This window comes from Colletes gigas, unplaced genomic scaffold (assembly GCF_013123115.1).
Source record: "Colletes gigas isolate AHSC1104 unplaced genomic scaffold, ASM1312311v1 Colletes_gigas_Sc00060, whole genome shotgun sequence".
In the NCBI taxonomy this organism is placed as follows: domain Eukaryota; kingdom Metazoa; phylum Arthropoda; class Insecta; order Hymenoptera; family Colletidae; genus Colletes; species Colletes gigas.
Genome location: NW_025106689.1, coordinates 406,373 through 656,656, shown reverse-complemented (window position 1 = coordinate 656,656; position 250,284 = coordinate 406,373). Strand labels below are relative to the sequence as shown.

At 42.6% G+C, this 250,284-nt stretch overlaps 1 protein-coding gene across 1 annotated transcript; it reads right to left on the bottom strand.

Annotated features, from left to right (window-relative positions):
• Positions 1–8,396: 8,396 nt before the first annotated feature.
• Positions 8,397–223,741, bottom strand: LOC122403564. Its single transcript, XM_043407156.1, has 13 exons — positions 223,350–223,741; positions 97,240–97,611; positions 95,459–95,771; positions 92,923–93,165; positions 92,123–92,277; positions 91,180–92,046; positions 89,381–91,102; positions 22,465–23,059; positions 21,257–22,226; positions 19,713–19,860; positions 14,028–14,238; positions 12,866–13,132; positions 8,397–11,457 (listed from the first exon to the last, which is right to left on the bottom strand). Exons 2-13 carry the CDS (start codon positions 97,575–97,577, stop codon positions 11,206–11,208), a joined length of 6,081 nt encoding a protein of 2,026 aa, XP_043263091.1. The 5' UTR covers positions 97,578–97,611; positions 223,350–223,741; the 3' UTR covers positions 8,397–11,205.
• Positions 223,742–250,284: the final 26,543 nt, after the last annotated feature.

Below are 250,284 nucleotides of genomic sequence, written 5' to 3'. Positions count from 1 at the left end.
TACATTTATTTTAATGTGTTTTATCGAAAATTGTGTTCTACTTTTGTTACAGCCCGTGATTGCAATTGAAGAACGAGGAACGCTACCGGCACGCAATCGTCTCAATGTTACTTCGAAATATTTGATAATTGACTGACGTGAGTATATGTAGATGTATATAAATTTTTTATGTCTTTTTATCGAGTTTTGTTTATCATACTCGTTGTAAATCTGCAGTCAGTGTACTTTCCTAATAGCTTTTTCTTTTTTCAGACATTTGAATGACCACGCGCAATGTGGTCGATAGAATCTGTGTTTGTTTCGTCTAATAGTTTCCTACTTTACGAAGCACAGTGGTTTCATTTAGAATATCGTTTAGAGTTTAGGGAAACGCGAAAGTCGATTCTGTGTTGTGCGCTTGTAAATTTTTTCCAACGCATCGGAGCACTTTGCTTTACGAATCGCGACAATAGAGTCACTTCTTCGCCGATTTTAATTTTCGGTCGCGTTAGTATACTATTCGCTTTATTTTTTTTCGATTATTGAAAATTAGAATTGCTAGAAACCGATATTAAAGTCAGTGCATCATTGAACTGGAACAAGAATTTCGGAGATGACCTATGAGCAGAAAATGTAAATATTATTATATTTTATTCTATGCACAATACTTTTAACAAAAATTGTATACTTTGAAATTTTAACTAACTGCTCAATTTAAAAATGTTACATTATATTAATAAGAACTAATTAACTAAGCACTAGAGTGCTTTCCTACTTTCTTTTTTTCTTTTTAATTTATTGTTTTTCATGGGTCATACAGTGTTTTAATAAAAGTAATTGTACAATTTGAAAATATTATACTATATTAATAAGAAACAATCATGTAAGCACTAGTGTGCCTTCCTACAATTTTTTGTTCTTATTACTTTACTGTTTCTCAAAGGAAATACTGTGTCCTAATAATAATAACTGTCCTATTTGAAAATATTATATTTTATTAAAAAGAAACAATTAAGTTAGCACTAGTGTGCTTTTCTACTTTCTTGTTTTCTTCTTACTTTTCTGTTTCTCATAGGAAATCCAGTGTTTTAATAGAAATAATTGTTGAATTTGAATATTTTATATTATATTGGAAAGAAACAATTCAGTAAGCACTAATGTGTTTTTCTACTTTCTTTGTTTGTTCTCACATAACTGTTTTTCATAGAGAATATTCTGTTTTAGTAAAAATAATTCTTGAATTTGAAAGTATTATATTTAATTAATAAGAAACAATTAAATAAGCACAAATGTGTTTTCCTACTTTCTTTCTTTCTTTCTTTCTTTCTTTCTTCTTCTTACTTTTCTGTTTCTCCTTGGAAATTCTGTGTTGTAATAAAACTAACTGTTGAATTTGAATATATTATACTATATTATTAATAAACAATTGAATAATCACTGGTGGGCTTTCCTACTTTCTTTTCTTGATCTCACTTTACTGTTTCTCAAGGGAGATACTGTGTTTTAATAAAAGTAACTGTTGAATTTGAATATTTTATATTATATTTTAAAGAAACAATTAAGTAAGCACTAGTGTGCTTTTCTACTTTCTTGTTTTCTTCTTACTTTTCTGTTTCTCATAGGAAATTCTGTGTTGTAATAAAACTAACTGTTGAATTTGAATACATTATACTGTATTATTAATAAACAATTGAATAATCACTGGTGGGCTTTCCTACTTTCTTTTCTTGATCTCACTTTACTGTTTCTCAAGGGAGATATTCAGTTTTAAGAAAAGTACCTGCTGAATTTGAATATTTTATATTATATTGGAAAGAAACAATTAAGTAAGCACTAGTGTGCTTTTCTACTTCCTTGTTTTCTTCTTACTTTCCTGTTTCTCAAAGGAAAGACTGTGTTTTAAGAAAATCTTATATTATTAAATTATAATAAATTGAACAGTCGCTTTCATGAAAACACAGTATTTCCAATTGGAAACAGAAAAGTAAGAAGGATAAAATAAAGTAGGGAAACACACTAGTGCTTCCTTAATTGTTTCTTATTTCCGATCCCAATTTTTCTTTCAGAAATGTTTATGGCTGTTTCCAATTTGTTCTACTTTTCCACAGTTTCCCTAGATTTCATCATTCCATCCACAAATCCAGCAGGACAATGCAGGCGACTTCGCCGATGGCATACATTGGACCAGAGTTCAGTGGACAACATCATCAACGACGGTATTATTTGATCGCACTCAACGATTGGTGAGTCGCATGAATTTTGTTCCTTCGGTCCCCGATCATGTCGAAGGACGAAAGGTCCGAATCGACACCGGTGACTGATTGTATACGTGGTTGGCGAATATAGTGACCGCGGGTATTTTCCATACCCGCGAGTAGTAACTTTTACTGTTTTGTTATTTAGTTCAGGGTTTTCTTGTACTCCGCGTTTTTTAAGGTGGTAAATGCTCCATGTAAAATTAAGCATGTAATTCTGTAATATCAAAATGAAATTACACAAAAATGTATATAATATGAATCCAATATGGAAATGTTTTTACTTTTGAATACATTGATTATGCAATAATGATTCTATTGATAATATTGTTCACATATTGAATAGTGATCGTTATTTATATTTCTTTCACTTCACTTTAAAATATACCTTCATGATTATCTATGAAGGATACTATAGTCTTTCGTTGTTCGTTGAAAAATATTATGAATTTCATCTTAACTGCACGAACTGCGGCGTTGGAGACCAATATCTCCCCTGTGTTTATGCGAGGTCCTATCGCATCTTTGTATAAACAGGAAACCGACTCTTACGAGGGAATATCTCTCTCCTTCAGAATAGGAGACCAGTATATCCGATTAATTTTGTACTTGGTTTTTAGTAGAAAACCTAACATTTCATGTACAAGAAAACATTTCGCGATGAATAGATTTCTGATGGGCAGATCTGAATCAAAGTAATGTACATTCTATGCTGTTTTCATATTTTAACAAATTTACTTTGATGACGGAATGGTACCAAGGCTAGTTACATATTTTCATTAATAAATTAATAAATTTAAAATTACTTGAATGAATTATTTTAAACTTTTGAATTAAATTATTTTCTTGTTAAATCTTAATTAAATGTTTTTCTTTTAAATAATCAAACTTTGAAGGCAACAATTTTCTTTCATAATAAAATTCTCAATATTAATATATATCAAATTTTTAGTTCAGGATTTTCAGGTTATTTTTCCGTGTTCGTCGGCTGTACTCATCCAAGTGCTCAGGTGCTACTTGCATGAGTAAAGGCAATGAGCACGATGACTATTATAATAGTATATTTTATTAGCGGCTGACATTGCGTTAGTGTATTGTGCACGACGTACATCCCACATGTGTGTGTGTGTGGTTAGGATGTGGATGTGCGTCGTTTAAAAACTTATTATACCTTAAAAATGAAATTGCATTTCGTAATAATATATTTTAATTAAATCAAATAAAATTATTAAACCTCTATTTTTTATTTTTCAAATGATTCTTCAATAATTAATAATATTAGTTTGGGATACATATAAAATATCTTTTGTCAGACAATGTAAAATTAAAACGCGTACTGTGCACGACGTACTTTCCCCATGTGTGTGTGTGTGTGGTGAGGATGTGGAAATTGCGTCGTTTAAAAATTTGTAATACTTCAAAAATGAAATTGTATTTCGTAATAATATATTTTTATCAAATCAAATAAAATTATTAAACTTTTATTTGTTATTCTCCAAATAATTTTTGAGTAATTAATAATATTGGCTTGAGCTTTTTACGACTTGACGACATTTTCTCGAGATGGGTACAAGAAATTGTAGACCCCTCGAATTATGTGCCGACGACGACCTGTAAGGATTGTCTATCGAAGAGCACACGGACGACATATTATTTCTTATTTTTCGAATAATTATAAAATGGCTAATATTATTAGCTTGGGGATTTTTTCAACGACTTGACATTTTCTCGAGATGGGTACAAGAAATTGTAGACCCCTCGAATTATGTGCCGATGACGATCTCCAAGGTATGTCTGTCGAAGAGCACACGGACACGTACGACATAAAGACAGCATATGGGTACACGGGTAAAATATCTTTTATCAATGTATGATTAAAACGCGTACTGAGAACGACGTACTTTCCCCATGTGTGTGTGTGTGTGTGTGTGGTTAGGACGTGGAAATTGCGTCGTTTAAAAATTTATTATACTTCAAAAATGAAATTGTATTTCGTAATAATATATTTTTATCAAATCAAATCAAATTATTAAACTTTTATTTCTTATTTTCCGAATAATTTTTGAGTAATTAATAATATTTTCTTGAGCTTTTTACGACTTGACGACATTTTCTCGAGATGGGTACAAGAAATTGTAGACCCCTCGAATTATGTGCCGACGACGACCTGTAAGGATTGTCTATCGAAGAGCACACGGACGACATATTATTTCTTATTTTTCGAATAATTATAAAATGGCTAATATTATTAGCTTGGGGATTTTTTCAACGACTTGACATTTTCTCGAGATGGGTACAAGAAATTGTAGACCCCTCGAATTATGTGCCGATGACGATCTCCAAGGTATGTCTGTCGAAGAGCACACGGACACGTACGACGTAAAGACAGCATATGGGTACACGGGTAAAATATCTTTTATCAGACAATGTAAAATTAAAACGCGTACTGTGCACGACGTACTTTCCCCATGTGTGTGTGTGTGTGTGATTAGGACGTGGAAATTGCGTCGTTTAAAAATTTACTATATTTCAAAAATGAAATTGTATTTTGTAATAATATATTTTTACGAAATTAAATAAAATTATTAAATTTTTATTTCTTACTTTCAAATAATTTTTGAATAATTAATAATATTTGCTTGAGAATTTTACGACATTTTCTCGAGATGGGTACAAGAAATTGTAGACCCCTCGAATTATGTGCCAACGACGATCTGTAAGAAATGTCTGTCGAAGAGTTCACGGACATGTACGACGTAACGAATAGTTTTATCAGACTATGTAAAATTAAAACGCAATAGGCACTAGCCTTTGTCAGCCGATTTCAGGAAATTGGTACGTACCTTAGAGTGTGAATGTTTGCAATGTCCGAGTGTCGGAGGAACCCCGGGGCTTCCTCCCCAATTTAGGCCGCGCCCGGACATTATGTGTGAGAACCGTGGAGTGCTTGTTTGCGAGAATGCGTTTTGCTATTTTTTAAATATGGGATTAGGTAGGTAGGTAGCTTACTTTCTGGTGTGTGTGTTTAGACCTAAGTAGGTAGGGTCAGGATTATAGGGCTATCACAGATATTATTTCCGTGGCAGACCTGTTCCTGTAGTTCGATTTGGAGAGTTGAAACGTTAACCGATCCAAACTGATGCTATCGTTTGTTTTGGTTTTACTTTCGATTCTTCGAATCGCGTGACTAAAGTCGCTCTTCGCGGTCGCGTTCTCTGTCGCGGAAGGTTTCTCGAAACGCTCGTCCCGCTCGAGTTTCTCCACACCCGGCTGTGTATTGCACGGAATCTCGAGTCTAGGCTTAAGTTTCAGGCTTCGGCAGGACTGCCGAAGAACGAAAAGACTCGATGAGTCGAAGAGGCCCTGACAAACTGTCTCAAGAGTGGGCTGCAACAAATGGTTTTTCATTTTCATCTTCGGATGAGGATGGAAAATCATTCTATGTTACTACTTTGTCACTGTATTCGTTTGTAGTCGTAGTAATTGTAGATTTTCAGATGGTACTTGGTACCAGAACGGCCACTGTTTTTGGACAAGTCGCGGTTTGCATTAGTGTTGCGAAATACGAGCGATCCTGTTTGATTTCATGGTAGCGTTGCGAATAATTCAAACTTATCGCGATTACTTTTAGTGTTGCGAACAATGAATATTTTCGCGTTTTCTTTCAGAGTAGCGTTACCTGTAAACATTAATCTCGGTTTGCAGTAACATTACGAGTTGGAATTGACATGAATTAGATCGCTATTGTTTTTAGTGTTGCGATTATTTTTTCGCGTTTGCTTTTCAGAGTAGGGCCCAGGAAGCACGACCCAGAGATTCTCGACTGCCCAGGCATTTTTGACTTTCCGACCTATGTAGGCGTATACAATGTATATGCAAAATACCATAATGAAACAAAAATTTCAAAAATTTTTTTTACGGAAATACATGTTTTAGGACCCCTTGATCATATTTTAACTATTAAAAAAAAGACATTTCTTTACTATGCTTATGGATGTGCGTTCATATATTTATACTATTAATACTATTGAGTCTAAACAACTGAATAAATTTTTATATTTTAAAATTTTCCTATGTTATTAGAAAGTAGATATACGACGAATGTTATACAACTTTATAGTTCCTAGCATGTATAAGATGTATATGTATAACGCATGGTCGCTTCGTATGGAAAGTCAATGAGTCTTCAAATAGCGCCCAGGTCCGATTTCGAGAAATGTAAGGTCTGTCAGTCACGATGGCTTTTGTCGTTTACTGACGATTCGAACGGGTGGTGATGCCAGCAAGCTTGCTTTCGAGAAATGTAAGGGACGTCAGCGATGCAAGAGCGAGAAGGAAAGCGAGTATCAGCCTGTTCTTCTCGGCTCTTCCGAAACTCAACGAGCTCACGTACACGCATTTGGGCATAGCGTGTGAAAGTGAGGAATGAGGAGTTTCCGGGGCCCCGATGCACAGTCTGATTAAACTGATTTCGAGTCGCAAATACGTTTCTGCCGAGTTATTTTTTTAATAAATGATGTATTACAATTTAAAATAAAAAATAGAGAATTTGCGGTGTACGTATCAATGAAATACATCCTTAGGAATTTTAATAATCTTGAAATTTTTAAATAATCTTAATCGATTGATTACTCCAATGAAATTAATCGATTAATGTCCAATGATAGACCCTACAGCTTTAATTTCGTTAAAAAATAATAAAATTTATGTAATTTTATTTTCTGTCTCACTTCCTCCTGTGTTAATTTCTGAATCTGTTGATAACGTTGCGAGTGACACGAAAATGGTAATGGTGTCCCGGGACCCCAGAAACTCCGGCCGAAAAATTACATTAGGTGAAAGGTCTATTCCTATACCTCGTCTGTGGTGAAAGGTTTACTCGTATACCTCGTCTGTGGTTATACCCAATGCATTTTTTTAGAGCCCCATTACTATTTCGGTGTCGTTCGCAACATTACCAACAGGCTAAAGGAAACGATTATAGCGCTTATTACGGTAGGAAATGAAATTACGGGCATGCCTTTGTTTTTTAAAGGACTCGAGCTACGCGGATCAGAGTCGGGTATCAATCACGATCGCGGCTGTAATTTCATTTCCTACCATAATAGGCGCTATGATCGTTTTCTATAGCCTATTGTTGGTAATGTTGCGAATGACATTGGAATAGTAATGGGGCTCTAAAAAAGTACATTGGATATAACGTCTATCTGTATAATAATAAGGTAGTAAAAATCGCAATTTTCAAACGACCATAACTTCTACAACAGTGAATGTATTCCATTGAACTTTATTTCTGAAGTAGAGATCATGGATACCTACAAAAAAGTACCAGACAACATTTCCGTAGGCTAAAAAAATTATTTTTTGTTCCGGGGGTCAATTAGAATCATTTTTGGTGAATACACATATCTCCGAGATTTTACGCACTTTCGAGAAAAAAATTCACATATTCTGTGTTGATTTTTTTTTTAAATTGTTTTTCATTTTTAATAAATTTGTTTGACGTTCTACGGAAATGTTGTTTAATACTTTTTTATATTAATAGATTCGGAAGTAAAATAGATTTTTAATTTGTCAGGTTTGCGATCCCATTTTAACAAAATTGTACGGAAGCTACGATGGAGGTTGTGGTCCCCAGACCGGAAGTGTATCTGACGGTCCAACCGTAGAAGAAGTAGATTGACTGGAACGCCCTTGATCAATAACGTCGCGTGCTGCCGTTGCTTGGATATAAAATTGACGCAATAATCAAAATTTTCAATTCATGTTCACAACAACTCAGCGAAATCCATTTTTTAAATAAAAAACTTTAAAGCAATTTATAGCATCGTTACTGCAATACACGATTATACCAAAATAATGGTTGCTAATTTTAGAGTGCACAAGAACTATCGTATAAATCTTGAAATTTTTAGTAATATCTGTTAATTATCTTGATATTTTATCAAAAAAGTACGCGCTTTAATCGTGAAAATAATAAAACTTATTTTCTGAAGTAGATAAAGTCTGAAGTAGAAGCTCGGTGTGTCAGCATAAGACTTTCTTACCACCTGCTCATTAATTTAAGATTATTGTGCTGCGTTACTTACCGTAAATGTAGTAATTTCGGGGATCTTCTTGTTCCACTACAAAAGAAAAGTGCACGTTTAATTTCCAACGTGTTATTTATTGCAAGCGAGTTTGGGAAAGGTAGTTATCGTAATGATTTCGTAATACATTCGAAATATGCGATAATATTGTCAGACTATCAACGACCTAGCGTCGTCGCTTACGTGTGTATATGTGTGACGTACGTGTATGTATGTGTGTGTGTATACGTGTGTCATACGTATGAACGCGTGTACAGCGTGTGGACTGTTTAAACGGGTTCTCCTCGCATCACGTTAAAAACTAAATTGTATGCTGTAGAGAGTATGTACACAGTGGAGCACTATTAAATATTAATGACCTTAGAGTATATGTAAATAGCCTACGCATTAATGGAACGTTTCTTCTCGTAAAAAATAGATTATGCAGAGCACCATGGTTTTTTTTCTTCCTCTATCAGCGAATGAGAACTCGTTTTATATACAATTTCTTTTTCCGCGCGTGTCTGTCGCGATGAGTCGCGACGCGTAACGCTGCTTACAAGCAGATTACGAAAATGTGGCAGATTTCTGACAGGACGGACGGCGAGATTACAGTACCGCCGCCGTTATATCATGCGAACATCGAGAAACAAACGAGGAACAGAAACTGACTATAATGTGCCGCAAAATTTTATGCCCTCTGCTCAGTCTTTCACGCGCGCTACAAATTTTGCTCTCCGTCCCTCGCGACACGGCTCGCCTGGCAGATCGTGCTCTCGCGCCATTTACGAATTGTCTCGTAGTTAAATTTCATCGATCTTAAATACCGTGATAGCAAAAGAATCACGAACCTAGGTATTTCATCAGAAACACAATTCTATTCCTGTCTGCAGCTGATTAATTTGGAACATTCCAAAATAGATAAATTCGATTACTTCAAAATGGATACATTATTTATAAACCCTTTCAATCGGATTTCTATCCATGACATTAATTCCAACTATAGTAACAATAATTGCGAACGAGAGCTAGGATGTGTTTTAACTTCCACTCCATCGTCGCTCGAAGTTTCGAATACTTCAATTACTATTACGATTATTACAAATTTTGCCAAAATTGGCAACCAGTCGCGCGACCACGCCGCGAACCGTTCGCTGGAACGGTTAAGAAGACGGATTCCATCTCGGAATCTTTGAGTCTACTGGTAAATATTTCATTACCGAGCTCAAAAAACCGGAGGATTCATCCCTTCGAATTTCGTCCGTAGCGTCTTCTCCGTCCCTTGGATCTGGTCTTCGATATCAGAGATGAGAAAAACTTTAGTCAAACGGTAGACAACGAATAATCCCACTTTATAAATTTTTGTTCGTTTCACGTGGATTCAGATTATAACTTTTATCAGAACAAAACAACGCGTGAACGACTGAAATTTGTATATCGATATCCTGCTCATCTCTGGTCGAGATCGATCGCGATCGTTACGGAGAAGACAGGATGCATTCGCGAAACAAAGGTGAAAATTGTGGAGGAAATAGGAGCAACGAAATGATAGTTTCGAAAACGACCGAGGCATAAAATTTTTCGTAAGACCACCATAGAGTCTCGAAATCCTTTCGATCTACTTTTCGTATCCGTTTTCGAGAGTCCTTGGTACGGTCGTACAGAAGTAAGTAAGATCACAAGCGTCATAGGGGCTCACGAGAGCCCCTGGGGTTAGAACAAAACGTAAAAAATAGTAATCGTTGTATACGTGAGCATGTATAATGGTTTACGATGCGTGTCTCGTGCGCGTCCGCGCACCTCTTGTCACTGTGTCCGTGTGTATGTGAATGTATGCGTGGTGTGTATGCGTGGTTCCTACAATGTATCACCTCTTAAAGCTACCTTTCTCTTCTTCTTTCGTTATATACATGTTACCGCGTCGCTCGGTTTGCCTGTATCGTTCAGATATATCTCACGACCACGTGACTCCTTACCCTTATATCACATATCGTATATAAGAAGGCACCAGAAGTAATTCTAGGTCAAGAAACCCCGCGACACGCGCTGCCACGAACGAATATTGCGCCGCACAGGTAAAACGAAACCTATCCGTAAGCTGTGCACGACCGCGGTCAACTGTGTCTCTGTTTTACAGCAGCGAACAGGAACGACAGCGGTTTCATCGTCGAGAAAACCTACGTACGAATTTCGGATAGACGGCTGGCTCGCTTGGGACGCGTAAAAATTTTTATTCGACCCGATAACACCGAACACACGTGTCGCGAAACATTTCCACGCCGATCAGAGATTTCAACGCTCGCACGCGTCGCGTAAAGGATCGAACGGGTACATCGAATTTCGCGAATTACGAACGGTCTCGTTCGTGGTCACCCGTGCACGCAAGAATCTTCTTTTTATGACTTTTATCCTCTTTTCGTTCGCGGACCATAGACGCGAGCTCGTCAACGACTAGGCTGTCTCTGGACGGCGCTAGGAGAGATCATCTAGATCGTGAATCTCGCGCGAACGGTGACGTTTTTACGCATATGAAAAATTCCGGAAACAATTACAATTTTGTTCGCAAGGAAAGAACGATCGACGACGCTTCGTCCGTCTAGGACTCGAAGGATACATATATTATATATACAATGAAACATGCGTTCAAAAATAATTTCAAACTACCGATTAGGTTTTATCACTTTCCATTCACCGATTCGAAGATACGCGTAAAATACGTTTACGAAATTCGACGAGTCGCCATTGAACAAATGGAGTTACGCCCGCCTCCATCCTATCGTTGATTCATGGTTGAGACGTTTAAAAATACGTGCATTCCAAGCGATGGTTGCTTCAACGCGCGCCGCTCGAGCGCGTTACGAACGCGGCCACGCGTTTCTCGTGCGATCGGTTCATTATTACGACTAGTCGATCGCTTCTCTCAGCGCGGCTAGCTGCTCCTCCCCGAGTTTCACCTTGTCCTGGATCTCACGCCCGTCCACGATCAGCTTCGCCTTCATGTTGATGAAGTGCTGATAGTCGGCGAATTCCTCCGCGTTCAGGTACTTCGACAGGATCGTAGAGACATTCACGCTCCGCTTGTCGATGTTCCCCTTCAGGATCTTCGCCTCCTCCAACTGGTCCATCAGCTTGTCCCTCTTGCTTTCCAGGATTTTCTGCGAACAACGAGGAAAGTGTATCTCGCGAGGGGTTCGAGGGGCTCTTGTATCGAATGATCAAATTATAGAGAGATGTGTTATGATTAAACCAGAGCTTTAACGTAATACCTATATGAAATATTATATTTCATAATGAAAGTGATAAGCATAACGTGTATAGTGGGTCAACGTAACGTCAAAAAGTAAAAAAGTGGTTATGTATTATGTTCAATGTAGGAAATGGTAGGCCAGATACGAGTAGAAGAGTTGGCAACCAGACGCGAACAATCGCTTGAATTTAATTTTTCTTATCGCGAATTGTTTCGTATTGCGAGCGTACGATGACCCGTCTCATTCAAGGTTTCCACAATGATTATACTCCTTATCCGCGAAACAGTATTGCGCAAGAATTCTTTCATAAATCAACGCGATTTTCCGTTGGACGGATAAATAATTATATCTGTACTTCTCGACCTTCCTGTTCGACAACCGTAAATCATTTTACGCCGGTATGGATTACGGGGACGTTGAGGATACAAGGACGCCGGGTAAATTTTCAATTAATCGTGCAACCACTCGATTATCGTTTAAAATTCCGCGGTTTAATGAAAAATCGTTGACTCGCGTGCGTTGTTCGTGTCGAATGATCGGAGAGGTCGTTTTGTATCATGATTGCTAATAACAGATTCTTATGAAAGACCGTTACAAGAGATATGAGGGGATTAACTAATTGTTTGATAATGATCGACGAGACAAATCTAGAGCAGAGATCTCGCAATACTTACAATATTATTTAAATTTTATTCTTTGTAAGGAAAGACAGAAAATATGTTTGATCTGTTTATGTAAAATTAAATGCTCTTTAAAATAAAATAGTATATTGTAAAACCTTTTTAGAATTTTTACAAAAATTACAAGAAGTAACTATCGTTTCTATGAAACAATTTTACTCAAAATTAAATCAGATCTTCTACTACTAGGGTAGTCAGTAAGTTTCTTCGTTTCTCGTCTCATTTTTCCAAGACATTTTTAAACGATTAAATTTAGTTTATTCGTAGGGATAGTGTATCAGTTTCACAGTCTTTTGATTAATCACTAGAATGTTGCATTGATAGAAGTTTAGAAAGGAGAATAGTCAGAAATTACTATTGGAAACAGGACTCCAAGGCAACAGAAGCTGCGAGGAATTTATGCGAAGTGAAAGGTGAAGGGACTGTCTCAATTCGTGTAATGTCAAAAAAATAAAAATAGCAAGTACGAAAGAAAAAACTTCCATAACGTGTTCTAATGTGCGTACATGTTCTAACGATCTAGAATTTAAATGGCCTTCGTAAAAAAATCGAACGAACCATTTCACTAACAATAATGGCTGAATTGCTGGAATGAAAATGTTGAAAACGAGGAGGAAATTGATACCGATACTCACTCTTTCCGCATGATCGGCTGGCATTCCGTAGAGGGCGTTCTCCGCTCGAGCCAGTCTGCCGCTGAGACCTAGAAGAAGACTCGTGATCTTGCCGACTTCCTCCACGTGAAGCCGATACTTGGACGCTTCGGCCGTTCGGGCGACCGCGGAAATCCGCGTGGCGACTCGTGCACCCAGGGCTTCGTTCACCTCTCCCTCTTCTCGCACGGCCTCTTGCTCGGCCCTGAGGACTACCAGTTTCTTGTCGAGCCTCGTCATCAGCTCCTCCTGCGAAGAGAATCGGTTGCAGTTCCGATTGCGCTCGCACGAAGTCGATAAGGTACGATTTCACGGCCCCGCGTCAAGGAAGACTCGATTGCTTCGACCGTGATTGCGAAAGAATTAAAAAAGCATTACTCTCCGGTTGATGTAACGATCGTCATACCAATTTCTGCGTTAGAGACGTTTTGATTAATTGAAGGGTACATTATGGTGCCGTTAATGAAGACTCTGAAAGCTTAACTGATTAGATTCACGATGACTCTGCGCGAAAGGGAAAGATATACGAGACTGTGGAAAACGAGGATCGTGGTAGGCTGTGAAAAGTAGAGCTACGACGGGGGGTTAATAGAAAATATGAAGAAGTAAAGCAGATGAAAAGCAGATTCCGACTCGTTACGGGTACAAGGCCTCGCGGCGGACGAGCGTAATGACCGTCCTGAACTCTGAACTGACGGAGAGAAATTACGTATATAGGATCAAACAGAATTTCTTGAGTCACCATTAGAGTAGAAACATTTCATTTGATTGCTGTAATTGGGATAGTAGCTCTAGTTAGGTTCCAACTTGAGATATCCAGGTCACTAACAGTAACGTTTCTATCCTTCTCCAAAGTTTCTCCATTCATCTTAACAACTTGATAGAATAAACCAAATATAGGAGATATCTTTCACAATTTTCATCGAATGTCAATGTCTATACTCTAAGCTCTCAGAATCTTACTGATTCTATGCTCAACGTAACATTACAGTTTATCGACAAATGTTAACTCTATTACTCAAACAGTTATAAAGTCAACAATTTAAAATATTTTATAATGTATACCAATTTTAGCAAAGTCCAATTTAACATGAAATAATGTCCAAGATTCTTCGATCCTTCGATCATTTCGGTATGTATGTACCTTTTTCTGCCTGAGATCGAGGCTGTCCGTAGGAACGACCGATGGAGCATCCTCCTGGCGCGCCAAACCCTCGACGGTCACGTCTCGCGAGTATCTGGTCAGGAACCTGGCTTTTCCCTCGGACGTGGTGAAATACGCCGACGTCGGGGACAGAGGGCTGCTCGAGTCGCTCGACAGCGGAGTGACCGGCGCGGAAGGTATCGTTTCGTGCCTGCAACAAGCCATTATCGTCGGTAAATCTTCCCTCCAGCCTCTCGACGTGATCCTCGCGATGTTCGTACAAAAAAATATTCCCGCCAATTCGTGATCGCGGACGACACGGATTGCATCACTCGCACGACTCACGATCTTGAATCGATCGACACGTTTCGCGGAAGAGGGATCGTCTTCGAAATGATTTACGGATCGTGAGTGTCGCGGACGCGTCCTATGTCTCCGTGATACGTGAAAAACTCACTTCTTCGGTCCTCGAAAGAATAACGGAAGTATGAATTGTAGGTTCTTTTCGTCGTCACTTATCGAGCAAAGACAAAAAATATTATTCAACGATTAAAGCAATAGTTAAAAGAAACATTAAAATTCATTGAAAATAGGACTATAACTCCAGAATGTTTAAATTTTAATAATAACGAGTTTCAGGATTCGAAACAAATCCAGAATTCGGTATTATTAAAATCTGTCGAAGACTATACTTTCAAAGTGAAATTTCTAGAGGCGTAGTTATGTTCCCAATGAATGCTCTCAATTTTTTATTTATTCATTAAACGAGCAATTATCACCGATGTTTGAACTATTATTTATGAACAGTGCAGCATCAGATTGATGAAACTTTCTAAAGAAACCTTGTTGCTTAAAAATCTTAACTTTCACACGTTAATTGTTCGTTGACGCGCGTATGGACCAGGACCGTTTTGAATTAAGATTACGCGAAATACAGAATATAAATTTCTTCTATTTAACACACGAAACTTCAAGATTTATACCTCATTTAAACAAGCTAGTCTTTCATTTTCAATCACTGTAAAATATCCGTTTGAATTTAATGTGCTGAGTAAGGTCGAAGAACCACCCTTGCAGAACGACTAACAACCGGCAACTAAATACTTCACGAAGTGTAAGAAAGCTCAATACTCATGCATAAGAAGAAACAATATGGTCAGAACTCTCTACTCCGAGGTTTTTCGTGGCGGGGGTGCAGTGATGCCAATTTTACTTTAACGTTTAAGGTGGTGGGTACCATGTTTGGCAACCCCGGGGATTTTCCATCGCGTGCTTTGGCCCCTGGGTCTTTGCATCAATAACGTTACAAATACTAAGGGGTGGCTTACGGTACGCGAAACCGAGTACCTGCTAGGGTACAACCTGTTAGGGTTGCGACTAATCGGTACTACCCTCGTCGACTAGGTTTATGGCACGTTATACCTATTCAGCTAATTATTCGATTATTTTCCTTAGTAAGAATTAGATCAATTCATCGAAATCTTAACCACCACCATCCCTAAGTCATAAACTTTACGTTTATATTCTAATTGTACAATTCCTTTTGCATGTTCTATGTATGATATTATTAATGCTACCGCATATTTTATTTTCTCACATCTTTAAAGAGTCACATCTAGACGTTTGAACGTGTCACGGAAGCCATAACATAACTATAATAATTTTTCTGTCATTGGAGGGTTTTCTATTTTTTAATAATTCGTAATACCAAGTCATTTGACACTTAAAAGAAGAGTTAAATATCGATTCTTACGCCATAAAAGGTACTTGGAGCGGTGTCTGTTAGCAACGATGTGATACTGCAATCGTCAAACTACTGAAGCTGGTAAGTTTCTTATCATTTCCTTGTCGATTTTATCACATAACGGAATGATTCGACGATAGCAATAATACATCAATATAGTGATTACCTCAAGTGCTTTTTATGACGGAAGCCTCGTTGTCTCACTTCCTTTATTTCACGCCAAACGACTTCGTACTATAACTCGTTATAATTTTTTAAGTTATTCAGCTAGAGACACAAAAATATAGTAGTATTTAAAATAATACAAATGAAACCATAATAACGTAAAGGTAAAATAGATCAAAATATTCTATATCGAACTGAACTCGACATACGATGTTAGAGGTGGCAATTTCAAGCTCTTTCTACAAGAGTAAGCAGCTAAACTCGAGAACCAAAATGACTCCAACTCGGGTTCAAGGTTAGGAACGGCACAATTTACACGAACTTCTTTCATTACTTTTACGTTTCTCGTAAATCGTCAATTACTTAGACGCCACGCGTTATGAAACACCCCGTATATTTATCGCGCGTGCACGTGAGCGCGTCGACCGAGAGTGACTCTATAAAAGAGGAGAAAGTGATAAAGAAAGGAAAGCGGAGTAAAGTGACCGCACCGGAGGCGGTTCAAAAAGCAACCAAGCCAATCGGTCGACTATTACGTCCGCGGCTACTCAAGAAGCTTAGACAGCGTAATTAATGGAAACCGGAAGCTAAAACCGCGCCGTAAATATCATCGCCGCGCGTTTTATCGCCGTTTACGCGCGCCGAAGTCCGAGGAGCGCCGCCCGCGATCGTTTTCGAAAGTTCGCGGGGTTTCTTCTTCCCCGGGTGTGGTTGCAAGCACTTCGGAGTTCCTCCAAGCAGAATCGTGCCTAGGTACTTTTGACGTCCAAGGCAACACGCTGGAGCACGAAAAAATATACAAACGTTTGTGTTTTTACAAAACAAAACGTTTGTATATTTTAGCAAGAATTTTATAGTTTTAAAAAGTAATTTCTGAGGCGTCTGTCTAATGTCTGTTAGTGGCGCCATAATGATTAAATGGTAAACTAGTAAAATAAAATTAGAAAACTTGAGACTTAAATTTTGAATTATAAGAGGGCACAAATACAAGAAGAAATATTACTTTCAAAATAATAGCTATAGAATAATTATATTTAACTTGTCTGTCTGCGCCCTCATAACATGGCGCCCGGGGTCGCGTGCCCCTTTTGCCCTTGTGCCTTGGCACGGCCCTGCCTCGGAGCGAACGAAAGAACTTTATTAACTTCTGCCGCTGTTTCCAGCGGAGCGTTTCTTACGCGGAACGAATCCTGATCGAGTGGATTTACGACGACTAATTTTGTACGACCTATCGCGAATCGTAGGCTGCTTCGTGGCCGATCGGAATCGCGAGAAAGAGAAATGTCTCGATGTACTTCACCGAATGCACCGCCTCCATCTTTGATACCCTCGCCGCGTACTCGACGCGAGCCAGGATCGATCGAAACGATGTCAACGGTCGTCCGTCGCAGACTGGCGAGCAAAATGATGCGTAGACCACCGAGTAGCCGGCCTAACAATATCGTTTATGGTTAGTTACGTAACAATCTTGCGCCTCTGGTACTTTCTCCTGACGCGTGCCGGCGGAAATATTGTCCCCGATCGACGGGAGATTCCAGATCGCTGGAAGATAGGAAAATTAGTTTTCGATTCGGTTGGATTACACTCGGTGAAGTTGACCTGGAGATCCCACCATTTTGGTATCATCGTTAAATAACTTTTTAGCGTGGAATAATTTACGCTGGCACAAAGTGAAGAAACAAACCGCTAGTCCACGAAGTCAGAATTAAATCTGTTTGGACTTGTGGCATTCGACTGTGGGAAACAGTTAATAACTCGAACATCGAAATCCTTTAGAGATATTAATTCAGAAAGGCACGTACCTAGCAACATCATCAATCATGGCCTAAGAATGTCTACCCGTAAAAGGAGAAATAATAAAATTCAGCGAACAGTACCACACGCATCTATCAAACCACCTAAACCCGCTTGCAATGAACCCATTAGACTCCGGAGACCACACCTACCGACTGTGAACCCATAATCCACCGAGCCTATCTACCTGATTCACGAACACCACTCATTCGTATGTTTTAGAAACTACAAATGGGCAGGAGTTTAATTCACTACTTCCGAATATACAATATATGAATTACTTAAAACCATCACTGGAGAATTCGTGAATTTCTTATTGAGTCAATGAAAGAAGAATAGAATTTAATCAGTTTAGTCTTTAATAAGCAGAATATAGTTCCTGGCTAGTTTATTGCAGACCACGATAAAAAGAGTTAAATAAAAACGATCAACCTGCTGTCAAGAAAACGAATATCCTAGTGGAATAATCTTTCCCCCGGCCATAGAAACTGCCGTATTTACGTAACATAGCAAATCTTTCCACGTGACCTCGAAAAACGCAGGTAAACGGAAATATTACCGTTAAACGGAACGTTACGAGTTGTAAAATGTATCGTAGTTTATTCAGCTGTCATGCCGTGTCATCGATTCACAAGAAGCGCACAGTGTCGTTGAAAAACGACAATTAAATCCCGACTGTAATGGAGGTTCATTAATGATGCCCGGTTAGGAGTCCCGGGATCTACGCCCACGCAGACGTCACTCATTGGACAATAAAGGATCTCCATAAGCAACAGTCCGCACGCGACCTCTTTAGCCACGTGTCGAGAATGTCTCTCTCTTCGCGATGCACCGTGAAAGAGCGAAAACTCCTTGGCACCATTTTCAAACGAAAGATGCCCGTTGCCGTATTATTAATTGGACTCTCGTAATTTCGCTTAAACGGGCGCAATAATAAACCGCTTGACGTAAATATTAAAAACACGAGGAAACCGCAAATGATAGCCAAGCATTCCGTGTTTCGAGCTGTTCGGTGAAAGTGCCAGTCAAACCATCGCGTGGAGCAACCCGTATGAAATATCGACACGTCCCGTATCGTTCGGGACGATCAGTTAACATTTATGTAACGATAATAACAAAAAATAGCTAGGATAGATGCACGAACGAAATGCAGATCCTATAAAATAGTCGTTGGAACACCGTGGCAAGAACAACGTTAGGGGGAGCATTTCAAATCCGACTTCCTGAATCTGTGAATCTCGTATTATTTAGGTATAAATGCTTTTCTCTAAGATTCATGTGTGAAATTTTGCAATGTCGTAACCTTTAGACCGGTAACTCTGTATTACTATGCTACGTAAATTTCCATTGTGCTAGTAAAATCTCATCGCGTGCCATTAATTTGCCATCACTGTCTTAAATTCTAGCATGAACTTAGAAAGGTTAAGAACTACTGTTTTAGAATGCTTGCGAATAGGATACTCGAGTTCCAGTTTCCTATTGTAATTATCTGTTGGTGTCGAATATTAATGGAACAGCTGTCCAATTCATCGTACAAGCTACTCCATTTTAATCTTTACATCAATGTATTATACGTACGAAGCGAAGGGGGTCGTTAGAATTTCACGCGAAGTAGGCGGAGACGTTAAAGACGTATCAAGGTCAACGTCATTTTTATTTCACCGGGTATAATACTATATCTTTTATTCTCCGTGAGAGAATGCGGGAGAGTTGCTGCTTTTAAGTGAATTTAATGACTGAGCACTCAAGGTCGTTCAAGTACATAAACACGTAATGGTACAGTCTTGCGAGTAGATCTCGTATCACCATCCTTCACGGTAGACGGCCACAGTTTTGGCTAAGTATTTTCTTTTTTATCCACCTCGTATATTTCACTTCCATGAAAATAGATTTCGAGTTCGTGCCAGTTCACGTAATAGTACATTTTCGAAAGAGCATCGATTATTTTAATTATAATACAATCATATCGCGTAGAATCTTACTTTTTCTCGTCGTCGGTTCCATTTTCAGAACACGGGGTCGTGGGTTCCTCAAGGGAGAGTCGGCGTCTCGGTCTCGGTTGCAAGGTCGCCTCTACCCTGAACAGACCGGAAACGTAGTCGGTGGGCTTCTTGTGCTCCGGCGCTGGAACTGATAAGAACAAATGGTTACACACGCTGGTCAATTCCCCTCCTACTTTCCACGAGCTTCTACGCTCCAGGAATCCCCGTGCCGTCTTGGAAGCCATAACGCATGCGTTCAATATCGCGAGAGTGCACCGACGTGTAATTGAATAACGCGGTCGTCCAATGGGTTAGTGCTTATTAAAATAAAGGGTCGTCGCCCTGGCCACTGTACTATCCTTACGGATGACGCACGAGCGTTTCTACGCACGTACACTATCGGTCATACGCGTGGAAACGACTCTCTGTTTCGAATCTATTGGATGCTTTCATTAGGCAAATACAGCTTATCAAGTGGTTTTATTTTTATCTGTTACGATGCACGCTACTGTGGGCATGAGAGATATTTGTACGCAGTGGATCGTTTGGGTGACAGGGAACGTCGTTCGAGTTCAACGCGCCGATTTTTATGAAATACACGTATGAGATATTTGACGCGTTCTTTTTACGTGCAATGATCCCTATCTGGGGGGTGAAAAAGTGTTTCCGCAGTTACAATATTTTTTTTCTTACGCGTGGGAAAGTAAAAACGAAGATATTCAATGTACGCGCAAACACGCCGTATATGACCGATAGCGTCAGTGTGCGGAGCAAAAACGACGCCGTGCTTACATACGTGCCCGCAGGCGTCGTTACGCTCGACGGGTAGTTCGCGTGTGTGCAAATCGAGGGTTGTAACAACGGGAGCAATAAAAGCCACGTACAGGTAGATCGAAGCCGGCTGAGAATCCGATGACGACATTAGCAGCATTAAATCTGTAGGATTACGGTAAGCCGTCGAGAAACGACGACGGTGAATTCCGCTAACAGTCGGTGTTTGCGTTGCTTTTATTAGACGTAATCGACACGGGCTCTAGTAATCCAGGATTAGACTAAGCCGGGAATTAAAGTCGGCGCAAAGCGTGCAAGATACATAGCGACAACGCCTAACTGTTCCATCGTGCAACGAAACGAATTCTTTCATCCCCGGATCGTAAATTGCAATTTGTTTCCGTTCTCCTCTTTTCTTTCTTTCGTTCGTTGGTAAAAGTTCGGATCGCGTGTCTCAATGGATTGAACACTGTGCCTAAGATTAAGATTGATCGAGAATCATCCTCCAAGAACTCGAGGAATGTTATCGATGTTTCCAGGCAGAGTAGAATAGAACGTATAATAGAGTAAGCTCAAAATATTCACCATCGATAGAACAAAAGTGTTTCTCCCGCGGATATGGAGATCCTACCACTATGTAGTGTGACTGCTAAGAAAATAGGACTTTCCAGGTGTCCTACCTTAGCGTTGTTCATTTTGTAGGTTCCTATCCATCAAGTTATCTCTCTATACTACTTTCACACATCGAAGAGGACGTTTAGGGAGAAACTCACCTAGCAGGGGCACCAGTTTGTCGTTCGGGTTGAGCTGGCTGGCTAGGTCCCGGCCTAGTTCTTCGCATTCGATCTCCTCGGGCAGTTTCTTCCGACACAGAGGAAGTTCGTGGCTCTTGGTGGACACCTCGGACTCCTGGGTTTCCAGGATGTCGGTCTGCGAGGCAGCGTCGCTGGTGGCTGCGTTCACTCGAAGAACTACTTCGGTGCGTTGCACCAGTGTCAGCCCCTCTATTCCCAGTTGAGGCGACACGCACGGCGACGTAGGCGCAGAGGATTTGTCACCCTCGATCGGGGAGTTCCTGGGTGACGAGGAGGAGGACGCCTTAGAGACGCTGGAAATCGAGGACGTCGAGGACCTGCCTCCCGACCTAGACTTCGCGGACGAGGACGATCTGTCCACTCTCAGCTCAATCTCGTTCGTTTGGTTCGAACGAACTTGAGCAGGCGAGCTAGATCTGTTCGAGGATCCGGTGTTGTCCGTTTGCGTGGGACTGGAAACCTTCCTGTTGGTGGGGGAGCCTTCGATCTTGGAGAAGCTGCTGGACAAGCTTCGAGGCGACACGCGCGGATCCGACGATCTGTTTGAGGACGAGGAACTGGAACAACTTCCGGACCGTCTGGGAACGGCTCCTCTTGGACTGTCTCTCTCGACGTGGTTGGGTGATCTTGGTGGCGAACTCATTGGCGGTGGCGGTCTGTCGGCAGTAGGCGAGCTTTCGATGGAATTTTGCGACTCCTGCCCACGCGACCAGCAACTGTCCGTCGCGATCGTCATCGTTGTCGACGTAGAAGACGTCGTGACGCAGGTGGCGACCGTGTTGGTCGACGTGGACGTAGCGTTCGCTCTCTTTTCGTTACGACGGTTTAGGAGCTCTATGTTCTGCGAGGTCATCTCGATCGTGGCGCTTCTCTCGCGGAAGAAGTCCTCTTCCACCGACGAGGGAACCTCCACGCTGCGGGACTGCTTCTGGAATCGAGAAGATTTTAATGTTTTTTTGTGCTCAGTTCCGTATCGATGTACTCTAAGATACCTAGGACTATCTTTTACACATCCCCATAACAAAATAAAATTGGAAACCTGAACAATATAGATATTAAAACTAAAGAAGCAAGGCTCAGGATGACAAAGTGCATCTCAAGAGTATTTGCAGTACGAAAGGAAGTTTACAGTTTCCTAGAGAAATATACCCTGAAAGAAATATTACCTCTCTGAGGTTCTGAGGTAGGGGTTCGCAGCTAGCCGCCAGCTTCCTGCGTTCACGTTCCAGCTGTCGGTTCCTGTCGTTAAGGACCTCGACGCTCTGGGGCGACAATCGTTCCCTACGTTGCTCGTAATCGTGCCTCTTTTCCTGCTGTCTCTTCTCCAGATGATGGTGATGATGATGGTGATGCTGATGTCGATCCTCGAGATTATCGTTATTATTATTCTCCGTGTTTCGCGACCTCGCCTCGCTTGCTTGAAGTTTCTTGTTCAAATCGTGCGACAGCTTTCCGATCACCTCGGCGGAGTGTTGTTGCTGTTGCGCCGTCCGTTCCTCCAGCCGGTGATGAAGAGCGTCCACGCTGTGCGACTTCAAAAGCTCCGGCTGCTGAGGATGGTGATTGTTGTGATGGTGATGGTGATGGTGCTGCAACGGATGATGAGGCGTGACGCGCAGCAGAACCGGATCGTCGTGATCCCGGGGTGGTGGCCAATCCTCTAAGCGAGACGTCGGTGACATGGTTCTCTTGTAGCTGCCCTCGCTATCGGGCGCTCCACGTTCCCTCCGGTAAGCCAGGTAGGAGGCCTTCGATTGGCTCCTGAAACGAACAAATTCGATTTATTGATTGGAATCGTTAAGCATAGAGAGAAAAAGTCTGTCGACAGTTTAGATCAGTGATGAACAAACTTTTTTAAGAGCAGATAAAAATGTGATGCTTCCATAATTTTTAACGAATAGACGGTGTGCTTAAATTTATCGTTCATCGTCAGCTATCGAGAATACGTGCACGAAAATAGACTAAAAAGCAGCTGAAAATACGCAGACCATGGTTTATCGTCCGAAAATAAATAGTTACATCTGGTAACTCGACGCTCAGTTAGTACAAGGCTATACTTGAATATCCAGTCCGCGCCCGGCGGGAATCAGGATCGTACGAATTTTGATGAGGTTCATTTGTATGGACAACGTCCGGGCGGACGGCTTCTCTCTGATTCGATCGTTATCCGAAACGTATCGTCGCTGTTGGGGGATCGGGATGCCGGTGATATTCGTTTCAAGCTCGATTTTGATGCCCGGCCACGTAAAACACCTGTCGTCCACGCAACGAACGCGTGTAAACACGTGAACTTTCCACGATGTCGTACACATGTTTGGGAAAAAGTGAACGGGCCTGGGAATACCCAATTTCTTCCAAACTGGCTCTGTGTTTTGGTCGAGTAACCCGCGTTCACTCTTTAAAGTTCAGCATGGCCCCAATCCGGTATGCTACGAAACTTGCGCTCGATCAACAGAGAAATTAAAAGTCTTGCCTGTCTGCAACTTTTACTTCCTTCGTTCAATTAATTTTTGAGACGAATTGTTAAAAAAAATTAATCTGGATAGGTCTCGTACGCGTGCAACGGAGTACGAATTGGACTTCAGCGCAAGTAGAATTAGCGAGTAGTGGACAGACGTACCAGAGCTACTGGTATTCAATCGCGCGCGTGTCTGACAAATTTTCAAATTCAATTATCTCGAAAATGAAGCCTCGAGTGAAGAAATTTTATTTATTATTTTCGATTTGTATCTTCACGTAGAATCACCTCCCTGTGAGTACGTCGGTAGAATATTTTTACGAAATTATTCCCATGAAAATTGATGCATTTTTGCATACAATGAAATTCTATTCCGTCTGTTTTCTAAAAGTTCATCACCGCTAGAATACTATCGTCCTTTTAGCTGATTCACGACTGTAGAAAACGAATCGAAGTCACACGATGCAAGATTAAAAGGAGGGACAATCATTGTAGAAAGGATGAGTAAGAAGTATTAAATCTGAATATTTCAAAAAATCCCTTGTTTGACGTGATTTATGTATCGATGCATTGTCACGGTGAAGATACCACGCGCTGAGTCTTGACAGTGAAAGAAGTTGTCTGAGCTTCACGATGACACGAAGCAAACATGTTTCTGTGTACCAAGTCGTATTTACTGCACGCTAACTTTCCATAACAACTCGTTCCAGCGTACTACTTCTTGTACAAAGTACAGCTATCATTTTTTATGGAATAGCCTCGGAGGATTTATAAAGTTTTCGACTTCGATGGGGGCAATTTTTAGAAACTTTGTTTCTACAATTATAATTTATCGTCGACTATACTAGCAGGGGGCAATTTTAAAACTGTCCATCAAAGTACTAAATTCAAACTTACAATTAGAAAGAGTTATCGATTTCATGGAATATAATCAATGAAAAGAAAAAGAGAATCATTGTGTATTCGTAGATAATTTATGTTTCGGTCCATGGTAATTAACTCCTTCGCATTATCAACGTTTCTCAGTGTCACAGCGCCAGCAGGGCGTCCTGAATGTGGCATGTCCTTCGTATTAAAATTTCTCCGCTCAAATTCTTTGTACCACTAGTAAACTGTAGCCCCATGCGAACAACCTTATTATAATATTTCCTCCATCTCGCCTACGCATTCTGTCGACAGAACTCCTCCAAAATTATAGTGAACGATACCACGAATCGAGGAGCTTTCTGGAAGAAGAGCCTACAAGACAAAACAATGAATTATGTAAACAGTGTTCGAAGTTTCAGTTTTTTTTTTTTCAATATACAGCTATTCTCGAATTGATGATAGCTTATAAAGAACATTGTCGATTCCATGAAATATAAAATACGAAGTTCACGATGCAATCTCTTTCTACAACTACTGAACTTTAGCCATCGACGATATGCACTTTTCTCCTGATACGCATTTTCTAATTATGCAAACCTTACCAGCCAAGGTTTCCACAAACTATTGTTACATATTGCAAAACTCTCCTAGTGACCTAAGTGCAATACAAATCATCCTGCGAACGGAACGCAATGCCCGTGCATGAATGCATGCGCGAAGTAATAGAATGGAAATTGTGCGCTGATCCCATTCCCCCAATTAATTTATTGTAATTTATCGCGAACATTTCCATTTTCACATATAATCGACACGCAATTATAACCCTGGAATACCGACAAAGGTGGAACGTTCACGCGTTGCGGAAACCCGTTTTCTCGTTATCTTTACCCCGTTCGTCGCAATTTATTTCCATATTTCCAATCGTGCATGGGATTGGCGTTTTGTCGAATATATATTACAATGGATAGACCGCGATTCCGTGGAATCGAACAAAGTGCTCTTTGGCATCGAGAGTAAAAGCGAGCCATTGTTCGGGCCGCGTTACGAAATATTACCGACGCATCCCCGATGATTAATCGCTAGCCACGATTGATTAATCGTCGGTCGTCGGTGCGAGCAGGCGTTTCAGCCCTTCTGGTACTCGCATCGTAATGCGAACGACGCTTAATCGAGACCGGATGCGCCGAGCGACGCGCGCGTTGCGTGAATTTCAACGACCGTTCCGCTTCTGGGAACCCGCGAGACCGCTTCCCGTACGATTTTCCGTGAGGATTCATAAAAAAAATCACTCCATCTTCGAAGAAATCGATGCGAGCCACGCGATATTAGATTTATGCGCGCGTCCAGGACTTAATTATGCAACGCGTATCGCGTTCCGTGCGAAAGCGATCCGCGAGGAAAGTGTAACGTCTCTTACGAGCATGTGAAACATTTTGTTAGAAATATTTTTTCTCGTAACGAAAAGAAGAAATCTTTCGTTCGTTGGGCAACCGCTCTCTAACTCTGCCGTAACAACGATCGTTACGTGTAGTTTGTTTTCGCGAGGATACAATTTTTTCCATTCGCGTAACGCGCGCGAAATATTTGACTTTCCGGCCGTGTAATTTGGGACACGCTGAAACAGACTTTGAAAGTATTATGGAAACCAGTTTAGTCTGGAGCGAGCTCCATTAGATTTAAAAACCACCTTGACCTTTTTATTATTATCTCTTCTATTATGTCGAGGTTTGTCGTTCCAGTATTATATATGGAAACAACATGTACGTTGAAACATCGTACGAGAAATATGTACAGACCTATTTGAGCCTGACAAGTAGCTATTCATTGCCTATATCGAAGAGCATGCTCTGTTATAAAATAATTAGTCGTACGATTGTACATCTGCTGCCCACGATCGACGCAATAGAGAACAAATTGACTCCCGAGGTCAACTGGTTTAGAGATTCGTTTAGCATGGAGCAGCTATACCCCCGGGTAATGCAAAAAGTATATTTACTCAGTTTTGTGGCAATTCGAAACGATCAAATAAAAAAATTAACGTCTCACAAATTTTTAACTTCGATGTACACTGTAGATCGATTCCTCAAACACGGTCGACCCAAGAATATTACAAAGTTTACATTCCACGCGACTAGCGCATATTTTAATACTGAGGTCAGCCGCCACAGTTCCTTGGCTACCGTTCAATTGATAAATTCTTTGCGGTGTTTGATCCCGAATCGATCAAAGAGCAATTGTTCTCAACTGGTTCGAATTATTCGACCGAAACCGACGATTTATTATTAATTGCTGGAGGCTCCGGTGGATCGCGTATTGTTTTAATCCAAGTCGCGTGATCGACCTTCCCGGCGATCGGTATCTGTGTCAAATTTGTTTTAATCGTATCTGGGCTGACATTGCGATGCCGTGTCTGTCGGAATATCGTCATTGCATGCCGGATTTACGGTAGCGGCGCGCGTGCACACTTCGAAACCCGCGTAACAAGAGCAACGCGAAATCCGGTCAAACGAACTACGCCTTCGAGCACTTTCCTCGATTAATCGATCAAGATCGATTGGTCGAATCGGGCACAGTTTCGATTCGCATTTGCATATATGATTTCAATTCATAATACGTCGTCGTTCGTTATTGTATCCTGATCGTATTCTACATAATTCACGTTAATAAAGGTGATATTTTCTCGCAAACGAAGCAAGTTTTTTATGTTGTTTGTAATAGAAGAAATTATTTTATTTTATAATATTTATGTAGTTAAATTTCTAACGTGTAATAATATGGAATATTTGTTTTATTTGTCAGAAGAGACGATTTAAAATTACGAAGTGCATAAGGAATATCGGAAATATTATCATAGAAAATAGAAGGAAAATTAATTTTACGCGATGCTCTTCGAGGATTCGCGTTTAGAGAGCGCTTCTCGTTCGTGGAAACGTCTCGTTCGAGGTTCACACGGGCTGTTTCGCACCGGAATGCTCTACTCGCGACGCGATTTCTGTCCTGTTTCGACTAGGATCGCGTCTGCCTACCAGCGGAAAAGAAAGTTTTTTACCGTAACGAGATGGCCCATGCGAAGGACGAAAGTAAAATTCGCGTTTTGATTCGAATCACGCGGACGGGTCGACACGATTCCGCGACCTCTTCCTAAATTCATCGTTACTTTGTTTACGCAAACTTGGCGAGAGAACGAATCGAGATTGCTCCTCAAAAAATAGTTGAAAAACAACGATCCAGAGTTACCAAAGGTATTCGAAATCGGCTAGATTTTCTTCATCCGAGAAATTAATGATTCACGAATCGCTCGAAAGCAGAACGATTATTTCGACTAATTTAGACCGTGGAGATAGGTAATTAGGCGCTCTCGATGAAAGGTAGTTTTAATTCGACGATATTCGATAGTTCTTGCGACAAAGTGTGTCAAGTGAAACGCGATTCGTCAAATTCGATGGCACAGTACGGATTTCTCGGCAATCGCTATTATAAGGCTCGAGTTCTTGCAGTTAAAACCGTTAGAGGCTCTTAGATGTCAGTCGTGTCCGTTTCGAAGACGACACCGACGTTTGGATTCTTAAACGTGCTTCTAATTTTTCAATTGACCGTACAACTAATTGAAAACCATAGCTCTTGACAAATGACCCGACTCGAGCATGCTAACTTACGTGTAGACAGATTGTTTGGATACCTGGTAATATTGAATGGAATTCCTGCGACGTGAATTATTTATTTACTTATTAAACGAGTGAAAGTACGAAATCCAGTATGTTGCATAAGTGTTACCACTCGATAGTGATATAAAATAACTTTGATGCATGATGTTTCAAAATCCTAGAAAGATATTTAAAAGGAAAACTTGGAGAATCTTCTATCTTTTAAAAATAACTACAAACGTCTATCTCTTTCAACCAGAAGGACGTTACACAGTTTGTCGTAGCTAAAAAACCATAGATCACGATCGTCAACATCCGCCTCCGCGTAACGGAAAATCACTCGACCAGTCGTCGAACCTGTCGGGCTTAAAAATTTCGCAACGGCTAGATCGAAAGCCGACCGAAGAAAAATGGCGATCTCACGCGAACTTAAAGGAACTCGCTGCGTTCTCGGTACCCCATCGTTTCCGAAGCGACGATAGTTCAGCGTGAGAAACAGCCAAAGGATAAAAATCGCCCGTCCCGGATAAACAGGTACGCGAATCACTTCCGCGAATATTGCGCATGCTCCCGTATCGTCGCCATGGATCTGCGTCGCTCGAATTCTTTCGGTCTTCCTTTGTTACTCAATCTTCCACCAAACCATGACTATTGTCAGAATTAGACGAATTTCATTCATCCGTAAATTATTGTAGAATCCATCAACAGATTCTTTTTAATCGACATGTAATTAATCTTTCGAACTTCGTTTTTGAAGAGTGTACGTTGACAACATATCAAAGATGAAAATATATAATAATATTTATTGCATATGACACGAGTCCGTTACCCGATGGTTAAAGTGTGAATCCACAATTTGTATTCGTTAGCCATGAATAAAATTTACTCGACTCTGCTTACTGTAAACGATTCCATTGTGCAACAATCCGTTAGATCAAGTCTAGACACGTGCTACGTGCACCAAGCGCGTAAAAATTCTGGAGTAATTTAAAAAGGAAAAAGACAGAGTCAACGTCAGCACTCCTGCTAAGAAATTCAGATTAAAATACAATTTACAATATGATGTAAAGTGTGAGGTTCGTAACGACAGAATAAAGTTTGGAGAAAGGAACAAGCGCGGGTTTGGTAATTAATTCGAAATGAAACGTGATTGATGCGAACGAAAATACATTAACTGTTGCGCACTAATCAAGAACGGGTACAAAATGAATCAGTGATTCGTTATAGCAAGGCAGCTTCTTGGTGTTGGATAACAAGCATGTAAAAAATTGTGTGCTAGTAAAAACGACTGCCAGCGAAACTTTAAATGCGTTTTCCTTAAAATCACGAGACCGCGCGTTGCGTAAGTCTGAACGTAACGCATAACCGATAGGACAAAGTATAGGTAATGATTTATTCGCGACGTGTTACAATAAACGTAAGAATATAAAATTGTATACAGGGTGTTCGACCATTCCTGGGAAAAATTTTAATGAGAGATTCTAGAGGCCAAAATAAGACGAAAATCGAGAATACCAATTTGTTGATTGAGGCTTCGTTAAAAAGTTATTGACAGTGATTCTCATTCAAAAACTGTAAGGCTGCCGATACGTCACTAAGTAGAGTTCCTCATGCTGAGTTGAGAACCACTATCGCGCGCACGCAGCTGTACGCAGGTTGCCTATCTACAGACGCAACTATAAACGTTAATAACTTTTTAACGAAGCCTGAATCAACAAATTGGTATTCTTGATTTTTGTCTTATTTTGGCTTCTAGAATCCCCCATTAAAATTTTTCTCTCAACACATTCTGTAATCGAAATTAACCCTTTTCGCTTCACTGGCGACAAACGTAATACGCACCATAGCTCGATTCGAGTTTCATTTACGACAACACAAATTGAATTCAGCAAATATATGAACAAAATTTGAATTATTATTTATACAGGTTTCCGGAGAAAAAGAGTATTTTTTAAAAATTGCAATCGGTATTGCCAAGTTAGTCGTACTAATAAAGGCTCGCGCGGTACAAAGAGCAACGGAACAGTTCGCTTCGTTTAGATAAGAATTTCGGTTATCTCCGGTGGACATCGTACGCGAATACGCGGTGTCCATAATTTCCCGAAGTTACACGATATCGCAGCGACGGGAGTCACGGCCGTAGGAGACCGCGATTTCCTGTTCGCGATGCGAATTCCTCGAGCGCGGAAAAATCCTTCCGCAATTAGCCGGCGTACCGATTTCGAACCGCAGTCCGTCCAGAACCGCAACGGCTCCCTCTCGTTGGCGTTTTTCAGCCGGTCGACCGACCACGGGAAAACTTCGAACCCGGAAAACGGACCCCTCGGGGAAAGTGCTTTGCAAATTGCTTCGCGCTCGCGATATATGCGCGCGGCGCGCTTTTAAACGAGTCCCGGTAATAAGGTCCGTTCGTGAAATAAGTAACGACCCTGGTTCTCGCGTGGACGAAGCTGGTAGCCAGTCCGCGGACACGGAGACTGAAAAGTTACATCGAGCAACGACCGTACGTAACAACCGTACACGCACGAAAGCCCCCTTTCGCGACACGTGTTTCTCCTTCTTTCCTCTTTCGCGTGTTTTTTTCTTTTTTTTTTTCTTCCCTCCCCGAGCGAGGATAATTATCGGCGTGGATAATGCACATGCACGGACGGGAAAGACGAAGTACGATGCTTCGATGTACGTTCGGTTTTTTTCCAGGCCCCCGAGGAGGGGGGAGAAACGTATCGCCGCGTTTCTCGTACATTAGCCGGGCCCGATCGAGCGCTTAATTAAGCGCGCGCGGAAGAGACTACCGAAGCTTCGGGATACCGATGCACGACCTTTTTCCATTCTGGGCCGAACGAAATAAAAGAAGATTTTCTGGAGGTCGGAGTTCAAGTCGGGACGCACGGTGAAATAATACCACCGCGGTCCGAATAAAGCGCTGCGGAGCCGTATTCTCGGAAACCAATCAAGGCACCGACTTCGTTTCTTTTTAATTAAACGGTCCCGGAGGGGTTAATCATCGGGTAATAAATTCCTGCGGAACGATCATTAAGAGGAAAATGAGATACTCTCTCAATGTTTTTAAACGCGAGATGATACGAATTTGATGGCTCTTGTCAAATTAAATAATATTTACTTCGATCTGTTTGATTTAACGTGCTCGATATTTGCGCCCTCGTTTCTTCGATAAATTTCCGTTATATTTTATATGGGAATTTGGGGAATCACGAACCGTTGCTCCGTTTTCTTGGAGTTTCTGTAAAAAGACGAAGAATGTTCCAATTAATTGCGCGAAAGGTAGAAAAAGAAAATACAACTGTTCGAGCATGACTGTTGCTCAACTAAGAAATGCAAAGAAAAATATAAATGAACGTGCAGTGAAATAAAATAATTTCCTAATAGAAAATAGAAAATACCTCGTGTTTCGACAGCGTATCAATGGTACAACGCGATTAATACTTTTATATTGTACTTGCACTCCTGCGCCGAACGGAATTAAAATATATTGTTCCAGTTGTTAAAATCGATCTTACATTAAAAGGTGTATTCGGTGCTCTGCCTTTTACCATTTTATGAAGTTAATGAAGCATGAGAAGGCTGGCATTGAATTTTAAATACAAGCACCTTAACATCTCGCTTTAATGAAGTTGTTAGCAAGTTGCATAATATTATTCAGATGTTTATCTCTTCTCAACTTCATAATTGCAAAACCATGTTCGCGAACGTAAGTGCTGCCATATTTAGGCGCGAGAAATGTGCATTATCTGAAATATTCGACCAAGCATTTAGATTAATATTTTTGTGCAATATCCTGATTCAATATCTGTAGAAAGATACAATTAGAAAACGAACCCAAACCGTGTTTTAATGTTACACAATTTTTAATTAATGCAAATCATTCGTGTTTCCAGAATCATTAGAATTTATACATTATGCGTTCACATTTTTCGCAGAAGTTTTTCAATTTCATACTTTCCGAGTTACAAGGAAGGAAAGTATTCTAATCGAGAACTTTTTCCCCCTCGAGAGATTAATGGCGCAATTAATCGCAACGTTACTTGGCAAATACGAGCAATTTCGAAAGTTGGGATAGTTTCCTCGGTACCGAAGTATCGCAGTTTTACAGAGACCGATTATCCTACCCCCCTCAAGAATGATTAAGATCGAATTCCTCTACTTCTTCTCCAATCGCGTTCGGTATTGTTCAATCGGCACGCTACTTTTTCGCTACGGTGCCCGAAGAAAATACCGTGACCGATAAAACCTCTAAAAAGACCAGTTGCGTAAAGCGTGCAACTTGCTCGAGCGTTCAGCCGTAGAACGCGACGATAAACCTCGGGCTCGAGAATCGTGTTTCGGCGGAAAAATTTACAGGACAAACGGGAACAGCACGATGGTGTAACTGAAGGTGTTACCAGGGAGCGATACTTTTGGTTCAGAATAACGAAAAGAAAGTTTTCTTGTATGCTTTCTTCATCGAACAGTATGGTCCAAGAAATAACTTTCGAAATTTCGACAGCAGAGCAAGAAAAATAACTTTGTAGAACGTTGTTAATTTTTTTTATTTCGGAAGTAAACACGGTGCCCTGATTTTTTAAAGGCGAAAGGGGTGAAAAACTTAAGGATCAGAAATTCTAGATCGCGTGGCGATTTGTAAGGATCGAAAGATGAAAGTCGACGAATCGACTGAATTATCGGCAGGATCGACTTCTGTTTAACCGGTAGCCGGGGCTGTGAACCAGCGTATCATAGTAATTGATGGCCACCGATGTATTTCACGGCCGATCGCCTTCACTTTGTACGGCGGATAAATCGTAGGTGTTTATCTGTACGGGCGCTATCAATTCCGAGGAGGCTGATAAGGCTCGCGCACACGTATCGACCTTCTTTTTAGAGCGTGCTGCATATCTTTGACTCATGCTGCAGACACTGTCTGTGATGGATCGATAAGATATTGTACAGAGCAGTTCGCGTAGAATCGAAGCTACTCGTATGTCTCAATAGATTTTCAATATCACGAAAATTATTACGCCTTTGCATCTACGATGAAAGGAAATTTAGCTCGATCTTATCCAATTCGAATTAGAAAAGTAGTGTGATCCAGAAGTTTTTGTAAATTTACACGTTTCTTCTAAATGTAAACTATTGTGTTAGCTCAGAATTTATAAACCTAAATTTCTATATACGATTAACACTTTAATGGCCGCACCGTTGTCCGTCACCACTGATATTGTAGACCAAAGTGAGATACATGAAGATGCTAGGAATATTATTATAAGGAATTGTAAATGTAACCTCAACAAACGTAATAAGTCGAATGTATGATGAAATGGTGACTGATACAGTAGATCACGCACACGTGACAGTAGCCAACGTCTGCTAGCTTGCAAAGTCACGTATATGTGATAACGGCCGCCAAAGTGTCAAGACGAATACTTCGAAGCCATGTTTTGAAACAAAAAGAGAAAAGTAGACGATCCCACGACGACGCTGGAATTCTTAAATGCAAAAATCGGTACAAGGTCCCTCGAAGGCCCAAGTAATTTATAGTGCTCGAGTAATCTAAAAATCGCTGTTCAGGCCCCGGGATTAGAAATACTAGAGATAACCTAGGAATTCCTGAAGCAGCAAGTATTCTTGTATTATCGTCGCAAAATTAATTTATGACATAATTCAGGGAGTTTCAGTTACGTGCACGAACGACGTTTACGCCCCGACATAAATCGCGCTTGTTACGAAAGTAATGCGTTTCGAGCATTTCTCGTCGGTCGAGCAACGGATATTAAAGAATAATTTACGAACGCAACGAAGATAGGCGTGGTGGTCGGTTTTTTTCCATCCACGGAGATATCGATAATCCGATAGCGGCTACGTGTACCTCGATTTTTGTGGGAGGAACGCTCTCGACCCAACACCGACGAACATCGATTATCCGTGTACGTGTTTTCGCGGATTTCCGGTTACGGGGCGCGTGTAACGAGACTCCATCAGCCGCTATCGTCTCGATCTGGCGCAATTAGGCGCATGGATAACGTTCTTTTATTGTGGCCCGAGTGCATTGACCGTGGTTTCTGCAATCGGGATCCAAATTCGTTTTAGTCGATGTTCGATCGTCGAAAATACCGAATTTTTGGAAATTCAAGTTTTACGAAGGCAAGAACTCCAAGGGAGGCTAACAAGAAATTGAGAATTTAAAAGCTCCATCTCCAGAACTTGTAAATAGAAATGACAAAGTTTCGTAGATGTTACATAAATGCAATTGTGTGCTCGAATAATGAAGTACATGAACATTATTTTTGTAGTTAAACTTTTTTAATAGACAATGATTAGCACCGAATATTAAATATATAGTGGTTCATTGGGAAGTCTCCTATTAGTCTTGAAGACATTATTACCGGTCTAGAATTTCAACACTCTCAAAGTCAAACTTATGTTTCTCTTCCTGACAATGTAATCCAATCGTAGTCGAGTTATCAAACAGCAAATTAGAAGAAACTGGAGTAGAATGTTTAGGAAACACGATCCTGTAGTATTTATAGACACGATTCTTCGTTCCACTTCATGAGGAACGCTTTGTTTGCTCAGCATAAATACATAAACAATTTTGAACAACTTATTTCATATATATTTTGTGTTTCTTTTATCAGTAATTAGTAAAATGCCTTTCCCAAGTTCTTTCTTATTCGATTCACAAGTTTGAAGATATTACGTAGATCATAATCGGTTGCATAATGAATTACAGACGTGTTTAACGTATGAATTTTTCCATATTCATATAGATAATTGTACGCTATTATTTTTCTAGACCAATAGAATGGAACAGAAACCGCGATCGAAAACGTAACAGATACATATGTAAAACTCATCTAACGGTAAAATAAATTTTCATAATTTCGTGCACGCAACCAATTATAATTGTAAATATCGAATCCTATGGAAACGACGGGAGCATATCGGAGCGCATAAACGAATCGTCGTTCCGCAAGATAAACGTTGTCGAATATAAACGTTGCGGCAGACCTGGAATTCGCGTTCGATCGAAAGTAATCGAGCCACTCGAACGTAAATTAATAAGCGTCGGCCCAATTAAACGCGCACGGAATGGGAAACGGGGAGGTTCCCCGAACTGTTTGGAAATTTCGAGTCGCGATGATATTCCAGGAATGTTTAAACTTCATTTCTTTGTTTATTGCATCGAGCGCGGGCGTGGCGTCGAGTATATAAATTGTAAATGATTACACGATCGTTTCGTGGAATTCGACCAGAATCGGAATACAGAGTGCAGCGATTACTGCACAAGCGAGTACGAAGTACGGGAAATTACTGGAGAAGTGTCTTTCCGTTTTAATCGTGAAGTGCCTTAAATGATAAAACTTGAAAATCTCAGAGCCACGGTGTTATCTTCGTGCTTGAAAGTAGTACACCAACGAATTAACGTAACGCCCGGAATTGATATCGACCGGTGGTTCGTGTACTGTAACAATGACTCCCAATAATGTTGAGGTGAACTCGGTTCGGTTATCTCCTACGTTAAGTGGAATTATATATTCTGATCGAAGTATAGTTCGTTCGTAATACGACGACAGATCCGTAAAATGCTCGAGCAAATTACTCGAACGCTAAAAATGGTAGCGGAATTACGTTAGTTGCTCCTATTGACACGATTTATAGTTAATGGACACCGGCGGGTCATCAATTGCCGATCGGCTATTACAACACCTCGCTAATTAACTCGAACCGAGTTTAATCACGCGTAACTCTATCCCATGCACGGTGACTGGTGACGCAAGTGAAAGAGAGATGGATGACAGAAGGAAGTGCAACAATTTAATATTTATGACAGCGTCGAGCCAACAGTTTGTTCGTTCGGATGGATCGTTGTGGCGATCGTCGTATCCGGTGACAGTAAAGGACGCCGATTCGAACGAATCATCTGGAACGTGCCACAAAGTTTATACGCGGCAAAGCTCGACGCAATGCACAGGTGCGTGTCTGACTGCGACGGGCTAATGTCACTTAACGTTTCCAAAGACGCATCCGAGCAAGCAGAAACGCAAGTCTATCGACAGACTTCTTTATCGTTGCTGAATCGAATATTTTATTCGTATAATAATTATAGATTTATTTTTTTCTGCCTGTTTCGTACATATCAAGAAATGGAATAGGCTATTCATTAATGCACTTTTGCTCCACTGTTGTACTTCAGTAACTTTGTTACTTCATCTCTCTTTTGTCTTTTGCTATTTTTTGCTACTTCTATTGTTATTTTCATATTGTTACGTTTACGTCTCGAATTCGTAATCGTGAAACGACAATTACGGTACGACCCAATAAACTACTGTTGCATAGTGAAAACGAAGTAAATTATGAAAGAGCTTGGCACAGCTCTGTCAATACGATGAATAACCCATAGAATATAATTTTATAAACCACTCTAAGCTCCAATATCGTTAAAATAAGCCTCGCGATAGTGAATTTTCAAAGGTTCCGAAAAGTAGCCATATCTATAGGTTCGATACATTAATCCTGAAATGTCATTTGTCATAACGTGGGATAAAATCGTAAGTCGTGAAAAGATTAGATGGATAATACGACTATTCAGTCATCGTCTAATAGGATCGTGAACGTAATATTAATGCAAACACCGTTCCGGCGACTTCAATGCGTGGCAAAGTGCTAACACCTTGCGTAATATTATTCTATTAAGGTATCTTAAACTCTCCTGCTGGCTTACCGCAACCGTGATGAAGGCATAGAACTATTTTTCATCCGGACACAGTCAACGCTTAGGGGCTTCGATGGAAACCGCTCGTTGGAAGCCTTAAAACGCTCCAAAGTATTCGATCCAAAAGCAAGAACGAGAAACGTTCTGGAATCTTCAGTCTTGCACAAGCAAATTTATATTTACGGTTAGGTTGAAAAGAAGCCCCTGAACGTACATCGCCTTATTTCTGTATTTCTTCAGTACTTCAAACAGAAATACTTTTAAACACTGAGTATGGGCAACGAAAATTAATTGGATACAAAAGAATATCTTTTAAAAGATTAAATTTGTTTGTGCAACTCGACAAAATCGCCGTTAGAAAATATCGATTGGAATGGTTTCCCGGTGAATCGCTTTCTACGATGGCAAATTTTATTCAAGATGGGTCATCGGCTCGGTGTAAAGCAATCGAGCCTGTCTCGCGCGGGCTATTGTTTTCACGAGAGCGTCGCAGGTGTTAACTAGAGAAACATCGATGCTTGGCGACCGGAGTTTCAAAACCAGAACAGAATGCCTACGCAAACACGCGTATGTAAATGCTCGTATTGTCAACAGTGCTCGCGTTATACGTTGCTTTTATCGAATTTCGTGGAGACTGGTCAGAAAGATGTTCGTTTTAGGCAACACGAAAAGCTAATTAGACGCTTTCGAAATACTTTGTTCATGCACGGGGATCTAAGTGGAAATCGTGGAGGGCAGAAAGCGAAAACAAAAGCTACTTTTCGTCCTCCGGATGTCCTGTACATCTTCGAGACTTGTCGATTGTCACCTTCGACGCATCCGGGAAGAGAAACGCTCGAAAACATCCTCGACTGTTTCGACAAACTCGGTCATTCGATTATCATATTTACTTTAATTAGATACGAGTGTTCTAAAATTTCTATCAAAGAAGGAATTTGAAATTAAAAATCCCCCCGGTAAGTCGTATCTGTACGTCAAATTGCATTTTTCAAAACGAACGAGCAAAATTTAATTTAAAGTTTGACCAAAATTGCTACTTCTGGCTTCGATTTCGCAACTGTGATTGCGAACAGCCCACGAAAACACACCGACAGCCCGAGTGAAACCTCGTGTTGTTCGCTTTGCTCGGAAAGTAGGTAACCTTCGCTCGCCATCTCGAAAAATGCGTTTCGACTTGAGGATACCGGATGAAAGTGCGCGCTGGTCGAAGAGTAACAGCGGTTACAATACACATGGGCCCTCCAAACACGTTCTTGTTAGTATAACTTCTTTTTTTTTACGAAACGTTTATATACGAACGGTCGGAATTTACTGCGCGAACGCGCGGTGGATCGGCGAATCGATTATCGAAACAAGCCCTAACGAGGTGCAATTTATCGCTGTTTGTCTCTGGTAGCCGCGAAACGAATGACACGCCGTTTTGTCAATTAGTAATTTCCGTACGCTCGGTTCGGTTTTCATCGATCCGACCTTGGGTAACGCGTCGCGAGCCACGGTTTTCGACCTCGTGCTTCGTGGAAACCATTTCTGCGGCCAACGTACTTGTCTTCTCTCCCCGTGCTCGGCTCGAAACACCGACGAGTACTGTTATGAACGGCGGTGGCTGAACAACGGACCGTCATAAGCACCGTCGAACAGGTATTTCACTATTTTCTCATGGCGCTTGCCATGCAGCAGCTATCGTCGATGAATCATGGGTACCATACGAATTCTCAGAGACTACGAACTCCTCGTGTCTCACGAAAAAAAAAAGTTATGTCATCGCCGCGAAGATGGCGATCGGGCGAAACACCGATCGTCCGTTGTTCTTTGTTTCCAGCGTTTTGTCGCGATTCGAATCGGGCGCAAAAAACAAGAAGGAAAGGAAGCTTTGCAACACTTTCCACTGTCACGCTTTCATGCTACTTCGGCGTCTCTATCGGTATCCGTGATCTCGTTGCATCTGCATTCGGATTTAAAAATAGGAAACGGGAGAATTTTATGTAAACCTTTTCCTTTCTTCCGCGAAATCGAAACTCGGGGAAATCTTCCTATTCGCGAGTGTTCGGTTCGCCACCGTGCTCGAGGAGAACGGAACAGCGTTTGGGAACAATGAAGACTATAATTTGCGCCCGATCGGTTCTTGCAATTCAAATTAACGTAAGTGGACTCTCTGTACACGATGGTCGACGTGTCTAACACACCGTTTGCGACACCTGATTGTTACGAAACACGTCTTGGGAGGAACTAGAACATTCAGTTTACTGATCTTTTATAGAAGAAGCAACTTATTTATTTGAGGGCAGAGAACCTATTGATTTACAAAAATTATTTATTGTGCGTAAATTACAAAATTATAGAAAAGTTGTTTACTTGATGTTGAAACTTCTCAAATGATACATATTAAAAAAATCAACAGACACAGAGTATTTATTAGCAGTAGTGTTAATGCGAATAATAGTATCTGAATTAAGAAAACAAGTTGTAAGGATGTTAAAGAAGAATGTAAGGATGTTCAATATTTATTTAACGATTCATTCACCAAATAAAAACAAAAAGGCAAAATGTGGACTCGTCGAACTTAATGCAAAGCTTGACTCGTAACATTAAATCAAAAGTGCAGGAAACGTAGTTCATCACCGGGTCATTGCCGATTACTGTCGCGTTTGCCCTAATGGTTGTTTTCACGGAAAACGAAAACAGGGAGCACGAATGTTTTCACTCGTGGACTGTAGACGCGAGTGAACGAGAAATCGAGCTCTCGACCCAAATTTCCGCTCGTTACGAAAACTCGCAGCTGCGCCCTCGTCAAGGTATTCGTACACGTATCGTAATCGCGCAATGATGTCACCGAGTGCATTATTACGAATGCACCAGACTGGCGGCGACTGTCGCGCTATGCGTTCGCGTGGTTCGTATTATATTTCATAAACTCGCATGAATCACAGCAGCCTTGAGTGGTAATGGGTGATAATCCATCCGCGAAAACGCGGTTCGAGCTCCATTTATCGGAACATTTGCATTTAAAAATTTGTTCGCCGTGTTGATCGGACGCGAAGATTGTCGAACTAAAAATAGAAAATGATGGAAGCGCGTAAACGGTGAGCAACGATTAGAAGCAGTGACACAAGCGATCGACCAGCGATAAGGATTTATCGCAAACTCTACCGGTGCACGAATTCCAGCTATACCATATTCTTTCCAAAATTACTACAAGAAGGTGGTACGAATTTGTTTTTCAATAAAAAGATCCAATTTTACTACCTGTGGCGTTGCCTCCCATGCTCGCCACCAGAGGGGTCGCGCTCTCACAAGCGCTCGACCGGCCCCTCCTACGATTCTCACGAGATTCTACCCGCAGCGAAGCAGCGCCACATACCTTACTCTTGAACAAGAGATAAAAAGAAAGAAATATACAACCCTGTACTATAAATCTATGCGCAACTCCAAAAATTTACAAACAAGGAAGTACAAGATAAATCGAGATACAAGGTCTCGGTTATTTTATGTGTAAAATGTACGAAAGTTTGAGTAGACGAGTAACGATCAAGAAGCAATGACGTAAGCGATCGACGCTAATGGATTGAACGCAGGATCTACCGACGATCGTGCGAAACCTAGCCATCGCGTAATGATACTTGGATTAACCTCGAACAGCGGAATCGGATAATCCGTGGTTCTCCAAGAGATGGATGAGCAAAATTCCTCTCCGTGTACTGATTTATGAAAGTTATGCATCTCGTCAACGCGGGAACCGTCGGAGCACATTCTCCGCGTTACCTGGAATACTCGATCGTTAATCGTCGGATGGGATACACGTTGTTGAACCAACAGGAACGAGAATGATAGTCTTGGACGCACTGAGCAATCGAAAACAAGGACGCAGCTCCGTCGTTCCAGACGTTCTTTTCGCAATAGTGATTCTATTTTGTGAAATAGTCTTCAGATTCTTCAACAGTTCTCCAGAGTCTTCAATAGAATTCTTCTCGAATGCTATAATGCTGACTATCCTTCGTATTTTTATTAAGCTATATATAGCTTTAATTCCGATGTAGATATTTATTATTTTAATAACCTTTGAACTGTTCAGAATATACTTCTAGTATTTGTGATTGATAGAATAATGGTTCTTAAAATGAGCCTCATACGTGATTCGCAAATTGAACACTTCTATCACTCCCAACTTGGAGGATCTCATCATCTGACATTTAAAGACCACAACTTATTAGGTCTTGAAAGATATTCTTAAAAATACATTAGAATAATAATCACAGAATGATTTATAAACTTTTACTAATGGATATTTATGGATTTTCCAAAAAGAAATATTGTTTTAATATGAAAGATGGAGCAATGTTCATTTTACGAATCATTTCTGTAATCTGAGTATCCATCATAAAAAAAGGAGTAATGGTGATCATTCACTGTTATTGCCAACAGTTATGAATCGAAGAAGAACAATTCAAATAAGCAATTTCGTGGCAATGGCATTGCAAGGATAACCCTAACGAAGAAAACTAAAGCTATTTGTTCACGAGCGTAACCAGGGAAGAGAGCCCATCGGCAAGGCGGACGTATCGATAGATAACAGCAACAATATTTAAAGCGCGATTCGCCTTTGTTTCCGCGAAAGCCGGCACGACGATAAAGAACACCGAAGCATGGGAAGCGAGAACCCGTTATCGGGCTTATCATACCCGCATGGCAGGCATTAACGCGCCGTTATCGCAGGTACTTACACCTCGCCGCTGGTAATGTATCAGCCGCGTAGTTCCCGAACACGTTTCTTACGGTTCGCCCGTTTCTCCTCGCGTGACAGTCCCTAGCAAAAATCCCCGCAAAGGTCGTAAACGCGATTCGTCCTTTCATCGTCAGGCCTGACCTCGATTAATTAAGTCGTAGCCTTGTTGCACCGGTACGGGAGCATGGGAAATCCTTACCAGGAAATTCAGGGGAAAAAATTTGAGAGATTTAGTGCTCCATTCGAGTTCGATCTCAGGGTCTCTTTTAATTAAGTACGGCGCGAGCTCGCTTGGCTCTCGAACGACAACGCCGCGGGAATTAAAAGCGCGAAATAAAGGAGACGGCCGATAGTGTGTTTCAAGATACACGATTATCGGTTACCACGAGCATTACGAACGCGAGTTTAATAACACGTTTGTCCCGCTATCGAACACGCGGCGCGCTTATTGATAAAATGCTCCAAGAATTTCTATGCTACGCAGTATTCGCGATTCGGTATTTCGTACTGTTTCGCGATGGATACTGTAGTCGAAACAACCGTCAACCGATCGCTAGAGGTCACTTTCCCCACTGCAAATCATGCCATGCGCGAGTTCTACTTTTACTCTGCGTCAGCTTGTTCCTGTATTCAGGGAATAGAGAACACTTTGCCTGTAAATTCGAGCAAAGAGGTGACAAATAGTGGGAGGGAGTATAATTGGACGATCTAGTGGGGGTAACGCGTTGAGGACCTTCAACAACCAATAAAGTTTGATTTAACTAAAGTAACACTGTGGGGAGAAGAAGCTGTGGTAGTCTAAATTTTGAGTATGTATTTAGTAATCACAAAAATAAGCAAAAAATGATTGCAAATATGAATTTAGAAATCAACAGGTGTCCAGTTATAAGAAAAAATTTTAAGCAGCAGGTGTTAGAAGTGTCTTCCGCCCATTTCAATGCATGGCTCGACACGTTTCCTCGGTGCAGTTCTCACACGCTAAAGAATGTCGGCTTTTTCCCTTATTTATCGACAAGAGAAACCGACATAGCAATCGCTACCAAAGAGGACACTTGAAGCAACTGCCTTATAATACATGCCTTGTAATTTGTAAGCTATTGATTTTTAGACCAATGTTTACCAACACATTTTTGCATATTTCGAGTGTATGCGAATGTCAGTGAAAAAACCTGTCGAAGCGTCTATTGATACCTTTGATGAAATCGAATTTTTCTTTTTGTAACTCAAAAATTCGTGACTTATAAATTTTGTTGTTTTTAAAAAACCACCTTTGCTGAAATTGTTACATAAATAGGGAATTGGCTAACACTCGCTTCATTGCAGAGTTCTCGCGTAAAATGAATAAATAAATCCCAGCCAGATCTTATTTTACATTTTAAATGGCAAAACCGTTTGTTTCGCGCTCCTTTCCAGAGATTGATCGGATCTAATCTTTTGCTTAGGTCAACATTATACAGAAACTAGGTAGTTTATAGTAACCCGAGTAACAGAATCTACAATCTAGCAAACAGCCTTAGTGAAAGCGTTGACTTTTCCTCCGGTTCGTCGAGTTTGTTTAAATATTGCACTAACAGGGCACTGATTCAACTGGAGTTGTATACATGACGATTATAGAAACTAGGCCAGGCTGTAGTTTTGTTCTAAGCAAAGATAGAAAACAATCGTGTCAGAGAATTTTGTATGTTTTAATGACGTTTATTATTCTGCGATACGATTTCTTCCCAACTACACTGATGCACTTAGAAAGTACAATGGCGGTTTTTCTTTTAATGCAACTATCCGATTTTGTTATCCTGACAGACTGTGTTTGTGTCTATTTGATCAAAAGGTAAAAATTAAGTAAGACGTATTGTTCAAATTTGGATAAAACCTTACGTTTTTAATGAGCAAAGTAATAAACAAAGTTAAAAGACTAAGACAATTGTACCGTACCGTACAGTTCGTTCTGTTTATAAATGGATTCTATGAATACGAAACGATAGTCTGCGCACTTGACACACATTGCGACGTGAAAACTAGCCTTGGTTTTACGAGCAACAACAATTTTCCTTATTATATCATTAAACGCGGCGTAACGTTACGGCGCCAACGAATAAATTTGTAATGGTTTTTACGTAATTCGACGATCATCGTCGGTACAGCCCCGCGACACGTTTCACCGTAATAAAAAAAAATGTGTTTACGAACCGGTGAGCAAGTACACAATGCGAACACGTGCCTTGTCGACTTTCACGCATCACAACCGGTGCCGTCGCAAATTTCGAAGCGTTCGAACCGGAGCGATTAAAAATGGCGTTCAGCTTCGCGCGATCCGATCGCTTCTGCCATTTGTCGCGACGCTTTCGCCGTACTAATTCCGCGGACGATGTGAAAATATCTGACAACCATTAATTACTCGATAATTAAATACAAACGCCAGGCAAAAATGATTGAACTTCTTTCTTTCTTTTTAAATAAAATTGGAAGTAAATGTTGGTCGTTTTGAATATCTAAATGTTATTTTCGAACATAAAGTTCGTGACTACATATGTTTATTCGACGTTACCTCACATCCGTTTACTGTTCACTATCGTGATGTACAGTTGTGTCGTTCTTTTGTATTTTCTGTAATAAAATGTGATTGTTGGAGAGCAATTTCATTGTATAAGGAAATTATTAATCAACTGTTACTGTGCACAGAGAATTATTTAATCGTTTAGAATTGAAGACAGAATATATTTTATCAGTTAGATTCTCCATAGTAGGTCGTGTTACCATTGTGTTTTCAGGAACTACACACATTTTTTGAAGTATAGCGAATAAAACAAACTTCTAACAAACTAAATAACTCAATATATGTTGATAAAAGTTAAGGAACTCTGAACTCCATAATACATTACTTACTTTTATTTTTCTTCTCATTAGTATTTATTACTTTTTTATTCAATACTTTGCATTACTTTCTTGTTACTATTACCAAGGTTACACTATTAACGGCACATAACTGTACCTCGTTTTTGTATCTAGCATATAATTATTTTTAATTCTATAGACTCATTTTAATAACGTTGCAGTACATATTCTATGCGAGTTGTTTTTTTGCTATCGGTTAACGGAAGCAGTACAAATTGAGAATAGAACCTCCATTTGTTGAATTTCTTAGTATTAATACCATATTCAAATCGATATCGAAGAATTCACGGACTTTTTGCTCGAGCCACTTGTTCGCCGACTTCGGACAACCTAGTCATTTACTATCGTTCAAATTCACCAGATAGTCTATGCCACGGCACTTAACTATGAAACGTGCAATCATCAGCATAAATTTCCTTGAACATTTACAGAATTTATGTTCCTGTTTTTCCAACTTTAACCCTGCAGTACTACAGCTATAAAATTCGATATCTCCACCATGAAAATGAGTAAAACCAGAGTTCAGATGCTAGACAAAAAATTATTCTATTAACACGAAATTAAAAAATGGATTGAAATTTTAACAGCTGATAACTTAAACGTAAGACAGATAATGTCCCATAAATAGAACTGCTGGTATCGACGAGAAGAAATTAGTTCAATTATTTGTTGAGACAGGCTGTGCAAATGTCAAAATTTACATTTTACGTATGTATATAACAACGCGTGATCTAACTTTCAGATGACTCTGCAGGATCAGAGTCGCAGACAGCGTGGTGGTGGTTAGGAATTCTTATCCGTAAGTTCACCACCTCCTCGCAGACGTATCGACGACATTCGAATGACAGTTGAAACGCTCCGGGCGGCGCATTCGTCGCAGAATATCGCGATAACGACTAACGATCGGTAAAGACCGATGGTAAAAGTGGTACGACCAGAAACCGCTATGTTTGCGAAACGATCGCCGCGACTCGGCGTTCCGCTGCTATCGCGAGTAATTTCATTTGCACGCTAAATCGCCGTGTTTGCGCGATCCGTGTAAACAGAGTCGATGATCGGTTTCGTGTCCTTGGCAAAGGTGCGAACGGCCGTGAAGAGCTGCCTCGAAGGCAGCTACCAGAGCTCGCGTTACGTATTCTGTTAAACGGCACGGCGTGATTCACGCCTGACCCCGCGGGCCATCGGCCGTCCGCTATAACGGTTTCGACGTCGATTAATACGCAATGGGCTCCTTAATTGGTGGAAGACACGTAACGCGTGTCTGCGTGGTCTAACATCGCGGAAGTCTCGGTTGGAAAGAGTTGTACGATTTCCCACGCTGTGAATTAATCGCCACGTTAATGGACACTAGCCAAGCTTTTTCCTTTCTCTCGTTATAGTACAGTCGGAGCTAGAGTTTTTACCGGTGAAAAACACGCAACTCGAACTTGTTACGTAACATTCTCGAAAAGGCCATCAAAATTTATATAAGAATTCCCTTAAACGCGATTTTGCAGTAGCAGCTACGAGAAATAAATAATGGCAAAAATGGCACTTTTTCGAGGGAAACCTTTGTATCTTGGAGACGATCGATCTTAGGTGAAATATAAAAATTGAAATTATCTATAAACTGAGATACGCCATGTTATAATTTACGATTCGAGTACAGTGTCGTTTCAATCAAGATGACCATTTTACAACGGCAGAATCTTATTTTCACTTCGATGCAACTTACAGAGGACCAAGTAAACATGTAAATCGAGAAAGTCGTTCGAAGGTATCGACTTTTGCGAACGATTTTTGATACCCGAACTGCTTTGAATATTGAAATGCCCGACGCGGATTTGAATATTCAAATTTGTCCACCTGCGCATCGACAGCCCTAGTTGCAAATGCAACCGACCGCCATCGGGAACGTAAATCACGGTCAGCGTCGGTCTCGAAGGCCCGACACCGGCGAGTTAACGCGGATAAATCGAATATCGAGAAGTTCGACGCGGGTATTGAAACGCAGGGTTGTTAATTAAAGGGATGGCGCGCGAACCTATCGCGTGCTTAATTGGCCCAGTCGCGGCACGCAAAGACGTTTCTTTCGCGATCTGCGGCGCAAGGTAATTATAAGTTGGAACAGAAACACGGGAAAGGAAAAGAAACGACCGGTTGGATGCTTATGCTAACGAGGAACGTGGAACATGGTCCAATAAAAGTCGTAACACGTCATAAAATCCTGACAAAAAACGCTCGGAACAATTCTAGCGTTCTGAACGGAATAATAAATCCGCTGACGAGTATCCGCCACGGAGACTGCTCGACGAATCACCCACGCTCCCGGAGGTGAAACAGCAGGAAGCCAAGTGCAACGGAATGGCTGTCAAAACGGAACACGTTCGTGTTCAGCGTCGACACTCACACACTAAGAACCATCATCAAACAGCGAACTTTTATGCAAATTCATATTTTTGTTAATAGAATTAACGAAATGGGAGCTTTGTAGAGGGTAGTCTCAACCCTTTAAGTGTTTCTTATATTTTTGCAAATTAGGTGCATTCTATAGTTTTTTGAAAATTTAAATTTAAGAAATATTCTACAAGGAATTAAGTTGTCTTATGAAAGGAGTGATTCATGTATCGTTAGTTTTAATCTTATGCAAGTTCAACACCGTTTTCTAAGCACTGTTTACATGCAGGTTGTTCTAAAAGAATTATTATAAGTTAGTGTCAGTTTCTAAACTGTAACAAGAGTTTTTCGACATTCCATAAATTTGATCCGTCAGGCCAACACGAGGACTGACCTTTCAAACATTCCAAGCGTTAGTTCTCTTTATCATCAATATTTATAACACTTTTTGCGCTCGCAGTTTACATACTGTACCTATGTTAGCTATTTCTCATTCGTGACAACGTAGTTTTGTTTTGCTATAATTTTCACGACTGCATATTTGGCAATGGTTTCGTTGTATATCATTGCACGATAGGTGTGGCTGTTCTACGTCTATATTCAAAACCTGATTTATTATCGATTTGAATACCGGCGGGAGAGTTTATATCGTGTCCCGCTCAGATAAATGGAGCTCGATCATGTTCAAACAAATTTCTCTATAAATATTTTACGAACGGCTTCGGTATTCGCGCGAAAAATTATTCGTACATCGATGGTTACTATATCCAAAGTCGCATAAAATATCGATACCGGTCGTCTTTTCTTGCTTTTTGTAACATAGCAAATGACTCGTAACTCATCGATACTGCATATACGTTTATCTTCATCATACTGTAAAAGGAAATTATTTCCATTCGTTTTCTTAAAAAAATAATCTATTAGTACTCTCATAAGTACTCTACAAATATAATTTTGTCAAAAAATTTCACACTTTCTCAAAATTTTGTCTCGAAAGTGGGTAGGATTTCGTGGGTATGTCTATTCACCAAAAATTATTGTAATTCACCCCCGCAACAGAAAATAATTTTTTTAGAACGATTTGAAATTTTTTATTTTGGCCTCTAGAATATCTCACTTTTATTACTTCAAAGTAATAGTATCTAAACCTAGGCATGCTTCTATGTCAGAGCATATCATCAAGAGTCAAATGAGAGTGGTTAAAAAGGATTCAAAGGTGGATCAAGCAGCCTAACACCCTTCACCCTTGCTAGCCATCTTTCCAGCTTTGAACACTACATATATCTACACCATTCGGCCCAAAAGGATTAAGAATTAACCCAGGCAGACTTTTACATATGTCAGAGCATATCATCAAAATCCAAATAGCAGTGGTTGAAGAGAATTCAAAGATGGATCAAGCAGCCTAACACCCTTCACCCTCGCTAGCCATTTTTTCAGCTTTGCAGACTACACGTATCTATGCCATCAGGTCCGAAAGGATCAAAACTGTGTAAGAGAAAGAATCAGGTCGGTCCAGGTGGGATTCATCGAGCGCGGCGATTCAGGAACATTGTTCCGCGGCGCGAGATCAGTGTCAGCAGATTGGCCTCTTTTCAGAACCGAAGAAACGGGTAGCCCAGAAGAGCGGAGCGTAAAGAACACGTAGAAAGTATTTGTCATGATGCCGGAGATCTCTCGGTGGCATGTTAAAAACTCGGGAAACAAACTGCCGCGAGCTATCCGCAAGAAGTACTCTCATTTTCCATGGTCCGTTGAGCGGAGACAAGGTCCCTCGCGAGGATTCGAACTGGCACGAAGATGCATGGCAACGATACACGCGGAGGGAGAAAACGTTTCGCGTCCGGCAAAAGGAATGCGATAACTCGTAAATAGCTAATTGCTACGAGCATCGTACAGAAAGCCAACCCGACCGTGACCGGCCGAGGTTTGGCCGCGTGGAAAGATTCACATAGTTGACGGAAGAGAATATTCGTTGAACGTTTTGTCCCGTCCATGCCTGCAGTTAACTTTTCCCGGTTGATGGCTTCCAGGAAGACAGTTTTATTGCGCCGCCTTCTGTTCCGTTCCGTGATTTTCTTTCGACCCGCGAAGATGTCGCGATACAAATAAGGAAGATTATCAGTTTCGACGGAGAGACGCGGAAAAATGAGGATCGCTTCTTGGCCGCCGGAGGATATTGTTTCGTTCCATCCGCGTCGCGTCATTCCGTTGTTGGATTTGCACGTAGTTACGCGGTCCCGTCGTTCCGGGTTTCTCTGCCCCGAGATGCTACACCGTGATTTAACTGCTCCAGATTATCGCGGCATTATTGTTGCGTACTCCATCCTTTAACGATGGGAATCGTCTGATCAGTCTTTACTCGTAACACGCGGTGCATCGGGAGGAGAGTCTTGCTTTCAAAAGTTACAGATGAACAGAATTCCATTCGAATAATAAAATATTTCACAACGAACGTTACAAATAAATTGCTGTGCATTGGTGGAATTATTATTACCTATCATTCAAGAGTAAAACTATTCGGCGGAGTCAGCATCGAAGGCATGCATAAAAGTATTTTCATGTACGTGTTACCAATAAAAGAAAAACAATATTACTTCGAAATTCACAGTTTGTGCGCTCACTAAAAGGATGCCACCAGTATGGCGGCCTTGTAGACTCCTGCACTCCTTCGAGTAAAAATCCTCGCCGTATCGTGTACGTCAAAATTCACGATGTGCCGTGCAAATATACCTCGGATCATGGACTATGCTAAAAACCGGTAAATACCATTACCACCGTGGCGAGAGTGATGGTATCTTTATGTCCGAGGTGCACACGTTCGCATCGACGAGAGAAGTTCGCGCGGGTCGAGGTTGTCGCGTATTTTACAATTTGAAAAATCGTCGTATCCAGTCAGGATGGCCGACAATCGCGAGACCTCGCGTGCCTAGCGTTCCAATTTTACTTTTCCCGCGATTCGCGTTTTGCGCTCGCGCTTGCCGTCGACGACACGTTCGAGAGGCGAGCGAACGATAGCTCTCAGGTGAGAGTGCGGATTGTCGACGGATCTGGCCACGTAATCTCCCGCTGCAAGTGGCTCAGAGTGTTTGCCAGGCGATGGTACACAGCTGCGATGGCAGATTTCGAGATCGATCTCTATACAAGATGTGTACAGTATACTTTGAATGATCTCTACAATCCTATGACGCGAACTTTTGCCCGAGTGAATCGATGAACTGTTTGCATTTGGGCAGTGAACAAGTAAAGAGTATAATTTATTAATTTATTTATTTATTCATGGACGGAAGTACCCTATCGAGTGCAATAATTATACCGAAAGCAGGTTGGTGTCTGAACAATGATGTCTCACAATTTACAATTTACATAGTTTTACATATACGATGCTAAATGGACGCAAGGACTGCATTTGTAATGGAAAGTATTGAGAAACGTGAGAAAATACTCAGAATGCAACGAAGAAACGTTTGTATCTCGTGGTTTTTATAATCAGATAGTTCAATTTGAAAAAGAGTGCAATCGCACTTTGCAAATGTATCGATGCATTTGGGAAACAAGTCACGAGGTAATAGAGGTTATTAAACCATACAAAAATCTTCATTTTACCTACTGGAAATCACTTTGATCCAGCATTAAAAATGTAACGTTGAAAAAATTGTGAGAAAAATTTCTATTAGACAAAGGAAGAAAACTAGAAAAGGAAATTGAAGAAACTGATTTTACTACGATGAAGAGGATAATAGCGACGAAGACGTCACGCACAGGAACTTCACATGAAAAGGCTGTACTTTACTTCCTTATAGATCGGCAAGGAAAAAGTATCCAAGTTCAAAATCCCGGTAGAACAAATTCACAGAACAATTTTCCCTGGAACCGGTAAGAATAAGTTTGAATCTTAGACTCTGTACACGCCTACAGATATTGTTTGGAGACATGTGACCGTAGACAGTACGGCCTGCCTTTTGTCCTTCGTTAAAATAGATAACAAGAGGCCGTGTCTGCGAACAAAGTATCATTTCAGTTGTATAAAACGTGCAAGACAGTTGTCGGATCAACGTGAACGGAATTTTTACTATTCCCATTGTCAATTATCTCACAATGTGATCGAACGAAAGGTTCTAGTATTTATTTAAGATTTACGCTCGAATGAGGGTAGAATGCAAATTTACATAAAAAACATAAAATTAGATGATTAGAGATGGGCAAACTTTAACTATTTATTTGCAACGTTAACTCCATTATTTAAACAAGTCGTTTAATGTGAAATATAATTTCATTTTATAGTTCAAGAGTATATTTTTTATTTTATAGATAAGAATTTTCCCACCTCTGGATGTAGCTTGAGGCATTAAAGTATTTGTCTAGATACGGTCACACGATATTACTATCGCTATCTTATTTATTTTGTCCGTATGTTTCTTATATTTTTTAGTATTTGTTTGAATTTAGTTTTGAAGTGGCTCTGGAAGGTTACGTTTCATAATACCTTTCAGCTGCACGTCGTTTTTTACAATTAGTTGCAGCAAAGGCGATAGATATAATACAAAATGTATGTCGACTGGCTACATCTGCGAGTTTAGACTATATTGTATTCGACATCTGGTAGCACCTTTTTGTAATTATTTAGAAAAATCTCTGTGGTGTATCTTTTCCTTGACACCCTAAGCACATGCTTATCAGTAGATCCAGTTCTGTTGTAAGTAGCAGTTTTGCAGGTTAAACTGTGTACTTTAAATCGTTAATGGCGCACTGGCGTAGACCGTGCGAACCCACGGGTGTTTCGAAGTAATAAGAGGGAACGACGGTAGCTCGATAACGCAGAAATAATTCTCGAGATAAAAGGGGCATGTTCCCCTGTCGCGGCGAGAAATTGTAGCGTCTCCGGGTCGCGGTGACAGGCATGAAATTCACAACGGAGCCTCAGCGCGACGGAGGATCGTGAGGCGCGCACTCGTTCCAGAAATTAATGCCGAACCGGATGACGAAGACTAATTGTAAATGGTTCTGCCAATCGTGGGAATCCGCGCTGATTAAATCGCAGCTGTCCAGCTGCCGCGGCGACGTAAATGATGAACTGGTGCTCGTAGAACGGTTCCCCGTATTAACGATTTTCTCGGAACAAGAAACGTCGATTTGATGGAACGTCGCGCATTTCACGCTGCTCACGGTCGATAGAAAATATGGAAGACTGATAATACAACTAATGCTTGGCCTGTTCGCTGACCCACATGGTCGTTTTGACTCTGGGGCAGGCTGAATACGGTATAAATATTGCTTGTAACGCTGGTTTCAAAGATTCTAAAGTAGAATATTGATTGTTATGAAAATTATTCATAATCAACGTGTTATTGGTAACAAAGAACTGATGGGTGACCTTTTGATTGTTATTACGCGTACAAGTGATCCACGTGCAAAAATTTGAAACAAAATTCGTTTTCAATTTACGGTGTTGTTTGTTTATTTTGAAATTTGCTTTGACGTTGTGTGGCCAAGGAAGTTTCAGGAATTGTTATTAGCGCACCTCGAACGCTTGAACCGTGCCAGTGGACGATTTCGTGCTCGAGGACAATCGCCGGTACCGTCATTAACATGTAAAAAGAGCGGTCGTGGAAAATGACGAGCGTAACGAGAAACGCAGAAGCGGTGACGACGATCTAGCCAACGCGACAATTACAATCGCAATAAGGGAGAGGAGTAGAAAGGCGTGACAGGGGAGGGAGATTGCGAGGTAACCATCGCAGATGGAAAAGTAACGAAGCAAAATGAAAAAAAAAAAAGGTTGAACGGTGGGAACTAAATAGTCATTTCGAGGCGTCGGAAGACAAAGGATAACGGAAAAAGCGATTTTTAAGGCAGTTAATGGAGGGGGTGGAGCGGCTACGAGGAAGCCGTAGCCCGAGCAGCGACGGGCGAGAAAAAGGATCCGATGCAGTTAACGGTCACAATACGAAAGGGCATACTGTTAAACGCCTTAAAAGTCTCGACTCGCGGCACTAAAGATCTGTTCGGTCTCGTAAATACGAACGATGTTGCAGAGACACCTGAAAAGCGACCGAGGAAAATCCTGCTACGACAATGGGTTCCGCGTAAGTGGAACAGAACTAGAATCGGAGGCGAAACGACGTCCGAGAATACCTTGTTATCCAAACGGATATTTTGCACCTTATTTTTTCGCTATATAACTATACAGGCCTCTACCGCAATTGCTTCTCTTGATTTTCGCCTCATTTTGGTCCGTAAAATCACCCCCTCGGCGGCGCTTCACCGTTCTATGTTTTTCCTTGCAATTGAAAACAACCATAAACCGACTACAAACTTAAATAAATTCAATGGTACATAAAACATTTAGAAAATAATATATTAAGAATAAAAATGCGTAAGATCAATTTTCATCGTGCTTTAAAAGGTCTGGGTTAGGTTCACTGGTTAAGTTATCCTACTTTGTTCGGAATGAAGTTACAAAATCATTCCAAATTGTCTCGAATCTATCGCTCGTCGCGAGACATACCTCGAGGCAAGTCTCATCGTGTAGGGCCTGCTTTTTACGGGCAAGAAACGATCAGGCTCGCGTCGTTGCGTCCATTAAAACGAACAGGATGCCCGCGACGTTAAATCACCAGCGAACGATTCAGGAGAATCGCAAAAGCAACCAGTGAACCGAGCTGGTGAGCTAATTTCACATTCGACCGCTAGGAATAATAAATAAAACTCGTTTGCTAGCCGTTATCGCGTGAGATCGGCCGTTAAAGGTTATCGTACAATTATAATGCAATAAACTTATCGGAAATCAAGCATCGACGGGGAACACGTCACGGGAATGGCGGAACAAATACAGATCCGAATCGAAATTTTCGATTTCCTATTTCCCTTCAGAATCTATGCACTTTGCATTATTTGATAAATTTAGTTCTACCCTTGAATCAACTTCCTTATTGACTCTAGAACAGCCACGTCGAACTTATTTTGAACTCGCGAGCCAACAATTACTCCAAAATAGTTTCAATGCTTTAAACACCATTTTTCAGCCATTTCATCGTCATATTGCAGGCAGACATGCTTATAATTGAAAAGAAATTCTCATATGTTTGTCTCAACAAGTCGAGACCTATCCACACTGTGCTCTCTATCAAAGTTAGTCTTGCTATGCAATCTTTTCGTGTAGTATCCCTCTGATTTCCCATAATATATATAGTCAGAGATTAAAACGTGTCATCTAGCAGATTCCACAGATCGTGGAGATTGAATCTAGGAATCGAGGCATGCAAACTTATTTAAAATGTTTGAATTCAGCTTGAGACTGAGTTGACTTAGGAAGCGGTAGCTCGAGAGTTTCGACTCGGGGAAGAACCGTCTCACCATCGTGCCGGCGACTCGTCTTCGATTAATCCCGTCTCGTCCGAGAACTCAATTTTGCCGGAGCAATTGCCACGACGTAAATGATTCCCGCCTGACATTCCGCGGCAATGACAAAAGAGGAGACCGCGATGATGGCTGGCAAGCACCGAGCGGACCGATTTCTCGGAAGCCGTCTTAGAGGCGCCCAAACAAAGGGGCTTGTTGTTTTCTGCCTACTAGCAGGCGACTACCGCACGCACGCGGTACTTGTTCAAGGTAAAATACCTTTAAATTCCAATAGGTTCAGCGGCAACGGTATAAATCGTGACGAGAATACTGATAATCATCTGGTCGTGTGTATACTTCGTACGGTATCCTTGATGATAACTGACTGGTCTCTCTGTGTTGGCGAAACCCTTCAGACATTGACGAAGGATACTATTAGATAGTCCATAATTTATGTGCATTGCTTCATTGTTTCTGTTTGAAGTAACAAGGTGGCAAAGTGTTTATTAGAGTGGCGAGCAACGGCGATACCTTTAACGCCACTGTAATACTAAAAACGTAAAGGCAGCTGTTGTATTCGAACATTCAAACAATGAAGTCAAGAAGACACATTTTATCGAACACAGAAAGATTGCAGATGAGCATTACTACAAAATTTTAGTTTTGCAGAATATTGTATGGTATTGATCCGGGCAGTTAACATGTTAAATTATTTGTTCTTCGTTAAACAGAACCGTTAATCAACCTCATTATACAGTTTAGAAAAATAAATAAAATTATCCCTATATTCGAATAACAAAGAAACCATACGTTCGCACTGTTTAAACGATGTTGATACTGGTGATGCATTTGAATGCTACTCTTCGTAATTAGCTGATTTGGATCACGTAGACGGATGAACCGTTATGGTAAGCAAAGTCGTTAACTCTTAAGAGATGATTAATAACCCGCGTGTATACAAACATATCCAAATACAGTAGCTCGTTTGCGTCTCATAATACAGTAGGGAACAATGTCGCGAGGAACAATGCAAATTCGTTAGTTTCTATTCACGCAACTACAGTCAGAGACTGGGTCACAGCACGAAATATTCGTCTAATTAAATATTTATAGCAGTTCCACCCATACAATCCTTCACACGATATTATAACCGACTCCCAGCGTCATATATTTTAAAAGTACCGTTCAATTAATATGCAATTATTCACCCCTAAAACCCGCGGCATCGTTCATCTTCCAGCGTGCTCGGCGGGGTTAACGTCGCCGCCATGTTAGTTTAGTCCTGGTGTTCTTACCATATTCATAGGGAACGTCGCGTGAAAGGTGGCTAAAGCCAGCGTACAAAAATCCCACGAAATTCTCTAATTACGGGGCCGGTAATTAATCATCGTCTCCGCAGGACGCGCGTTCACCGACGGCGATTCCGCTTTCGCTTCGAAGGGCTTCGACGAGCCGGGTTTTCCGGCACAATCTATCCCGGCGCTGAATCGATTACCTCTCTCGGGATCGTGGATCGCCGGCCCCTGGAGCTCCCATAAATTAAGAGGAAAGTCATAGGACGCTCCGGTGGGGCTCCGGGCCGTAAATCGCGAGACGTCTCTATCGCGCGTTCCGCGTCCGACTGCAAGATGCGCGGCATCACCTTCTTCTGTGCCTTCAGCCATCGGGGAAGGCCCGATAGCCGCGGTCGGCGCTGTCCGCGAGGTTTTATTTCGCGCATGGACATCGCGAACGCCGTCCAGGGACGATTTTTAGCTCAGCCTTGATTTAGCTCCGTCGAGATGCACGCCCACGCGCTCGCCGCCAGCACGGTAGACAGATGTTCGTGTATCGAAACGAACCGCGTCCACGGTACGTTCCCGGGAATAGCGGTTGCAATCTCCCTGTGATGTATGCGGTGTCCAAAAGATATGCGGCCATACTTGCCAAGGGTATTCACCCCCACCCCCCCTATCAGCAAACGTTACCGAGGAACGTGCAGGGCTGAGCAGTACAGTGTGATTAGTGCAACTACTGAGTCTTAATAAACAGCTTTTGAAGGCTGAAATCGTTTGAAAATAAAATATAGAGAGAATCGGTTCGTGTTTGCAAGGGAAAGATATATCGAATAAACCAGTTTTAGCAAACCACAATGCTAGGAAAATAGTGTACAGTGACTGGCTGTTCGAGCAAAAGTGCAACGTCTGAAATCCTAATAAACAGAATATAAATAGAATATAGTCTGTTCGATAGTTTATTTTACAAAACATGCACTGCTGTCTACTTTCTTAGCGCTTTCCTTAGGTGTCTTTTACTGAAACAAAAAGTCTAAACTTTCATCGTATTGGTGTGTTCGCGGAGCAATGTGATTTTTAAGCTCAAGAAGAAATTAGATACTACTTTTTTACGAAATAAATTTTGATACGATCTTAACCGCATACGGAGATAAAGAAGTTATTGCCTAGTCTGGTGATTTGATATGCCATTCCAATAAGAAGCAAATAAAACGGAGCAATTCTTCTGCGAAAGAAAGTTTCGAAAGGAGTCCATTACTGGTGCTTTTACCTTAATATTTCCTTAAAGACAGAAATTTGTCTATCATGCCGATAAACTAGTTCTATTATTAAACCGGATAACGCGTCAAATGTGAACAAATTCGCTAATGATGCTATGTCGAAAGTTTTCAAAAACACTATAACTGTGAAACCTGATCTAATGCTCTCTAACTTAATATATGATCGGTAATATATTTTTATTTTAAGTAAATTTTCAGTTCTTGACCTAAATGTAGTAGGTAAGCATGCGATACGATGAGAAATTCCATTTCGTTATCTAAATTATTTGCTATAGAATGTAAAGGTAACCTCACTATCTTAATTTCTCTGAGTATTCTACATCATTCTCATCTGGAACCACTTTTATTCAATACTTTTCCAAATCGTTCAACTAAATGTTATTCGGTTTAATAAGAGCTACCTAAATAACAAAATTAATACCACGTTTCAAAAAAAGTTGTTGTACATAGCAAAATTAGCTTCTTAGATCACTTAAAAAGAAAAAAGAAAAAAAAATGAAGGCAATATGTAATATACGAACGATCTTAATAAATATACATATACAAGGATGTTAAATCTCAGCGAATTTCGTAAACTGCAATCTAAACTTTCTAAGATTTAATCAGTGATGCATTGCAAATAAAATAAAAATAAATCTTTCTAAGTAGTTATTTCGTTACACATATATGCATACAAATGTTCGTCAATAAAATTCAGAAACATCATTGACTTTGAAATTTCTACCATCATACTCGCATTAGATTTATCTAAATATTGCTGTAATACAATATAATTTTAAAAACTCTGAAAGCTTTATAAAACGTTCTTCGTTTTTGAGAAAATTATACTATTCGGTTATTAATATACGAAACGAAGAGTAGACATAATTTCTCCATCAGATTCTCCATGTCTCGAGTATGAAGCAACGTTCGAGAGAGTATACAGCATAAATATCAAGTTTACGTCTCATAAAACAGATTATGTCTATATTCCAACATTAGCAGAGTGCAGACCAGTAATAGATTTAACCTTTCTTTCGAAGATCATTAATGGATCCATTAGACGTTCATCCATATTAAACCTCGTTAACTTTCGTTTGCCACCTAGACACTTCGGAAGAAATACGATTTCCCACTGTCTAGTTTATAAAAGTATTGTTTCGATTGCAAATAATTCGAATTTCTTCTTCGAGTATGTGCAATCATTCAAAAGCATGTATATTGCATACACAATATAATTGCACGTTGTTATTGAGTTGCGTACACAATTGGGTTTCTACCCGTTAATTAACCAAATAAATAATTGCAACAGAGATCTAAAACATTCTCCACGTTCGTTGTAAAAATCCGAAGGACATTCCTTTCGAATATTTCTATCAAAAGTTTCTCACGCAATCTCTCGTAACTCGTTGATCGCAAACATTTTCAAACACGAGATCGTACAAATTTTGTTCCCAACCCCTTCGAGGGCCAGATCAAACGCATGTTTTTTTTTGGACGCTCGCTGCAGTTGGGCATCAATTTAGCCCGTTTGGTGAACGGTTCCGCTTCGTTTTATGACCGTAGCTCTCATTCCGCGACGATAAGTCCCTCAATTAAGTATTAATTACTGTTAGCCTCGTTCTTTTGATCCCCGTCGTATCTGTTTTTCTATCGCACAACTCCATTTGGTATCGCAATCGTTCGTCTAGCCGCTGTTCGCGGATTCGAGGAAACCCGGACGGCTTAATTAATTAGCCACAGCCCGAACGCGATGTTTTTCGATCGCTTAATTCCGCTTTGGCAATCGTTTCTCCAATTATGCTCGGCGATAACCGAGAAAATTGAACGGATGATCGATCCGTAGACCCGCGATCTTATCGATCACCGATATCCTGTCGGACCGCGTCGCGGTTGTCCCGAGGCATCGATCGCGCGTCTCGAACACTGAGCTAATATTGACAGCCGAGTGACACGGGTTCACCGACACGGACACGCAGGGGAACGATCAACGGCGACGGGGAATGTAAATGACGCCAACTATTTTATCGATCGTCTCGCGCACTTGCCACTTACTCGATAGAATGCTTTCCGTGGACTGCGAGGAATTCAGAGCACGAGCGTTCCCCGTCTGTCGGCGATAAACGCGCCGATCAACTCGCCACTTTTCCTCGATCGTCCAGCGTAATATTTATCTGTTCGATAACATATACCGTTCGAAATTCACAGGCACGCTTGGCATTCGTATTTTAATTCGTTAGGTGTCCGACCTTGTCGTATCTAACCGCTTGATTATCGCCACTACGTATCTTTCCGCGCCGAGCGTCCGTCGCTATTAGTAACGCGTCACTTGTTGCCGACTCGGGCAAAATTTGAACTCCGAGCCGCCTCAGAGTTTCCTTTTTCACCGTGATGGATGTAATCTAGTTTTATCGAATCTTACAGATATTTAGAATCGAACAAAATGAAGCAAGTAAACACAATTCTCAAATCGCTCGCTACGGTCAGTTGCATACGCTTTAAAGGTGCGCGCACCTGTTGCAAGAAACGATAGGCACGCTCGCCATTTATAGACAGGAAGAGAACGAAACGAGGAGAGGTGGCTGATATTAGCGGTAGTAATATATTTCTGTTAATATATTCGAAACCACAATTAGTATCAACATATGGAAAATATATAACATCCGCTTTTTCCATGATCAATCACCGAGAATAGACCCTTTGATATCCGATATCTCTAGAACGATGGTTAGTTCGCAAAAATCCTTTTAGGGATACTCGTCTATACTTAAATAGAAGCTTTGCCCAAAGTTACATCCCAATCAGGGGAGGTGTTTTTCGAAAATACACTCCAAATTTACCAGTAGCACGACTTATTTTAAAACGATATAGGAAGACCTCTCCATTCAGTTGGCTAATTATACATATTGTATTGAAAGTGCATCTAATCTCAAAATTACGAGAAGAAGGTTGTACGCTGGCCTAGATCTAACTGGCTGGAGCGACAAATGCGACGTCGAGTGCAGGTCGACATAGGACCGCAAAGGGTTAAAGCACACCCGACGCGCTCAGCCACGTTCGGATTGGCTCCGGCGTGAAAGGTAATGAGGCGGCTCAGCGATCTCGCCAGAAAACGAGCGACGGCTCATTACGCCAAGCTCCAAGCCTCGCGTCTGGAACGGATGCGTGTGGCCGCGTCGTCGCACGCATTGTTTGCGATGCTAACGACACGTCGTATCTGATTTGATTCACTTCGAAGGGAAATCTCCGTTCTTGTCTTCGTCGCCGATCCCGCTGAAAAGATAGCGGGGACCACCGTTGCGTCGCACGCGGTCGCGCTCATGACGCTAACGACGCGTCCTATCTGATTCCAATCGCTCCGCGAACGCAGACGATTTTCCACGAGTGAATCATCCGCGTCGAGTATACAGGATGCATCCCAACGCGGAGGACCAGCTTCGATGGCGGAGTGGGGGCAGGAAAAGAACGAAAAAGATCGCGTAACACGTTCTCTTCGATACGAGACATACTGTCCAGGGATCGAGAGTTGTCGAGTATCCAGAAATTACCATCTTTGTAATTTTAGCGATTACACCGACGAGATGTTTCTTCTTCTTGGATGGCAATCAGTGTGACTGAATTGGTGCGCTTAATTTTTTATCTTTGCATAGTACTGTGTGTTGTTGGTGAATAGGCTGATGAGAGGACACAGGAGCAAGAGCGATAACTACAGTCTTCGATTAGTAATTGTTACTGTCTAAAAAGGAAATGTGTGTGACCTGTCTGTATGTATTTTGTTACAACCAATCAGATTGGCAACTTATGATGGCAAAAGAGGAGGATACGAATGAGATCAACATCCTTAAAACAAAACCAGACAAATTAAAAAGTGTACGCATTCACTGTAATTCCAAAAATAAAAATCCTATTGATCTAGATCTGGAGAAGGAAGAATGCTGACAATTGGTCCTGTATAGCCTAAGAACAGACCGATTGCTTGATAGAAAAGTGACGGTGCACGATCATGCATAAACCATATGCAGATTAAGTCTTTCGAGACGGGCAGCGACTACAATTGCCACACAAAAATCATTCGTAGCGGTTATATGCCGTAACAAACGTAATGACTAATGGGCGATCGACACCTTAGCCACTGGGATTGTTGCGCGATCCAACCGTCTCGAACCGAAAGGCGTTGCCTTCGACAAGTCTTACACAATAGTATCTTTTGCGTCTTCGTTATGCTATCTCAAAAATAACCATTGCTTTTCCATTGAATTGTAAAACGAATCGATCGATAATAAAAAAATTGAAACTGAATAATATTTTTCATCGCGCATGTTAGGATATACCCTACATTTCCCGATGAACTCTTCGAAAAACAGTTTAACAATAAGTATATATTATCGAACAATCCTGCAAGTCTTTCGCTTCCGCAAAAGCGGTCTGGAGCTCGTTTCACCGTAGTGGATTTATTGTCTAGGAAGAATGTTCATTTTAATTGGCTGCACTATTAAATTGTCAGAACGTTTCACCTAGTAAGAAGGCTGAAGTGTTTTGACTGAAAGCTAAGGAATGATGGGTGTTGTTCTAAGGAGAACCAGTCGAGAGGCAGAGTTTATCCTTTAATCCTTTTGGAAGCCACTTTCGACGACTGTATTCGCTAAAAGCTCATAGGCATTCGTCGCAAGAATCGTGATGATCACTTTCGTCTAAAATTCTACTGAAATTTATCGAGTACATAACTTCTAACTTCCGTCCTTGTGTAATTCCCGAGGTGGGCATCCATAAGTCTGTGTCTATATTTGTTTTTCACCATTTACATAGTTAGAAATGACAGAAGAACGCCTTCGCAGATAGTGCAACACAAACTAAGATAAAATATACGTTTCCAGAGACCAAAGATCAAATGTTGTTTTGTTTCTGCAACAACACCTTTTCAAGATCACTTTTAAGGTCTCTCTTTTAGTAAACGAAGGGAATCATCAACACGAAAGGAAATGAAATATAATATCTACAATAAATTCATAGTGTCGACCTAACTCAGACAAAAAATCGCTGCCCACTTCTTCCATTGAGTACACACCGCGCAACATTAATTCTTTGTGCCCATAAACGCGTGACGATCGTTTCCTGTCGGATAAGTCGCGATCAAAGAGGTTAACAAATTACTAAAGTAATAATATCGACGAATAAATCTGCGGCGTTTCAGCGGCAGCCGCCTGCCCGACGATTTGTACCGCGGAGGGAACGAACAATGTCGATTTATCTGCGCTCGGAGCCGGTGCTCGTCGCAATGTCGTAAAGCTGAATCGTTCGTGAGAGAACAACGGTCCATTATGTCCGACACAACGGTCCGTGTCGCAAGAAGAGGACCGGAAAAGCCGGCTGCCGCGTCCGAGACGCTCCCAAGAGAGATACCGTGGCTCCATCCGGCCGATTCTAATTGTTATTAATTGGGCCGATCGGCTGAGTCGGTGATCTTCGATTGAGCGAAACCAGATCGGTGGATTGGATACGTATTAAAGCCGGGGCAAGGTGGGCGCAATTAGAGGCTCGGGACACGGTAATTGAGCGCCGATAATGTTTCGCCGGCTCGAGCCACGGGGAAACCGATCGTTGATAGAGACCGTCTCGTTCGGACGACGAGAATTCAACTCTCGTAGACACGATTGAGCGCTGATTGAGAGATACACGAGTGGAAATACTTTAATTCGAAAGGGCACGGGGCTGTTCTCCGCGAATTTTTTTTGCGTGCACCGATCGTGGAAGTGGAACGTGAGAAAAGAAGACTTTCTGGAAAGATAGCCGCGGCTCTTATTCGGGATCTGGATGATCGAGGAAACCAGAGCGTCGCTCCCAAGTTCGATAATACCTCGCTTTGACGTCGTTAAAGAGTCTTGCGGCGTATAAATCCCTACTATACTGCTCACTTTCCTTCGAGAGGAACGTTTGATAAAACTTTCACTACCTATTGTATACGTATTCTATATCGTATTTACGCGGTGTTCTTTCGAACCTGAATTCTTCGTGTACTCCGTTGCACGATCCTACTTTATTTATTTTACGTCTTTAATGCACGAACTATGCAAGCGTCGAGCCACGGCTAACAATAAGTTACAAACCTACCCTCGGAACATACATTCTGCCGCCTTGAGCCATTTTAGGTGTATCTTAAGTGCTTGTTTCCTTAGTTTCTGCGGCGAAGAAGCTCCGGGAATATTTTAAAGGCGTTCTCTCATTAGACTTCCAACATTTTAAGGATTCCACGTCGTTATAGTTGTGATAGGCAAATAATAATATTAAACTACTCAAATATTCGAGGTTTGTTATTACTATTCAATTGATCAATTGTATAAATTAACTCTGTTCCAATTTAAATATACTGTTTGCTCACTTATAGACAGCTACTCTATGCTTTATCCTGCATATTTACGTTAACGAACAAAATCTAAATTTTAAAGTGACTATAACTTAAAAACGACTTATTTTTCTATGTTGAATTTACCACGTATGTCTCTGCAGAACACTCTATAGAATCTCAATTTGCTATTCTTCTACGAATTCCATCGCGTAGACTTGGTTCATAAATAAATTATCGAAAATGCCTCCAGTTTCGCGGGTAATTGTTCATTAGCAGCAGGTTTGTTCGCAATTTGCGTGCCACAGGTGCGCTTCGCTGCCAGAAAGGGGAGACCCGCAGGTAACGCGCGCCACGATGTGAAGGAGAGAGAAAAAGAGGTTTTGAAACGATGTTGCAATTTGAAGCAATACAACATTGGCATTTCACCTTTCCTGTCGTATTTCAGCCTCTCACGCGTACCCCACGCGAGATTCGACGAAATGGAAACGTCCAATAAACTCCTTTTAATTGCTCCGCGAGCAATCCAAACGGGAGATTAAAAAAAAGAAGAAACAGAGGCAACGATAACCGCGTTTGAATTACCCGTTCAAGGTACTGCAACACGTAAATACGCGAGCACCGTTGCCGGTGGCGAGAAGCGGAAATAAATATGGCTGTCGCATCGTAACGTGTAAACGTTAAATTAACCGGTTAAATATATGTTTGATCCGTCGATTAAATAACAGCCCATCGTGTAAGGAGACACTGTAACTCGGTGGTTCTTAACCTTTCAAATTTAATAAAAGAAAATTCTGAGGGTTCTTTTTGGGCTCGTGACCCAATTTACAGAGAGAAGAATCCGAGATAATAACAAACTGTCTAGTAAAGCTAAGATGTAGTACGAAACACTGAGAAAATTGTTGCAATAAATATGGCAAAGCATGTTCGATTATTAAAGCCAAAAGCTTATAGATCAAATGTTATCACTTAACTGGTCGTGGAATATAAATTGTTGCCAGGAAGGTACCAGTTAGAATGTGAAAGGTAACATGTTACCTAACCCTTCTTTAACATACGTGGCGCATGTAGGAAGTCATATTTATGAAATATTAACTATATTCGGAGATTATGCAGTAAAAATTTGTGTTACACGGATTGGTCTTCATGCGCCAGACTAGTTACGTGCAAGTAGACGTTATCTCAGTGTCTTGCATCTTCGAATACAATAATGTTCTCGTATCGATAATGCATAACGGAGACGATATTGACATAGAAACTGGTAAGCCGGAGATTATTCTCAAGTGTAATCACACAAAGAAAAGAGGAGGCTAATAGTATCGTCCAAGAATGTGGTACATACATTGTAACCAGAATAACTCGAAGATAACCATTCACAATCTCCATATCGTTATTCAATCGTCAATGGAACCTACTAAGAATAGTGAAATTAATTGTAATCTTAGATTTTAATAAATTTGTTTGAACAAATAAAAGTACTTTTATCGTTTAAAGAATGTCTCCTAACATTTTTAACATTGAATTTCAAGTATTCTGAAACAGATTCAAAGCATCGCCTTTTACTGCGTGCTGTGATTCAAACGCTGAGAGAAGGATCTCGCGAACCAGAGAAAAAGAGAAACAGAGATGCAACGCGACGAAAGAATCGACGCCACGGTTATTGAATACGAACGAGGATGTATTGACGATTCGACCGCGAACCGTCGATAACTCGACGATGAATCTCCATCATCGTTTCGATAAATAAAGCGTCCTTGCGACGCCGCGAGGATCACGAAGCAAGACAAATAGAGCACGATGGAGACGGAGAGTCGGCGAACGATAGACACGCTCGGTTCGCCGTTCTTTCTGCTTCTTGCGGCCGTATCGAACGGATAAGTTCCCAGGCTTCACTCGCTCGGTTACTTCTTAGGCTACGTAAGCCGATTCCCCTGAAACTAGCCGACCTATACCTACCTACGGAACCGTATCGAGTGTACACGTCCGTCCGATGGATGGGTTAATTAAAACGAGCACACGCGGAAAGCACGGACTGAAACGTCAGTCTCGCTCGCGTGTTTTTCGACGTGGATTGTCGTCGACGGGCAACATAGAATTCGAGCGACTCGGAGCGCACGCCGCGCGAGCAATTTCGCTTGTCCAACACGGTGATGGACACTGTCGGGAAGAAAAAGCTGTTTTCGACGTCGTTGGATAAGAAAAGACGATCAACATCTTACTTTTCACCGGTTACGCTCGAGAAATAGGCAACTCTTTGTCCGTTCCATCGCTAGCCGTTTCCACGAACGAGCGACAGCCGTCGACTACTTTTCGATAAAACGGAATACATACAACCGTTTCGCGTAACGCCTAGCCGCCCGTGTCCGTTCCTTTTCGACGTACCATCTGGTGCACGAGAAGCAAAACATCGAATAACTTTTCGACGACTCTACTTTCGTTGGAGACCACTTGGAGCAAAGAAATCGTCGATCCCACCTCGCCAGTTTCTCCCTCGATCCACCTTCGCATAGACCAGGGTAATTACCAAATCTGACCCGGAAATCGAACACCCGCGAATTTCGTCACTCGATGTTCGTATCGCTATTAAACCTCGAGCCGCAGATTGTTTGCGGCGCGTTCAATGCGTATCGTCCACGACAAGAAAACTAACCACGCGTTCATCCATCACTGTCAGCCAGAAAGCTCGTCGGCCGATAAACTTTCTACTTATCTTACAGTGTGTACGCAAATATCCCGATAAAACGTTCAACGAGAGGAGCGTGTAGTTTTTATCTAACAGGTGAAAATGGACGTTGAGATAATGCGCGACGCACACGGTACGCGTATGTCGCCTATCTTTCAGGATCATTTCTCCGCGGAATGGCCGCGCCGCTGCCTGTTTCGATAGCCTCCGACCGCGATATGCTTTCCTAGATAATGAAAGAGGAAGCAACGGGCCACTCGATACCCGTCAATTGCGCTTCAATGAACCGGAACCCGCTTCCTACGTGCACCTTACGCTGCACTCTTTTCCGCTACCGACTAACCGTATCGTTCGAATTTAGTTTCTTCGCCACCCTCTGGGGCTTGCGTAAACCGGTGACCGCGGTTTTTCAAATCTCCGTACCACAGAAATTGAGTGTAAAATTTTAGATTGCCACCGCGCAGAGATCAGCCGTTGGAACAACTCGGTATTATCGATTAGGCCTGGCGATAGGTCAATAACCCGATAGGGAAAACCGCCTCGGGCGAGGTACAACCTATTTCAGATACGTACTTAATATAATTGCTACGGAATAATGTGTTGTTTTATAACTCGTAATACATGTTTCAAATAAGATTATTCGCTGCAACACTTTGGAATTAAAATAATTAATTGACAAGCTGAAGTGTTAAAGGAAATAAATTTGAATAGAGACTAAGACAAATTATAATTTATGTAGCTTACAATTTAAAATCGAAGTTTTGGTCCGGCAGTCAACGTGTTAAAATGAGTGGAGAAAATAACAATTCGAGTTATTGCTTGCTGTATAAGAATGACATTTCAAGGATTGTGTTATCGAACGTTTCAACCGATTTATTTTGCCATAGGAATCTCGAATATTGACAAATGTTTCGTTAAATAACTCGACTATAGAAGCATTATTTAATTTCCCAGATTTGGATCATCCTGAGTATCCTGTGTAATTTTGGAGTAAGTAAAATTCAATAAGATAAATGGAGTATCAGGAACGTACCACAGAAAAATGACATTGGTTGAAACATTTAATAACAGAATGCTTGAAAGGACATTCCTATTTAGCAATGTGGAATAAAGTTTGTTCGTACGAGGTTTCGTTTTCGCACAAAATGGATTTTAGTGATTCATCAGACACGCGTACACCTGACTTGAATTTCGATTAAACGAATTCTTACTTCTCGTAGTGCGATGTATGCTTCGTAAAAGTACGAATTGGGAAGCTGAAGATAATTAGTACGAGCAACGTGTAAGCTTAAATTTACTTTCCGACACTTGTTTTCAGATTGCCATTAGTACAGTTTTTGTTTGCCACTAAAAGAAAAGGACATATAGATCTTGGAACAACAAACACATCGGAACACAGTGTCCGTTTAAGTGGCTACAATAAACCAACGAGATCTTTCTACGTTCCAGCAGCAAACAAAGTCGTAATAGATTTTAAATTAGAGTATATACGCATGAAATATTCCAAATAAATATGCCGCTGAGACTAACAACAAATACAATGTCTAGGTGTACGTGTGTTCAAATTCAATTTTTGTAAGATACGATGATTCGTATCTGCTTTCTTTATAGACGAAGAATTACCGCTTCCTTTTTCGATAATATCGCGAACCACGGAATACTCAATATAATCGAGGAATATTCGTCCGGTTGCTCGCTGCCAGCATACGTACGCTAAGGTCAAATTCAGTGTCCCGTATCGGGAACACCGAGAAGAATATATGAGTTTTTTTCTCCCCCCTCGCCGTCGAAGTAACTTTACGAGCGCCAAATCCCGAGTGGGACAAATTGTCAATGCTCAGCTCTCCCGCCAACCGCGCGGTTTCTACATAACGGTGCCCGCGGAAATTAGAATGAAAAAGGCCCCGACACGTCCGCGCCTCCAAAACATTATTCAAATCTGCGTACCTCCGTATCCGAAATTTATTGCTCCCGAAGACCATCGTGCTGATGCTGCCCACGACGTTGTAAATGCTCAAATTCAACATCTGTCCATCAACCGTTCCGCTGTTCCGTCGCGGAGAAACACCTCAGGTCATCGTATCCCTTCGACGATACCACTCGTGTTTTCCAACCGCACGTGTGCAACCAATAACACATTTGTCAACGTCCCCGAACCTCACTCGTTGCTATTTCGTTCACAGTAGAAGAAACGAAAAATCAAATCATCCCCGATGATTAGGCACTTATCGCGCGAATAGCCGAAACGACGAACGTCCAGCGAACGACGGCTATTGACAGCTGTCATCGACATTCACGGAGAGATCGACGCGATACGAACTCCGCGAACGCTGTCAACGGAATGACTTGGGAGCTCGGGTCGCGGATCGTCGACGCTACGGCTGGAGTCGGCGCTGCTGGGCCGCGCACACTCGGAATTTCCCCTTCCACTTACGTGCCTCGAGAAAGATGGCGAGCGTCAGCCTGTCTTTCTCCACCCTCCGAAGTTGTCCGAAGCGAGCACGGCGTGGAGAAAGAAGGCAAACGTGAGCCTTTCTTTTTTCTTCTTACACTGCCACCCGTTCGAATTGTCGGCAAACGACAACGGCTGTGGCTAACAATTACTTTTCATAAAACCTGGTCGAAGATTCATTGACTTTTTATAGTAAGATATTGTGCACTATGCATACATAGGTATGCTAGGGCCCAGAAAATTGTATAGCCTTTGCTATACAGGTATTTTTAATAGGGGGGAATTTGAAAATCTGAACAAAATTGAGAACATTACATTTATGCGAATGAAAATTATTACGTTGGACATGCCACTGAATATACTCTGATTATTTTGAAATAACGTTGCTAGAAATAAAAGACGATTGTCGTAAGGAGATGGAGGGGACCGTCTGTGCTATTCAAAAGAGACAACCGAAACGATATTATGTGTGCGGACGAATCGGACACGCCGCAAAAACTTGTTGGCATCGCTGAAACGAGAAGGAAGCGAATCGATACGAACACAACCAAACCAAGGGTAAACCGAGGACCTGGAATACCGCGAAGGAGAAGGAACACAACAAAAAGATATCGACCAGTAATATTGCAAAAAATAAGGTACGCGCGTTTAACATAGATAGCTTTGCAAACGAAGGTAACATACAATGTAATGTAAGTAATGCATTACTAATCTACTTCGGCAACAATTAGTTATTCCGTTTGAATCATATTAACATTAGAGAATCGAGAAAGAGGGTGAGTGTCAGTTGGTCTTTCTCGACCCTCCGAAATTCTGCGAGCTCACGTACACGCGATTGGGCATCAGTGTACGAAAGTGGAAGGGGAAATTCCAAGTGCCCCGGTGCACGAACTGGTTACACTGGCTGTAGTGGGAGTAATCGAGCGAGCAAGATGGAGCTAGATACGAGGGGGGCGATGGAACGAGGACGGACTACTCCGAGCGCGACCGAAGATACCCGAACAACGACGAGGGGCCCGATCGAGGGACTTATGCGGCGACAGGTCAACGTGTCTCATTATCTTCCCCTGTGATCTGAACCGGCAAACTGTACGCATGTAAATAGTGCGAGGAACGCTCAGGCTCGCACCCTTGAGTCACATTAATGCTGTTGACAGGTCTACCTGGCACTACCGTGCTACGGTGGAAACGGCACGAGATGTATCTGCCTGAGGAACCGGTTTAATTTGATGTCTAGAGAGCGGCTAATAAACCCCGAGATTTGTGATTCGGTCCTTTCTGGATCGCCTTTCGCTTCGTGTCTGCTGTTTCGAGTACACGGGCGTCTATCATGTCGGGCGTTACCACGGAGTAGAGCGGAAGGAAACTTCAACGAGGCCATTTAACGCATTGGACGATATGCGTATATTTGATACACTGGGTCGGAGCTAGTTAGCACTCCTCGTATCGTAAATAACATTGTCTAGCGTACAGGTGTTGTTTTATAAGATTTGGAAATTCGAGATACAGGAACATGTTGATACGATTTTTATTACGACTTGGACGTCGAAGTTATCTGGATTCGAATGTACGAACGTTTCGAATACACTGATCGGCGAAGATAGTTGAAATTAGGACGAATATTTCACTATTCGAAAGCAACAATTTGTAAATAATTTATGCACCTCTCAAGACTACGCTTTACTTCTATAGGAAAAGTTCCTGTTCCTGTATTCGAATGTACGAACGTTTCGAATGTACTGATCTAATAAAATTATAATATTGACCATTTTTTATTATTTAATCGATGAACGTAATGCGATACATAAAGTTCAACAAAACAATGTTTATTTTGTATAAATTGTCTTCGATATTTTTTAATTTAAATTACACTACTGTAAAAGCTGTTAAGGCAGTTGTAAACGTGGATCTAATGCGCGATCACTTTCGCGCTATTAAAGGAAGAAGATTGCGTGGAAAAATTGCAAATAGCGTTTGTCGAACAATGTCCTTCGCAAGCTACTGCTTATCGCTGGTATAGTGAATTTAATCGAGGTCGGACTGCGTTAACAGACAAAGAAAGAAGCGAAGGTTCCAGAGCCGCAGTTACGCCAGACACGTGTTGGTTGTTGAAAATCAAATCGGAAAGCATCGTCACCCGAAGGGTGATGGCATTGAAGTATTGTGGGAATAGGATCAAAAGAACTAGAAAAGATTTCTCGTATTACGTTTGCACTACATTTACAAGAAAGTACAATAGACGATTCAGAATGAAACCTGCAAATCTATTTTCTACTTCTCGAAAACTGTTGCACCTGCAGGAAGTACCTTAGCATTTTGTCAAAGGAGAAAGATAATTTTACGATCATTATTTATCTATCTATTTCGTTTGTTTTCAAAACCTAGCAATAACTCTAACAAAAAGAAGTCCTTATTATTACCATTCTGTCTTTCTCACTTTTTAACAAGCTTCTGCGCTATAATGTTTTCGTTTTTAAGGGAATACGGTTTCAGTTTTCAAGACACTTAACATTAAAGTTTAGACGCACGTTTGTCTCCGGAAGCATGACTGTACTTTACGAGGGCAGAGCGTGGACGGCAAGGTGCTTGACAGCTGGGCCAATATTCGTTTTGGAGCAGGTTTCAGCCCCTTGCGGGACACTATCCACGCGCAATTATTTCCGTTGCCTGCATTTTGTTCACTTTATCGTTATTCTTCTTACACCCAAGTTGTAAAATTAATTCTCGAGTAAACAGATATTTAGTATTTCAAAACCACGTATCAATGGGCTTCAATGTTTCAAGCACTGCCATCGTTCGAAGAAGAGAGAAATATCGAATGTGATGGACGATGAAAATGTCACAGAGATACTAATTCTTCACCTACTCGACGAACGACCGCGATGGCTACTTTGTGTCACGCTTATCGATGCGGCGAATTAATTCCTAAATGGTTGGTTTCAAGATTATTACACGCTACGTGGCTGCGTGATTCGCGGGTTACAACATCCGCAGTCGCGACTCGTTTCCTAGGAGGACAACGCTCGTAAGTTACGACCGCGGTGGGCAAGACGTAGCCGCGAATGTTGTAATTTATATGTTACAACTGCCGAAGTTACGAAGCGAGAGTTTATAGCTTAAAGGACGCTGGCTGAGGCCCGCGAGAACGCTGTAAACGTCGTTCGAGGACGATCCGCGCCGGCTACGTGATTATCCTTTTCGCGTAATAAACATGGCCGAAGTATTCATTCGGTTCACGATTAAATCTCCGCGGACAGGGTCCAAACGCACCGGCGTCGTATTGATGCGCTTGGAACGCGATTTATACGCGTGTTCCGTAATCTCTGATCGCCAACAATGCGTTTGCGCGATCCAAGATTATGACCGCTGACAGGGGGTGTTGAGTTAGGGGAGGATCGAAGCGGCGAGGTTTCAGCAACGTGTGGCCAATGCGTTGACTTATGCTCGATGCCCACTCGTGAATTTCGCTCGTGCGAGTCGGTATCGAGTATAAAGCCTCTTCCACACGAGCGAACGGAAGAAAAGCTTTCAATAAACACCGCTTGCTTTGTATACAAAGTATATTTAATTATTCGAACGGCAGAAACGAGCGAAATTTTTTTTTCTATCGTCAAAAAAGTGGGCAAGTTACTCGAATGGACTGTTTCAAGTACCCCACCTTGTATACTTAGAAAGCACCATCGCACATACGTATTTCTGGAACTTGATCCTGCTCGAAGACAAGAAAGGAATACAAAGGTGGGAAGCAACCTTTATTTAGGATTGTATACTTTATTCTGGAAACTATCTCATCGCTGTAAACGAACCTTTCCTCTCGATTCACTGTCCATTAGGTTTTTTTCGATAGCGAGTCTTGAGAGCGAATCTATGAAGCTATCGAGTATCCGGCGACCTAACTGTTGATAGAGCTCTCGGCAGAAGCGACGGAAATTACCGTGTCCTATATTCAATCTCCTTTCGGTAAAAGGGCAGTGATCAACAAAATTCTCGTACGACGGAATTTAAACTACTACGTGCCGAATAAGGTTAGGTCCGAGTTAGGTTCCGTAAAGATGCGAGGATCGAGGAGATTTCTTCCCTATCTTTACACGCACGCGGGTCTTTATTAAAATGAGAGCTGCGATAGCGTTCCTGTTTTGATCAGCTTTCACCAAATCGATCTGGCATTCCTGCATAGATGTTTCCTGTTCGATTTCGTTCCGTGGTGATCGTTTTGCTCGATCTGTTACGTGTTAAACGATGTAACGTTCGTTCGTATAAATCATGGAACATCAGACGCAATACCGTTAAAAATAGTCGCCTAATATTAATCTTACGGTCGATAGCCTGAGCGAACACGTATGCGTCTCGAGGGTTAATCTTTAGTCTTACGACGCTATTAGTCCGCAGCGTCCAAGGTCCACGGTACTTGTAGATATTTAGATCTATTTTTAACGCGTTGATCGACGCGCCAGTTTTACGTGCCTAGGTACTCGACATTCCAATTATAAAGTTAAAATTATTAAAGTTTTGAGGGAGCATTAGTTACCATCATAGCAGCCAACGAGTTAACTGTGTAACCTCGATAACTGCACGAGAGCCTCGATCTATATGCAATAATTGAGGTTCTATCATACACGTTTCGAACGCAGTTTTTTGGTGAGTTTTGTTCGTTATAAAGTTTTCATCGACGACGTCCGCGTCCCAACGCGAAGTATGTATCTTTTCTGTACACGCGGCACGTCTACTCTTCCTCGGTACGTTAGCCACGTTTAGTAAAGGCGAAGGGCGGTCAGGCGTGTTCAGCTATAGCCGTACATTTTTAACAGTTTCCTCGATCTGCGAAGGTCCGGTCCTCCTTTTTCGCATTCCCGTGTAATAACAGGTCTGCTCGGCAGGATCGACCGAACCCGCTCGCTCGTCCCAAGACAGAAAACCGGCACAGCCCGCGGCGATTGTCGTAGGTAAGTGAGTTTGACGCACAATGTGCCTGAATACTTGGCCAAGACCCTCTTTCGTCCCTCTCGCCTTCCTTACAGTTTCACCTCCGTCCTTCTCCTTTAAGATCGATTGAAAATCGACCGTCGTTTCTCGTCGCGATAGTCGTATACCCGCGCGAACAATTTCTTCCCGCGGAATGCCTTCTGGGCGAGGTAAACGTCCCCGATGCAAATATTTATCAATATTTTTACCCCTATTTAATAGTGATTCCGAAAAATGTAGAAAATTTTATTTTTTATTAGTACAGGAAAATTTTTAATATTGAAAATCTTTTCTTCGATCTTCCAACTACTGAAACATTTACCTCGTAGTCGATGGAACAAATATGACGGTCTACGTCAGTTTCGAGTGGTATATCGCGTATTTACGTTTATCGAAAACACCATTTAATAATTATCGATTAAACATATTTCATTAGAAATGTAAAAAGACACATCGCTATTAGTGTGTCACTTGTTTCGTCGTGAAAACACAGTGGGGCGAAGAGTGAACGCACCTGCTCATCGTACCCAACACGTACGTAATTTTCTGACCAAAAAAAAACATAACTGTGCTTAACGATCCGTCTTATTCGCCTCATTTGTCTCCCAAGCAATTACTATTTGTTCTCGAAACTGAAAATCGTTCTGAAAATGTTTCTAACAAAACTAATAGTGGATGTTGAAAGTTACTCTTATTTTCGATTTTAGAGAGTTGAACCTTCGAGTGGATATCAGGGATGAAGGTTATGGCACAGAGTCGTTCGCGTTTTGCTACTGGGCGTTTCGGCGACGTCTCGAAAGGACGAGGGTCCCTAATTGTGGGTTTTCAATGGAGTTTCTGGGTGGCACATTTTTCAATTGTCCTTTAACAAATCATCGAGATCCTCCGTCTGAAATCCATGAAAACATTGGTCCGCCATTGCCCTGAGGCTAGTGTTTGCATCAGTACTTTTATATTTAAAACGATAAAATATATTAACACATGTTTGTTGAAAGTTAATATTGAACAGCGATAAATAAGCGTTTTATGAAGCTGTACCAATCGAAAATGGCGGGTAGAGGTGTTAGCGTGAAAAAAGTTTCCTTCGAGCCGGGTTTGTTGGCACCCTGCAGTCAGGGGCGCTACCGTGTTGGCACCCCGTAGTTTTTACGAGATCGCTATATTTGTTCCACCAGTTATACTCGAACGGAGACCAGACTCACGAGATTCGCGAACGCGCGTAAACAGGAAGGGAGATAGAAATGGCGATCCCGGTTGGGTCTGGAGACGGGGAACGTTCATATCTAGATACGAACTTCGCAACGAACAAATGAACATTGAAATATTCGATCGAATAAACGTCAGGAATAAATTGCTGCGCGGTTTGAAACTTATCGCGAGCGGATGCGTCGCGGGTACGCGACAGGATCGCGTCCACGATCTGTTGATGACGAATGGAAATTGCACGATAACATCGCGAGACCCGACCAGACGACGATGGACGAAACGGGACGAAAAAAGAAAAACGAGGCACAGAAACGAAACAAGCGGGCCGGTTTCACCTGATTTTTATGGTGGCTCTTGGGCAAAAGGTGCATACACGCCGTGATGAGTAATACAGGCGAGGCGCATGTACCCAGCACCGTTACTTTTTATCGTGCGCTCTCTCGAACGATACGGGACCGAAAACGATGAGATACGATTCCCGACCGGCGGACAAACGAATACCCCGGTCTGCCCTCGGTGTATTTCGAGGATAAGTCCGGCAGCGTCTGGATGGACTTCTATTCTGGCGCCACGAGCCGTGATTCGACGAATCCGAGACGGAAGAGAGCACGCAACGCCAGCCGTTTCGAATCGGCCGAGCGGGCAACTTTCCAAAACCGAGACTCTCGCACTTTTCACCTTCGTCACGGGGACCGACGAATAGCGATGGGATTCAAACAGGTTCAGGACGTCCTGAGTCAAGAAACGAAACTCGAACCCGGGACGTCTTGCGAGACTGTTACGATTGGGAAACCTGAAAGTCTTGGTTGACTAGAACGATGTTGTTGATCCATGCTTTGACCCAAAAGTATCCAAACTTCTTCCGTACAAACAGTACCACTGACATTGTTCCTTCAAACAGGGTGGTACTGTGATCCCTGGTTAACAAGCTCATGTGGTTTGCAAGCTCAAGTCTAAAAACAAAGTGTCGTTTTCTTGGACAATTTCAGTGGTATGACAGTCGATGCATCAACTTGAAAGCTTGCAAACAAGAAGCTGGAGGCCCATCGCTACCGACGAATATACGAGACTGGGGAGTTATGATTCGCCCAGCGTTCCATCTAGCCAACGAGTCGTCGTGGCAAGGGACGCGTGCTATTACGCTGACATTCAATGCTTAAATGTCGCACAAAGCGCCGGTATAAATAGTCGCTACTGTATTTAATGTCGCGGTACGACGCGAAACGCGAACGAGCTTTTCGTGGTTCTTGGAAAACGCTGAAATTTTCAATTTCTGCTCCATGCAATCACGAGATTGCGCCTCCAAATGTGGATTAAATTGTGCATTTAACGAGGCAGAATTTTGAAAAAATAATTAAAAATTACATCTAGAAGCATTCTTTCTAACTCCCCAGAATAGGTTGGGTCAACACAATTTTCAAAAAATGATCTATTTTTAAAATAAATCAGGATAGAATCGAACATCCTATAACTCAATAGCATATCAAGCCCATAGAATTCTGCGTGTTAAATTCGAAATCCATTAAACAAAGGTCGGATAAATCAAGAATTTACTACGTTTTCAACGTTAAATATATCCCTGGCGATACATCCAGATTTTACAGAACATCTTATATAATCTGTGGAGCTTTCAAATATTTCGTCAGGCGGTCCCCATAACTACCACGTCTATTTCTAATTCCGCGAGAATTTCAAACTAGAAATTACCGAGACAATGTTTTATACGTCCGGGGATCATAATGGCCAAGAATAATTTAAAAATAGAAACCTCTTTCTACAATGAACCGTTCTCCATAGGTTGCCAGGAAAACTCCAAGACGGCACCAGCGGGGCGATAACTTTTAATTGTACCGGTCATCACGAAATAATTACAATAATAATGAAACGGTGCGAGTACAAAGGACACGGTTGTTCTTTGACCGCACGATTTACTGCGAAGTCGAGCTCGGGCGTCCCGGACTTATCAACGAGGCGTTTATCAATGCACTTCCGCGGGCAGCTGGAAAACGCCGGGTAGAAAGTGCGTTTACACTTCGCTCTCGTTCGCTGCGAGCGGAATGACAGATTGCGAAAACGAGGGCAATGGTACCTCTTCGTAGATATTTTTCTTATCGTAATAGTCGAAGGCGTCGTCGCCGCGGGGGAAAGTTCGTGTCTGGAATCAACCGCTAATAGGCACCCACGCCGCGGGGACGAAACGAATCCACGACGTCTAACGGCTACCCGGTTTAAAGATACGTCCCTATTCAACGTCGAAAAACAAATCGTGAAAGACTTTCACCGCGCGAATAACGCGCCATAGGTTGCGATCGAAAAGCGACGACCTTCGATGCATTATCTCATCGTTCGGGAGGTTCGACGCGATGAAAACACTTTCTCTGCACGAATTTATCGCAACCGAGTGCAGCGTTCCAGCCTTTTTTGCGGGAATCGGAGATACAGTGATCCCTCGTTAATGTTCACCGCGAGAACTTTATCGAGGGGGGGTGTACTATTCCAGGAATTATCGACTCTTGTCTACGTTAGGTTGCAGGCGAAAGTGAGAAACTCTATAGGTTCTAAAATCATTTGAAAGTCAAAGAAGGTAGTTTGTTCATTTAAAATTACAGACTTACTGTATCAGAAGTAAAAATGTATAAATTATTGGAACGAAGGTTTATTCACTGCTCAATCGTTTGAACTTCCGTGAAAATGAATCCACTTATCCGAACGCGAACTTTGGTTATTTGCGTGAAAAATTAATAGGTAGAGAGGAGAATTAGCGAACTCCTGTTGCATCAGCGATCTAATTATACGAACTGTTTGTCACCCGACGTGTACAAGATAAATGAAGTTCTATTATTGTCAAAAGTGAATAAGATTAATCATTCTGACTAGCGCAACGGAAAGGCTCCGTGGGCAGTGTGTTCAAAGGAATGGATGATAGGGTACCGTGTTCTTTAGGCTAGTTCAAAGAAAAGCATAGAGTTAAATGAATCATGTTGGGGGGCCTTGAGCACATATTAAGTTTTATTGAAGAATAAAAGAATAATTTGTTTGTGTTCGAACGAACTCCAGTTCCGAGAAAAAAATCTAGTCCAAACCTCTTCAAACGAAATCTAGCACAATTTGATGGCAATACAAAGTGCCGTAATTAAAATTGTACTTAGTATCCGATCTTTGCACAGTCCAACATGATTCAAAGCTGCTTATCTGACAGCTTATCGTGCAAAGTATCGTCTTCATCGAGGCGGCTGAAGTTTGCGAAATATATCATGACAAGAACGTTAATGGAATCCTCGTATGAACGACTAACGACGTTGCGCCTCGTTTCTTTGATCGTATAGGTAAACCATCATTTTGTGCCCGCTGATGTCATCCGCTATTCTAGACATCTGTAATGCTTCCGATATAACTGTCGTACATAACGCAGACGCTATTCCGGTCGACTCGCGACCCTGGATCGTCTTGCCAGTTTGATTTTAACGCGGATTGGAGCTCGTATCGGACGCTGCCACGGGCAAGCTGCTCCGTGGAAGAAAAACAAACTGCGAATCGCATGCTTGTCTTTATCCATTAATCTTGCGCGCGTCCTTTCATTTGTCGACGCGATTTGAGTAATAAATTCATCGCGTAATTCTGCGGCAGAGGCGAGTATAGTTGTTCCATGCCGTCGATCAGATCAAGATCTACGTCGATCTTTACATATGACCGACGCGTGAGCTCACCTGGCGACGATGACTTAACCAAAGATGGGCAAAATGTTTCTTTAAACAGTTTCAGACTGAATCTAAAGTCGTTATTAATCTAAACTGCTTTCAGTTCGTTAATTACAGTCTGAATTATTAAACGATATTATATTTCATGAAAAGATTATTAAAAGCTTATCTAAATGTAGCAAATAAATTGACGTATCATGTTTTTATTTGTTATCTGTTATTCCGATAAAATTATGCTTGTCTCTGAACTTTGATTTTTGCTAGCTCATTCATTACGTAGGTTCAGCAACATATTTCAAACTGTACTCAACACATCATTGATGTTCTATGCCAACAAATGTAGCTTAATGGTAACTACATTGTGAGGATGAATAATTTCTATTCTGAGATGATCTGCGTATATACTGCTTCTTTGATGGTGCACTCAAGCTTCTATTTTGAGAGAGTCCTTTTCAAATAGCAACATGGAAGATTGAATATTCTTGGATATACTTGGACTGTTTATTTTTATATTTGAAACTAAGTTGAACGCATTTATACATTATACATGATATAGCGTGTTATTTAAAGGAACAGACGACTAAAAGAAGAACCTCGAAGTTCTAATTAGGAAAATAATTCATATTATATTTAAACATTGAATAATTAGTTAAATTTATAATTTTCAATTTCTGTTCGTTGCTCGATGCGAATCAAACCGAATGGGAGTGATGAAGTTTGATTTCTAATCATGGATCGAATAGCATTTCCATTTGTTTATTTAAAAAGGGAAAGATACATTAATTTGTAGAATATATCTACTATCTAGATGGTTTAACGATGTAGCCTGGAATAAGTGGCGATCGAAAAGAATGGTTTGGGTCAGTAAAGACCAGATGTGGACAATGATTGTTTGCCAGATGGCTCTGTTTGTAGCCATCTGTTTGCAAGGTGTTCAACGCTGGAAGATGTTTAAATTCCGATGTTACTCTTTGCATAAATTTTAAGACCTATTAGCGAATGGTGGCAGTGTAGGAACACAAACTATTCGAGGCTAAATCAATACTTGAAAATTTTAACATTTGTTTTAATAATCAACCTTTACCACGAATAAATTTTATTTTTAAATCATTCGGTATAACAACGTTTTTAATTTAGTTTTCAATACATTATTTACGAAATGAAACGGAACTAGTTTAAATTTGTTATATATAGATTTGATCGATAAGAAATTTGTATGTTTGTACAAACTACAAAGTGTGTCGGTTAAAAGTCATTCGGATTGTATTTTAAAGTTCAGTGTGAATTTGTTATTAACGTAAGTATGCGTGATGCAGGAACGGTGGTGTTTATTATGTAACACAATTCAGAGTTAAAATTACTGGCGTATTCCGGGAACGGAGGATTTGTAGGAGCGCGAAGGTTGCTATTTCTCCCATGTGTGAGTTGTCTCGGAATTTTGGAATCTGTTTGCGAAGGTGAACCGTAAGAATGACCCCCGCTGATCGTGTGAGGAGCATCTGGCGCGTAGCTGTCTAAAATCCCAGTTACGACTTGAAGCAATAAAGCCATTTCCTGGGTACGAGGTTCCGAGTGGCCATGAATCTTTAGGTAGGGACGTAGTACCGCGTGTTATCATAAAATTTTTTCCCAAACTCGTATACCTAAATGGAACAACTACAACATATTCATACAAAAAATTCGTAATCTGTACGATAGTGCAAGGTATTAAAGAACAATAGCCAATTTTTCAATTATTCGCGTTACGTGTATAAATTTCCACGAATAACTGAATTTGGACGAAGAGAAATAGAACTTTACTTCAGAAGGTGCTAAATATTTTAAATATATTTCTTTAGACACGTTTGAGAAATTTGACTGTTTTTGACAGTTTGCACAAATATCTAGCCATTGGACGGCCACAGACGAGTTAATAACTATATTCCGCGGAATCTAGGGGCGCGTTTTCCGCTATTTTCGGATTAAGCTTTATTCCCAGGAATGCGGGAGTCCGCGAGACGCTCGTCCACATCGTCCTGGCTCCTATTTATACCTCCGTCGCGGTCGCCGAGCCCATGTGCGCTCCAGCTCGCGCGAGCTGGACGAACGTCCGAGCAGAAGAGGATCCCCCAGTTTCGTTCTCTATCTGCGGTTTGTCGTGGAGCCTACCTGCAGGTGCAAGGAGTCGCGGTTACCGCGTCGAGTGTCACTGACCCCCCCAGCAATTTTCCGGCGAGCGGCGGTCAACGATTTCCGCGACGGTGTCGCGCGGGGTCGTGAAACAGCTCGTGGAAACAATTCCTTCGCGCTCAAAGCCGCTGGCTTTATGCCCGTCGTTCGTCACCGAATCGCTCGTCCCCGTTTGACCGTTCCGTCAGTCCGGGAGAATAACTGCGAACACGCCCAGATGCCCGGAAACTTTACGACCCCCGGGGGCCATTATCGCATGGCCGTTTCGCGCATATCGGCACCACGTGGCCAGGAAACAATCCTCTCGCGCGTGGAACGCGTCTGATGTCCACCCGAGACTCTTCTTTCCGACGATCTCTACCGACAGTAAACCTACAGCGTTTATTGCTACTAGTTTTATTTACGGGTTCGCACCTATCGCGTATGGTATGCAGCTTGAATTAACTCCGGGGGGGATGTAATTTGGATCGCAAATTTGAATAACTGTAGGATGTATATTTGCACGCTGATGAGATTTCGTGGATGATTAAGCTGGAAAATACGTAAAATGTTATTACTAAAGGTAGTCGGAGATCTTGGAGTTAGTTAAACTTGGTACGTGACCCTGAGTATGATTAGGGTTGAAAATGTGAATACACGGAACTTCATTTAGATAATGTTATCCGCTAGTAGTATCTATTTATCACTATAATTTGTTACATGAATATAAGGAAATATCTGTAGGGAACATCCTGCACCATAACAACCGCGTAGACTGGCTTAGTTATATGGAAACAATTCGAGAATTTTGTATATTTATCATTGTACTGGACTACAAAAACAAACATTCGAGAAACGATTCGACCCCTATAGTTAGGAACCACCCTGACAGGGCCACACAGAGGACGTTTCAAACATTCTGGTAAGCCATGCAGGAGATTCTTCAGTTATTTCAGTGTACAGACTCAGTTCCTTAACGCTTGGGCTAAATAATACGTAGCATCAAAGTCACTCTGAGTTACGGAAGGCTAATAATCTTTTACGCCGCGTGTCCCGATCGGGACGTCCGGGCGTGTATTTCGTTTGAAAAACCCTGGGACCACCCGTAGCAATAATAAAATCGTCCGGGACACGTGCCCGACGAGAATACCTCTCTGTTCCCCAAACACGTGGAAAAGAGAATTGATCGCGAGCCAAGTCGGAACCCCGTCCGAAGACGTGTCCATGAAAAGCCCGCGAATCTCAGCGATCGTAAAACGGTTCTTCGGGCCGGGGGAAGAGTAAAATCAGCCGAGTGAAAGCGGCCAGAAAGGAAAACACCGATGCAAAGAGCACACGTCAATCGTCGACGCTGGCGAATCGATGTTAACAGGAGCCAATTAAACGGAACGCGAAACTGGGCTGCCCGTCTGAATGAAACCGTCAACGGGTGACTGGGTATGGCGTAGGTGGCACACGTGTTTATCCAGGTGGGAACGAACGCGATCCGGTAATTTTTCACGCCGTTGCCGATGCAGCCGCGATCGAAGCCGGTGGACGGGAGGAAAAACGATCTATGGGCTGGCGGCGACCGCGAGACGCCGAACGTTTTGTCGAACAGTCCCTTGCCACGCGTTGTAACGGTAAATTACTTGGTTAATAATGTCGGGCAATTTAACCATTTACTCGTAAGATAGAGTGTCGCAGTGTAGATATCGTTCCTCGAGACGCTCCCGTGAGCCCGTGTCCGGTGTCGGACGGTCTCGACTCGCTGGCCATTGTCTTCTTTCTCGTTGTCATTGTAGTTCTCCTGTCGCTTCGTTCTTGCGACCGCTCGCGCTATCACGACATGCTCGTTTCCGCGCGAACCGAAGAAGCCACCGATCGCTGTACTTCGCGTGGAACGAAGAAGTTTGTAGGTCGAGCAGACAAGCCACGTCCAGGGGTTATTCACTCTCGGGAATCGCGAAACTTCTTCGTGGAATCGATACAAAGTTGAAGCGAGATCACGCCAAATCTCATTTTTGTGCACTCGGTGAACTGTCATTCAACGACTCGTTTACCAACATAAATATTAAATAAAGTTCTCTCCTTTAAATACCAAAAATATTTCTTGTACGAGTATCTTTTTATAATATTCAAAGTAACGCGAGATCTTATTTTTAAAAAATAACACGTGGCTTTTTTTTTGTACGGAGACGCATAACTGGAACCAGTTCGTTAACTCCGTAAATATTGATTTTGGCAAAAATTGGTTCCGCGAAATGTCACCTGGTTTACAGAGAGGCCATGTAATTTCAGCACCGACGTGCTTTCTTATCGTTTGTAACTGCCATTCGGTTCTTTTAATAGATACCAAGTATTTACTTATAGCCGGATATTGCAGATAATATTGAAACTAATCGAGCAACATTAAGCAATACTCAAACGATTAGCTTGTCAATTAATGAGATATAAAATTACTCGTGGCTCGAGTTGGAAGTCGTTTTTCTGGCTACCATGGTTGTTTGTAATATTTATTTCGATTCCACATCCGTTTAATTTTGTTGCAGAAACGAAGATATTAGAATTATCGCGAAATTAATCAACGTGATAATAAATAAGAATTCGAAGACCTGTATCGGTACAAGTGTATCTCAACAAATTCTGATAAAGGTGAATGCAACGTTAGGTGTACGCGTAGTAGTTTTCCAAGAAGACACGACATACTCTTGTAAGATTGAGGCAATATTTATACATCTGGGCCGTGAAAGTTTCAAAAATATAACTCAAAAATTATATAGTACATCATCCCACGTTTTTATTCGACGGTCCTGTTCACTTTCGATTCGCTCGTTGAGTCAACACCGTCCGTATGTAAAGATATGCCAGTTATGTCAGTCCTGTCAACACGCGTCATGCTTGTCACGTAAAACGTTGGGTTCCGTAGACTCTAGTAACCTCTAATAAAAAATGTTATTTGGAGTCCTTGGACATTTCACTATGAAATGTGTGCTTCGACGAGATAGAACAAGTTCGTAAATGTTCGAAAATAAAAAATAAATATTTCTAAGTTTAGTACAAGTATCGCGAGCCTTGAGTGTTCAAATTTGTTTTGACTCCACTTCTCAAACATCGTTATTAGCTTTTCTCCACTTTAAAAAAAGTAAGCATTCTGTAGTGGAAAGAAGGTGTTATTGGTATAAATACAAGGCTTCGAATAAATTGAATTTAAATTTAATCTACCTGTATTTTAAGCTTTTCAATTTTTTTTTTTTGATTATAGGACATGTACATATTTAATTGTTCTCGTTTAAAATATGTAGCAACATTGCAAAATCTTGTAGAACGTAGAGAAAAGGAGCTAATTGCGTAATATCTTACTGAGTACAACATTAATACGCATAATTTATAAAGTGGTTTACGAGAAAAAGTTATAAGCGCTGTAGTATTACAACGAGCTATTAATTACCCAGTTCAGTGATTGGTCATCGAGATATTTAGAGCGGATTCTTTATTACAATATAATGTTGAATTTAAAAACGCGACTGAAAAATAAAAATAAAACTAAAAGAAACTATCAAATTATGCATCGATCTGTCACTGCGGTTTATGTAAAACAAACAAAGTAGATACAAACACGAACGATGTAATGTTCCCCGAATGTATAGAGAATTATCATACAATGAAATAATAATATGTCCCGAATGTATAGAAAATTACCATACAATGAAATAATGTCTCACAGTGTTATGATAAAATGGTTGGCATCGTTAAAAAATAATAATAAAATTAATTCATAAATACACGTAAGCCTCGTATTAAGCATTTCGATTTCAACCGGACTGGATAAGCGATCGGTTAAAAATCTTTTCAATTTATTATCCGTGGATCTATTTTCACCGTTTAGAGAGGGGAAGAATTTAGTTTTATATTAACAAAGGAAAGTGACATAACGTCGTTACGCCAGTACACGACTAGTTACGAAGTTCGGATACGGCGCTGACTACTTTCTTTTCGTCGCATGTTAATCGGTCGGTTAATGAAGGCGTGTGCCACCAGTATTGCCACTATCGTTCCTAAACTCGCTTAGAATTAGTCGGGATTGCATGCAATTAACCCCGTTCCTTAACAAGTCGTCAAACGGGTCTGGCCACGCACGAAGGGAGGACGTTACACGTCGTGGAAGGCTGTTTCGAAGGAGCTGTTCGTCGCTCGAGTTTCCATCCGACGAAGGGTACTTATGCTGAAACGAATAGCTCCGCGTCGTTCCCCTTTTAATTGCCGTTGATAATTAGCAGATGCGGTACGTCGTTGCTTCACGCTGTTGCGACACGGTTATCTGCGCGTACACGTCGCGAATAATCGCACGTAGAGCTCCAACAATTGGGAAATAATCGTAAAACTTGCGCGGGACGCGTACGACGAGAACCGCCAGGAGCATATCATCATTTTTACGACTCGAAAGTTTAAACTAATTAAATGCGCGTTACGTGGTTCGATCGTGCCGATAAAAATCTTTCGCGCGTCAATTGTTTACACTCGTATCGCTTTTAGCGAGATCGATCGTCGATAAATCTAACCGGGCTCGATAAGCGTTGTGTATTTTCCAGTTAATCTATCATTTCCGCGATCGAACAGACACGGCTGTTTTCCCCGATAGTCTTGAAATCGCTTATCGGGTCTGGTACGATCGACAAAACAAACAGAAAGTTCGAACGAGCAATAAATTTTTACCCAACGCGGATGATCGATAGCGACGGGTTCTTCTTTGGTCGTTTCGGTGTGATTTGAAATCGATGTCTGCGAATAATTGGCGTTACTGTGCTCATTGAACGTACAGGATTGACAAACGACTGGAACATGTTAACAAAAGTGGTTCGTCGCGCGATTAAAATTACTCGTGTCGCTCAGTATCTGACTTTCGAACATCGACGTCTTCAAACTGATAATCGTTCCGAGTCTTCGCGTATCTATGTTCCGTAATGAAATCGGCAGAATCGCAGTCATTCGTTTCGCGATAATACGATATGCCGTGTACACACGTCTTTTTCTTCTCCAGATATACCCTTACGCGTTGTCATCCGACTTGGTCGGGAGACAAGGAACAACCGGTGTTAAGCGATACCCAACGCAGTCGTTGGCTACCCTGTCGAGGTCGCGGTCTTGCCTCCATACACAGGTGCTGGCACCCAGTGAAACGAGTTTTACTCGGCGATGCAACAGGGAAAAGGAAGAAATGCGTCGAAAATGGGAAACGAAGATTGCCTGGGTCAGGTCTGGATGACACCAGTTCGATCTTCTCTTATTTGGGCATTATAAGTTAAATCAGAAATAAATTATCTATAAATGTAATATAACCGAGTATCGGAAACCTCTGCATATTGGTCTCGCTCTGGGAGCAAACTAACGCGACATTAGCTTGTCACGAATAACGCCCAAGCAGGAATTCACCGGCCAATTAACGCGTCGAACTCGTCGTGATGAAAAGCGAAAATAGCCGTGTAATGAGAATCGGCGATAACGCCACGGGTGGTCGCGTAATTCCTCGCGAGAAGTATCGCCTGCGTAAATTCATAGCGTATTTTTCCCCCGGACAGGGTCGATTTATGCGCGGACTGCGCCGGCCGTTCAGCGAAACCACGGCTACTTGAATTTCCGTCGGGACTTTTAATTGCGCCCGGTACTCCGAAAGACACCTCCAGTGAAAATACATTCCTGTGCACTCGACTAGATATAACAGCGAAGAGTAATCGCGGCAGCAATTGCCACGATTAGATTACCGGATCGAATAGGATCTCCGATCCGAATCAGCGAATTTTTCGTCGGGCCGTGCCAACGTAGATTTTATCGGTGAAAAGTAAATCACGCGATTTCTCGGGTATCGCTGATTCCGCTCTCTACGTTCAAGAAATTTTAACACGTTCACTGTGCTGTGGGACATATAGTATGTTTACTTACAGGCGGAAGGCTCGCAGACTTCGAATCTATGTATACGAGTGATCGATTGCCAAATCTATGCAACCGAATTACGATTTTATCAACGCGTTCAGTTATGCCCGATATTGAGCCTGAGTTAACGTTCGCTGGCTCAAGCGTGTGACGCGAACGTTATCGAGGGAGGCACTAGGAAATTGTCCATTGTTACCTCTGTTAGGCTTCATCGTATTAAAACTTGTATAGTTCTCGTACGATAGTTCAACTTTAAAATAGTGAAGGCTGATTTGTTAATAACGTCACCAGGCATCATTAGTCTTTTGTGCCGCATTTGACATTAGGTCCTTGTGTATTTCTTCTTCCTTATTTTTAAACTTCGTTTAATGATCAGAAATTGCAACGTTCGAGGGATGACTTCGTGAACAATATCGAGGGAAAAACTAGCAAACGTTAACTAGGGACCACCGTATATACGACTAAACAAAATTTTTCTTACAATTTAAAATATAAATAAATACTGTGTAGAAGAAAAGGTTTGAAAAATTGGTAGCGATATGGCCTGGTTTCCTTTACTGCGAGCTCGGTCGTGCATTTAGCAGCGCCATAAATGGGAAGTGTCTCGTCGAGGGGTCCGTGAAACGGTCGACAAAATTCTCACGCGTTCTACTCTTCTCATCGTGTGGCAACGAAGCAGACAGCGCCACGGCGAGCATAATCGAGCGTCGAAGAACAGGCTAACACGCCCCTGGTGCCACGCGGTAACCTTTTTTCTGACATTTCTACCTCGCGGCTCGGTTCGCCCGAAAGGTTAAGCCTCCGCGCGCGGGCTCGAATACCCCGAACGGGCACCGAGGCGCGGAGCAACAAGAACGGAGGTAAACCAAGCAACGGTTCTCCAGCTGCTCCGGAGATCCCTTGTCTTCTCTTCCTGTCGAAGGTCGAACCACGAGCCGAACGTTTACTCCACGAACCGTGTCGCGAGGTCGAAACCTCTCGGACCGCGAACTCTGCGTCCCAGCAATCGGACGACCGCTCGACCGTCACAGAAGCCAGCTGGTCACCCAATCAGAGCGAGAACGAAACAAAAGAAAGGTGAAAAGACTTATCGCCCCGTGAGATCGAGCCTACATCCTGTACCCACGCCAACGGACCAACCCGACGAATCCTCCGCGACCATGCAATTATTATTAATCCGCTGTTAATTTCCTTTTGCGCCGTCGTTATCTCGCTGCCCCTTTCGACGACTCATCTCGTTCTTGCGAACTGGAGAACGTCTCGTGACCTAAAAACCCACGGACCGATGGACAAAGAGGCGTTGGGTCACAGGTCTCTGCCTCGCGTACAGCTCCCTGGACTCTGTTTCAAAATGCAACGCATCCCCTGTGATCGTCCTTGATCCGTATTTTAAAACAATTGTACTAACACAACAGGATTTTTCATTTGCACTATGCTGCATAATCTCCAATATTCTCCAATGAATAATATCTTCTAGTTTTTGAAGCAATTAAATCAATCATTAACTGTACGTAGTCTCGTAAAAAAGACCTTGCAGGAAGTATACTAAAAAAAATAATTGAAAAATGACGAGAAATTAGAATTTTTTAAGCGGTATTCATCGAAGGATATCTGCAATAAATTTCATATAGTTGCAAAATGTATAAATGTCTATCTCATTAACGCGTGTACCCAGAGTCTTGAAGGTAAATGTAGTCTCTCCTCTATAAATCTCGATTACATGTACCACGATTTCGATGTTATAATTCAGAAGTTTCTCGATCTTGATAAAGAGCTCCACCGTGGGCACAGTAATGCGAATATTACGGGAAACCAAACGTTCGAGAGTTTAATGTGGAATTTACCGATGTACGAGGATTTAATTTAAACACAGATCATAAACGTTTCCGAAGGATCGTACGCGTATCGCAGCGACGATGTCATTTAAGACTCTCGCCGGACGCGATTCAGGGAAAGTCACACGCTCGTAAATCAGCGGCGGTAATGGGCACCGTTAGATTTGCAATGATAATCCGATGGTAATGCATGCGATTCGGTCGAGCGACTGAACGAGAAAATAATTAACGACCCGCCGAGTGCATCGAGTTCGCCGAACTATCGGCATCGGTATTCTGATCCCTCGGGATTTACGAGTTTACGGATTTAATCGAGTGCAGAAAAAAAAAAATAACGAAAAACATCACGACTCGAATAATCTGTAATTCTTATTTAACGTTCGTTCTGACAGCTAACGATCCCGTGGCTTCGAATCAGAGAAATTTAGAATGATAGATTCCCCGTGTAAATTGTACACGGTAAATCATTTTTTCATGTATCGTGAGAGATAATAGCGACGATCGACGTCGTAAATAGTTTCCACGCTATGGATGCTGTTCGAAAGCATCGTCGATCGCGTTGCACGACCAATTTCGACTTTCCAACGTGCGTGATACGCACTTAATTTTTGGTGTTCTCCCAAAGCGACGCTCGAGGGTTTGGGCGACGACGCATCGTCTTCTCGAGTGATCTATCGATCTTCCCGGGTCGTTAATAATCCCCATCGACAGCGCGGAGGAAGGTGTACCCGCGGTTACCTTTAATTCAACCGATCGATCGCAGGATAAGAACGTACGACGGGACATCGCGCAGCGGGTATAACGGACGATCCTGGAACCGCGTCGCGGAGGCAGCAGCCATTTACCATTCAATTACATCGCAATTACAGGATCGTGTGCGTTCCGTGGATCAAACTGCTACAACGACCACTGTTTCTACCCTGGAGACCGCTAATCGACAACCGTTAAACGAACGACCAAGATCCTCGCGATCGCAAACATATCTCGACAACATCGTCTACGTAAAGTTTCCCAAAACTCGCGCGGTACCACCTTTGAAACGACGCTAAAACTCTTTGCAATGTTACGGTCGTCTTGCAATAAACGTCGCAAAGAATAATGTGACGAGCGTGTACTGTGTATCAGCGAGAAGTTGGCTAGCGAGAGGAATGCGGGTCTGATTGGTGCCTAGGTCCCCACCCACTCTGTCGCTATTGGTCGAAACGACGAAAGTGGGGATGGGCGGAGCGATTGCGTGGTCCCGCTAGTCAGCTTCTCATGATAGAAATCAACGAAAGACAAGTAAATTGAAAACTAATCGAACTTACCCTTGAAGCGCATGCGGAGGAGCAGGCCGCGGCGGGGGCGGTAGCGATTTCCTGCCCGGAGTGTTTTGTCGTGGCGCCAGAGGCGGTGGCGGGGAACTAGGCGACCCGGGACCACCGTATCTGTCCGTGGGGCACTGTGGCTGAGGCTTCTGCTTAGGTGCGTCCATGTACTTGGGCGGCAAAGCGTAATAGTTCCTCTGAGTGGCGTCACCATGGCGTTGATGATGATTCGGCACGTATTTTGGAGGCTCGTGATACTTTTGCGGACTGGATTCCGAGGGGAACATTTTCGAGTTGGCTTCGTAGCCCGTCTTCACGGGGCTACCGATCGAGAAGCCGTGATTTCCGCCCTCCAGGTACTTGGAGGCGCTCTTCGAGTTCTCTGGGACAGGCAAGTAGTTCGGTCTAGGCGACTGGCTCGACTGACCGTTCGAGGCACTTTTGTCGACACTTTTGGGCACTTGGGGCTGAGGTCTCTGGCCGGAGGACGACTCCAACCTCTGAGTGGAATCGTTTCTGAGCAAGCCAGAGACGTCGAGTCTCGTTCTGTCCACTCTCATGGACTCTTGTCGAACGATTCGTGGCTCCACTGGAACCTGAGGAGCGGGCCTTTGATTTCCGGAATCGCTGTATCGCTGCGATATGAGATCAGGTAGTTGCGCCGGAGGTCTGCTTGGGAAAGGCCGCTCCTCGGATATTCTTCTCGCTGGCGTCACTCTGCCGTTCACCATTAACTTTTGAGTAGACGGGTATCTCAAGCTGGATCGTCCAGTGGCCACCATTCTGTGTGTAGCGAATCCGGCAGACACACCGTTCTCCAGCACCATTTCGGAGTCTACGTGTTTCAACGCTATGGCAGCTCTGACGAACTGATGCTGATCCTGGTCCTGGGCCACTGGTTTCGCGGGCGAATTGGGTGAGGACTTCCCAGAGGATTTGTCGTGTTCTCTCTTAGAGCCGTGCTTCGATCTTCTCGTCGAGTGTCTCTCGAGCTTGTGACGGTCGCAGGATCTGTCGCGGATCTTGGACTCTTCCGGTTGATGGTGCGCGTTGTTGGACTTGCGTTGCTGTGTGTCTGTGAAGCAGTCGTCGCTGAGTTCGGGCGGTGGAGGTGGCAGTGGATCGTCGCAATCGTGGACCTCGTTCTCGGTCACCGTTGGAGGCGAAGGTGGAGGCAAGTCTGGGCTGGGCACGCGATCGTTGTAAACGTTTCTTAGATGTGGCTTCTTGGGTGGTCTCTCGGGTACCCAATCGTCGATCGATATAGCCGGACCGACTATAACGGGCCCCAATAAGTCCGTGGAAAGGCTGCCACAGCTGTTGCTGTGCTGATGCTTGGGACTCGGTAGATCACCGTTACCCTGATTCTGACTTCTGTTACCGTTTTCTCTCCAAGCACCGCTAGCATAATCGGATGCAGAGCTGGCTCGTCTGGACGAGGATGGTCTGGGACGCGGGGGCGGTTGAGGCGGTGGACTTTGGGGCGCAGGGGCGGACCCTTGGGCTAGCTGTGGCTCGGATCGCCAAGAGGCTTGATGGTGTCTCTCGTAAAAGGAGAGCAACGCTTTCTTCTGTATGGCTTTCAACGTTGGGTCAGAGACCCGATGGCGTTTTTCCGGATCCAAGTACGTGTAACGCATTTGCTGCTGTTGCTGTTTCTCCAATTCGTTTATACGTTCCGCTACTGTCATCTGCGGCTGTTGCGGCAACGTTGAGTTCATTCTGAAAAGAAATATAAATTCAGTAAAGGTACTTGACGGGAATAAAATTTAAATCGATCAAGATCATGTATGTTGTACCTCGAGGACTGCGTGGATTCTTGAGGTTGCGTGGTGCTGACGGGATACAGTTTGCGTTGGGTCCTTTCTCGATCTAAATACAGCACGCTTTCGGAGTGGTGTCTCTGCGGTGTCTGTACTCTGGCACTATGAGCGATCAACTGTTTGCTGCACGGAAGTCCGTTCGTCTGGCTGACGTCCGACATCGATCCGTGAATAGGATTCCAAGTCTCCGGGCTCTGCGGACTCGATGGGCCGATCTGCTGACGTATCGGACTCTGAGACATCGGCTGAGCGAGGGATCCGTATTTGTCAGCTTCGATTCGCACCGAATTGTCCCACTGGCTACTCGTCTGCGACTTGTCCGCCAACGATTCCTCGTCGATGTTCGACTCTTGCCACTTGCTCTCCCGAACCGTCGACACATCGGCCACGTTGGTCGACGCGTTGCAATGATTGATCACTGCAGGCAGGCTGGATCTACCCTGATTCTGTTTGTTGCGATCGTTCATCGACACTTGCCACTTGTCCGGCCACTTCTCGCTGTGTCTGCCCTTCGTTGTCGGCGACAAGCTGGTGCTGCTCACGTCGCTCATGGAACTTTGCCACTTGTCGTGGCACCCGTTGCTGGATTTTTGAGCCAAAATTCCGCCGTTCACGCTGCTAACGTCCGACATCGATCCGTGGTGCCATCGATCCGACGCACCCTGTCGAGCTGGTAGCCCGCTGGAAACGCTGACGTCCGACATCGAACCGTGCCATTTCAAGGTCTCGCTACTGGAGGCGCTTCCGCTCGACGTAGTCACTACGCTGTCTCTGCCCTCCCTGGAAGTGTCCTCCCAGGTCGAAGCTGGTCTCTGCGCCACCGCCTCGCTGTCTCTTCGCAATCTGAAATAGTAATGATGCTAACACGTGCATGGCATGGTAGAAAATAAATTGTGTTTTCAACTATTGGTCACGCTACCTGTCGAGGAACGGGGTGTTCGTCGTCGAATCCACGCTGGAAACGTAACTGTGATAGCCTTCGGATTGTGCGTAGCTGGCCTGCTGTGAATGTTGCACCCTCGTGTATTCCTCGAGACCTGCTTGTGTTAGAGTTGCCTCCCGGTATATGTCCACCTAGATCGATGGAAATATTTTAGTGTAAATGACTCTTCGGTTAGAGAGACGGATAAGTGGTTCATAGTTAATGTTGTAAGACTAGATGTGTGACAGTGGATTTGTAATAAAAAATTCTCCACTTATATTTTGTCGTGGTAAATTAATGATAATGTGCTTTTTACTTGAAGGTTATAGAATGTAATGAACAATCATGAAACAACAATGAATGTAAGGTATATATTCCTGCACGATATGATTCTGATCGCTATCACATATTCAAATGGACCAGGAGGTAGAGAGTTATTAGACGCGCCGCTTGGGAGACTTCAATGCATGGTGTAGCATTATTCCCGAGCGCATTAGGACAAAATCTCGCATGGGAATTGGTGTGTAAGGTTTTTTGAAGCTGCTGGAGATGTCATGTAAAAATTGAGAGTATTAATAATAAAATTTCAAAATCCAAAATGGCGAATCCTATATGGCCGACTTGTATGCTCAGAATTGGTATGTAAGTATTTTTGAAGGTGCTGGAAACGTGCAAAAATTGAGAGTAGTAATAATAAAACTCATTAACAGTGCATAACGAGTTGGACTGATATCTTCACACTATTTTCAACATCGAATTTTGAAGTCGAAGAAAATACTTTAAGCCAGACATTATACCTGGGACACTTGAGGATCTTGGTAGCTCCTGACGTAGGCTTCCAGATCGGCATGGCTGAGGGTCTGACTGGTCTGTTGCTCGCGTTCAGGAGGCGATGGCACGACGTACTCCGCATCCCCCAGAGCTTTACCCTCGCGATCCACGCGAGGCCACAATCTCGGTTCCTCTTCCACATTGTTCCTGTTACGCGACTCGAAAGTCTCGGCCGGTATCTTCTCGCAGCGTTCCATCACGGTCTTTAACTGCAACGCGAAAATCGTTGTTCTTTCTAAGAGCCATTCGTAGTAACTGTTCGTGTCCAACCCCGTGCAACGATCGAGTGCGTAATTCGTTGCGTAATCGTGCGCGTGGTGTGCGCGTTTACGTTAACTGTTCAACGTAATTCAGTTTAAATCATGCCCTGTTTTTGCCATACGAACCCTCTTTTCCCATCGGGTATCAAGACGGTTCGTTTAAAATAAACCATCGGGCAACGAGCTAATTACGGTGGCTGGCAAAAAGCACCGCGGGCTAATAAGGAAGTTCTGAATTGAGCAAAAGGAAAGCCGAATGAATTACGGGCGCGCTAACGTGGCCTGGCCAGTGTTCTTCTAGCGGCTCAGGAAAGAATGGAATTCCCGTTCGCAGTACACGATGGAATTAAAAGCTGGGGACACGGGTCGGCACACGGCGTGTCTCGAAATTGCCGGCCTACTTCGGAGGAAGTCGCCGTAGTCGACGACGATTATGTCACCGAGAGAAAGGAGGGTGCGGGTGTGGGAGATTAATTATGTGTGTCGTTTTAGGGCGCAGCACGATTTACCAAGGTTCTGACCTACGCCGTTCCCGACGCTCGACGCGACACGTTCGACCAATTAAACTTCCTCCGGAGCCACTCGGTTGCCCGTTCCCCGTACGGACGTCGTCGCCATCGTGAAACTTCGCAACGATTACCAGGGGGCCGGAGCTGAAAACGCCGAGATAAGCTCCCCCGTTCGTTCGTGACTGGTTAACACCGTCGAAAGTGCTTCGCCTCCTTGCAAATGAGTTTTCAATTTCGTAATCGCCGCGACACGAGGGAATACTCGCCGACCGTACACGCTCGGACGAGCCGCGTTACGGAAAGTTAATTGGTACGGTGACGCGTCGCTTTTAGTTTAAAAGCAGAGGCTGCGCAACTTCTGCCGGCACTTTATTAAGAAAATCTATCACGATTGCTGATCATGAAACACTTAGGACTCGGCAACGATCACGTTTTTCTATCCTTAAACGTAAAATCTCGTTACAATTTCGTGGTTGATAATATTACAATCATTTAACGTAGAAACTTTTCTCGATAAATGGAGTTCGAATTTTGCTGAAATTAAAATATGCAGTGTAGGTAACATTGGGTGGAGTTTTAGTCATCGTTTTTTTGGTTTCTACCATGAGAACTAAATCGAAACTACATCAGGAACAAACGTGTGAATTCTGTATAATTCATTTGTTAATGAAAAAATATTATTTATCGATATATTGCTGTCACGGTTTGTGGGATCTAATGCAATCCAGTGCAATTAATGACCCGTAACGTTAAGAGTAACCGATAAAAATAGATCGACCGAGTTTTCTAACCAGTGCTACAGGTGATGACGGACGCTTGTAAATCTGATTATTATGGAAAAAGTGCTGCCAGGAAAGAATAGAACAGTAAAACCGTTGTAAAGGTATAAATAGCACCGTTGAAACGGCTATGACACCTGCCGATTTCGTTTGCAGACTGCATTCAAATAATATGGTGTGAGAACGGTGTGGTCAGCCGACCATAACAACCGAGCGCGTGGATCGGTTACCTGAAAACGGGTCGCACCGGCGCTTTTAACAGCTCATTATGACGTCGATTACAAAATGCCTATTCTCGGAATAACTATACTTTATAGAGGAAGCTTCAAGAAATAGTTTAAGTTTGTATTTTATTGAACTTCTTACTGGCAAACGATGGTTTAATACTTGCAAACTACGTACTCCCTTTCTTTTATGGTATTTAAAATGTCAAAATAATATTTCAACCTTGCGGAAAATTTAGTCCAAATTACTAATCTTCCGCCATTGAAAACAACGAAAGTAGAAACTTAATGTGGTTAATAGCTTCGGGGAGACAAATTCATTTGTACAGCACTTTTTATCTCGATACTATTCGCGTCGTAAATCGTAAATTCATCTATTTCTTACAGATTTAAGTGTAGCACTTAAGTTTTAACGAGTTTTTGCACACTGATAGTGGATCTATCCATCATGAGTTCGTCGTCTGACAGTATTTCAAACACCATGACTATAAAAAAGGTTTAATAAAAATAGGCGCCGTCTCTAAGTTAGAAAAATTCAGAAACCAGTGAAAGTCGAGTCCCATCCAAGTACACGTATTTAAATTTCGCGAGGAGCAATCGATCTGCCTTGGAACGACACTGAAACATGGGTTCGAGGGAATCGGACAACAATTCTCATCAAATTTCTACCTTTAGAAGGCTAAACGAGCACCGAGCTGACAAAACCCGTGGGGATCCAAGGATACATCACCTGCTGCGTGAACGTGGGATTGGGCCTCTTCGTGTGCGGTCTGGTGTACTGGGCAGGCTTCTCCTTCGGGTAATTGGTGTGATCGGTCCAGGACTTGGAACGATGGGATCCGCTATGAGCCGAGCTGTGAACGTCCTCGTCGGGGTGCCTCTCCGGCGCGCTCGGCCACGAAGGATACTTCTCGTGTCCTGGCCCATAGCAGACGCCTTTGAGGCTGGACGCGTCTCTGACCGGCGGCGTTGGCGGCGGAGACGCTTCGTCTCTCTCATTGAGAGGGAGCGTGTAGCTGTCGAATCCGAGGCTCTCGCTGTACCTGTCCGGACAAACAAGGAAATGCATCCTTTAACGGCGCACGCTCCGCCCGTCATCCGCTCTCGAACGAACGTTTATGGAAACGTTCGATCGTCTCGCCGCGTGGGAGCAATTATACCGCGAGAACGCGAACGAACCGCAGTGGTTATTAGCGCTCGGTACTCGATGAATCACTACGCGAGACGTTAGCAATACCTGGCAACCGGTAGGCGACGGGTTCCTCTCCGGCGCGATGTCATTGAACCACTTTATTACCAGGATGCGTGGCTGCCGCATAATTTATGGAATAGTCAACAAGTTCAACGTAACTGGAAATGCGTATAATCAGTCTATAATTGCAACCGTCGTTCCTGGACCCCGTCTTCGTAACGACGGGCAGACGCCGCGGAACGTTACGTACAACCTATCGCGAAATCTAAGTGGGCCAAGACTAATACAGAAACGTCTAATTGGCTGCCAAACGGTATCTTTTATCGTTACCGCAAAAAGCTGCCCCTATAGACGAGCGCGAGCAAACACGACCATGGAAACTTGTTCTTCATTAATGGAACAATTAATTTTCACGCAATGGGGATCGATGCTTACTCTGACCCCCCGGTTAATAGGATGAAGCACGCAATCCAGACTGATCGGCGCTCGTAAAAATAACGAGCAGAATTTACGTTGCGTTTGATAGATACGTAGACACGTACGATCTTGCTCGATGTGCACACAGGTTCGTCTAATCGAATGGGAAGTTTTCGTGCAAAAGCAAAATGCTGTGCTTCTTTTATTCTGTAATAAGCTTTCATCTCGATAATTGAGGCGGCTGGAAACCGTTTAAGTCTTAATAGTGTTGATGTACTACGATAAAAAAAGCTCTTTGATCGATCTACTAATTCTGTATGAACGATGCGTGATATTGTTTTATTCCTTTTACGGTTAATTTTGCACTCTATTTGCAAATGCGCTGTTCGCTGGATTCCTTTACATTGTGCCACGATCAATTTCAAGTACTTGAAATTCTAATCAAAACAAATTGCATTTTTTCAAACCAAGTTAAGTATTTGATTATCCAAGTAGCTTGAATACTCGATCAAACTTGAGAAAATTCAATCTGTTTAAATGTTTGAACACCTTGATTGTCGCAACAAGTTAAAAACTTGTATGTTAATTATAAGAATTATATTTATGTTACTATGACGACTCTTCAAATTTAATTTATAGTAACACAAACTAAATTAAACAAACGAAGGAATAAAAAATAAAATAAAGCATTTTTAAATTTCGCGAGGAAAAAGAGCCCTTCCACAAAACTGCCTTCAAGCTACTAGTCGTTCATATTGAAAACAATTGGAGCGCAAAGGGTTAAGGTTTTTGTCCTTATTCTAAACTCAAAGAAGAAATATCGTGTCGTATCGGTCCTGCCGCTATCGACGAGCGGAACGGGAGGAAGTAACGCGGCTACAGTTCGATTGGAGATTGCGTACCCGCTGTCATTCTTATAGCCTGCAGTATTCTTCTTGTGACTTTCGTTGTAACCGGCAACCGTGGCTTTCTTTGTTGCGTTGGCAGCCTCGTGCTCGTTCTCTGCGGACCTCCTGCCGTCGTTTCTGCGGCGATAGTACTCGTTAGGAGGCACCGTCCGAGACGGACTCTGCTTAAGGCCATAACCTTCCTGAGGATACGACGAGGTACTCTTGAAATTGGTAGGCTCGCTCCCGTGGCCGTGACTCGCGTACTTGTATGGGCCCGGAGGACAGGAAGGTGGGCCCGGGGCCTCATCCTGGACTCGATATCCTGGCGGCGACGGTTGCAGTTCCGTCATCGTGTAACCAACGTCCCCGCCATCCGGGATACACCTGCGAAATCGAGCAAGAACAAGTCGGTTAGTTTCGTTGCTTCTCTCGGTGTCGATGAATCAGCGATTGCTGGGGCCAAAAGAATCGGCGGACATTATTGCCGGTACCCGGATCTTTCGTTTTTCGGATAACTATCGTGCTACCCGTGTCATTAACACACGCTCCTCCCCGAGTATACGTGCTAAAATGGTTCATGATAATCGCTACTTGTATCTAGGAAGCAATTAACATTGGCAATTTCCTCCCTCTCTCTCTCTCGATCCTCTCTAAGACTTGGACCAAAGTTTTTTGTTCATCCTCTACTTCGAGTTGCAACACAGTAACAATTTCTAAAACGAGCTCTGATAAAAGTACAGTGTCATCCACTTCCGTTAACGATACTTTCGGTAAGTTCGACGATCGTTGCGCGATCTCGTGTACGGGAATAATCAAGCGATCGTGCACGTTCGTTTTTCCAGTCGCGGAGATTAATCGAACGGCTGGTTTTAATTGATCGAGCCAAAGGTTAATTAAGATACCGGTCCAACAGGGGGGGTTTTTTGATCGGGCGCGTTGCGAAATGGTTCCGCGTAAATTAAAATCATTAATCGAGAATGTTTTACGGTGCGATGCGAAACGGTTCGCCATTAGTCTCGCTCGCGATTTTATGAATATCGCGGCCGATTGATGACGCGCCGCGCGAATTTACGACCCACTGTTGCTTTCACCCGTAGCACGTGTTACGAATCGAGAGATCCCCGGAGATCTATCGGATCGCCGTGAAACGTTACCGCGATGGGAACGATCGCGTGCGCGCACACGCCTTACGACCGACATTATACTAATCAATTTGTTAGCCGGTAGAAGTACATTGTCCGGGAGTAGGCGCTAGTCTCGTAGAATCGAACGCTAGGCGTGTCTGCAACGCGATTAAATCCGAGGAAACCTCTCACCGGTGCTTGTTTAACCTCTTGGCCGCGTTCCGGGGCGACGAAAGTGTAATGACTCGCGCTAATAGCGACGCTTCTTATCGTCGAGATCGATGATGCCGATAATCTCGTTCCGAAATTACGTGCCACGTAATGACTTGCGACGAAGGAGAGGGTGTGCCTCGTTGACACCTTGCTAACGAGGATCGATGCCTTATGGGTAGGGCTCAAACTGATCAACTGCGCCTCTGTTTAAAGCCACGTTCCCACGTGTACGACACGCTGTGCATTACTTATCAACTGTTTAACCCTTCGGTTCCCATAGCTACCCGCAAATGCCGTCTTTTATTCGACGCGTGACACGAAAAAATTCAATGCTTACGAGACCTAGTACGTTCTAACGAGCAATTTAGTATCTATTTCAACTCTGGCGCGATCCATCTTCCTGTTTGTGTCGGCTGCTACTTCTAGCAAAATTGTATTTCATCTTACTTCGTTAGTTCTTTGCTTTTAAGCAGATAAACTCGTAATACCAATGGATCGTATCATTGCATCGTCCAGGAAACGAGAAAGGAACGTGTATCGAATAAATGGATGCTTAAAAGAAATCAAAGATGAAGAGTCATGTTCTAATGAAGTAAACTTTTTGACACATATTAATCTACTGGATTGTATTTCATAAATTTTAATAGTAACTATGGTCGCTAATGATTTTTTAAGTTGAAGCAACATTAATAAAAATCAACTGTAGGTGTCTTTGAACTTTATGTAAACAGGTTGCACACTAGTACAATATTGATATTAAGATTCTAGCATGTGACTACTTGTATCAGCTTCAAAGCTACTTCTAAATAAGAATATTTGAACCAATTATCTGGTATCAGTTGTAATTTAAAAAATTCATATAACGTGCCATATTTTACCCCATTATTCCCGAGTAATAAGCATTTTTGTATTTCAGTAATGTGTAGTTAATTTCACAGGAAGCATTCGAAATAACCCCTTCATTGCGGTGTACAGCGTCTAATGGGAATAGATTTCTTCCTATAACTCATGCAACTGATTACTTGCGAAATTTACATAAGATTGACCTGTTAATGTAATCTTCCATCAAGGAATGCAAGCTAGATTACATTATCATCAATTATCCCTCCTCGCCCATTTGCACTGAATTGTTGTGGTTGATTTCATTAAAGAATCGCATACCTAATCGAACAATTATAATAAATATGATAGATAAAGCTTACAACTATGAAGCATCGAACATGAACGCTTTAGAATCAGTTGTACTAGTCGAATTTGCAGTTAAGAATGTTTTATAAAAATTACTGTAATTCGGGATCAAAATAGAGAGTATATTTGCATCCATTGTTTTCATTGTTTTTGTGTCCTCAAACAACCGTTGAAATGGGCTCCGCGTGTTAGAATACACTCTGAATATTTAAACCGAGCCCGGGAATAGCGCCATTACCATGCATTGAAATCACCCGAGTGGCGTTTACATTAACCCCATGTTCAGGATTTTATTACACGAAAACGAAATGTCTTTCGTTTCCTACAGAAATGTGAATGTTTTTCTCCAAATTATCTAGGGTCTATATAATAATAAAAACAATTTATACATGACAATATTAAATAACGAAAAAATATTTTTTTAGTTCAAGCGTCTCCTAACCTGAATTTTGTTTATTTCATTTATTTATTTAGTATAAGGAAAATATCTATTTCTTGGAGGTAGCAATGGATCAATTCACCTTAGACCTTAAAGAAAATGAAGTCTTCTTCATAGAGTTAAGACATTACGCTCGAAAATTGAGATGAACAGCGACTCGATCTCGCGACTAGCGCGTCAGAAAAATGACTTACGACCGGAATAACAAATCGCCTTCATTTGTCGCGTAAGAAAAATGGCTGCCCACGCGCAGTCATCGGGACGAAAACATTATTGTCGCAACGGAACGGTAACGCGTCGTATCGGCCGTCGTTGGGTGGTAAGATGTGGGTCATCCGAATGCTCTAAAAGATTCGCGGTTCGTCGAACAATCGACTATATATCATCGGTTATCGCGATGCATCCTGCGATGCCAGAGATACGGATAGGCCGTTCCAGATTCGTTCGCGTTTATTCAGGCCCATCGTGTCCGAGCACAATCGGCGTCGTTACGCCCCGTACGACGATCAAGATCGATGACGCTACAACGCGGCAGAAGGCATATCCCGGCTGTGATTCTTCCGCCCGTGTCTTCGGCTTCACCGGGAGCGTTTCTATGGCCGTGTTCGTCCGTCGATCCCGTACCCCGACAGCGGCTGAATGAAAACGGCGAAAGAGAGATAAGGAATTCACGTGATCGGCCCGAGAGGACGCCTCGACGCCGTCCCGCGGCCGGTAAAACCTTCCTTCGATGTATATTTATGTATATACACGTACACACCACGGAAAGAAGAAAAGAAACGACCAAGTCACCCGGACCCCGAGGCAGCTGTGCAATTTTTCTCCGGTCGCGTTCGTTCCCCGGGGGACGGATCCTCGATCGCGAGGATGCACGCAGGGATACGGTCTAACAGAGATGCTAAAGCGACCGTGGGGGCTTCGTTTGGACGCATTCCGACGTTTCAACGGTTGCAGAATGCAGCCAAACGATTTTGTAATAAGCGAAAGTATGCGCCTAGCGTGAGCCGGGACCGCCGCGGACGTAAAAACTGATAATGAGCAACCGTTTCGAGAGTTACCTCGCCGATCTCGACTATCCCCGGTTAAGTTAAGTTAATAAGTGCGCCGCGCTGGGTTTATAAATATGCCTGGTAGGCATTGAGAAGCCGTAATAAGGTAACGATATTTAATAGCTCCATGGAACGCGGCGATGCCACGGCGAACGGGGACACAACCCTCGAATTTGACAAAGCGCCTGGCTCTCTCCACCGGCGACCATAAACAGCTCGAGACCAGAGTGGTCGCTTTCACGACTAATAAATTGAATATAAAAGCACGCTATCAGGTCTGTATACACTAGGAACTCACGATCTTTAGCGTGCGTTAAATTGGATTCGTTATGGTGGGCGTGTCGGCGCCGTAGTTTTGCATAATAAGAACGAGCCTGAATAGGCCCACCGGACAGACTTACGATCCTTTAAGGATTGAAATACGCGTTGTTTAATAATGCACGAAGAATTCCAGCGTTACCGACGATTCACCGTTTTCTTAACGCGAAACATTTTTTGCCACGACGCGCCCATCTAGCTGATGGAATGATCTGTGAACCGGTGGCTCGGTTTACGTATTAATGGGGTAGTGACCGTGCATTCGTGGACCATGCTTCTCATGTAAATTGTCTCGCGAAACGTCGGGGACGGCGCGAGCCAGTATGAGAAACGAGACCAATTATCCTGGTTTCTTTGTACACGGAGTCAATTACATTACGACTGGCAACAAAATGCTCCTCCTCTGCTGTGCTTCTTAGTAATAGTTTAATAATAGTTTCAGTAATTGCATCCTACCTCATTCTCTCCGCGCACACGCAACCCTCGAGCGGAACGTGTAATTTCCCCTGTCGGAACCATCAAAACTTGCAACGAGAGAACTATTTCAACGGAGGGAATTGGAATAATAGGATCAAGGGATAGATGACTTCTTGAAACGCGTGAAAAAGTATCATTGCTCTTGAGTTTCAACAAACCAAAGACGACTCTCTTTGCGTGTAAATCTCCTATCGATCTTGTGGCTATCGAGGCATACTTATTTATTTTTATTTATTCGACGACTCTATTTAAATAGAATTTTTCAACCCTCTGCTTGTATCGCTAACTTGTGCTCCAACTTCGACTTATAAAAAGCATTCTGACCTTTCTGACGGTTAAAATACCTGTTTTAAGAGTTCAAGAATATACCTGAATTTTTTAGACTTTTTTATAGCCCTAGAAAAACTTGGGAAACCTTGACTGTCCCTAAAATGCCCTGGTCGCCAATGGAGGCAGCGAAATTTTAACCTGGCAATGAAGGGTTAATATTTCAGAAAGCCTGTCACATCTACATAGTAATAAATATCATTGATGTAACATTTTCATGATAATTTTGTCTAAGGACAAGGTACATGGGTAAAATATTTCTTTTTGTACGTGTGAATCTTATTTCTAAAATGGAAGTCGTTTTGGGTGGGAAATAAGGTGGTGATTCTTCGGTGCGTGATTTAAGATAGCATACACTGTACATAATGTAGGTAAATTCCCGGTTAAACGTGTAATTTCGAACGTCGAAACCATCGGAAACGCTCGTACATCTTACAGTTCTTTTTCTCTGCTGGCGGTCATTCTCCATACTACGCCGTGCTAATGCATCGCACGTGATTTATTTTTCTTTTCGCAACCATTGTTATCATTTTGGTAATGATGGACAATTTTTGAACTCGAGCGAGCCACACCTGCAATTTCGAAATCCCTTCTTTCAGGAATAATTTAAAACACGAAAGATCCGAGAACCCATTCTCATGATCTCATTAACATTCTGCGAAGGTAGAGACCTGAAAATGTGCACTTTAAATTCAAATATACAGGGCGAGTCTTACAATGTGTCCAATGTAATTATCTCCTAAATTTGTGCACATTTAATTATAAAGAATTATACAGAAGCAATTTTGTCGTCGGTTCATTTGTTTTTACTACAATTACTAATATTTATATATGCAAACAAGGAGAAGTGAATAATCTACAGTGCACAAAGGGGTTTTAACCTCGCTGTTTTGTCCTTTTATAGTAACAAAAGGCTTCTCGAAAACGTTTTTCGAAGCTTCGTAAATATTCTCCACTTTTTATTTCGTGAAGTTAAGCCTTATGACACGAAGAATTGCCTGGCAAAACGCAAACTACTCCGGGAACGTCCCACGGGCAGGACAGAGCGCAGAGCGAGGGGAACGCTAATAAACTCATCGCGGGCGAACGGAGCAAAACAGAGCGCTGAACAAAACGAACCGCGCGCACGCGAGGCGAGCCTAAATTATCAGATCGTTGCGAGGCCCCGACGAAAACGAGCAACACGGATCGCTGGATGTCTGAATGAAACGAAGCCGCGCGTACGACAGAACGAATCTGAATGGAACGTAACAAGACGTAATGAAGCGCCAGAGAAAACTGAATGCACACGAGCGTGTGAAAATACGAAGACGCGACTGGGAATTAAATTGAACGAATCTAAGCATTCCCAAAGAAAAGAGAGAAAAGTCGAAGTTGAGGACTTTCCTCTTCAGTCGATTTTCAGATGGCTACTTTTGCATCGACACAGTGTTATTAGGCCAATATCGTTGAAATTTAAGCAGATTCTAATTTGCAAACGAATTTTAAATATGTATATCTTGTTTGTGAATAAATATTGCCCAATTCTGGCAAGCGGGGATCAAGTTTCACGCGGTAGCGCGCTGGATCTCGCGCGAACCAAAAGGATACGCGGCCCGTATGCACCTAAATCACGCGCGTTAATTGCCGACGGTGGGAGCAAGCGAGGCCATCGCGTACGCCTCGAGTTTCGTCGTGATAAATTCGCGACGATTCATTCGCGACGAGCACGCGTTCGTACCCGAGGGCTGTTCATCCCCTGTTCGCGCGTCGCTCCGTCTTTCCTCACCTTCTTTTCGAACAGGTTTATTGCGCCGCTCGGATTGCAAGGTCGCGAACCGAGGAATCCTAGCCGGTGAGGAACGGCTGTCAGCGAATTTGTTAGGCGACCTGGTAATAAGTTCGTGGAATCGGTGGCGGCGCGAGGTATCGCGTTTCGAGGCTGAAGAAGGACGCGAGCGTCACGAAGGTCGTGAACGTGCACGTCGAGACATCGTCGGCGAAATTTGTCACCGGTGAAATTGTGGGATTGCATGTCGAGAAAGAATCCGCGGATTGTCCTATTTTAACGAAGCCTTACTTTAGTTGGGTTGTAAAACAGCCTCGTCTCTTGAACTTTAACCTTTCACCCTACCTGATACGGCTCGTCCGTGCACGTTTCATCTATTCTGAACCACTATTTGCAAATCCTGTACCTTCTTCTTTCCCCTTACACTTAGTTCTTCATATCCTTAGTTTAGGATGACAAAATTTTCATGTTTAAGCACAATTTTACTCGGTTGTAATAATAATACTAATAATTCATTGTACGGATAATCTCATTAGAGTATACGTGTAATACAGTACAGAAAAATAAATTAATAAGAATTATAAATAGTATTACATTCGAGTATACATATAATACAGTATAGAAAAATGAATCAATAAGAATTACAAATTCACTGTCCTAGAATAGTCTAATAACACGTATTAAACATAGTCAAACTTTATATGTGTGCAGTTCCGAAACTACTAGTGTTTTCTCCATAATTCAGCCACTGTTGGAAGCGGCAAACCTTCCTCTTTAAAATGGTTTTTGGTTTTCGTCGATCCGACTTTCCGTTTTCGAGATATCGTAATTTATGTAAAGGGATAATTTTTTAAATTCGACTATCATCTCCGTCTAACGCGGCGGACCTCGCCGCACGTGCGGTCATTGACCTCGCGGACGTAATCAATGAAAAGTAAACAAACTTCGAACCCTTATATCTCCGGAACTAGCCACCGCATCGACTTGAAACTAAAATCGCTATATCTCCGGAACTAATAACGCTATCACCTTGTACAAACGCTCATTTTAAAGGGCATTTCATCCCCTATCCGACGGATATAACTACTATTATAATTTAGGCTGTCTTCTATATTTATTTTGATATTTACTTTGATGCTATATACCTAAAAAAAATTTTTCCTATTGATTATACAACTGGTGTGCGATAAAACTAGATTAAAAATTTTTTATTTAATTGAAAATGAATTTAAATTTGTACACAGGTTGAAGTGTCGGTAGGTTTAGTGTTGAATCTAAAATCAAGGAAGTTACATTCCAGGCATAAACTCGCGTTAACAATCCTGAACAGTTCCGAGTTGAGATGCTGTTACTTGCGAGAATATTTTTTTTAAAGTAGATTTTTTCTATCTGTTATCGAACGATCGTAGTACTCTGATTATTAAAATACTCAGGAAGCAAATCCGTTTACGGTTATATCTTGTATTTTTCTCTACTTTGCGTAACTGTTTTCGGAAATCGTTATACGCGTACGTACATCGAAAACAGTAATTCAGATTTAATTAGGATAATCGAAGGGCAATCATCCACGACAAATGGTTCTCTTCGGTTCTTACAGTATATCTGTAGTTAAACGGCACTAAATTAAATATTCTCGGTTCCGCGGGTTGCATTTCGTTCGACGTTCTCCCGTTGTTTCCGGCAGCTGTACGCTTCAAGGTACGCGATTACCGTAAATCTTTTCTTACGTAACAACATCAAGGGGGCGATATCAGCTTCTAGACCGGATTCATGCGTGCTATCGAATCGCATAAATTTACGTCCAACGGCGACCGTAAAGGACGCTTATTGCCACTCGAAGACTATTTTCCGTTTCTGAGTTAACGAGTCCGGTCCGAAAGGAACTCCGACGTTTTCAGGAAGCAGAACAACGCCTTTCGCGCGTTCAACCAAAGGAGCACTATCCGATTAGCGACAGACAAAATCAGAAAGTCCGCGAAATCGAAACGGAAAGAACTGTACGCTTACGGACCGCCTCGCGAACGTGATTCGCGTTACATCACGTAATTAATGCGACTCGTGTTCGCCGACTGGTTACCCGGCACACGTGTAATTCAGAGGAACGATCGAAAGCAAGCGTTAGCAGCGTGACCGGGCTGGATTTAATTCTCCCGGTAATCCGCGCGCTATTTTAATCGCGCGCAGTATGGAATTAATGGCGGCTGTGCAGCATTTATCAAACTGCCCGTAGATAAAGACGTTTCGATGATGCCGACCGTGCGATATAAACTTTGCTATTAAACGGGTGAAAGTTTCGACGGAAGGGAATCGCTATTCATCTGGATTACACCGTTTCTTCCCGAACCGCGGCTCAACGAGTAATCTGAAACAGAGTTATTGCCGAGAGGAGAAACATATCATGATTTATTAAAAGTAAATGTTAATATTCTCTGAATGCCTTACGAATTGAGTCGAATCCAGTTTGATTAGTGACTTTAAAACAGTAAACAATATTTTAATGACCATTTTTTAGAGGTATCCATGCTTATCAAATTTTTGTCTAGCTTTTGCTCTTTAATTTTTGTTGCACCCTTGTTATTATTTAAATAACATTTGATTGACATAGGTATGCATAAAGTCGCGGTAAGAACAGTGTTAAAGGAATCGATGAACAGACATAAGTGCACAAACCAGACTAGACTATAGAACAGCTGCCAGGTCAGGGAAGTCCTCTGGCAGCTAAAACGAGAAGCGCCAAGGAACTTCAAGAACTACACTCGAAGCATCGAGAAGAGAAGAAGAGAATCGATGAATCGACGAGCAGAGAAGTGCAAGGAATACAGAATGCGCGCAGAGAACACATACTTAGACTGTTAATTATATCTACTCTTCTCCTCATCCTACTCTTCATAGTCGCAGCCTTCCGCGTAAAAATTACTTGATACTATTAACCCTCGCAAGACTGATGGTTCAGTAGAGGCGCAACGCGCAAATTCCGATGTCATTTCAAAAAATCTTTACCTATAATATTTGTTCTGTTCGAGTACAGTCGACTGATGCATTATAAAACGAAGCAGCATTATATGACTCGATTTTTGAATTAATTGCATAGAGACAGCAATGATTAAGAGTCGCTGACGGGAATCCAGCAGATCGCGAATAATTGGTCCCGAGGATTCAGCGTTCTGGATGGAAACGATGGCGCAATTCCCGACGCGATTCACGATGCATCGTAAAAGGAAGCAAAGGAACCGATGGAAAAACAATGAAGGTCAGCTCGCGCGGGTCGCGTTCCTAGCGTCGACAGGGGGGCTTCGTAAAAAGAAATTGACGAGGAATGCACGAGGGGGTTAAACGACCGGCCCGTAGAATGCAACAGAGACGTACGAGCTGGCTTATCGTCCCGCGTCTATTTCTCGATCGCTCCGAGCGGTAAATTCAACGCCAGAGTGCTGTCCTCGGGCCCGAGCGTGCAAAACAAGAGGATAGAAGGCGATTACGGCTGGGAGACAGCGAGGAAGGTAGATCGACGTATGATAAGGGGTTTTCATTATGACGAACGATGCAAGATCACGATCGGGGAGTATTTACAATGCAAAAACTTCGATATTAAGTGATTTACAGTGTACTTGGTATTTATAATTGTCGACGAACCTGCATTCCTGTAATACCAATTTACTCTTTGAATATTCCATAATGGTGTTGCGTAAGTTCAAACCAGATGGAAACCGAAGATTCATGAAATTTTATTTTCACTTTTAATTACAAAATATTATCTACATATAAGTGCGTTTAAATACAGTAATTTACAGATATATTATACGCAGCATAAAGTAAAGTATAATGCACTATGCGAACAAAATATTAAATTTATATACAACTAATTTGAAATAAGTGATTCAAGAAGTGCGAAAAAAAGGACATTTTCGTCCACTCAAGAATCTTCCTTTCCGTCCCATTAAAGTGGCAGTAAATAACGACGAAATAATGTGTCTCGTTCGCGGAAGGATACAGCAGCTTAAATTATTGACACTATTAAAATTTTATATATTCACCCAATAAATAACAAGTAACGAAGAAAAACGTTCGAATGCGACTGGCTAAGGGCACGCAAATGGCGAATCGACGTATACGTACATACACTTTAGCGCGTATAAATTTCATCGAAGCATGCTCGTTTCATAGCCGTTAAGTCCCTTTCCATCGAAGATGCACCAAGTAATTCGTTATCGTAAATTGAGATTAAAGCGAGCATTAACACCTCACGAGTACCGCTAGCGATATTAGCAATTATAAAAGAAAGTTTGCGCGCAACTCGTGAATTATGCACGCAGCTAGCGAATTCTCGTGTCGTTTAAGTTAAAAATTAAGAGGATAAAAACTCGTACCATTTTCTACCTGCAATCTTTAGCCGTAAAATGGTGGGTACGAAGTATTCGTTGGGTAAAGTATTAATTCACGGACGTCACGGGTTCTCTGTCGTGGAATCTTATTCAGGCCAATGAAAGAAGGTGATGGCGCGGAGCGTAGACCGAGGGGAAGCGTTTAGCAGGAATCCGTGGGCCGTGGAATGGAAATCTGGCCGCGATTCGATTTTTTCCTTCCCTGCGAGTCAGAATTATGATCCGGGCCCGAGCGTTGGCGGGCAGGGCCGTACCACGGTCTCTGCGTAGGCCCTTGCCAAGTCGCTTCCGACGGTAGCAGCCAGTCTCGAGAAAATGCAGGCCGCGCGTGCATCCTGCTGATATTCCCCAGAAGCATTTAGAAATGGTGCACACGCCCATTGGCGTAGGCCGCCTCGACGACGAATCGTCTCCGCGCTCGATCACCGACCCCTGCTTTCCATTCCGCCCTCCACCAGATCTTTCGATCTTAAATAAATTTTGCTCAAGAAAACTCACATAGGAATGCAGAATGTTAATCGATCGATGGCTCTTTTATAAAAATCAATTGTATTCCACAGAAGCATTTAGAAATGATGCACACGCCCATTGGCGTAGGTTGCTTCGACGACGAATCGAATCACCGACTTCTGTTTTCGATCTTAAATAAATTTTGTTCACATAGAAAAGCAGAATGTCAATCGATCGATGGCCCTTTTATACAAATCAGTTGACCCAATTTCAGAAATTTCTTTTCCAGTAATTCTTTGAGATACGAAACAATAACTTGAAGTAAAGATTGTAAAACAGTCCTACTTGTTAAACCTTTTCACCTTGCTTGATACAGTCCTTGTATGCATATTTACATTTCTTGCTTTTATTTGGCGAATAAAAGAGAAACCTCGACAGTGTCTACATGAATTTCCCAACTGTTAATTTTCAACCAATACAATTTCTCTCCTACAAAATCGATTTGATTCTTAGGAGGCTGAACACGAAGAGTCGACGAATGCTATTTTAACGATTAAGACTATGTTCGCGAATGCTTACATTGCATCGACAGTACGCGTAACGAAATATGCAAAGACTTATGGACTGATCTGATACTACATCGGGGCTAGGCAAATACGCTTGAGCATTGTGATTAGATCGCACCGTAAATACCGCAATTTTTGCAGTAGGCGCAATGAAAGGTTCGGAACATTCAAAAATCTACAGGGTTTTAGTTACGTAAGAAATTCCTCGAGCATACATCGACTTCGTTAGTCTTAATAGGAATAGAGCAACGAAGAAATCAAAACGTGTACCTCGATGTATCTCTTCCTGGATCACTTCTGTCACAGCACATGTAATAAACATTTGCCTTCGAATACTCCTGCGATAATTTACCGTATCGCCGCGATTGAGCATAAATTCCAGCAACGCTGTAAAAAGCCCTAATGGCGTGTCGATAACCATCAAATCGTTTATCACGTATTCCCCGGTTACATATTCGAGCACAGCATTAAAACGATCATGCCATTGCTCGTGCAGACGACATCCCAGTCAGGATGCTTGTAAACCACCGTTGGTACAAGGATGAAATTACGAAGAAAGGACAGAGTAAATTTTCTCAGCCTCGAATGGTACACACGAACCAGTAAAATGTTATTCGATCATTAGATGATGAACTCACAAATCAAACAGTGACTTTTATTAAACGTATATGTATTAAAAACAAAAAATGGCTGATAACTCTCTCTGCCTCTCCCTAAATAACTCACAAGAGAAACGAAGGGCTAATAAATACTAATTTGCGAGCGAAAGTCTGAAATTTTGATTCGTTATCCGTGAATACGATTTGTCCAGGTGTTGTCTCGGGATGCTGGTGAGATTATTGAGCGTAAGCAAGTGGGATCGAGGGAGTGCCACGAAGCTTTTCTGGGAATCGAAATAAATGAACGTGTTCGATACGTGAAAGGATTGCATCTCTGGTTCATTTATCAGGGCACAGCGACCTCGTTAGCAGCATCGATAACGCGCGTATTAATAACAATTAATTAACGAACGCGGAATGTACACTTGGCGCGTCGATAGGAAGAATTCGCGGCTGCCGCGTGAGAGTAGGATAACCGCGCGGTCTCCCACATCGGCTCCCGCGGCGAGAAGATAAAACCAATTTTTCACCGAACAAGCACGCATATTTGCACGTGAGAACGACGGTCTAATGCGGCCTTGCAAAAACACACGGATACTTTTACCTGGCTGCGAAATGGGCCGACGTTTGATCGACAAGCTATGTCGATTTTTATCGCGCCACATATATCCGTGTACGTCACTCGGCAAACATTCGTTCATTGCCGACCGATGATGTAACAACGAGAGCTTTCATCCACAGACCTTACATCCAATGTATTTTTTCTGCCGATTTTATGGAATTTTTCTCACTTTACGGGGTCAAGGAATAACTCCACGAACATTGTTAGAATTTCTACATATTCTTCACTAAAATACGCGTTATTTGCATTTTGAAAAATTAAAATCGTCCAAACCGTTCAGAAGTTATGACGGTTTAAAGATACGCATGAAATTTCTGACCTGAAATTATATTTTCGGTAATGAATTTTTTTCTCAAAAATGGTTAGGATTTCAAGGGTATATCTATTCACCAAAAATGATTGTAATTGATCTCTGCAACCAAAAGTAATTTTTTTAGAACGATTTGAAATTTTTTAATTTTGTCGAAAAATTTCACACATACTCGAATTTTTTTCTCGAAAGTGAGTAGGAATTCGGGGGTATGTCTATTGACCAAAAATGATTGTAATTGTCCCCTGCAACTAAAAAAATAATTTTTTTAAAATGATTTCAAATTTTTTAATTTTGTCGAAAATGTCACACATATTCGAATTTTTTTCTCGAAAGAGAGTAGGATTTCGGGGGTATGACTATTCACCAAAAATGATTGTAATTGACCCCTGCAACTAACAATAATTTTTTTAGAACGATTTGAAATTTTTTAATTTTGCCGAAAAATTTGTCCATTGAATTTTGGCAATCAGATTGGACCACGAAAGTCCATAAGGTGTGAGGTCTGCTCGTGTAGCTCGTCTGTGTTTCAGCGATCTTGTTTTTGTTTTTTACCCTTCCCGATGTAGCTTTCGTGTCCATTCACGATCAAATATTAGATCTGTGGGAACTTTTGTCGCCGTTTGACGTGCTCTTAATAAACGAGAAAACCCGCGGCTCGCGCATGGAAAATGATCCTCGCTCTGGGCGGTCGTCTAAAGTTCCCGACGATAATTCACGATAATTTACCAGATAGCGGCCGAACATTATATCATAAATTATTGAAGAAAAACGAGCCAGCTCGCGGCGGAAAAGACGGAGGGAAAAAGTTGCTCAGGATGCCGCGAGAGCCTCGAGTACAGCTTAATTGTCCCTGTAATGTGAACGATAGCGTCGTAGCGTAAAATATCGCGCGACCCGAGAAATTTCTCCCCGTCACGAAAGAATATTTCACGCGATAACGTTAAGCGAACTATTTTGTATCAACGTATAATAGCACTTAGTATTCGGAAAGATTCTGACGACGATGATATTCCATCAATCTATGTCAAACACCACCGTGTTCGTGATATCTCGTACACTCCAGATTATATTTAACGCGTTACCACGCTCTTGATTATTTCAAACGTGTATCGAAATCCAGTTTGATTATAACTATATTTAAATCCGACGACAAATCTTCAATTAATAACTGACAGATGTGTAACAGAGTTTTAATAGCATCGCTAGATTTCTTTACGCTATCGATATGTATATCAATCATAGTTATTCAGAGTGTGACACATCATCAAGTTTCAGGCGCCTGTAAATCGTAATGACGATGGTACAGAAATAAAGATTCCTTTCGTTTGGAAAGTTTTTACCTCGATCGTCGCTAAAAAAAATCGTGGCGAACTCGCGCTCTTGATAAATTTCTAAAGTTTATTAGACACCCGAGAAGTGTTACGCGCGTTTAAAAATTATCATTCGCGCGAAGCGTAAATACTGGGTTATTCGTCGAAACTTATTGCCCTTATTAACGCGATCGTTCGCGAAGGGAAGCGAACGATCGCGGAAGAGGGACGAGCGAGAGAGGGAAACGACCCGATGAAATACGACGGAACGCGTGGCGGTCAAACGCGGAGAAACGGATCGTAATTTCGTTCGGTTTGGCCCCGAGATGCTGGCGATCGAGGGCTCGTGTTCCCTTTCGAAAGTCGTGGCCATAACTCCGCCAATGGACCGTTCTCACCGGTTATGCATGAAACATTAAGCCCGTATTACATCCTCTGATTAACGTGCACTTTCACGCGGGGGACGAGCTCGAATCAACAATAACACGAACGTTCCGAATTCATTTACACACGCGACCAAATTGAGCCTCGTCCAACGAATTAAGAATCTGGGTTCGTTTCGACCCGATCAAACGATCCCTTTCACGGTCAAGTTTTGGTTTTTGATGAATAACGTTACGGTGAGGTTTTCAAATTAATGACGTCAACGAATAAAGAATTTACAAATACGATGACGCAAAAATTGGATCAGAAACCTTGTATTGAAAATAAAATTTCAGTGTCCATTACTCGACGATTAATGGAATCTCGAAATCACAGATTTTCGATGAAATACTGTGTCGTTTAGATTGTTAGATTAGTTATTAGTGAATATAAACCAGGTTTAATAAGTTTTGACGATTGCTGAAATAAGGCATTGGAAAAATGACCATCATAGTAAAATATTATTTAATTTCTTTAGCCGTTGTTTGAAATACTACTCACTCACTGAAGTAACTATGACTGTACCTAGCGTAGACTACTGTTGGATTGCCTGTAATGCTTAAACAACAACGCTTGACATTAAGCTTCAAGGGATACGTAATACATACGTGTAGTTGCATAAGATTTATTTTCTCAATTTGAAAAGATATACATATTACGCAATATATATTAGACCCGAAGTGGTTGGTTGCTAAGAATAGAAGGCTTGCATTACTCATCTGCCTAGTACATATTTAAAAACTTAAATACCTCTCAAGCACGCTACCACTTTGAAAATTTCTCTTCATCTGGTCGAAGTTACGGACCATTTGCTAGATCCACCGTGAGATTGTGTACCCTACACTGACACACATCGACACTTCGAAAATCTTTTACTACACATCCAGCCTATCTTTGGAACGCATTGCCAACGGACGTAGCTTCGTCCACAACATATATCACATTTAAACGTAAACTGCTGGCTATTATTGCACAACAAGAAAGCCAGGAATCGAGAATATCACTAATAGGCTGAGATTGCTACACGTCAAGTCGAAATTTCTCGGTAATATTGTATTCTTTTTACTCTTACGACTATTTCTTATCTCTTACTCCTGTTCCAGTCTTATTTTTATCCTCATTTTAGCATGGTTAGCATTGACGGTAATGTAATTTAATAGTAATCATTAACAGTAATTTTGTGTTTGATATATCATTTGATTTTGATATTAAGGTATATATGTAATACATTTTTATGTGCATTTACTTCGCTGTTACCGACCATAAAAATTAAGTATTGTAATTTATTCTATGTCTACCTCAGTCAATATATGTTCCGTAAATTTATACTTCTTCTTTCAACGGGCAGCTTGTTTTATTCATTTTCATCTCCCATTATTCTACATTTGTCTCTTCTTCTTTCATATAACAGCATCCGTTTATTAATTTTATGTTTACGTTAGACTATAAGTTAAGAGTTAAATTGAATTAGGTTGTAAAACAGTCTCATACGTGTCAGAGTTTCTTGCCAATAAAACTTTTTTTATGTATCCTCCTACTATTTTAACTCCATTTCTTACGATACGCGTTTCTTAAAATATTTAAACGTGCTGCTTATCGTATAATTCCCTTTCATTTCCCATAACTCATCTATTTTCTCTTTCTTTTTACGATTAACAGCGTCAGGACGCTCGTCTTATTTTCCAATTAAGCGTGGAAGTTTAAGATTAGATTGTAAGACATTTATCGAGGCATTGGAAAATTACCAATGTCACAGTTCTTTGAACCAAACTCTGCATAAACTCTGCGTGGCGAAATTAATGCGATCGTGCAAGAAAACTCACACTTTTTCAATAAACAGTGCATTGTTTCGTAAATATACATCTTAACGATGTAATTAATAGCTTGTATCACTCCCCTTAGCCTTAATTAAACATTACATCAGTCAGGCATATTCCTTGTTAGTATTGGTCATGTATTATTAATATTTCCATCCCCATTCCAATATTTTAATTAACTTTTCTATAAGTTCCGCTTTTGTTCTCATCATAATTTTTACAAATTTAACCACTACAATAGCACGCAGCTTTACAGCGTGGTTCGACTATGCAATGTTTCCAGGCCGTGGGAGTATATTTACATCCTTATTCGATCGTTTCGTTACTTCGTAACTTCTATTTATTACTTCAAATGCAAGGAATGTGAAAACCATTGTATTGAAATTACTTTTTGCCGCAATATATTACAGTGGTCTAAGTAAACAAGATTTAGTAAAGAATATATCAATTAAATGTAGCTTTGAGTAACAATTTCAAGTTTGCTCGAACAATACAATTTTTTTTTAATGAGTCTTAAAATATTGAAAAAGACTATTTAATTCTTTTGTAAAATAGACTATCTATATTTCTTGTTTTGTTATTAGTAAGAATTTAAAAGTAGTTTATTACAATCTTTAAGTAGTAGAAGAACTTGAAATATTCAAGAAGTTTTTCTTTCTGAAAATATCAACATTTTTCACATCAAGAAAGCTTCTAATCGTTTCTCGACCCTCGAAAACTTCGATCCCCAAAAGCGAGTCGAAAAATGTGTTGAATTTGATCGGGTGACCGTATTAATTCGGCCACGTTCGTCGCGTCGATTTATATCGCGTCGCCGCGAGTTTACGCCGCGCGTTTTCGCCGTAAATACGGAACCCAACACCGGCGATCGCGAAACTCGTCGAAATACTCGGGTTTCAGAAGCGATCTCTGCCACCGCGATCTCGCGGGGATCACGGCGCGTGGATCTTATCGGGCTGGCGAGCGTCGCGACTCTCGCGCGTTCAGACCGCGTGAAATGCGATCGACGTCGATCGTGATTCAATTCCGCGGCCGATTCACGCCCGGGTTCGTTCGTCGTTCGCGCTATCGCGGATAAGGATACGGCAGATCCGCGGAAAAGATCGACGGGAATGAGAAAAATCGGTCCGCTTCGCGCAATTTGTTATTTACCATTCGAGCCGTTCGGTAGCAATTATTCCGCGGCGATGCGAATCGATAGCATGCGGTCGGGTGCACTTTCATCCGGCGGCGCGCAGTTTTACGACACATCGAATTGCACGTCCATTTGTTGCCGCGCAGATTATCTATCTACATATTTCTCCGGGCCGAGAGATCCCGCTGATACTTCAAACGATCGTTCGGATCATATATCTCCCCGACGGAAGGGAAAAAACCGGACACGCTCGCTCGTTCGATCGATCGATCGCGTGATAGGCCATTGTGTTTCTCTAATTCGCTCCTCGAAGCCCGCCGCGGTTAATCGCGATCTACCGTGAATTGTGCGCGCCGGATAGCGTTGACCTTGCCTGATCGGTTCTCCAACGCACGATACCTCACCAAAATCTGACATTTTCCCTTATTTTCAATCGGTGAAGAATTTCTTTTGGACAGGGAGATTAATTTTTTAGAATAAATAATACATAACAAACAAACGTTTCTTTTTGCCCACAGTGAATCACCATTACAGTTACCATAATTGCCTATATATTGCCTATATACTCGTAAAATTCTCCCCTCGAAACGTTCACCTAATCTCCGCTATATTTACTATTTACCGATTCGTCCAAGCGGTTTCATGACTCGCTTAGTATGACAGTCCCTCCCTCGAATCGCCACGTCACACGTATACGTAATGCGTACTAGCGAACGTGACGATGTTACCAACGAGAGTCATATAAATGCCCAACAGCTACGCGTTCATTCTTTCGCGATTTTCGCATGTAACCATCGAAAAATTTCAGGAACAAAGCTTCTGCATAGCTAACGGAACACCGTAATCCCCTGAAAGACGTTTCTCGAGTTTGCATCTGGGACTCCCTTTCGTTCCGTCATCAGTGTTGTCCACGCACTGGACGGTTCCGCGCAATTCCCTCGGAGCAACGCACGTATCCAGAAGAAGCAACGGCGGCGCGCAGCATCGGGATCGAATAAATTCGTCCCGTGGAATAGGTCGCGGCTGGAAACGAGGAAAGGCTCTCAGGCCGATGGAATCCCAGCGGTTCGTTCCTCCCACGGTCGCATCGCAGGCCTTATCTGCACGCGTACGCGCAATTGCGTCGCGAAAGAATCGGTTGCCCGCGTACCCAGGTACGCAGCAACAACTTGCTCGCGCGTTGCGTACACGCGTCGTGTAGGATTTCCTGGAGTAACGGCCCCTAGGCGTTCTCTCCTAGTAACGGGCGGTGCTGCACGACTTCCTCCCGCTCGAGCACCGATAAACGCGAAAAGAAGCAACCGATTATCGAGTCGTGGCCCACCGAGAGGCGACCGTTCGCGTAAACTTTCCGCCACGGTCGCGGAATCGCGCGTTCGCGATTTTATTGATCGGCACCGTCGATCCCAAAGCGCTAATTAACGCCCCGGACAAATCGATCTGGCCGTCGAAGGGCGTAATGGACGGAAACCGGTGCAGCTGCACCGCTCGAACTCGCGTCGATGTCCATCGCGACGCGGCTCGAATTACGACATCCGAATACAACCGAGAGGAACTGATTAATTTATTTATTTATTATGAATCTCCTAGTATACGAAAATAGAGAGACATAGGTATAAAATATTGTAGCATTTAACAAAGAGAATTGTATTTGGAACAGATGTACAAACGATATAATGTGAATGTCGTTTATAGGAAGGTTAAAAAGGAAAGGCCTAAGGTGTGAAACCTGAGGAACACCTAATTTGATAAATAATTACTATTTGCGTTCTGTCAGATAAATAACTTTGTAACCACAGTAAACTATTTAGAGTGAAACCAAGTGCGTACAGTTTCGACAGGAGGATCGAGTGACATAATGTGAAGGCTTTCCTAAAAATTGGTATATACAGGGTGTTGCTCTACCTATAGTCAATATTTTGGGGGGTGATTCTACAGGCGAATATAAGTCGAAAATCAAGAGTGATGAAATTGCGGTAAATGCTTTGTTTATTAATTATCGATGGTTAAAGATTGGCGTCTGGAGCGCCTGAATGACGGCAACTTAAAATAGGGCCGGTCAGTATACCAATATCGATCGGCGGCAACGTCGAAGACCCCAACGAAAATCAGCTGATGGAACAGCCCGGCCGCCGATCGATATTGGTGTACTGACCGGCCCTATTGTCACCGCAGTTCGAATTTTAATTATTTCTCTATTAACCCTTTGCATTCGAGGAATGTTTCGGTACGCACAAATCCAGTCTGCTTTTCCTGTACAGTTTTTAATACCAAACGGTTACAAATGTTTCTTACCGTATTTACCGCTGTCCGTCAAGTTGCCGTCATTCAGGCGCTCCAGACGCCAATCTTTAACCATCGATAATTAATAAACAAAGCATTTACCGCAATTTCATCACTCTTGATTTTCGACTTATATTCGCCTGTAGAATCACCCCCCAAAATATTGACTATAGGTAGAGTAACACCCTGTATATCAAATCAATCTGATAGCCATAATGCTGGTATAATATAATTGACCAGCAAATAAACCATGTTGATTGATAATAATAATATTTTTGCAAATAAAACATAATCTTTTCACTATCATATTATCAAGAATTATCTCTTCTGTCTGTAATTTTGAATGTTAGGAGGATCGCCGTTTGTGAAACTCAGACAAACTAGACAAGTTTTCCCATCTGGGAGGAAAAATAGCATAAGTCAGAGAGTTATTATTAATTAACGCGGAAAGAGTCGGGGTCTTCGGCGAGAAGGGACCGGGTGTGGCGAGGGAGTAAACGACTCGACCTTGTCGGATGTACCTAAAGTATCGCAGGTATTCAGACGGTGACGCAAGAACGCGCGCATAGAATAATACGGTGTATTTTTTGTATCCTTGGGTATCGTTTTGTATCCTTGGAGGGGAGCCCCAGAGAGTGCCGCATTAACATTCCGCGCGGCGTTATTAATCGTTTCGGCAAACACGGCACTCGGCCGAGAAACGAACTTAATCGAGTTTATCAGCGTGAGACTTCCGTACACGGGGCACCGCGAGACGAAGCGCACGAAGAAGAGGAGTGAGCAAGAAAAAGAAGGAGTCGCGAAGTCACGCAGTGACGCGTGTCTACAGTAATATTGCTATTACCGCGTGTCCGGGGTTGCGGTGCAACTTAAATTACGCCGCGCGCCAACGAGAAATAAATTGAAGCGGGAACGCAGACGCGGGGTGAATTTATTAATTGCTGGAACGCCGCGAGATCGCCTACGGGTGCCTAGGCCTAGGCCGTTTCCTTATCGAGAGAAGGAGTTATCGGGGATGACGTATCGAGCGATCGGTATCGTCCCGCTGCGTAACTATGGAGCAAGCGAGTTATCGAACCACTTGCGTGCTTCATCGCGTCAAGTCGAAGGGAGTAAAAGGCCACGGGATCGTACCTCCTACGGTGGCCGTGCTCCTCCACGTGGTCGTAATCAAAGAACGCCGATACGTTTCTACGCTCCAGGTGCACCGGAGCGCGCGGTCGCCGTAGGCTTCGATTCGCTAGAACGCCTGGTTACGTTTGCCCATTCGCGAGGAATCACTTAGGCGTGGGCTCGTCGGCGCGAGAATTCGAGAGTCACAATTCGTGTCGGGATGCGCGAGCAATTTCGCCCCGGTGGACTTTGATGACTCGGAGGGCCTCCGTGAGCGAGGCAATCTATCAGTTAAGCGTTGGAATTTTAATGCAGAAACGTGACGAGAGATATCTGAAAGCGAAAACCTGTATATCCTTACGGGCGTGGAAAAATTCAACTATGATCTTGTCGAGGACACGGTTCCATGGCTGCGAGCAATACGTTTACTTATATATCTATTTGCGCGGCGGTTATACCCGGAAGCCTTAACTCAAGTTAATCCTCCTATAAAACATACTGGGGATACTGGGGACCTGATAATTGAGACATCGATAAAACCATAAGGGTCTTCTGGGATTGTTCTGGACCGATCATTTTATCGCGTACATTTCGGTTCGTTTCTTTGTTAATCTCCGTCATGATCGTGGGTTTTTCTTTTCGAAGTCCTGGTGATTGCTTAAATCCTCCTAGGCCGTACTATTGACGACCACAACAGTGACTACTTTAAACTTACATTTCTTCAAAATGATTATAGTTTAAAACCCCTGGTATATACTTGTAAAATTGTTAATAATTGTCGGAAGTAACAAGACAAAACATAATCGTAAATCTCACTTTTGTCTATAAAACAGAGATCAGTTTGTAGTGTAACGTAACACGCTATGTACAGTTAATTAGTTTTTGCAATACTTGTTGAAAATAAAATATATATAATTAAAAAATACATTCTGCAGTAAAAGAATGTTGTAAAATAAATATTTCTATTTTGCACAGCCTAGTTTGAAAAAATATCGAGGACACCACCACGCGTGAAAAAGTGGCGTGCCAGTTAATATATTAAAGAATAACAGTAGTTTACTAACAAGAATGAAAAAAAAGATTATGGTCATCGGGACAATAAGGAAAGCGATTTATCGACAGCAAAAAAGAACGAATATCCCTCCATAAGCTGAGAACAGCGTCTTCCATGCATTGAAATCACAAGACAGCTCAGAATCTCCGGGTCAGCCACGCGTTGAAATCACCGAGAAGTCACGCGTTGAAGTCTCCAGCTTCACGAGCACGGCTACTAAGTCAGTAGAATCAACGTCGAAAATAGCCACTTCGAGAAAAAAATTCTAAACAGCACGACGATCGGCGATTCTTATAGAAATCGGGACTAGAAACAAGGCTAACACGTTTGATGCATGAAATTTCATGTGAAAATTGGTACAAACAATCGTCAAAGTTTGCGAAAGCAGATTTTTTGCTTATATTTGACAAACTAAAACTCGAATCAGAAAAATTGTTCAATAAAAGTTTTAGAGCTTGGGATTATGTACAAGGTTAGCTTGTTTCGTTAAAATCGGTTTAGTTATTTTGTTGCAAATTAAGAGTATATATATATTAGTTGAATCAAAAGTATAGTTTTCGCAAAAATCTATTTGTTGTTATCAAATCTGCTTGCTTTTATGGCAAATTGTGCTCCTCTAAGAGGTCGTAGAATAATTATCGGAAGTGTTTTAGAAACTACAAGAGTAGTACTATAGAATATAATTGGTACGAAAAGTTTTTATTTAACGAGTTCGTCAATAAACAACTCCAAAAATTCCATACGATTTTTCTGGTAAAAAAAAATGGAATAACTCGACCGAATTGCATCGCATTGATTTAGCGTTTGAAGCATCGAATAACTTGCATCTTATTTCACATTTTCAAGAAAAAAAAACCTGGGAAACCAGTTTTTACAAACTTTGAAGATTGTTTACATCAATTTTCGCCCAAAATTTTGTACAGGAATCGTGTCAGGCTTATTTCTAGACACGATCTTTGTACGAATCGCTGACTTTCGTTCAGAATTTTATCCTGGAAAAATGTTAATTTAGCCGGCCTACACGAAGTTATTCCAGCCTCGGAGTTCACCGGTCCGCTCACGAGGGACGCGGTAATGAGCGGCTCGCGGCGGTTATTCGCAGGGAAGCTGCTCGAGTCCAAAGTTAGTGCACTGGCTCGAAAGGACCGGGCGAACAAGACGATGCAACTTGGGGTCCATGGGGCCAGCGGAGGTTCCGCGGACCGAGCCTACGGCTAGTAGAAGGGACCTCGCACGACCGGAGAGAGAACCGGTCCTTCCTCGACCCCGACTCCTCGCTCGACTCGACTTCCATTGGCGTAGGACAGCGAGCGTGGGTGCTAACCGAAGCCACATACTTTTTGCCGCAATTGCGAGGCTCTCCTAATGCGAACTACGTTGCTCGTTAGCGCCTCCAGCTAGGTAATCGGTACAGACGGTGAGACGAGAAAAATGCTCTCGAAGGTTCTCGTTTTCATTCGACTATACCGAGCGCACGAATCGCTATTAGTCTTCGGGGAAACGGATCGATCTCGTTCGAAGGTCGTTGGATTTAATTTTCATTTATCCGCGAGCACCATCGTTGCATCGCTGACAAGATACGCGTCGAATCGTACGCGTAATCGAGGTGCTTTTTCGACGCTGACCTCCCTTCGTGCTCCTTCTCTTTCGGTCATTAACCCCGAATCTCTTTCGCGCGATACCAACGCGTACACCCACAAAAAGGCCCGAGTGCGCGCGCGCGTGTCATTACATAAGCGTATGATGAATGCACGGGTAACTGTAATGCGCCGTGGCCCTCCGTCTTGGTACCTTCGATCCTATCGAGGCAATCGCGACGGGCTCGATAAATGGAAACCGAGTAGGTGCACGAACGGAAATAAAAAAGAATCGACCGCAATCAGCATAACGTCACGGTATACGTCGTATTCGATTACATAACCGAAAGCTATCGCCGTCCATAAAAGAAAACGATCGCGCGAATCCTCGTGAAAATGGATTCCTTGTAAATCCTCGGCTAAAGTCCCCCATCGACGTCGCGGTTCCTCTCGCGAATCATCGTAACTCGGTAAATCGCCGCGTGATCGGCGTGCCTTTCCACCGTACGGTCACGGTAATTGAAGCCACCTACGCACGGTTAGCAGAAGAGATCGGTGCTTCCGAAGCGGACGGACGGGACGATCGTCCGTGCACCGAGTGCCGTTAGACCACCACCCTCTTGTCAACGGCTGTCAAGCGAAGGAGGACTGCCCTCGCTCGTATATAGCCGCTTAGTCCTCCGCGACTGACAACCGACTCACGTAAGAGGGCCGCTTACGTACACCCACCTGCAACCGACGACGATAGAGGTGAATCATGCGTTGCTCGCATATAATTCACACGAAGTGGGGGCCAGATACTGTTAACCGCTGTCACCGTTGACAGTCGAGACACTGCTTGGTCCAGGTCTCTCTCTCCTCTCGTGCTTTTTATCGAGATCGCCTAGATTTCTGATCTGCCGACGACGATCACCTAGGTCAACGAAGAATAATCTGTTGATCCATCGGCATTTGCATCTACGCGACCCCTGCGTTCATCCTCCTTCCTCGTGGAAGATTCATTACGCACCCGGCGTTAGATCTCATCGATGACGAAACAGTTATCGAAGATAACGAATACGTCGCCGTGCGCGAAATTCTGACGATCTGCGCCATACCGGCGGGATCGCATCTGTTTGATTGGCAAGAAAGTTCCTGGGTCGAGTGTGATACTTGAGGAAGTATTCTCGATGGAATTGTCGTCTTTCGAACGATGGTTAACATTTAACCCTTTGCACTCGAACTCTTGGCTATTGGCCTTTTCTGGCTTTATCTGGCTATGGAATGTGTGATTTATTTGAAGGCAAAATTTATATATGAAGGGAGGATTTTAAAAAATGCCATTTTGTTGACATCGCCTGAACTTTCCCATCATTTGCAGGATATAAAATTGTGCTTTTACAATATCTTAGAACACGTCCTTTGAATTATAAATTATTTTTAACTACACGATGCCTTTCAAAGCAACCAACAGGATATAGACCTTGATTGACGATCGCATGTTTCACAAAAATAAAACGTTGCTCCCTATCATAGAATGATGATCATAGAAATTCGCATGTCGAAAACTTCCCAGCAACCTATTCCTGTAGCTATTAAAATTTTGAGACTGTTTTTTACCGTAGACACGCGAACAACTCCATCTATTCGCGATTATAGGTCACGTTCAACAACTGTCGTACTTGGTAGCCAGACATAACCCTGTTCCCGTGCCGGCATCGAATCATCGCAACCGGTATGGCGTTCACCGGCACACGCGCGCCGTAGCCATCACGGCTAACCTACTATTTACAGTAAAAGAGATAAACAGCGGCTCCTTTCGCGCCTGTTTACGGTACTCGCGGATAAGATCGAAATCAGCGAAAGAAATACGCGTCCCGATGCCGGCAGCGTCGTTCGTCCCGGGCGACGAGCATGCGAGCGGCGCGCACGAAGATCAAGTTTCCGATGTTACCTCGATCGAGGATGTCGTCGTTGCCGAAAATCGAACACGGGCCACCCGGTCGATCGTCGACCGCCTGACTGACGAGCGTTCGACGACGCCGGGGACACAATAAATATCGGCGACAAATTGGCGTGCCCGTCGTAGGGCGGGAGGCGGACGCTCGCCGGGCAGTCATCGGGTAAAACGTGCAATTACTAATTACAGATAGCCGGGTGATCCGAGTAACGGTACCGGGAAGAGACTCGGTGCTGCCTACCGTGCGGGGTAATTTAATTAACGGCAATTACATCGGCCGGCGCGCTGATTTATGCGTCCCGATGGAATCGCGACACGGATCCTTCCCCGAACACTTTCGCCGTATCCGTAACGCACCATTATCCCGCGTTTTAAAATCGGCCAGGACCACGGGGGCCGTTAATTGGCGTTATCTGCGCGAAACGTGCCACGAAAAACGTGCGCAGAAAGCCGATCCGACCCCCCCTCGTTCCCCAGAAACGAGGCGATAAGCCTGGACACGCTCAAGGAGCCACTTCCAGGGCACGGCTCCGGCAGCGATACGCACCCCGAACTGCCAATCAAAGTGTCAGCGCTATCTGGAGTACGGTTTCGAAGAGGTCCTGCTGCAGCTTCCTCGAGCAACGAACCCGACGACAGCGCCCGTGAAACCGTATCGCGAGGAAAGGCCGCGAGGGCCCCGCGGACGTTAATTGAATAATTTACATCCCACCTGTCCGGGTTCCCCGACGAGCGCGCAGGTGTGACGGGAAGAGGTCACGCGGGGAAGGCTAATAGTCCTGCTACCAATCTTACGACCTACAGCCTGGAACGATTTACAGCCACTCCCTGATCAACGGGTCAGACACGTTGCATCCGCATCGTCGCGTTTAGAAAGACGGTTCCATCGAGGGAAACGACGCGAAACGGTATTCGTAAAAAGGCTAACGTTGTCATTAGTCCCTATTGTCGCGAGTAACGGCGCTTCGAAGCGATCGTGGCTCTGTTAACGTTATTATAAATTGCGGCTCGCTCGCCACGAGCGCCGCGATAAGGCTCGTTTATCTACGCTCGCCATCGCTGCCAGCATTGTTATTTAAAATCATGCTAAGTGTATTATAATATACGTTTGGCGGACCGACGCGCCCCGAACGTGCGCGAGAGAGTTTGCACGAGTTTTGCTGCGCGGATTCGCGCGCTCGTTGTTCAGGAATTTCACCTAGGCAGAAATACACCCTGCGAGTATCGAGGGAGACCGGTTATTGCTCGGCATTCCTGACCGTCGGCCAGATGTCATCGGCCAAGGCAACCTCGCGGAAAAAGGCAACCGGAGGACATCGACTTTAATGCGACGGTATCGGTTTCAGTCTCCGAATACCACGGCGACGAGCCACCTGCCTCTGTCAGCCCTCTCGAACGCTCGCGAGATCTTTCTTCGTGCGATCCATTCAGCGACAGGACGGATGAAAGAACGAGAACCGAGACTGGACGACAAAAGAACCACGCGCTGTATGATTCGCAATTAACGTCGACGGGCCTCGATAACTAGCTACGCCGCTGTCTCGCGCATTTGCAACGTTGAGTGCTCCTACTGACCTTCAATAGCTATTAAGGGGGAAGACTCGAGTAACGGATAAAGAAAATCGATTTTTTTCGCATAAAACAATGCTTTTACATCGCAGGAATGTTGTGTAGAAATTTCAAAGTGAAATCCTTAGTCGTTCTTGAAAAAAAACCAAGCAGGGGCTAGTAGGTGGTGAGAGTGGCGTATTGTTGAAGCTGTGAGAAATGAAAAAAGATCTCGACACCCTCTTCCTGCCGACATAAACGTACAGAAACGTTTATTGCCTATTTATGCAGATCTATCTAGAAGAGATCTGCTCGAAAGATGTTTAGGCTACAGTCCTTGTGGGAGCATAGAAATGTATCAACTGTAACTATTAAATGTCTATTCCAGTGGTTCCTCGATAAATAACTTATTTGCTGCAACAGTGATACAACTCGAAAAGACGCAGCTTATAAATTTAAACTATTTATCAACTTGTTTTTCGTCTACCTTCTCTACTCTTGTCCCGATCTTTTCTGATCCTTGCTTTATCTTCCGTGTATCTAGCTTTTCTACATGTGTATTACGCAGCTTGCCTGTCCCACTCTCTAACTCCTCCTAACCTAGTCTAAACCTTTGTCACCTACGTTTATTGACCTACTTTACAGTTCGTTCCTTTGTCGACTGCTCTGAACGAGTCTGTTTTTTCGACACGGCGACAGGTTAAAGAATAGCGTAGCTCCAACATTAATAAACGGAGACCTGATTTCCACCGCATCATGGCCGCCACGCTCTTCTTATTTTCCACGTGATAATTGATTGCAGTCTAGTATAGTTTGTAGGTACGTTTAATCGACAGAAAACCCCTTCCATCGTTATGCAATTTTTCTCAAAGCTACTTAACCTATTTACATCTTCAAAGTTACAAAAACAAGTAAACAGATTTTAGGTTACGTCCTCAGCAGTTTTTTTAAATTAAAACGTTCGTCTCCCAGAATATTATACGGTTCGAATCCGTCAGGGAACGCGTTAAAAAAATAATCTACGAACGCGTGCAATCAATCAAGACGTCGAAAGTCTTTTGGCCGGCACTAAAAGCGAACGACACGCGGTGGTAAATTGTTCTCCGGGACGGAAACATTCCACTTTTTTGGTTATCATCGCCACGCGTTCCCTGAAGCCATAACTTTCATCCGTCCTCTCCACTCTCGAAATCGCAATCACGACACGCCTCTCAAGAGACAAACACGGATAAATACGGAGAACTCGTGGGCCCCGCAAATTGCAGTCTCTCGTTTGCACGTTCGCGCGAAGACGAATTGGTCGTCCAATTATTTCATTCGCAATTACGCACGGTGGACGGTGGAACCCGGCAACCCGTTAACCCAGAGGTCAAGTGGGTTAGGGGGTTATGAGCAGCGATTTCAAAAAGTTGTGCGTCACGTTACAAGGCCAAGAATGTAATCGGCGGCGTACGTCTCTTTCTCGATTCGTTTCGAGGCCTTTCGGCCCTTGTACGGCCAACGTCTGAACAAGAAGTGGTCTTTCGAGGAGCGACAACGGCCGCTCGAGCCGTATGAGGCAGCGACACCTCTTTCGTCGGCTTCGTGCCTCGACACGTGCTGCTCCAGAAATCAAATGCGCCGGGAAAAACACAACGCACCGCATCTGCCGATTAAAATAAAAACGCAACCGGGCGTCTGCTCGGCGGTCCGTTGAAAATAGCAGTCCGGAGCTTTTTCGTCCTCACGTCAACGTCACCCGATTGCCGGTAGCTTGCAAAAACCGCAAGCGACAGGCTGCACCCGGGAAAAAAGTAATTGCAACGTATCGCGGTTTCGATCAAAATTCCCGTAAAACTCTAGGCTTTATTCAGAGAGCAACTGCTGCCTCAAAGAATCTCCAAGTATACTCTCCAGGACTCTATATGGACGTCGATTCTACAGAGCATGAGTCTATAGTCTGAACATTTTAATGTAGAAATGAATCCGATTTGCTGCACAGTGCATTTATGACTCGTGGAATTCGAACAAGAAGAATAAAGAACAGAATTAAACAATGTTTATAAAAATTGAATAAACAAAAGAATTCCTCTCAGTGTCAATACGTGAGCTCATCTTCGATGCTACGACCACTCGTCTTCCATGAAATCTAGCACGCGCCCTTCCCAATTTCAGTCCCCTGTGCGGTGATCGATGTTCGATCGACGCGATTGCTCGGCTTCGTTAGCCGCTACCTGTCCTGTCGCTTGCGAAAACGAAAAAGAAAGGTCGCCAAGAGGGAAGTCGTCTCGATCGAGCGCCGGTGACAAACAGAACGGGTTCAACGCTGCCATCCACGAGTTTTTTCCTGCTTGTCACGAGCGAAAGATCGACATCGAGAAAAACAGAATATCCTTAAGTTTTAAATATAAGTACAACAGGCTTTCAAAGAAGAAAACTAATCAAAGCGTAACGAACGATATGGTATTACTTAATATCGCGTTTCAACATAAATCGTCGATCTCTTCCGAAATCGATTACTCATTTTTACGGCTCCATAAACAAAGCCACTCGAATCGTTTAAAAACTCGTACAACGCCTCGATTTAATTAATCTCAAAGTGCATCTAATCTCGACACGACCCGCCCGTGGGCGCGGATTCGGATCGCGCGGTAACCGATCTTTCGTAACGGAAGATTCAAAATTTAGATAATTGCCGGGTAGCGAGGCAACGATTAATCCTAACGGTGAAAAATGGATATTATCAAACGGTGGCTAGGAGAACTTTCCATTAAAATCCGCCGCAAAGAGTCCGTTCGCCGTAATTTCACGTCGTTCCTCGCAGCTATCGTCGGATCTGCCGAGCGGTGCGCGCTGCTACTTCAAGGTCCGAGCCGCGTAAACCTGGCTTCTGCGCTCCTTTACGACGCTCTACGCCATACGCTAATAACTCACGCTCCCAACTATCAGATAGGTGTATAACAGAAGCGCTCTCTCGCTCTCTTTCCACCTTTCTACCAGTTGGGAAGTCGCCGGGTTCATTGTTGCGCCGGCCCCCGACGATTCGCTTGCGCGAGAATGAACAGCGATTTATCGCCGCGATGGAGCCGAGCCTGCCGGGCCGCAGGACCTTCTTTTTCGCGGCGGGACGCCGATCCAAAGGGAGACCCAGGGAGTAAAGAAGGGATACCTTGGCCCGTAGATAAATACTTACCCCAGCGGCTTTATCACCGACGCGTATGCTCGGTGCGTGGTTACGTGGGGATGTTTGATTCTTTCAAAAAAAAATAATACGAGTCCTGGGCAACTTGGTGTATTTTGTTGTGCATATAAATATCAAGCAATGCAATAACTGAGCTCCACATGCCAAGTTGTAATTAAAATAAATATATACAAACAATTTTTTGGCTCTGTCCAATAATTCCTAACAGACGTGACCTCTATCGTTAACGAATGAAAAGGTAGTACCGAAAAATTGTTAGATTCCAGGTAAAGACAGAAGGTCGACTAATCAGCGAGATGGAATGGTAAAGAAGATCGTTATCCGTTCGTATCGCGTCTGGTTCTCCTGTATCGCGTACTTGCGCGGTTTTATTTGCTCCAATTTGTTCCGCTTTAATTCCTCCGGGCGCAGCTCGGTCACGTTACTAATGATGTTATGAACGTTCTGTCATTGCGCGAATTCCCGCGATCGGTTCGATACGCGTTCGACGGGTCGTTTTAGGGCTGCCGGTGGCGTCGCCGCATGCCTGAGATCCCCGCGGATGCCGGCGGCGAGTTTTTCATCGGTCCTCACGGTCGCCGGCCGCGAGGCACGGCTCGTCCACGGACGAAAGAAACTCTCTGTCATTTAATTTCGACGAGGGGACGACGAAGACGGAGCCGGGGACGACTCGGTATCGATCGCAATTACCGGCGACGAGCGTGCACCGGCAAAACGAGCCGCAAGCTCCTTCGCGGCGAGAACGCGGAACAGTCGAGAACAGATGTCGTCCCGTGGAATGCCGACCGCTCGGCTGATCCTACGGGCTACCCGGCTTCGTTCTTCCTCGTTTCTTCCCGTTCTGGAACCAAAGACGAGGCGCGACGTTCTCGGAACGGAGTCGCCTGATATCTTGTCGACGGATGCCCATATTTTTCCCCTCGCTCGCAACGGTGGCGAGGCCTTTTTTTTACGATTCTTCGAACCCGTGCCTGTCAAAAGCAACCTGCGCGTCCACCGGAATCACGAGGAGGGCATCCCCGAGCGCGAATCGACCACTTTTGTATGCAACTTTTCCAGCGAATTAAATTTAATTCGGTTTTCTCTGAATTGAGACGATTTTGAGTATTTTTGGGACATTGGAAAAGTTGCAATCCAGTCAACGAATCAAAGAGTTAATTATTTTAATTGATAACAAACAATAACGTAATTTTTGCAACAAACGAACGAAATTCAGAAAACGAATCTTGACTCGAGGATTTATAAAATATAGAAACTTCGTACGGTCCGATAGGTTTATATTTAATTGTTGATAATAGTAACGAACGTTTCCGTCCCTCAGATATGAAAATATAATTAAACTAGCAGTTGGACCCGGCCTCGTCCGGGTAAATGGCGAGGTGCTTTTAAGTCGACTTAGAATAATGATCAACTTCAAGGTCCATTACTCCGCTCCAGGAAGTTGTAACGTCATGAAACATGGACTAAAACCTGCGAGGGAATGTAAAAGGGACATGCAGACGGGCAGACAACATAAACATATTTTAAGCTTCTTTGCCGTCAACTTTTTTGTTATTCCCTCGGAGATAGTAGTCCGTTGGTCTGTTTTCCTTCATTGTGAGTTATCAACCATTTTTTCGTACGTTTTTCTTCCACCTAAACTATGAAATGACGAACGTCGGAAATGTTCTTTGTACAAATAGGCATGCATTCGTATCAAATCGGTTAACGGAGGCTTCGCTGTTCATTTTAACGCGTAGAGCAGTACCGATCTTCCAGATTCCCAAGTCCGATAATCGAGCATCAAAGACTCTCCAAACGGTATTCAAGTATTCCGAGCATCCTAGGTATCGATAATTAACACAATTCTAGAGTCCAAAATTGTCCAGATTCTTCAACAGCGTAGCCTCGTGTTCGAAATGTGGCACGGTGTCGAGTATCCTTCAGCCTGGATACGCTGGAATCTCGAAACCGCTATTTAAAGCGTCGACAGCACTCGGGCGCTCTCAACTCGAGCAATATTTTCGAGTCAATTAATTTCCATAAAAGTGTGCGAGTCGAGAGGAGGCGGGGAGACGGAACGGGGCCCCCGATAAAACCGACCAGTCAATTACAACGAATTTATTCGCCGCGACGTCGATTAGCTACAGCGCTTCGATTATTCCCTGTCCCGTGTCTCCGTGCACGTCGTAATTTCTGACGAATCGCACGGCGATACATCACCGATGGTAATGGAGAGAAAGCGCGTCGCGAGAACTTTTTCGGCGGTCCACGCGTGGGAGTGTTCGATCGATCGATCCTCGAAGCGCGAACGCGATTGTCCGAGGCATCGTCGAGGGGCCTCGATCGTCGATAATCTTCGAGCCTCGAGGAGCGCGAAGCACGTCCGAGGCTGCAAGGGACGAGAAAAAACGCCGTTGTCGCGGCACGAGGCTTAAATGGCAGCGACACGACGGCGTACAAATTGTCGTAAATCGACGCGCGATCGAACGAAATGCCATACTCGACGTCATTTGCCGCGTCCCGTCGGTGAAAACCGTTTCGCGGATAATCGCGCGCTTAGCGTCATTTTTGGTACCGTTCCTGTCTCGGCACGTGCAACGATCCTGTTTCGATCCCTCGTACTTAAACGAAACGACGGGTTTATTGAATAATAACAATAATTATTTCCGCATCGCTCCATGTAATGTAGAAAAATTTATTGAAGAATCAAATTGAAATACAAATTTAAATAACTTGGCTGTTGTTGATACGCTAATTACTTTCGTAGGAATAAATATTCTACTATCCTTTCTAAGTATCATGTTTCATTACTTTTGTAATGCAGCTACATTTCTAAAAATTTTCTAAATTACCAGCGCAGACGATATTCATTTTCTATTTAACATACTTCTGAGACTGATCCTCATCCAACGTATTAAGCCTTCGTGAACAAGTTACGTAACAGAAGATGGATTAAAATAAAGGAGGATGATTCAGGAGCAGTGGCAAATGAGCGGATATGACCAGGTAAGAAATTGTAATAGCGAGGTGCAACGTACGATAAACAACCAGAGAATTCGATGAAGCGGAAGACAGCATTAGTCACAAAGGGAGAGTGATGCTAAAAATGGCCGTATAAGAACTGTTGCAACTATTCGTAATTATAAATCGTAATTCACGACCTGTCATCTCAGAAGGACCAGGTGAGATTGGATCATATGTTCATAGTCATTTGAAACGAAGTCTGTGAAATATGTAGTAATACAAGTCCCAATTTGTTTACATTCAAAGCGAGACTGAGCGTTTTTAAACATCGACCGAACCTTATTCCCAAGAGCCATAACCTTTTCGATGTTCTGCTTTATTCACGGAGCAGATGGCTTATTGCTGCACACACACACACACACACATAGGCTTGACACGAGCAAACACGTCGAAGATTTGTGCGATTGTAACGACGAAATGGAACACCGCTGCACCGTCGCGAGGCGGAAGAACGTTTCTGGCGAAGAGCGTGAAGTTCGCCGAAGGAATGTTCTCCCGTGAAAACGTTTCTGATGACAGACGTCCGGTCGTCCGACGATAAATCTCCGATGGCTCGCGACGACAGTCCCCGCTTAGACGCTCGTTCCTCCTTAATCACCTTTTTCAATACATTCGGTTACGAAAGGACGTCGCAATCGCGGTTGAAACGTGCTTTTTTCGTCGACGCGTCGTTACACGGCCACGCCAGGATACCGTTCTTAGCATTCGCCCCGGGGGAAAAAGACTTTCTCGAATCTGTTCGCAGAAGCTCGCGCGAATAGAACAATGGGCGACTCGGTGACGCTCTATTTAAATCAATGCGCCGTCTTCTGTTCCTGGAGCTACGCGACTGACAAGGATTGAGCGACTCGAACGAGCTTAAAGTCCGTTGACACGACGCAAGTGGAGCAGGTGCTAATAAACGACGATCAGATGCGTAGTCGTTGGCAATTATTATGTTGTTTCGAGTGGAACCAAGTATGACGCGATAGGATCGGCTAGTTAGACATCTGGACCTTGGAGTGGAACTTGAATTTTGTTATTTGTATAGGAAAATAAATGTGGATAGAATCCACGATGTTACAAGAATAAGTCCTACGACAAAGTTTGGATTAAGTAGTTTCCAAACGTCTAAAAATATAATAATGATCGTTGTAAAGCAATTTCTGTTCGAAGGATCCTTCGAAGAGTTCAGATAGAACTTTAAGAGAAGGACGTTTAATAGAAGTAACCGTAAAAGTTCCAGGAGAATACATACATTGTTCGGGTGACTTTGCTCGCAAGCTGTCACGTGGACATTTTTCTGCCGTCCAGAAGCGAAACGAGCGAAGACAAGTGGCCACTGACACGTAATGACAACGCGAATTCGAAGCCCTGGCAATATTTCTCCGCGTGGCCCGTCATCGCGAGACGCGGCGTGAAATCGAGCTTGGCAGATACCTGGGAACGTACCCCGGTACCGAGCACGCAGGTGTGGCTAAACGCTCGCAACGAGCAATCATGCGCTATTAAATGGTGCAGCCCGACAGAATATCAGCCTATGAGTTGTAACGAAGTCCCGCTAACGCAGAGTCCACGATGAAGTTTCTGCGTGCGTATCGAATGATGGCGATTACATTACATTAACCTCTCTTGTAAATCTCAAGGGAAACTGTCGATCTCCGGACTCTTCCGACAGAATTCAATCTTTTATATTTGCACGATTCTCTGTCTTTTTCTATTCGTATGCCTGGCATTTTAATGGATGAATTCGAAGGAGGAATTTTATGGACTCAGATTGTAGAAGTTACTTAATCAATGTTTCAGATAACAGATTCGAAATTTCTATATGTATTTACGAGCCAATAAACCGAAGAGATGGATACCGTGGCTGGTTTTCGTATAGTAAAATCGTGAATGCGTTGGTGCAGGCGCTCGGGAGATTTCAATGCGTGGTTAGAGCACTACGCTCGGGAGACTTCAATGCGTGGTTAGAGCAGTACGCTCGGGAGACTTCAATGCGTGGTTAGAGCACTACGCTCGGGAAACTTCAATGCGTCGTACTGTTTGTCTATATATAGTTGACAACGTGTGAACTTTTAACGAAAAATTTGATTATTCAGAAGATAATTTAATAAATTTAATGAAAATAATAAAATTTATATTAGACAAATCAGTGTCAATATTTAATTACTAGGTATGCACTGACATCAGTTTTAGTTTCCAATGAGAACCTGCAAAAAGATGATCGAATTAAATCGACGTAGATAAGATAACTACGCGATTGAAGAAAACTGTTCGCGAGCATCGAGAACCGAAAGCAACGTTGAATGGAAATAAATTCGTATCGTTCTCCTGAAACGATCGAAAATTCTCCAGTCTCGCATGCGATATCCCCGCTGCGCGGATACCAATTAGTATGCCGCGAATAATTCCGTCGCTGCGTGCTCTTTAATCGCCAGATAAACACAAAAAAGAGAATACAAAGAAAGAAGTTGGGGGAAAAAAGGGAGACAGAAATTCTTCCCACACGAAGTTGGGGGCTTGCCGCATCGACGCGGCATTGACCTTTAACACCGCGCTCGTCGTTAATCCTCCTCCCCCGCCTCCTCGGGGCCCCGACGCAGCGATGAATGAAACGATCCTGGCCGTTAATCGTCGCGCTGTTTCCACGAAGGAACGCTCGGCCTCGCCGCTGAGCTATGCTGATTTCAATTAATTCCACGACATTCCGGGTTTTTCTCACGAGGCGAACGCGATTGTAAGCAACGCGAATTCTCCGAGGTCCTCAGAAGAAAAGTCCCGTGGTGTTCTTCGGCTGTCGGTGGAAGAGAGAAAGAAACGCATTACGGGGTCGTCCTGTTCGAGGCCACCGACTCCATCGAACGAGAAGATTCTTTATTCTGGAGCAAACGTGGACAAAATTCTCAAAAATCACGATCTAAAATACTTTCCAAACTAATAGGAAATTCGTTCGATACGAAGTTTCAAAATTGCTATGTTATATTTAATCAAATACAAATATTTTCTTCGTTTCATGAAACACTATCAACGCAGTCAAAATGACCCATTCGTAATTTATCTATCTATCGTTTCAATTTCTTTGGTACAAATAAATATACTACAGCTGTCGGTAGTTCCAGTGTTAAGAAAATACGACGAAATAAATTGCAAAATGTGTATTAATTTTTGTCGAATCTGAAGTAGTTCTCCAATATTACCGGACTGTAGTTGATTTCTAAGTCGCCACCTAGGACAAATCGTTTCGAGCCTTCCTCGATTCTCGCGCGTCGAGCAATTTATAAATTCAGTAATAATTAATTTCGCCGGGTAAAAATTCTCCGAGCGCATTATAGCCTCGCGTTTTCAGTAACGTATCGATTACGGGAACGTTTATCCTAATTGCGTTTCCCGAGGGGCCCCGCAGAGTACATAACGATAATCACCCGGGTAAGTATAGCATTAAAATATGTGCCAACAGCGTTCTTTCGGCTTTTATACGACGTATTAACGCGACGCGATACCGCCTGTAAACGAAGGGTAATTGCGCGAGGAAAGGGAACGATGGTTTATGCCGTACAAGAAACTGAAGAAGGATCGACCTTGTGGCGTCGTAGTTTTTCGAAAAGCGCGTTTCGTCAAACCGTCGCGTTCGGTGGACGATTAAGAGGGACTTTACGAGTGACGGGGTAAAAAACTACGAACACAGGGGATTGCGAGGCGAATAAATATGCAATTCGTCGCTGGGTAATGAAATCCTTCGTTTACATATTGGTCTTTCATTAATAAACCTTCTGTTCGCCCAATAGCGTGTACCGGTCTCTTTAGTGGCAGTTCGTTCCTTTACTGTTCCGAGGGATATTACGCCCGGAGTGAGAACTCGTTAGAAGAAAAATCCGTTGATAGTACTCGTTAAATGAAAACAGACCATCACGGGTCTACCGATGGTCGACGTCTACCTGTCCGTATCTTTGTCGCGGAATTGCTTCGTTAATGACCGTTTTACACGCGCGTCCGCCCGTAGAGAGGCACTAACGCGTTGGCATACTTCGTGGGAGATTATCCATTAGAAATTACCTCGCGTCTCCGGGCGACAACGAACGCATGAGTCGCCGCGTTCGCGATCATTTCAAGTGCAATTGATACTCTCTCGGACAATTCAACTCACTGACCTATATACCGTACGGCCAGGTGTATTATTAGTAGATCACTGCGAAGGTGTTTCAATTCGAGTATCCAGGTCTTGCACCCGGCCAAATCGATGCCACGCAATTTGAATAATTATTAGGTTCCGCGGAATTTTATTTGAGAATTGAGAAAATCGTCAATTCCCGTTATAATCTTTCTCTACGAGTACACGTTATTTTTAAGATGAAGAAAGATAGCGTTGTGCTTTCAATTATTTTGAAAACATAAATTGATCACGTCAAGCTGTCAAATATTTTAATAGCGTCCGTGGCAACGAATCGTGTAGTTTTATACAAGTAGTCACGTATCAGGTAAGTATACTTCGCAGTCATTACTTTTTTGTCGTATTCAATTATTTAATGTCAATATCGTTTATTATTCCGTCGTTCAAAAACCAATTACATTTAAGAACATGTTGTAATAGCACTTATTAGAATGTTTGAATATATAAACGGAGTATTTGTAAACATTGCCACATATGTAAATTGGAGCTAGTTGTTCCGATGACTTGGGACATGTTGTTACGGGTTAGCAAGATGTTAATGCGAGAATCGATCGATTATATTTCGAGGAAGTATCCCACGGTGCCCAACGGCGTATTGAGCTCCTCAAGAATGCATAACTTGGGCACAATCACGAGTTATGTTGTGCTCCCGAAGCGCAATAAACAGCTTACAAATAAGGTGGAGGCCATCGACACGCTCTTACGGCATGCAAAATAGATTTTCCAATTTGGCGGTCGCGCAGACTCGCGCTGGAAACGTCAGTACCGTAAAAGGCGTAAAAGAGTGTAAGCCTGCTCGCGTCGGCTCATCAATCATGAGGCGTCTCGGTCGAGAACCACCGGCTAACTTTCGCAATTTCGCTTTTGTTCCGGTTTGCCCATTTCGGAGAGACTCGACCGGTCACGGAAACCAGTTCAACGGTGAGCCGTAGGCGGATCACGACGATCCGCGCATAGAGATACGCGTTTACGCGTTTCCATAATAAAAACACAATGCATCGGGGTTTATTCGTTGGCCTACGCTCAGATCCGCCATTCAAGGTTCCCGTGGTACCGTCCGTGCAATCGTAAAGCAACGCGCGGCCACGATGGAAAAGCGACGCTTGAAATGTTTATAACCGAGTTCCTTGTCGTTGGCTAGCCACAAAATCCTGTGGCGCAATAACGATGCAAGGACGACCACTAGCCGCGGCGTCTCGCGATTCCGTGTCGCCGTAGAAAAGAACCACGGGCGGCCTGTGTTTCTCACGTCAACGAAACAAAAAAAATGTCGGTCGTAAACCTCTCGTCGCTTGATACGACACCGATGGCTGCCGTTACCAGCCATCCGCGTGCGTTCTCTGTACTCGCGAATCGTATCGTAATTAAGACGAAAAGGAAACACCGCCCGATAATGGAAAATATGCGAGGACGTAAGAACTGAAACTGCCAGGCGAGGTCAGAATGGGAATACATTACCAAAGGATGATAAAGAAACCCATTCAACGTTTTTACGAACCAATAAGACGTTCTACATATGGCTCTTATGCCCATCAAATTTTAAAAGATATTCAGAAATGTTTCAGATATAAATTTTACTGTTTCTGAAGACCTACAAATTAGTAAATATTTAAAAAGAAAACTGTATATAATTGTATATATTGTAAAATAGCTCTGATACATGCAAGGGGTGGTTTTAAGAGAACTTTGATATAAAGAGTAATTTTTAGCTTTGAGTCAAAAAGTATCAGCAAGGCTACATTCAAATCTGACATTTAATTTTATCTTGTTAGTCTAATAGTCTGAGTTATAAATCCTCGATAGCGATATCCATGTTAAATAAATGAAAGTCGACGGAACGATTCCATCTACCTCCATTTATTCCAGCGGGTCGAAATTTCTAGACCCAGTAGGAGAGATAGAACGTTGAACATTTTCTGTGGTTGTTAGATAAATGAGATTTGAAATATTTTCCGAGATTGACAGGATAAGACATAGATCATCGAGTCGTTTTTTACGCCGGTAAAGTAAATAGGATTTGGACGTCGCGGGTCTACATTTACGGCAGTTAAGGAGGTAATTGAAAGGGACACTAACGTAAGAGGCTGTAGTTGTCAGTCCTGAACGAAATTATGGTTAACTGTCTTTTCAGTGTTCCTCGTAAATCGTTAGGCCGAATCGTAAAATCGAAAGTGAATTTATCAATTCCCGATCGGGAATGGGTTCGCCTCGACTGATCGCTAGAATTGCTTTATGGACGCACGGTAGTGACACGCGCTAACCGGACGCTTGAAATCGATAAGCAGTATTGGTAAGCCACACCTGCAATCGATATCCAATAGTAAAACCTCGCGCGTTACGTTTCCTGACAATGAAGGCCCTTCTACGAGGACGCGAGAAAGGGAGGATAGTGTGGTTTCTGTGCGGTGGAAGAATGTTAATCAAGTTTCGATTGCGTTATCGACGACGGCCATATGAGAATTAATCTTTCTAGTATTAAATTATTTCCTTCACCTGTTTCGAATTATTTGGTGTTGTTTGCATGTCAATTTGTACGAATTTAAATTTTGTCATTTTTATCAATATAAGTTACTCAAATTTGATTCTAAAATTCCTGTTCGTCAAATACTTGCTTCAACAAAAGCTGTTGGGACCCAGCAATGGAGATAAACACGATACAATATAGGCATAGAGACGAAGAAGTTCCGGTTAAAGACGCAGAGTCTGAAATTCTATGGTACACGGGTTCTACTTTCTTTCTCTTTACTTTCTATCTCAACCTAGCGACTCTATACTTAGCGTGAAAGATAATGTGCTTCGTGTGTTTCACCTTCTTTGCGAAAGGAGACTATGCATCAAAATTCACGCGTGACAAACGAGCTTCGCGGTTAATTTCGCGTGAGACAATATACGGCGGTTCAGTATTTTAAATGACAGTGGGGGAGTATCGAAACAAGCTTGCCTCGACCTTTCGGAGGATCCTTATTGATGCCAGTTTATCTTTGTATCCGTTTCAACTGAAGAAAAACGAGAAGAGACCAGGGACACGTATCGTCCTTCTGGATCCAAGTGCAATGGAAGGTTGGGCACCGAGACTCGAAGAATCGGAGAAGATCAAGGCGTGGTATTACTTTTTCAGTCGTTGGTTCAAGGATCACGTGTAAAAAGAAGACACGACGTGAACTTGACACTCGCCACAGGGGACGTACTTTGACTTCCTGTCAAGTAACCATATTCGATCCACACGATAACAACGTCCTTACTATGCGTAATAAAATCGACATCCATCCGCTGTGTTCGCGATTTAACAATTCGTAGCATGCGTTCGTTTAAAAATATTCCTCCACGTTAAATATCATTGGTCACATTGCCACATTGGTTTCTGCCCTTAAACAAGAAATTATAAAACTAACTATAAAACCTTTTGCAATCAAATTTAGAAGATCTATTTATACTTGTTTCAGTGACATTTAAAAATTTTTTTGACCAAAGACAGTTAAAATTTATGGTACTGGATGCTCTCAAACATAGTCAAACACACCTTTTTAAAAAAGGTTATTCCACAGCGTCGATGATCGCCATTTTGTAGATTATAACAAACGTAGTAGAAAATGGCGACATTTTAAAGTTTGATTGCTCCCTATTCCAAATAATTCCCGTATATATTTTTTCAAATTAAAAAAATCGATGTTTCCAAAAGTTCGTAGTAGAAGACCACCTCAAATCATTCGTTTGTCGTGGCGGTTGTCACTCCCCCGTATCTCCAATAAACAACAAAGGCTCGAGCAATGTTTCACGGGGCCCGACGACCCGTATGGCCGTCCTCTTCCGACGCATCCCGTACGTTGGACCGTTTAGCGAATTCCTACGGTCCCGTGGAACGACGCAGCTATCGGTCTCGCGCGCAGGAAGCGAGGAATGTGGAACGTCGCGGTAAATCGACACGTAGCCGTCGAGGACGGAGCCGTGTCTCTCCTCTTTCCGTGAAGTCAGCAAACAAGCCGGAAATGCGGGTCTCCTGGTCCGCGCGTCGGACATGTACTTATGCCCTCGGTGGTCATGGCCGCGGTCTCGAAGGTCAGATCGTCCCCGTAGATCGGGAACGGCGATCGATCGAGCACCATCCAGACGTCCGATCGATTAAGGGGGATAACCTGGCGCGTTTAAACGCTCGCTACGGGTGACATTCATTGCTCTTCGCGACCGTTTCACCGGCGGTTCGCGGAATAGGAGCAACTTATCCCGAGAGGAAGACGCACGGCGCAGATGTCAGCCGCATTCCGACCTTCCGAGCGGCTGTCCTACGTGGGCAGTTAACGACATGCCGCGTCCGAGGCGTTGCTGTTTAGCTTTACGACCGCTCCGTTTCGATTAGATCTCCGTACGTCACGGCTTGCCACCGGCTCGATGATGAATGCGCCGATTTTTGCCAAGCCCCGCTCGTCAGGGAGCCAAGATTGAGCAGGAAGCGAGTTTACGGCGAGAGAATGGCTCCGTACCTCGGTCATTTATTCTATTAGCTTTTATGGAAAGTCCAATATTCTATTTTTTTTTTCTATTTTCAGAAACCAACCCTCTGGGGTTCGTTCAACCACGAATTGGTTTCATTTTACGACCTGCTTATCGATTTTCTCGTTATTATTCTGGATTGCATGTCATGTGAACGATTGATTTTACTGTGAATGTAAGTAGCGTCGAGATCTCTCGAGTACAAGGGAGGTTGACAAAAATAATAACGGTAAAACACGTTAGTAATCCTATCTTTAAATTTATATATAGTTGATCGCTTAAAATCGTACAGCTAGCGATTTAATCGATTTTCATTTATAAATCGTAAAATTAAGAGTAAATGACTAAAATACAGATACAAGTATATAGTTCAATGCTTCTTTGTTTAATATATTACAAAAGTAGAATTAAATTTCCAGTAATTGTTAGTATAAAAAATACAAATTGTCACTACGTATGAAACCAGCCTATCAAAGCCATTAGAACACTAATTTGGACTATTTCTCATTATAAAAATTTGTGAATATTACTGAAAGAGTAACGAATATATTTGCGAAACGCCGATGCAAGAAGTTGTATAGTTTCTTTATAAAAAAATACCAAAGAGAATATAAAAAATCGCGTTTTACAGTAGAAGACTTTCTTAAACAATGATCATTCAGGAATTTGGACCGTGGACCCTCGATCGTTGCTCCAAGTCTGAGAGTTGTACAACACCGATCGGAAAATCCCACGAACGAGAATCGTCTAAAGAGGATGCAATATCAAATCGGAATCGAGCGTATCGAATCGGCATTCTAATGAAGATCGTTGCCCGTGAAACGAGGAATCTGCGGTGACGTCGGCTGGTAGAAGGAATCCGCGGGTACATGACTCGCCGCGTAATTGCCATAAACAACCGGCGTCCTGTCGGACGTTTTCCACGTTTCTGGAATGCAGTCTCCTCTAGCGCGGAGCAGATAAGTGAATAGCGAAGGCGAGTAAATTAGCTCCCCTATAATAGACTCGGCGCGGGGCTCGTAAGGTAAATAATGTCGCCGCTGCGTCTTCCCACTTTGGCGCTCCGCCTTTCGTGGCGACGCGACGCGTCGCGAGGAGCCGCAGGAAGGAAATCTTTCTCGTTAATTAGTCCGGCGTTAATTTCACGGAGATTGCACCGAGCCGATAACCACGCTAACCGGTGAGCCGTGCCAGGCGAACTATTCGTGGAAGAGTACGTGCGGTACTCGATACCACGTCGCCATTCTCGCCGGAAGCTTTCGTTTCTCACGCATGGATCCAAGGAAACACGATTAATCTCATGTTCATTTCTTCCTCATTCTCGGTAATGATCTGTCACTGTAAACCGTGACAGTCATTCGGGATAGGGTCAGTTGCACCAATATGGAAAACTTAAATATTATGAATTTATTAGAAATTTTGTGCTCTTTCGACTGGTAACACACAGTTAGTTCGCAAAAAAGATCAGACTTGTTTCACGAATATTTTACGAACGTAATAATGGGGTAATAAAGAAATTATAACCAGTTGATGAATTTTGCATCGTTGTGAAACGCGATGATTTCTTTTTATTAATTTTTTGCGCGTTTCCCGAGTCGCGACAAACGACGCGGCAAGCGCGAAACAAATTTCTAGGTGCGCGTCGAATCGAATTCGACGCGTGTAACTTGCAGGAAGGTCGACTAGGCGTGGTAGGGGGCAATTGTTGCCGTACAGGGTATTGCTAGTTCCGTACCGTAAGGATGACACAAGGCGCGCTAATTTTACGGCAACGCGTGCACCAATTAAGCAAACGAGAGTAGGCAGAAAAAGGCGTCCGTTCGCCCGGTGAAAAATTGTATCGCCATCCACAATGGCCTGAGAAGTCCATGGAAATCATTACGACACCGTGTCACGCCGGGGTCCCGGCGCAAAACAAAGAAACGTTAGATGCATCTGTGAATAACCGAGCGAACCGCGTGTCTAAATGTTCCCACGTGTTACTGGGTCAGTATACTTTTTAAAAGCGAGTACCGTACAGTCACCTTAACCCGTGGGTAATCTACGGATTTCGAGGCTTCCGAGTCACGAAGGCGACACTCGAAACCTCGAAAACGTCTTCTGTTTCAAAATTATACGAATTTTGCATCGTCATGAAAGTATTATCGAATCTCAGTGCAAACTCAATTTCAACAGGATACACTCGCCAAAATATTCAATAAAAAATGAACTATGTTAACTTTATTACTAGAGCAGTCTAAGCACATTTGCTTGATATCGCAAGAAGAGGAACGAGGAGCAATTATTTTGCTCAAAAATAGGATCTTGATTAAGTTTTGCAATGCATATAAATTCTCAGCGTTTCGACGTACTTTATCATTACGATACGTTTATTTTCCAATGAAAATTTGTAAAAAATGACTCGTTTCACGGCACGTTAACGCGAAACTTTGCATAAAACGAGATACGCCTTTGCCTCGAGGCGAGAAAATGTCCCCCTATTTTCCATCTTCGATTATGCCGCCCTTGGGCCCATTAAATCGAGGGACCACCGTATTACGAAAAGGACAGATAAATCTGGGCCCAAGGAATCGCACGCCGGCGATTAGCGAGTGAGTGATTCCATCGTGGAGCAGACTCGTTCCAGAGAGATGGACATTAACCAGCGATCGGTAATCAACAAATTGCTACCAGTTTCTTGTGACTTTTGTTTCGCCGGTAGTCAGAGTTTATCGACGATTCGTTCAACGTTATCGCGACACCGGCAACACTTACATCCATTACACGTCTGGGATAATTACACGCTTGGAACCGGGCCGGTCGCCGGCATCTAGAGTACGGTAACATTTCACGGCTAATTAACGCTTGTCCCTATCGGTGGATCGTTACCGTCTCGGGGCTAGGTGCTCGCAAAAACCCCCGCGAAATCCGACGATTCGCGCCATTTCTGCGAAAGCCAACGTGACGACGTTGCCGAGGTGAATTGGCGCTCGTAAATCCCGCCGCTTACCATTACCGTTACCGCGGCCGAAGAGGAATAGCGAGATAGCGCGAGAGGAGGACGAATGGCCAAGAAATGGAAGAGGGACGAGACCAACGGAACGAAACAGACGGTCTTCTCTTTCCATTCGCCCTTGAAGCGCGGAAATAATTGCTGCGCACCCGTGCGAACCTGGCGCCCAGAACGGCCTAGAACGTGGCCAATGGTCCTCCTTCAACGACCAACGGCCGGTACCATCGACGACAGCTCCGTTCACCAGCCTCGGAGGCGGGGAAAAATTTGATTTGAGTAACAGATCACACTAAAGGATATTTTATTAAATGTCGTTTAACGAATATTAAGAATTTTTATTTAAATATGGGCAACTGTTCCTTTATACCGTCAGAAAATGGCATTTCGATACGAGCATGTAAATATTCTGGACGGATTCTGAATGAAAGGAATAAAGTTTAACTTGCTACTACTAAAATTATTATAAAGAGAAGTTGCAGAAAATAAAATAGTATTGTGATCTTGCCATATATTAGCGATGAATGCAATCGATTACTTGAAGAAGATTTTTCTTAAGAATTATATATTAAGTGCATCAACTTTGTGTTAGCTTGATTATTATTTCAAATATAAATATATTCCTTATTAGGGCAACTGTCCCCACATCGAAAAATGTTGTATATCAACGAAGTAACTTAATAATATGGTATTAACAATAAATAATTACGATAAATACTTGCCATGAGAAACTTTTTTGGAAATTAGTGATTTGACTATTTTTGTGACTCACCTGAAACAAAAAGGAAAATTTAAATTAGTAACAAAGAAACTTGGCTTCGATAAAATAAAAAGAGAGGAACATTTTAGCATCAGAAGCCCACAATACGGATAATTTTTCCAAAATTATAACTCAATTCTTGAATTAACACTTTTTCAAGAACCTACAAATGTACCAACGGCTTAAAAGTCGAAATTTTTACGTAAATAAGAATTTCGATCTTCATTGTGTTACTCTTTGCTGCCATTGCCACCCAAGTTCCTCCGTATTTCGATCGCGAAACGATCTTCCACAATTTACTTTTAAATTCACGTGCGTCCGAATAATTCGAATAAAAGCCAACCGTGAATATTTCGGTAATTTTATTCGCCAAGACAGTTACGCAAACATTGTCGCTGAATGTAGTACACAGCCAGGTCGGATCCTCTTAAGTCGAGTTCCTCCAGAACACTCGACCGCGAAAACGCCCACGAACGAGCCGAGGATCTGATCTCGTCGTCACCTTTCTGGCGCCGTGCGTTGCACCGAAACGTCGTCGGACAAAGGTTACTTTCGCAATCGTCTGAGTTCTTGTGGAAACTGGAGAACCGGTGTGCCTTTGTGTCGCGGGAAAAGGGACTGGTTTAATCCCCCCCGGGGGTCAAAGGTGTAGGTGACAGCCGTGTGAAATATTAGGGCCCAAGACTTGGAATCTCGTCGACGTCTTGAATAGGTTAATTGCACGAGCGCGTTCGGTGAACCGGGAGATCCGGGTTCGAATCTAGTAAACAGAGTAATCGATTCTTCTTTTTATACGCGATCGTTTAAAATTTGGTCGTTCCACCATTTTGCGATCTTGCAACCAACCAATCAAATAAAGTATATTAAATACACCATAATTGTCGGTAGTTGATTCAAAAAGGAGTTCAGTTGTTCGACTACCAGCACGTCTCCGTTATGCGAGTATATTAATCTCAATTGTCGTTTTGCTTATATTATCAATAAAGATTAACGGTTACCAGTACGTTTGATAACTCTAACAAAGCTTATGCAGAAGAAAATCCATTAACAATAGGTTCAGATACATAATACAGCCAGTGAACGGGGGATCCTGGTTTGAATCGTTCCGGGTAATCCGATAGGACTATTCTTTAGCTCGATAAAAATGCTAGCTGTATCCAGTGCTTTTAATATAGCAACGATAGCAGAGCTTTATCGAAGAAAACTATTGAAGTCGTAGTAATTGCGCTGAGGCAGCGTTACGGTCCAAAGACCAAGAATACAGTTACGACTACGAACCGAACTAATTAAATGTAGTAAAAAGGCTGACACAGAAAACCAAACAAGCACAAATCAAAATGATAATGCACGTTAACGATACTACAATAATGACGCAACTTGCATTACACGGAAGACAATCGGATCGAAATTCGTCTAATTGACTTCGTAAGGAGAGAAACGTTTATTACGGCCGTACAATATAAGGTTCGAAACGGGACGACCAACCGTGAGGATTATCTAATTAGTTCTGGAATTAATCCAAGATATTACGGTGGGCCCCGATAACGATATGGAACGTCTTTATACGGGCGGCGCGTAAAATAACTCGTAACGCCAACCGTGCTACTTCTTTCGCCATCATAGAATTATTGATGCAATTAGCAGCCCGGCAGATAGAACCGTCTTGCTCGGAACTTTACGAACGGTACTGGGGATCCACCGGGCGCGTTCGCCATTGCGATCGAATTCAACGCGATACGCGGTTAATTATCCGCGTTCATCATGGGCGTACTGGATCGAATAAATCTCGAGCGACTGAAACGTTAACGAAACTGGCGCAGAAAATTACATCGACGCCTATATAGCGCCGCGAGAACCTGCGGCTGGAACGAGAAGATAGAATATTAGATCCATCCACAATTTGCGGACCGACCCTGATCTGTGCAAGGTACGAAACCAAGCGCAAGATACGATCGTGCGCAATCGTTTTCGCTGTGATTTGCGAGGTCGTGGACTGGCAGAGTTACGATCGACTTTCCCGGGACGATCTCTTTATCTCCACTGTTACACACGCTCCGTCGCGGAGAGGATCCCCATCGATGACGAAACGTCGCCTTCGAAAGCAGTAGCCGTGTCACGGAGCCGATAAAAGTTGTACCCGTCAATTGAGATGCCAACGAGATAGATCGGTGAACAGTTATGCATTAATTATATAATTCAAGAGTCAACGTGGAGCTGCGTGTTACGCAACAGACGGTTCTCCGCCGTGCCTATTGTCCTCGCGGAGACAGAGCGTTGTGTCAATCGATCGAGATGTCGGTTCCCGAGACGTCGCGACGTCGCTGATGTAATTATATTTGCGTCTATTGCGTGCCGTAATCCATTACGACCGTATAATCCGAGCTGCGTTGCGCAACTGGCAAAGGTTATCGTTCCAGGTGCCGAAACGATCGATACCCGGCGGACTTTTGTTACGGTTTGGTCGATGCTCCGAACGCGAACTTTCGCAACTCGTACGGCGACTTCGAACAGAGTTGGGCTGATTTTATTCACGAGCAACGAACAAAAATGTTAAATCGATTCGTTTGTAAGCCTTCTCCGTGTAGGGGAGACGAAATTCGACAGCAGTAGATGTTTGTACTGAGAAATGATTCAATTTACGAATCACGTCGGGGGGCTCGGTTTAACTGGTCAACTGTGGCGATCTTTTTTCAGAATACGAATTTGTCTGTTTTATTTCGTTTTCATTCGCACCATACAGTAATGATTCTTAACATGAACCAGACATGATTCGTAAGTTGATCATTTATATCTCTCGGACTTCGAAGCTTAACGATATCGCTGTATACAAACAGCTGGTGTTGAAATTCGAATAATGAAGATACCAAAGCAACGTTCATTTTAAGAATCATTACCGTATTCGGTGTATATCTTTCCATAAATTGAACCTCGTCGAACGGCAGTGCAGGAGGAACGATCTACCCAATAATGGCGGCAGATTATCAGATAAATCCACGCGCTGGCTGACTACGGTGGTCCAGTACCGGGTGCCGTGACCCCATCGAGACGATAACGCTCGATCGCGATGATGGCCACTTCTCGCGGATGGTCACTTGAACCCACGGCGAAGGTTCAAGGTGAGCGATGGAAGCTGTTGAACGTACTCACCGACGTACGAGGCGCCCGGACGGACCTTCGATCCTTCGATCGGCGGAAGAAGACGCGTGCGTAGCTGGGATGTACGCGCGTACCGATGCTGGAGGTTAGGTAACGGTGCAGCAGCCAAGTAGCAAACACGAGGCACGACCTAACCCGCGAGGAAGAGGAAGACGGACGAGCGGGAGAAGGAGAGTTATCGCGCACGACTTTGCACGAGGAATCGGTACCTCCGTTCCCGGACGGTGCGTGCAGAGAACGGAGCCACCGAGAAAATTCCGCTCGCCCACCTACGTCATATCCGCCTAGCCCAGATTTCGAATCCTTTTCCGACCGCGGATGCCGTTCGTGACCGGCCTCTCTCTGAACCCAGACTCCCGGGGCTTGTATCTACGAACGATCATCGCCGGGGCCCGCCAGGAGTATCATGAGAGGCGGGAGAGGAAAGGGAGGCGCTGCGACCGGGGCTCCGGGAGAGATAACTCGTCGACGAGAAACGCGGAGAAACCCTTCCGCGGGCCTAGCAGAGAAATTCTCTGAATTCGAAGGTTAGGGGATCCGAGCGGGGAGGAAGGGAGAAAGCGAAAGCTCGTGCAACCACGACAGAAGACGGAAGTTTCTCCTCGGGGGAGAATTCCGGAGCGACGGATCAAATCGTGACGCTGACCTGGACCAATGTCGGATTGGCTGTGAGACGATTCGAAATCGGAATAGACGTGTCCCGTTCGACGTTCCGAGGCGGTAACGGTGGAAGGAATATCGTGAGGTATTCGGGACACGTTCTTGGCGATGTGGAAAGCAGGGCTTTTAACCCTTTTGTTTCCGAATTATTAACTTCAACGCAAATCGAGTTTTAGTAATAGCTAGTTAAGACAGCATCAGTCTTTGGGGACCAACAGTATCAAATTTAAAAAATAATACTAAAAAATATGTCTACACTTTTGCAATTGATTTTGTTGAACTATTCTAAATAAAAGTAAAATTTTCTGCTGGTTTTCTTTCATTTATACGTGGAAACTTTTTCTATGCTTACACACCGCTTACATGGAAAGTGAAACAAGATTAGTTTGGCATACAACATCTTAATGTACAGAGTATTCCATTACTTGCAGCATAACCGGCAAGGGGATGATTTTTTTGCGTGAAAGCAAATGAGAAAACATATGGAATCGCGCGTAATAAATTTCGAGTTGCGCATCAGTGTAAGTAGAAACAGTGAGCAATGAACAGACGCGTCAGCCAAATCGTACGCAATCGTACAAGTACGGATACCATTATTCTTCTTGATACAAGTAAAAATATTGAGAATATAATGACTTAGCGTAGCATTTATATTTATTACGCGACTGCTCTTTCGAAACTCCCGTCAAGAATTCCAGAAGCAGAACCGTGTCTCCAACTAACTGATTAGTCGGTGGTTCAGAACATTAAATAAGCATTTGCAGAAATAAAAATTAGCATTTCCAGATGGACGGTTCTTGGACGTAGTTAACTTTTGACCGACTCTGACTACAGAATTTTTGCGTCAAACAATTAGGAAGGCTAACGGTATTAGCAACGGTCGTTTGATGGCGAATGTAGGAAACAGAAAATTTGCTCAACTTTTCAGCCAGGGGCTATAAAATACCGAAGTACATAAATCTCTGATGGTTAATTATTCGATGAATAATGCAAGAACTCTAACGCCAGTGTCGGTCAAAATCTAGCTGAGGCATGATGTGTTGTGCCAAGTTAAAGAGTATACTAGCAGGACCTGAACGAAATGTCATTTTTTAATTTTGTGTTACTTTATTTGCTGTTTTGAACCATAGAACTGATTAATCAATACATGAAAAGCGAGATTATATTTCCAAAATGTATTCGATTGATTATATTTATCAAGTTCATAATTATTATCTTTTTAAACAGCACAACCCACACTGATAAAATTTTACAATTATTTAAAAACCACGTTCGAGCAGGTTTTGATAGAGTTTTCAAATTCCAATTATCAAGCAACGAATCGAAACGTAAACAAAAAATGTACATGCAAACATATACTATCCAGTTTATATTATCTAAGCGCAGTAAATTTTACAATAGTTCGCAATAAACGAACCGAGGGGAATTCTCATCCAGATTCTTCCGCAACTGGTCAGAAATTACAATCCAACGCGTAGTACGGGTTACTCGACTAGTTTCTTAATATTACTCAATTAAGATACCGAGTAATATTGACTTTCTCGTTACGATGGTATTTAACCTCTTCGATAAACAATTTTACCTAGCAACACGAGAGGGCCCTCGGGACCACCTGTGAAACATTTTTCGAAACACGATACCGCGTTTCCACGTGACTTAACCAGCCACGCCCGTATATTTTTTGTTTTTAAAGTTCCACATTTTTCGATCGAACGTTGCGGAGCTCGCACGTAAGGGGGCAGAGAGCCAGATGTATGGGTGGTAAGCTGAGAAGCGGTAAGGTCGGGGGCCCAACCGGGTCCATCGAACGTACGGGGCCCCGGGACTCATCATTCCTGGGACCACCTGGTAACCAGGAATCGTATACATACATTCGTGGTCCTCGAAATTCCTATGACTCCGAGCGGAACGATTCCGCGCGACGTCGAAAGCAAAACGAATCGAGCCATTCCAATACGTTTTACCTGTCCCATAATGTTGCAACAACCGTCGCGGCGAACCGTTCGAGATTGCGCCCTTATTGCATATGTATATCGATTATGTTGCGCCCGAAAATTTCGCGACCAGTTATGCAGACGAGTTGAAAGGTTATTGCGTACTCGGTGCGGCCGGCATCGAAATCTCCATTCGTCGGGGAGTCCGTATGCAAAAATACAGTTGCAGCAACGGCGAGCGTTGAATAAATTTACTTAACTAATGCGCGGAGGCCCTCGAACATCGCGACTCACGGGGACCCGTAATGGCCGGGACGATTACCGGCGTAACGAGATCCAAAATTATTCCCTTTACTCGCGGAGGAATCGTGTCGATCGACGGTTTCGCGATTGCCAATAAACTGATTGGCAAGATTGATGTCAAACTTTTACGTATTTCGTGTGCACTGGCTAAACGTAAATAACACGAGTTCTATCTTGGCTTTGCATAAATCCATATTTCAGGGATATTATGACAATCTTTTCGCATTTCCAGATACGAGTTATTTTGAGGAGACGTGAAACAAACGGTGGAATGTAAAACAAATTATTTTCAATGCCGTTTGTACGAAACTCAGCGAGTTGAACTCACAGAAAGGCTTAATAAAGATAAAATGTGTCTCCATTTGGACATGAGATCCCTTCTTGTAGAATTTAATATTGTAGAAGGTATTCATGCATATCGTTTGTAAACTCTTATATTCAATATATAGATATATAAATCACGTTTCTTAAAGCTAAATAATAATAATTTATTAAGCAAAGCTGCTCCTTTCAAACCTTCGTAACTTCCATAACATTTAAATTCTTCAACGGTTTGAAACGATAGAATTAAATATAATTTGGTTGATGTTAGTTTGTAATGGGAGTTCGAGGGAACATTTACCGTGCAAGGAACAATAGACTGTGTAAATTTAAAATTACTACAGTCAAGATTGATCGAGAGTCGATGTTTTAAATTCTGAGGCTTGATTACCCCTTTAACGAGATCCAAAATTATCGTCGAATCGAACCGCTGCCGAACGATCTTCCAACTTGGTCTCGCAAAGGGATTGCGTTTTCGCGTTGATCGGCGGCCGTGCGTTGCCACACCGTCGCGGCGACCGGCAATAAATTATCAAGATTGATGTTTCGCAAATCAAAGGCGATCTGCCGGAGCCGCGCAGCTCGGCGCTGAAGAAGGAACGCCGGCGCGCGTCTGTAGAAGAGGACTTTAAACGGCCGCGAAACGGTCGGAAGAGCTCACAAAGAAATCGTCTCGCCACCTACGACGACCTCGCAAAGTCCTCCTCCTCCTCTTCCTCCTCCTCCCTTTCTCTGTATTAGGATTTACGGTCTGCACGGGATTGAAGCGTTCCCATAGCGCTTATTCCACTTAAAAGAGCCTCGATATTAAATAAAATCACAAACGAAAATTCGTGTAATATCTCTATAAGTGTGTTAACTGGCACGAAAAGTTTCTTTTTGGTACGTTGAGTACTTTTTGTGGAAAGAAATTCTGAAAATCGCCCCTTTTTACTCCACTGTACTCCACGCAAATAAATGTTACTCTTTACTTTAAATTGGAGTAGAATGTAGCATTGGTAAAATAATACGTACAGGGAAATGTTAAAATAGTCTTCAAGACCATTTTCTATGAAGTTCCAATGGAGTAACTCGAAAAACTAAGGGAGATTTGAATTTTTTTCGGGGAGACACGCCCGACCGTAGAGCGCGTTTCTTCGTCGTCGGTCATCCATCAAAGTCAAAAATTGTATTACCTGAGAATATTAACTTCGTAGGTAGACTACAGATATGATTTTAATATATTCTAGTAAGTTAATTAAAGATGAATTCTGGTTCCCAGCTCCCCGCCCAAGGGTACTCTCGTAAATAACTTTTTAATAAAGTATCTCTCAATAAGATACAAGCATTGACTTAAAAAGATCAATAATATGGCGCCATCCAGACTAGTATGGGGTAAAAAAAGGAAAGCTGCACGACACTTTTCGATGGAAGTTCGAAGAATTAAACGGTCGGAAGAGCCTGACAAAGAAGCGGTCTCGCCACCTACGACGATCTCGCAAAGTCCTCCTCTATCTCAGTTTCTCCTCCACCCTTTCTCTGTATTAGGATTTACGGTCCGCGCTGGATTGGAGCCGCTCTCGTGGTCGGCACGGCGTTCACGCTGCTTGAACGAGTTTTACGAGTCGTGTCGATTTGCAGATCGGAAAAGGTTGACCCCCCCGTTCGTTCCTTCGTCAGTCGGCCTGGCACGACGTCTTTAAGCTGCTCGAAAAGCAGTTTTACTTTACGTCCGTATCAGAGTTTACGGTTCGCACGACCCCGATGCCGCGGATCTTAGAGGCCATCACGACAATTTGCATGGTTCGAATGCCGTTTTCAAGGCGTGCCGTTCGCTTTTCAAGCCGTATCTGCTCCTCCGCCGCTTGTCCTTTCGGGATCGAACGGGGAACCTAACTGCCGCCGCTGCCGCGTAACAGCCCCGACAGCGGAACGGCGTTAACGACGCCCGGCGATAATGCGATTTCCTTCGCTCGCGTTCCTTGCATCCTCCAGGCCTCGAATCACCGCTGACCAAGGGCGGATCTACCATCGAACTAACGAAGCTTCAACTTCTTCACGGCAAAAGAAGATACAAACATTTTACCGTCAACTGCTTTTCGTTCCTTTACTTTTTTACACCAGAATAGTCACTCTACAAATTCACAATTTATCCTAAAATGTTTTACGTTACTTGACCCAAGGATAATAATTATAATATCTAAAATAAATTTTCAGAAAAGTTACAGACAGTTGTTTTTGAATGTTACAGACACAAGAAAAAGTCAAATGGGTTCCCAATAGCACTGACGTGGCAAGGTATGGAATTTCATGTGCAAATCATTTTCCACGGTAACTTTCGTTATGCATTATTTCATACCTGGGCGTTATGGTGCCCCGTCTTGTTAGAAGGTTCCATAAAAGACCGTGTGTACCTTTTGTTTCGATTTATGGCACGAAAGGTGAGGTTAAAACTAGTTACGCCTGTATAACTGGTACTCGACTTGAAAATTGTAAAGAAGCAAGTAGTACAATTTAATGGTTTTTATAGTTTGAATACCAGTTGGAATGAAGTAATTACAGAAAATATAAAATATCACGTAGAGGATAGCGTGTTCGATGGTTCTACTTAAATACTTTTATGTGCAGAACAATAATAAATTGAATAGTCATTTTGCAAGTAGTCTCGAACGGTTGGTCGAGATCAATTTATTATTATAGTAGCTCAGAGCTACTGTTTCGATTCGTTTCGAAATTGCAGCGACACACGTACATATGTTTTTCTTGTATACATCAGAAAGTGTTTCAATTACGAAAGATAAAATCCACAACTATAAACCACGACATGATTACAATGTTGCTCGTTGCCTGGAAGGCATATTCAAAGCGAAGGCAAAAGGTTAATCGGAACGGATAATGTGAACTTTCATACGAAATTGAATATTATCGGTCTGCACAATTTTTCAACGCAAAGCGACTATTGAAAATGATTGCAGGTTGTAAGCAGCACGAAGTAGCGCTCCAAATATCAAGGAATAGAATGCAACTTCGTTTTCTCATAACATTCTTTCATCGTTTGAAACAATTTTTAAACGTCCATAATGGGGGAATATAAAAGCTTAGAAAAGAGTTTGAACCTTCATTTTTAAAAAAAAGTGACGATCGATGACGTAGAAGAAACAACGAAAAACCATTTCCGGTAAGATTGAGTACGACAGACCAAGTTATCGCGAAACTACGGGTAATTCTTCATATTTGATGTAAATGTAATTCGAACGCTTTATATTGGACGAGAAACACCTCTGCGTACTGTAATTGACTTAATTAAACGCATTTCCGGCAGAAAACGCGCGTAGGAAAACCAACTTGCAACGGTTTCATATTTTTTTGTCTATGTACTTTCAAATCTTTTTTCAAATTAACGGTACAAATTTTACGGTCGCCACTCGGACTATTACTATTTCTTCCGTCGATATTTACAGACGGTTCTCCGCGTCTCCTCTCCACACACACTTCACACATCTTCCCACGAAAGAATTTCGAACTCTTTTAAAAATTCCTGCCTTCGTTCGCACCGTTTCACAGGTATTTTCAAGAAAAGAACATCACGCTTATAAAAAATTACCATAGAAAAAAATCATTATATACCTTAACTCTTTGCACTCTGAGAATTTTCGTTAATAAGAACTAGCAATACCAATTGAAATTTTATGATGTGACTACCGAAAATTAAAAAATATTCTTTTCTCCACAAAAGTACATAAATATCTATAATTTAAATCTAATTTGTGTTATCATAAATGAAACTTGAATCGATCCATGGCAGCGCCAGCGGAGTGCAAAGGGTTGATAAATTGCGAATAAAGCAAACGACAGTAAAATAATTTAATTAATTCTGCTAAAATACAGTTCGAAGATATTAAAGACGAGGGTTAACAGAGTCCACGTTCGAGTCGCGACTCTGTACAATTTACGTCGGAATTGTTCCGTTAACTGGCCGTCTCACGACAGGGATGATTTACACCGTACCGTGAAAGAAGAGAAAAAATAAATTTGGCGAGTCGTGACAAAGGTTACGATTCCCGAAGAAGCGCGCGGGCGCACGCAAAAAGTAACGGTCGGCAAAATCGTTAACGGGAAAGAAAGGCAAAGGATGAAACGGCATAAAGCGGAGTCGATCACGAGCGCGATTATTCCCCCGTAACGGCATTTCTTACGATAATTGAAGGATCGTGCTGCGTTTCGGCTGGCAGAAAGAAACTGCCTAGCCCCGTAACGGGTGCCCACCGCGAGTTACACGCTCGCATCGAGGGGATCCATCGGTCTTAATTGCAAAAGATACACATCTTAATTCGGACCAAGGACAGTCGCGTTACGGAATCCCGCTCTCCGTGGATCCCTCTCGTTACTGGTCGTGTTCCGCGTTCGGCTATAAACTACCTCCGATAGACCGTAACCGCGAAACAATAAGAGGCCAAACAGCAATTTCGCAATCCCAACAGAAATGTCAAGCGACGAGCGCGCGATACAATTGTCCCGTGACAAACTATTCGAATTATACCTGCACAAGAACCACCGGTACAGATCGAACCGCGTGTACGACCAAATAAGGCGGCTAAATCATTGATTTCCCGTCGTTTTGTCGTCGCGATATTCGAGCCAGTGTATCTAAATGTTCGACAACCAGAAACTTCGATTCAATCTGGAGCACGATAAATTCTGTTACTCTGAGATCTAGTTGAAATTAAATAATACTATCGTGAATGTAATTAAATGTCGTTCTGCGTGCATAGATCGATTGATTTAACGTGGGTCTCAGGGGAACGTTGTCAGACTTACAGAGTGAAAATAAATCTTGTTGTGTAACTCAAGATATTGGGCAGATTTAGATCTTAAACTCGTAGTAATGGTCTCAACGTTCGTAAGATGTCGTATACAGGGTGAGGCATTTTAAACAGGTCACCTGAATAACTCGCTTGTTTTTGAAGATAGGAGAAAATGCATTAGACCAAACTTATTTGGTATCGGGGGGCTCATAATCTGGTATTACCAATTTTTTTGTAGGTGGAGGCGTCAAGGAGATATGAAGGTCAACTTTGTTTTTTTAAATGGAACAGTATATTTTATTACTTACATTCTGATAGAGTGTTTCAAGGCGAATACAATGACCTATTATTAAGGTCATTCAAGGTCACCCAAAGTCAACTGCAATAGAAAATAAATTGTGTCAGAGTACATTTCGAATACTTGTGTATCACGTGTGTGTATTGCGTGACACGGGTCACAAAAGATAAACAAACATTCAATCACATTGTACGCTTATCCGTATCCTCAAACATTATTGGTAATTTTACTACCGACTAGAGCACAGCTTCGTAACATTTATTCAGTCTAAGTGTTTAGTTTTCTAAAATGCGTTACACGATAGCAGAGAAAGTAGAAATGGTTCTTATTTATGGTGAATGTCATAGAATTATGAGGGAAGCGGTACGTGTGTATAGTGAAAGATTTCCCGATCGTAATAATAGACCTTCACTTTCTGTCTTTACAAACATTATAAAAAAGTTCCAAGAAACTGGAACTGTGGATAACAAAACACGTAATCTTGCCAAACGAGCAACTGATGATGGAAACTCGATAAATATTGTAGCAGCTGTAATACAAGATCCACATGTTAGTACAAGACAACTGGAACGCGAAAGTGGCATCAGTCAACGAAGTATTTTACGAATATTACACATTAACAAATTTCATCCGTTCCACATATCACTTCATCAACAATTAACTGAAAATGATTATACAAAACGTTTACAATTTTGTGAATGGGGCTTACAAAAACTACAAGACGATGAAATGTTCTTGAGTAAATTGTTATTTACCGATGAGGCCACATTTACAAACCATGGAGCAATTAACCGTCACAACATGCACTACTGGTCGGTAGATAATCCACGATGGTTGAGAGAAGTCGACAAACAGAGACCTTGGTCTGTAAACGTCTGGTGCGGTCTTCTTCATAATAAAATAATTGGTCCATATTTTATTGATGGCACGCTAAATAGTAGTAAGTACCTGAGAATCTTAGAAGACGTTTTGCCAGAATTGTTAGAAGACACTTCACTGGACATACGACAATCCATGTGGTTCCAGCAAGACGGATGCCCTGCTCATTCAGCACGCAATGTTACAGAATTTCTAAATAGAAAATTTGGAGATTCTTGGGTAGGTCGATCAGGAAGTAACAAATGGCCGGCACGATCCCCAGACCTGACACCTCTCGATTTTTATTTGTGGGGAAAATTAAAGGCAGAAGTGTACCGCGAAAAACCAACTACCAAACTTGACATGCAAGAACGTATAAGAAGAGCTTGCTCTGTAATAGATACAAATGAAATTTGCCAGGCAGTGTCATCAGTATTGCAACGATTTAGACTATGTATCCATGTTCAAGGTCGCCATTTTGAACACTTGTAATAGCAGTATCAAAGTATCCAAGTGTTCGAAGAGTGCTTTGACACAATTTATTTTCTATTGCAGTTGACTTTGGGTGACCTTGAATGACCTTAATAATAGGTCATTGTATTCGCCTTGAAACACTCTATCAGAATGTAAGTAATAAAATATACTGTTCCATTTAAAAAAACAAAGTTGACCTTCATATCTCCTTGACGCCTCCACCTACAAAAAAATTGGTAATACCAGATTATGAGCCCCCCGATACCAAATAAGTTTGGTCTAATGCATTTTCTCCTATCTTCAAAAACAAGCGAGTTATTCAGGTGACCTGTTTAAAATGCCTCACCCTGTATATGATAATACATCACAAACAAAATTCTTATTAACGTAAATCCCTCTATTGGTTCATGTAACATGTAACATGCTGATATATTTGGCATTTTACCAAGATGTATACCTCTTGATTATACAATGTTTTTGAGATAACCAATAACAATGTTTATGACAACTGACAGCACCATCAACTTGAAATATCAAAGTAAATGCCTTGCAAGTTTATATTTAAGAAAAAAATTTGGTCCATAGAGTGTTAATTAATAATTATTTAAAGATCCTCATAAAATTCTCCTAGAACAAGTATTGAATCTACAATGTTTGGGGAAATAAATTAAGTATTGCGTAAAAGGAAAGGCTACGCGGAGATTTACCAAACACCGAGTCCTCGATGATGACGTCCAACGTCGAGCCTCTGGTTGTCAACGGCGAAGAATTACTCCGCGATCGATTACGAAAAAAGAACCATTCACAACTTTCTCCGTCGTTTATCCCTTCGAACTCTATTACGGCAGGGAAGTCACGTTCCGAAACTGATCTGAATTTAAAATGTCGCCGGTATTTTTCGCTCGCCGCGCCATAAAACGTCCGGAGCAATAAACGAAAGTGACTGGGAGTAAACGGCCGCGGCGAGCCGTGCACCGTATTTGGAGGTGACGCCGAACGTAACTCACGACTCGTCCCTAAAACGTGATATCCCCGTGGATCGTGCGCTTCGGTTTTCCCACAAAAATCCACCGGTATAACTGTAAAACCCGGCTGGGTAAACGAACACACGTGCGCTCGGCTAGCCCCGCGGCCACGGCTGCAAACACACCCACTCCGGGCGTCCACTAATGGAATTACCTGTTCGAGTTTACAGAAACCCATAACTGGGGTTTGTTCTAGGAACGCGGGGCGTGCGAACGCAGCGTGCGTGCTCGTGCGTTCCTCGCTGAATGTACGCGAACGTGCATGGAAATTATCCCCATAGGCGAAATACGACCTTCCATCTTCGCTGTTTCGCCTCTAATAAACATCGTGCTGAAAATCGCACCCTACTCTGATGCGTAAGAGGCTGGCCACCGAAGAACCCATCAAAAAATAACAGTTAAAACGCATTACTCTGGGTTCGTACTTCATTCATTCCTTTATATAAACAAAGGAATTATTTAAGGGTCATTCTCACGTGAGACTTAGCCTTAGACGGTGAGCCTTAGAGACAAGGTGTATTCATATGTATTTTCAAAATTAAAAAATGTCAAAATGTAGTAAATATATTTCACAATCTTGTATTAAAAGCTCAAAGTAATTGGGTTCGCAGTTTTATCAGAAAAAATTCCTTAGAGCCCGGAGAGACGATGCTACCTATCACGCATTGAAATCACCGGAGCGGCGAGATCGCGTAGACGATATTATTGTACAAAATCTGGCCGTTTCGCTCAACGAATCGTGGTTTATTGTTTAAATATTACTTTAGATTAATGTCCGTGCGTCCTAAATTATCCTGGCAAACCGTGTTAAACGTTAACGTTGCTAGTTAAAGATCATCAAGAATTTATCTAGATTCTTAAATTGACCTCGAAACGTTACGGTGCGTGTACTTCGAACAACTACACCGTGTATTCCCTGGATCGTTAACCTCTGTATTAAATGGTAAACAGTTGTTGCGTCTAGAGAGCAACAGTGGAACGAACTATGAATCTAATCTTTCGAAACGGTTGTGCGGCGATTAGCTAAAAACAAATATTTAATGGCTCCTATGTTAATGCCCGTTTGTCTCGCGCAGATAAGAGATATTGGAAGGATTCTTTGTACTTATTTAATCAATTCTACGTTAATAATTGGACGCTGTGTACATTGGTGCCGTATAATCAGAAGACGAGAGGATATCGACGATGTACGATTGATAAAATAATTAACGATGTCCGCGCGCTCTTTCTCTGTTATCTGGCGCAGATAGAGATCTTTCAAGCTTTATTCATCCGGTGTAGCGGTACTCTGAGAGGAAATAGCTGAGCACAGTAGCGAGGAACGTTGCTATACCACTTCCAGAACCGCCAGGCCTCAAATGTTTCCTTTTCTCATTTAATTCGTCATGCCGTCTTGTAACTGTGTCTTATTAAAGACTTCGTGTCCCACTGTGAGCGGACCGTGATCGATAGAAGGAACATATCTTCCGCGTGATTTCGCCAAAGAAAAGGCGCAAACACTCAACGGCACAAAGTCGTTAACGGGCTGAATGCTGCACGGGTCATCAGCATCACCAAACATCATTACGCTCTGCACAATTGACGATCCATATACTTGAAAGGAAATAGCAAACGGAAAACAATTATTGATAATTACAGTCCGTCTAACAAGAGCGTGACCGACATAACTTAACAGCTACTCGTTCCAACGACGTGAAAATAATTGTACTTCGACGCGTTCGTATTAATAACTGGTTGCCATTCGTGTCCAAAATTGCCTTACAACGCGAGCACTTTCTTTCAATTAACTTCACCGTACATTCTTTAATACCGTTTTCTGGTTTATGACGACATTCGTAAATAAATGTTTCCTCTGTGCAGGAAGAAGTTACACGCCTTGTGGACACGCACAAAGCTGGAATTGATTCTCACACGGACCCGTTAGCAACTAACTGTTGTACTGCTGTAGCCGGAAGATTAACGCATAAACGCCTAAAAGACTTATTAAAATCATAAAATCTCGTATCTACGTCATTCGCGTCTGTTGCACTAGCAGCTTAAAGAAACGGATACTATTAAATACTGTATAACTGTTTTTAGATGCTTTGTAAACGAATATGAATAATAGATGGAAGCAAAGTAACGATCCAACTTGCATTTTTTCTTTTAAAACACTTTCCTGGTGATGTCGAAAGAGTTCTTATATAAATTATTGTCATTCCGACTGCGTTTAAATGACCCACGAAGACGGATTACGTTTCGAATTCTTGTTTCGAGAAGCAACCCCAAACATGCATCTTTTATCAGACATTATTCCAATCACGGTCGACGTTCGTGTGTGTCCAAGCGGTCCTTTTTCGATGCACGCTCGAGACAAGATTTTTTATTGTACTTTCTTTACATCAAAGCAGACAATTATAAATAAATACGAATACGTGATATTGAGTTTAACGTATGATGTTATGGGTTTGGATTTTCATTGGATGAGAAAAGTAGAAAAAATCTTCCATTGATATATGCATAGATTTTTACGTATTTCAGTTATTGCGATCATAATATTTTACTACACATAATTACATGTTAGTCATTCATGCTTTGCACAATGTATGTTAAAATCTCATTATAAAGCTAAATTTATATTATTATTGGTCGTTAATAAACTTAGTTTTTTCATATAATGGATGCTCGGTAAGGCCACTTATAGCAAATGATTAATTATTTTTCAAATACACGGGGCAGGATGGAAAATAAAATTTCGGACAATTAGTTTCAATCTATTTACCATTTGATTAGCAATTATATATTTTAATTTCTCTGAAAGTAAGATTTCATGTCGCATTAACTACAAGGTTACTAGCAATAAACTGTAGAGGCACGCTGCAGGTACTACTTTACATTATGCTATTAAAACTTACTGAGCAATTTAGTTGCACAAATAAAATGTAATTTTGAATTTTTCCGTCGTTGACCTTAAGAAGAAACTTCGTATTTTGCCCCAGGCGCACCATACTTTGTACAGTTTAATATTAGGTAAATGTAATTAACATGCTACGTTCGTTAAAAAGGAGAGCTGAATTTTTTATCAAAAGATGACTATGAATTACTTTGGATTGGCCAATTTTAATTTTTGTTACAGTAACTAACTTGTATTGAAATCATATTGGTATCTATATTGGAAATATAATTTGATTTTTGTTGTTATTAATCACAAAACCCAAGACTTAGTTCTTTTTGCCTAAAAATTATGTACGTGGATACATCTATATAAATAAAATTGCAACTTTGTACTGAAATCGCGATTCTCAATTTTCAAATCAGTCGCCATATTATTTCCATACTTTGGGCCTCAAGAGATGGCACTAAATATATATATCCAAATTAAAATAGACGCTTTTAACACTAGAACTACCAACAGTAATTCTAATGTAGCGTTAAGCTAAAAATTACGCGAGTTGAAATACTGCTGGATCAATGCACGCGTACGCGTGTATTTAAATACGCACGGGGAACAAAGAGGACTCTAATTGCTAGGTGGTGCAAAAATTCAGATCCGACGAGAGAAAACAACGAGCACGAAATGCATCCAACGCGTTAAGCAAACAACGGGAACTCGTTTCCGTGGGACGCTGCACTTCCACGCCCACACGAGCTTCTCGCTCGTTCGTTCAAGGTACGCGGACGTTTGATACGGAAGAATTGGTCTGATCGAACGTCAAGAAATGCCGTAGTTTCCGTGTAGGCTCGTTCGCCGGTTCGGCTCTAACCGTTTAACGTTGATACTAACTGGAGAAGCGAGAGAGGAAAACTAGAAGGGATCTAGCGATGTAACACCGTGGGAGCCAACGACCTCGTTTCACGGTTTCTTCTCCGTGAAAGTGATCCGATATTACGAGACCGTGGCGCTGTTAACCCTCCGTCGGCGTGCACGCTCGAAATCCGCTCGGGATATGCTCGAGATCGCGGTCTGATAGATCGCGGTCATTTGTTCGGCACGACCGCCGTTGTCCCGCGTTTGTCGCTCGTTTGCCCGCTCTGTTACGTAAAGGATAAACGTCCAAGACGGACCGGTGGAAACGCGTGCTTCGTGCGCCAATAGGTAATACGTTATCCGACACTGGATACACATAACAATGCTATTCTCCTAGACGATCTTCGATGATCCTTGACCCAGCCCCGGAAAAGCAAACCGAAAAAATCCCCTGTGGAAATCGGTTGTTTATCATGTGTTGTCTCTATACGCTCTTGTTTCGAAAGTTTCATGTCGTTTCTATGACTATATTTGGATTATGATTTTACTCGTGTAATTGGTAGACTTTTCAAATAATTTGCAAGAGTATTTTACAAGTATCTAACAGTACCAAGAGTACAATTGTCAAGAAGACATTGTCATCATCGTTTGATCTGTTGATTCGAATCTTGGGGCTGGTCCTGGCTGATCTGGGAGTAAAAAGGTGGAAAAACGTGGCGTCCGCGAACAGCGTTTCGCCAGAGCCCCGGCACCTGTACCGTTAAATCGCCAAAGCGGTTTCCACAGTTTCCCCGTAATAATCCGATCGTTCCGCGGCGCGAAACGCTTCGACGGATAACGTTAAACCCGTCGTGCCGAACGAACTCGGGAAGCAGAAGGCCCCTCCGGGCGATAGCTGCAACGCGCGGCAATGAATCATCCGGTTAACGCAGCCTGTCTCGTCGTTACTTTCCTTGGCGATTGCCGTTCCGAGACCAGATCTCGCCGACGAGCACGGTAAGGTCAGATGATGGCGAACACCAGGTCGCGACAAGCGTGATCCACGATTCTTCAAAATACCCCCCAATTCTTCTACGCACCATGAGGTTTTTCAAATTTTGATTTTTGACCGATAATAATTCTCTGATCTTTATTGTTCTGTCATCTATTAAAATACCTGCTACTGTAAAAGATCGGATAAAATGTAACAAAAGGATTGTCATTGACATCCAGCTTCACTAGCTCCAAGAGGGATCCTCCCAGTTGGGAGGGATAGAAATATTCAACTTACGAATCATCACTGTAACTTCTTCTCTCGAACAAAATAATGTTATTAAAGTCTTCTTTATTAAAGATTCCTAACAGAATATTAAATTTACGAATCACGTGTTCATTTTACGAATCATCATTTGATCTACCTTCTCTCGAACGAAATAATTGCTGTTATTAAAGATTTCTCTATCAAAGATTGCTCACAGAAGATTAAATTTACGAATCACGTGTTCATTTTACGAAATCATCACTGTAAAATCATTCCGGGGCAAAAAATGTCCAAGATCGGAAGCCAAGAGGCATCCTAGTGACTTCTATGGCGGCAGTGGGGCTTGAAGTTTGCGAACCACTCGTGGTGCAGACGGTGAACGACACGTAAACGGACCGTTCCCGTTCGCGACCACACGCGTTCTTCCTTTCCATCGGGAAATCATAAACCCCGAACACGATCGTTCCTCCACGAGCGGATTCCTCGCGGTCTGTCTATAACCGTTTCGCGCGAACACGTAACGTGCCGTGATACCTATCGGCGGATTCCGTGGAATTCCCTGCGTTCACCAATGCGACTGCCAGCCATTGGACGTTGCTCTTCCCGTGACGAGTTCTATCGAATCGAACTGGACGAGCCGTGAGCTCTTTGCTATTTTCGGCGAGGCTCGCGGCCTGCAATCGAGATGCCTCAAATAGCGACGGAGAAACTTTCTTTGAAATCCCACCCGGTGGATCGCTCGTTGACTTAATTAATTTAGTTGCTGCGGAATTCTCGCGAGAAGGAATTTGAAGGTGTTTGCCGCCATTTGGAATCGTCCGAGTTCCAAAGTGACGGGGAACATTTTTGTCGAAAAGTCATTTAACGTTTAGACAATTTTAGGAGAAATCACAGTACAGAAACGATTATACTATTGCAGAATACAGTTATGGAATAAGTGTGTGAATGGTACATCTGTACGCGAGTGAATGGGAATGACATGTGTTTGGGTCAGAACGAAACGTTTGAGCGAAAGATTTTAATCTAAGTGGAACAGCGGTTGTAATACAAGGAACGTTGTTAGAGGAGTGTTTGGAATATATTTATATCAAAAGTTGAAAGTTGTTTCCCGCAAATCCTACACTATAGAGTAAAGTATCAAGCAATGGCACAAATCCTCAAGATTCTCGCGAATTAAATTTTTCCTGCGTAGATCCCAGTAAACACAGCAATAAAAGCAGGATATCTCGTCGTTTCGACTCTTGTCCAGACTATTTTAAATTTTTGCCTTGAAACGTAACGTTTGTCCAATGACAAGTTACCACACCTGTGCATGCGTCGTCGATTCAGCGAAATGCGTTGCGACCGTATCCGTGTAGCATTCGATTCGGTTTGCCAAGTTGACTCATGCCTGCACAGTCTATAAATTCGATTGTGGTTGAGTTAAAAACGTTCGAAGAAAAGTAGCATGGTCTGTCGCGCAAGGACATACCCAAGATATCTACGACAGTTGATATCTAATAAGGGAGAGATTGTAACAATCTAAACGTGTACAGTCTTCTCAAATACGCAATGTTTCTTTCGTTCAATAGACTAGATATTGCTGGAGATCTCTAAACAGATATTATTCTATGTAAGAGTGTAGCAGTGTTTCTAATAATCTTGCATGACAAAATATCAGAAACTCTAGGTAAAACACGTATGACAATCCTGTGGAAGTCGTTGAAGAGACTGAGACAATATAGGTCAGGCAGTCTTAACTCGCTTTTAAATATTTATTCGACGTGTGAACGCTGAGGTAACATATAATGATATTCCGGTGGAAAAAGTCGAGGGCGTGTCTAGTAAACCTAGCAGGCGCCCTTGGCAACGAGCCTTGCCTTCAAGGTTTCCCCTGTTTCCTCCTTTCTCTCTTTTGACGCTTTGGGAACTCATCGTACATTTTTGGACGATGACACGCTTCGGAAACGCGATTGTCATTTTCGTTCGTGCGCTGGGCGGGAGGTCGATCTGCATGTCAAAGAACGGGACAGGAAGAGTCGAAAGTCCGCCGGGAGATCGATCTTCCTTTCCAAAGAAGATTCTAAAAGATTCGCGTGTCGAGGAACTGCATTCAGGGGACACAATCGCGGAGACATCCTTGAGAGTTCATAAAAGATCATCCTTTATTCCCGATACAATAGGACAAGATCATCCAAACTAGTTGCGTAACAAGCTGCTTGTTACATAGTGACACTTGTACGAGAAGAACGATCATTTATTATATTGCGAAACCATACCACGTTAACACTAAACCTACCTCGATCGGTCAAATTGACGTTTTTAAAATTTCGTTTATAATTTCTAACACACAATATTATTTTAGCGCCATTTAACTTCACGACTTTTCTTCTAGTACACGTACAATGAATTTTATAATATTCACATTTATCCTTATTGTTTGTTTTCTGAGCGGTTGAATGGTTTATATATTTTTATAAAAGACTGAACAAAATTTGGTACCAAATTCTGGTGAGCTTCCGATGTAAATAGGAAATATATGTATAGCAAAGACGAAAGGAGAGAATCTTCAGTTTCCACTGTCTTCAAACAGTCTAACAACACGTATTAAAAATAGTTAAACTTTAGATGCGTGCAGTTCCGAAACCACTAGTGTTTTATTAATTATTGAACCACTGTTAGCGGCGGTAAACCTTCCTCTTTAAAATGGTTTTTGGATTTTGTCGATCGGACTTTCCGTTTTCGAGATATCGTAATTTATGTAAAAGGGTATTTTTCTTAATTTGACTATCTCTGTCTCCGTCTGGCGCGTCGCGTCGTACCTCTTTGTCGCACGTGAGTCGCGACCGAGTGACCTAGTTTCGGCGTAGTATTTCCAAGAATTTACTACGCACTGTTTACTATTTTCGCGCGCCCGACTTCATTGATAACAATGAACGTAAACAAACGCTTCGGACCCTTCTAACTCCGAAACTAGCCACCGCATCGACTTGAAACTAAAATCGTCATATTTCCGGAACTAATAAAGCTATCGACTTGTTCGAACGCTCGTTTTAAAGGGCATTTCATCCTCTACCTAATGATCATATCACCTAATATAATTTTTGCTATCTTCTATGTTAATTTTCACATTTACTTTGACGCTACACTCCCAAAATAGTTTCAACACTTACTATTGATCGTACGACTAGTATGCGATAAAACTGGATCATAAATTGTTTATTTAATTGAAAATGAATTTAAATTTGTATACAGGATGCTTACATAATTACTAGGCCATTTTTACGTAAATAATTGTTTTCTCCGTAATTAACTGCGGTATCGACTTGAAAGAAAATTCGTTAAGAAGTTCAAGAAGGAAAGTAAAAAATTTGTTAACATAAAAAAGAAGAATATCTTACGAATAAACATTAAAACACAACTTTCTATACATATAATGCAAAAATTAGAAGTACATTGCCTCGTAAAAGAGAAAAAGAAAGACTTGTCATTTGACCGGTCATGCTAGGAATGGATACACATGAAATATCAGTAGATTTAGTGTTAAGTTTCCTTGGATTGTTTACCTTATTATAAACCTTTAATTTTGCTAAAACTGTGCCTATCAAACAAAGTACATTAACTTTTTATGATTACATGGAACGATAGGACACAGGATCGCTGTATCAACAGTTGAAACCATTAACAAATTAGACTGGGAGATCCTGCCATATCCAACCGATAGTCTAGATCCCGTCCCATCGGATTTCTTTTTGTTCGGTCCCCTGAAGGAGTCATTACGTGGAATCAAGTTTCGCAGCAACGGACAAGTAAAAACCAATGTGCAGAACTGGCTCGGACAGCGAGATGAAGGATTCTTTGCAACCGGCGTAAAAAGGCTAGTAGAGCGACGGGTCCGGTGTATAATCGCGGCGAGGGATTATGTTGAAAAATAGGGGAATCGTGACGTTGCGTAAACCATATTAAAATATCACGCGTTCGTCCCTTGTCACCATATAGTACGTAAAAAAAACAAAATCTTTTTTCCTGACAAAAATGGCATAATCCGTCGAGAGCCAACGGAACAAGATATCCAAAGCGAGTTCGAGCGGGTGATCCGATCGTCGATTGGCAAAAAATGGTCGCAACACCCGCTATAAATTCTTGGATCGGGGGTTTCGTTTTGCTCGGGATCGAATAAAATGTCTCGCGTACCCGCTGGTGGAAACTCGATACCCGGGTACGGTCTAGCCGATGCTCTCTTTTTGTTCGCGCAATATTCCTGTCGCAGTTAATGACGTCGGAGCTCGGGGCAACACGTAGGGCACGCGACTTGCACGGCCATGCGAAGGATCCCTGCCAAGGTCAGCTACCGACTAGGATTATCCCGTGGAATCCTTCTCGATCGCGCGGCACTCGCTACTTAAAGCACACGCTCGAGCAAAACATCTCTTCTTCTCCGGGCTGGCACGACCGCGTCGAGGTCGACCGGACGAAGGAGCGAATGACTTCGGGGGAATTTACGGGTGGTTAATCTGTATCTAGGCTTGGACAGTGTCCTCGGGTGGCGCGTCCGATGCGTATGCATAATTCACGCAACCACCAGACGTTCTGCGTTCGCCCGTTCAACCTGCCCTCGCGTCTGCCACACTCCGTGGCGCACCGACCACTCGTATTGAACCATCAATCTCGCGGGATCCTCGCGGTCCTTTTTCCATAGCGATTAATGCCACGGTAGGTGTCTTAAATCCTTCTTCGACGCGCGGGAATATGGATTTATAGAAGCAAATGACGGTGATTTTCAGACGAGAGCGTCGATCCGACTCAAGGCGATACGGCTGTCTCCGGTCCCCAGGCGTCGAAAAATAAAATTCGGGAATTTGTTTCATAGGTAATTAGGTGAAACCGAGCGGCTCTGCCTAATGGCTCCTGGTGATCTGTGACCAACGATAAGTAGTAGTTCCAGGCTGCCCCCAAGGTGGATAGAGAGTCAGGCTTAGGTATTATTGAAATAAAGCGTTTGAAAAATGATCATTAAAATAATGTATCACCTCGTCTGGTTGGATGTTAGTGGAAATAATCATGGGTATTCTCTATTTAATAATTGATTACGGTCAAAATGAAAGTTAATTCTTCCAAATAAAATAAGCAGTTTCACTACATTGTCCTACGTCTTCCTAAATTAAAATTCGTTACGTTTTAAGGAAGTTATATATCAGAAAAGTCATTGGAGTATTCTATATTTCCTGTGAAGCTCGTCTTCCTGTTTCCCCCCATGATGACGTTCGTCGGGAGAACCCCAAAATTCACGCTCGCGAATTCAAGACGACGCGTTCGATAAATCGAAACCCAACGCCAGCCGGAAACCCCACGAATTTCCGGCGCAGTTTCCAGCAGCAGCCTCTCTCGAGAGAGGACGCCAAAGTTATGGTCGACGAGATTAGCGAGATACTCTTTTGTTCGCGGTGACTCAGAATCCGCGATCGTCAGGTCGGAAGTCGCGACCATGTACGAGGCATAATAAGCAGCGGTCGTCGTGCACGGCGCCGATGGACGACGACGCAGCAAAGAGCAATACTGGGATCAAGCGTTCCGAAGCAAGACGAGAAACCAGAGAGGATGAGCGTTTGACTCTTGGCAGTAACCTCACGTACGGAACCTCGAGCTCGACACCATGTATTCCTCTTAATCCCTCTTTTCTTGTTCCCTCGTTCCTTTGCGCGACGGACATCCCTTGCTGCGACCGCGTCCACTTCGATTACGGAATCCAAATCTCTCCACAAAGGTACAACTTCTCAAAGAAGAATCAGGCAACGTTAATGGTTATTTCCAAACAATTGTGCCGCACGTTGACGGTGAAATAAGCGTCATTCAACGTTTTTTAAAAGAATTTAAAATAACAATGTCTTTTATAGATATTTCTCTTCGTTCAGGTCGCTTGATGCATTTTTGATTAACTGGTGCAAACGCTATATTTCTTGGAGAAAGTCTAGATTCTGTCGCTAATTAGTTTACGATGCAAGTGGCTTTTCTTTACTTTACTTTCTTCTTTTTCCAGGTACAGCGGTGAAATTATTAGTTACGCGTATGCTTGACTGAAGTTTTGCAAATTTACTAGTGTTGAAGGTATATTTTAAAATTGATCAGACATTCTCGATGGACTTGAAATTGCAGATTTGTGTAGATAAATGTGCAATATTGATAAAATATTCGGGCCATCGAATTCTTAGACCCAAGTTCGTCTATGCGAACAGTAAACGTCCCGACGAATGCGATGGGAACATTCTTCTCATTTCATTGCTCGTTTCCTAGTCGTGACGTACATCTCGTTACCTAGCCTCACGCTTCGTCCATACTTCATCGTCGAATCAAGAAGCAACGCGTTGGCATTGAAATTCATCACCGGCGTCCTATGGCAGCAATTGCTTCTGAATATTCGCTGCTCGTACGTGGGAACATGTTTCGCTAATAACTGGACAAAAACCGGTAATTGCAAATCGCTAAGAAAGGACTCCAGATACTAATGAGCAAGTCCGGGCGCAAACGTTTTTCCCCGGCAGGATAATAAGGCTCGATTGATTCGTTGCAAGAACATGATTGGTACATGATTTCAATGATTCGAATGCTGAAGATCAAGAGTTCGTTTTCTTACTCCCGTTGCTCTTTCTTTGCTACGAACGAGAAAAAGTGACCGGTATTGAGGGCGGTCTGTCATTATGTTGTTCGTCTAATGGACCTTTCGCTCTGAAATGATAGACCTTAATGTTCGCATTTACTGACGCGTAGCGGATAACTAGTTTGGACAGCTTGTTAAGGGTTGATAAAAACACATCGAAGAAGCTCGAATCAAATAGAATCGAGTCGGTTAACGTACCATCCTTCTGTCGTCTCTGCTTCTTGCATTCATCGACTTTCGTTAGCCTTTTGGTAAATACGATCGCGGTACGATAAATAGGGGTTACTAATTTAAATACGACCGTGTAACGCGCCGTTTCGCGAACCGCGGTTCACGAGCTCTCGGAAAGGAAAAGCATATTGTATCGTAAAACACAAAAAATACTTCTTGCGATGGTTTACACGCGTTGACTCGTTGTACCAGGAATCATCGATACGATTCAAACTACTAGAATGACATGCTCCTGTGAAATATGAACTATGTTATTAATTCAAAGGCAATTCGAAAGGAAGAGAACGAATATGGGGCGTCGATCCGGCATACCTTCCTAATATGCTTATGTTTATGAATGAAACGTTATTGTTTAAAGTCAGTGCGGTATACATCTAATTTTTGAATGTACTTTCACACAATTAATCTTCGTATTAACACTGGAAATCCATTTATCATTCTATAATAGCCACATTCCTGAGGGAGTCTCGTTCATACACACATCAAGCGTTGCGAAATATTCTCTCGAAATGTAGCTCAGTTCTAACTGTAGTCAGCCGTGGCTCTAATGGGTAAAGATATTACCACGCGAGACTATGCGCTTGAAAATGTATCAGAATACAGTTCAACATAAACTGTGTACTGATGGGTCAAGATTGTTGATTATTCCTTTGAACACCTCCAAACAAATTATAATAATTCTATACCGAGTATGATAGTGAAAATCGTGTTTTAAAATTATGATTCGATCGATGGTTGCAATAGTTCATGCAACGGGTTGCTATGTCAGAGTTGGGATAAATACTGCTTTATATCGTTGGTGGAACCGAGTATTGCGTTCATTTATGCCCTCTTCCTTTCATTGTTCCGATTTAAAGATAACATAGCTTGTACTTCCTACTGGCAATAAGGCAATCATAATCTTTCCCATGATTTCCCCTCGTTCGACCGTAGATTCACATACATTTGCACTCTCTAAACATATGCTTCGTGATGCTTCGATCATTAATTAAATTACTAATGCTACTCTTTTGGAAATAATTATTGCAAGATGTAGCTTAAGGTATCAAAACAAAAATCTAATGACAAAATTAATCAAGCGATCTATCTGAATAAAAGCATCTCTGCTTTGGCTGCACGATTTTCACGGTTATCGAAAGCAATATCGACTCTGTCTGTGATCCTCGGGTTTAAATGATCGAGCTCGCTTTTTGCAAGTTGGAGTTCCTCGGAATAATCAACACCAAGTTTCTACCAGCATGGTGTTTGCCAAAAGGCTAATGAAAGTTGATAAATCGAGCGGAGCAACCGTACGTGCAAGAAGCTGATCCTTTTCGTGATGAAATCACCACGGTCGAGAAGGCCCATTCGTAACGATATCTCTCGCAATCCATCGGGGCCGATCATCGTCATCGCTACCATCTCATCGCGGTTTCTGGTGGCCAATTCGAACCGTTCGCGAGGCCGATTAATCCGCCGCTACCCGACGAGACAATGGAGCCGTTCTAAATACCGGTTACCGATCCCGTTGACCAATCCGGAGACTTCGATCAAGTCGTTGCACCGAGCCGTTCGAGGATCTCGTTTGCTATGCACGCTCAGAATGGTTGCTCGGCAGACACGTCACCAGACACAACGTCGCTTGTGCAACATAACCTAGATACCCCGGTAGCATGTTGCACCTAGCAAGGGAACTCGTATTCATACGCGATAAGTGAGTTTCGAGAATGCCATTCAATTCTTCGGCTAACGAATTCCTTCTGCGGTCTTCAATGCACCTTAATGACAAGATAAGAAAGTAGAGAAATATCGAGATGGAGGTACACAGGTAGATCTCGAACGTTGGAACGACCTGTAGTTCTTACAGAGTGTCTCTTTTTAATAATAAATGTTATAAATCACAAAGAAATATTTCTGTGGACAAAGGAACGAAACGCCAGGAGCCGTTAGAATTGAAAAGAAGTTAAGAGTCTTTTGACACCGCCTTCGGTATGCGTAGTTGCGTCAGTGGAATGTGTCGACTGGCTAACGATTAGAATGATTATGTAAATTTTTTTTCCGTGGCACATCGTCGTCTTTCAAGTAATCTTTGCATACCTTAATGCGGCGGAACGAATCTGCTTCTGTTCGCCAGTTTCTAAGAGCTTCGTACAGTTCGTGCGAACTCATTGTATGGCAAAGGGAACGATCAATTCTGGTAATTAAAATAATAATGCACAAAAGAGCTTCTTGAAACATTAGTTGGTCCAAGCATTTTGTTATAGAATGTTTTCAACTCTGTTTTATGAGCTATCCTCCGTATAATAAAATTTGTTAATCGTATAAAAAAAATTGTTATTCTCAGGTAATTATTATAAATTTCCTTTTTTCGAGTTCTGTGTAACGAAATAATTATATCATGCTACCTTTGTCGACAATTAAGTAGTAGTTGTTATGTGAAATAAGTAAACACTAATACGATTTGATGTATAGAATAAAGAATTACCGAAATAATATTTTCTTTTTGTAAATGGAGTGTGCTGTTCTTTGTTCTACAGAGCGACAATTAACGGATGGAATCTCAGCGTAAGGACTTCGTAGTAGAAATAAAAGCGTTCCAGCGGAACCGTTCGTGGAACCGTTCGAGGGACGAAGGTCATCCAGTGACATCTTTAAGAGTGCAAGAGGATCAAGACGGTCAGGCTCGATTTCGAGGGAACTGGTTTCCGTTCCCAAAGCCCTGCCAGCCACGGAGATACGCAACGTCGACCTTCCTGTACCCCCTCGTAGCCGAACAGTACGCTTTGGAGCACGCAAGTATAATTAAAGTCCAACGCCGCGTACCTTATGATAGACGCTGCGAGCCGCGTATTTGATCTACGTAAACGCGTACTTTCACCGGTTCAGCGGCACGTGGTTCAAACGCGGCTCGTTTTTGAGCGGCATAGATCTCCTATCGGCGCGATTACACACCGCGTGCACCGGTGGATCTGGTATTAGACGATTGCACACCTACATTTTACCCAATTCGATCTGCAAAGAGATGCGCAGCGCGATCCTAAGGATTTATTTGCAACGTTTACTCGGACGATTAAATGCTCGATAGACGCCTGATGAGGCTGAAAATGTTGAAAATTGTACAATTCTTTCTACCGTTAATAAATACAAAAAATTAAATACTTAAATTGTCATCTGTTCATTGTGAAATATTCTACAACTGGAAGAGTAACGAATAAAGAATTTATTTTTAGATAAACATTTGGTCTATCCTTGCTGAAGCCTTCATGTCGAAAGATACTCAACAAGCAATTTAATGAACGAGTATTTATCCATTACTCGTTGAACGCAAATTTTAATTGTAATTATATGATAGAACAAAACAGATACAAATTTAAGTGGTCGATGAAATGAGTATCTTCAACAAATTGCTACAGGTTGGTCTCATTGATTTATGTAATTTAAATAAAGCGTCGCCCATCCGTGTCCGTTGGAGGCGCTATTAACGATAAAAGTTGAGCAAAATGTCGACGCAATTACACGCCGCACGAACGATTCCGATCGTCACGAAATCAGGGCCACCAACGTACGATGTAATATGTACACCTGGACCATTATTCGTTCATTTATCTTCCGAGCTTATTCGCTCGTTTTGTCTCTGGTCACGAGTCGCGCCATACGTGGCTGTTCGCGCCACTTTCGCGCATCGACGAACGATTACGCAAACCTTCTCTCCTCTCATCGAGGGTTTTATCTCGCGACACGATAACGCTGATGCAACGTGTCGATGCCGCGAGTGACGCGGGTTGTTCGATTATTTCGGTACACGACTTTCGCATATACGCTTCGTCGATGATAACGCGGCGTAGAGCGCTCGAGCAACCTTCAGAAATCGCTTCGTGACGAAGGAAGTCAAATATCAATTTCGAATCAAATAAAAAGTTCTTTTTCCTATTAAAAAGCTAGAGTTTAAATTGTAAAATTAAATATTTAATTTTATTTTAGTTAAACTAGAACATGTTTTTCTGTTACTGGAACTGTAAAGAGACCGGGAATTTTATGACTTTGATTTTGCACATTACTTCTAAGATGGAATTGCAGCAACCAGATGTCGTTCGAGGCAGGTAAGATGTTTATAAAATATATTCTGATGATTATTTCACGTCCTATAATTTAGCCAAATACAGGAAATCGATATTTTTATAAACTTACTAAATCACAGTACATGGTAGTAGCATCCAGTTTGCATTAGTTATATTTAGACTTTACAGAAGAACGAGAAACTCCACAGCGACAACAGGCTTGCATATTCGGGCAAACAATGGTAATTTTTAGCGCACTCTACAAAAATAAGCAGCTACACGCTATGATTCAGAACCAAGTTGAAATTGGACAAACTTTCGTGGGAACTTTTATAATTCTATCGGGTAGTACGTGTTAGGATACACCGTGTACTTTGTGCAGGGTCTGATAAGGGCTCTTCGACTCGGTGAACGCATGCACGCAGAGGAAACGGTTCGTGGACACGAATCGGCACCGCGAACGATGACATTCCGGGTACAATAAAGTTCGAAAGAACACGAGCGTACGTTATCGGTACCGGGTAATCTCGGTTTGCCGTGAAACCGTGGAATCGAACGCTTCGTCCTCGAGCACACTTTTCCGAGTACCTTTCGAGCACCTTCTCCGCTAGGGACGACATTAAATATACCCCGGTCGGTGGACACTCGGTGGTTCGATCGAAACGACGTGCCAGCACGCGACTTCTCCGCCGTCGTAGCCGGACCAGGGTCGCGAAAAGTTCGGAAAAACGAAACGAACGACGGGGACCAGACGTCGAAGAATAATACTGCGTTCCCCCGGCGAATGATTCAGCGTTTCGATAGGAGTTCCCTGGTAACGACACGAGTGTCCTCTCTCACGCACACGTCGACGAGCGTGACTTAGAAAGCGAGAGGGAACGCGGACTTATTCACGAAGCACGGGGAATCGCTGTTACAGATTATCGCATGCCAGCGCTGATGAAGTCCGCCTTCGTTTCTCTTTTAAATGCGACGCGACGACGAGTTTCCTCCTGGTTTCACCTAGAGAAACTGGTCTGCGTTCGCTTAATAGCGCCAGCGCACGCGTAAAACAATGTTCGGAGGTAATAATAGAGGGACGAGGCCGTAATAACCGCCATTTTCTATAATTCGACGCGTTCGTCGCGAAATGGAAAATGCGTGTTTTCTTTCGAAACGGGTAACAATTTATTTAATTTAGATTTGACAGGAAAAGGTCTTGATTTTACAGTTCATCGAATATTTGAAAAATGTCGAAGAAGATTGCAATTTAATAGTAATTTGGATTGTTTTTTTTTTAATTTAATTTAATATTTCTATAAGTTTCATAATCCATTTCGGTATGACTACGTCTTCGTTCCATTATTGAATCTACTTTGTGAAGTTGATGGACTAGACTTTCTAGCTGAACACGAATCTAAAAGTCACTAATCGCTGTAACTAAAACGTTCAGTCATACCAAAAAAATAAGAACACAGTTTCTATTTCCAAGGTAATTCGATCGTGAGAAATGAGTATGAATTCGAATCGCATGAGAAGATACGTACCTGAGGACAAAGACATTACATTGAAGAACCAACGACCAAAACGACAGAATATCGAAGAGAATAGGGATCAACAAACCAGTCGAAAAGAATTCGATTTCATGCAAACGTGAAAGAACCACTACTACGACACCATACATTACCATAACACCTCTAACTCGATTCAAGTTATCTGTTCAAACGGTTCAATTTGTCCTACGCGTCTTTTTTCCACCACGACGGCAATTAATCCTTTCCATCGGTAATGAATACCCGAGATTGTCCAGCGATTCAGCGCGAACGCAACGGATTAAATCCGTGAAATAAAATAAAAAGAAGGAATAACGGTTGATCAATTCTCGAGAAGCAATCGGCAAAAGACTGAGCATAAAATCGAGATTTCCCTGTTCCCATGACGATAGCGACAAAAGAATCGAGATAGAGACTCAGAGGACGCTGCAGAGCAAATTGTCGAATATCACTTCTCGTTTTACCATTTTACATGAGTTTCCCCTCTTAAACAGGCCCAGAAAAGTAATAGTAATGCTATTATCTCATTATACAAGCACAGAAGTACCTTTTGCAATAAAAAAAAAGTGTTCCAAAGTGTACGCATTAAAGGCAGGCTCTATTCAACAATTTTCTACTTGGGGTTTCTCCTTAATTTCTTTGCCTTGAAAAATGCTATTTTGCTTAATTTCGTTCGCGTTTCGAGCATTTTTGCGCGCCATGCGCTTATTTCCGATCGCGGTGAATCCGATTTTAATTAATTGCATTATTCATTGCCGCCTGCGCTCAGCGTCGAATGACTGATCGCCGAAGAGACGCCGGGCTCCAGAGGGAGATGATAATTACGATTCAACCGGCGTGACATAAGTGCGAGCACGCAACCGCGCGCGCGGAATCTGCATAAACTCGCACGAGAGCAACGCGCGTCGCCCCGTAGCTCGGGGGCCCGCGAGCGTGTCGGGGCCCCGGCCAGTGTCGATAGAAAAGGGAAAAAATGACTTCGATAGAGATCGAACCAGCCAACCAGAGACGCGAGAGTAAGACAGAGAAAGAAAACGAGACTCTCGTGGCCGGGTATCGTGCGTGGAGCGACCGCCGCTCGCGTGTCTGCCAGCTTCACGCGAGGAGGTGACAGTGAAAGTCCTGAATCACATTCCGATTCCGAGAGAGAACTATTAATAGCCGGACCCGACCAGTCAGAGTAGCCCGATAAAGATAATCGATTGTTCCAGAGAGGAAACAGTCCTCTTAATCCTCTGGTAAATTCTTTAAACGCGCGGAGGAGTGTCCGCTGCTTCGATTGACTTGTGCAATACCTGGGGAAGCCAGCTATAGCTAACGATTCTCAAAATGAACGTGGCTTTGGAATCGGTGTGTTCACTTTTCGTATAGTGGAGACGAAATTCGACGCCAGTAGATGTTTATATACAGTGATATCGTTGAGTTGCCTTTATCTTTAACCGACAGTCGCAGTTAAAAAAACATTGTTCTTTATACGAATCGTCTCAGACACCCTAGCTCGTATAGTCTTTTACATGTCGTCTTTCAGGCTTCACTAACTCTTTGTGGGATCACCCAGTTGGAAACGAAGTGTTCTATTTATGAATCACGTGTTCATTTTAAGAACCACTACAATAGTACAAACCTTGTACTAATAAAGGCATCGAATGATGCAAATAATGCTAAGGTACAAGTGAGAGATTTCCCTACTCTGTTGGCTAAGTGTTAATATATTTACTGTTTCTAAAAGGGGAGGCTTTCGAAAGGTGAATATACTACGTTACCTATTCGATGCAGAAGCCACTAGAAATGGTCTCCGAACGTACCTGAAACAAAGAAGAAAAACAATCGAAATTACATAACGCAAGTTTAAATAAATTTCTGGTATTCGAGGTTATCAGCCCCGAGAATTTGTAATAGCCGCAAGAAGTTCGCGGGTAACAGCTGGTTCGGCGGATCGGCGGAGAAACGCGATCCATCGCGAAAAAGGAGGATCGAAGCGGTCGCGTGATCGATAACGATCGTGTGTCCTTCCAGCGTGAATGACGAGAAAAAGGGCAACAAGGGTGGCGAGGGTACGCGGCGAGGGAAAACGATTCCCGATTCTCAGAGGGAACGCAACAACGTTTTTTGCGGGTTGTAGCCTTCGCGCGTCACAATAGCGGCTAAGTGAAAAATCGTTACACTTCTTCGAACGGGGATCAACGAACCCGCGTGTCGGCGAGACTAGGTTGGACACCGAGGACGCGACCAAGAATGTCAAGAAACGACCTTCGGCACCGCCTCGACGTGCTGTCTACGAGCACGCTCGGACTCGTCCTCTTCCCGCGACCCTAACCGTGAGAGCTCTCCGATGGTTATCGGAACTGCAAAGGTAAACGTACGTAAGAGCTGTAATGCCTGTGCCTAATGACGCGGCTAGGCGCGTTACGTGCGTACACCTTTTGCGCGCTATGCGGCCCGGACAATCATGCCTTGTATATTTATTGCACGCCCTCTTGCGCGTGCACGCACGTCAAGGCGAACGCAATCAAGCCGGGGCTCTCGGTAATGACAACCTGCGCTCGCCAAATGCCTGATTTTAGACTTCCAATGGGAGAAGAGACGCTTTATACTTGCTTCTCGGTGTCCGTGGTATGTCGAAAAAGTAGCGTGTCAAAGTGGCAAGGACAATCGGTCGTTGCGTGATTATAGGTTCGGGGGCTATGCGAGTTCTTCGTTCCTCGAAACGAAAAATTACGATGCAGTTTCTTGCTACGCGTATACATATTTGACTTGGACAGTTCCAGGAATGCTGTAAGTAATTGCAGTGGTAACACTTATGTCTGAACGGTTGGCTATAAGTAACCGCAGTGGATAAAAATAGTGTATACGGTCTTCCTCGTTTTAACCCGAACCACTGCGTCTCGACCAAAATGGCAACCTCCGATCGTTTGATTTTAGGCTGACAATGAGAGAATACATAGATGCTTCTCGGTGTTCATGATATGTCGAAAAATTACGTATAAAAATTGAGAATCAAAGTTTTTTGCAACAATGTAGAGTACCCACGGATATATATTTATCGAAGCAAATGGACGGAGAACGCCATATTGTTGCCCCGAGCGTCACTAAGCACTTATATTCAACCCTGACGGTGCATCTTAACTGCTGTGACAATCTGCGCTCGACAAAGTGTCTGATTTTAGACCTCCAACAGAAGAAAAGACGCTTTGTATCTGCCTCTCGGTGTTCACGGTGTGTCGAAAAAGTAGCGTGTCAAAGTGGCAAGGTCGATCGGTTGTTGCATGATTATAGGTTTCGAAGCTACGCGAGTTCTTCGTTCCGTAAAGCGAAAAATTACGATGCAGTTTCTTGCGACGTATATTTGATTTGGATACTGACTGGAATGCTGTAAGTAATTGGTAGTGGCAATACTTATGTCCGAACTCTTCCTTTTAACTTTCTATTCCAGTAATTCTTAACCACTGTGTCTTTGCATACCGTCGTACCGTGAAAAGGGTTTTTTATAGGTTGTAAAACTGTCATTATAATTCCGTGAGGGAACGAATATATCAAATATATTTAAAGATGTCTATAAACTCTAAGTAAAATATATTTTAAACTCTCTTCGTATGAACATAGAATAAATTTCCTTTCAAATTTTACTGAACAGTCTAATCATTTAAATTACTGCTTCTTTCGGAATTATTTACCATAACTATTCGGTATTAGGAATCATGTTAAGTTTCTTTCTCAGTAAATTGCGTAGATGCAATTTTTTTTTAACTGAGCTATGATCTTGAGAAGATCAAGGAACATTGTTCTATTGAACTCAGTGAGAACAATTCTTGTAAAATGAATGACAAGAAAACGTTACAAGGTCATTGATAAATAAATCTAGCAAAGAGGGAGAGATAGGATAAGATAAAGAAATCTAGAAGAAAATCAAGATATGTGAGGCCTATTCCAACAAAGGTAATGTAAGATTTAATCGTTACAAGCTCATGACGTGTAAGAGAATGACGCCTTCGATCATTAGACGGTAATCTGCGGAAAACGTACTTAATCGTCTCTAGCGTATAATGTGTTAATACGTATGGACGCTTATGCTGCTATTACTCGGTGCAAACCGTTGATCTGAGGCAGGGGCAAAGAACCTTTTAGCGTTAGAAGGCAAAACGTTACTTTACGGGTTCTTCGTGGAGCTGCACACTTCACGAATAGTCAATTTTGCCAAAATTGTGAAAAGATATTTATTATAAAAAACTTTGCAATGGAATGCTAATTTCAATTCCTTCTGCGTTTAAAAATAAAAAATAACATTAAGTAGATTGGAGTTAATTTTTGAAGGATGTGAAATTTTCTATGGATCTTTCTTTCTCGAATTTCGATTAAATATAGGTTACTAAACGATTTTTAGTAACATTGATTCAAAAACTACTGTCGTAATGTACGATGAGAATTATTTAAAAATGTTATGTTATTAATCTCGATATCGCAGAAATTATAAAAAATAAAGTTCGTGAAGAGTGAGAAATCGACGAAGCGTTACGATATTTTATCGGTACCTGTATCGACGCGACACGCGATTAACGAATGATTAAGAACGACTGCAGTAGGAAGACGAAAAACGACGAAACATGGGAAACGTTGATCCGAATCGCGACAAAACAAGAACCAATAGCCTGTCGACTGGAACGTGACGGTGCCGTTGACATTCAACATCGGTAGCAGCACGGTAACGCGTTCGTGACATCGACAAAAGTGCATCGCCGTGAGAACAATGAAGGTTCGGAACACGCGGTACGCGTCTCTTCGTGGCGACAATAAGACCAGCTGGCAAGGTCGCGCGAAGCCGATGCGGCTGGATGACTAAAGCCATCTTAAACCACGCGGGAGACCAAATGATTCAGCACGGAGGCATCCCAGACGAACCGGAAGCGGCATTCGTGCGCCTGTAGAACCGGACCCGCGTCCCTTTCTCGACCCCGATTTAATTTATAAAAGATCGTGACTCAGAATCTTGGATTTCGAGCGATCGAGCGCAGCGCTAGGTCAGTTTTGAGTCATCGTCTGAAGATCACGACAGCACACGTGTCAGCGACGAACGAGGCGCGATTGCGTCGCGCGACGCGATGTTCATCGTTTTCCGTGATCGAAATTCTTAATCGCGAGCTACGAGCTGCGAGATCGACACCGGGGACTCCGGTGTCGCAATTGTCGATCGAACCGAGGCTAAATTTCCGTTCGACGTACGTATGTAGATCGTTGGAAGATTGGCGATCGCGCAACCACGATTATGTGTCTAACTTCATTTTGCAATGCGAGCGATCCTGTCGACCGTAGCCTTTTGACGATGATCGAGATAGGGAGAAAATATTGTTTCTGATTACTCTTTCGTTATTAATACGTTCACTGCCAAGTATAATATTCTGCAAGAGTAAAATTTTGGTTTAGATCATTGTAAACTACGTAATTATAAATCTTAACCAAATGTTTCCTCGACATTTCAAATTGAGAATTAATTTATTTAGATATCTTTAATGTTATCTATTTTAATGAAGTTTTAACATATAATAACTATATATAAAATTGTATCTATCTATAGATAGACTGGAAATTTTGTCGGTTTCTCAAAGTTGTCGTAACAGAGAGTTTTGTAAGTTTAAGATTATTCTAGGGAAAAGGTCTGGCAGTATAGTAAATCAGAACCCAAGTGAAAACGTGGCCAGAGATTAGGAAAAGATTAAAATAGAATAAAACTGAAACATGGAGTCGAACGAAGATTGTGAGTATCGAGATAAATACCTCTGGTCCTTGTGTGTATAAAAAAAGGAAAGTGATGTCAATAAAATCGAAAGATGATCTTAGATTAGAAACACGTGTGGCAGGGTTTCTCCTTTATCTCGATCATCATCAGAAAGCTACCGTTGGATGCGTTCTTCGTATTACCAAACGAAGTTAGACACGGATCAGCTACCGGTTAGATAATTACTCGTTATTACTGTATAATCAAGCACGACGCAAGAAATAAACAGATAAAATATTGATAAGTATAAAGTTACGACAAGTAATGTCAAAGTACATCACTTAATATTTCTTACCTATCGTCAACTCGTGAAATTGATTTACTTATTTTTATAACGAAGGTTGAAAATCGAAGAATTTCTTTCCCATCTAAAATTGATACCTGGCAAGCACAGTCGAATTTAATTATACAACGGAAAGGATAAGCCTATTCACAATTCCAGATACGTGCAATCAACGTGTGAATAGGCACCTGGCAGGTAAGACCGCGTACATACGTATTCAACGCAACATAAGTTGTTCGCCGGCTTCATGAATGCCGGAACGTTTGTAGGGACTACAATTTCGGTGTTTGTTCAGGCTTCGACAATTGCGTTGCACACGTCTGTACGCTAAGGTGTTAACGATCTAGATTTAGCACTAAACCTACCGACATTTCATGTATACCCATTTAATGAACAATTTATGATCCAGTTTTATCGTACATTAGTTGTACGAGCAATAGAAATTGCTGAAACTTTTTTAGATATATAGTGTCAAAGTAAATTTTAAAATAAACATAGAAGATAGCAAAAATTATAGTAGCTGGTATAGTCATTGGATAGGGGATGAAATGCCCTTTAAAATGAGCGTTCGAACAAGTCGATAGCTTTATTAGTTCCGGAGATATAGCGATTTTAGTTTCGAGTCGATGCGTTTGTTTACGTTCATTGAGTACGTCCGCGAAGTCAATGACCGCGCACGTGACCGGAGTAAATAGTAAATACTACGTCACTCGGTCACGTTCGTGGGGTAGGTCAGCACGATGCACACACGAGAGCGAGGTCCGACGCGATAGACGGAGACAGAGATAGTCGAATTAAAAAAATTACCCCTTTACATAGATTACGATATCTCGAAAACGGAAAGTCGGATCGCCAAAAACAAAAAAACATTTTAAAGAGGAAGCTTTGCCGCTGCCAATAGAGGCTCAATTATTAATAAAGCACTAGTAGTTTCGAAACTGCGCGTACCTAAACTTTTATTGCTTTTAATACGCGTTTTTAGACTGTTCTAAGACAGTGGACACTGAAGATTCTCTCCTTTCATCTTTGTTATACATATATTTCCAATTTACATCGAAAGCTAAACAGAATTTGATACGAAATTTTGTTTCCTTTTTTTACAAGAAAATATAAACCGTTCGGACTACTACACAGAAAACAAACAATAATAGACGTGAACATTGAAAAATTCATTGTACGTATACTAAGGAAAAGTCGTGAAGTTAAATGGGGCTAAAATAACATAGAAATTCGAAACGAAATTTTGAAAAGGGTCATTTGACCGGTCGTGGTAGGTTTAGTATTATGAATTCCAACGTGCCGACACCACGACTCGACACAATAACCGTTCACGCGCGTCCACAATCGAACCTCGTAATCCGGTTACACGCCTGGCGACGTTTTAACCCATTTTGTACCAATTTCCAGCCGCGAGGACGCATCAAGGTAAGGCTTCCCCGTCGAGGCGATCGCGGTCCCGTACAAGCCCTACAATCGACTACTTCAAAACCACTTATCCCGGCTTGTCGTCTAAACTATCCCCCTCGAAGAACAAAAACGCTTGCGTAACCCCTCCGTACGCGCCGAAACTGGGCGAGACGCACGGTTCGGTTCGCGTCTCGAAAGCGAGTGGATTGCACTCGCGTGGGTCGTGAAGTGAGTTCAGTATCGGACCCCGAGACGAGTACTCTCATCTGGCATGCATAAAATACTTCGGTGGCGCCAACGTGTCGGCCAGCTCTTATGTTCGATACCCGCGAGCCTGTATACATACACGCTGCTGTTCCTCCAACCTTTTTTTCTCTCCTTCGCTCTTGATCGCGCACCTCTCCGTCCGGCCTTTTTCCACCGTCTCGCTCCGACTCTTTCTCCGACGTCGTCGATCCGAGGGCAGGCGAACGAGCTGGCAGGTATGCGCATTTTTATGCGCTCTTTTATGCCCACGCGTTCACTAAAAATAATCCCGTATCGAAGACCGAGCATAATGAACGCTCGCCGCTCTGATGGCCGAACGAATTCTTCCGTGGCTGATCCCTTTTCGTACGCGAACCTCTTCCTTTCTTTTTGGGAATTCCTCCTACCTTAGAAGGGGCAATCGCTTTTTTCAAACACCTAAACTCGAATTTCTTTAAACAGTGTCCAGGATATGTAGGAATAAATACTCGATAAATATTATAACGATATTTTAATTGCATAACAAGATGTGCTTTCTTGGAGCACGACAAAATTGTTACACACCTCTAATATTTTTGCATAATAAATACATGTCATCCAGAGAAATTAACTTTCGCTGTCTGGAGGTAGTTGACTATGAATTTTCTATTTGTTGCGTAACAATATCGTATAGATATATTTGAAACGAATAGTATAGCGTCGAACACAATGCACGATGATCTGGACTTCTTCGCAGGTCAGGTCAGAAACCACCCCCAAAACATTTCCTCGATCCGTAGAGGCTACCCACTTTCTCTTTCTTACAATCTTACAACAGTTGTGGTCTAACCTTCGAACCGAAACAGTCAACTTTCCAACATACATAATATACCATAATAAATCACATTGCACGAACCTCTCTGCTAAAAATAACGCTTCATACTATTTTTGGTTTTGTAAATGAAGACTGTTTCTACTCTATTTAACACGTGGACTATAGCTTATCCCATAAATAATCTGTCACCACCTAGTAAACAATAGAACGATGACATCTTGAGAGAAGAATGAAAGAGAGCTGAAATATTTATTCGTCAAAAAATAAAATCAGTCTATCATCTCCCAGCCAACGAAGAATCCCGTCTAAGATTTGCAGACACCGGGAACGAGCAAACGCGGAGCCTCAGTTTCATTATCATGCGAAACGGTCTATTTCAGGTTCTCCGTTCCTCCTTTTTCCAGCGACCCTTGCGCAAGAAAGCGTTCTCGGAAACACCTTCGTGACGCCGACGCGTTTTCCGCGGACTCGACGCGTTCGCTCTCGCTACGCCACGGCCCATTGGCCGACCTTAATGACGGGACGAAACATTTTAATTGGCGCCAATTACTCGTCGATTTAATTGGCAGCTGTAAATAATTCGGCGCATAACTCTCTCCGGGATCGCGTTCGCTCGAATCGAATCCAGATGTCCGTGGGCCGAAATGCGTACCTGGCTCGCGAGTTCGCGCTAATGATCGACGCGCGCGATACCGCGCCGTTCACGAGACGTACGCGGGTACACAGTCGTAAATAAATGGTGCACCGTGTGCCCTCCGACTCTCCTCTCTCCATATATGAAGAAGAGGCCCCTTGACGATCGTCCCGGGCTTCGCCTACGCAGCGCTCGCACACGCGCGTCCTGGTAAATTCACCGCGGTGATCTCCTCGACCGCCGGGACCCTCAGACGTTACGACGATGGACTTTATAGGGTACGGAAAGGTTCAAGGGTCGCCGATCCAGGACCCGCGGAACGATTCTTATATAATATAATGGTCGTGAAAGTAAATTGCGCGTCCCGAACACGGTGCCGTGATCGTCGATGATCAAACATTCGCGGTGGATTCGAGACGAGTTTACCGTCCCCACGTCATAATTTCTAGTGTCAGCGGAAGAATTTTCTTCTCAACAGGAGCTACCCAAAGTACGATGATATACCATGACTAAAACCAAAGTCTTAGTATTTTAATTCCAGAGAAATGTGGATACAATAATCTCACGTTTAGTGACTGAACTTCTTCCCCGCCACTTAGACACGGGAAAAATGTATTAATAATTATTAATTTCCGTTAAAATAGTGATAGAGCGATACGATGAAAATTTGTATATTTGCTACTTTGTTTTCAGGAGAGCATCGCCGATAAATCAAATAGGATAGTGTTTCTTGGAAAGACCAGTTTAAAATTCCATCGTATCTCATCCCATACAAAAAGATGAAGAAATTAAATAAAATACGTTATAAGTAATTTTACTGATTATGTAATTTTCAATACAAGTTATTCACGAGTTATTTGACTTTTCTTATCGAGGAAAATTTATAATATAATTTTCAATTACTTTCTTCTTAGGCTTCTTATAGCCATTAACCGTTTGATTGCGGATGATCGCGATACTGCTGCTTGACAACTTGCTTGATCGCTGACTCGGAGCCACCCGATCTAACCTAATTGCTAAAAAGAGTAAAAATGGTGTACACGATGCGTACGCGTAGCACAACTCCAACGCGATACTCGACATAATCAATATCAAATACTTGGACACCGGTGACTTGTTCTTTGAGAATTTAAATACGAAATGAATTATTATTCTTATTAGTGATACACAGCCGTTTGAACTGGCGACTATCGAAAACTGTGTCGATAATTGAAACATTTATTTCGATTAAAGAAAAATTGAGAGTGATCTTATAACAGGTTATTTAAGCGTCAACGGAAATATCGAAGATTGTCGATAGAAATTTTGCGAAGAGTTTAAAGAGATGTGATATTACTGGTGGATAACAACAACGTTTAACAAGTCCATTTGTTGGAACGCTATTTGCTTTCGCTTGGTGCTCGAAAGGTAAATTATTCTAAGAACAATTTTACAAACCGTTCCACTTAACGTCGCGGTAAACGCCGATCGACGAAGATAAAAGGAAACTCTTACGTTGCACCGATTACTCCGAAACCATTTCGCAATCTGAATTTATGTCCCGCTGAATCCGACGAGGTTGGCTCCAATTTAAATTGAACACGAGGTCATTGCCTCAGATGCAAATCAAAGATTGGACACCACGTTTGTTCCGCAAACGAACGCCACGCTTGACGAAATACGCGATCCGACGAAACTGGTCCTTTAATGTGTGCCATTTACGCGATCACGTGCTTAGACGCGTACGTGCGTACCTGTTTCGAAGAAACTTGAAAAGCAAAAGTCTTACTTTCCAATGTTTTGGTATCTGGGTATTTCGGAGTTGAACTCAATCGAGGTGTCCAAGAAACACACATTCAGGGTTCTTTATGATCTGAACTTCCAACCGAAGAGTCTGATTGCTCCATTTATTTATTAGTTTTATTTAATCCCTGCTTAGTAGGCTTAGAATGGCTGTCAGAATATTAAAAATACACATAGTAGCCTAATATCTAAGATTGGGTCTGAATGTAGTAGGGAGACTCATTAGCAAGACTTATCTGTCTTAGATGCTATTAATCGTTTGAATGGTCCGTTCGAACTAATTACTGTAAGCTGGAGTATTTCTAATTTAATAATTTACGCACCGAATATAAATCATGTCCGTCCATTTTGATCGATCCACATAAGCACAATGGTGTTTTGCCTAACTCTCGGCGTTTGTCTGTCTTTACATCGACATCGTTCCTCCGACGCAATCAATACCTACAATATATACCGTACCATTCATTCCGCATTATCTTGCATTATGAACTAATCGAGTAATTGGAGGCTGTCTGAACGATTAATAGCGTCGCGTCTAAAGCATGATCTGTTAGTTGTCTAACTTCTCTTACTGGTACGTTCGAGCGAGAGATTTAGGACGAAATGTAGTAACATTACTCCCTACGCCATCAATATTTTGACGTTCCCATTGAAATATGACAAAATCGCTCTGAATCCTCACGTTTCAGACAATCCCACATCAATTTATGTCTTACATTTCTTATATTAAAATAAATATTTACTGGAATACGTGGACTTCAAAGAATAGTAGCACGATTTTTCTTCCAGGAATCCATAGTTTCCACGTTAAGCACGTAATAGAAGATCAAGTTTTGTTTATCGTCTTGTTAAAGGAAATCGTCTTTGTTGAGAATTGAGGGCAGCACGTATATGTGCAAATCGTATTGACGATCGACTTCAGAGTCGGACTACATTATAGTTTCAAGAATTTGTTCAATAAAATTTCTGCAAACAGTGGTGTATCGTAAAAGTATTAGGAAAGACTTTTATAATAAATAAATGACTCGTAAACAAAGTAAACTTTGATCGTGTCGAATACCACGGAAAGTATTATCTACATGAGACAATGTAATTTATTGTAATCGTTCGAAACGCGTACGTACTCGTTGCCCCTAGTATTTCAATGAACGAACCACGCAGTACCGAAATTGTTTTAAACGAACGCTCGATAATTGGCTGCGTCGTTCGCGCGGATGGGCACCACGTGTCCGACTACGAGACGCAATTTCCGGCAAAAATACATCGCAGAAACTCATCTAACGATAATTGTCCTTCCGTGTCAGCTGCGCTGCGGGCACACCTTGCGCCATTCCGAAGACAAGCAACTTCGTCTTCGCGCGATGGACTTCCGAAGCATGGCGTTTCGTTCGCGATGGCGAAGTTGATGACGCATCGGCTGCAATAACGCCGAGGAAAAGCTGCGGCGGCGATAATTACGGGGGATGGAACGGGGGGAGGTTCTGGGACGCGGAAATTACCGGCAAATGGTTTTCACCATCTCCGCTCGAATCGAACAAATTGTTCACGGGCGATCGATTAATCGTAGTTCCTTGGAAATCGAACGACTGGTCGATGAATATCAATATCTTAAACGTTGTCTAAAATATTCTTAATTTTGATGTTAATATTATTGAGCAACTTTTACACTTAATTTCCAATAATCTAACTTGCACTTCGAATCATGAAAAAATCAAGCCAGTACCTGAAGTAATTGAAGGTTAATAAATATTTCTAGTAATTACGTATGTTCCTCTACGTGTTCTATAGAACTTTATTTATTTTACTTAGTCCTTGCCTAGTAGGCTTGGGACGACTTCCAGTTTACATTTTTACTTTTTCTATCTAGTGAGTTATAATTTCCCATGTTTTCTTAACTCTGTAGAATCTATAATCTAGTAAACCTGCAATTTAGTAATCTAATAATCCTCTAAACTAATCGAAATTATGCTCTACAGGACTTAATTCCTTGAAAATTATTAGCAACCATAAATACTGTAAAATTCAACGTGTAGGCTGAGTCTCCCCTGTGCGATTCACGACGAGGAAAGAAGTAGTTACTGTATCCCGAGGAAAGGACAGCCCTCTCAATTCGACGTTTCCTGTGGGAACTTCCTTTCCATTGAGATTATTAAACGTAGTTCGAGCCACTGTCCCGCTATGAGCGGTGGTAATAACGACTTCCAGATTCCATATCAGGTATCGTTTCTTATATCGCGGCAACATTGTGCAAGAAAATAGAACAGCGTAAACCAGTAAAATTGTGATACGCCTATGAGACTGCAACTAATAATCCGTTACTCTATTTAATTCAAGATAGACCGTAAATACACGTTTATAAAAAGAAATTTTTTACTCGTTCTTCGAAATTATTATAATTTTCCCCATCCCTTTCGTTACGTAACTTTCCCTGTTCAGCAATGCGCGCGCGTTAGGCTACGATTACAATAAGAATTTCTTCGATAAAATTTGACCGTGTCTCTGTTCCAAAAGAAACCTACAACGCGTACGCGCGAGATTATGCGCGTGTTTCGCGAAATTCCTAACGAGGGACCGAAAAGAAGAGAGAGCCCGAGGATCGCCGTAGCCACGATCCGGATGACCAAAAGCGCCGCGTCGTCGTCGGCGATGAGATAACCAGTCGGCAGATTAGAGGTCCTCCTTCCTCGGTGAATTTATCGCCCGACTGTACGTGCAAAAATGCACTTTGTCGGCGATTGCGCTCGGCGTCTGTCGCGAAATCGCTACAGCGCAGGTGCCTCGCGAGAAGAGAACGACGATTCAACGATTAGTAATCGAATCAGCGAGCCAGGTGGGCCAATTACTGTTATTCTTATTGAATAAACATCAAAACTATAATCATAAGTAGCCATTAACTAATGCATCGGTTATATGATCAACCAACACAAACCAACTGTTGCTATTTTTACTATTGAATAAACACCTAAACTATACAGGATTTTAAGTATTAACTAATACATCAGTTACATGGTCATCCAACATAATCAAACACAAACAGACGATAGAAAGTATACAACACAAATTCCTTCGTTTTATTGCATTTAAAACAGGGCAAGCCATGTCTATAACTGATCATAATTACGATCTAAACTTACTATTACTCGACACTCGTAGAACTATTGCAGATATAACTTCTTTTTACAATTTAATCAGAGGAAATATAACCCTTCTAGAGTTAAATACTTTTAAGTCGTTAATAGATAATAAAAATTTCTCAACTCCTTGTCGATATCTTCAAGCAGTCCAAGTCGAGCGCGAGAAGGAAGCGACCGATACTTTCTCGATTCCCCAACTATTTATTTCCGGCGGTTTCAAGAAACGAGCACAAGGAGTTACCGATTGGTATTATTAACGAAAGCTGCGCGTACGCGTTTTCCACGAACGTTCGACATTCGATCAGAAAAAACTTTAGCCGGTGGTGGTTTTCGTATCGTCGACCCTTTAATTGCGAGAAGGCTACAACGAAACGAAGTCGAACACGAGATGAGAAAACTTTTTTCCCCCTCGGGAAAAATTCTTGTCTTCGAATCAGAACGATCGACAGGGCAAATTAAACGAGACTTCGCGGAAGGATAAAAGTTGGACGCGTTCGTTCGTTAAGCATTCTCACGACGATAGGCGAGGCAAAGTATTAACTTTCGTTCGAAGCACCGCGAAATAAGAGGCCAGCTGAACGAACGGGAACACAAAATACCAGCTTCGAAGGTTTAACGATCGTGTTTCTCTGTGCCCGGCCTTGGAAGTCGTTCTGCTCGTATTCGCGGCAGTTACGTAATCGGCTAATAACGATCGGTAGTAGCCACCCCGGTAGCTTCCAGTCAACTTTTGTCCTTAGAAAAAAGGAAGACACGCGCGAGATTAAGGTAACTCGAAAATGTCACTAACCTGGACCCGGTGGGTTAAACGTGTTTAGGTGAACTCGGTTTTCGACGTCGTAAAAAACGCTGCCGGTTAGATAGCGATTAATTTGCATCGTTTCTTCGTTAAACTCAAGTACTAAATATTCTAAGGGTCCAAGTGCTCTAACGTGCTATAATGAACCTTAATTGATGAATAGTACAAAGTCGCTAGCTCTAAGATAGACGATGGTAAATGTTTGCACAGATGATTTTGGGCAGAATGTAGCACAGGGAGAACGTGGATTGGACGAATGTATCGCTGAACTGGAATTCGAAACCAAACCACCGATCTAACCAGTTCAGCTACCATGCTTATTGACGACTTCTATTTGCTTCAGGCTAATATTTGTAATGGCTGTGACCTATGGTAGACACTTGCAATTTGAGGAACTGGAGTCAACTCTCGGTTTACGAGCGAGACTCGTTTCAAAACATTCTTCGTTATAAGAAATTCTTAAAAATTTAGAATTGCATTAAGAATTTTCAAAACTGAACAATATACATATAATATAAAATAATAATACTCGTTCGGTTTATTAAAAAAAAATATTGCTGACCAATTCAGCTGTTTACTGCTGCGACGCAAAAGTTTTATCTGTATTTTCGAGAGAAATGTTTTCAAGAGGGGCATAATATGGCGCCAACAGGTATCCGGAGAAAAAAGTGGCCAGTCAACATTGATGCAACGAATTCACTGGCATGCAAGTTTATCGATATTACATTCCGACAGCCATCGAGACCAGCTGTCAGCAACGTCCCCTCCACCAACGAATGAATCGGAATGTCCGCCGACTAGTTATCCGGACACCGATACCACGACATTGAACATCAACGACCATGATGCGTGATGGTGGGTACCATAAACTACCAACTATCGAGTGTCGGTTTCGTTGGGCGAGCAATGGTCTTCGTACGAGCAGAGACGATAGTTGAGAAGCATCGTCAAACACAGTGTAAATTCCTGGTCTAACATTATCGAAAACTATGTAAATCCGAAACGAACAACTTACTCGACCGAATGAAAGAAACGTTTGGAGCTACAGAGCACGTTGTATATTTGTATTTCGTAAGAACTGATTTACATTTTACTCCTATGAAAAAGCAATTTCGTCAAAAAAAATTCCTCTCGAACGATAACCTACTTGGTTTAGGGATATCAAATTATCGATACAGCAATGTTCGAACTTGATAAAATCTGATCGTACATTCAAATTTTACTTTCTTAAAATACTTTTAGACTAGTAGATAGTAAAAACTTGATACCGATGGACATTTTAGAAATATCATTAACGAAGTAAAAAATTTGTGATTAAAGTGGTATCAACTCCTTGATGATATCTTCGATTACAAGAATATGAACAGCGATGCTTCGTATCGGAAATATATGAGCACATCCTGTATTTATGTGTTGAATCATAGTAAGGCTATTGTCATGTAAATAATAAACCTATCTGTGTGAATGTGCACGCGCGTGTGTGTTGTACGAGTCTCCGCATGTTCTATGGAGTGTGTACGACCTACGTGTTTCGTTATATACATAAATATGTATCTTCCGTCTTTATTGTCTCATCTACAAGACTCTTAACACCGATTCTCCTTCTTGCCTTGTCAATTTCATTCGTACCAAGCATTCATATCACTCCGCTAACTCTCATCCCACACACTCATAGCTATCTATTTCTATTTCGCTTCACCATACTTCTAAATTCCAGGCCTCGCATTTCTGTGTATTTCTTTTCTAATATTACGACTCCCACATTTCCGAAATTTCCATTCTTACTCGACCTATTTCTTTTATTAAAAGTAGCCTTGTTTAAAATACCTAATGATTCAAAATTATTAATCTCCTCTTGTTTTATTATTTCTACATTACTCTAGTCTACCTTACTTTTCCCTGGAAATTAATTTAAGATTATGATATCATAGATTGTTAATAAAACACGAATGGTAATATGCAAAAAATTTCAATGATCTTTGAATAACCTTCAAGACAATCTTGAGTGAACTGTTTTTTATCAAATCTATACCTTGAAACCAATTCGATCTTTTTTAATCATATTTCTCTCCTTTAATGGCGGCAGAAACAATTTAAATGTTTCATCGAAGCGAAACACTGTATAAAGTTTCATGAAAATAGAAAGTTATCACGTGAGATTGCTTTAACTTCATCTATCGAAAAATCAACAGTGAACGATATGGTATAGAATTGCCAATTATTATGGAAGATATAATTTCTAGAATCGTCTAAAAAGTGGAAGATCACGCAAGGCATCCGTAATAGTGGACCGAATTATAAAACAGAACGCAACAGCGAGTGTAAAGAAAACGAACGTCGAAATTGCTTGCAAATTGTGAGCAGAAGATTTAGCGGAAATTAGTCATTCCGCGGTAACAAGACGTCTGTATTATGCTGGACTTTTTTGTCGTGTAGGCGTAAAATAGCGTTTTACAAATAAGAAAAATCAGGAGACTAGATTGCAGTTCGCCCTCGGCACTGGACGTTCGAAGATTGGAAAAAAGTAGCCTTGTTCGACGAATCAAAGTATATCTTTCAAATGAAAAACAATATATTCGATATCCGGTAAGCTATAGAAATAATGGTATTAAATTCACACTATCAAAAAGAAATCAATAGTATTCTGAATAGCAACATTTTCAGAGAAACGTGACAATGATTCAAAACATATGTCGAAGCTGACCAAAGAACGGTTGTGTTCAAAGAATATGAATCGAGTATTTTATGACGCGGCAACGTCGAATTGCTAAAAAGAACATTCAAATAAAACAGGTTTAATCCATTCTCTAACGAAAGAATGGAATACAGTTCCACCCGATTACATAACAAGATTAATCGAATTAATGCCACGTCATTGTACCGCTGTCTAAGTTGCGAAAGATATGGCGACAAAATACAAATGTGAAAGGTTGGCGTACATAGTTTTCGTATCACGGTATTTTCTAATTATATCGCGATTGAACACGATAAAATAAATGGCTGGAGACATTCGCACACGCGATTATACAATTTTCGCTAACAAATGTATTATTTTACTTTTTTTTTTTTGAAATTTATTACTTCATTATTTACTGTCGCGCTTAATCTCGACGTTAGTAAAAAAGTTACTTGCAACTTTCATTATCGCTTAACACGTGTGTTTTACGCTACGTGCCAGAGATTATTTTATATTTTATATTGATATAAACGGATGAAGTACGAATTTATAGCTGCAATATACATGATTTATTACTCGAAACATTCAGTTGACTTGATATATATTTTACTTTTTACATAAATTGGACTTGGACTGTATTAAATAAGATTATTAGAAATATCAACAAATTTTTAAAGAAACAAAAAGTGAACTAGGCTGCATTGAACTGGTAGCTTGACCTACACGATATTGATCATTGATGTCGAATGAATAGTACGATATTTAACATTGATAGGTGTAAGTTCGTTCAAAAAATAACGTAGTGTAATCTGTGATAGATTGTCGGAACAAAACGTTCCTAATTTCCTTCCGAATTCCCCTGGGATTCTCAGCGCTTGTCGGAATTAAGATAGTTTTCCAAACGATACACGACAAACGATAAAATCAGAAACGAACGGTTTCTGCGCGCGTCACGTGCGCTTCACATCGTAGCATAGGTTCGGCGTCGAAGCGTTTCGCGATGGCCGCTGGCGTCAAGAGGAAACGCAAAAGTGCACCGAACTCGACAATCTCTCCCAGCGGGGACGTCGCAACGTGACGTCGTTATTTCTGAAAGGTTATCCGAGCGTGGTCGACAGAGGCGCGCAAAGTCCAGCGGTTCATCGCACCGGAACCACACTCCTTCGAAGCCGCATTCTCCGGTGCCATATTTACGGCACTGTGTCACACAGTCGCCGACCGAAACGGCAGTCAAAGCACGCTCGAGAAACAAGGGGGACCGTGAGATTGATCCACCTCGTGACCTACGCCGCCAACATCCACGCCGATGGAACGGGTCGACGATCCTCGGTCCCCGCTCCGGATGTGTACCGAACAAAACGGACCGAGGATCGACACGAGAGCGTCGTGTCCTACAACGGAGATAGATACGACCGATACCCGGGCGTGCGCTTCTGACATGCATTCTCCAACCACGGACGTGTTGGTGATTCTGCCCGATGTATCGCCGCTTCGAGAGTTTCAGGATCGTTCTGTATAATGTTAAATAACGGTACGAACGCGATTGTGCTGGACGAACGCGACCGTGTACAAATAACGATACGGTGATACCGGGAACGAACAGTGCCCCGAGTCCGCCAGGGAAGCTCGTGTCTTTTGTAGCTGCAAATGGCGTGGACGAACAATTGTTTCTGGACGTTGCCAATCGCTCGAGTTGGCTACGACAGGCCACGAGATTCTTTTGACGTCTGGGTTAAAAATGAGGAAGGAGAAATGCATAAGGATTCGAAGCAAAATGAATGTGTCAAAAGGCATTTCCTGTTTTAAACTTGGGCCATAATACGGAACATCATGTAATTTAAAAAAAAACTACCTGTGTTGAGTTGTGAGTGGTTTTAAAACCTGTAGCATAAACAGTGTTTCTCACTTCCGCCTGACAATTTAATAGTACCTCCCTCGATAACGTTCGCATTGCATACCCCTAATACATGTTAACAAGGGATTGATGTTAGTGTCAATAAATTATTTATCCAGCGATTACTAGTTGCTCCTAAAATCGGAGTTTCTTACTTCAATTCGATAACAAACAAGTTAGATGAAAACAGAAATAATTAGAATCTACTGAAACGAAACCCACGCGAGCAACAGACATTTTTCAACGAATCGAGACGAAAAAACCGATCGAAGATTCCATTTATGAATTCGATTCGGCAACGATGATCGTAACGATCCTCCAATTTGCATTAATTTGTATTCCGGTTCGGTTCTGGTCTTCTCAGCCGCGGAACAAGCATGCTCGCGGCGTCAATGTCGCGTTCGCACCTTTATCTCCGGTTCGCCGGTATCGTCGCAGGCGATCGACGCTTTTCGCCTCGAGTTTACGATCATACGTACGCGCCCGTGCCACGGGGCATTGACTCCTTCTCGATTACTCTCGACAAGACGACCAGAGGCTTTTGCGCCGGTCGACGTTACGAGGACTCACGTAATTGCTGACGGCTGCTAATACGTCCTGCTGCGAGAGAAGAAAAACCAGATTCGCAACTTTCAAAGTACGTACCGGCCGTTCGGAACCTTGGCTATCGGGACGCGATGATCTTGACTAATTTCGAGAAAATCGAACTTACAACCTTAAATGAATCAACGTCTCGGCGTCGAGCGTGATGTTTTACGCTCCTTTCCTGAAAACGAATCTCGAACTAGTTTGAAGGAGATTGATTGCTGCGAATACTGCTTCCATTTGCGAAGGATGTGTGCATAGGTACATACAGGGTGTTGGGTGTCTGGGAAAAATTTGAATGGGAGATTCTAGAGGCCAAAATAAGACGAAGATTACGAATACCAATTTGTTGATTGAGGCTTCGTTAAAAAGTTATTAACATTTAAAGTTCCATACCGATCGGAAAATTTTTCGGTGAAAAAAAATTTCAAATCGTTCTGAAAAAATTATTTTTAGTGGGAGGGGTTAATGACAATCATTTTTGACCATTAGACTTACCCCGAAAATCTACGCACTTTCGAGAAAAAAATTCCTCGCCGAAAATACAATGTCTGACCATATATGAAATTTCATGCCTAATCCCCTTAAATGTCATGCGTATGTTGAAAAAGTCATAACTCTTGAACGGATTGGACGATTTTAATGTTTCAAAATGCAAACGACGCGTATTTTAGTCAAGAATATGTAGAAATTCTAAGAATATTGGAAAAGCTATTCCTTAACAGCGTAAAGTTAGAAAACCCCCTTAGAAGTGGTTCAACTTTCAAATGGCCATAACTCCTACAATAGTCAGTGGATTTAATCGAAATTCAGTGGTGAAGTAGAACTCATGGATACCTACAAAAAAGTATTAAACAACATTTCCGCACAGCGTCAAACAAATTCATTAAAAATGAACGACGAATTTATAAGAAAAATCGACAGTTTTATTTGTTCCATATACCAAACGGGGTTTAACTATTAAATGAATAAAATTGAAACGAGACGATTGAATATCTCCCCAGCAGGAGTCGCCCACGATCCCTCTCGACAGCTGTTCGATGGTCGGCCGATCGCAAGAAACGTTCGTTTTCGCAAAGATCCGGCAAGCTAGATAATTTAACTGGTGGCCGGCCGAGCATTACGCCACTATACAGGTTTTGACGCGTGTAATTTATTCCGCCGCGAGTCGCGCGTGTCTCGCACGCGGCCGTATTGTTGCACCGGCGGAGAAAAGTCGTCGAACAACGAGCTCGTGCGGTCGCGATCCCGTCGCGTAATTTATTCCGTCGGTTCTCGGTGACGGATTGGGTGTCGCGGCCCTTTTCCGCGGGGCAGTTTTATCAACCCATGAACGCGTTCCAGAACTGCTAAGCCTTCGGGAGAGGGACTGCTCACTAACTAGATCTCCGCGATCGGTGTTCTGCATGGCTTCGGTTGTTCGAGCGGGTGTCGCAAAAGGGGTTGCAAGTGCGCGGATGCCGTACTAGTGGCAGGAATGCGCGTCGACGACGAACCATGTGTTTTATTTGCCATCGATACTCGATACTGCGCCACCCTCGGCCAGACAACGGGGTCACTGTCAGCACGGGAACAGGCTGTTTCGACGTCACTGCGGAACAAAGAGCAGCGTTCTTTGGAACGATGCACCGTAAAACGGGCTGATTAGACGATTACCGATTCGACGCGCACGATCGACGAGCGAGCACGTCGCCGCGTGGGTCGTCGTTCAAGGGACTCATTATACGGAAAAACGATGGATCGCGATGACCTGGCGCGTGGCTGATGCCTCGAGAGATTGCCGACGTGTGCAACGGTCGGAGAAAACTGATCCATGTATCGAGAACACAGACTGGTACCGAAATAGATCTATATTCTACTTTTTCTATCCTCAACCCTAGAACATTCTAATGACAATAAAGAAAGTAGTTAAATCTCAGAAAAATATAGTTCCCTGACCTAGGTTTATAGGATCTTTTTTACATCCTCGACAAGAGTAAAATACGTTACCAAAATGGGACCACCCATTCTAATCTCGTTAGGAATGCGATAGCTGTTTGTTTCTTTTAATTAAATCCTCTTTTTGCGCGTTTCTTGCGCAACACGTTATCCTTGTACGCAGCCAACGGAGTGCTTCGAAATGGAGCGATCTCCATCATTGAGTCCGAGCTATTCGTATTATTTCAACAGAATCAGTGATGTGTGGATGACATGGATCGCTATGCTTGATAGAATCATAGAAGAAGGCAAAAGGAAGAAGAGAACCCGAGAAGCCGGCGGTCTTGATTCTCACAGACTCGACTGGTCGATAACACCGGACCTATGTCACTCTTGATTTAACGCGACTTCGCTGAGATCTAACGAGCGTTTAATGGCAGCGATGACAACGGAGAAGGCTTCGGACTTTGGATGATTCACTCGTAGCGAGCACCGTTAAATGCTGTTTTATACGCTCTGAGACTAATCGTTAACAAGATACCAACTTAATAATTCTTAAATGTGAAACTTTTAAGGCTTCTGTGACACACGTTCTCATCCGTTTGAGATATCTCAAACAAGTTATTTTTTTATACACTGAGATTGTTCTAAAAAACTCTGAGATAAAAGACTAAGGATGGCACAAGTAGGAATGTAGTTATTCTACGTAAAGAACTCGCTGAAGGAAATTTAACAACTTTTCCCACTACAGTAATGATTCTCAAAATGAACATCACTCAGAGATTGTTCATCTTCCGTACAAAGGAGACGAATCTCGACACCAACAGATGTGTGTACCCCGCGATAGAAATGTTCAATTTACGAATCACGTCAATTCATTTTAAGAATCGTTTCTGTAGACGACATCGAACCTCGCCAAACACGATCGTCGAAGTTCAAGGAACCTTTTCGACCATCTCATCCGTATGCACCTGCAAATGTACCCAGCAACGGGAACCGCCAGCAGACGGAACGGTAGCAGGAAGGCACGCACCGCGTCAGAATGCACGCGTGTGTTCACGGACGTGGAATACACGCGCGTACTCGCCGCACGCGTCGATGGAACGGAACTATCGGATAGGTTAGCGGGTTAGGTGGGTAGAAACGGCCGTGTGCGCTTACGCGTGACTTTTTAAACGCCATGTTTCCAATGCACCCTTTACTCTCAACCCTCTTTGTCCCTGTCCTACTTATATAGAAATAAAACATCGTAAAGCTCCTTGCGCCAGATGCATCTCTGCGTCCTCGAACGTTCGAGGCAACGAGAATATCGGCCACGCGGAAAATACGTACGGTGTTGCGGTGTAACGTGAGAAATTCTGCCGTGAGATCCTCGACGATCGTGTATCACCGGTTCGTGGCCACTGATCATTTTATGGCTCTTCCGCGACCCGTCACTAAGAGATTTCGCACCGTTAGGTCGTCTTATCGGACGCCGGTGTGTTATTGCGTCGATATTTCACGTCCGTCGAGAGACATGCCGATAGGGAAATACCGAAAGCCTTTACCGCGATGGAAAATGATTCACGCTCCTCGTTACTTTCCGAGCCGCGAGACGCGTGGGCACAAATGCGCTCGAATGCTCGCGCGCCAGATAGAGCAACCGCCCATAATTATTCCAACGACGGCGAAGTTTGACTTTCATTCGTGCGACTGTTACTTTGTCCAGCCGTGGATTTTCCGCGTTCGTGGCTCGTTTCCCTCGCGCGTAATCTTTTCATCGCATTGCCTGACTTTGAGAAAGGTTGCATTTCTTACGTGCATCGTATAAAGCGTCAACGAGTGTGTTCTAGTTTCCCGAATATGTGTCACGAAAACCCATAAATTAAAATTTTTCTTCGAAAACGACCAATCCATTAACGAAAACAGGTCTCGAATTTTGAGCGTCCAAAGTGATAAACGATATTATTCAGCGCCCTGAAAGCGTAACTCGAAGATTAGGGTCAAGAAAGCGACGATTTTGGGCAGAGCCCCCATACATCACTGGCAACCGATCTGTTTCAAACGATCAAGCCATATTTGTCCGAGCAACTGGCGACATAAACTCTCTCAATAATGCCGGACTCATCGATAAATAAAGTTATGGATACAGACATTGAACAGCCATACGCGTCGAGGAAATATAACGGGCGAAAGTGTTGTCAGCCGTAATAAAGTTCGCAAAACAAATCCACGTTGCCATAAATGTACGATAGCTATTTGCGTCGAGGCCATAAATATATGAGAATCATGGACGCAAAAAATAGTATAAAACAATAACTATAAAGAGAGTTAGCGCTATTGCATTAGAAAGATTAGTTCTCGCGATTTTTGCGTTTCCTTCAAATTGCTTTTTAAGTGTCCTATTTTAAGTTCGTTAATTATAGATCGAAACGTTCGACACCAAACTATCATGGGAAAGAAACATTCCTTCGTAATATTTTTATATCCATCATGATTATATAACCAAAACTAAACCTCGTTTTAGCGGTGGAATGTTGCTTTCCCATGATACTTTGGTTCCGAACATTACAGTCGGATATTAGAAGCGTCTAACGTCGTTTCTATTAAATTCTACGAGCTCGTAAGGTCGTGTATTGGATTCTAAGGTCCCGAGGATTTGGGTTGCAATTAAGAACCGATCCCATGCCCGATGGGATCTCGGCGCAAAAGTAATTTCTTCACTTTCGTTTTCTCCTAAGAAATACGCATTCCTTCGGTTCGCGAGCAGATGTAGTACACGCCAGAGGAATCCAGTGGGAGAATCTCGAGGCATTCAGTATTCCTTTGTACACCAGAAAGAGAGTATCATCAGAAAGCGAACAGCCCATAATAACTGTCTACCGCGTTTCTGCGATTTTATGGCAATATTCAAGGCGTATCTTACCTCCGCGTTTCTTTTCCCTCCATTTCATTATACTCGGCTCCGGGGATAACGTATTTGAATTTTACATTCGAAATAACAGCCGAAACGTCCGTTTACGTATAATACTAAAACACGATTACAACTCGCCAAGGACTATTCGCCGGTATTAATAATGGCGACAGACGGCAGTCCTTGATAACCAGTTTCCATCCGACTACGACTACCAATTTTCCCACTTATCATTTGCATTGCAACAGCTAGCCCCCTTAATGAACCCTCTCGATCTCGTAATAATGCGATCAATCAGTCCGTTTCGCCAATAGAACCGTGCCGTGGCAAAAATGTATCGTTTCAATTACTTCTCTAACGAGACTCCCGGAGGTTCCGAATAAATACAGGCCTTCCCTGGAACAATAGCCTATTATATCCGATCGCGGTACAATATATTAGCCACAGGCTGGAATAAAGAATGGATTAGAATCGCACTCCCTCGTAACGTTTCGAGTCGGCGATCGCGTGAGCCCCGAGCACCGCCGCCTGGGTATCGGACGTGCCTACGTTTTCCGGTTACAAATTAATTTCGAGGCTCGCCACGGCGTCAAGGCCCTGAACTGTTATGACACCGGAGGCGGTAAACGTAAATCCCATTACGACGCGCACCGTGTAGGTGTTATACAATATTAATACCCTCCCGCGAGATCTTTTCTCCCCGATGCACGTGTCCGACACACCGATCCAGAGAATAATAACGCGGACTCCTTTTTCGACTCGAGCGAAGAAGCTGCGAGGCCTTTCAGCGCCTCTCGATTAATTCGCACCTCGCCGGAGATCCATTAGAAACGCTGCTTTGTTTGAAAACTTAATGGACGCGCGTGATCGATACTCCCGACGGGAGACCGAGTCGGACAATAGACATTTCTCAACGTGCAAGCCAGTTTCCCCGAAACGAGTGAACAAGCTCGCGATGAGGACTTCCTTAATGAGTCCGTATTTAAACGAGTTTCTCTACAGCCATAGCGCTTCGAATCCTCGAGATAATGACACGCGATTCTTTACTGTTCCCTCAATATTTGGAACTGCATCGACGAGGTGAACGTTGCAAGCTCAGATCATTATATTATGAGAATTTTTCACACCAGCGACTTATAAAAGCCACTTTTTTATGGAACTTCAAAACTATTGGTACTTCCTACCCAAGACTGAAGTTTTATTTACATTTACAAATATGCCCGATTCAAAATGATCGAAAGTCAGAGCACACGTGTATGCTATTTTTCGTTTTCGGAATTTCAAGTTCTATCATAGCGTAAAAATTTATTTAGATATCGTCGAGCCCGCCGGGGGAATCCCTGAAGGATCTTGCATTCTGAAACGGACTGGCGAAATTAACGCGAGACGTGCAATTTCATCGGGCTTACGACCGTAATATTCCCGCGCAGGTTATATTTTAGGGGAGCAGTCGTTACAGAATCGATTTATTCTCGCCGCTTAACGACATCCCTTGCGCGACCATTACCGGTTAAAAAGACCGATATTAATTCTAGAATCGCGCACTTCGCACGCGGGAGATACGAAATCCTGCGGAATTCCTATCCCATGAAGGAGTACGTCGTTGCGTAAGATGCTGGATAACGGCATCGTTTCACACCGATAACATCGATGAGATAAAACGTTCAATAAAATCCTATCCGTTTAATGGGATAGTGCAATATTTTATAACGGAGGTAACGAATCTGCATTTAGGCACTACGTCATGTGGGAATGCATACCCAACGTTACGTTTTCATATCCTTTGGCACACATACGACACTCCTAACAACGTCCTAACGCAACGCATATTTTAACTTATCTGCTGAACAAAAGCACCGTGAAAGTTGATTCAAATTCCAAGTTTCCATATTTGTCAATAACAATAGCGATAGCCGTTGCTCCAATACGTTATAGACTCGGTCAGAAGTCTGAGGAAAGCTTACAGAAACTCGGATTTCAAATTAAAATTCCGATCTCTAATTAAATTCTTGGTCCCTCGCAGTTCTAAATCAGCATCTTTTAAATTATCAGAGAACTCGGTAATGGTTCAATAAATAATCGAGCTTCAAGCAACCATATCTATCAAGATTTACGCTGCACTTCGACGCTGTAACCCAGACTAGCCATTTTCGCTAAGAAACACGTTACAGGATCTCAGGAACTACATTCCTCGACGCCCGTGCGCCATATATTCTTCTAACTCAGCATCCTTCGAATTGTTAAAACTCCTAATCAAGAGGCCTAGAAAAATTGTCGCTAACTCGGATTTCAAGTTACCATAGCCAGGCATCGAGATTTGCATCACTCCGCGGTCACGCAACTCGGATTCTTTTAACAAATACACTGGTTCAACTGCAGGGATTAAATTCCTCGATATCCCTGGCGATTCTAAATCACCATCCTTCAAATTACCGGGGCGGTCGACAACAGTTCAATAAAGACCGATAAATAATCGAGTTTCGAGAGATCGTATCTATCGAGGTTTACATCCCGCGTAACCGAAACTGACTCTTTTCGCTGAGAAACACGGTACGTGTTTTCGAGAACTGAATACACCGATACACCGTTTATTCAAGAGCTCTAAATCAGCAACCTTCGAACTGTCAAAACTGCTAAACAGGAGTCCAACGATCGTTGATAGAAACTCCAATTCCAAGTTAGCGAACTCGAGGTTACCGTCGAGATTTACACCCTTCCGAACAATTCCTTTCTAACAACGAACGCTGTAAGTACGTTTCCTGCGTGGCGCGTTCCTGAGGAAGCTAAACGGACGTAGCTGAAACAGACACGCCGCAAATTGCAGAGCCAGCAAAAGGAAAGGTTAAGACTAGTTACACATACACCGGCGCAGCGAGGCACAATCAAGTGCGTGGGTACTCGAGCAGCCGGTACTCCCGCACGCGGTCGTCGATACTTATCGATTCTGCTAATCAACATTAGCATTCCAAATGTCAGACCCGGTATAATCGAACGCGATCGTGTGTGCGCGCGTGCATACAGAGACACACGCATGCGTGAATCGTATGGTCGTATCGGGAGAAAGTTACGATAGAGTTGTACAAACTTAAGAAATAAAGTAAAAGTTCCAGTAGTTGACCGTGTACCTGTGCTTGGCACTTCCAGAATAGAGGAATGAGAATGAAGATCGTACACGTGATACATAGAAAAGCATCGTGTTGCAATCCTTGTTACGTCACTGTTGCAAAACAACCCCTCTACGTTTTTTTTTGTTAATATGTGTAATACGTTGATAATATCTACGAACATAAATAAGAGAAAATAATTATAATGTAGGACTTTAAATATAACCCAGTTCCAAATTTGTTTTAAATAATTAAAAGTTTGAGGCTTTGCACTACATTATACAGAGAAGAATAATTCGTGGATGGGCTAATTTTTTTCTTTGGATCTGAGAAAGAAGTTTCGACTACCAAAACAATTGAGATATTTTATTGAAAATGTTACATAATTCTATAGTGTATATCCGGTTTTGCCTTGCGAGGTAATAAAGGAACAGCCTAAGGTTGGCGCGTAATTTAAACAATTTTCTGTGACCGTTCCATAAGAACTAACAAAGACATACAAGTTTCAGTGACATTGTTCCCTTGAATAATACACTTACTTTACTTTCCAGCAACCACTACGGCAGTGTTAAATGGTTTCAACCGCGTTAACGACACACCGGCTGGATTTTGCCACTCACCAACCGCCGATCCAAAGACTGTACCCTCTCGAAGCGAGACAGATCGATACCCGCTCTGGAGAGCGTATTACATCGATTACGATACGGGCTTCGAAACTTCAAAGCAACGGCGAAATTTATCGGCGCACAACGAGACATTAATCCGAACGCTGCGATCATTTACATAACGCTCCCTAATGGCCCCCGCCGTTCGATCGATGCTAATTAAGCCGCGATGGGCATCGATCACTCCCCCTTTTCTCCGATCTACATCGAGGAGACAATGGAAAGGAAGGGTTATGAAATCTAGCTTCTGATACGGTTCGTGCCAACTTTTACTCGATTATAGATCAACAAAGATATCCAATCGAGATAATTCTTTATTCAAAAATTTCCATACCCGTTCCTTAAAAAATTTTCCAATTTCGAAGTATTCGAATCTTGGAAAACAAAAAACTTCGGGAAAATGCAATCACTATACGCTTAATTATGCAAGATGGAACCGTAGATTGCAGTTCGATTAAAACTGAAATGCAAATGAAAGTCTCTAACATCGAGAAGTTTGGTTTATCGAAAAATCAAATTTCAAGATTTGTAATTGCATCTCTACGGAAGAATAATTACGTTATAGCCAGTGTTTAGAAACACGACCAGGAGCAGAGTATCGTGAGGAAATATGTCGATTAAGACTCCGCAGCAACGACTCCATAAATTGCTGAACTCGACTTTTATCTGTTCCACATTTCGACTTGTTTTTAACAGTAAATCAATTTTATCTCACCCCGGATTTGCGTACCCCTTTTATTTTTATTTCGCTTCCGTTATACGCCTTTGCCGTCGTTTCGTTATAAGTTATCGATTAACAACGAGCTGTTCGTTCAAGAAAACCGAAAGCCAAGTGGCTCGACGAATAGAAAGTTACAATTTTATGGCGGAAACGAGTTTTGCGATCCTTCGTTATCGCTCAACCGCATGCAATTTAAATCATTTTACCTGCTCATCGTGACCTCCATTTACCAGAATCTGACAAGCAAATTCATTGGGCGCGATAAGAGAAAAAGTCGCGCGTACCGTTTACACGCGATTGACTTTCGATTAAGTTCGCGACTTCTTGTCGAATTTTTCCGGTTTCGAATATTTAAAATGGTGATTGAGATATTCAAACATTATGTGCATTGATTTCTTAAGTCCATCGTTCTTTTGTAAACTTCATTCTTAATTGCGATATTTTATCATATGCAATAGTCTGCCCTAACATATAAGAAAACATACAATTAAAACGATTCGAATTAAAAATGAATGTGTTGAAAATCGTAACGTTTTTACCAAATCAACTTCCCTATTTTAAACTTGAGCTACAATAAAACTGCATACTTTGACTTCTGAATGATTTTAGAACCTGTAACATAAACAAACGTTGAATATTTTTCCCTATTCCACTTACTTTCAGTGTTTCTCACTTTCTAACGGAGATAAGAGTCAAATTCCTCGTACTTGCCTGAATAACGTTCGCGTCGCGGGCCCCAGTTATCGAGGGATAGCTGTACCAATGTTCACGCAAGGGGATAGCATTCGAAAAGCAATGTATAATAAACATTTATACGAATAGTTAGACTAGGAAACTGTGTAAAATACTCTGATATGAAAATTATGCGATTAATCCGAGCATTGCATTCGAACATAGCGACCACGGGGCTCTCAAGTCCGTCGGCTATTGGCGAACAAGGCGTCGCCGGGGAACTGGTGGAAAAGTATCGCTGGAAAATAAAACAAAATGTCGGGGCAAAAAAGCAACTACATCGCGTCGACTCTAAATGATCCCAATATCCACGCCCATTACGTGGCCGCGTCGATACGAATTTCTCGTTTACGACGGCGTAAAGTAAAACCGCGGCTCTCCGTCCATCGCGTCGCGTCGCGTCGGTCCGCCTCTCTCGCGTCGTCGCATACGTACACGCCGTGGAATGCAGTCGTATCTCCGCGGTGCCTCGCTTCGAAAGCACGATGCGTGTGGCGCGAACTCGGATAAAAGCGTTTTCTCGGGCTATCGTCGAACAGAACGCGCGTGTATCTGGTTGGCGTAACGCGACCCGACAGCCCGTATCGCGATACAATTTCACGGGGACGCGAAAAACGGAGTTGCCCGACCGGAGAGGAACGGCTATCGTAGACGCGAACCTCGTGAAATCTCGCCTCCGGGCCGACGGATAAGAGATATCCGCTCTACGTGCAACAAACGAAGCGTCTTTCTTTCGCGGAGACGACCCGATTGTGTCAAGTCCAGACGAGCACGCTTCGCAGATTCTCTAAGCGTACCGTTAAACAACCTAGCCAATACTCATCTCGTGGCACCTTTTACTCCCAATTCGCAATCAGGTTAACCCTCGAGCCGTGTAATCGTTAATCAGCTCGTTTGTTACAGAGTTACGATTCAAAAGTCATGATTTTCCAAGAAACGTTTAGTTTAAAGCGTCAGCCTTTTTTTAAATAGAGTACAAGTGGGACTTATGGGAATATCTTAGAGACTACACGACAGCCTTAAGTCAAATCTTTAGAAAGAAATTTATTTTCGTTTCGCTGTCGGTCGAAATCGACCTTCCCATTCACGAATACCAAAGGCAGGAAATATTCACAGGGAAAGTGACGTCCAAATTCATCACAGAGCACCCGTTACCGGCTCGACTGTTTCGAATCGAGGAACCCATTGTGCTCGCGCTGGAAATCTTCGCGCAACTGGTCGGTTCGCTTTGGCAATCCCGACACGTTCGATCGCCAAATTCGTAGCGGCCAGCAAATTCTCTTCCTTTCCTGTCGCTCTTTCCCCCTTTTCCTTTTAGACTGGCCCGATCGACCGCGTGGCTCGTGAGATCCTGATCAAAAATACACTCGCGCGATGCTCGCGCACCTCTGCGCGATCGAGAGATCCCATTCTGTAAAACGAACAATACAACGCTGCCCACTAAAGAATAAAATTGTCATTCGAGACTTCGTTTACGAGATAATTGAATCGAAGTTGCTGTGGTATGTCTGTCTACCACCCACTAATTCTACTTACATTACAATCCAAGTTGCATTCTACTGCATGCATACGCAATGAATCATTAGTCAAGTTTCTCGAAAACGAAGCCTCGAATGAAAAAATTTTATACTTTATTTTCTATTTGCTTTTAAATCTAAAATCACTCTCTTTTATCAGCACCACTGATACTGGGGCACTATATAGTTTATAATTTACTTCCACTTCACACAGATCGTGATAAATAGTCCTTTATCGAGGACGTCCGCTCGAAGTACTCCTTTCAAGTCTGACGTAACAACGGTTTGAAAAATCAACACTAGGCGTAAACTCGTAAATATCGATAAATAATAATACTGATAATAATATCGACAGCACCATCGTCGTAAACGTCGCGAATTATTGCCACGGTAAATCTCGGGCTGCGTAAAGTCGCGATAACAACCGGTGCGTGTTTGCACGCGTCGAAATCACCGCGTTGAAAATACCAACGACAGGGAAACAAAGACGCAGCAACCGGGTCTCGATTTCACGACTGCCTCTATTTGCGCTGCTTTTTGGTCCTAAATCAACAATCGACCGAATACCTGTGACACCGCGACATTAAATACCGAGGAACTCGAGTATCCGGGGTCTCTGCGGTCCATGGAAATATTTCTCACGGGCAGGGACGAATTTACCATAAAGATAATGAGATTTCCGTCCTTCGTGTTCAAAGTTCCTTGTTTCTTCATTCTTTAAATCAACTACCACGCGAAAGAATAGTTGTGATATCTTAATTTCAAATAATTTTCTCTCTACTGATCCTACTGTTCGAATACTCATCGACAGAGTTTGTATATCACTTTGTAGAATATTCGAATAATTGGTGTTCGAATACGGGAAGTTCTATTGTAATACGATGCAACAGTAAAGACAATTGCGACCGTGTACTTCACCGACAGACTAAATTTAACAGAGATTTCTTGCAAAGGTGTTCTCAGATTATTACACGTCGTGCTATTTCGATCGTGCAACGTTCAGCCTGACATTCAAGGAATTGTCTGTCGCAAGTGAGCTCGACTTTGCGCAATTTCACGGAATACAGGCAGGAAACATTATCCTCGCACAATTCTTAGTTCTAATACCCTATTGGTGCCATTGTATGCGAAGACATTACAGAGTAAACACTATAATCTGGAAAGCTCGATAAGAGGCAAGACATAAAGACGACGTTTTATCTGTATCTGTGTAGGATTGATTTTCTCAAAAATAAATATTTTTGAAGAGGACTCATACTTATTCTTGTGTTTAACCATTAAATAAATAAACTATTCTCGACTATACTATAATTAACTACTCACATTTCATTTTCTTCGCGAACAATGCAAACACGAAATATCTTAATGCTTTTCATTGTTCTAATGCCTTATTAATCATATTGTTTGTCAAGACATAACGGAGCAAACTCTGTAATCTGGAAAACTTGATAAGAGCGAAGATACAGTGACTCGCGAAGCTCCAAAACGACTTTCAGAAAATTTCTATTGGGAATCGCACGATCGTTGCATCGTTCGGAAGAATTTCTGAGCAAAACAAACGCGTGTCTCTCGCTCTGGTAATTACGACAGATTCCAATGAAACTCGAGCAACCACCAAAGTGAGATGAAGCGTGACAAATATCTTCGCGAAGAAACCGCCGACAGGATTTTACACGAACCTTTAATGAATTTGAACGAGCTTTCTCGCAAATTCCGATGTTCTTTTGCCGATAAGAAACGAGAAGACTCGAACACGTTCGATACAAAGAAGCAATGATCTATGAAGACACGATAGAAAGGAGAGTTTTTATATATAGCGTCTATTAATCTCCATGCAATGATCTGCATCGATCCGCGCCACAATCGGTTAAAAATAACAAACCTTCGATGAAATTGTACAGAATATTTTTCAAAAATTGACGCGATTATACTACAACAAAATAAAACTTTATAGTGGTATAGATTCTTTAATAATTTAATAATTTTAACAATTTAGAGTCGTATATCAATTCCAAAAACAATGTAATACCTTAGATAATGCACTAATCACAATTAGCACATTACCATCGATAAGGCATTGTTTTTATTCGATACTTTCATATGAGTATCTTAATTTATTCGATATATCCCAATGTTTACGGTTGATCTATTCGAGATTTGCTCGATATCTTAATTGATTCAAACCTTTAAACGAAACGTTATTATTTCTGCTCAATGGAATGACACTAGCTTGTAAATCAAGTTTCACGATTTATTGCTACTCGATAACACGCATATGTACTGCAATGGGTCTTAAAAGTATTGAAACTTTCGATTTTTAACCTCGTCTACATAATCTATCCATTAAGATTGCTTTCTCCTGTGTTTGTGACCTTCACCGATATCATTTTCTAAGCTCCAACTTTTAACTACGTAATTATTCGATTTTCCGTCTTTTTCGTCTATTTTAATAATCAAAACATTCATGATAATAATAAATTATTTCAAATAGTTATTTTTTATTTTTATTTCAAATGAAACTTGCCCAGGTCTGGGCTACGGTTACATTAAATGCGTTTTCATCTGCAAACTGCGAAAGCAACATAAATGAGAAGAAATGGATTCTGGATCCATACTCTATCAGATAAAGGCTAAAACGCCAAAGTGCCATTTTCGAAGCTGTATCGCGAATAGCGGAACCTTATCCTCGCACATAGTTTCCTCGTTGGAAATTTTTGTCGGGGCAACGAATCCGATAATAACTGATAACGATTAGCGTCGTTCTGTGCGAGAAAGCGAGTATCTGGCGCAAGGTAACGACCTGTTATGAATAAGTAATGACTTTCGATCGTCATTCCGAACGACCGTTATCTCGTGAAGAGTGGCAGAGGAACATCGCTGCGCAATAAATGATACAACTCGATTGCTAATGAATGAAGCAACGTGCTCGATGCAGTCACTCGTCAGACACGCGGGTAATCGAGTTATGCGGATAATCACGAGACGCCGATTAAAAAAATCCAACGAAACGAGAAAAGAAAGTTGAGTTGCTAACGGTACAGCGTTATCTCGTCTCTAAGCAACGTTTTACCGTAAAACGAACGCACGTAATCCGTTGCGTGCGTTCCGAGAATCTAGCAATGGCACTAAGGTGTCCCTGATAAAATTGCATAACTCGAGAACTTTCAATTACTGACAATAATCCTTCGTTTAATGACGATAAATCGGGTCTATCGGAGCCGATTATAGTTTGCATTATATTATTACGAGAGTATCAGCGATTAATCGGCGAATATCTTCGTTATTTTTGCTGTTACGAAAAAATGTATCAGGACAAATTTGTTCGGTATAAAGTTAAGGATATTACGGTTCACATTCTTTTTATATCAAGGTCTTGGTCACCCTCGGTGGCTTAGTGAGGCCATTAGCTGCCGGCCGCCGAGGGGTAGAAACGGGGTCGCGGGCGGTTGCGAGTTGGGGCTCGCAGCCGCCACTAGACGCGGCCCCGGGACGGATGGCGGCAGGACGAAGTGGCCTCGTCCTGCCGCTATGAGACAGGGCGATTGCCGGGGGGACCGTTTGTCCCCCCGCGGGTGGGCGCAAAGCGCGGGCACGGGGAGGATACCGGAAGTATGCTTCGAGCGATTCCCGGTATCCTCCCAAATCGTGCGGAAGGGTCACCGTGGGGTTTTTAGTGGGTAGGTCCCGCGCCCGATATAATGGGCGCGGGGAATCCCACACACCCCTCCCGCCTCTCCCCAAAGAGGTGGGAGGGAGTCTTTCGAAGATTTTCCCCACGACAAAAGGTCTTGGTCTGGAATGGTTTTTTAATCCTACTGTGTACATGTAGATAGAAACGATAGAGCCATTACAGAGATGTCACTCTTAGGATGGATAGAGCGTTCGATAAAGTATGCTACGTGCGGAACGATATGTAATACGAGACATATACGTATGTTCCGTACCGCAGTGAACGTGTTAAGAGTTATGGTGGAAGTTAACCCACAAACAACAACTCAAGGTCTTACAGCAGACATAGAAGCTGCCATTGTGACAGTTTCTCGACACCTGGCCACAATACGGAAGGTGAACAAACAGATACCACAATAATTGACGAACAATCGAGACGATTGGAAGTTGTTAGTCGTGTGAGATTCAAAACTGAAAGCAGTTCTACACGATATTACACATTCGTAAAGGTTTCTTTTTACACCATCTTAAAGAAGGTATACCAAAGATGTTTCTCAAATTTTTACAGACGTATTAAAACGATGTATTTTCAATAATTGCTATCGAAAGTAATTATTCAAAATTTGACTTATAATTTTGCTCAGTTAATATTGGATAATTGGTATGGTTACGAATAATTGAACTGCTATTAATCTTCAGGGAAGAAACCGAACAGAAATTAAAACGATTATTTGAAATAGGCGGAGCGTAATTATTCCTGACGGTAGCAATCATTTAAAAAGTTGCTATTCCATGAAAAAGCATCGTTTCAATTTAAGTCCGGATATTTTTCCAACAGGCCGCGTACATTAAAAAGAAGCTACCGATACTAATGATGCATATTTTACTTCGATAAAATTCTATTTTTCGAAAATATAATTTTCATTTTAATTTACGGAACGACAATTTTACGTTATGCGGGCCAATAAATAAAGACGATTTAACGTATCGTTCGATAGTGGTTTCCTCTCGAGCCTGGAATTCCTCTCGTTGCTCGCGCGTCGCGAGACCGATTTGCGTCGCTATTCGCGCTGAATTATCGACTATATCGGCTGAAAAGCGCACGATTGCGTAGATCGCCATTGGGATTCCGTAAGCGGCAATACGCGGCCTGATTTCAGCCAAGGACTCACATAATTTTTCGAGATCACCGGCTTCGATAAAGTTTGATTTTCTGCCGCGACGCCGGCCGGCCGGCCGCGTTTGCTCGAGCGCGAAACAAACGCGAAAGAAAGGAACCGGACTCGATTCTCGCGCTCCACGGGGCGAACGTTCTCAAACGTTATCATTGACCTATCATATGGAAATGAGCAGATAACGTATTGGGTATGGAAAGGACAATATTTAACAGTACGGCGGAAAAAATTTTTCCCATTGTTACCGCGGATAATTCCCTTTGTCAATATTCTGTCCGAGATAAGTTATCGTCTTCGCGTTCGCTCGACTCCGGGCGACATTTTTCACGCTCGATATTTCCAACTAAAGCGTCGGAGCACAGCTGGTTCGTACATTTGAAATTCGAATCGAATAAAATAAATTTTATGGAACCGGGCCAAGTACTCGATCGTTCGACCAACAGAGTGGAACACCTTATTGCTACAATTTTCAGCCCTCGTTTTCTGCAGTAGAAACTGTATAATTGTGATTATGATATAAGGTGTCTTTCTTTATACTAATTGTATGACATAAAATCTGAGGACGGTTATATGAAGAAACAGGCACCATAAAATATTGCTAATGACTCGGATGTCACTTCCCACGCTCGTCAGCAGAGGGCTATACTCTCTCGCAAGTGCTCGACCGATTATTGAACGTTGGCTATTTTAATTTCTGCATAATGTTATTACATCTCTATTCTCTTCCTATTTGTCCTTACTCGTTCTACTTTTGTTATTAATCTAGTATTCTGAAGATGAATCAAAGGCAACCAGACGAACTATTGTTCGTAAATAAGATCGTCTGGCGGTTGATTTCGATACGTGAACCCCGACAATTATCTCGAACAGCGTACGTAGATCGCGAGCAGTTTGATGGTAAAGAGCCGTTTAACGAAAAATATTGTTCCCGAACCGCCGTTGAAGATCTCGCGATGCGAAACCGCTGAATGATGATATCTGGACCGGCGATCTGCGATTTACTCGGTCGACGACGGTCCGGGGCTTGCATATCTCGAAGCATCTTGAGCATTTCTACGGCCATTTCTCTATCCGGTCGGCCTCCTACCGTTTCGCACGTCTGAGGTTGTTGTGTGTTGTACGGACGGCGGATGCACGAAACCGGATGTCCTTCGCTCGAGGAAAAAGAAGAGATTAAACGGGAAGTAATGTAGGATAACGAAGGGGTTGGAAGAGACGGCGAGGCTGGCCCGTAAATACCGCGGGAAGGAAGGAAAAGATCGACCCAAGCCAATAAGTTTCGCATTAATAATCTTGTTGGCGCGGCCAATAGCCATCGAAGCGGCAAGTTTCTAGAGCGAGTATAATCGACGATCGGCTCTGTAATCTTGAGAAATCGGCAAGAAACGCGGGAACGGAGAAGAAGAGACCGGAGCAAGGATTATTTACCCGAAAGCAATTGGTCGCGCGTGTTTCGATACTAACTTCCAGCGTCCAACGCCTTGGCGAGAAACGATCCGGCGAACGTCGAAAACGGATACCAAAACATGCACACTCTGATTAATGATTATCGTTACTAAGAAATCGGTAATCATTATAAATGATCAGCATTAGTAATCAACGCGAATGTAATCATGATTAATGATTAGCATGATTAATGATCGACGCAAGTAATCACGAAATGATTAAGCTCTTTATTACGATTTAATGAACAAGTTAATACTGGCGAGTTAAATAACGATACCCTGTTTTAGAAAATATTTACCTATCAAATAAATTAATGGTTTAAATAAGTAAATACTAAAACGTATGATCGAACGCTGAAAAATAAATTTCCAAAGGCGCCATGGTGTTATTTGCGTCGTCCTCGGCGAAGGGAATTGGTCACGGCGAGTTCGCGTTTTATTCGACGCGCCAGGACAACGCGATCGTGAATCGGTTCGATGCTGCGTCGATTTATAACGCACCGATAACAGATAATGCCGAGAACAGGTTCCGAGAGACAGACTTCACGCGCGCGGAGCCTTTTGCGCGAGCCGCTAATTCGTGTCACGGTGCTCGAGTCATTTGCGACAATGAGCGATACTGCAAATGTCGATGACATGCCGCGCCGACCGAGAACGGTCATTGTGCAAGCGAATAGGTCTGGGTTAGCCTGCATGTGGACGACCCTTGGAAGATTGTACTAGCTTTGACCTCGCTACATGCAATTCTCCGGTCGCGATCTTGGCTGGACGTAAATTGGACCACTTTTGAATTATACTACCCGTCGAACCGCTCAAATGCTCGGTCTGGAATTCAGTCCAGTGTTTCTATGTTTCGAGGAAACGATTGGCACAATTTTATCGAAATATTAGATCACATTTGCATTTAGAGTAACGATTTAAATTAAAAATTATGGATCGATCTAATAAAACAGACAAAAGAAGACGAAACGCGACAAAAGAGATTACTAATGAGAAATATAATGTTTTCAGCGTAATGATCCAATCCCCTTAACGCGGAATAATAGATGAAATTAATACGATTGTAAAAATCAAATTTATTATTAAAGATATCATCCAGATCAAGCACTGAATCTACACTAGGTAAAAGATGAGTACACGAGCGTGTAAAAAAAAAGAGTAACGATCATGTTGCGACGAGAAAAACTAATGACCGAGCATTTGGTAATATTAAAAGACCGAGTTCCTTAGGCACCATGATTCATGTCTTCCAAGTGTAGATTGGAGTTCACGAGCATCCGCAAATGATGATACACGCTTGTAGAGTTTTAGATCATCAGCATACAACAAGGATTCACCTTCATATGGCTCATGAGTGATATCGTTAATAAATAAATTGAACAGTAGAGGCTCGAAATGAAAGGCCTGTAGAATTTCAGAAATGGATACAATGGATTCATTATGTCAAAGTTGGGATACGAACAGTTAGATATCTGTCAGATAAATAAATGGGAATTTATTTCAAAGAAACGGTCGTTTAGCTTAATTGTTCTGTACCTTCGTGTTAATATTTTACTGTTTCACAGCAGAAGAAATGCGATTATTAACGCAATATTTAAAATAGAAAATATTCTATAAGGAAAAGTGACGGCAGATGCAAAACGATTTAAAGCTGTCGCGAAAAAATGAAGTTGCATCTCATTATTGCCGAATCATTTAAAGACCGACTTTAGATGCTGGAATGTCTCAATAATATTAATCACTATATCGCGAGAAGATAACGAGTGTTGAGGACAGTTGGATTCAAAGCTAGTAAATCGATTAACCGTAGGCGAAAAATCTAATTAACAATGTCACAATTACTTTTTAAACGTACTCGATACCATATCATCATAATTTTACAGAAAAAATTCTACTTGATCTTCATTTATTAGTTTATCTGTTCAAAGTGTGTTAGATAAGTAGTTCAGAACCTCTTTCTAGGAGATTCGTGATCGAATACTTAATTGACCATCCTCACGAAATGCAACTGTTCTTGCAATAAATTATCCTAGTGTCTAGATGATGCAGATGCGGTGCATAAATTTAATATAAGTATGTTGTACTAAATTTCTAATGGAGTAACAAGTAAATCATGCGCGTCAAGTTCTCGAGTGTGATTTTAATCCTCTAGTCCGAATTTTATTTTATTTTATAAAAATTAAGAGGAGAAAATTATTCGCTGATTCTACTAGTTTTCGGTTATTTATACGTTCATGAATTAATTAAACAAGAAGTGATTGAATACGTAATTTTTTATTTTAACCTAATGAAATATTAATTTCACAAGAAACATCGACCATGAAGGGAGGAAAAAACTGAGAACGGTGAGAACGTGGAAACGAATACGAATTAATATTCGATTCATTCTTCGGGATTGCAATACTTCATTAAATCGTCGTACACGAGAATCTCTAATTATTTCAGGCAATATATCAAAAGCGAGTCCAACACACACGCCCACCAATTCTTGGGACACCCGACGCTGGCAAACCCGATAAAAAATAAACTCTAATTACTCCGCTTCCTCGTGCAAGTAATGCACTATATAACTGTAACGCGGCAATAAAAATCAGCTAGGAAATGCACTATAACTCTGAAGTGTCGTATTTTTCTCGCGGCAGAAAAATTCCGTGCCCCTGTATAGTAGCTGCTAGATTAGCGAGTCACTAATGACCCTACCATTCGTCACGCCGTATATTCTCCTCGTGTTTAACACTGATACGAATTCGCCGCACAGGTTCGAGCCGTTCCTCCAGTTTCTCCGCGCATGAATTCCGTAATCACCCGGCGAACACGCCGTGGCACGAACTGAAACTCCAAATATCCCTCCGATTTTATACGAGTGACCCAGAATGCGTCTATCCCAACTTCGTGAGAAAACTAGAACGTGTTCCAGTCAAACTGGATCTTCGTTCTAGCGGCGATCGGTGAGAAGAGGTGCAACCGACAGAGCCAGAAACCTATATTTACCGCAACACGACTACCGTCGAGCTCGCATAACCCGCGAGAAAGACCTCCCGCACAACACTCTTGGGCAATATACGTGCTCTTTTCGAGGTAATGGCGTTTTACCTATGCTCGTTCCGAACGCCTTTCTTTCGCCTAGACCCGAATTCACCTACATCCTTTTATCCGCGGAATTCCTTCGCTCGCCACTCGAAATTTTCTCCGCAATTTTCTCCCTTTCCCATATTCGCTACCGGGATGATCGCTGGATAAGATCGTTAACTCTGTTTCATTGTATGGCTAATATTTTTTCTGTCAGAATCACCCTATATGTGCGTCGAAAGACAGAGAACGTGTTAAACGTTAATTTTAAATCATAATATGTCAAGTTGAGTAGCCATAACACAACGTGACATCCTGTCAAACATTCAAGCTCTAACACTAAACAATAAGAAAAAAGTTTAATCCTGACTTTCAAAACAAAATCCATACTCTCTCAATAATTCATTTATCATCAAAGAATAAAATGATTTCTGAAGGCGTATTATTCATTTGAATAACAAACTGCCAACGATCTATTTACTTTTGTATAATCTCGGAAACCTTGGCGAAATGCTCGAAGAGAGATGATTCTCTGCGTGGTATTCTCAAATGACTTGAAAAACGTACTGTTTGATTGCACGGTATTTTCACCAGCAATTGCATGAAATGAAATGCAACGTACAGCACGGTTCGAGATGAGATTCCGCGCAACAAGTGTGGAAATTCAACAAGTATTACGAGCCAACAAGTATTATGGCGTATCATTTGGTCGTTAAATTACGTATGCGACGTGAAGTTGCTAAAACAGGTGTTAAAGTATTGACTTAGAAGCAGCGTCTTGTTACATACAAGAAAAGGAAAATTAATCAACGGTAATGATCTCGAAAGCTGGTCGAGCGATTATGCGCGGTAAACTGCGCATATTTATGCGAAAGAAAGATGGGTTTTTGCGCGGGGAAATCTCGACAGCCATTTATCGAAGTAACAATTGCATCAGAATTCGGGGGAAAAAAATTCTTGAAAAAAGGGTAATTGCGATTTTTTAAAAATATTAATTGAGCTGCTGCGCCGCGACGAATTGCGCAACGATGCTTTCGTGTATTAAAAAGAGATACATACAATATCGCTACCGTATTAAATCTCGTGCTATCATATGTAATTTGTATCCAAACTGTTCTCCAACATCCACGGTGCGAATTCGTACGATCAAGATTTATCTAAAATAGAAAGTGAAAGGCGTAGCTTGCACAACTCCCCTTTGACGCATTAATAATTACAATTTATGTTCGGCGTCGCATCCGCTCGCGAATCATATTTGTTCCAGCTTCGAAGCGCAACGAAATCTAATGGAATTCCAGCATCGTAAATTCAATGATGCGTGATCGCGAAGGAGTCTTTATATTAAAACTATCCGAGCGCTCGCGAGAAAAAGAGCAAAAATAAAATCTCGGTATGAATATTCGAATCGAGCCAAGACCTCGAGTCGTTTAAAGGGAACGTGTGTGCTCGAAGAAACTGAATAGAAATAACGAACCCAAACGATGAAGCTACTCCGAACTCTTTTTGATCTACTCGAGTAAACTAGCTATTTAAATACATCTAATCTACTTGAATAATCGAGCAACGCTTATTGGATCATTAAGGGGTTCTTCTACTCTGGATTTAATTTTTAAAAATCGATGACATGCTTCAAGGTTCCTTTAGCATCCACTGTTGCTTTGAAGTTAATGTTCTTAAGACTCGAAATTTTAAGAAAATGAAAAAAGTCTCTTTTATCTTCGAAGTAAAGGACGATCTTGAGGGTTCGGTTCGTTCCGATGAAACGTGTTTCCCTCGGCTCAAATTTCGAGTGCATTCCGGTAGGTCTAGATTTATTGAATGATCGTATACGTCGTCGTTTCTCAGAAAACTACGTAGTCGGTTCATTGACGAACCTCGGAGCAGCTGAAACGTAATTCATCGTAAGAAAAAACCACGGTTCGTGCTATGACCCAAATGTTTCGCCGATAAGGATATCGTACGGAACATGAGATGAATGTATGTACTGTTTATGTCAGACGTCATACTCGTCTCTTCTTCCATACATGACGCATCGAGTCCTTCGAACGATAGTGTAATGCAACGAGTGTCGAGGTCAATGGTGCTTATCCATTCAAGCTACTAAATACGCAAGAGGTACTCTAAGTATTCGAACATTTAAATATATTTTTAGTGCTTGTAAAATCAAAATCACAATGGAGCCATTGTGAAAACTACGTGAAATTTTATCTGCATAATAAGAAAGAAACCGGTCAATTAACACCTATTGCAAACTATATTTTTCTAGGTATTGTTACAATAGTAAAATCTAATGCTTGCTCCAATTTTTTTCGAGTTACTCGATTAATCGAGTGCTCAATTCCGTTAGATAAAACTAGCTACTCCAGTTTCACGTATACGTGCATCGTTTCTACTATCGAGCTCGCTCGAATGTTTCGAGTAATTCGAACAGTACGTTATTATAACATAGATAGTACCAGTTTTCCGTACACAACGAGGCGTAACGATACGCCACCATCACTACAAATATTTACCGACGAGTATCGAGGTAACAAAGAGATTTGCACAAGGACGCGTGTTTGAATTACTAATCGTCGGTCGACGAGCGCGTGTCAACAACCATCAATTGGAAACATTTCTCATACGTTCAACGTTTAATATTCAGATTTTATCCGTACGCTTGTGTAAACCCTGACGGAGAGATTGGTTTCGTTACCCTACTTTCGTTACTTTCCAGGACTTCCATAATTGCGGTAACAGCCCGCATAAATTCTCTTTCAATGTAAAATTCGTTGCTCGCGTTACAGTCGGAACTTTTACTCGGTTGCAGCAACAATTCGATAGACGATACGCGCAATTCTCCATGAATGATTCATGAAAATTTTGTTGAAAACACCTAGCGAACACTAATCTGTGAATTAACTCATTTAAAGTAATTTGGGATTTCCTACTTCGTCTTGACCTTTCAAAATCGTATATATTATTGATTATGTAGCATTATAGCTGTCGGAAAAACGAGTGCAACAACCTACTGTGCAGTGATCTACTTATGATCTTCAAATGTACAAATTTTATCTCCACTAATAAAATACAAATACAAGTTCTTCGTGAAATTTCAAAATAATAATGAAATATCCAAAGATCCCAGAATTAAATCCGTAAGAGATGAAACTTAAAAAAATAAATCTACGTGACTTGAGAACTGCATTCTGTCGCGCGAAAATTTCTACAACCAGTCGTGTCCTATCGATTCAGATAATGAAAATTCTTCTGTATTCTAGAGTATAATCTAAAAATGTTTGATAATAGCGCTCATAGATCAGTCTCGGCGAGCTCGAAGTGTTTAAGACGACGAATAGACGAACTTTCGCTTTGATGAAAGGTTGCGACCCAGCTCGACTTCGGCCTCGATCGATATATTATTTAATGGTATTTTAACAAGGGTCGCATTCGGACGTCTAGGCAGTCCGGGGATACGAGGCAGCAACTTTTGCACGAGTCCATAATTAACAAGTGCAGCCAGACTACCTGTATCGATGGCCGGGGCACGTGAAGGTTCCTCATACGGCAGGATCCTCTGGTTCTTAAAGGTAGTCATGATTCATTCATGAGACGGGCCTTCGATCGCATGCGCGAACAACCGAGGGAAACGAGCACAATCGTAGGCGAGTTTTGTGATCCTCGATATACCTGCTGCTGGTACCGGGGCTGCTGGTAACAATTTTTCACTCCATTCTACCGTCGAGCATCGACTTCAAGGTCGACGGAACTACGCGATATTTGCCATTCAGCCGCGTCGGGTTAATTCTATTATACTTTTGCCATTAGCTCACAATGGCGTATTGAATCGGTTTAATTATTCGATTTCTCGTAGCCGGAGCGTCCGATCTTATGAAAAACACCCGGCACAGTAATCTCCACTGTGCACGCGGTGCATTCTCTCGGCTCGCGTAGCTCGAGGCGGCCAAGCCGTTCCTTCGAAAAACGATCGTGTCGAAAGGCTGGAAAAGGAAGCACAACCTCGAGACCTTCGACGCGAAGAAGAACCAACCCACGGATATATCGACGAAAAGGTCAAGGCACTCCTGGCAATATATCGAGTCGATGTCAAGGCCGATGCTCACGCTAACGATATCGAGAGTTCCTTGATTTTTCATTAGAAAATCCACCCGTCGGATTTGGAACGAATCAACGTAAAAATTCGAGGCATCGATGAATTATAGACAAATTTAAACTAGTACATACATATATTACAGTAAAATGTCGAACATTTTTATATCAATAATCGTCGTTTTCATACAATATATATCAAGCTATTCCTTAAATTTATTGATGGCCTCTATGTAGCTTTTATGCCACTATTTATTGTTTGTAGTAATAATTAATTTCTCAGCTCGAATAAAATGTATATTTGTATAACAGGTTCTACTATGAAAGGAAAATAATATTCCTTTATTATTTTTGATAATCGACGTTCTACTGTATTTTTTAAGCGTTGTCAGTACGAGCATTTACTCGATCTCACATATTCAGTCATTAGAAAAAGAATAGTACTACATACACTAATTACATTTGACGTTTCAAGCTGATTTTCTCGGGAAACAGAGAACAATAGATGTAACCATCAATAACTTGAAACGAAACGCATGATCATTAACTTTCTTACACCTAGTGTGATCATACTACGGCGAATCAAGATGTTGTCGCGGACGTGGGACAAGTTACTCGTAGAAAAGCCAAGCAAAGATGATGCAAAACTTCCTCGATAACGTAACAAAGTTGCCATACGAAGAATATGTCCGTAATATCTGTCAGTAAAATTGGGAAACTGTTTAATTCCTCTTAATAAAAAAAACTACCCCTCCTACAAAGTATATACCCTCCTTATAAGAGACTGAAAGGACATCTAAGATGATTTGAACGACACTAGCTGTCTACAAATATTTTCTATACTCTACGAGAGGGTTAAAATAAAAAACCGACTCTCAACCCTCAAACGACAAATCATTTTGACTCAAATTTGAGTTTCATTATTTCGTACGCCCACATAAGGTTACCAATCCATTCCAATTCCATTCTTTATGCTGACGAGTTCGTGTGCTGTTATCTTTGTTGTTCGGTAAAAATTAGAACTTTTACGATTGCAAAATAAGCAATTTCCATGGGTCAAGCTGAATCTGAAGTCCGCTGGACGGGGGTTGAACATTCTGCGCGATGTTTACGCGCCCGCATGCTGTTCTCGCGCGAAACTGCTCCGTGCATTTTAACGGGTCGCGTTTCTTTTGCACAAGCAAGCCGGAGATAACGATCCTCGACGGATCCTCCGGTATTCGTGCGCTCTTGGAGCGCGATTCAACAGTCACACCGGTACCGAGAACCAGCTCGCAACGGGATATCGCGGCACGAGGTGTGCGCATCCCCGATAGTATATACTCGCCATTAACAGCACGCTAAACATTCTCAGGGAATTTTTCTCACGCACGGACCTCGACCATTTCCCGGCTGGTGCGTTGTTCCTTGTCGTTACTTTCCCTCGTTTCTTTTGTAATTGTTTGTAATGATAATTTCGTCAGGAAAACATCGTTACTTACTTTAATTGTATTTCAGATTTTCCATTTACCACGCAAACTATAGTCGCAATATAGGTACATATTGGGTACAGCGAAACGGTTTTCGAAACGTGGAAAACGTTCTTACGCTCGTACGATTCACGGTATAGGCTCCATTTTCCGTACTAACAGGTAGACATACCTGAGAAATCTACAATAAAAGTAAATAGAAAAATACGATAAAGAATCTACGGTGCAAGTTATTTCAAAGAAACTTGTTGTTTAATTATTTTTCTTAAAAAATGCTTTAATATAAGTTAAGTTCACGTTCTATTTTATGACACGTAATTTAAAAGTTCGGAGTTTTAAACATCCACTGCATAGCAATGCATAATTTCAAACATAATGATCTGTGGCTCTGAATGCAACTGCATTCCTTTGTAATAGTATACTAGTTCTTCGGATGTAAAATACTGTGCACATTCACATTTAATGATGTCATCGTTCTTAAATCATCTTCCGTTAAAAAGATGCGCCATTTCTCTGAAAAGGTGATAGTCGGACTAAGCAAAATCTACGCTATAGACAGGATGAACTAATTCTATTTCTTTTACTTTTTGAATCATCGAGTGTCCTATAGAGTGACTAATAAACCTAAAGAATCTATTAAATCAAATTGCAATCACATATTCCAGTTTAGAACGAACCAACGTATTATAAGCAGTTATTAAAGCTAAAGAATTTTAAAAATTGAGGCAATAGTAAAATCTTAATAAACCTGAGCGTCCTGACAGAACTGTTAACGTCTGTAATATGTGGAAATAAAGAAAACTTATTATCGTAGCTCACACTTATATCGAATATACAGTTAACAGACTCTAATAATGTATTAACGAGTATGTTTAAATAAGTCTCACTATATTGCATTTACAAACGTTAAAATGGAGCCTATTATCCACAAATAATGTCATGAGATTCTTGAGATCGGCTCCTACACTCCAAAAATTAATTTAAAATCATAAACATTTAATTTTGAAGGATAGTAAACATACAAAGAAACATGAAATTCCTCTGTAAGTCCGTAATTGTATTTTTCCAAATGTCTTAGACTATTTGTAACGCAGGAGGAATTTGTTCAATTTTGAACATTATTTTGGTATGTACTGATAAGACATTGACATGACCTGTCAATGGTCTGCAAATTTGTGTAAACACGATCTCCAGAAATGTATACAATTTCAAAATAACAAGGGAAAGAAACGAATGCCATCTAACTGAAGGTTATAATTTAATTAGATATTTAAAAGAGTAAAATAAGTAACAAATCATCGCTCGATTGGCGCCTGCGCGATTAGAGTTGCGTGGAGGATCGTATCGTCCGAAAACACCGAGGCAGTCAACAAGTTTCATTTACTCCGAAACAAACAACGCGGAAATATTGGCAAATAACGTAATTCATGCGATTCCGCGATCGACGCAAGGATTACGCACGTCCGTTACGTAACGACCGTATTTTCGTTCGCACGTGGAGCGACTCCGGACTCCGACTACGATTCGCGCTTTCGAAAGGAAAAAGGAGAACGCGCAGCGCAACGAAACGCGACGCGCGAGGCGAACGAGGGTCGTGCAGGTGCGCGAATAAACGCGTAACGCTGCGTGTCGATCCGCGAGAACCGCAAAATGAACCCAACGGACGTACAACCGTGCGTTGGTACGGTAGCCCGGAGCGTCTTGGCTCGTGAACCCCGAGGAATTCGAGGGCGATGTTTTGCAGCACCTGGCAGCGGAGCTGACAGCTGCCGCGGACCGGCGAAACAGAAAAATCGAAACGAATGGGTACCTGTTAGTTCGCAGATTCCCACCTGTTGATTCAGCACCGACGAGCGTTCAGTTCGCGTTGCGGTTGCTAAGCGGGCTTTGCACCACGGAGGACAAGCGTTATCCAGGATGACGACCGGTCGAAGTCCGCACAGGGCACACAGTATCGAAGAGGGAGAGAAACTGGCTGTTGACGTCGCGATGGAAAGAGACCGAACGAGCACATCCACTGTTACCACGCACAGCACGTTAACGCGCCGGCTGAGAACAATCCTGCCCCCGCCGTGGCCACGTGCGAGATTGTCCCACGACAGAGACGAACGGACGGGCACCGAGATCGTGTTCACCGCGTTGACATGGCCGCGGAGGCAGACGACGAACCCTTCAGCGCGCGAACTTAGCGTCCTTCTTAGCGTCTGGTGACACGGCCAGAAAGGACTCCGTCGTCATTCTATCCGTCCCGGGTTTCGAACGAAGCGCGGTCCGCGATCCACTCCGCGCGAGCGCTGACACACGACTGTAGCCGAAGTTCTACGACGGCGTGGCCGAGCCGCGCGGCCGAACGACGCCGAGAGCCAACGACGGGATGCGAGGACGCCCGAGCTCGGTCGAACCTACGAGATGGAATGCGCGCGGCGGAAATCAGGCGGGATCGGAATCGGGATCGAGCTTGGGTTCGCGCTCGGACTCTCGGGATCTCGAGCTCGGACTCTCCGGTTCGAAGGCGATCCAAGGCAAACGACCGCTCTACCCCGCTTCTTTCGTTCCCCCCGTGCCGCCGTGCAACTCCCATCGGCCGCTATAATCTATGTCTATTATCCTCCTCTCTGTGTTTCTTTATTCCTTGTATGCCTCTCTCTTCGTCGCCCCCATAGCCGCCTCTCTTGTTCGCGATGTTGGTTTTCTGGTTTGTTGCGATAGGTACGGGGCGAAATTTTTCGATCGAGACAGGAGGCAATTAAGGGGATGCATTGGGTCATCCGGAAGGTGGCAATTTTTCCGGTAGGTGACACCGTTAATTCAAAGCTTGGATACTGTAATTCGTGTTAATATTCAGACTACGTGGCATTTCGATGTTGCTTCATATTGGTATAATCCTAAATATACACTTAATGAATTAATTTTTGTTTAATAAGTTAAGGAACTTACTCCGGGTGGCACAATTATTTAACTCACATAATTGTCCATGTAATGGTTGATGAAGTAATATCTGATTTCAACGAGTGTTCGAATAAAAATATATTGAGTTTGGAATTTTGAACAAATAATTTTATTTCTTTGTTTAGTTTTTATATTGATGGCGAAAAATGCGATACGTGCATTCCAGACGGGAACAAAAGAAGATTTATGCAGTGCACGGAGATGATGCTGCGAGCGAAAGTACCGTTCGCGAATGATTTTTTCAATTTGAAGCTGGCAATTTCTGTCTCGAAGGCACAACGAGTTCCGACAGAACGTCCGTAGTTGATATGTACCAAATAAAGGTGTTGGTGGAAAATAATCCACATCAGACAACGAGAGAGATCTCAGATACGTTGAAGATCTCGACGAGCATCGTATCAGATCATTTTAAGAAACATGGTTGTGTCAGTCGTTAAAATATCTGGGTGCTGCACGATCTGACGGACAAAAATTCGACGGACCGCATCCGTATCTGCGATTCGTTGCTTGAGCACAGTGAAAACGATACATTTCTTAACTGTATTGTAGCAAACGATAAGAAACGGATACTTTACAAAATGTGGAACGAGAAAAGTCTTGGAGCAAGAGAGATGACGCATAGCCATCAACTGCAAAGATTGATTGTACTTCCAAACAAGATCATGCTTTACATCTGTTAGAATTGGATGGGAATTCTGTATTGTGACCTATATTGTTCGCAATTATAACAACTAAATTGCAGTAATTAAAGAGAAACGATCTGAATTAGCCAATAGAAGAGATATTGTGTTCTGACAGGATAACGCAAGACTGCACGTTTCGCTGCAAACTCAGGAAAAGTAAGTGGAATTAGGTTAGGACATCCTTCTTCGTCCGCTTTGTTACCCAGATTCAGTACCAGAGATTGTAACTGTTATGACCAAAATAAAGATATGTGTTTATATTACACTTTTATTTTAGATGAAATATTGAATGTTATTTTTCTATCCTAAACAATTTTAAATTATAGAAATTGTTATATTAAATACATTACTGTGACTTGGCTTTTATTATTGCAATAAGGAAACCATATAAGCTAAAATATCAAAATGGTCTTGGACCACGAATGTTCAACGCGTTGTCCGCCATTGTCTAGACTGCGGTTGCTGTCCTTTCGAACGCTTTATCCCTGTGGATGACAATTCCCATTAAAACCGTCGATCGGGTCCAGACAAAATTGGCTCGAGCACGAACGTTCGACTCGATTTAATTTCGACGATCGCGCGATCGGAGTTTATTCATCGTTACGATTGCTTTATTATTTTCAAGAGCGTGTTTGTCCGAAGCGTTGTGCGACCGAGTGAAAGCAATTTATTGCCGCGAAGTCTCGAATCGCGCAGTAGGTGTAGTGGATTTGTTAAAAGGGAGACGAGAAAAAAGGACGACGTGGTATTTCTTTACGTGTAGCGTTTGTTTCGCCGGAGCAACCCACGTCGCATTTGCATATCCAGGAATGTGAAATTGAAGATGATAAATAAGAGCAAAACTCGCTTAATGGCGAAACCCGGTACTAAAGCCTCGGCGGGGCGTATAAAAATTCTTGGCGTATCGCGTACGCGAAGCGATACATTTCTTTTTCCGTCAAATCGAATGTTATCGTTAATCACATCAGATTCCCGCGACGAAGATGAAGTGGCTCTCTGACAAATTTACATTAGCGAGCGGCGAAACGCGTCGCCGAGTGGTCCTCTGCTTTGCAATTAGAATGCCCCACCTCTCGAAGCCTAAGCGATATTAAAATTACAGACCAAACGTTTTTAATCCTACTTCCTTTGATAAAAATGTTAATACCTCGATGGTTCGAAGAACAGCCGATTAAACGAGATAGAAAATTTTGACAAAATTTGCCGATGCAGATACCGTTTACACATCGTTGTTTTGTTACACGAGCAATAATATTTTAATCCCCTGTGAACGGATTTTTTTAGTAATGGTTTATCCAGAAATCAACAAAATTTGATTTCCTTCATTCTTCGAGCTGCATCAGATATACGTGCGAAATATTTTTTAAAATATTTTTAAACAGACACATTGCAAAGTTTACCGATAAAGAGCAGCCGTTTATGATATAATAAAGCTGTACATTTTCATCGCTAGGGATCTGACAACGGCATATATCATGTCATTACAGCGATAATAACGTCAAGTCGTCGAATCACGTCTACACTAAGCAGATATCAAACACAAGGCAGAGTTAGACCTTTTTCTAATAAATTTTCCAAGCTAATTCTTTAGCATCCAACATCTAGAGCCCCAATTTGAGACGTAATGGGGACCATCGAGTCAGAATCGTCATCAGATATTAAAAGTCTACGAGAAAAGTCACTGCAGGGAGTAAAAAATTTACGTTAACGAGCCTTGCTTGAAATTAATCTTATAATCGCGCCGTAACGGTCGACTAAAAAATATTTTGTCCCTGACGATGGTACCCGGAGTCGGGCGATGCCCATAAAACGAAACTCGATGATAACGGATTACCGTCACGGCAGATACACACGAAAGTTTATCGTGAACATCGGTGTCCCGCCACAGAGAGAGGTAACACTCTCGATACCATAAAAATCGTCTCGAGGTCTCTCGCCTCTTTCACCCACGCGTGTTCTCGTCCCATAAAATGTGACTAAAACGCCGCATTCCCTTGCATTTATTACATGTTTACGAGTATACTTACATAATGCCGCGCGTGTACCACCGTGGCTTCGTGTAGTTTTACGCGTCGCCTGTGTCGTTTACAAATGTAACACAAAAAAAGAAAAATATTGTCGATACCGCGGTTCCGAACTTTCGAAAATACATATGGATTAAAACCGCGCTCTCGCCCGGTAATGGACTTTTGATATCCGCTGTAAAGTGCTTTAAAAGCGCTTGTTCTCGCCTTTGGTCGACGACATCGGGAAGAAAAGGAAAAAAATACTGATCGAACTCGAACAATGATCGATACCCATTACCTCTTCGTAGAAAGTTTTCGAACGTTCGACCTGCTACTCCCACGCCTTCGACGTTCTCCTTGTTCTCGGCCACTTCGGATGAAACGAGCCTCGTAAGTTCGGTCGCACACGCGCGAGTGCACATTTACCAGCGTTCTGCACGCTGAGACGTTCCATGGCGTCGCCTTTGCTGGCCATCTGCCTCTCGTTGCCGTTTGTCAAGGTCGTCGATTGCGCCGCTGCTGGTTCGAGGTCGATTCAATGATCGGCATCGTTAAACCATTCCTAAATGCTTAACGTCGGATCATCGCCGGTCACGTTCACCCTCGACAGCTGTCCAGCAATGGCGACTCTCGCGCCATAGTTTCGCTCCTGTTAACACGTCGACTGTCGCGCCCATCGAATTCAAACGACACTCGTTATCAGAGATGAGCAAACTTTCATTCAAATAATAGATAAAACATAAAAGCAGCTTACAATATTACTAATGTATTTAATAGAATGACTAAACTTCTGTTTGCTTTTATACGTTGCAACATAATATTAACGAGTCGAACGAATTCATAATATTATTGTTTCGTTGCGAAATTAGTGTGTTCACTCTATTGTTCGTTGCCATAAACGCACGCATGTCACCGCGCGCTTGCATTTAAATCGCTACTCCGTGTATCGATCCACGCATTGTCTGCTCGTCACGATACGAACGACGCACGTGGCTGTCAGTTCCCGGCGGAAGTACGAGGACACCGAAGACATAGTTTTCTCGTTAATCACCATGATTACGCTATTTGTCGCGTGCCGCGATCGACCAGAAAAGGCACCTTTGTGTCCTAGTGACCGAATCGAATCTCTCGACGTCGTATTGCTAAAGAATTCTTCTCCGTCACCATTGTGCAATTGGTTTCGTTGTTGCGTTAATTAGGAACTCGATTCACAAATTCATTGTACCTTCGAGTTTGATATAAACGTTTGTGTACTTTGCAGGAAATAAATAGATGCATTGTTGATATTTGTAATAGTTATAAACGGTTGTATACTTCATTTGTTTTTCTGCCGATACAAATTTGACGAATAAGGTGAAAGTTATTCAGAAGTGATAGTAAATAGGAGAATCAAAATTTTCAATGAGAAATGTATACAAAATAATTAAAAAAGTATACTAAATTTCTGACTATTGATTTTTTTGTAAAATATTTGTGTCGAAAGCAACGGCACTACGCTATTTTAATGCTATTTCAGTCGCATGGAAAAGTTGATTTACGTTCCACACGTGAGGATGCAATTCCATTTTAACTGTGTAATACGTTCGACGCAAGCTCCACTAAACGTAAAACTGCAATCGTGATGTGATTTATCGCTGGTCTCATTCTATTCGAATTATAGGTTTCCCCGTGCAGAGTCCTCATTCGCTGCGAAGCATTGTCTAATCTCGACGATTGTTATTCTGACATCTATTAAACGTCAATCGTGCTCGTGCAATTTGCCAACCACGACGACGACGTTCTGTGACGCGCTATTTTTCACAAACCCCGCTCGCTTGCGACGCGCCATTCGATAAAAGTTGTGTTACGACATCGGTCATTTGATATCTAATCGTGTTAAATTAATCCTATTCTCCGTGGATCGACCCGTTGAAACGCAATATGACGTAAGTTAAGCGATCATAAATCATCAACGTGTATGTTCGATAACTTATTGTTTATTATCTTTTCAACGATCTTGCCCAACTTGAAACACGCTTTACTTTCGAATATCGCGTAAACTGTCTACTCCTCGATACACGGTATTGTAAGTACCTTCATACAGAGATCGATGAGATGAATCAATTTGTATCAAACTATGATTCAATGCTAAAAAAAGGAATAGTAATAGGATGAAGTCAAACTTCCTCAAATAAATCAACCATTTCTTTTATCGCTTACATCGTTCGCCTTGAAAGTGGTGTAAATTGATCTTTATCATTTTCAGTGTTATGAAGATAAAATTTTCTTATGACGCGTTGATAATTTCAATACTGGTTAAATAATCGAAGGGTTATCCGGTGTTGCTCGTCACTCGAAATGATTACACGGCTCAAAAACTTGAATATCAAGTATTACAGAAAATCCAGGCTCCGAAATGGGACGAACAAAGTGAAACAAAAAGAAATGGTGGAAGGGGAAAGCGGTGAAATATGGGGGTAGAAAAAGAGAAAGCACGCGTGCAGGCCGTGGCGCTGATTGCGAGGGACACGCAACAATCGCTGCAATTGACCGCGTAATAGAAACGCGTTATGCTGTCTACGGCAGGGGCCGGTAGGATACCGGTCGACCTTGAGAATGGACATGATTCCTTAACGCGCGTTTTCCCTTTTACGGAAGGGTTCCGCGTTCGCGTAATTGCAGCGTTATGTTGCACGAGTAGCGAAATTTCAGCACCACCAATATCGTCGAAACGATAACCACCCTGCTGCTCATCCTGCCAGGACACGTTTCCTGGCTAAACAGCCTTCCCCCATAATAATTTACCATAATTTTCGTGGCGTAATTTTATGCTTTTCGAATTGCACCAAGATTAAATTTGGTAGGTGTCATGGGAGAAAAAAGTGTGCCCCAAATATGAAATGTTATGTTATTTAACTCCTCCGCCGATCTAAACTTATTAATTTTGTAGTTTCTTTTTACTCGAGTAGTTCGATGATGCTTAGAAGACCAACTCGAACTCAAATTAAAAATATATAGGGATCAAAAAGTGTCTTTTTCAGTTAATATATTTAAACAGAGATCAAAAATTTCAGGGAACTTACTGTTCAAAGATGTCAACAAGAAAACCCTTCCAATCCCTGTGTGTTTTCATTTTGTAATTTCAAGCAACGAATGAAGGAATTATTTCGTTGAAATCGTACCTCGAATTAGATCCCGATAAGCTGTTCGAGAAATGTCTATGCTTAGGGCGTAGACGGTCGCCCGTCTGCCAGACACCTAAACGGGATTAAAGATTAAGATCAAGGTCCCAGACGTTAGACAGTTTTAAATGCACGTGTACCACGGATGTCGGGAGATCGTCGATAGTTTTCAACTCGAGTCAGAAAATTTCGTTCGCGCCCGCGACACGATCACCCCTTTGCTTCGAACAGCTTCGTAATCTGGTTGCAGGTACGACGGGGGCAAGCATGACAGATCGATTGTCCCACTTCGTGTCCGGATACGCGACGCAGAAACGGAGCGCCTCGAAATCGGCATTAATGTGGAAAAGTCCGCGGCTTACGGATCGGTCGGGGTAAAGTGCCGTGAGATCGTTCGACGGATCGATGTTGCCCGATCAGGACAGGGCGAGGCGGCGTGAGACCGACCACAGGATCCATCGGGATCGGATACCGTACACTTTTTTATGGTAAATAGATGAAAGTCCATACCGTAGGCCCGGCCCATGCAACGACCGGCGCGTATGCTAACTAAATGCAAATACGTCAGATCTGCATAATTTGCCACGGGATTTCTCTCTGTTTCGCATGCCGTTGTCTTCGACCAGCCGCTCGACTTACGCGGTCCCCCGATCGAGGTGTCGTTGTTTATTACCGTGTCCCGAACGCGACACTCGCAACTTTTTCTCGCGGAGTCGTGGAGGACTCGCCGGAGACCGGAGACGCTGTGCAAATTAAAAAGATTACTTTAACAGGACCCTCGTTGGTATAATGACACCCTCGGAGTATACTGGTTCACCCTTTACGGGCGGAAACTTTACGGTCTGAAATCGAGGGATCCACGGTGTGTCTCACGAGCTCTGTCCACTTAAATATCGAAAAATTGTTTCGTATCGTGAATGTCGTGGAACGCTTGATTAACTATGTGAGTCACGGTAGACTGACGACGAAGGCGTCCTCGACGCTTCGAGGAAAATTGAAAGAGTTTCTAAGAAGACCTGCGTGCACCGGAGACGAGCAGGTATACGAGACGGAGCGAAAGCGAAGTCCTTAAGGACGCTGAAAAGAATTTTCTCGCTGTATCGCAGGATCGCAACAAGGGTCGCAGGTAGCGGACGCTGAATACGAATTCTTCTAACGGTCCACGGAGGGGCACGTTCGACGTGCAAAATCAGCAACTATGTTCAAAGACCCGTCGCCACTTATTCCGTACGCGATCGAGTAGAATTTTCTGTAATAAACGTTGCGAAGTACAAGACAGGTATAGGTAAAATTCTCCCATCTCGAATAACGAAAGAAAGATAAACAACTTTTGTTCAATAAAATTTGCAGTTAAATTATGTTTGACGCTGAACGAAAACTAAACCTGAAAGTGTTCGATGTAGTGATTGCTAAATTTTTTTGAAAGGCATCCCTTCGCGAAAAAAAATGTCTACGCCTAAGATATTCTCTCTATCATACTCTGACATATTCTGAAATATAGAAATAATATTGAAAGAGCGTGACGCGGTAAAAGTATTCTCCAACAGTTATTTTTGATGATGAACGTAATGCAACGAAACGTTCAAGTTGAGCCTGGACGAGGGTTAAAAGCGTTATGCGAATTGGAGGCGCTGTTCGGGGATAACGGCACAAAAGCCGTCGATTCGCGAATGACGTATATAAATAATCGTCCGATCGAGCATGATCGAAGAGAGATCCACCGTGATTTATCTTTTCACTCATCGTGGCCTCTGCATATAACTTTCCGGAGGATTGTAGGGTAGCTTAATTGACACGTCATCTCTTTTCGTGTTACACGAGAAACCATTCGTCTTACCCTCGATCCACGCGTCGGCCTTAAATCAATTCCGGCTACAGACAAATTACCCAAAAGAATTAATGGCTTCGACGCCGGACCTAATTGGCCCGAAATCATGCGAACAGGGCAACCACGGGGGAAGGGGCGCGTGGTCCCTCGATCGACGCAGAGCCCTTTCGATATAAACAGCGGGAGATTCACCCTTTTATCTGATTTTATCTCTCGGACCAAGTACGTTCTGCGCCCACGCGAAATTAATAGGCGATTATTTTCCGGGGTTCGTCGGAGAATGTTGCGCCTGAACGTACACCAGCGCGGATAACCTTTAAAAGCTTTTAAATAATGCCGTTCCCGTGTGGGTGGACGAATGAATGAAACTGCCCACACGCTGACAATGAAGCGCTTTTGCTAATCTAACGCTAACTCATCGTGGGGTTGATTACAAAACGTTGACGAGATTACTCGGCGCGGTTAGTCGCCCTGAAAAATATGGCTTACGACGTAGAACGAATTTTGACAACTCGACAATTTTAAAATCCATATTTTTCGTTCTGCCATGTAATGCAAATGGATTAAAATTTCTGTCGTGAATCATGAACGTATCTGTTCGAAACTAAAGATAGAAACGAGGGACGGTGTATCCTGATTCCCGAGTTAATTAACGAACTAAGGAGCAAACTGTATCGTTTTCAGGGAGGGAATTAATATCCCTCCGAGCAGCCAATTTATATCGTGTTTTCTGGTTTCATTCCGTATGCATGAAAAGCGAAGGGTGCCACAAGGTTTGAATTAAGTTACACGCGAGCATTCGGTTTAATGCGACGACCGATTTAACAGAGAAACGATGTCGCGAGCGCGACGAAACGCGATTCCCCGGTGAAGTTCGCACACAGAGATATTTTTTTCACGGCCGAGTCCCATAATTAATACGTTGCTCGCGAGGCTTGTTACGACGGGGACGAAAAACTTCTCGCGATGCCTCGAGTTATCAGCTTGATTCGATTAAATACGTATTCTCCCTCGTGTCGACGGATCGAGCTTGGAACTCCTGTGGGCGGCCTGACACGGTCGGTCAAATTAATACGATTTCCAAGAGAATTGCAAATCGCCACTCGAATGAAACGCACGAGAATGGTGATAAATTGCTCGCGAGATAAGCGAGACAGTTACATGCGCGTATAACGTAAGAAAATGTATGACTCGATTCAATTCTAGAAGTATTGTGACTTTTTCCCCGAGAAAGGACATTGACTTGAAGTCATTAGAGGACTTGGAAAATACTCTACATTCGCACGGAATGGATTGAAAATTCGACATTAATCGATCTTTAGTGGAACCTTTGATATAACATATTAAAATGAGAAAGGAAGTATGAATTTTGGACGATGGTATATATCAGTCTTTTTCAACCCACTCTAATATCTGTAACGATAATGGCCGATATTATACAAATTGTTTTAATTTATAAATGAACGTATGTATCTCGATGTATAAGTTAAATTAAAAAATAGTTTATTTTTCAAACTTTCATGTAATTTTTACCGAAGAAAGTTCTAAATTAACTGAAATGTCAAACTATCATTGAAAATTGACGTTCTTTTCTTTTTTTTCTGGCTCTGTACTGTACGAAGTAATCTAAATAGCAAGAAAATGAGTATCTTGATGATTTTAACTGAAAACATATTCGTTAATCGTGACTCACGTAATTGGGAATTGAAAACGATGAAGTTTTCCTTCTCGGCTGTTGTCTTTTCAGTTTGTAGTACTGAATTTCGAGTTCGAGTCTCTTGATAGCCTTGTTCAGTTCGTTCTTCAACTTCATCTGTTTCTGCATCTCCAACAACTCTTGCCTGAGTCAATGAATCTCCAATGACATTGACCGACAAATGCTCGCGAGTTAAACGAAGGTACAGTGGGTGTAAAAAGTATTCATACCGCGACTAATTCCAAGTACAACCTTATACAATTGTTGTAACATTATGCTTCGTAACCTTTTATTTGATGTTTGAATATGCCCACTTTTGCTTCCATCCACTGTATCCGGACTAGGATCGATTTTATTCGTCATTTCTGAATAAAATTTGTCAAATTCTTTATCTTACCGAGCCACTAGCAAACCGGCCTCGATCCTCTTCTCGTTATACTGGTCCCGTATTTTGTTCAACGACAAATGAAGATTGTTCACCGATTCTCGAGTTCTGGTGTTCTCCTCGCGATAGTCCGTCAGTCTTTGATCCTCGTAGTCTATATCCTCTACCACGCACACCTCTTTCTCTTTATAGTGAGCCAGTCCGTTCACTGTCTCCGCGATTCTGTTCACATTGGCAGTGATAATCAGCAAGAAATCATGAAACTACACAGGGTAGACATACTTGAGACGCAACTTCTCTAATTCGTGATCTCGCTCGTCCAATCTATCCTTGTAGCCGATATTAACGATGTGCAGCACCTCGTAGTCCATCGTGGTCATTCCTTCTCCTAAAGTTTCAACCGATTTCTGCTGCGTGATCAGGCCCTCGAGACGATGTTGAAGGAGTATGTAGCTGCGACGATCCCGCGCCAACATCTTGTTACGCGTCATCTGACGGGCAGAAGCTCGAAGATCGAGCGTGCAAAATTAAAATAATCGTCGATCCGTATGGACAAAAAGTTACGATACAAACGGATGCAACACCTGGCGACGCGTCAGAACGTTCATTGTTTTGTCCGTGATCTTTTTACCCGTTTGCTCGTAAACGAGACCTACGGCCACCTCCTTCTCGCGCTCCAGAAACGCGTGTAAAATATCCTCGACCTCATCCCGAACCTGGTGAACCCTCAGCGTGTAATTCTGCAGTTCGTACGTCAGTTCGGAATGCTGTGTCAGTATCTCGTCGATTTGCATCTTGTACCCGCGCAGCACCTCCTTGTATATCTGCTCCATCTTCTCTGTATCTTTCGTGACATCTGCAGGTGTCATTCTTTGTTGGGTCTACGTCAACGATCGATTTTGTAACGAGACTCTCGTTGAAACTACAAGTGCTTTACGAGCGCAAAAACACGAACATTTTGATCTGACCTTCTTCATCCATCGGGTGACCCAAAGCTCCAGTAGCCTATTTTTCTGTCGCAAGTCGATCTGCTCGGACTGTAACTCTTTTAATCTGTTAATTATCGCATCACGGTCAGCCGTAACCTACCGCAGGAAAGATAGGAAAACGATGGAACGTTACACTAGAAATCTCTTTATTATTTACATCATCTCCGTTTACAATAAGAAGCGTGGCCATTATGTGCAAATATGCGGATTAAAGTATAGGAGAGACACGGCCAGGAGCCGGGTCTCGGAACCTTAGAATCTTAATGTATCACGAAGGTCGTGAAGAATAGCAATTCCACTGGCAGATCGAGAGAGAATGACAGGTTTATGCGCACCTCTGCAGGTATCTCGGCGAGCACGTGATCGGATTCCTCTACCTGTCGCACTTCCTTCTCTAACTTTTCCGTAGAGACCGTCGGGGAAAGTGGTATCTCCTCCTCTCCTTCACCTACTTCTTCCTCTTCGTGAAATGCTTCCCCGTACTTTTCATCGTCGTCGCTCTGATCCGAAGCCTCGTACCATTCAGACTTCGCGTCCGTTCGCTTCTTCACTCTTCTTCTTAGCACTTCTCCCTCATCCTCCTCCCCCCTTTCACCTTCAAAATCATCCGTCTCTTTTTCCGCCTCCTCCACAGGGTATTCTTCAAAGTTAAAATTCGTCATCTAGGAAGCGAACGCGTATTATAATTCCTCGGTACGTTAATAGTGCCGTGGGAAGATTTACGAAAAATGTTTAACACCGTTAACTCGTTGCCTGCCACACCAGTTTTTTACGGTGTTAGTATTTAAAAAAATAATAGAAATTAGAATCTTGCTAAACTATCATTTGCGCTTTTTTAAAAAAATTCATTAACGAATCTAGTTTACGAACGAATATAGAACTTTCAGTCAGAAATAAAATTTGATCAACTGGTAAATACTTGATTTTTAACTGCCACCAGTCGTAAGCTTATTTCCAGGAATCTCGGAACAATACACGGAGAAAGTTAGAAAACTCTCCTCTACTGCACACCTACAGACACATAGGGCTACCAATCAGCAACAAACCCACCTCCACGTCACGAGAAATCACCAGTGGGAGGAAATCTTTACCACCGTAGTGAGGACATTCAGACTCATAAATACATCACATTAAAGCAAACAGTCATACCGTAAGCGTCTCTCAAAATCGCGTACACACATTCATCACATTCCCAGACAGTTTTCGTAAACTCTGAAGACTGTATTTCTTAACATTACTGAATATACAGCCTTCTAGTGAGAAGTTTGACGACACAAAGCTATTTATTTCTTTGAAAATAATCTACATGCGTGCAAGTAATACGATTAACCGTATCCTTTGCACGATAGAAATATTTTCAAGCTACGCTTGTCCAACATTTCTTTCGAAGAACTGTCAAACTGGACGGTGAAACCGGCCCCGTCGTTACCTCCTCGTCGCTGGCGTCGTTTTCCGGTATCGCGTCTTCGATGCGGATTTTTCGTACGCGCGCCGCCATGTTGCAGACACCCACGAGACAGCAGACAGATCCTGCGAACGCAATTCGTGTCGGGGTGCCGTTGAAAAGGATAGGAAACACGGCGTCTGAATGCAGCCGTGTAGAGAAGAGGGGAACAGCTGCGGGACGAAGGAAACAGTCGAACGAATTCGCAGCGGCCGGATCGACGCCTCCTCGCGAAGGCCTCGAGCAGCATGCAGTCGACCTTGAAGATCGAAGATGATCTTCCCTCTCTAAGCGCGTACGCGCCGCGGTGGTTTTAACTGCGCCTCGTAGAGACGCTCGTAGGAAAAGTTTCTCGCAGGACGTCGATTAAACCGCTGCGAGCTACCGGACACCGTCGGTGCGGATGCACGGTGTATCCTGCGGCGCGCAGGCTATGATTTCATCTCTGTGTGCTTTATTCCACGTCTGTCCGGTCTCTGTGCTGATGTATGAAAAGTTTATTTACGGCGGACGTGGCTCATTCGATCACGCGTGTAGCCGCATGACGGCAGAACACAGCAAGCCTGAAACCCAAGTATCTTTCTTTCGTCGGACGTTAAACGGCAAGGAATTAATAACCGACCGCTGGAGCTTGCGTCGCGAAAAATCGAGGAAGGACCGAGCGCGGCGTCCCTTCTACCGTCATTTTTCTTCACCGACCGCTATCGAATATAACTCAGGAGAAGTTGCCTAACAAAATTCGAAAAATAATCATTCTGTAGTCTTCCCTTGTCGACGACTGCAGGAAAAAGTTAACATTGTTGAACAATTATCGTATAATAATTGGGGAATCGAAGAGATAATTTGTTTTATGTTAGATTATACGTCTATAAAATATAATTTCGCTACGCCGATAATTTTAATACTTTGATTGTCACATCGTTCCTTATGAAAAATAATTAAATTACATTTTTATTGAAAAAATCTGCAACAACGTTTCAAACTTATTTCCCATTGGTTTCTTCGAAGCTAGGAAACTCGTGGATTGTCGCGACTACGGGTCTCGGAGAGCTCAACGTGCCAGCTGGCATAAGCGCGGATTCGGTTTCCTTTGATTTAACGGACCCGCTTGGATGGTCGTGCTTCGAACGATTTATCGTATAGGATCTTTCCCATTTTAACGGAGAAATCTCGCTAGTAAATTACCGCGCTTGATTCCTTGGCCAGATTTCAGTAACAATATACGCAAATATAATATAAAATTTTGATAGTTCCACAGAAATATAGATGTTGATATCGAAGTAAAATACATCTTTGAAAGAATAGATTATAATAAAAATAATAAGTTTTGATTTTCAGCATTTTTGGCACTGACAGTATCAGAATCTCAGTATAGTAGATAGATCTGTATAATCGAAGAACATGAAAACAACAAATTATATGTTTGTATATCGTTGACAACATCTGAGGAAACATTGATTTGTTAGATTATTTGGAACATTTTCTTAGTTTCAATCCCAAGTTCTGATTTAAATGGTAACTTCAGACGATAATTTGTATCGTCATGCCTGAAAGGATTGCAGTAAATATTTCCCCAATTCCTGGTCTATTCAGCAACCCTGGTGCACGGACCAGACGGTAGACACGGAGGAAACGCGTAGAACAACGAAGAGGCGCGTGCATTCGACCAATACCGCTCTTTGCTTTACGGACGTGGCCCTGCGGGGATTAGATCTCGTGAAAACGAAGAAAGAGGAGGAACACAAGGCAGCCCAGAAAGAGAAGGTGAAAGAGAGAAAGAGAGTGGGGTACTTGAGGCCGCGTGGGCCGCCACGACTGCATTCCTGTAGGATCAAGGATCGCTGCTTGCGACGCGCGTGTGTACGTACCTTCCGTACGTGTCCCTCTATAGCAGCTACGCGTACTTGTGCTTCGGCGCAGGGCTGTATGCACCGGGCATACATTTACGAGCGCACTCCCCCTCACGAATGTACGTACACAGTTACACGAACGCGCGAACGATCGAAGAAGGTTCGCCTGTGCCCGCGAGTTCGATTGTCAGTATCGAATCCCCGTTGCCTTTTTCTCGATATACGTGCCGCGGCGTGCACAAGGCAAGAAACAAGTTTTTATATCCCGATGACACTGACGTACCAATTTCCTGAGTTCCAGTTCCCGAATCTTTGGGACCGGCAGCCTGGCCACGACAGAATTTATTGGCTGCTCGGCGAACTCGGTTTCGTGCGCGCGCGCGTCCACCTCGACGAGTTAAGTAAGATCCCTGAACCCGCAGACGGAGGACCAAAAGTCTCCGCTTTCGATTTTAATCCACTTTTATGGGATGCTGTATCACGCACCCTGGTTTCTACATGCGAAATATTAGATGATTGCACTGTGAATATCAATCTATTTATTCTTATTCTTATTTGTTACATTTCTTTCTTGGGATCGAGTGTCTAAGAAATAGCCAACTGACCTAACACCCTATAATCGTATTAGCGAAGAGAGAACTATTAGGAGGATAAAAATATTTGAGAAGAGGAAAGGGCATCTTAAATGAATTAGGTTTTGATAAATTTTAATCTGCTACTGCTAATGGTACCAATTATTTAAAATAATACGTAGAATTAATCTTCTAATTTTGTCAAAATTCTCTATAGACGAAGCGTCCTTAGGAGGAATCTATGAATTAACATGCGACCTTCCAATGTCAAAAGAATGCACAACCCCCATTCTAGGCGATACTCCAATCGCCTGATCTGGTCTCCCCCCACTCGTTCCTGCGCGCTCGAGCCACTAACCCGGGGCTCTTATTAAACTTGTCGAGCTATAGATATCGTGTATCGATCGATCCAATACGAATCGTACGATCTGCTCGGGCTGGTGTAAAAAATACCCCCGGTCGCTATCAATAGCGGTCGACGCGAGGAATTCAAAAAATGTTACAGCGGGGATCGCCTTGGTTCGTTCGGGGCGGCGACAACATCTACGAAAGGCATCGAAAGGGTATAACAAAAAAAGCGGTTCTGAACGGTGGAACAGGGTCGTCGATGAGCTAAACGACGAACGTGTCGCGATGCCCGTGTTCGCGGGAACGCTCTAGGAATTCGTCGCAACGATGAATCGGGGAACGACGGAGCTTTTCCATTTCGCGTTGCCACGCGCTCGCGCGTGTACGTTCACGGCCCAGGCCGTTCGTTGGCCTTTCCTCGGATTTGATTTCCTTTCGAATCCACTGCGTATTCCTGGCTCGTCCGCGCGTTGGCTGCAGCGATGGAAACTGGACTGACTGGCTTTAACGGCGCGTCCTAAGCTCATGTCGGTGCCGGTCGTACGCGCGTTGTGCGTGCACGCGTGTGCCCGAGTGCGGGGCCTCGTGTGCCTCGTGTGCGTGCAGGACACGAGCGCGAGGGGGGCTGGTAGAAGCGCGCGGACGAGAGTCCCCCGAGAATGCAAGCGCGTCGAATCGTCGTGCGTCAAATAGAACGCGACGAGAGACGCCGCAGCCCGCGGATACCATTGTGGCCGGTTGCATAAACCCGCCATCTTGGTATCCTCAAGGACGCGCATCGAATCCTAAGGTCAACGCACTCGACTCCGCATCGGGTGCCCTCCGCCTCCTCCGCTTCTGCATCCATTTCTTCTTCTTCTTCTTCTTCTTCTCCCTATTCTACTTCTTCTTCTTCTTCGCATCTTACCTTTCCTCTTCTTCTCCACTCTCTTCCTCACGGCGGATGCTGCTTTCCTCGTTGTTTCTCTCCTTTCCCTCGCTCTTTCTCGCAAGCCGTGCTATAGAATCTCATCTGGCCACGAGCGGGATGTCACTGCCATTAATCCTGCCGATACGGCCCTGGCCAGGGTCGAACGGAGCCTCGAGCCGCCTTCCTCATTTTCTTCGTCGTCTTCTTCTTCTCCTCCTTCGATCCTACGACCTCCACCTCTCGTACAGAATGATAAACGCAGGATATTCCGCAAGCCGCGTCCCCGTATAAAGCACTAGGTCGTTAGAGGCAGCATTTAATCTTGCGCAAAAAGCGTCGCCGAGTGGACCGGACTGATTAGAGGTACGGTCGCGACATCGCGGCTTTTTAACCGTGAGCGCCGACGCGTCGGCAGGGAACGGTCCTTTCCGACCGACCTCAAACTGAGACGAATGCTAGGTACACCGAGAATTGCCCCCATGCTTTTCCGACTAGTGACGCAATTTTCGCGCCTGTGAATCAAATTTACCGTGTGTCGTCAGATTTACCCCCTTTTCGAACGTGAATACGTGTGAATTGCCTCGGTACACTGTAATGATTCTTAAATCTGACTCTTAGAGTCAGTGTAGTGTAAAAGCTAGTGTCAAATTTCACCTCCGCTGTACGAAAGATGAACATGTACACCCCGGAGCGATGTTCATTTTAAGAATCATTACGAAAATTATAAAAAAATCTTGAGAAATGAAATCCTCGTCCAGTAATCCCTGATGGGTGGGCAAGGGTGATGCATTAAAATTGCATTGCATCCGAGAACACCGGTTCAGACAATCGATCTGTGGCCTATGAATTCTGAGCAGGAAGCGGCAGCAGGATCGGAATCGAAATTTTAGCATCACGTGAAACGGCTCGGCGCGAACTTTACGTAAGAGACCCGGGGCCGTCGGAGCAATAAAACGCGGGAACACGCGACCGACCGAAACCCCGAACGATCCTCGGGCTCCCATCGAGGGCAGCGCACGAAGGTCCCGTGTCGGTGACCTCTTATCGAGGGAACCGACCTCCGCGGCCTAAGGTCGGCCGATGGAATTGCTCGGGTGGACACGAAGGTGTTAAAGCCTTCGGAGTAGTCGCACGGACACCGAGGGGACAGGTAAATCCTGGCGGATGGGGAGGCGCAAAAGAAACGAGCAGAAAAATCCGGAGACGGGACGAAGGAGAAGAGGAGTAAGAATAAGAAGAGATGGAGGCAACGGAGAATGCGAGAGAGCTGACCCCGGCCATCTTGGCCCGCGGGGTTATTCTATTTATATCTCGGCCCTAGCTATATTTAGCTCACGGAGAGGCCCGCAGGAAAGCGAGCGACGAAGGAGAGAGTCTAAGGGCGAGGTAAGAGAGAGTAGGGAGAGTAGAGTGGACCAAAAGGGCCCGATGGCTGCGGGCGAGTGCGAGGAAGGGAAAGCTGGGCCCGCGCGTTCGCCGGAGACGGGAAGAAGAGTAAGTCGGACGGCGTGTATCGGTGACCTAACGAATACATTAACGCTCCGAATCCGGCTATCTCGCGCGAGCATTCGTACACAGTGTGTACGCGGTTTTATCCGCGCCGTTGGAACCCGTACGAGCGCAAAGGACTCGCACCTGCGCGCATAAGTAGGCGCAGCCGAGTCGTATCCTATCCGCTGGTTCGCGCGAGCGCAGGCGCGCGCAGCGTGGTCGTGGCTCGTGAATAAACGCGTGAGAATACGTCGTTACTTAAAAGGTTTTTTCGATGGGAGCCGTGGAACAGATAGGCACGCATATACGTGACTGAACGCGGCCGTGACAGCTATAGCACCCTCGAGCGTCGTACGTTGCATTGACGTGGATACATACCGAGACGTCCGCCTCCGATTGTACGATATTCCACTGGTTTATAGGGCAGCACGCGAGACGCGTAATACGTTTCAGAGCGGGGGCCAGCTGGAGCGGCTCCGGGCATTGTTTATGTGCCAACCGCCCGTTAAGACTGGACTCTGGTTTGTCCGGACGAAGGATCGACTTTTTATACGATTCTTTTTAATTTCTAATCTTCTAGTACAGTAGTTCTGATCATAAGATCAACAGGCACAAAAAGAAACAAAAAAGACACAACTTGCAAATTTAAACTGTTTATCAACTTATTATATGGTCGTCAATCGTAAAACTTGTACATTATACAGGGTGTTCGGCTATCCCTAGGAAAAATTGTAGTGGGAAATTCTAGAGGCCAACATAGGATGAAAATCAAGAATATCAATTTGTTAATGGAGGTTTCGTTAAAAAGTTATTAACGTTTACAGTTCCGCCGATTTCGGGGATATACCTTCTAATTGTCCTAAAAAAAATCCCCTGATTTTTCAGCCCCCTCGATTATCCGATAAACTCCTCGCCTCTATTTGATCGGATAATCAAGGAACTACTGTAAAGTATAAGATATCTTCCTTTGGAATATACGATATCACGTTGAGCTGGCTCGTAAGCTATTTGCCTGATCGCATCCGAATCGTAAAGATACGGAATGCCTACTATAAACTTATAACACTCACCTCGAGTGTTCCCCTAGGGTCACATCTCCACCGTTACTCTATTCCATATTCATTAATAATATTACTAAAATCTTCATAAACAGTAAATGCTACTATTTACAGGTGACCTTAAGGTCTTCGAAAGAATAACTTCCGAATGAGATTCCCGTTGCTTACAATTTGAACTTCCCAGGCTTTAAATCTAATGTCGACTCAACAAGTTATAATTTAATGTCAGAAAATGTCACGTAATAACATTTGTCGAAGGTGGTTATTCATAGGTAGTCTATTCATTGATACTATTAACGAATTTACGATGCATCTTAAGTCACCATTAAATTTTATCGATTACTAATCAGACTTTCCGTAACAATATTCCTAGCAGATTTTAAGAAATACATTCTGAATGTTATATTTTTACACGGTTCTTCCCTGTTTGAAGTATGCATTCCTAATTTGGTTTCCGTCAGGGTGTACAAGAGGGGGTGTAAGGGACCGTACCTGGGCCTGGAGTCAAAAAGGGGCCCCGGAAGCCGAAGAGAAAGAGCCGGACGTTTCCCAATATCTCAGAAAATATTTGCATTATGGTGCTAAGACCAGTATCCATAATTTTTTTTTGCTACATTTCGAATCATAAAACCGTAGGAATGAAAACTGAATGACTAATGGTATAGGAAAAGGACTTAAAAGATTAGTTACCCTCAGTGCACCCCAATAAACGTGTAGTATATTTTTAAAATATATTGCCTGTAAGTCTGGTCAACCTATTACCTTCGATAGTCCCGGACATGCAATATTAAATAGCAACGAGGCGGTTATACCTGCCATTGTTACATAGGGTAACGACCGCTACAAGGTCTCGGACAAAAATCACCGGTAATCCTTTGCAATAAAAACTCTTTGTAATACAGACAGTTGATGTTAAGAACTCATACTTCGTCAATGGTATTAATTGTTGGGGACGTTTCTCTGCTACTACCTGCTTTTCGAGTCACCGTATCCTACTTTTATTGATTTATAGATGTACTCAACCTTATCAAAAATGGCGGTTTCCTGTTTTATTAGTTCCCGTGTGTCAGTATTTTGGGAAGTTGGGTAAAAATTATCGAATTTAGTGACTACTACTTAAACGATTAAAGCGATTGAAATGTTATTATATCGCTGTCTCTAAGTTACGAAAACCTCACGAACTATCTGGGGCACCTAATACTTTAGATACAATTTAGTTGTCTCGTAGTAACAGTTCTAACATTTCTCAACCATAGGAACTGCAACGATCTGCAGAGTTTTTCAGAGATACGAACATAGTATATAAAACAACTTTCTGGTTTAAAACGAATAGCGGAAGTACATAGAAGAACAATGTTACTCAATAATGAATGTTTCTCTAAATTGTAGCCTGTTCAGCACGATCGTAAATATTTAATGTTATTACAGACTAGATACTGATTTAAATATATACTATTATGGGTTGAATAAGGCGTATACTCTGTTTCAGTTGCAACATTGTAAAATTTCACAAACTGAATAAGCACGATTCAACAAGAACACTTAATATTCACGAACGCTTAGGCTACCATTACTCGTAAACCAGGCATATCAAACACATGGCCCGCGGGGCTGCATACAGCCCTATCTATTAGACTCCGGTTTGCTTGGCCTCCTTTTTATTATTTTCCTTTATTATGCTCCGTATTGGATCACAAATTCCATCCAGATGTTATCGAATTAATATTCTCGATGTAAACGTTGCATCGAAGAAGACGAAGCACGATCAACTGACACTCGTGCTAGACGAGCACTGTAAACGAGGACCTGAATATCTAGTTTCGACATCACTCAGGATCAGGTTTGTTTAAAAATTTTCTTAATTACACATTCTGGGGACTTACGCCGCTGTGCACGGTCGGGGCCCTGTTTCTTGACTCGACGTTGAGCGTTATCGGTCGAGACAGTCGTCGATCGTTTCGTCGACCAGGTTCGAAAGAATCGCGACCGTTACTTTCTTCTCGACGTATTTGAAAGAGAAACGTTCTCGAAATTCCACGGCGCTCGCGAAAAATCAACCGACGCTGGAATGGGGGGGGAGGGAGAACCGCGATAGACAGTTGGCCGTCTTCGGGGCGGCAATATACCCGTGTCGGGCTATCGAGGTTATCGCGGTCTCCGCCGTAAATTCAGGGCCCAACAACCCTGCCGGTTCCAACTTACTCTCTCTCGCTTAGACGCGCTTTCTCTGACTCGGTCTTGCTCGTCCGGGGTCCGACGAACTCCGGCTACATCGGTATTTCGCGTTCGCGGCCCGCGAGCGGATCCCTCGTTCCTCGACTACGTGCAGCGTCAAGAGGGCCTTATACGAAGGACGAGCATGAAGACAACCATATATCCCGGACGTTACATACTGGCCGCATACCAGTCGCGGACACTTACAACCGGCGTAAGGGGCTGGCGTCTTACTATGGTCGTGATGACCGGACGTTCGCGGGGGCACCAGCGAACTGCTGTGTTAAATCATCCTAGTCGAGAGTCGTTTCATCTCTGGGACTATGAAAGGAGCGTCGATACGTATCTGCTCGAAGGGGGCGGTTTTCACGGCCGTCTATACGAGCTAGTTATGGGACCTCTGCACGTGGAAAGAAACAGGAAACGGAGAAGTAAAAATCCATGTTAAAAAATGCCTATTGTTGGCCATATCTATAATTGAAAAATTCTTGCGAAATCTTCCTAGGAACGAAAAATTTCTGTATCACTAAAAGTTGTCAAAAATGAGATCGAACCCCCCCTTTTTCTACGGATATTGAACTTTTTTCAAAACGATTAATGAAAATGTCAGTCGATAAATTTGTTTTTATTTGGTGTTCACATTTAACCTTGAGTCAATTTGATGCTTTACCTAACGATGATGTAATCATATAGAAATCAAAACGAAATCAATAATAAGCCATTAATAACCCTGTAAGTTGCTGATACTCTGAATCGTCATCTTTTAGACATCAACGCTGGATTAGGAGGAACATCCTTCTGCATTTGGAAAGAAGCTAAACGATTTCGGTTTCTGTTCGCTCGCGGAATATACATGTACTTTCGTTTCTGATAAACGTACATCGGTTTTACACGATAGCTTAAACCGTACACGTTGAAGTCGAACATCACAGCTCAGCGTATTCCTCTGGAGGAAGTCGTCGAAAAGACCGAGCACGAGGCGGCGAAGCCTAAAAATCGCGGTTACTCCCCGCGGGGAATCCTTCCAATGGAAATTGTACAATACCGCGGCTGGAAATTCCGCGTGTTGCGAACGCCGCCAGCCGCGGAGAACAAAATCAAAAGGAACGCTCGTGCGCCGCGCGTGTTTTATAATTTCATTGAATGAATCGGCATTAAGCGCTGGCGTAACGCGTGTACACACGCATTGGCATTTGCGCGTCCAGTGACTCGGCACCAAGTCGAGCCGATGAGAAACAATCTGGCTGACTGATGTCCAACAAAAGTACGTCAATTTGTAGTATAATCAAATTCCCTTTTGTCTGTACGGCCAAGGTCTCTCGCGCGTCATTTTCTCAGCACTGAAGGGGACGTTCCACGGAATCTTAAGGATAACGATGCACGTTTTATCGTTACAGAAGTCTCCATTTTGGCTAATATTAGGTCGTTCGATAAGATTCGTGACTTGAAAGGGAACATACCCAAGTGTCACAGATTTTAAAGTAGACGATGATCCTACTTACACAAAAATGAACAACAGTATTTCAAGGTGTGCTATGTGGCAAGGTATGCTTTTGTGGCAAAGTGCAAGTACCGTTCCTAGTTTGCTTAATGGATAACGCAAGCCTCGTTCCGTGTGCGTCTAACGCGTGATGTGCTTCTACTTGGACGCACTCTACCGCAATTTCCTAGTCGATGATTCAATGTCTGTGGAGGCCGCGCTCCGTATTAAGGGCCCCACGCGGCGAGTAGAGCCGCAACGCGGCCAACGACTCCTCTCGTTTTTACCAATGCTGTGTTACGGCGATGGGTGTTAAACGCGCCGCGGGCTAGCCTTCGTAATTCCCTTTTTAGACCTGCTGTTTATCATCGAGAAGGGAAACAGCGCGTCTTCTGCGAGAGGCTTCCGCGAACTCTTCGCGACAGCGTCGACAAAAAGGATCGGTCGCCTAACCGTGCTGCGCGAAGCTGAGTGATTTCCTGTTGCAAGGAAACTTCTAGCATAAACACGGTGACACAAAAACTGCCTTGACGTATAAATTGTTACATGAAATTAATTGCAACAGATAGCCGCGAGTATCAATGACCAGGAAACTCGTTAGCGTGGAAATGAGATTTATAAGTTCGAGTTTCTTGTGTGCTCGAACGTACATTGGGGAGCGGAGGCAGAAATTAACAGGAACAAGAATTAACCGCCAATTTATGAAAATGCTATAAATTCTAGACGTCCTATTGTCTGCCTCATTTATTTCTTTACAACGGTTTCTATTAGTCAGGTACGCGTAGCTTCCAAATACGGGACAAAAATATTCCAACAGTTTTTTTGCTTTTCAAAAAAAGTTAATTTCAGCTCCAGTCTCTCCAACATCACTTTCAAGCACGATCAGAAATTAGAAAGCATCTCGTCTTACGTAAGAAGAATGCGGGCAACTGTTCAGAACGACGACCTTCGAATCGAAACTAAACCTTAAGACCAATGCGTTAAAGAAGTTCAAGTACAGTTTACAGAGTTGTTATTAACCTTATTCTAAGATAATTGCTGAATACGCCTGTGAAGTATAAGTGCAATATAATTAAGAAACACTGTGCGTCGCGCTGAGTTCGCGAAACGTTCACAGTTTCACTTACGATTAGCACCTAAACGCGTACACAGAAAGGAATAGTTGCAACAACGCAGCGAACAAATTAAATTAATCTCTCCGCGTATCTGCGGTCGACGCAGAACAGAGAGATGATTCTGTGGTTTGCGTTGGCCACGGTAAATCGTTGTCTTTCCGTCGGTTGTTTCCCCGCACACTGGCGGATTTAATTAGAATTTTCGCTCACCTTCTTCGACGTTGTCGACCCTGCTCGTGAGTCTCGTTTAGCGAGTGCCTGCGCCGATCGCGATTTCGTTTCTTCATGGTCTTACCCTCGCTGCCGTAGATCGGACCGCCTCTCATCAAAGTTCCAAGGTCATTCAAGGTGGTCTTCTCGTGATGGTTCACGCTGCTAGATCGTTGTCGATCATGACCTTGAGGCTTCAGAGAATTCCCGTGGCCGGTCTTTCGAGGGCCATTGTAAGAATGACGGCCGTGCTCCCTCGGCAGACTGCAGTAAAGATTTTGCGAGGTGTACACAGTCTTGCCGAAGGGTTTCTCGCTACCAGAACCCTCGACTACGATTCCGTTCGCTTTCAAATGCGACGAACAGTCCTGCCCCCCTTTCGAGCCACCGCCCAGATGTTCGCGCAGCCATTTTCCGAATCCCCCGCCCCCGCCGCCGTTGCCGACTTCTTGAACCATGGAAGAATCTCCGTTTTTGTTTCTGCAAAGGGAAAATTATTTATTCAGTTTATGAAAATTCAAGCGTACTTTTTTGAACATTTTTTTTATGGAGCGTGAAGATGTTAAGGTAACCTTGTCTTCTCGATGCTGGACTACAGAATTTGATCTGTTTCAAAAATCGAACAGATCGAGGACCGTTTTTAACAGGGGGAAAAAACGACGGTGACCGGTCGCGCTAACGAGTAAAAACTATGGCGCAGAACGGTTGAAAGGAGGGAGGAAAAAGGGAAATGAAGCTGGGCAGGATCGCGAGCACGCAGCTATAGGAGAGCGCCGCACAATAGAGACGGAATAATGGCCTCGGACCGGCGGTTTCGATTTCAGTGTCGAAGACTGCGGAGCCGATGAAGAAAGGCCGTGCATGTAACGAGACAAAAAGTGTGGCGAAGAAAAAGGAAGTGGGGATGGGGCCCAGAAGACGTACGAGAGGCGAATGAATGGCACACGGCCTCGGGGGAATCAGGGCAACTGCTTTATAATAATAAGGGCCATGCAGGACGAAAGAGAGACGGAGAAAGAATGGAGGAAGGGTCTGTGTACATAGTTAGGTCGGTGTGACCTTGGCAAGGTCATCGATACCTCTGGCCACCGCTGCTAGGAGCCGCCACCGCGTGGCTTCGTCTCGTCTTACCATTGTCCGACCGTTCTTCCTTATCGATGATTCTTTCGTTCGTTCCCCTTTGTTCCCGCGTTTTATCAAGCATTGTCTCGGGGAATCAGCCCGTGTACCATCGTACAGCCACAATAGGACATTTTTCACGTGTCCTGTCTAGCCAGCGCGGTACGGAACACGTCGCTTCGACCGCGACGAATTTAAATACGCACGCTCGACGGAACAATTTTACAGACCGCCGCGTTTATTATTCTAATCTACGGCCAGTCAAAGTCTTTCAGTTAAAATTCATCTAAAGACACCAGGAGCCAAAGCGAGACTGCGCAGGGGAACGTACCTCGCGATTCGACGAGACGAGCTTAATTAATTGCGGCGAAATTAATTAGCCGTGTAACGCAGGTTACTTAATTGACCAGCAAAGAACGAATCTTAGGCATTCGTGATAAGAGGACAGTCCACCTCGTCGAAAGGCTAATCGGACAACGAGATCTCGACCTCAGCCAGATGGAGCGAGAAGGGAGGAGAAGAAAAATAAAAAAAGATGGAGTCCACGGGGTGTGGAGCAAGAAGGAAAAGACACGACAAACGAGAGGGAAGAGGAGAGTGGCGAGAGCAGTAGCCTCGGCCACGAGTTTCGTGATTCTCTGCGTATTATCCAGCATGTTACGCCACTGTATAAAATTCCGGTTCTGCAGCCCCCTCCGGGGACCGTTCGGGTACCCGTTCACCCCCCACGTTATCTCTTCGGCTTTTTTCCTCTCGCTCGTTTTTGCCCTGGACACCGCGAGCAGCTCCTCCTCGGCCGAAAACCGAGCGCATTATCAGAGAGCAGTCGTGAAATTTCGACTCGGCCAATCAACGGGCTTGTCAGGTGCACGGAGCCTCGCTCGTGTATCGGGAGGGAAGAACTGGAAGACGCTATCTTCCTAACGAGGAGGAAAGTGATAACGCGTTCAGCAATATCGCGACAGCTAATGAGAAAAAAGGTAGCGGAGCCTGCGGACTAAAAACAGATTAAGTGCTCGAATAAATAGGCAGTTATTCGATGCTTTATTGAACGCCGCGAAAAATGGGGTACTCGAAATTAACGCCTACAACGCTGGATGTTCTTAAAGTTGCACGCTCTTGAAGGGTTACGTATATCTGGACAAGGATTATAAATACAGACGAAACTTGTTAAACTTATTCTCGTTGCTGTTGTTTTCTTTATAACTTGTTTTTTAGCGTTCTTCAACTTTTCAAC

Bases quoted from the DNA above. Each gene is read 5' to 3' on its own strand.
- LOC122403564 (XM_043407156.1), bottom strand. From the start codon at position 97,577: ATGACGGAACTGCAACCGTCGCCGCCAGGATATCGAGTCCAGGATGAG. The intron at 93,166-95,458 runs GTGATGTATCCT...TTCGCGTTGCAG, and splicing joins ATCCCACGTTCACGCAGCAG to TTAAAGACCGTGATGGAACG. The intron at 14,239-19,712 runs GTAAGATTCTAC...GGCTTGTTGCAG, and splicing joins GGAACCGACGACGAGAAAAA to GCACGAAACGATACCTTCCG.